At 42.0% G+C, this 240178-nt stretch overlaps 2 protein-coding genes across 2 annotated transcripts; one reads left to right on the top strand and one right to left on the bottom strand.

Annotated features, from left to right (window-relative positions):
• Positions 1 to 25330: 25330 nt before the first annotated feature.
• bmpr1ba (bone morphogenetic protein receptor, type IBa) lies at positions 25331 to 49221 on the top strand. The gene is made up of 11 exons (XM_084551686.1): positions 25331 to 25597; positions 42274 to 42451; positions 42546 to 42645; positions 43017 to 43119; positions 43896 to 43992; positions 44114 to 44252; positions 44550 to 44742; positions 45957 to 46254; positions 46866 to 47041; positions 47135 to 47265; positions 47349 to 49221. Exons 1-11 carry the CDS (start codon positions 25492 to 25494, stop codon positions 47472 to 47474), a joined length of 1647 nt encoding a protein of 548 aa, XP_084407812.1. The 5' UTR covers positions 25331 to 25491; the 3' UTR covers positions 47475 to 49221.
• A 3474-nt stretch (positions 49222 to 52695) lies between these two features.
• unc5ca (unc-5 netrin receptor Ca) lies at positions 52696 to 236863 on the bottom strand. The gene is made up of 18 exons (XM_084552055.1): positions 236537 to 236863; positions 143544 to 143780; positions 131173 to 131316; positions 116894 to 116997; positions 92541 to 92721; positions 89550 to 89717; positions 89191 to 89355; positions 84532 to 84588; positions 75498 to 75689; positions 70061 to 70278; positions 69064 to 69199; positions 68360 to 68447; positions 64761 to 64929; positions 61607 to 61840; positions 59908 to 60057; positions 58841 to 59005; positions 56255 to 56433; positions 52696 to 53520 (listed from the first exon to the last, which is right to left on the bottom strand). Exons 1-18 carry the CDS (start codon positions 236682 to 236684, stop codon positions 53358 to 53360), a joined length of 2898 nt encoding a protein of 965 aa, XP_084408181.1. The 5' UTR covers positions 236685 to 236863; the 3' UTR covers positions 52696 to 53357.
• Positions 236864 to 240178: the final 3315 nt, after the last annotated feature.

Below are 240178 nucleotides of genomic sequence, written 5' to 3'. Positions count from 1 at the left end.
TGCATGCCTCTGTTTCATATGACTCCGTTTATATTTCTTTTAATGAAATAAAGACAAACATCCGGTATGAGGTCTGCTTAAGCTGACTCTGAAAAGACATGTTTCCTTTGATGCTCTAGGGGAACACAATAGTAATTGTTTTTCTCAGGGAACAGCTGGTTTGTCTGTGGAATACTGTACTTTCATTTTAAATATCTGTCTTTTATTATGTTTCATAAGAGGGACTTCTATATTTTCTTACTGTATTTTCTTTGTTTGGATTGTAGAGCTGTGTGACCAGAACCACCTGCCAAAGTGAAGTTCAGCTTACATCAGCTGTCATTCACAGGTAAGAGCAAAACATTCAGTCCTTCACTCCAGTCAAGCAGACACTCTAGTTCCATGCACAGCATACTGCAGATATTTGAATTATTGTCTTTATCAGTAAGGTACATTTAACAATAAAAAACCGCATACCTCTCTGTGCATCACTGTGGCAATGGACCACATCAATGAATGTGGTTAAGAGAAGAACATTTAGAATATCACGGTTACAGTCCTAAATTTTGTATCAAAATGTTGAATACAGGAGCACAATAGTGGAATTACATTTATTAGAGATTGCTACTGCACCACAGACTGTATAAAGATGGACGCCGATCCGCTTCTCAAAAGTGAAAACAAAGCAAGTAGAGCTCCCCCTGGTGGCTGGCTGCAGTATAGGTCATAAGCTCCACCTCCTCCATGTTAGTGGATGGGACTTGGGCCGAGCTAAAACACTAACATACACGTCAAATACAATTTTTTCAAGGATGGCTTATGTCATTTTAGGTAGCTAATATAATAGTGATGCATGTTCAAGTGTCATTTTTTTGATAAGTTTTGTTTTAGTTAGTTAATTGTTATCACGCTGTAGAAACAGGATGTGACATAATGGCGCCTACCAGTTGCCATGCCAACTGGTCCGCAAAGCGGTGCCGTGGGACTGTGAGAATTAAAAAAAATAATAAATAAGTACAGTGTATAATCCAACATTTCTTGTAACTGGCGGAGGTAGAGCAGAGCGTAGTATTAATTAAATGGAAACGTGAGTGAGTCTGGTGGAAGTGTGGTCGGGTCATCGATATTGCGGCTCCGTGTGGCTCCACTCTCGGACTGTACTCCGTACTCTGGCTCCAAACTCGCAAGATGGCGCCGCCCGTATCCCTGGGGAAATAGCGTCAGTTTGGCCAATGCAAGGAAGTGGCGACATGTTGTCCATATTTATGTACAGTCTATGTACTGGACAAGTACCTGAAAGTTTGCACACAAGTCAGTAACATTAATGAGACATATGGATACATCTTGTGATAAAGTAACAATAACTGATCAGTGTGGTCCCTTATAATAGACGTACTAACGAATGTGCATCAGGTTTATATATATTTGCATGTTTCTCTGAGATACACACTTCTCAAAAGCAACATTAAGACAGTGATTGTTGTTTCAGCCTAAACCATTTGCCTGTAGCTTAGCATCTCTCAATAATGGTTGAGCACACTTGTTGGAAAAAAGTTTTAAATAGGAGCCATTATATATATATATATATATAGTTATAACTTATAAAAAATACCCATGCACTTTTCATTTGTTTATATGAGAATTTGGAGATCGCACCTCAGATTTTTTAGATCTGCTTGTTTGCAAATACAGATATTTCCCTGGAGACAACAGTCTTCAACCCAGCTACCAGGAGAAAATGCATTAATACCTGGAGGGATTTTATAGTCAGCAGCATGAACGACTGCAAGGAGGGTTAAAAGGACCATTGAGACACTAAACCAAGACAAATATCCACTGGTGATTTGTTTGATAGTTAGAATTGTTGCAGCCACTCCGCAAGATCCGCTCCCAGACATTTATCACATAAAGTAGTGCTGCAGGAGGGCGTGCACGACTAAGTGAAAGATGCCCTTGTTAGTGTGTGCCTGTGGTGGTAGCTGGGGATTTAAAAATACTGTATGACATTTGCTGCCTTCAAACGGGGTTGTGTTTAGTGTGTTCACAAGAAGAGCCCACATGTATGGCCTCTCTTGTGGTATTCACAACCCCGTAACTGGAAATTTCCGATGTTTGCTGATGATTTCAGATATGCTGAAAGGAGATGGAAAGCTAATATACTGCAATTTAGTTGTATGGAGATTTGTTTGTAGGTTATTATAGTATTTATGAGTAAAATACTGATATTCATAACCAGTGTTGCCAGATATATGATAATTATTGTATTTATATGATATGGTTTGGGTCTAAATAACCCAATTTTAAAGCGACAGTACGATATTTCCTTATTTCCAATCTGGCAACACTGTTCCCAACAGCCTCATCTTTTCATTATACTTTGCCTACATTGAGTTACCCAGTCATTAGCTTGATAATTGTTACCCTAGAGTTCTCATGACTTACGGCCACAAGTTCCATTTGGAGGCAGCGTCTGTTGTCGAATTATACAAAAACCTGATGGAATCCATTTGTCAAAATCACAGAAAGGCTCCAAAACATTAGGAAGCAGATAGACCTTCTATTAAATACCATGTTCCAGGTTGCTGGCAAACACTGAAGTAAAATCATCATGTGTGAGCGAGTGAAACTGACCTACGCCACTATGAGTGGAGGCAGCTGTCCTTCTAACAAGGAAGCATAGCTAATTGTAACTCTAGGAATCATATTAACTGCAAAAATATATTTATTCATGATTTGGATGTCAAGATAAACTTTAAACATCAGCTTAGTATATTTCATTTTTCTGTAAATATTCTATGAATAAATAGTTCTATGAGTAAATAGTCCAGGCTGAGGTAGCATAACTTTCTGTTAGTGTCTTTCTCATAACTTGCAGAAGTCCAATATGACCATTTAAACCTTTACTGGTGTTTCTGCAAAATTCATACAGGTATTTTGTGGATAGATTTTTATTTTGTTATTTTAACAAAGTCAGTAACAAAGGAGACACTGCTGTGTGTATTCCCCAGCAGCCTGGAACCTTTGAGTGGGGGACACATGTTTCAGCAGGGCTATTACAGCAGTAACATGAGAAGGTGTTTTCATGTGCGCACAAACGCCCGCACATACTCACAAATGCTTAGAAAGAAACACACGCGTGAGCCTTCGCGCTTACACGCAGGTGTGCTGGAAACAGCATCTTTCAACGTGACGGGGTTCTGCTGCTTACGAGGAGCACGATGCAAGTGTACGAGCGCGAACGAAGAGGGAAGTAGCTGCTGGTGAGGTCATGAACTAGCAAAAACAAAAAGACACTTCCTTGAGCTTTTCCATTACATCTCACCCCAAGGACGTCTGTTGTGCATTTGCTGTAGATACTTACCAGACTGTGCATAAACATTCCTTCCAACTGATAAATGCACTTGTTCCTATTGAGAGAACTTCATCATAAAGTAGGTGAGATGTCATTGCAATCGTTGCCAGATAAAACATATTGAACACACTGGCACTTATGTGAATGCTAATAGGGAACTGCTCTTTTTAACGCTGGGAAGAACTATTTTCAGTAGGAGTTAATGCCTGTTCATCTTCACTGCTCACACGCCGCTTTGTGCAACTGTTCATTTCCCCAAATTGCTACAATAAAATTCAAGATGCAAAGTTAGCGTGACACTTAGAAACACAATAGCATTACTGGCTAATACGACAGCTTGAAATAAACCAGAATCCTCCTTCACAAGTGGAGGCTGCATGAGATGATGAGATGATGATTTAAAAGTGTAGCGTGAAAAGTAAATATTAATACATCGTATTAGTATTTGAATGGAAACATTACAGAGAAGCTTGGAAATGACACCGTGGACTAAAACGTCCTATGCTCTTACACTGCCTTTTTGTGGATCCTCAACAGTCACTCTTGATGAATGTTGTTTGTCCCCAAGGGGGCACCATACTTATATTTTTTCCTTCAGCTGTTGCACTCCATTGAACATTATTAGATAATACATGAGGAGTTTCGACGACTTTTTTTCCCCCCTCTCCGAACATTTCAAGTCAAGTAGATTAGGGTGCTTTTCCTCTTTAAGACAGTGACGGCGCATTGCGGTGGAGCTTTTACTGGGTTTCAAGCGTGCAGTAAATATGTTACAAGGCTCCATCTAGTAGTTGCTCAGGCAGAGTTTTATCAGATAGCTAAGAAGTGGCACTTGGAGCTGCTGTAAATTTTGCCATTGTTATTTCTCTTTCTCTCTCTCACACACACACACACAAACAGCTGTTAATATTCTTCAGCAGCCTACAAGCCTTCAGCAGCAGAAAGTACTTAGTGGTCTAAAAGAGGGAGCAGTGGGCTTTGTCATAATCCCTGTTTGGGCAAGAACAGACTCCTAAATAAACTGCTGCAATGGGACACCGCTGTTTACTGAGGTTAAGAGAATTGTAGTCAAAGGTGCAGTAAAGATGTTTCTGGAGTAATTTGAGAATAAGAATAAGAAGTTTTTATTGTCATTGTTTAGCAGCTCTCTGGTTCAGCGGCAGTAAAAATAAAAGCTATAGCAGCACACACAAGAAAATAATCTGTAAGGACACACATGAATGTAATAGTAACAGTAGAATTGAAGTGACACTGAGATCGAAGAGCTAATTCAGCTGTGATGAATCAAAACACACAAGTGGCTTGTCTGCTGCGGTGATAAGAGTAAAAGAGGAGTTTTCACAAAAGCCCCAATAAGACTTTACTAAATGTTGTGATTGTCTCAAGTAAGGCCTGGTATGAAGAAAAATGAATTACTTCCAAATGTCCACATTGATTTTAATAAATTCCTCATGTTTTTCATATGATTCCCACATGGTCTGGTGTACATGTAGAGATGTAGAGACACTCACTGGCCAAAACCTGAGATACACTGGTAAAAAGCCAACAGTCCTGCACTACATCCCCTTCCATGATTATTATAATGTTCAACTGAAACAAGATGGTAATTCAAGCGTATGATCATTTTGGAGGATGTAGTTTGTGTTGCTGTTAAACTTGATTGAATTAAACACGTTTCTGTTATTCAGCCTAGCCCACTCACTACAATGGGATTGTCAGAAAAACATGTGTCGGCACAACACAGCACAATTCAACAGTACTAAAAACCTCAACCTGCCAAATGAAAACACTGCTTTCTCTGTTATTTTAAACAAATTCTGAATACCCTAATATCCATGAAGCTAAGATTTAGAGAATATAATTCATAATGTAATTGTAGTATTAATGTATTTATACATTTAGTCATGGTCTGTCACCTTGACTCAGATATATTCGCAAAGGCCTTAAAGAAAGCTAGATCTTCTGTCTTAACCTTTTTTTTTCTTTTCACATTGCACTCAACACTACATAAAACATTACATTACCCACAGTGCTGCAGTGCATCACAAACACTGACAGTTCAGTTGGAGATTTGGGTGTGATATGTGAGTAATAGTTTTCTAGCTGACTGAAACTGATAATTTAGACACTGAATCTGCTGCAGCTAACAAGATAATAGAACCAAAAATATACACATTTGCTACGCTGGGTTTCTGTGAAAGCAAATGAGCACAGAACCAGCATGTCTTTAAAAAAAAAAAAACAATATACCAGGCTCACACATATAGGGCACATACACCTCCCCATCTTCTTGCGCTAAATTTTAGACTGAAACACACACGCACGCTGGCCTTGAGGGTGTTAGCGGTGTTGACGTTTGTTTGGACGGCGCTTCAATTCCTCAGACTGCTGCAAGGTCATGTGGCTTGACATCAAAGAGAAGAATTTCTTCCTGGGCGACACTGAGAGCTCCGGTGTTTATTCTAAAACGCTGACTCTCTCATGGGCCGTGTTTCTGTCTGTCCCTAACTGTGGTTGCAATCATCCCTGCCATGCTCGCTTGACCGCCGGCCCGATTACCTGCACACAATACCTACACCGCTGAGTCTCTATATGACTGTAAATGTTTCTTTGTTTTGCTCCTCACAGTTTAGCTTCATCTGGTGGTATTTATTTTGGTTTGGTTTGGCAATGAAAAGCTTTGGCATTTATTTGTTGCCATGCATATTACTTTGTCAGCCCACTGCCTGCTAATGTGGAATGACTGGATCTGGCCCGGCTCTTCCCTCGAATGCCATTTAGCAACCATTTGTGATTGCTCCGTTTCGCTCCATTTGAAGCAAATGCTGTTTTGTTTAGCAACACTTGTTTAAACCGCAGCCAGCTGAAATCTGGTTGAGAAACGCGGAGTTGGTCTTTGTGGTTTGGAGTGTTTTCCACCTGTCTCTTTGTATTCCTCTTCACTCTGCAAGTCTGGTCAGGGTGAAGTGATTTGTGCTTCGGTTCCTGGCTGCAGATCAGCTTGTTAAAAAAAAATAATCTAAAAAAACAACACAAATGGAGACGAGCTGCAGAACAACATGTGAACTAACAGAACTGGAGTTAATCTGTGCAGCATAATAATAAAAACATTTGATGACAGTAAGGCTGCAACATGAATATTAATAAAGTGTGAGAAATGTGAGGGACGATGTTGTTCTCTTCAAAGAAACTTGCTTAAAATTCTTTATATGGGATCGACATTTAGTAGGCCGATAGTAATTTCAGCATCAAGCTGTGCTTTCACTCTAGAGTAATTCATGTGCATGGTTAGCTGTGAGGTTTTCCCCCCAGGGATGTGTTTTGTTTTGATGTCCTTTGCATTGCAGCCAGATGAATGGCCACATGGAGAGCTCGGGGGAGGAGGGGGCCGTTGGACATGTTAAAGGACACCTGTGGGGCTTTGTGGGGCCTCCCCATGATGGACGGGGTTCCGCTTCAGGTGGCAGTAATTTCTCTAAGCCAAGAGGAGGGGCAGTGGGGTCGGATTTTGTGTTTGTGTGTGTGTGCATGTAGCATGTGTCTGCCTGTGTCACAAACTTGAAACAAGTTCAGAGGTTTATAACTACCAACTGTTGGGAGTCTTTTTTTTGTGAGTTTTTTCCCTATATCTTAACTTTCTTTAAGTGTATTCACGTGTATTTCCTCCTGCCCTGTGTTCACAGTGCATTTTCTGTGTGTGTGTGCGCGCACAGGCCTCTATCTCCGAAACAGTAATTGCTTCTAATACCACCAGGAACACCACGCAGATCGTGACAGAGTCTCACCCACAACTAATGATTATGTAAATACGATAACCATCTGGGGACATGATTGTGTGTGTGTGTGTGCGTGGGTGTCCTGCCTAATATACTTTTATCTCTTATCATATGGAGATCAGCTGTTAGACAAATGTGGCATTGTTGAAGGCCGAGGTAGAGCCAAATGTGTGCATGCCTGCTTGTGTATTTGTGCACGTGAAGTATTTCTTTGCTGGTTCGGGCCTCATCTGGTCACTGCACCTGATACTGAGCTGGAGCACTTTGTGTTTCAGATGAGAAGACAGGGAGCTTGTTATTAAATGTCACAGGCCGATCTTCTAGAATAGCCAATAATGTTCCAATGACTGCCTCACCTACACACACACAACCACACACTGATGTCTAGATTATGGCAAAGCGAATTAATAACAAAGAGCACTGCAGAAACCGTAAGATGGGTTCAATTTCAGATGAACGCGGCAAGTTTTGAATGAGAAAAAAAAGTCTAAATAAAATCATATCGGTCTAAAGTTCAAATTTCTTACTTTCCATGGATGCATTTGATTATCTGCCACTAAACTTGGGCAGCCAACTTTTTTGACTGTACGGACAATGCATGTTTTTTTTTTTTTTTTATGTTGGCATAATGCAAACTTCCTTGTCCGTCTGCAAGCATTCCTGTGCATACACCGATCAGAAACAACATTATGACCACTGACAGGAGAACTGAATAACATTGACCATCTTGGGACAATACAATGTTCTGCTGGGAAACTTTTGGACCTGGCATTTGTGTGGACGTTACTTAGACATGTACCATCCACCTAGACCAGACCAGACACCCCCACCCCGTAGCAATGACACTCCTTGATAGCAGCAGCCATCCCCAGCAGGATGCAGCCTGACACAGACACACACACAAAAACGGTTTAGGAACAACTCAGAAAACATGAAAAACAGCACAAGGTGTTGACCTGGCCTCCAAATTCACTAGATCCCAAACTGAACAAGTATCTGTGGGATGCACTGTAACAAGCCTGATCCACAGAGGCCCCTTCCCATCAACCCATTGGAGCCAAAGGGCCCCAATAATAACATTCTGTTGCCAAACACCACAGGACACGCTCAGAAGACCCATGTCCATTCTCTGATGAGTCACGACTGTTTTGGAGGCACAAGGGAGCTAATGTTCAATCAGATAATGGTCATAATGTTATGCCGGATTGGTGTATGTCCCTGTGCAACCGGACATTTGGGAATTTGTGCACTGTCTGCACGTCAAGCATGTCAATAAGTGGACATTTTCCTGCATTAAATTTGCACGTTTGTCATCCTTAGTCTTATACCCGATCCCATACTGTTTTCTGTATATAGTTCATCCTAACAGAACAGACAAAGGGACACTTTCTTCCAGGACGCTGCCAACATGTTGTCTAATGTGCATGTGTAAAACGTGTCTGCATACGCATACCCCTGGTTTTAGTACAGACGTGGTCCGCGGTTCCATACACGTCTGCCATAAACTGGATGTAAGCAACACTGGGTCATGATCACTTCCTGTGTCCTTGTCTATCTTGGAATATACGCTACCTTTAAAAGTACATGTAATTTTTTATTATTTTATTATTAAGACCATGTCATTTAGTAATTAGACTGACAACTACGTTTTTAGACAGAGCCAGATACCAACCTGACCATTCAGAGTCGTTCATTGATATCCTTGATGTAAAATCCATTTGACACGTCAAATTGTGTCACCAGCAAACTAAATGTAGCTCTAGACACTAGAGGTAGCAAATGACATCAAAACAGGGTTCATTTTCTGGCACTTGTCAGCTGATCAATTTAGAAACAGGGTGAAAGGTTAAATGGAGCCAAAGTGAGGTAGTTGCAGTAGTACTCAGCAGAATGGGCCAACATGACTGAACTGGCTCTGCAGACGTGCTTCAAACAGTTATACAGTATGTGCTGGAGGTTAAAGATGAAATAAGGCTCAGATCAGCCTTGATACGCTGTAATGTAATGTTGTCATGCCAACATTCTTTTAGCTGCACCTGAACAGAATGCTTTGTTAGTACAAATGCATGAATCTATTCTCAGTACACACACACACACACACGTCAGTAGTTTCTTGTGCTCTTCTAGGAAATAACCAAAAAATTGAATTACAATTAACTGACTTGTTGTTGCTGATAACTTAACTATTTAAACTGCATTTTCTCCTCTCCTACCCCTCTTCTGTCTCCCTTGACATTAGTTATCTCCATCTGGATTCGAAAGAGATTTTCTGATTTGTTTTGTTGTTGTTTTTCCAATTGATTAAAAGCCATGACTTAAAAATTTATAATGTGTATTTATAATGTGTCTTAGTTAGTGTATTTAATTGTATTACACATGAAAAAAACATTCTGTGGCACTGTGGCGTTTCTCACTGCGTAGGTTTGTTTTTGCTATCCTATTGTAACCCGTAGAAGTTGAAGCAAGTCAACGCAAGCATATCATCCATGTGAGGCTGAGGTGGAGCTGTGTTTCTATTTGATTCCAGAGAGTCATTCCATGAAGCCAGGATATTAGTTTAGCCAGACTCTTTTCAGTAAATTGCCCAGACTTCCTGATGTGTCACACTGCGGCGCATTCCTCCATCAACTCAGCGATGGTGGCTTACTCACACAGAGAGGCGCACGTTACGTTAGTCACTGAATACACCGTTTCGCAGCTAATGAGGCGGCAGCTGTATAGAAAAGATCTGTAAGACCATGGAACGTGATGATGACACATGAGCACACAGAGCAGTGAACACTGACATCTTCTTAGGGGTAATAAGTCACACAAAAATAAAACAGAGCATGGTGGGATGTGTATAATGTGTACATACACTGATCAGTCACAGCATTAAAACCACTGACAGGAGAAGTAAATAACATTGACCATTTTGTGACAATTCAATGTTCTGCTGGGAAACTTTTGGATCTGGCATTAATGTGGTTGTTACTTAGACATGTAGCACCCACCTAGACCAGACCAGACACCCCCACCCCATAGCAATGGTACTCCTTGATGGCAGCAGCCATCCCCAGCAGGATGCAGCCTGACACAGACACACAGGCAAAAACAGTTTAGGAACAACTCAATAAACATGAAGAACAGCACAAGGTTTTGACCTGGCCTCCAAATTCGCTAGATCCCAAACTGATCAAGTATCTGTGGGATGCACTGGAACTGATCCACAGACAACATCCTATTGCCAGACACCACAGGACACCCTCAGAAGGCCCGTGTCCATTCTCTGATGAGTCACAGCTGTTTTGGAGGCACAAGGGAGATAATGGTCATAATGTTATGCCTGTGCAGTCATTACGAGGATTTGATGAAATATCAGAATGTATAAATTGGCCACAAAACTCTCTGAACAGTGTTGGCCAACAGTAATGCACGGATGCATTCATAATAACATGCCAACACATACACACAGTCCACATTAAATGGTGTGTTTGTAATAATTTTTCACAGCATATGCTTCCACTCAGAGGGGAATTGAATTTAAGTTTTAACACAGCTGGTTGTGCGTGCTTGTTCCTCTTTAATTACAAATAGACAGCGAGTGGTGGATCAGTCACACTATCACCACAATCGGAACAGCACCGTGAAGTGATTTCCAGTACAACAACATCCTCTTTCAGTGTGTGCTAATGCAGTGATGAACAACTCAGACAGTGTTATTCATAATAATATGATATATAAAAAGCGGCATTCCTCCATTTGTTAAACAGATGTGCAATTGATGTTCAAGATCAGTTGCTTTGCTAAAGTCCATTAGTTTCTTTGTAGGATCTCTTGCTCCCATATGATGGGCACTATCTTTCTGCCTTGTAGCATTGTTGCTGAATTATGAGACTGTCTCAACTCAGTATGAACCAATATTGATATCTGTAATACTTTTATTACCCAGTGCCTGTTGTCTTTCTTTTTTTAGTCCCACTTGTTGCCATGGCAAAGTCTTCTCCTTTTCCATTGTGGTGAAGTATATAAATCTCTTCCCTCGTATGAACACACATTTGCACAAGCGGTGGAGACACGTACGCTGGCGATTTGTGCAGGCAGCAGGGGCAAAGACGATCAGCTTGCGGCTTCCGCGCGCAACAAATGCGCCCACACACACACGTGTTCAGACATGGCTCTACGTGTCGGAGCCGTTGGTTTGGAGTGCAGAGGTCATCCTCACGGGTCAGAGTGTCAGTCTTATATTTCAACCACAGAAGAGGTCCTCTGTTGCACACTGAATGGACACTGTGAATGATGTCTGCTAGGAGGGAGCGGGAGATGGTGGGAGAGCAGGAGAAACAGAAGAATGGGAACATGAAGAAAAGCCGAAGGGTTGGGGAAACTGAGCATTCGTGTTTTCAGCGAGCAGGATGATAGAGATCTTAATGATGTGTTAGGGTAACATAGTGCGCAGAGCATCATGTGTGTTCTGCACACACACAGTTACTTACACGCGGTACATGGTTGTGAATACTTGTGCTGGAGCAGCGTGGATGTATATATGCACGGATGAATGCATGTTTTGTGTGTTAGGTATGCCTGCTTTTCTCTCAACATAAAGAGTCCATGGTGGTCATACGAGAACCTGCGGTGAACTTAAGGATCCCCGAATAGTGGATGCTCTATATTTGGGAGCTGGACCGAGGCTACTGACCCTAACGGTGACCCCACACCTGCCCTGTGTGTGTGTGTGTGCTGGGACATGGATGAGGCTGGAAAGATTAGGAACACAAAAATGAATGTGTGTGTGTATCTGCACATTGTGTTGCCATTTCTTTTCATCGTATAATGACCTAGTATTCCTGTTACTCAACATCTACGGCAAACACTAACATGAAAGTGGAGTACTTATACAACAATTAAAAAAAGGTACATATGTCTTGCCGATGTTCGAATTCTTTCGGCCGCATTGGTTTCTGTATGTAGAGGCTGTTACCTTCCTGGTTGTGTTTGCATTTTTGGCTGAAATCTGCAGATTTGTCCCAGACAAACAGAAAATGACAACAAAGTCACCGACTCCTTCTGCTTACACACTTACTGAGGGCATGGTTGATTGACAATTTTTAAAACCTACACTCCTTTTTGGTGTACAGTACGAAGAAACCTCTTTAATGTATCAACCAGCTTTATTGCTGATAAATGTGATCTTCTAGGTGGCGCTCATTCATTCTAGCCTCAGACACCAGACCATGTGACTTTATTTAAACCTTACAGACTAACTGAGCTAAAACCTGGTTCTATTAACTGTGAATTGTAGTTCATTAAAAGTTTAATTAGTGAACAACGTGATGCATCTAATCATGTGAGGATACCTGTTCTTCATTTTAAAAAATCCTGGTGTTTACTTCATCTTTCGTTAATTCCTTTATCTTAATGTGACAAATATCCAAGGAGGGTTGATGAAGAGCTTTTTCTTTTCTGATATTTTTCCAGTAGTCTAGTATGATTTCCTTGTGAAGTTAGAAAAGGTAGACCCTTGTAGCTTTTGTGTGTGTGCATGTCTGCGTGAGCAACGACTGTCAGCAAATGCGTGACCAGTGTCTCGGTTCTTGTTCCGTATTTAGGTCTCAGGGATCAAGGGTCGCGGGGGTCGAGAGGCGGTATGAATGACGGCCTGTTATCAGGTGGCGAACAAAAGAATGTGTGTGTATGTATGTGTGTGTTTGTGCGTGCGTTTAAGAGAGAGAAACAGGAAGCAAAGACTGGATGAATGACAGAAGGAAAGAGACTTAGTCAGAGTGATGGATGGAAATGCAAACACAAACAGGAGATTGAAACAGGCAGGCTGGCGGCATCACAGAAGCAAATTTTTTTTCCCCCATATTTTTCTCATTTTTTTTAATCCCGTCATATTTTCCATATTGTCCATATGCTTATCATATCCTGTCATATTGTCTTCACATGTGTAGATGTGATGACTTTGCCATTAAAAATTAAAAATTAAACAGAGTATAAATTAAAATTATTGTCAGCATTACATCAGTAAGTGTAAATGATTTTTCACGGAGATTATAATATCCTCACCGTGTTCAACTTGAGCACACTCAAGACAAACGTACACAATCAACGACATACAAGCTTTAGGCCAATTCATGGTTGACACATCAGCGCAAACTAATGGAGGCTTCAAACACAGAGCGTGGACATGGTTCTATTCGTACTACAGTTTGGAAAGGTGTCAGCCTGCAACGTAAACTGGTTATTAGTCATATTATTCTGAGGGTCATTGAACACATTGAAGGTTCCCATAGATGTCTCTGAAGGACTAGCTATGACTTTGCGGCAAAATATAGCAGCTAGTTACAGACTGGGCCCCTTGCAGTTTTCTATGGAGTCTGGGCAGATTTTTCGTTGGGTGTCAGGTGTTTTTCTTCATCCTTTAATATTTCAAGTGGATAAACTTGAATCCTCTTCTACAGCATGTTAAAATGTACAAGTTTCTTGGTGGATGTGCCATCAGTGCTCTTGCAGTATATGCAATCCACACAGTGACACATTTTGGGCTAAGTGCGGACCTCAGCAGAGGGATTGGCTCAGATCCTCTCAGGCATGGGCAGATGACATAAGTCGACCTTGTCTCCTGACAATTCATTAAAAAATAACGTGGGGTATTTTGGACAGTGTTTTTATATGAACACCAGACACTGTTTATATGAAGGAATATAAGAAGAAAAATATAATCGGTCCCCCGTGATGAAATAAAAGCCCTATCTTCAGGCTGTGGCACATGGAGCCGCTGGTCGTCCCTGAACTTTGTTTTCGTGGTGTGTCCCTTGGCACCAGTTGGACCCTTGTCGGCAGCTTTTCAGCGCGTTGAACCGGCTAGAGAGCAAGTCGTTGAGAGAGGTCTCTCTGATTGGAACCAGTACACGAGAAGAGAAACGGGAGTGATGAAATGAAACAAACAGCAAAGTTCAAAGGTCACACAGAGAAGGCTCTTCAGAGCTTTTTAATATTCTCATAGCAACATGATCAACAACTTTCCACCAACTGATCAGCAATGATTCGGGAGGACAGCTGTATATGACGGTTCGTAGCTCTTCCTAGCTACCTAGCCTCCCATCTAACAGCCGCAGTTCTAGTTTACCCTTTCGAATGAGGAAGCCTTTGGCTTTAGTCTTGCAATGTGTTCAAGTGAAGTGAGATGACGTCACAGTTGGCCTTCATGTCTCATTATATGCAATTCATACTGAACTATTTGAGCACAATTTTGTGGACAACAAGTCATATGCTAGAATTTGTATGCGGCCTTTCCGGTCATTTCTGTCTGCCACCATCATCTGTTTCCCTTCTCAGATTTTAATAATCTCTCTCTTTACTTTCCCTCCTTCCTCTTTCTTCTTTTCCTTTCTCTTCACCGATTTACCCCCTCCCGTTGTCTGTTTTTCTCCCTCATTTCACGACTCCCCCTTTTTTCCCCTGCTAATTGCCACCCCGTTGTAGCATCCCGGGAGCCGGGAGCTCATTAATTGGTGAAGAGGAGACAGGTGGCGCCACTATGTTGTGATGCTTCTTGTTAGTTGTGTGTCACTTTATTGTGTTGATGTTGTGTTTGCGCGTGCACATTCGCTTGCATGAGCTCGCCCTTGCATGTATATCGTCATGCGCTTGTGTGTACGTGCGTGCTTGCGTGGTTCCTATATGCGTGTGACTGGGTGCACGCGCGCGAGTGTGTCTGTGTTCAAATGAGTGTGTGTGGTACCGCCGCTTGTTAGCGGCTCTGAGCCCCTTCTCACTGTAATCTCTTTGTTTATGCAGTGCGAAAAGGGCCTGGCGGGGGCATGAACTCCCCACGCTCTTATCCCACTGCGCCACTCACCCTTAGTAGACCCTCATGCCCCACCACCACCCTTCCGACACCGGCTTTGCTCCTATCACCTCCCCCATCTGACTGAACCCCTGCCCAACTCTGTCCTCCCTCTGTGTGTCCTGTTGTTCCTCCTTCCTGTCCAGCTTTATTAACATCTAAATCACAAGCTGCACACTTTGCAAGAGATGAGCACAGAAGGGCCTGACTATACTGTAGGACTCCATGTTCCTGTATTGCAGTCGGAGCAAACCTAACAGCTACATGGGTTCTACATTCCTTTGCCGAATTAGACTACTTTAGGAGTGGAGTATGGTAGCTACAGATGTCGTTTTTTTTTTTCAATCCATTAATCTATCGTTCACAATGAACATTTTAACATGAAATCTATGAATGAATTACCAATTTCAAACAGTTTTCTAATGATATTCAGTGTATACCTAATTAGGAAAGGTCTTGTTTTGTTACTTTTTTCAGTCATTAATAAGAAATTACAGTGTTTAATATGACTTTCAATACCTCCTAGCACTTCTGGTTAGATGCTAACTGTATTTCACTGGCTCTGCACCTGTCCTCTGCACAATGACAGTGAAGTTGAATCTCATTTTATCTAATCGAAATCTTGTTTGCACCCACTTAAATTGTAACATTAATGGAAATCTTGGTAGTGTATCGGTCTATATGTGCAAAAACAAACTGCTTACAACTTACTAACGCATTGGACATTAGTATTTGCAATAGCGTCTTAGAGTTCTTGTTTGAAAAACAACCGAGGATGCAACAATGTTTTCGGAAAATGCCAACAGTGCTGTCTCATTGTTTTGGGGTCAGAAAACCGTTTTTTCTTGCTTGCGCATAGCGACTGGGCTACAGTGGTGGACTGTTTCGTTTTTACAAAGCATGAAACTTATTGGGTTTCTGTTTAAAGAATTCCCACCCTTCTGATGTTCGGACTTTTCAGTCATTTTTGACATTACGTCCAAACTAAGTGCGGATGGAGGTAAACATCGCAACGTGTCAAAGTATTCCACACAAAGCAATGTATTTATGTGTTGGCAAGTCATCTGAAGCCTCCATATCAACCTAGCATGTCCCGAACCAGTTTGTTATCTGAACACAAACATGGCAAACAGACATCAGTACTCTCACTAAACATCAAACTTATTAAATGAAAGAAAACCACAGAAGATAATTGAATGTGGCGGGAATCAGAAGATTTACAACTGACTTTTGGTTTTAGCAGTAATTATATGTGAATTTACTGGATCCCAACATCAAGAATTAAATATAACACTCTTGTCGTTTTGTCTTTTCTCCTAACGTCTTTCTTCAGAGTGCCTGTTTCAGTCAAATCACATATTTCCTCCATCCCTTCATGCTAAGCCTCCCCTCTAACCTCTCTCCCATTGCTCTCCTTTGAAGTCTTCACCAAAATGCTCTCTTCAATCTCTGGCGGTATGTGTCTAATTGTTTGGTAAAGTCTCTGAGGATGAACAATCACAAAGCTCTAGTGTGTTGCCTAACAGATGGTATTATCAGTTGGTCAAATGGTGGCCTTTTGGCAGGTCCCGAGGAGCTGTTGTCATGGGCAGTGATGTGTGAATAAGTTCGTGTGCGAGTTCATATTTGTAGGTCTGGACTGGTGTACGTGTCTTTTTATCGCTGTACGTCCATGTGTTCATGCAGGTGTGGGGGTCAGAGGCGGTTTGTAGGTCAGCTCCCTGCCCCTGGTGTCCCTTTGCTCTGTTTGGCCCTAAACAACCACGATAACAGGGCCTCTTCTCTTCTCTTTGGTCTTTCTGAAACTCCCGTTATGCTTTCAGATAATTTGCAGGTGCTTCAGATGTTACAGACTATGCACAACTATATTTTATGCATTTTCTTTTTGTATTTCTGTTTATTCCATTTGAAAAATGCACAACACTCAATGGGCAAGTGTTGGAATTATGATAACCAAGAGGTATTGTATTTTGCATGTATGAGCGTAGGTGAAAGTGGGGGAAAATGGGAGAAAACAACAGGGATTGGGATCAGCAGTAGGGGCTTAAATGTTTTATTGGGCTATTATTTGACTAACATTTGTATTTGGCACACAGCTAACCACACCGGCTCCTCATGTGCGATTGCCAGTGTGTAGCTACTGGGTGATCATCTTTTAAAAGCTGTTTCCCCAAGCTGTTGCTCTGACAGATCAACAAAAACAACACTGGATTATTTTAATTATTTGACCTCAGGTATTCTCTGAGGTCAGATATTCCCTGAATAGTCAGGGTTGGTTTTAAATCAGTGGTAGAAAATCGTGTAGCATATGTGTGTTACTCTCTGTATTGTTTCGACTTTTAATGACAGCATGTTATAAAGTGAAGAATGGATTATTGTTACACCTCCAAAAGCTTCTACATCTCTTCATACAACTGCCTCATCTATGCCATTTGACTTTCATGCCAACCAAAAATCAGTGAAACAGTGCAGCTCTTCTATAAGCCTTAGCAAATTATAATTGCTAAAGGTTTATGTTTAATACGATGTAATGTCAGTCCTCGTTTTGTGTCATTTCGTTATCAAAGTTAGTTGAACATGTTAGAAAGTTTTAGTTTAATTTAGTTTGGTTTACGCAGTCGCCCTTTGGACTGAAAGATTCTCTGTATAGGGTTTCCCATAGTGGCAGAGTTATGGACACACCAAGTTATACTAATACGACTCAAAATGATGAAGGTTCGCACTCTTCTGCTATAGGAATGAAAGAAATCTGTAAATAACACAGTAAGGCTGATGTCTAACAGTACAAATAGGAACACAGGAGTTACCAAGGTAGCCCACTTCCCATCACATTCACAAGATCATGAAATCACATGAAAGTTATTCTTGCCGAACTTAGATTTGTGTGCTGTGCCTAGTTTTTGTGGCGTGTCCATTGGCACTGGAGACAGACCAATCCGTGTCCTATGAGGGACTACTGGCGGCTATGGCAGTGTTTTAGTTGTGAGCGGTCACTCCTGCGCAGCGTTTTCTTTCAAAGATGGCAAGAATCGTCCACCAACATGCCAGCTACATAGCTAGCTACACTGACTGCTTTGCATGCAGAGGTCCTCAAAGTGTGGCGTGTTATATTTCCTCTGGTTATTCTGTGATAGACAGATGGTTTATCCAATTACCTGCCAAGTATGTTTTGAAAGAGCCTGTTGAACTGTTTCCAAGGACTACCTCCCATTTGACACTGTCACCCCTGCTGTGAGGGAGTATTTTGGGACGCATGTCATCAGAGATTGGCTTGGCATGGTGCAGCTTAACAATGGGAAAACACTATTTTATTCAACAAGCTTGCACATTTTTTAAAATGCCGAAATGGAGCGCTGAGATGCTCTGTTCACTTAAAATACAAGAATCCAATCAGCGATGCCAACCAGAAAACACAATTCCCCAGAGTTACAGCCAACTCCTGCCATAGCTGTCTTGGATATCATGTATAACAGATGGATAGGCAGGCAGAGGCCAGTCATTGTGGGGGACCAAAAAAAAAAAAAGAAAGTTAGTGGGTGGCTGCAGATTGGGATCTTCAGTATTTAGTAAGCTGTCACTTCTATGAATCAGAAAGGTAGGCAGGGAATGAGCCCACGGGGCAGGTGGGACTTTCTTTCAGCTCCCACTCAAGAAGTAGCTCTACTGTTTGTCTACTGTGTGCTGGTCTACCTTTTAAAATTATTGTAACATTTGTAAGTAACCCCTAAATAATTTTGGCTTCTTCTAGACTCTCTCTCTCGCTCTCTCTCTCTCTTTCGTATGCCTCATTATTCAGCCTTGAGTCTCTTAAAGTGCCTGTATTTGATTTAATAAATGTCACCTCGTAATTTATTTATGGCAATACACATACTCAAAGCAAATTTGAACCTTTAATTTGTGGTTTTATTTTACCTTCTGAGCGCCACTGCGCAAAGTAACAGGATATCAGTTCCCCTGAAATCCTATAGAAAACATTGTATTTGCCATATGCCTTGAGGGATTTGCACTAAAGCAGTTAAAAATAATTGAACTGTTTATGATTTCTTGATTACGGAGGTGCATTTCTGATACTCGGTCTCGGTTTCCCCGTACCTCACCCTAACCACACCTATCCGTGTCAGTGATTTTTATGGAGGTTGTAAAGTGATACAGTGAGTGGTTTCACAATGACAATAACAAGCTATAAAAGCCATTCCCAGTCTATCATTAGGCTTTCATTAAGTTTAAATGGCTCAACACTTACCTCTGTGAGTCTGTGTGCATGTGTGTGTGTGGGTTACTCATGTTGCAGGGATCTAAATTTGTTTACACAGTCACATAGGGGGAATCAACTTCCTTTTGGGGACAAAAGCCTAGTTCCCATGGTCCCGAGTTTTAGCGGTACTGGTCGACACAGATACCCCCTCATCATCCACGCCATGAGTCTCCCTTTTGGGTTCACCTTGTGAAGTACTGCAAACACTGGACTGTTTGTATGTTAATGTTTTTTTTCTTTTGCCTTGCCGTTATTTGTGAGAAAGGTTTGTCTTGCCGTGGTGCAGACAGATTTTCTCCGAATGTGAAAGGTCAATCAAGAACAAATCAGTGTTGAGGTCAGAGGTGAACCTGAACAGACTTCTTCTCTGTCACCGCTTCATCCTCATGCCTTTCCTCGCACCCTTGTTTCCTTACTTCTCTCAACAATTTCCCGGCTCAGGGATGAGTTGTGATGGGTATGTTTCCAACAATAATAGTTTCTCAAAAAAAATGCTTCTAAAGTGTTTTGGCTGGTTTGCAGATAGAAAAAAAATATAACTACCACAATACTACGTTACTATTCCACTGGATAGGTCCTCCTCAAATGGACTGGAGGAAGAAGGTACTATTCCTATAGCTCACAACACACCACTCATCCACATCTACAACTTGACTCCCATACGCATTGTCTCTCCCTCCAGAGAGCACTCAGGCGTAAAGGATTGCTATGTAAATGCACTGGTGAATAGGAGTGAATGGACAGGCTTAAAGCAGATTATGTTAAACTGCTTGTTAGTTTAAAGACATGCTGAAGTGAATGGATGGGGATTAACAGATGCGCTGCTGTGCCACAGAGGTGTTTCTCTAAAATGGACTTAATCCCCGGTCGGTTAGTCGGTTCACGCATCAAATAAAGGGATAAACGCTCCTCGGAGCGAGCCGGGAAAAGGTGAGGTGGTCTTTAAATCCCCTGGAACAGATGGAAATCCCAAAATGGAGACGATGTATATAACAAATATCTGTGTGTGAAGACACAAATATGTTATTTATATGATTTTTTGTGTTCTGAGCCCCAAGAAGACATTGGTGCTGTTGCACATTACAGACGATTACAGATATTTGGCAACATAGATACTCTCTACCTGACGTCAGAAAGATGTGTGGTAATGGTGTTGGCGGCCTTCCAATGCTACCAGACAACAGACATGGACAGACCTTAAATCCCACTTTATGCTATTTGTGGCTGATGTAGCTTTGAGTCACTAGCTCCAAACAGAGATGAGGAGGAGGCTATAAAGCTCCTGTAACTTCACAGAGCCAGATTTTATTATTTTTGTTTATCAATTTCATTTGTCGTCTTCAGTTTATTAGACCTTGTGTAGCTCATGCTGGACCTACAAAATACCTGACAGTCTTTTAACTAGACTTAACCAGTTCTTTTTAAATAATAAAAACCTAGAACCGCGACAGAACATTTTTCCAGATGGTGCAGTAAAAGGTTTATTTTGCTTTATATATGTATTTTTTCACAGAAGATGAGGGATTAATCGATCCTTCAGTTGGGAAATTCAGTATGTGACATTTTTCTTTTAAACTGTCTGAACCAAACAAGTGGCTAAATGTGTAATTTTTTGCAATTACAGAGATTAGAAAGTAAATGTGTTTACACCCGCTGGCAGCATTCAGCGTTCTGACAGCCAACTTGACTTCCTTGAAGTGTTGACTAGGAAAGCTGATGACAAATGAAGTTGTTGTGTTATGACAGCCTGTCAAGAACGATCAGCGAGCGAATGCTGAATACACTACTGGCCGAGCCCAGGCTGAGGCACATCATCTGAATGTGGGAAGGGAGCTTGAAAACATAGACTCCATATAAGATGCGGCCGCAGCCATCGACCACTGGTATGTAGTCTGCCATCTTCAAACTTGGCATGTTGGCAGTGGCCATCTTTGTTGTTGTTTGGTGGCTATCATTGGATGATAAGATGGGGCTGTAGACGAGCGAGGAGACACTGTTAACAATCATGTGTTATGGACTTGTCAATCATAAATTAGCTGTAATTCAAGGCACTCTCTGCTTTATCATGTTGTCTTATGACCTAAATTAGTGTTTGTGACCATAAACTTGTCAGGAACATGTTTACTGAGGTAATACATCAAGTGAGTAAAAGGGCCACTTTCACATAGACTTATTTTTGCTACCTGTGGATCCAGTCATTCAGGACATAACCACAACTTAACAAGGCTCCAGACCACATTTAGAAGTAGTCTCTGGGCCACTTTTGACTATATTTCTTTCGTAGTGTGAACACACAATGCGACCCGGCCATATTGACGGACCACCTACACATATAAGGTCCTTTTCCACGAACGAAGCGTGCCTCATTCATTCAGAAAAATACAAGTATTGTCTGTTCATTAGTAGTGAGAGCCTTTTAAAATATTTTGTCCATGCAGTTGATGACATACTAAACAACTAAACAAATCTTAACAAGAATAAATTAACAAGTTAAATTGCTCACTACAAAGGCTATGTGTAATTTCCCCAATGAAAAAATAAACATATCAGCATGTGGTGAATTAGCTGTGTAATCATGCGGACAAATGCAAAGTAGCCATGTGCAGATAAGTTATCGTATGAACCCAAAAACGGCCGCTGTCTTTATTTACCTTCATAACCAGAGATTTTTCTTTCACTGCTGCAAACATGTAGCACTGAGATTACTGTTCATGTGGATGCTTTGAGGGTTTGATTTATAATCTAAGTTTTGTTTGGGTTTCAAAATTAACTATTGTCAGAGTGGAGATAAGATTCAGTTCCACAATTTGTATCATGTCCCCATGTTGGGACATACGTGTATATGGTATATATGGCTCTTTGAAGGGAGCTGGATCTTTTGGATCTGTTTCTTTCAAAGAGCCATTCATGAGACTGGCCCATTTTGATATTTATTTATTTTTAAGATGCCAGCCTGGGGGTAACTCAATTTAACCGGGAAATAATCCCTAGGAGGAATGATTGGGTGAAGCTTGGATCAGAATCATTCAAACTTTATTGGTGGGATATCTGAGTCCGGTACAGACCTTTGCGTTGACTGGGAATCGAACCTGTGTCAACTGCTTGGACGACAGCTATGCTCAGGAGCAAAGGAAGAGCTTGTACGTGCATCTGTATGACACTCAGCCACATATCGTTCATTTTAAAGAGCCGGTCAATACGTTCGGTTCATTCGCAAACATCACGTCTCTGCACACAACTTACTAACTGCCCTGTTTGTGTTTATGAAACTGGGGTAGGCGAATATCTACCGTTTTGATAAAGCAGCTGTTTGTGCAATATTCTACTGCACCCCAAATGATGTCATGTTTAAATGCAGACAGGGAATGTACCTGAGATGTTAACACACATACTTAAAGCTGACCAGTTGCGATTGGATTACTCAGGATGCATGTTAATGGGCCTGTTTAACTGCCTTTTTGTGTCTCCGGACTCCTCTTACTCTGTCTCTGTACTCTTCTGTTCCACCTTTCCCCCCTCTTTTCTTCAAAAATCTGTCCTTCAAGTCACTTAAGACAACCATCATTCTTCTCTGGTGTCTCATTTTGTTTCTCTTGTCAGCCACATTTTCTTTGCTTTTTTTTCTCTCTCTCTTTTGGTTTCACTTCGCTCATCCTTTGTGACAGTCTCAGCCATTCATCATAGACCCAGCATGAGGGTGACACAAGTGAGGAATTGTGTATGTGGGGGTGTGTGTGTGTGTGTGTGTGTCATGGCAAACCCTCCTTCAATACCTTAAAGTATTTTTTTTTAAAGATGCCATTCCTCAATCTGCATATGATATCATGTCATCGAGCAAATCCAGACCACATACATTCATTACTTACTAACACGCACGTACGTAAACACACTCACGGCTTCGCAGCTACTAGGGATTCGGGGCAAATGCTGTCACAGTGTTTAAGAGGCTTCCCGTGGTTAGACATGCTTGAAATGACATTCTGGTTCACTCTAGGAGGGGAGGTGGGAAAGGGAGCGGAGGCGAGAGAGACAGAAGTAGAGGGGGAGGGCAGCTGAGTTTCAGAGTTACCCAAAAAAAAAAAATAACTGAGCAGATGCAGAAATGATAAAGGAGCGTTTGATCTAGGAGAGCAAAAAAAAGGAGTGGTTTAGGAACTTCACAAAGATTCACTTTTTTGTTGTTCAAAGGGGCAGACAGCACAGTAGGTCTCAATCAAGTTTTGACTTAACAGCAGATCATGAGTTATGAAGTAAAAATTTATTTCGCAATAAAATGACAGTGTACCCTTCTTTCATGTCATTTACAAAGGAATTTCTATTGTCGACAGAGAATCGAGTTCCCTTGGCGGCTAATTAAAAACATCACAAATAATTATTTCATAACGTCTTATATTCCAAATATCACTAGCTGGTTAGATGAAAAACTTCCTTGACATCTTGCTTCAAAACTTGGCCTCGTTTTCACATGAGACAGAATTAACAAAAATGTTACCTCGTGTTGTGATTTTTATGGGAAAGAGGCTTCGGAAGCTGCAGGGATCAGGGGAGACAGAAGCAGACGGGCCAGGACCAGGGCAGGACTGTTTATTTATGGAGTGATTTTTTTATTTTTTATTTTTTTTTCTCCTCTCACTGAGGCGCGAGGGAGCCAGACAGCCTATTGTTTGCCATTAATGACCAACATGAACAAGTGTGAGAAAGAAATGAAGTGCAAAAAAAACCCCCAAAAAACAACAGCGGCATCTACAAACGAGGCAGATCACTGGGAAAACAAAAACAGCTCGCCTCGTTGGTTTAACCTCTGAGCTTCAAACACCAGCGTTTTGTGTTTGGGGGGCAAAAAATAATCTGATTCTTATTTTGTGCTGTTTCAGGGCTGTAATATTTTCTGTTTTTCTAAAAGCAAAGTGTTCTCAGGACACACGCTCACACACACACACACACACACACACACACACACACACACTCGACAGTAAATGCCTCGCAGGCAAGAGGATAGCTCTGGAAAGGAAATGGTCTATTAGGGTGTCTCAACCCATTTATTTATTAGTATAAAAGCTCCAGGCTCGGGTGATGTAATCTCCAACAGCTCCTTTAAAGTGTCTCTGCCAGCTACCTGAACAGCACAGCCCTGTGTTTAGAGTAGCTTTTCTGGAATCGAGGATTTTAATTCAAATTGACGCGTGGTGCTCAAAATAGCACAAGAGCTGAAAATGATTTTCACTGATTATCCCGACTCATTGTGAGGGGACTGAGGAGTTATCGGCGAGGCATGCTTTAGCACAGACTTATTTATTTTGCGTACGCCTGTTCCGGTCTGATCTCAGACGGAGACTGAAGGTCAGTAAGACATGTTAAGTACACTACAATTTATCTTCCTTATGTATCAAAACGACCGGCTGAAACCCACTCTGTTTTAGCACACTTGAAGTAGGTCCTCTCTCTTAATTACTTTACCACTTGAGCTACTGGTGAGAGCATGCACACAGCAATTTTATCTGCACCGTTGGCCGTTACGTTTGCTAAACATATACTACCCAATCTGCATATTGAGGCTGTGCATATGCACAACTGTAATCATGGACATCATTTTCACTTTTTTGTATATACAGTACATGTATGTGTCAGGTTTTTTCCATTTTCCACCCGATTATCTGAACATCAAATGTTCTTTATTCTTCAAACAGCACTTTCTCACCACTTTGAAAAGGATTCATGCGCAAAATGAGATGCAAACAGTTATCTGTAAACTGTTAAAGGCGCAGAATCCCACAGATCCCGCTGCTTGTTTTCAATATCCTCCTCACCCTCCTCCTACTTTTTTTTTCTCTAAACCCCATCTTGCTCCTGTCTGCTCCCTGCCCCCGTTTTCTTTCCTCCCTCCCAGTGAATGTGTGTGTGAGCGGGTCAGCCCTCCCTACTAGGCAAGTGAAGTAAACTCCCCTTTTTTGCCTCTCTCTCTCTCTCTCTCCCTCTCTCTCAGCTGGGCTGCTACTGTCAGACTGAGTTGGAGGACAATCAACTCCAACTGCTGCTGCCGCTCCTGGTGTGTTTTGTGTGGTGTGGACTTTCTCACGTTGCGGTGGACCCACACACACACACACACACACACACACACACACGCTCACACACATACAGGAGCTTGCATGCCTGATACTCCCCCCACCTCTCTCTCTCACTCCGGCACATACACTCAGAAGGAGAGGTGGTGGTGTGTGAGCAGCGGATCCCGTCGAGTGGAGGGCGCTGAAGAGAGGAGAATAGAGGAGAAGAGAGGAGCGGAGTGGCAGACTCTACCATGCCAGTGCAGGGAGAAAGGCTGAAGTGCTGTCTCTCTCTCTGTCTCTGGAGCTGGAGTCCTCTGCTGTTGCTTGGACTGTTCTCTCTGCACGCACGAGCACACGGTGAGTTACTGCAAACTTTCTCTACTCACTGCTGCCCTCAGCCCTGCTGCTGTTTTTACTCGGCTTTGCGCTGAGGTTGCTCTGCTGCAGACCTTCAGGCATTCTCTTTTACACTTTGCAGTTGAGAGATTTTTTGTTTTTTGTCGTGAGCTTGTGTTCAATGCCTTGAATCTCACATTTTAATCTGTGGGCTGTAAGCAACCTGTGATGACCGTCCGTTTTTGGAGTCTGAACCAAAATACAGCAATGGATGGAAAATATGTGCACTGTATTGATGTTTTATATCGGAATATTGTGCATTACAGTGATATGTGAAACATTTTATAATGGTCAACTGCTTAAAAGCTCCCCAGATGAGATAGTTCTGCACTATTTTCCATTTTATTGTTGGAAACATATCGTTTTTATTCAGTTTTTTTGGCAAATGACTGTGAATTTGAGTCAAAAGCACTATTCTGACGCAAATAAATCACTTTCAGATTTTTCATTTCGCCACTTTTCATTATTCTTGAAGCTAATATTTAAGCCTTTCTGTTGATTATACCAAAACAGTTTTAAGAGTGCATTTGAGATTTTAGCATCGAGACGCTGTCGACGCTCTAAAACTCAATTGCATATCGGTTACGGTACATTCGCTGCTCTCTTCAAACAGACCTCGTCATGCGCTGACATTGTTACCTTTAGCCGCATCAGCCGCTTTGTCTGTGACCATGTTTGGTATCTGCGGTGTGATTTGTGAGGTGTTAGAGAGAGAACGTGTCGGATATAATAGTCTGTTATGTTTAGTGCCGTGATGTGTGTCATTATGTCTGTGTGTGTTGTCTCTTTGCTTAACCGTAGCAAAGGAGTTTCGTGGATTATCTTTGCGATTACCGACGCAAAAAAAAGTTAGTTTTAAAAGAATTTAGAGAAGAAGTGAGAAGAGAGAAGAGAGTGTCTAGACCGTTAAGCTCTCCAACATACAGGCTGGTTTCGGAAAGTGTTTTTTATGAGTGATGGTGTCTGCATGTTTTCCTCCTCTCTCTTTATTGTTGGTCTATTTAAAGTCATTGGAGATTATTTCAGCTGGGAGCCCTGAAGTTAAGCCAGAAAATGCTCCTACCTCATACTTGTTGTGTTATGTGCTGAGGTCGTCCTGCGACCTCTGGCTACATGTCATCCCCTCCTTCTCGTCCATCTTTCCTGTCATTGTCACTGGTTGAGCTGGCTCCCCTATGGAGTCCATGCTGAGCTACCGCCTCTCTGTGATTTATTCGCCTCGATCGCACCAGCGGTTTAATCGCGCTATAACTAACGCTTTGTAAGAATAACATTGGTTTTGAATGCCGCGGACACTTGAGCATTTGCACTGCTCGCTGGAGTAGGGATGGACACAAACTTTACAAATTGCCTGAATGCTTTAGATTCATGGTAACACTGACTGCTCTGTCTAAGAAGCCATAGAGCAGCTGCCATAGAAGAAGACATATGTTAAATGTGACACAAAGTTGGACCTCTACCAAGATTTCCATACTCCAAGCACTGTCACTTCCTTAATATCCACCGTATATTTTACTAGAGAACAATATTCGCTTTCAATTTGTGAGTCTTAAATTCCTCTTTTGTATTTCTGCATTAATCAATTTGGACACATTAAAAAGATACAATCTGTGTGCAGTAGTTTTGATTTGATTTTGAAGTTGGGATGTAATACTTTGCTGCAAGTGCTTTTATAACATTAGTGCACCGCGTATAGTTTAGTGAAAGAGATTCTCTGTGAGTCCTGAAACCATTTGAGTGCATTCTATTAGTGTTCAGTCCACAAATTCCTGTGCGTAGAGCTCTGACTTTTATGACCAAATCTTAATACGCCAAACAAATAAACCTCGAAAATGTTGCTATGTATGCTACAGTTGTTATCTGTTGCTTTTTCTCTGACCTAGCATTGGGAAGCAGCCCAGATGGACCTGAAGCTCAAAGTGTGTAATTTCTCACCCTTTTGTTATTTGGCTACTGACGTTGAATCAGGTGCCTTTCCACACAAACAGATCCAAACAGTTGAAACAGTTTTCAGATAGCATTTTACCCGAGGCCTGTTAGCAACGGCCTGGTTTATTAGTTGACACTTAGATGATTGATTGAACCAACAGCGAGCTCATTCATCGGCTCACACGCACATGACTGATTATCTTGACAATAGATTCAGCTGTGACTTAACAGGCAAATATTTGTTTAATATTAATAGAAGAAAAAAGCTAGCAGGCTGTCTGTTCTTGAAAGAAAGACAGAGCAGGTAGAGAGAGCATTTTATTTATTTTAATAGCATTATTTGTGCCTTATTTTCTTATTTTATATCTGTCTTTTCATCCCAGTCTCTCTCCATGCAAACACACACACTTAGTAGACTGAATGGTAGTCTAGACTTGGCCAGCTAGTGTTTCTCAGTCCTGTAGCCACAGGTGAACTGGAGTCATTACAGGTTTTAGTCATGCAGTAGACAGCTACTGTGCTGTGTGTGCATGAAGGTCAGAGTTTGCCTTACAGCATTTCTATCTCATTGTCTCTGCAGCAAAGGAATAAATGACACTGTATTTGTTATTGTACGAGGAAAAAATGAGAGAATAAGGAATTTGCAGAACTTATGCACGCTTTCTAAATCACACACACACAGAGATCTTCTGTGACCTTCCACCTATACCACAGTGCAGCCTTCACTGCGTGTTCTGGGAAGTGAAGAGCGAGCGTGATAGCTTACATTTCATTGTCCTTGGTGGAAATAAGCACCGCTGTATCAGTTTTCACAGTCAAAGCTCTGCCAGTTGCTTTGCTTTTGTCACTGCTCGCTAATGAGACTGTTGCTGTCTGCAGGATTTCAGGTTTTGTTCTAACGGAATAAATCACATACCAGTCTTTCATCCAAAATAATCCATTTGATGTTTTTTAGTTCTTATAAAGTTGCTGAAGGAATATCTATGCAGTAAATGTGTGTGTCACTAAATATCTACTTAAGGACTTCAGGTTTCAGTTAATGTTTCTCGTAAGGGCCCAAAGACATCAAACCGACATCAAAGAACTACCGGCAAAGAAGGCCGACTCTGCCGACTCTGCCGACACGCCGACTTTGTCTGGACCCAAAAGTTGCACCTGAACACACCGCAAAGATGATGGCCAATGGCCCACTAGTGGGTACTGTATTCATCATTCAAAAGAGGAAACGGGAAGAGCTAGAACTAGCTGAGAAAAGCTGCAAACAATGTTTCAGAGTTAGCCTCTTCTGAATTATTCCCAATTGGTCCACAGTTTCTATAATCCAGATGGTCATGTCATTTATATTTGAGTGAAGTGAAGGAAAGTTCAGACTAAACCAAGTTAAAAAAAACACCGAAGACGCTCCTGTCCTCCCCTCTTGACTTTGTTGTTTGCTTACTTTCATAGCTTCCGTTTCTCCTCTGGTTTCCCATGCTAAACAGCCAATCAGAGTAATCTCTCTCACTGACAGGCTTCACCTCCACAGGGGTCTGACGAGTGCCAAAAAACTGTGGCCACATACTGCTCGGCTTGTCACGTACCCTAAAAGAGACCGGAGTCTTAACATTGTGGGCTCTGGTGTTGTCAAGGACTGTTGTCCTTGTGGAAAGCTGACTAAGACTTTTCTGAATAAAAAGCAGGAAAGAGAAACGGGAACGCTCAAGAGCTGACTCACTGTAGCAAACTGCTAGTAGTGCTTTGTGTTCGGTCCCGAAGCTTTCTGGCAGGATGTGTTCCGATCACCTGCTGGAAACGGATACCTCATTAGAACTACTGATCTGCTGGCTGTGATGCTGAGAGGTGAGTTGTTGCAGGCTGGAGTTGCAAACATATTGTGGGTGTCCTGAAATACACTCACACCTTGGATTTGGCCTCTCTAATTTTCCCTGTGTGCTCTCTCCGAAAATTTTCACTTTAACGCAGTTGCAGCCAAGGCCGAATCCAGATCCAGAAAGCTAATTTGGTACCAGGAGTTAAGAATATAAGGGTTTTTGTGAGAAAGCAATGACTTGGAAGCGATTCCCTAATATACAAGGTTTGACACTGACTCTTAGGGTTGATAATAAAGTACAGGGAAATAGTTTTCTTGAAATGACCTCTAAAAGGTGCAGTAAGGGGAAGTGTGGAGAGTTTGGGAGTGAGGGGTATTACATCCTGTAATGGATACAGATCCAGTAACTTCTATCCCAGTCAGATTACCGGTCTGGCGCTGACTTCTTAAGACACAGCTGGGGCAGGGGAAGTGGAGAGAGTGTGTGTGTGTAGATGTGTGTGTGTGTGTGAGAGAGAGAGAGAGAGAGAGAGGTAGTGAGTAAGGAATTTATATGTTTTTTAATACAGAAAATTTTCTGTGTTATTTTGTAAACTTTTGCATAGCGCATTAGTGGTGGTTTTTAAAGTGCTTTATAAATAAAGGTGGATTGGATTAGATGGCGGCCAAGAATTAAGATCCATTAATCATACTTAAAGTTTGATTTTAAGCAGCAGCACAGTCCCTACATTGCAACTGTGTGTGTGTGTGTGTGTGTGTATGTGTGCACAGAGCCCCTTTGCACGGCATGGTATCACACAATAAAGTGATGGACAAATAACAGGTGAGGCGGAGCAGAGCAAAGCAGAGCTGGCTGTTATAGCCGCAGTGCGCTGGGACTATGAGGGCTTAGGGTTTTCCATGCACTCGCACTCCCCCCCCCCCCATAATATCCTCCCCTCCACCCCCACTTTAGGCCCCTGGAACTCTTCTGTGGACATTCGGCGTAGACAGAAGATTTGGAGAAGTTTGTCCTTCCGCTCATCCCTCCTCTTCTCCAAAGGGAGAGCAAGAGAAAACACCTCTGCTGTGCTTTTGAGTACATAGATATTCAATGCACACTCAAGGGTTATTCGATCAGTCTATAAATCCATCTCTTTTTTATGTTTTTCCTTTATTTTCCACAAAACAGCTGAACTATGGCTAACTCACCCCCCACCTTCTGAGTTTAGTGGTTTCAGGCAAATATCTACAACCGTCTCAGGCCTCAAGGTTGGTCTTACTGCTTTATTAAAAGACACTATATTTTTAAACCATTAGATATTACTCATTATGTGGGTGTAGTTAGGCACAGGATAGAGAAGCAATGTGAACAAATAAAAAAAAGAGAAGTGGCGGCGAAAAATGAATGAGTTCACCCTGTAATTTTAAGGTCATTCGTGGAAATCAGGATGTACACTCGTGGCCAAATGGCTTTGTAATAGAGACTAAAATCATATGCTGTGATAGGTACCTAATGGATGTCCAGATGGGCGTGTGTATGTGGTGTAGCCGGTAGTATGTTTGGCCAGTGAGATAGTACAGAGAAAGCCTGGAACCACTGATGGGTGATATGTGACTTAGTTAATGGCAACCTAATCACACAGAGGAGACAGCGGGACGCATACGACTGTAAACATACGTACGCCGACGCAGACCCCGCTCACACACATGAATACATTCCGCACATAAATAGGAAATACATTAATATCCCCCCGCTGCACTCACACATACGTGCATACAGTGCACGCATACAGGTTGTAAATGGATGGAAAGTGACTGTTTAAGCCTGTGGAGATGACTGAGACGCCACAGACCAGAACTCTGGGAAATAAACACATGGCAGCTGTAATGTTAACACCATCAGCCCTCCCTCCAAACACACACACGCACAGAAAAAAACCCTACCTACACACTATCTCTGCTCCCACAGGCACACACAGCAAGACACTCACCTACACACAGATTTGCCTGCTCTCATTCCCGGCGTTGGATGTCTCAGATTCAGATTCTGTTCATTTATCATTCAGTCTAAGCAATCATTGTCAGTTGCTATTAGTTCTGCATGACCGTGACTGCATGTGTAAGTCTTGGAGTGGTTATTTGTGTGAGGTTTGGCTAAGTGACAAAGAGTGTTTTGATTGCCCCTAGAGAGGGCTCGATGTGTCCTGAGAGAAGAATTATGGCTCACGGCATCTTATTACATGCTCCTTATAAGTGGGTGTTTTTGTGTGCGTGTGTTCAGTTGAGTTTTTAGTTTTACAGCTGTTTGGTATGTATGCCGCGCGTTTGTAGTGCACACCGACTCTTGCATTTCCACGATACGAATCCAGCCAGGATTGTCTCGTCAAGGTTTTAAACCGTTTATAGAAAAAAAAATAATAATAACACACATTTGTGTTTGGCACTGTCTCTGCCCCTGTGATGCTCCAAAACGAATCTCGACACAGACTTGGTTCTTTGCTCGTTAACCAGTTGGCAAAGCCCGAGGCTCACACAACATCTAAATGAATATGAACAGAAATTGAGTGAACACGTGTTTTGAATTAACATAAATCTTAATTCATGCGCTGGGTGGATGAAAGGCGTTGAAATCCCTCTGAAGTAGCTCGTGTGTGCACACAGATTTAATTTTATTTTTTTTTTTTGCTGTTGCCGGGTTGCGTCAGCAGGTCGTCCACCCCGCCATAAGAGTAGACTGGGGCGTAAAATGCACTTGAAGCTTTAAGCCCTACGTAGAATTAAAACCGGCTGCACCGTCGGCAACTAAATCCTTCTTGTATTCCAAAGGCAGGTGTTAAGTGAAAAGTTTTGACCAATTTTCACAATGGCGCGTCATCCATACATACTTCCCGATCAGCAGGCATTCAGGCGTGAAAGAGTAATGAGAGACTGCACCAGTCCTATGGATATACATTATATGGAGACATAGAACTTACCGAGAGATTTTATTTCATTAATGGAGTTATTAAACAAGTTATCACTGCAGAAAGAACATAAAACGGATAAGAGCAGAACTTTCCTGACTGCCTGAAGAAGGTCTTTCCGAGTTTTTTCTCACCTTGTTAACTGCCTGACTTCCCAATCAAGCAATGGGAGCAAAATATCAGAAGGCTGGATGTAGCTGAGCCAGAAGTAGGGCTTACACCCAACTTTTGTTTTTTTCTAGCTAGCCTAACCGGCACCAGGAGTACAAAATTATGCAAATCTGTATGTAAAAAAGGGGCCAATCAAATCCAGGTCATAGACTACAAAGGGCAAGGTCAAAGTCAATTTAACTCCACTTAATGAGAGGGTTAGTTTACTTTACATAATTGATCTTAAAAACGGCTTGTGCCTTTAAAATTTGCCTAAGTCTTAAATGCACAGAGACAACACAAAGTTATTCCATTTTCAGTCGACAGTCCATGCCCTTTATCAGCCTGTATGCCACCACACATGATTCCAGAAACGGCCTTGAACACCAAACAGCCTTTGAATTTTAGCCAGCCGGGAATTAATCTACAATCGGATTTGTAACTTTTTTGACTTTTTGTCAGGATGACGTAAATGTCTTCCTCCTACATCCATTCATGGCTCACTTTTGTGTCCTTGAGGCCTCTCTGTGTGCTGTGCCGTGTATAAAGTTTGTCATTCTGAGTATTTATTTGAAGAAATCATGCAGTCGACATGTTTAAAGTGGGTCAATTTCTCAGCCTGCCAGGAAGCATATTGGTGTATTGGTGTATTGGTCAACCTCATAGCATCAGACGGGATTTAGGATGGATTTTAGCATTTAGTAAATGTATGAGAAAATGAAAACCCAGGAGGGAAACAGTGCAAAAAAAATGTTACTTCTCTCTCCAAAATACACTCCTGAAAAACTAAAAAAGTACTTCAGGTTCATGTTTCTGAGCTGTTCTACTGTAAATAGTTTGAGGTCATATTCACTACTTTTTACTTTCTTCATTGTATCTGTCTTGTATATGACGTCATATAATTTGGTTTCAAACCCAACGGATTGCATTTCCCCAAAAATGCCAAACTATCCCGCCTGTGCCGAAGTTGATCTCCATTATCCAAAAGCACCTTCGGCTCGTGAAGTGTGTCTGTGTTTTTGTTGCTCTGTGGCAACGTGTGTGTTTCAGAGTGGAATTCTAAACTTGTGTTGTTATATTTGCCACGGCCAACTTTCAACTTGGCGGGTGTAAGGCCATTGTTTATCAGTTTATGGACATGATTTTTGCATACCACCATGATGGAAGAATGAGTCACGTGACGATATCATGGGAATAGCATATCCAATATGACAAAAATAGCTGCCAGGGGTGTGTATATTGCAACTCAGTGCTGCTTGTTCCTCTGTAATGATGAATTGCAAGCACATGGCCTGATTTTTGCCAGTCTTCTCTTCAATGTTTGGACACCTAATGGCCTGTTCACACTCTTGCATTAAGATCCGATCTGGGCTATCCGATCGCAAGTGACCAGCTTTAGATACGTGTGTTCAGACCTTGACATCCAGATCCGATCTCAGTTTTGCGCTCTGTATGCAAATACAACCCGTCTTCATCTGGGCTGCTGCTCCAGAACCGGGCACATGACTTTGGCTCAAACATGAAGTTATACTTTTCTGATCTCCGCACCGAAGTATGTTAGATCTGCTCGAAGGTGCACCGCCCCCAAATGTGGTCAGAGATTAGATCTCTCTATTGCGATCTCAGTGCCTCCTGGGGGTTTTCACACCTGTCTTTTACTTCATCAGATCACCCAGATCGGATCTTAAAGGTCTGAACAGGCCCTAAATCTCAAGACATTAGCATGCAAACCCATGTCCCTGCTGTGGCTACTGGGATACTTTTTAACGTGTTAAAAAGGATATGAGTTTGTATTTGATTTGTTGTCTGAAATGTGGTTAGAATAATTCCAAGATCACTGCAGAACAATCATATTTGTTTGACAGAGATCCCAAACACCAGGTTCTCCGGGCAGTGGGAGTATGGCTCTAGAGAAGGCTACCAATGAAATTAAGTAATAAAAGTCCATTATTAAGTTATGTGAGGAAATGGGACCGCTGCATGAGTCTTTTTTTATTAAGACACAAGAGTGCAAGAAGAAAGAAATCAAAAAGCAGTGACCATTAAAACAAAAGTCAAAATACTGCTTATCCAAAGTGCTAATTTCTAAGGGACACTTGTAGATTACATTTAGCTTTTGCAACAGCCCTGTTGATGCCATATATAGGGCAGGCTGTGTTGTAGTATATATGTAGTATGTTTAAAAGATAACACTGATGCATAGATATTCTGTCAGGCACCGTACGCGCTTGCCTTACTCTGTAAGCAAGGCATTCCTTTGTGACATACACATTTGTCTGACGGAATAAAAGAGCAGATGCTTTTAGGTGCCTGCAGGAGATCAGCGATGCTTCTTGTTGCTTAAGCCATCTTCTTCAGGACTTATTTTCAGTCTCTTTACATGCACTCACTAAATGCAGCTCAGTTCAACCACAGAATTTGGTTATCAGTCTCCCACTTGGACTAATGCCTCAATCTGCAAATTTGAAATTCAATTTTAATAGTGTTTATAAGAGTTAATGTGGCTAAATTGCACCACAGCGGTTGTATATCTTATCGTGCTACTAAATAGTAGAGTAAATATTGAGGGAATTCAATAATGTTACTCATAAAGAAATTACACAGATGATTAGTTAATATTAGGTAGATCAAATCAGCTTCATCTGACTGGAACGGTACTGTGGTAACAATGGATCTCTTACATCCATTTTGACTGCTGTCAAGATTTGTCCACAACCTAACAGTGATTTGTTGTAAACTTTAAAAAGTAACACAAAAGTTTATGAGTCAGCTCTAAACCGGTGGCACCAAACTTACAAACGGTACGCGGCCACGGCCCACTGATCCAGCCGGATGCCCGCTGTCTGTAAATTGATGTGGGCTGTTTTGTGATGAGTAGGAGCACACAGATGGCCATGAGAAGGAGAAAAGGAGCTTTTGATGAAGGGACCAGCTGGTGTGCTTTCTCTCGTTTCTTTGCTTCGCTCCCACACCTCCTTCAAGGACGGCTTCATCATTTCCTTGTATTCCAAAGGGAACGCTGATGGCCTTCTGGAATTAAAACCCAGGCCTCCGGGATCCTCGCGCACTTGTCGCTCCTTCGCATGAAAGGGGACTCGCGCGCACGCGGAGACACAGCTGTATAGCCAGAGAGCGGCACTGGCTCATTACGCCGTCATTCATCAGTGTGACATAATGAAGGGATGTTTGAAGAGCCGCTGATGATGTTGTTGTTTTTGGAGGATGGAAGGGCCGAATGCAGCGGCTTCCCGTATCCCTGCATCTCCTGGTTTTATTGTCTGAGCTGTTTAAGATTATCTCTGTTGTTTGTGATGGGCTCCCCGATGATCGGTCTCAGTTCTAGTTGCAGAGCTACTCGGAATGGGGATTGATTGATGAAGCATTTAATCCAATTAAATGTCAGTTTGTTAAGTTAGATCATGTCTACTTGAGTTTGAACTAGTATCTTTATTCAGAGTTTTGGGGAAGTGGAGGAAAAGTGTATGCAGCTTCAATAGACTAAAATAACTACAACTAGAATCGTTATAAAGTAGAAATGGATGGGTTTTCAGGGACATTGATATATTTTCAGTCATTTAGTGTAAAATTAGTATGGTCAAGCAAACAGAAAATAGTTTGAGAGAAGCTTTGTCACGCACTCAAGGGCACAACACATGAATCTCGAAGGAAGTTTAGCCAAAACAGCGGGACGGACAACCTTTGCTTCCCAGCATCCAGGCTCCGGACCTCAAAGTGGGATTCATTAACACATTCCTGCTCATGTGGGATGGCTCGGGCTCATCTCAGCACTGACAGGAAGAAGAACGCCGAGATAAGACCAGGCACTGGGCGCACGCATACACGAATGTGGAGAGAGACAGGCAAAAACCAAAGAGAGGGGTTAGAGCGAGAGCAAGAAGGAGAAGAAGAAGAAAAAAAAAACCTTTCACCTTCCATGATTCTTTTTCTGCACAGACTGCTCTGTCAAACACCAGGAAGATGAACTGCTACTTAGAGGGGAGAAGAAGGGAGAAGGGGGAGAAGGGGAGCAGTGTTGTCAAATGACTGTGTCTTAAGTGGGAGGGGGAGGAGGGTAGTGTTTACAAGGGCTCTGTGAAAGGGCTTTTCTGGTAGGCCTTGTTTGACATGGCCAGGATAACTAATGAATATGCTCTCTCTGTGTCTTTCCGCTGCACCTCGGTGTGTCTATCTTACTCAAAATCGTCTCTCTTCATCTTGCTCTCTCATGCACAATATGCCTTCCCCTCACTTCCATCTCCTCCGCCTGTGTAAATATCTGTCTTTTTGTTTCAGTCCGTACAAAGCAACATCTGTTGAAGAGAAAAGGCTAAAGCTTTTGGGGGCTTGCGGGGCCCGTGGTTTTTAATTGCGTGTTGACAGTGGCCCCCATATCCTGCCATCAAGCCTGAAAATGCCTTTGGGGAGGAGGAGGGGGACGTGGAAGCTCATACTGGTATCTGGAAGGCCGTTTTTAGTGAAAGAGCTTGAAGCAATTACGGTGTCAATTCTAGGAAATTCAGCCGGCACACATTGCTTAGCTTGAAGCGTGTTTTGACATTAGTGGTCCTCTACGGTAAGGTCTCCCCAAGATCAGACCCCAGGAGCATTATTCTCTTCATGTACTTCAGGTTTACCACGAAATATGTCTTTAACTTTTACTTTTGACCTCAATTTCCATGTTCAATATAGTTATGGAAAAATCTGGCTCTTTATGCCTTTGAAGCAGTTTAGGCATCGTCTTGTTGGTGCAAAGAACAAACACTGCCCTCTGGGACAGAGGGTTAATGGCAATCCGGGGTTTTGTTTGGACTGCAGGCAAATCTGATTTGTTTAACAAATTCTCAGTCCTATAGGACAGACTGTGCGTGCTACTATCAGATCCGACTTGTCTGCAACCACTGCGGCGGCAATAATGTCAGCAGGCGTCAGTGACTACGCACCTATGCCGGTAACTAAGCTTTAAATTGTCTTGTTCTGGTACATTTGTTCCAGGTTTGTCTGGGGAAAGCCCTCCCTCCAAACTGCCACCAAATGCTTGTTGTAATCATCTGTCCATCAGCTGTTGTCCTCCATAGCTTTCTGCTAGTAGCTGCATGGATTCTGCTCAGGACTTCTGCTACGCATGGGGTTGGATGTTGTTGTTGTGTTGCAAGTGCCGCAGATCTGATTGGAGAGTCTAGGGCTTCCTGACTCCATCTGACTTTTTGAAATCTATCTGGACATGCCAAGTAAGATTTGGGCATGCTGTCTAATGCCAAGAGCCCAAATGTCCACAAGGCTACCAATGGAATTAGCTCAACAATGGTTCATTTGTTAACAATTTAACAAGTTTTCTCACCAGTCCCAAATAATGTATGTGCTATTTCACACATCCAAAAAAGTTAAATTGTATGTCTTATGTTCCATTGGAACTATGTTTTTTTTTTTTCCCCCATAAAGATAAGATTGCTGGGTCAGAGTGTTCTTGCTTTCTCAAACAGCAGAATATTTTACTCTGGCCACTCTCCCTCCCACAGACAGATGGGACAGGCTCGTAGAAGAACTTCTCATTACCTCAGGACCTGCGTTAAAGCAGCCACTGCAGGGGAAGCGTTGAGCTGGAAGAAACAGAACACAAAGACTGAAAATAAAAGGCTGGAGTACGGCTCAGGATCACGATTACGAGTTAGCGATACAAAAAGAGACTGTAAATACATGAACTCAAATGACTTGCTCACATGCCTGACCTTTCCAAAGAATCAGGAGAAAGCAGAGAACTGTGAAGCAGCCCTGTGTTACAGTTTGAGCGTAGTGCAATCCCTTTGATTATTATAAAGTGCCTCTCTCCCCCTGCACACTGACGCACACACACATACACGCCGCATGCACACACAGGGCAGTGGCCAAGGATCCCAGGTGCAGGATGAATGTGAAAGCCTTTGTGTTTTGTCAACAACACAGCAGCACCTCACATGACAATCCAGTGGACTCACACAGGGAAGAAAGGGCAAAGAAAGTGGAGAGGAGAAAAAAAAGGGTTTGGCTGGAATAAGATAAAGAGGATGTGTGGGAGAGCAGAGAAAAAGGGGAGGAAAGAAAGCCCGAAGAAAAGGAAGTGAGTTTGAATGGAGGATGGAAAAGCAGGAAAGAAGGACTCAAGAAAAAGATATGGAACGAAGAAGAAGAAAGGGGGAGATTGAGGTCGGCACCAAGCGAAACACAAAGTGAGTGAGCATTAGGGAGTAGGATGGAGTGATGGGAGGGAGGCGGGCAGAGTGAGAGAAAGGGTGGAAAAGGCCAGTGGCCTCTGCTCTGTCCCCTCTGTGTGCTGCTAAACTGCCCACCAGTTCCCCGCAGCTCTGTCACTTCTCGTTTGTTAATCCCCCATTCTTCTCCCCTCCTACTCTGCCTCGCTCCCTTTCTCTCAAATCGGTCAATTGTTAATGTGACCCCTTTAAACTCCACCGTCCCTCTCTTGCAGTATTGTCAACACATTATCTGTGTGTACAAGAGGGACGTGTAGAAAGGGAAGTGCCGGATGACGAACGCGTATAATTGTTTGAACTTGTCAGTAATTTTTTAATTGATATTCCGCCTTAGGCAAATGAAACCCGGCATATCAAGGACCTGTCGGCGTGGATTTTTCTGTTTTCCTGAGAAAGGACTTCGTTGGAAAAGATAGGAGATCTTATTTCAATTCTGCACACACTTTCTTATCGATGAAAGAAAGGCGAACAAATTGGGACGTGGCACTCCCGCTTGACGGGCTTCGGGACGTAAAAGAAATGTCATCTTACATCAGAGGGGCTTTTTGCAGCGATTGTCGGCGCTTATTTGAATTTTGTCAGCGTGAATCCGACGAATGAGCGCAACCATGACACCCATTTGACATCGTTTGTTCTTGGATTGTTACACAAAGAAGAACAGTCAAAGCGTTTAGATGAAATATAAGTGGAAACCCTTTAATCTGTCTAATAGCCTTAAATGTAACTTAAGTCGCTGTGCTAAATGCCACTTAAAGTTTTTGTTTATACTGGATAAGGAATGTCAACCAACAGAAGAACGACACAAAGTGAAAGTCAGATCAAGACCAAGCGTTTTCAACATGTGCAGATCTGTTTTTTCTACAGATGTTTTAAGGAATATGTGTGTATTAAGGTTCTTCATCTGTTTAGGGTCGGGCCGCTGTCATTGAGCGAGAGGACGGGTCGCCAGTCTATCGCAGGGCCAATACATCTGTTTAGCTTGAGTCAAATATAAAAAAGAGGAAGAAAGATTCAACTCATTGATGAGTGCATAGCCACCCTCAATATATAGAGGACCTTTATGTTCCATTAGACTGTCAAAGTCCCCATCATGGATTACGCATGCTTCAGCCACAACCACAAGAGATAGACTACCAAAACATTAACATTAGGCTAGCTGGTACAAAATATATTCCATAAAAAAAACATCCTATCCATGACAATACTGGTTATATATTTAAAGTGGCACACTGGATCATGATAAGACATTGCCTAGTATAATACACAGATCAGCCACAACATTAAAACCACTGACAGTAGAAGTAAATAACATTGAGCATTTTGTGACAATTCAGTGTTCTGCTGGGAAACTTTTGGACCTGGCATTCGTGTGGATGTTACTTAGACATGTACCAGGCACCACCACCCATCCATCCTCAGCAGGATGCAGCCTGACACAGGCACACACACAAAAATGGTTTAGGAACAACTAAAAAAAAACAAGAAAAACAGCACTAGGTGTTGACCTGGCCTCCAAATTCACAATATCTGTGGGATGCACAGTCTGATCCACAGAGGCCTCTCCCCTCAACCCATAGGACCCAAAGGCCTCCACTAACAACATCCTGTTTTGGATGCACAAGAGAGACCTACATGTTATTTGGCAGGTGGTCATAATGTTGTGCTCGATCGGTGTAGAACTGGACCTAGTAGCTTTTTAACATCAAGGAAACCAGAAGTTGTAGACAATTTTAAAGTGACCACCCGAGACATGGGTCTCATGAGCCTCCAAGGTTGTTTGGTTATGGCTAGATCAGTGTTTTAATGCGGACAAACAAAACCCACAATCATGTAGAGTCTGTTCTGATTTACAACAGGTGTGTGCAGTTGTTGAATTTTTCCCAGTAGACATCTTGTGTAGAGTGATTTTGAACATTCACCACACATTCATTTCTGTGAAATCGAGCAATCAGGCCTTCTTTTTTATTAGGTGCCGCCGTTTTTGTGAAATATTTTTTTCACTCTTTTACTGTTTGAAATGAAAGTAGGCATCTGCTTGAAAAGAAACCTGACCTCGGGAACGAGAGGCTGAAAGAAGGGTAGGAGGGCAGATTCTGTGTCTGCTCGCAGCTTATTTTAGGGAAGAAAAGGCTCGCGCTCTTCTTGGACCGTCTCCGCTTGCAGCTGTTAAGCATCTGGTCTCAATGATCAAGCTGGAATGAATGAACATCTTAAAAGCCGTGAAGGAAAGACACTTCCGTGATCCTTTTTTCCCTCAAGTGACAAACAGGTGCCCTTTTGAAATCGGATAACGAGGCAATACAACAGTTTCGTTCTGGTTCTTAGGAGCTGTATCGGTTGTGAGACTAAAGAAAATCTGCTGTGAGACGACACGTTTCATTGCATCAGGTGTTCATGAAAAGTTCGCTTTGCTTTTTTTTCTCTCCATGTTACAGGCTTTTATTGCCTATTTTGTCTTTATTCATATTTTAGTGTTTAATTCACTACAGTAAGTTTGAATATATATCCTTTCAATCAGCCAGCACATGTGGATGTGATGTGAACTTAGATCATTCAGAGCTGATCTGTTTGATCTACTCTACAGGTGGTTGGTGAGATGACCGGGCTCGGTAAAAGCACTATGAGCAGATACAGAACTGGACAAACTTCAGCACTTAACTGTCAAAATGCACTCCTACGGTCTGTTTACTGTGTAACATAAGTTGCAAGAGAGATGTGAGAGAAACACGACTTGAAATGTCTGAATAAGTCAACAGGCTTTTTGGTTTGAAGTCTGTTAAGTCTTGTTAATATCAAATAAAATACATAAAATTTCACCTTGTTTTACTGTAAGTTTGGCTGCTTTACATTACATATATATATATATATATATATATATATATATATATACTGGATATATTTTCATATTGAAAATCCATTTATTTTATAACACTTAATAGTGCCGCCCTTGCCTCTACCAATAATACAGCTGTGCTCATATATATGTACGCCGATTAGGCATAACATTATGACCACATTCCTAATATTGTGTAGGTCTCCCTTGTGCCTCCAAAACAGTACATCAGAGAATGGACATGGGCCTTCTGGGGGTGTTGTTAGTGGGGGGCTTTAAGGACTTAAAGGGGTTGAGGGCATGGGTCTCTGTGGATCATCCCACAGATACTTGATCAGTTTGGGATCAAGTATCTTGTGCTGTTTTTCATGTTTTTTTTAAGTTGTTCCTAAACCATTTTTGTATGTGTGCCTGTGTCACTCTGGATCCTGCTGAGGATGGATGGATGGGTGGGGGTGTCTGGTCTGGCCTAGGTGGGTGGTACATGTCTAAGTAACATCCACACGAATGCCAGGTCCAAAGGTTTCCCAGCAGAACTTTGTATTGTCACAAGATGGTCAATGTTATTCACTTCACCTGACAGTGGTCATAATGTTAGGCTAGATCGGTGTATATATACTGTATATGTATATATACATATGTATATATATGCGTGTGTGTGTTTGTGTGATTTCAACGTTCTTCCATCTAAATTTCTTCTGTTTCTCCTTCTGTCTGTTTTGCAGGCAACATATTGGACAGTATGCTGCTCAGAGCATCCAGTAAGGAGGCAGCGGAGAGTGGGAAGGAGAGTTTTGGCAGCACAGTTCCTGCTTCATCCTCCCAAAGGCTCCTGTGGTGTCACTGTTATCCCTACTGCCCAGATAATTATTCAACCAATAACAGTAACAATAACACATGCAGGTAAAATCACAAAAACACAGCCACGCACCAAAATACGTTGTTTTTTTTTTGTTAGTAGTTGTTTTACCTGTTGTATCTAAATCTGCTTTTCCAGGACGGATGGCTACTGTTTTACCATGGTGGAGGAGGAAAGAGGGACGCCGGTCCAGACGGCGGGCTGCCTGGCTCTGGCCGGAGCAGAGTTTCAGTGCAGGGTGAGTTGATGACCGTAACATAGTAATCCACAAAATCTTTTTTTATTTTTATTTTTTAATTACAAGAAGATATATGAAATAATGAATAACATATGAATAAAACAGGAAATTAAACCATGATCAAAACAGAATTTGTAAGCCCTTTTATAGGAGTTGTATGCAACAAATTAGATCTGCAGATCATACACTGTTATTATTATTTAATTATGTTTTTAAATTAATGTATAAAAATTTTGTCTAATGGATTATTCATTTGTAGACATTGTCAAGTGTCCCAGTAAGCCGTAGCAGCGAACCCGCACGCACCAAGTACAATGCTGCCAGAATTAATATTCATCTGCATTTTTTGCATGAATTCTTCTGTGCTCCAGGACACGGGCAACTCACGTCAAAGGAGGTCAATAGAGTGCTGTAAAGGTGAAGATTACTGCAACAGGAACTTGCATCCCACGCTGCCACCGCCCAAACCACCTCGTAAGTTTATGCATCCTCCCTCATCCGCCTGCAGCTCCTTCTTGCCGATGAAACATGAGAAAGTTTTGAGCATGCCACTTGTTCTCCTGTCGATAAGGACATAGGATAGGAGCAATAACTGTCAGCGATGGTGTTACACCACACAGGATTCAAAGATACGGATGTCATGACACTGTCAGAGAGTGATAGAAGGCTCAAGTGTGGGGAGGCGGCGTCAGAGAGTTACTGTCAAACAGTCCTGAAGCTCGCCGAGTGTCAAGAGAGGACAGAGGCCTCTCCTGTGTACAACATTATACTCTGTGTGTGTGTGGCGGAGTCTTTTTGTGTGTTTGAGGGGCAGTAAGTCTAGATTCCCAGGGAAATCACAACCCCCAGCAGACACTGGGGGTTGAGTCATCAATCTGAAACCTTATCATGGGGGATCAGGAGGAGAATTCATCGACTAGGCAGAGGGCTTCCTCTCGCTGTTGACTGGGGCTTTGGGGAAAGAAACTGTGTGCCAGAAGAAAATGAAAAATTGATGAGTGAAATATGATTTGTACACGGTTTACTGTACGCCATTGCTTTCAAGTGGCTTTGAAAGGTGACTGGATTGTTCTTGGTATAATTTTCTCAAAAGTTTCCTTGAGAATATCCCGCTCATGCACATTACTCATATCATATCTGACAGATATTAAGGGAAAGCTTGGAAAAGGCAGACGTGAGCGATGTGTTCTGATTATTTTTAACTTTTCTGACATTTCCTTCTGTTTTTTTTCCCCTCCTTCTCTCTCTAGTCTACGTAGATGGGAAGATCCATCACATGGCCTTGTTGATTTCGGTCATTGTGTGCAGCCTTATCTTGGCTGGCATTATTGTATTCTGCTACTTCAGGTAACTACACCTAAAAATCAACCAAACTTTGCACGGCTGGCGTATTTTGTACCGTACACAGTGCATATTTCTTGTCAGAATATTATGGTTGTTTTATGTTCTGAACAATGTTCTTTTACAGGTATAAACGACAAGAGTCTCGTCCACGGTATACCATCGGTTTGGAGCAGGATGAGACCTATATTCCTCCTGGAGAGTCTCTGAAGGACCTAATAGAGCAATCACAGAGCTCTGGCTCAGGCTCAGGGCTCCCTCTATTGGTGAGATAACCACACTGCACCTAAACACCTGCTAAATCAAAAAGATTCTCCATGGCGCCTCAATATGTGAACATTAGGGTCACGGGTTTTACTTGATTGGGTTTTGAAGTTTTTTTTTATTTTTTTTATTTGGCTTTCTCTATTTTGGAAAACTGAGAAAGGATTAAAAAAGCTCACTGTCATCATTTTATTTAAGCAGTATGATCAATGTGCTGAAACACAATCCATACACACAGGGTGAGATCAGATGAACCTAAACCTTATCTAATCACTTCCTGTCTTTTCGCTCCCCCTCAGGTCCAGAGAACGATAGCCAAGCAGATTCAGATGGTCAAGCAGATAGGCAAGGGCAGGTACGGGGAGGTGTGGATGGGCAGGTGGAGGGGAGAAAAGGTGGCTGTCAAAGTTTTCTTCACCACCGAGGAAGCCAGCTGGTTCAGAGAGACTGAAATCTACCAGACCGTCCTGATGAGACACGAGAACATACTGGGTAAGTCTGGCTTCTCTCTGTGGTCGCCCTGCTGCATGACTGCCCCCATCTTGCCTCTGTGCATGTCTCTGTTTGTCTGCTTTGGAAATGTTTCACTTTCTGCATCTACACTGCAAAGAACAATGTGGAATTTCGAAGGGACAGGTGATTAAAAATGTCTTATTTATAACAGCACTAATCCCAATCAATTTTAAATTATAGTTGGATTTACTGGCTTTGGATAAGTCTATGGATTCACTAGCTTGTTAAGGAGAGATTGATGTTAATGATGGATGAGTTATATTTCTGAGGTTTGTGAATGATTAAAAACACACGCTACAGTTGCTGGAGTGTGTACATTATGCTGCACCACACAGCACTCAGCGCCAAAACAGATCAATTATAGAGAGACTGTGAGCCACAGCAAATTCTCGAGTAGACAACAACAGACTGCAGACCAAAGCCTGCGTAATTAAACGGCACAGGATGCATTTTAATTAAGTAGTGGGGCAAGAGATCATTCGTAGTAAACTAGAAGATGGACCAGAGGCTGTGATGCATAATGCAGCCTTCCACGGTGGATACCACAGGATCAGACTTAATGCCCATCATGTCGACTGCTGCATCCAGCAAAACAGGCAGGCAGTAGTACGCGGGCTGGGTTGATGGTTATGCATCCTAGAATTAAAGTTGCACGGCAAAAACTATATTTTTTGTAAGCGTGGAAACATTTTGATTTAGAAACTGAGCCTTACTTGTACTTATTTACTTACTATGCAAATGCTTTCAATTGTATTCAAAAGTCAGTTGTCTCAATTTACTGATATTTTATTTCAAGCTCATATTAAGTCGAAGAATAATTTGTGGCAAAATGTTTTCACTTAAGTATGATTAGGTATTTTTTTCTTGTGCAAACAAGGTTAAAACAAACTGTATGTATGCTGATTTACTTAGGATTTGTTATAATTTTGAGTACTTAGGTTCCAGATGAATTTCTATTAGTACTGGTGAATGAATACGCTACAAAAATTCATAATAACCTCCTCTGGCACAGCGTACATGCTCAAACCAGGGTCCCAGAAGAAAAAGAAGAAGTATAAATCTGAAAGAGCTCTCTCTCTCGGATGGATAAATTTAAAAGCACCTAAGTGGAACAGAGAATTACAGTAACTCCCTACTTGTTAATGTCCTTCTCCCTTCATCTTCCATCCATCCTCTGCTCACTTCATTCACAGGTTTCATAGCGGCAGATATTAAAGGAACCGGCTCTTGGACCCAACTCTACCTAATCACTGACTACCATGAAAATGGATCTTTGTACGACTACCTCAAATCAACCACTCTAGACAATAAAGCCATGCTGCGACTGGCCTACTCCTCCGCATCAGGACTCTGTCACCTCCACACAGAGATCTTTGGCACCCAGGGCAAACCCGCCATTGCTCACAGGGATCTGAAGAGCAAGAACATACTGGTTAAAAGAAACGGGACCTGCTGTATAGCTGACCTAGGACTCGCTGTTAAGTTTATCAGGTGAGTATGTCAGGAATAAGTCTTATTTACCATGACTTATGATTAAATGCTTGTCACATACTCCGTGAGAAGAGAGAAATTTGTTCTCGCTCCTAGGGTTGCGAGAACAAGAAATAAGTTCGATTTGGCCAAGTAATTTAAGCTCAAGTGCTGACCTCCGGGGAAGTCCTCATAGGGCCCTCCCACTGCAGCATACGTCACATGTGCTAAGCATTGCGGGAGATGCGGGAGATGGACACGCCGTTCTTTTGGCATGCACCCACACACCATATGCCAGATTAGCAGTTACACTGCGAATATTAGCATCTAAGAGCTCACAGGGCATTTCCACTAGCCGCTACCTTCCTCTTTTCTGCATTAACCAAGCCCACTTCCAAATTCTAGCCAATCACAGAACAGTAGCCGGACACCACATGAGAAAAAACTTCTACCCAGTTGATGTGTCGAGAACAAGCTGCGAGAACTCCCAGACGAGGGCTCGGTAGACCTCGGTGCGAGAACAAATTTCTCGCTTCTCGCGGAATGTGTAACAGCCTTTTAGAGTGAAGAGGTTTTAAGATATTTTAGTAATCTTTAATCTAAAACTATTACACTGATCTTTGACTCTGCAGTGACACAAATGAGGTGGACATCCCTCCCAACACCAGAGTTGGCACAAAGCGCTACATGCCGCCAGAGGTTCTGGACGAGACTCTGAACAGGAGTCACTTCCAGTCGTACATCATGGCCGACATGTACAGCTTTGGACTCATTCTATGGGAGATTGCTCGACGCTGCGTCTCAGGAGGTAAATGCTGTGAATAGATTCTGTTTCTATTGCCTTCTAAAAGCAAAGATTGCACCTTAACAGCGTGTTTCTCCTCTAACTTATTCACTGTAGGAATCCTTGAAGAGTACCAGTTACCGTACCACGAGTTAGTTCCTACAGACCCTTCATATGAAGACATGAGGGAGGTGGTCTGCATTAAGAAACTGCGACCATCCTTCCCTAATCGATGGACCAGTGATGAGGTATAAATACGTGAAAATACAGTATGCATCAATGAACCCGGCCATATGAATGACCTCTGTAACATAAATCCTTCTCTCCTCAGTGTTTGAGACAGATGGGGAAGCTGATGACAGAATGCTGGGCCCACAGCCCGGCCTCCCGCCTCACAACCCTACGGGTCAAAAAGACACTTGCCAAAATGTCCGAATCACAGGACATCAAGCTGTGAGAGGGCACTGCCAGGTGTGTGTTTGCACGCATAGAAAGGGCACTAACAAATCACACTGGCTCCTGGCTCCGCCGTTTTTTTTTTTTTTTTTTTGTTTGTTTATTCTGGCAAAAGGAGGAGGGACAGGAAGAAAGAAGATCACTTAGGAGATCATATGATCACAGACTTTTGTCCAAATGCCCAGAACTCTGCAACACAAGTTCCCTTAAAACAATCAGGTCTTACGTGGCCCTGCTGTGTTCACCAAAAGAAGGTGAGACAGTTTTATTTCAGACTAGTGTGAAGACTCTAAAACACATAGGTTCCTGTTCACATGCTCCAAAGGCCTTGAAGCAAGAGACTGAGTTTGACGTGGCACTGTAGCAGCAGTGATATGCAAACAGGCTACTGACCATTGAGTGGAATACTATATCACTGCTTTCTGTGAAAGCTCTACCTGTAAATGAAGGTCTGATTGATAGAACCGAAGGGGTGTGCTTCAAGGCAGTCTGTCATTGCAGCATAACACTTCCTTTCTAAACACCATCACCCCACTACTGGCTTTATGCTATAATTGGACTGAACACATTTTTTTTTTTTTTTTTGTTGCTCTTAAACCGACTGTTTTTGGTTACAAGAACTGACACTGTGTGACAGAAAAGAAAAAAAGAGTACTCTGAGGCTTTAAGTTGTTTGTTTATGGTGATATCGTTTGTAGACACTGAATAATAAGTAAAATGTGCATTTTTGAGTTGTGATGGGTTGATGAAAGTCGCTCAAGTGCATTTTCAATGTAAGACTCAAATTCTTTAAGGCTATATGTGAAAAATAAAGTTTATATGTCCAAATAAATCCTCGATTGAGGCTCCGAGAAGGCCTCTGTGTGTCCTTGCCCTCCGACGGAAGACAAAACCTGCCTGGGAAGAGGAGGGGGCGTGACAGTAGTGGAGAGATTAAAGCAGAACAGCGCCCTCTAAAGTGGGTCCACGGCAATTGCAGGACTGCCTTACGCTCCCTGTAGTGGTGACTTCTTATTGGTGATGTAGTGATGTATTATAAATGTGTGGAATTGCGCTAGTTTAGGGGTACCACAACTTGTTCATCGTGGGGGGATTGCTGTCATTCAGGGGTGACTCCCATATCAATGCTGATGATTTAAGGAGGGAGACCAGAACACAGAGCACTGCTAAAATATTGACTGGTCCAAGAAAACAACCGCCACGTCCATCCCCAAACTATTACACCATGAGTATTGTCACAGAATTCCTCTTAATTGTAAATCAAAGCCAACTTATTCACCATAAACGTTTGCAGCAGTCCCAGTGAAACCGAATGGCGCTTGAGTTTTCAAAAAAGAACAACTTCTATCATCTGCATTTCTCCATGAATTTAAATTCTCCCCTAGACGCAGTTAGAGCACCTAGCCAGCCTCGCAGCCTCAATATGAAATGGTTAAGTAAATCCACACACCTTTCATCCTCACAGTTACCAGGCTGTTAGGCCTTCCACAGTGGCCTGCTGTCACAGAAGTGCCTGTTAACATCTCCTTCAAATTGGATCTCCTTAGTAAAAACCCTTCATAAACTCTCCTTCACAGGTTTCATATTTTGTCTGTCAACTAAAATTATGGAGCACTTGTCTCCGGCGGAGGATTTTTATTTTTATTTTATTTTATTTTTTTTGGTGTGACAGATTTGTTGTGCTTTAAATGCCCTGTCTTTCCTTTTGGGTGTTGTGCCTTATTTAATCTGTACCTGCTGTAGTTGTCCGCGAGAGACGGCGGTGTTTTTATTGAGTAAGAGGTTGAACATTCCCCCCCCCTCCCCCCAAATAAAAGCGTTTCACTCATCCACGTGGCTGATGCACAGTTTGTGGCGGCTGAATGAGGGTACGCACCGACACTTTTCTGCGCCTTTTAGTCGTCGGCGTGCTCTCCATTTTTTCCCCTTTCTTTTCAAAGATGAAAAAGAAAGTGACATGCCTCATTAACAACCCACCAGTGCCGTTGAGCACACAGCATGTTAAACAGTGACACCATAATCATTTTCCATTTCAATTTGCTCCCCCTCGGGCTACTTTATCCAACTACTTATTGAGTCTGGAAGCATCAATTTTACAGAAAAGACATAAAACATAAGTACTGCAAACCAAAACGGACATATTCCTGGTCTCCAAATACATTCTGTGACCAGCTGTGGGTGTATATATATATATATATATGTGTATATCATCAAGTGTGAAAACACCAAACGCACCACACATTTTCAGCATTGCTTATAAATATAATTTATTAATTGTCTTAAAAATTCTTTCTTACACTTTGTACAGAAAACAATTAGAGGAGATAGAGAGGCAAGCATTCAGCAAGATTGAGCAAGACTCAAGAAAGCGTGCCAGAATTAGCTAAAATGGACCAACACTATCCCACACTAATCAAATCAAATCACTCCTGATAGTAAAATCAAAATGCACTTACAAGGACAGCTCTAGTTATAGACTTCTATCATGATAACCAATGCCAAGTTTGCATAGTAGACACTGCTGTTACAAAAAAGGAAAGAAACTTACATGAAAATAAAAAGTAACCCAAAAAAAAAACTTACAAACTATTTAACTGTTCTGCTCTTGTTTATATTCTGAAATTTGCCAAATATAGCCAACAGTACACAACTGTACATACTGTAAGATAGAAAATATTTTTACACGCTTTGATATCTCGACACCGCTTTCCTCATTTTCACATCACGGAAGGATCATCTGAATGAAAACTCCCTTTTTTCCCCTTGAACGCCATCGACAGAGAGTCCGTCCACGCTGGTAAACTGTAAAATTGTTATCACTTAAAAATTTGATCTCGTTATGCCTGTGAATTGAGCCTTTAAATAGCCTTTAAATAGATGTTGATGATCAATTTATATGAAAGTGAAGTTGTGTCATGACCTTTGGGTTCGTGCGTTTGTTCTGAAACACTCAGATGTTTGACGACGTCTTAGGCTTTTGTCCTCGTAAAGTTTCCGCCTCTCTTCCCTTTTTAGCAGTGCCGTCTGAAAACGTACAAAAACAACCGCGACCGTCGCCGCGCCTTTCCCCTCACGAGGGCCGTCCATAATCACAACATACATACTTTGAGGCCTCCGCGTCCGTTACGTCTGATTTTTTTTTATTTATTTATTTATTTTTCCACCGATACAAGAGGTCATAATCTTAAAGCTGAACAAAGGAAGAAAAATCGATGTGAAAAATCAATGCTTCAAGGTTTCCTCCTGCGCGGACGGACACAAGATGTAATCAGCCACGGCCTGGTAAAGATCTGACCTTTTGTATCGGGGTTAACCTCCGCCTGTTTTTATTCATTTATTTTAAACAATATCCTCCTCTGTATCTCCTCTACATACCTGATGTTCAGTTTCATATGGCGTCTCTCCATAACTCATAACAGAAATAGCTTCACTCCCGATTTTTCTATATTTTACATGCATTTCCTGAACTGAACCAGTTGTCCTTTACACGGTGAACACGGTTAATGTCCCCAGGGGCATTCTGACAACTACGCAAAAGCCGCTAAAAATAAGGCTTCCCTCCGAGCTGGGAAATTAAAGTTACACCTTTGTTTTTTTCTTCTCCTTTTTTTTTTTTTATATCAGACACTCTTGACCCGAGTCAGTGCATACATTTGAAAGCCAGCCTTGATTCGACAACGTTGCTCTGCAAAAACACAAATATATTACACTTCATTTTACACAGGCCCCTTTTAGTCACGTCGATGATTTTTAGCTCTAATTAGCGACTTTTTTTTCTCCCCCCAACAAATACGCGGTGAGTTGGAATGTTAGCTGCGGACACAGAACGGTTTAAGTAAAAAGGTCAAAGGACTCCTCTTGCAGATCAAACCCCCCCTCCACCTCACACACACACACACACACTACAGAGTTCACACCTATTAACACATTAAAATGGCAAAATCATAATAGTAATGTTAATGTAAATAATAATGATCACTGAACAAAAATATTACGGTAATAAAAGGTCATTAGGATGAAAATGGTAATCATGTATTTACACATTTCAGACAAAAAAAACAACAAAAAAAACAACATTGTTTTTCAAAGGCCACTGGATGGTGCTAGTGACCAGCGAAGTCACCATGGTGATCACGACTCACACGTGGCCCAACGGCAGATAACATGACTGACATCTTGAATAATGAAGGGACACCAAAAATATGAAAGGAATATACTGTAAATATACTGTACTAAAATAAAATAAGTATCGATAAACTCAGTATATTGGGTACATTTGGCGGCAATGAGTGATATCAGCTGTTTTTAATCACATAATACTCTGGTACTTTGTATGCTAAGTTCATTTTTTAAAAAGAAAAAACACCTTTTCACTTCTGGTTTCTCTATTTCTGCTTTCTCTCTCTCTCTCCTTTTTTTTTTTTTTTTTTTTGTCTGAGTCAGAGCCCGTCCACAAACAAGCCAGGCGGTGTAGCAGAGAGAGACTGCTGCTGGACTTGAGGTTGTGGTTAGCCAAACCAAATGATTCAAGATCTGCGCAGTCTGCAAAATAACCTAACAACTTCTCTTTGTGAAGGAATAACGCAGCAGAATTATTACAGGTACCACGAGGGCACCTAATTTTAGTTTGTGATGCATTTGTTGCTTGAGGCTCCTTCAAAACAAGCATTTTAGTACATTGCATTGCTGTATACTGCACGTGACAACTAACAGTTTGGCATTTTGAGACTTTTTTCTGATTATATTAAGCCTTATACATAATTTAAAACAGAATTTCAAAAGTATATTTAACTAAAACGAAAAAAAATAAAAAATACTTGCATCCCTCAGGGGGACATATTTCTTTGGATTGGCTTTTTAAAAAAAATTAGAGGCATGGACGACATGTTGCCTTGGTGTTTTGATCTCCGAAGTATTTCGCAAGACGACCACAATTTACAACATATTTAAGCGTTACTTCCGATATCAACCAAAAAAAAAAAAGAAAAAAAAAAAGAGGGTGTAAACTTGTCATCTCTGGCTTGTTTCTGGACAGGACCCTGCAGTGAAATTCACCGTGTAGCAAATTCTGAAATGATCCACACATATGGACAGCAGAATACGTAGAGCGTTCCCTAAGAAACGATATAAAGACAACAAACTGTACTGGCAAACACGTACAGCCAAGGCTCGCAGAGAGAAGAGTCGCCCCCCCCCCACCTCCCCCCTTTATCTCTCCTCTCATTATCCGTTTTCCATCCGGATGATCGGCGCTTTCATCATTTTGTGTTTGTGTCCTCCCTCTCTTCTGTAATCAGTTTAACTTCTCCGTGTTTGCTCTCACGTCTCTATAGAGTCTTTAACTCACCCTCTGTTTCCTCAGTCTACCTTCTCCCACTCTTGCGTAATCAGTTTACCTTCTCTCCCTTTATCAATCTGATCCTTTCTTTCAAGGCCAGCTTCATCTTCTTTTTTTAAAATTTCTTCACATTTCTTTGTCCCGAATGAAATTAAGAGCAAGAGAACAACTGGTGTTACTATAGACACTGTCTTTTTCTTTTTTTTTTCTTTTTTTTTTTTTTTTTTTAGGCGTGTGTATGTTTTGTTTGTTCCTGATAGTTAGGTAGGGTTATCTCTCCTTTTCGTCACGCACGGCACTGCTGCAACATCTTGCAAATACACACACACAAAGATACATACATAGTTCCAGCACCGGCACCATCTATGCGTTGCCATGTCGGCAAGACTGCCACGGTACTTAAGCAGTGCTCAGTCACCATGGTGACAACTTTTCTTTTGCTCCCGTCTAATTTGTCCATTGCCCTCGCTGCAGTATCGGCCGCGGAGAATTCACGTGTAATGATCTCGAGATTTCTGTCACTGTCATGGTAACCGCGGTGCTTCGTCAGTGTTCCGTTGTCATGGAGGCGAGGTTACTGTCATGGCGACCCATTTCCTCCAGCACGGCAGCCAATTCATTTAGGTCTCCGTCGGGGAAGTGTTGGGCCTCCCAGAGATCCAGGATAACGCCTGTTGGACTGGACTTGGTGGCGAAGTAGTTCAGGTACCTGGAAAAAAGAAAAAATCATGGAGAGAATGAATATACTTTATTGATCCCATACAGCAAATGTAACGCCACTGGAGAACATCATTTATAAGGACACAGACAAGGTGCAGATTCAATAATCACAAGAAAATATAGGCAATGTTAAACAACATGCAAAATATGTAATCTGGGAAATAGATGGGGTATAGCATCCATGTCCTCATCACCATTAAAAACTTTAGGGAAAACCCCGTCATGTGCAAAATGCCACAGATGTGCCAAAAGGAAAAAAACAAACAAAAAAAAAAAAACGCGAAGTATTAAAAAAAATTTTGACTTATAGCCTTAATTCTAATTTGTTGAAATGTTATGTCAATGGAGAATTACCGTATTTTTTAACAACCTGGACCTTATTTCTGGCTTAAAATACGACCGTTTACTCACCCATATAACTTTGGTGTTATTTGGAGTCCATCGAAAGATATTTAGCTCCAGTGGAGCACGGCCTATATCCATATACTGGGAGTGACTGGGGCACCGAAACGCAGCCTCTAAATAACACATAATGGCCGCGACGGTCGGCTTGTTTACCTGTAATTTGCTACTGCTAGTTTTTTTGCAACATGGCTGAATAATTTTCCGATTCTGAGGCTGTGGACGTCAACTTTGTTTTGAGGAAGAGAGAGGAACAGCTGGCCAAAGAACAACAAACCGCGGCACGTCTGCAAATAGACAGGTAACTCTGGACTCAACTGGGAATAGCACTAGCGTATCATAACAGAATATTGGTGAAATGAACAAGTTTCACAGCAGATAATGCGTTATTTGGAGGCTGCGTTTCGGTGCCCCAGTCACTCCCACTATGTGGATATACGCGGCGTTCCGCTTTATTCCGAAGGACTCCAAATAACACCAAAGTTATATGGGGTGCGTAAATGATCGTATTTTATGCAAATTATTTATATTTATGCAAATACAAATATGGTCCAGGTTGTAAAAAACGGTAATTCCCCTTTAAGAAAACTTATGATGATATCCAAAAAGACAGTGAGAAGAAGAACTAACTATAACAAAAAATGATTCATTCAATACGACATGATGGACTGTGCAAAGAATAGAAATGTGGCAGGTGGAACCTCTTTAGAAAATCTGCCATTGTGTAGGTTTAGGTCAAACTTTCAAAAAAAGGAGAGAAAAAAAAAAAGGCATTTAAACGTAAAACTGTGCCAACAACTCAGCTGGGAATTTCTGCTGGTAAGTACTGCAGACGTCAAGAGTCAAGAGCGCAGTGGTTGCAGAGGAAAAGTCTGACGCTGAGCCATCTGTGACAAAGATCTCAGCGCTGCTTTGAAGTACAAAAGCCATCAGATTTGAGTCTCTCGGGAGTAAAAATGAGACTTTCTGTTCTTCTGCGAATCCTGTGATTGTACTGCTGGCACATTGTGGTAGTGTTTAAACAGAACCACTGACATGTGCGTCACGTCCTCGCTACATTCTGTAAGTTTCTCTTCCTACAGATTTTCTCTCATTCAAAACATCTAATGCAACAAATTTCATTCCTTTCCATCTTCCTTTCTGTCTCGCCTTCTGTGACTGCGACTTTAGAGTCTGTCTGTCTGCAGTGGATGATAAGGAGTATCCCACTGTTAAGTGAACCTGGAGAATGACATCGACCTTTTTCATGTGTGCGAGACCATTTCTTTTAAAGCTGTGCAAATGTTTGTGTTGCTGCGTTTCACACCGGGTGCAGCTCCGGTTTCCTCACTTATACACTGTTCATATGTTACGTGAAGATAGGCGGATGAGACGGCAAAGCGTGAGTCAAACAGGCATGACGTTGCAGTTACGAGAGCAGAGAGGATAAAAGACGACGTTTCCTCGATGGAACATTTTACGGGCCTTTTGAATAGTACCTTTTAGCAGAAATGTGGAAGTAAACAACAATTTGGCTAGCTGTTCACCCACCGATCGAGAATGTTTGGGGCTTCATGAGCTGACTGCCTGTTGGGACAATGATGTGCACTTGTGCCCAATTATCCTCTCAATATCTGGCTCTGCTTCGATAGCTGCTGGTAAATGAAACTCCAGACTGAATCATGTAGAGGCACATCTGCGGACAGAGACTCTAAGGATGTTACCTATGAGTCAAATGCAAATAGAAGATTTGCTGTTGCTTTATTATTTCGTGGGTGTGTGGAGTGTGGGTGTCCGGCAATACTGCACTCATCCTTCAGGGCTGCAGGTTAAAAATATTGAACTACACTGAGTGACCAGATTATTTATTTATTAATTATTTTTTTGGAAAAATGCATTTGACTATAATAGACAACCACATACAATTAATATGATTTGAATAATTATGCCGTTTTGTGTGGAGTTTGCATGTTCTCCCTGTGTCTGCATGGGTTCTCTCCGGCTTCCTCCCACCATCCAAAGACATGCTCGTTAGGCTGATTTAAATCGGGCCGTAGGTGTGCATGTGAGTGTGAATGGTTGTCTGTCTCTCTGTGTTAGCCCTGCGATAGCCCCGATGACAGCTGGGATAGGCTCCAGCCCCCCCGCGACCCTTCACAGGACAAGCGGTTACAGAAGATGAATGAATGAATTAATATTTCTCTTCATTTTACACCCCTGGATTTAACCAACCGAGACACTGACTCACGTCGTTCAGAGGTAAGACAGGTCTCATCCTGTTTTAAGAACCAACAAGCAAAAAAAAACGAAAGAAGCATACACTAAATGAATGCATGTGTCACCTGTCCAGGTTGAGTTTGTGGGCAAGCATCCTCCAGTCATTGCCTCTGGTCTGCGGTGCATCCAGACTGCCGCATAACTTCTGTCTGATGGATAAAGGAATGCGGAAGGCATTGGGCCCCACTAAAGTTGTGATATTGCTTGCAGGGTCCATCAGGGATGTGTCTATGCACTGGACCTCCTAGAAAGAGAGAAGGAAACTGGTCAGTTCTCGGTTAAATAACTTGTTTTTGGATATTGTTGTATACTGTAGTGTATAATTTGCAGTAGCGACAGAAGAACAACGGGCAAATTCACTTTATTATTCTTCTGTTTCTAATGCATCTCTATCTTTGTCCTTTTGGCACTGATTCTTCTCGCCTCGCCGCTCCTTGGCCTTGGTGTGACTAATTACACACGAGTCTCCTAATTAATACAAGCGCCAAACATACACAAAATTCCGCTCCCTAGCACTCCCCTCGCCGTCGATCTCCGTCTCTTTCTGAACCTTCATCCCATTAATCTGCCACTCCTGGGCTGAAAGGAGGCAGCGGTGTAATGAATGTGGCTTGGCGGAGGGAAACAACAACTGCCGATGTTGATGTGAATGATTACTATTTACTGCATCTACTTAGCCCCAATTTACAGGAGAAAGCTCTCTGCTTGCAGGAGACTCAATGACTGATGCGGAGGGATGTCTCCCTTAAATTAATCAACACTTTAAACCTGTTTTACATTCCGCCGTTCGACACTGTCGGCTGGTTGAGGGTCTACAGCGTTTCACTTAATGCGCAGCACACACAAAGAGACTCAGTGAAGTTTAAATTAGATATTCAGCTCCAGCTATCATACTTAACAACCAATGAGATGATGGACTAGGTAAGGACTATTCTAAATGGATAAAGACCTAACAATATAATTAACGCGTACAAAAAAGTCTTTGCAAAGTGTCACTATTTGAAAATGCATGGCTTTGTTAAAACTATTGACCCCATCCATCAGACATTAGTTTGATGGTTGTTTGGCTGCGTAGTGGTGGTTAGAGCAGCAGTGTGCTTACTCGCATGGATTAAATGCAGAGAAAAAACTCCTTGTATGTGTGTACATACTGTATACACTGATCAGGCATTACATTATGACCACCTTCCTAATATTGTGTAGGTCTCCCTTGTGCCTCCAAAACAGTTGGGCCTTCTGAGGGTGTCCTGTGGTGTCTGGGAACAGAGTGTTGTTAGTGGGGGTCTTTGGGTCCTATGGGTTGAGGGGAGGGGCCTCTGTGGATCAGACTTATTCCAGTGCATCCCGCAGATACTTGATCAGTTCAGGATCTAGTGAATGTTTTGGGCAGTTTTTATGTGTGTGTCTGTGTCAGGCTGCATCCTGTTGGGGATGGCTGCTGCCATCAAGGAGTGTCATTGCTATGGGGTGGAGGTGCCTGGTCTGATCTAGGTGGGTGGTACATGTCTAAGTAACGTTCACACGAATGCCAGGTCCAAAGGTTTCCCAGCAGAACTGATTTTGGATGTGGCTGCTGTGGAATTAGGTATTTTGAACTATTCTGACTTCTTCTTCAATTGAGAAAAAGAAAGGCAGGCTAACTGTCTGTGAATGTAAACAGAAAATTAAATGCACAATACAACCCTACTGTGAATTTAGCCAATATTAATTCATCAGAAACAAATAAAAGACGAATAGGTGACACAGAAATGTTATTGTGTTTGCAAAAGCTTAGAAACTGTATGACTTTGCAGCACCTACAGTGCTGGCAGATTTGTCATCATCAGCATCATCCTTAAGACTACATTTCATTAAAACTTTGTTAGTTTATATTTGGTAAGGTACAGAGTCTCTGCTGATATATCTTAATCAGTTTGTCTTCAAAAGTCTGATATCAGTCAGGCGTAGTGCATATCCATGGGGAGGATGGCTTAAAAATGATGCCAGGATGGCAAAAAAGTAAAGTGATAATTTCTTCTAAGTTACACACTTTGACTGCGGTTCTCATTTTGCACATTTTGCTGGAGGCGTGAAGAATATGTTTTATCTGCTTCCTCTGCTGCAAATGTTCCTAAATGTGTCGTTAAAGAAAATCTATCATCCTTTGTTAAGTTATATAAGGGTTAAAAAATAATAATATAATAAAACGTACAAGGCTCTTACCCCTGACCCTAGAAGCTGTGACATTCCAAAATGACTGTCTGACTTCTGACCTTAACCTTTCACACAAAGACACACACTGACGCACATTCAGGGATGGCGTGGTTACATGGCCAAGCAAAATCAAAGGCAAGTTATTCCACTCGTATTGTGTGACCTTTAGCCCCAGCATGAATGATTGAACAGTGTCACAGAGCCATAGCGGGAACTCTGGCTGTCTGACAGATGGAGGAAAAAACTTGGTGACTTTAGGACCTTTGGTTCAGGAATACAGGGATGAAAACGTCGGAAGAAGGATGGAAAATGAATTCTTCTCTCTCTCTCTCTCTGTGACTTTATTCAGCCAGTGTGTGTAAAAGTTGCCTCCTGCACTTGTATCTTGTTTGACCGACATAAAAAAAAAGAGTTTCATAGTGTTTTGGTGCATGCACAGTCAGCTTCTACAAACGTACCTCCTCCAATGTGTTGCTCAGCTGAAAGATCTGTCCTTCTCCTTCAACCTGCCGTACGCACAGCTTGCAGCTGATCTCTGCGGTGGCTGGGCTCAGTCTCTCCAGAGTGAAGGTGCAGTGAAGAGTTCTCTGGCTGCCACTCCACACCTGGTAGAAGGGGATCTCCTAGAGCACGCAGAAAACGATACGCACGTTTTTGCAAGGTAATTTTTTTCAGGCCCACGGCCTTATGGGTTAAAGCATTTCTCAACCATGTGCTGTGTCTATGATTCTGATAAAACCAACATGTTCTCATACATAAACAACAGAAAATAGGTGGATAGACCAATGACTCCCAAAACAACATGTACGATTGCCTGCAGAAATTAAATGTAAGTCCAAAGTCCAAACTTTCATCTAAGAGACTGGGGCTTGTGTCCTGTGTTGGACATTACTTCTTTAAGCAGTTGACTTATTAATCTTTTTGGGATTATTATTTCATTTTCAGCTGTTGTTTGCTTAGATTTAGGCAACACAACTCCTCGGTTAGGATTAGAAAAAGATTATGGTTGGTGTTAATAGAGTCCCTGTAACATGTGCATTAAGATTCTTTGGCATTTTCATGGCTATACCATAGACTGTATAAAGATGGACGGGGGAAGTGCTCCTCAAAAGTGAAGCCTAAGCAAGTAGAGCTCCCCCTGGTGGCTGGCTGCAGTATAGGTCATAAGCTCCACCTCCTCCATGTTAGTGGATGGGACTTGCTCCAAACTAAAACACTAAAATACACCTCAAATAAAAAAATTTTTCAAGGATGGTTTCTGTCATTTTAGCCTAGTTAATATAATGTTGATGCATGTTCAACATTATATGTGTCGAATTTTTGGATAAGTTACACCTAGTGTTTTTTAGTTGAGACCTGGTTGTCTTTATGCTTTCTTATTAATTATTTTTATGAGACTATGAATTTTAATGCACAAAACTGCAAAAACACTTTGCCAAAAACATACTACATTCACACAAAGAAATTCCATAGCCACTCTGTTTGTAAGAGTGTACACGTGCATGTGTATGTGTAATCCTCTCACCTGATATTTCGCGATCAGTTTGCTCTTCCAGTGTGTGTGCGGCACGTCGTGGATCGACAGTCTCAGATTATGTGTGCTGTCTTTAAAGTTCAAAGTCTTTGGCTCATCCAGAAGTTTCCCTCCCATCTGGGTCTCCATCTGAAGAACCTCCTACACAAAAGCCCCAAAGAGAGAAATGCATTTTTGCAAGCGTGCTCCTGCTTTATCTCCCCCAATGAACCATTTGTTTTTGAGATTGCAAAAGAGCCCTTATCCTGCATAATTACTGTAGACAATTAACCACAAAAAACACTTGGAACACATGAAAGTTTTCACTGATGCATCATCACACGTCTCCATAGTTGCATTCCCCGAATTAGAGCAAAACTTAGCTATGCTAACTGGGCAAAACTGAAAAGAGACATTAAGAGGCTCAATAAAAACTTGATTAATAATGCACTACCAGTCAATGCGCTGCTGTTGTGAGATATATAAAAAGAAATGAAGCATATCTTTAATATAAGACCGTAAAATGAAACTTATTCCGCTGATATGACCTTAAAGCACTGTATTACTTATGAAACTAACACACAGAAGTAAACTTTAGTCAAATGTTTCTTTCATTACATCACATCATCTCTTCGGAGTTTTAAAAAATAATGTAACTTCTATCCCACCACAGATTCAAAGGGCAATACCATGTACTTGTTATGGGGTTTTGATCTCTGATCTCTGATATTTCAGACATGTAAAACTGTTATGATGTATTTTTCCATTTTAAGAAGGAAAGAAAGTAACCGTTCTGCAGATGTTTTAATAATATATTGCATACTCAGTCTTGTGGGACTCTGTGGGGGAGGTAAGAAAAGATGTCTTTAACATACAGAGATGCAAGTGTGCACAATTGTAAACATAGCAACTACATATTAATGGGTTCTTAAGTTTCTAGTGAGAACACACACACACAAGCTGACACTCTCTGCTACGATAAGTCATCAGTACAACTTCTGATGCCTCCTACATCCTTTTCAAAATAATCAATTCCTTCTTCACAAGCACTTTGTGCACGGCAGCTCTACTGTAGCTACACCCAGGAGACTTCCCCTGTGAAACGCCAACCAGTCAATTATACAACACAAAGTTTCCATCATTAAAAAGTCCACCTCTGAACTTTGTTTTTAACCAACAACTGCTTGTTTGAACTGGTTAAACAGAGTGTGTGTTGATGTTTGTGTAAGCGTGTGCATGGCCGTGTGCCGCGCTGACACTTGATTTATCACAGCACGCATAAATTACCAATGTTAATCTCCCGTATCAGATGGTCCCTCCAGTGCATTTGTTTAAATTCCAAAGCATTGTTATTTTGACATTGCTTGACCCCGTTCTGTTTACCGATTCTCTGCTCATTTCCAGAAGACTAGAGGTGAAGACTCCTCTATTTATGGCTCCATGCAATCCTTTCATTTGAAGATATAATGCATGTACATTTCAAATGCAAATTAAGTGGGAGGCACTTTAGTATGGGTGGTCCAAGAGAGAACAAATCCCTCACAGGACCAAAGAACACAATGCACTGCCTAAAATATCACACATCTTCTCTCTTCAAAGGATTAGAAAAACTTGGTATGCTATACATGAATACTGTATATAATCCATAGTATGTATAGTGTATGTGTGCACATATATTGTTTTAGTGAATTATTTAGTTGCAATACTTTACCTTCAGTGCATCTTGAGTGTCATCCAGACAATAGACTCTGATGTGGTAGTCCAAAGTTGTGCAGGAGACGGGCCCAAAAACAGCCAGTTTGAGCCTCTTGGCGGCTGCTTTGCCGATTGACTGGCCCACCAGGCAGTAAGTCCCCAGTGTCTCTGTTAGAATGTGACATGCCTCCGAGTCCATCTGCACATAGCAGGGGGTGGTGAAGTTTTCCTCTCCCACTACAACCACATCCTGTAGGGACCACAGAAACACAAAAAGTCACACACACTTTCAGAGAGGCATGCTGGGTCTATGATGGGAGGCTGAGAGCGGTATATTGTACGCTCTCAAATACTGTAGCTGAAGTTAACGTGTGAGCCTTTACTCACTCAACTGAAGAGTGGAGTTGCTCAACATTCAGTCTGTTTCATTTATATATTCAGTCTGTTCCTATATAAAAGCTGCATTAAAACCAAATCAGAAAATGCAGAATCTGTCTGAATTAAACAACAGCATGATCTATACAAGTAGAGTTGAGAAGGACACAGCCATGTTCTACTGATAAAAAACAGTGTTAAGTTAATTTTGTTTTCTCTGTTTAACTGGGACTGGCTTTCATTTGCTCATACAAGCCACCATTGTTAAAACCTGGCCGTTATTTGGACACAGGCTTTACTTAAGAATATACGGGCATCAAGCCACAAGCTGTCTGTTAGCATACCACAACTGGACTTGCATTGGGAGCCAATTTCCACTAGTGCAAACAGCCCATGAGTAAGCAAGGTTGCGGTCTATGCCAGATGCATTCCATTGCTATAAACAGGTATTGTTCAATGTAATTGCAGGAGTCGTGTGCAGAGAGCCCTGCTAACTATATAGGATTATTTTTAATAGGAAAAAGCCAACCGTAAATGTTTTGCTCGTGGGTCTTTTATATAGGACAATAAACAGTGTGTTCACGACACTGAACAGCACTAAATCCATGCCTAATTGTACGTATGACTGTTGAAAGTAAACTTAGGTGTTGGTAAGGATAACATTTATTCTGAGCTGTTGGCTGTAAAGTGTGCCCAGTCCTACCATGATGATCTGCTGGCCTTAGGCCTTATCAGCCTTAGTTATCATAAATCCATATGGCGCTTTGGTTTGAGGGAGGATGCACAGGCTGTGTGAGTTCTTATTATGACAACTGAATCTGCAATTAGTTGCGCGGGGATCTACACCGATCAGGCATAACATTAAAACCGCTGACAGGAGAAGTTAATAACATTGACCATCTTGTGTCAATTCAATGTTCTGCTGGGAAACTTTTGGACCTGGCATTCATTCGTGTGGATGTTACCACCACGAGACCAGACCAGGCACCCCCACCCCATAGCAGTGACACTCCTTGACGGCAGCAGATATCCCCAGCAGGATGCAGCCTGACACAGGCACACACACAAAAACGATTTAGGAACAACTCAAAAAACATGAAAAATAGCACAAGGTGTCCAAATTCCCTAGATCCCAAACTGATTCAAGTATCTGTGGGATGTACTGGAACAAGCCTGATCCACAGAGTCCCCTCCCCTCAACCCATAGGACCCAAAGGCCCCCACTAACAACACTCTGTTGCCAGACACCACAGGACACCCTCAGAAGACCCATGTCCATTCTCTGACTAACTGTTTTGGGGGCACAAGGGAGACCTACACAATATTAGGAAGGTGGTCATAATGTAATGCCTGATTAGTGTATGTTGTGTGAGTAATGCGTGCCCATGTCTTTGGATCCTCCTCACAAACTCATTAATATAATGCAATCCCAAGCCCCCTGCCCTAACCTATTTGTAGTCTTTACTCTTAAAACAAGTCTTAATGGGTTTTAACCTTTAAAATGCTGAGGGGCTAAAAGGGCCCTAAAATGACAAACTGACTCCACAACATTAGCGTTCCATGAAAAATTGGCCCCCATAACTTAATAAAAACAAGTGCCCACACACTCTCTTTCTCACACACGTACACACACACGTGTGATACAAATATTGAGTTCTGAATCACAGTTCATGTGGAGTTGTGTTCCTACAGATGAGCCGAATCAATACAAAGAGGTAGGAAAGCAATATGGTATGAATCTGTTATTACTGGTAATCACACCCGTGGCTGCTCCCCCCTGATATGAGGGGAATTCAATTACCTTCCTCTCCCTGTTTTTGGGGAAAACTTTCTGATGGGAAATGGATGTTCTACTGCAATAAGAGAAAAACAAATCGACTTCCTGATGAAATTCCACTTTTCATTTTTCTTGTCTTTACCCACTCTGCTCGGAAACCTTTCAGTGCTTCTCTCTCTCGCTCTCTCTCTCTCTCTCTCTCACACACACACATTCACGCATGCACACACAAAGACGCACACGCAGAGAATCTTATGCATGGCTAATTGTGCAGAGACATTGTGTTGAGCTGTGATAAGCAACACAAGACAGCATACGGGGGCCTTGTAGACACAGTGATGCTGCAAGACAGCCTTATCACCCACACCCACACACAAGGACACACACATGCCTGCACGCAAACCCAGTGTCACACACGCACACACAATAGAACGCTGAGGTAGAGACTTCATGCCGAGAGACACGGGAGGAGGTAGAAAGAGAAGGGCAGAAAAAAAAAGGAGGGATGGAAACATAAGAAGAGAGATGAGAGAAGAGGAGGATGGCAGGAGCATAACAAATTGCCTCTGATAGGAGTTTTCAACCCCCTGCTTGTCTATTAGCCTGTAGGCACTTTCTGTTTACCAAATGTTCTCTCCTTTTCTTCCTTTTCCTCTCCCTCGCTCACCGCATGCAAAGTGTGTATGTGCAATTCAGGTGGCGCGTCTATGTGTGTGCATATTATCTGTGTGTGTATTATATGCATGTCTATATATTAATTATTTAGCTGCGACTGTGTGCGGGTGTGCCATTATTTTCTACAGACTTTGTTCTGTGTGGACTATTTAGCTGCATGTATTCTGCAAGTATCTGGATGTATCTTCAATTTAAATTAGCCACTGTTCGCTGGGAGCAAGGTGACAGAACAGAATAATTCACAAGCAGCATATTAAAGCAACATATACAGTACTCACACACACACACACACACACACACACACACACACACACACACAGAGGACACAGTGTTTGACACTCACCTCCCATTCTCCCATAGCCAGTTGGTTCTTCAGCTGTATGAGCCAGTCTTCCTGGACATTGTCAGCGCAGTGGTGGATGGTGAGGATCACTGGTCTGGTCAGCAGGGCTCCTGGAGGTCCACAACTCACCACTGGGCTCAGCACTGTCTGGATGTCCTCTACCGGGGGTCTGGCGGAGACAGATAACACTGAGGTGAAATGACAGAAAACTGTGTTTGGAGCGCTGCTCTGCTGGGAACAATTTGCATTAATCTTTTAGTTGAAGAAAGCTTTATTGGTTTCGTTCGTGATATATGCCTTGTTACGTAACTCTTACAGGGTCACCAAGAAGTATCTGGACACTTACATCCCCAACCAGGTTAAAGAAAGTTCATAATGTTAGTTCAGTTACCATAAAAAAACACATTTAGCATGACTAACAAATATGTTCCACAATAAACAAGTTGGCACCTGAGAAAGCATGAGCACATTGGCAGCAAAAATAACATTGACTCGCCAACTTGAACTTGATGAACTACACCTGTGGCTACCTGACCTGTTTCATGATAGACGGCAGAAAGCATAACATTAATAGTGACTGTATTAATATACAGTGGATGAGCTGGGTCTAGAGTTTGATGTTCACTCAAGAGGCTTCCTGTGCATCTTAATGGAGCATAGTTAGTAGTTCCATTCCTGCTTTTTACTAATAGGATGCTGTGGAGAACTCAAGTGTGGATGACAGGAAAGTTTTTTGATGTCTGATGTTCAGTAAAGCCACGATATTCTTTTTTGTATTTATTTTGAACAGTCATACATTTGTACGCGAGTCTCACGCGTCCAAACACCTTTTTGGGGGCCTTTTTTTTTTGTTGTATTTACAAAAAAACACTGTGGCGGATGAGTCAGACAGGTGGACAGTTAGGCGAGAGTGGGTTAGATTACCTTTGAGGAGATTGAAAATCAGAGAACAGAACAGATTGGGGAAACACAAACTCAATCAGAGGCTGATTAGTGTAGTTAGCCTCAGCTGGAGTCAGTGGTTCGTTGCTCACAGGCAGAAAATAAATGACTACTGATCATAGACTCTCCCACTTTTTGTAGTACATCTGAGTATTGGAACCCCCAAGCACTTGCTGACTAATGTAAAGAACACCAACAGAATACTCCAGGCCCTTTTACAGTGGAAAAACCGTGAGATGAGATTAAACATAGTAAGCTCCATTATTATTTATTATTCAGATGCTTTCTTTCATTGGTAAAATGAAAAGCGGAACCACATTCCTTAAACAACACTCAAACACAACAACACACAAGAAGACAGCCGCCTGTGTAATCCATTATTCCTCATGTTCATGAAGTTACAGTATGTACTGACTGTGAAAGAGCCCATAAAGATAGAGAAGATGGATCTAAATGATTTCAGAGTTTTTTTTTTCTAGCCCACCTCGTGTCAGGGGAGTACTAATCCTTAGCAGCATTATCGATTCAGCTGCTGAAGCTCATTATTGACTCATGAAGGGTTCACATGGGTAGAAGACACAAAGAGATAAAAACGGTATGACTCAGACTATAGCGCACTTTAACGCTAACCCCTAATGCAGAGGTCGCCGCTTAATGAATTACAGCTTTATTGATTATGATGTTATGCAAATTTTATCGTTCAGATAGAGAAAACAGCTGGTTCGAGTTGTTCTTTCTGCAGCAAAACTGAAATCTAAGGCTGAGATCTTAATAAGCTAAGCCAAATGATCGAGATCTCCCAAGTGTTGCTGAGATAAGTCAGTGCGGCTATGTGAGGTTTACTTGCCAGCTATTGAGCGAGATGAAGACAGAGGACGTTTGATTTTTAGAAATACTGTGGTACGTTGCATGGGGGGCTAATTCTTATCAATCGCTATTGACTGATAGAGTAGCTGGAATGGGTGCATGGGACAGGATACATGACGGTTGGGATGAGAGTCAGTACCTCCAAGTCCGAGGCCATGGTGCTTTGCCGTAAAAAAGCGGATTGTTCTCTTTGATTGTTGGGGGGGGGGGTGACTAACTGCCCTAGGGAAGGAACTTAAGTATCTCTGGGGGCTGTTCGCAAGTGATGATAGAATAGGAAGAGATGGATAGTTGGTTCAATGCGGCGGCTGCAGTATTGCAGACACTGTATTGAACCATTGTGGCGAGAGCTGAGCCAGAAGGCCAAGCTTTCGATTTACCAGTCAATCTACGTTCCAACCCTCACCTATGGTCGCAAACTTTGGGTAATGACTGAAGGAATGTCATTACAGGTACAAGCGGCTACAATGAGTTTCCTCTGTAGGGTGGCTAGGGTGAGTAGAGAGACAGGGTGAGGAACTTGGACATCGGGGGAGGGAGCTTTTGAGGTTTACGTGGCAAGGCCAGCTAGAATGCGTCGCAGAAGGAAGAGAGACCTTTAGAATTCATCTGACTCAGATGTAGGTGTGAGAATCAGACTTTCGGTTGTCTTGCAAGAGCTTTGAAGTCTTGCTTCTCCCAAAATATTAATGTACCACTGCGTAGGATTTAGTGAGATTTATTGGCAGAACACCAATATCTATGAATTATTGTGTTTGTGTTAGTTTTGATTGAGCTTCTTCACAGCAGGACTTCTTCTATAGAGTCCACCGTGTCATATCACAGTAAGGCACATGTGTGGAAAGGAATGGATGAAGGAGGTGTTTTCATTTGCTTGCAATGGTTTTATTTGTCACGTTTTTGAAACTGCACTTCAGTGAATGCTAATGAAATTTTGCTTTGTAGTGCTCATTGGATCTAAAATTATATTTAATCCCGCCTCTCAAATAAGTGTCCCATCTAAAATGTGTATCAATACACGGGCTACAGAAATCTTCTTCCTTGTCTTTCATGTCAAAACAGAGACTTTCTACCTCACTCATGGACTGGGTTTAGGAGTGAAGGATTATAGTACAAGTAACAGGATTTCGGTAATCCCCAAAATATCCACTAATCTATTAGTTACTGTGGAAACAGCTATTTCTTTGCATATGCTTTCAAAAGCTCACACTGTGTTCTTTGGCAAGAGGTAACAACAAATCAGTTGGTCGCACAACAGTCAATATTAGTTCTGCACTTTGTAAAATAATGGGTTTTAAGAGCACTGCATTTGATCAATTTTACTGATTCTAACATTTGGAAAACTAATTAAAAATGAAAATGATAAGGATTATTGTAGAGATTATAATGTTAAGTAGGCAATCATGCATCTGATATTCAATTTTAATCAGCTCAACTTCATTCTAATTCTCGTGTTAGTACATGAAGTATGATATCAGCTGACCTCCGCAAAATGAATTGCCAAAAGAAGGTATGTGTGTGGACACACTGTAATAATAATACTGATTCATCTCTTCCCGTGCATCCTAAGGCTATGTCACACTGTGAAATCCTCCCCACGCAACCGTACAAACAGGTGTGGGAAGCCGCTCCCCAGGAGACAGACAGAGATACACTGACCAAGGGAACAAAGTAACAAAAAGAACATAGAGGGAGACGCTGGGATGAAGAGGAAAACGGGGACAACGGGGAGCAACAGAGAGGAAGAGACCACAGAGAAGAAAAATTGCGGAAAGACGAACAAAACTCACCTCAAGCTGTCCTTCCTGTGCACAGTCACATACATCTCATACACCCTGCCCTGAGGAACAGCACCCGCTGGAACCAACAAACTCACACCTGCAGGAGGGAGGACAGGGGGAGAAGCATGGACGGGGGCAGAAATAATAGGTTTTATCAGCGGATTTATTCATTTTAACGTGCACGGCTGAATTATTGAACTTGCAAACCATTATCCCTTTTTTTTTTCGTCTTGATTAACTATTGAATATAATTTTTTTAAGACAATCCATGTAAAACCGTCTCTTAAATATATCAAGTAAAATGTGCTGCAGTGTTTTATAGTTTTTGAAGGCTGCTTCCTATCAGCAGGTTACATTATTCATTATTTTTGCCCGACCACTGCTTTTAAATCCTAACATGAGTCTACTGAGTTTTTTTTCCCCTTTTCTCTTAAATCTTGGTAGCTGGAGGACATCCCAAGGCTACAGCATGTTGACTGTGCTCACAAGATATTTTCTCTTCGCAATCATAGCGTCTACTGGAGGAAGCGCATTGGATCAAATCTATAATACTCCTTGACCGACAGTTTGAATTTTGATTGCATTTGTACTATTAATAATATTTGCTAATACATTTCCCCTGTTGCTCACATCACGACGCAAGGAGCTACACGAAATCTATATGAAATTTACAGTCGACAAGCCATTACAGTTATTGCTTGTGGAAGGTTTACCAGAGTTGGGTACGATGAGATGTCCTCCCTGGCTGTTGAAGGATCCGTGAGCAGTGCAGGAAGGATCGCGGGTTCGGGCCAAGCTCTGGTTGCGAAGGTTCATGGTGTCACTGTTGTCCAACAGAGACTGAGTTACCTAGGAATTAAAGCATAACAGTCAGAGTGGTAATAAGAAGAAAGAACGTAGCGCTGGGTGTAAAGCTCAATTTGAAATACAAACTGCATGTATTCATTGAGATGCTTTATTTTCCCTTTTCTACATAGCTACAGGGAAGATCTGCATCTGGCTAGGAGCGGTGCAGTAGAGCAGAGCTTGCTGCATCTGAGGAATAGGGTGGATTTACAATAGATCTATAACTACCTCAGGGTAACTGGTAAAACATGACCTGCTTAGCATTTCTTCATCAAAATGTCTGCTGTGAGATGCAAACTAAGGACTTGGCATTCACTGGTTTGCTTCGTGCATCATACAAAGCCGACAAGGATCAGCTTGAGAGTGTTAAGGACGGACACCAGACAAAAAAATAAATAAATAAATAAATCTTCAAACAGGCAAGGCAAGGTCAGCCATTAGACACAGCGGAGGTTTAAAAGGGGAGTACACCCAAACTAACAGATAAAATCATCAAACGGTGGCACCGATCTGAGAGAAGAGGGACGACGGCGGGTTCGGCTCTCGTACCGCCTCAGGACAGGTGCTGTGATGAAGTTGAGCAGTTTCATCCGTATTTGTGACGAGTGACTCGAGTATGCGTGCCATGTAGTCAGCAGAGGAGAGGGAGGAAACTGGGGCACTGAGCTGCTTGTATACTAATTTGTTTTGTCTTTTTGTGACTGGGAATACGTAGCTGCTGTGTTTTAGTATCTCTCACTGTGAGCACTCGGAGAGTAAATACAAACAAGGAGGAATATCCTACTGTGCTCAGACAGAACGATTTAGAGCAGAAGAAGATGAAGGATACTGGGATCAGCTTTGGGGATGCAATAGTAACATTACCTTAGGAGACAATTTAGATGTAAAGTCTCCTCCGAGGTCGTCCTGTGGCGTGACCAGACCAGATGAGTTATAGACTTTGATCTTCAAGTTGGGAAGAGGATCCAAGAGAGGGGAGTTGGTCATTGGGATTTTATCTGACACGTCGTGAAGAGCATACACTGGACCACGGTACATAGCAGCTGCGTTTGTCAGGTCAGGAGGAGCCGTCAGTAGATCGGCTGTGAGACACAGGGAGAGGGAAAGAAACAAGGTAAAACAATTAGAGAACTTACAACATCGAAGCAAACCGGGTCAGAAAAAATGGTGTCTGAGAGAGTGTATCCTCGGCATTATGAAGAGGAATGCATGGCTAACAACGCATAGCGGTACAGGACAGGTGTGCAGGAACTGTATCAAAATCGGTGAGCGGGAATAAGGGGAGTAAGATGAGGGCTGGCAGGCAGGGATGTTGATAAGGTATCAGTGTCTGGTGTGATGCATTGCAGTACACAGGGGCACAACCTGGATGAAGGAGTAGTCATGGCTCCTGCACACGGTTGCTGGGGTTTGGTGTGTGTGCGTGTGTGTGTGTGGGAGGGGTGGATAGATGAAAGAGTGTGCAGATTCTATGAGCAATTCCTAGACTTCATCTGAAAGGCATTTAATTTACAAAACTTCAATGTGTGCACAGATGCATTGCAGATTCCCTCCTACTCCTTCTCTAATGTATAACAGGACAGCCCAGCTCCGTGTCAGGCTTTATCCTCTTCAATCTTTTGCCATCAGCCCTTGGCTTCATCTGCACAATCAACCCCGCAAAGAGGTTGCCACCCTTTAATCATACTGCATCACACTGCATATAATAACACCGTATATTTAAATTTGGACAACATTATAAGTCTGAGTGACGAAACCTGCTGTGCACATTTAGCAGAAAACATGGCGGTGTTAACTGTGGGAGTTGCTAACACTGAATCTACACGATGATACACACATCTGAAGTTTATTTAGGAGAGACACTAGTAAGATGTTGCATATTTAATAGCATTAATACAAGTTTAAAGCAAGACAATGGGACATTCAATTCACTATAATTCAAATATCTCATCTTTATCAGTATCCATCATGCTAGTCATACCCTACCAGGTGAGGTGTTATTGCTGTTGCAGGAAATTTTGGAGCGGATTCGCCTGGTGCTGATTAGCTTAGCCAGCATGGAGTGAGCTTGTTTGTAAGGCTGCGCTTTAGCTTTAAACAAAGGCACAGACTGATCCATCTCGTTTGATGAATCATTTTGAAACTTTTGAGTGACGTGGCTGGAAACGAATACAGGACTATCGACGGCATTGGCTCAGATGTGATTTGAGGCTACAGAGTGTGTTTTGCTCTTCCGATCACAGCCGACGTACGTTAATCTTGACACTTTTCATGTATCGCAAGCAAACACTCAAGTGCTCCACTTGTGCACTCGCACACTTATGTAAGCACTAATAAATAAATAAAAAAGAAAAACATGTATCCACCACCAAACACTGGTCGACAGTGGATACCTGCAAAAGCACTCAGCCTTGAAAACATGTGCCTCGTCTACCAGTAGCGCACACGCTGGGTGTGCATGCTGATACACACAGCACAGACAGTATATCACATGATGTCCGCGGGGATGGACAGTAAGTCACTCTGAGGTTTCCTTCTGCGCTCATCACTGAAAGGTTAATGTAAACCAAGGGGCAACTGGAACAGGTGAATCCTAATCAGTGCAGCGTGTTAGTCCATGTGCCTGGAATATATTAAAGTACTGTGTTTAGAGTATGTTGAGTTTAGCTATAAAAATCCAAGTAGCTTCTCACGCGTTTACCACGTGAGTTTTTAATGTTCTTAAAAGTAACTGGAGCAGCAGCTTCAATGAGAACGTTATAATTAATATTGATCTCTTGAGGGAAATTCTCAGTAACACATATTGTAATCATGCAACTAAAAAGCCTTTGCAAAAAGTGGGGGTACACTGGACCGGTCGCCAGTCTATCGCAGGGCGAACACCTATTAGAACTCAACCTAAATTGATTCAACTGATTTTGCTCCAAGTGATGTTTCAACACATCAACACCAGCCACTCTTGTGGGTTAGTTGAGGCATGTCGCTTGAACTACTTTCGCTTGAACACAACGAAGCGCGCTCCTACATATAAACAACTCTCTCCCATCTGAGAACCCGACAAATATTTAAGATTTAAATGAAATGGGACCGAGATCACAAGACAGGCAGTCACCTACTGAGAAGAAATCTAGATTTGTTCGCACCAGGCTGTATTTATTTATTTATTTATTTATTGGGCACGGAGCCCGAATTCCTGTTGTTTTCTCCAAGAGCCCATCCAATCTAATTTTAAAATCCCTCATTATCACCCCCACCCCCAAAACTAACACACACACACACACACATCTGTCACCTATCACTCTTTTTCCCGTTTTCTATCACCAGGCTGTTTACCCTTAAAGCCAGCAGGTATTCCTGCCAAATCATCCCTGCTGAAATTTAATTAACAACTAACGGAAAGCCACAGAGAAGGAGAGAGAGGGACAGAGAGAGAGAGAAATATACAGGGATATAATGCTTTATTAATTGGAAATGGTCCCTCAACGCAGAGTGACAAGCATCCTAATGCTTTGCTGATAAAATGTCATCCGCCTCTACACATGCAGATGTGTCACCTTTGTACACACACACACAAGCAAGCACACGAATACACACTGTCTGCCAATTTGCATTGCACCCCGTGACCTCGCTTTCTTGTTCTAACTGTAATACTGTCGTTAGAATTTCAATTCTCCACCCAGAACTGACCACATAAACACATATACTAAACTATTTACACATCATGTCAAATGCTAAAAGTTGTTAAAGCTAAATCTCGGTTGTAGTCGACTCCCTTTAGTCCTGTTAGGGCCAAACGGAGACTCGGAAATGCTGTAAACTAGGATAAGAACCAGTATGGTAAGTTATGTCGTTTATTTAAAGCAATTTACTGTAATTCAAATTTCAATTCAAATCTGTTTAAGCACATACGTGACTGTCTGTTTTCATGTGTAGGAAGTTTATTAATCTTTTTATAGATTTAAAGTGTTGTTTTTTTTGGTCATCTGTTGGACAAATACTTTTTCTTATAGGAAAGGCCATAAGTTAATGGAGTCCGTGGACAGATAACTGATTCATACAAATTCCCTGACTGTTCCTGCCTTTTCCAGTAAGCTATCAAGTGTGCGTGGATGTGCATAGTAAGGAAGAAATGACAGCACACACAGCACGGAGTGAAATATGGCGCCGTTTTAACAGGAAGACAAACGTGGTGGGAGTGTCTGCGGCGGTCGGAGTCGCCACGAGGCCAGAGACGGAGACATAGCTCAGGGAAGACAGAGACACGGAGACTGAAAGGATGCTGATAAACAGGAAATTTGATTGACCTGAATGTGCAGATGGGAGGGGAGGGAGAAAAGAGAGTAAGAAACAGAACGGGAGTGACAGATAGAGACTGTTTGATGGAAGAGAGTGGTCTCTGGTAGAGGCAGATTAATCCAAACCATCAGAGATTGACAGCAGGAGGCAGAGGAAGAAAAAAGCTGAATGATGCTGGCATTAAAGCCTTAAAGTGGACAGACGGGTACATTTATTTTCATGGACGTGGGGTTATTCTCGTTATTCTGCATCACCTATTGATTTACTGTACGAATGTGTGTGTCCATGTACATATGTACATCTTTATAGCACTCATGAAAGCACACAGTATGTGAAAATATTTAAGAGAAAAGGAAATCTGTAATATACTCTTTGAGAGAGTGTCAAACAGAGACAAACAGGTACTGTCATGTTCAGTCCTGGTTGATTTGGCAGATGTGACTTAACACTGTAGCTCACAGAAATCTGATGGCAGCAAAACAAACTATTGTTGATTTACAGAAGGCAAGAATTGGCGTTTGTCAATCAGTCTGTGAGCTACCGTCATTTGACTGTATGATGCACGAGACGAGTCCATGAACAGCGGGGCACAGCGGTCACTGTGGGTCGCCTGAAGCTCTTCACCTAACAGCTCACCGTGGCTGCTCTTTATTACGCCACGACTTAGAGCCGATCCGCTGTCGGAAAATACCAAACACGAACTGACTTGTGCTGATGAATGACGAGTGCTAGGCTTGCCGACGAACACACTGCATTTGCTGCAGCAGCAGGAAAGGTTTGAATCTCTGAGCCCATTACCGAGATTACTGTTTATCGAGACTACATTAGCACTAAGGCCCTCGGTGTTAAAATCTGTCGTGAATGATTTGATCACAGCTGGACAGCTTTTGATGTTCACACCTGGCGTGTTTCCACGTGCGTCTCGATCACATTTGTGCTTTGTATGCAAAAAATAAAAACAACAAAAAAAAACACCAACATCATTAAGTGCGAGTAGAATACTGTAACAGCTGCAACATCTAATGGATCGTAACCTACTGCTGTATCAGAATCACATGAGGACTTGATTGAGATTTTAGAACAAGCTGTAATGCCTCTCTGAATCACTAAAAGCATACACACATGTTAAGTTATTTATAAGTAAGTTATTTACATAAGTACAGGTCAAGACAAAGGTCATTATTTAGACTGCTGCACATGGCTACTTTGCACATCAACATAAACAAATATGCCGATGCAATTACACACGGATTCTCATGCGTTTAGATTTATTTATCGCATTTTATAGTTTTAAAAACGCTCGCAACGCAACATGTTTTTAGTATTCAGGCGGTCATTTTTAATTTGCAGTTGTGTGTTTTGTTCTGAATGAATTAGGCAAAACTCTGCCTATGCAAGAACACGCAGTCCTTAATGTGACACCATGACACATTACATGTTTGCACTGCTGAAAGAGTGTGGTCAGAAGTGGCTCAGACCAACCTCCCAACATTGAGTGATCTGATCTCAAATGCATCTTGGGTAGGTTCACGCCTTTACTTTAAGCTGGCCAGTAGTGATAGGGTCAGCCGGGATCATTCAGATAAACAGGTCTGAACAGGGCCTGGCTTAATAATTAATCACCATTGTGTCCCCTTATTTGGCAACAGATAGTGATGATCACCACCTTAACGGCAAGTGTCTGACTAGTCTGGATGTCCTTCATGGAGCACTGAGAAGGCTTTTCAGGCATATGAAAAGTTTAATGATGAAGCCCCTTTCTCACTGCCATTAAATACCAGTTGAAAGGTGGACAGAAAATCCTGTCATGTGCTGCACCTCCTTTATTGTAATTGGCGGCTTTTTAGTATTGTACGATGTAGAGTACTCAAGTGCCATTTAGAGATTAGAAGATGCCATTGCACATTGAAAATGAGAAAAAAAAAAAGATAATTCTTAATTTATTATAGATGTTCTTGAAAATTTCCTTCAAGGATAAAATGTTGTGTAACGTAACATCCATTACCTGATCTGGCTGTTTTGATATTAACAGACTGGAAGCCTCCATTCAGCGCCGAGGTGTCGATGATGTCCGAGTCAAAGTCACGGTGCGTCTTGCGGTAGACAAAGAGCGCCACGATGACCGAGATGAACAGGCACATAATGACTGCGATGACAATGCCCACGTACAGCGCCACGTCGTCCGTGCTCGGTGCAGCTGCAGGGGACACAAAGAGAAAGAGCGATACAGCGTCAGTATTGCTACTGGACGCAAGAGTGAAGTGCACAGAGATCTTCTTAAGGGGAGATGGATGGGAGAAATTAAAGTGGAAATAAACAGCTATGGAATTCTAATGGAGCAGCATTGCAGTGCAAACAAAAATAAAGGAAAAAAATGTCTCTAGTTTCGCCCCAGTTTCACCTCAAACCAGCATTCAGACTCAAAGCACAATCTCCATATGTTTAAATTAAACTTTAAGCGAGCCCTCGAGCATGTGCAATATGATAATTTGTCTAGACAGAGAGACAGCGACACCTTTCAAAATAAAAAAATAAAAAATGCACCAGCTCTCAAAATTTAATAAGGCTGTTAATTATTTTACAGGGGTCCTAACATCCTTCTTCTTTTTTTTTTTTTTTTTAATACGGCTGAGACTTTAATGGTGTTTCAGCGAGAACAACGGAGGAGGTGTCATTCATGATGCATATTTTAAAGCGGGAGAAAAGGGCCGAGACTTTAACTGATGGGTGATTCGGATGGTAAAAGGTATGAGCCACACTCACGGATAAAGAAGAGAAGTAATGAGAAATGGATGAAAGGGGACAAGTAAAGAGCAGCGGGGATAAAAAATAAGGAAGTAATAGGAGGAAAGCCAATCTGTGGAGAGGGATCTAGATAAGAGGACACAAAGGCAGAGGAGGAGCGAACAGATGTGAATTGGGAGTAAAGGAAGATATAGGATGGCGGATAAGATTGGCGGGGAGTGGAGTGGAGTGGGAAGAACAGAAAAGCAAGGAAACTTATAGAAAGAGAATAATAAATCAGGGAAGATAATCAGAAATAAGGAGACGAATAAATCAGGGAGAGGTGATAAGAGCAAAGAAAAAGGAATGTAAAAGAGGTAGAAATTCACTTCAGCAAAACAAACAAGGCAACATATTTAACATGAAAGTGCCTGAGCGGTCTCGCACTTAAAGCGCTGCTCATATAATCACGTCCTCTGTAGTTAGTGGGAGGGGGATTTGTCTGCAGCTATTAAGAAGAAGACAGAGAAGTATAGGAATCTTTTTTTTTTTTTAATCCACCCTTAAAGTTGAGAGCCAGATAACAGGCTTTTAGCTACATACAGCCTGAGTCATTTGCTTAAGGATTTGCCGGTGTCGCATCAGAACAAGTTCAGAAAGCATGAACTTGATTATGCAAGAATATTTTTTACTTTGAAGAGGCAAGCAAACGTCCATGCTCACACGTGCCTTGAACGCACACGTCCATAGAAGAGAGGTCACTAGCGATGAGGATGTCAGACGCTGTTGTACCACTTGAGGGAGCTATGAACCACTTCTAGTGTCTCTGGGGAGCTGAACATGTGAGGGTCATGCTTTCTCCTCATACACTCAGCTTCCATAAGACAAGTCAGGTCCTGAGGTGGCGGTGAAACAAATCTCTACGGGCACTTTGTCCTATGAATAGAAACATTACGAAGGTTTTAAGATTTCACAGTCAGATCGTGTATGAATCGATCTAAACCAGTGGTTTAAACTGCAGCGCACAATAAATGTATAAAAACTATATTAATATATGTATATTGGTCACAGCTGTTCAGAATGTAAAAAATAGACATGACATAGTGTAGAAGAGTTTTCAAGTGAGTTTTCAACTAGAGCTAAAACTTTTAGTCAATTGAGTGATTTGTCAGCCATCCTAAGGTTCATTAGGATGGCTGTATTGGCAATATTTTAATAATTGATTTTTATCCAGGAAAATACTATATGTATGTACAGTATTTGCTAGTTCAAATGTGGGGATCGTCTGTGTTTATTTGTGTTACATAGCAGTAAAATGTATTGCTGGGTGTTAGACGGCAATAAGTGAAATGGTATTTGCTGCTCTGGTTAACTGAGAAGGACATGTTCAACTTTTTCCTATTAATCTGTTACTATAGAGGACATCGGGCAGATGAATCAGTACAAATAATCATAATAACTACACTGTTGTCTACAACTACAGTGTCCTTACTTCCGTCAGAGTTGTCTTGCTTACTCACTGATCTCTAGATTAACTTGTCCCAAAAAATATTCATAGAATTCATGTTGACAGCCCCGGATCCTTGTTAACAAAAAGATTTATGACAATGTCAGTGTTTGTCGTAGCGGGTTCAGATCGCTGCCAAAATATCCGTTCATCAGATTTAACTTCATACAGTTGCCTACTTCCTTCAGATGGTGTTTGTTATAAATTCCCTGATGTGCCAGCTCCACTGCCGCGCATATTTGCCCTGTGATCAAGGTCCTTGTATTTGCCAAAGGGGAGCAGAATTAGATAATCCTCTTAAGTACCAGCTCCCTGATCTTAATTATGATCATCACCTCTCTCATCTATTTAGGGATGTTTTTTTTTTTATCCTGTTCCTGCTTTAACTTGAAGGTCTCCGACTTCAGAGCATATTGGATGTCAGGAAGCTACAAAAGTATCATTTTAAACTTTTCATATTTTCTTTTAGAGTGCTTTGGGACGCTTTGGTTAAGTTAACTCGACATTCTCAAAATATGTGTGTGTCTGTGTACTGACTGCAACTTGTTTTATACCAGTGGGCTTAAAAAGCCTTTCTTCACTATCTATCAGTTTATGTCCCATCTCTCTTAGATGTTTCTCTCTTCCATAAGTCACACCTCACTCTCTCTCCGACTCCCTCTGTCTCCGTCTCTTTGATTTGTAGATGAATGAAACAATGTCCCATTAGAGCCTTGACTTGCCTGAGTAACCTACATACAACTGTTGGATACCAACAATTTTTTAATTTTCCCTTTTTCTTTTGGCTTCTTCCTGACCCAAATTTCCTTTCTCTGCTCCCACCTACATCTTAGCACTTTTAATTAGAAAGAGTGCAGCAACACAAATCTACAAGGTCATTTATTTGTTATTATTATTCCGTACTGCTATCCTACTGCACTAATAACATGGATCAAAGTTGAAAAAAACATGCCTATGCTACTGTGAATAACACGGCAGTGTTCATTTAAATTAAAATTGTGAATTCATAGGTTACAAATAATACGCCACTGAAAGAGTGCACGCATCAGTATGCAAAGGTCATGTTTATATCTACCATTATCTTTTTAAAAACAGGTCTTTACAAGTTTAACAGTATGCTTTCCTTGAAAATTAAATTGAATCTGAACTCAATGAGGGTGACACTTACAATGACACTTTTAAAATTAAGAAAATCCAGTTGCACTAGTGTTGCAGGACCTTTTCTTGAACGCCAAAGTTGATTTCCTGCGCTCTGTATGTTTCTGCTTCTTTAGTCGTTCAATTCCATTGTGCCTCTGCATAAAGAGCAAAGAGCTGCTTTGTTTGAAAACTGCCTATTCTTTCATTCTGATGTTCTTTTACTGCCTGACAGCCTTGCATAATAGGCTGTCTTTTTTTCTGGCAAGATGGAGACTGTAAAAGGGACTGAACGTGGGTGTGCACTTTTGACCAAACCCGGACGAATGACTAATGCGTTTGGATCTTTGAAGCCAGACTGACAAAATCAGCAGAGATCTAATGAGGAGGGAGCGCAGTTTGGGTAGATACGGATAGGTGTACGCCTGTGTTCATTTTTATGAGCACTCAAGCGAGCACCGGCACAATGAATGCATGGACGGTCATGCGCACATACGCATGTCCGCGTTAACGTTTTCGCGCAACTCGAATATCTCCTGAGTTTTTCCTCCCTTGAACCTGACAAGCAGCTTCATGTCGGAAGCACTCGCAGGAAGGCCAACTAAATTGGATTTAGATTAAAAAATATGTGCTTTTCAGTGGACGCACCAGGAAGGAACTGAATAAAGAATAAATCGCTCGAGAAGAAAGAAATATTCGAACATCCCATCTGTGATGTTCCAGCGAGGGCTACCTGACAGCTCTCTATAGGAGGAAAAATGTCCTGTACTAAAGGTCACAAAACACACACAAATGTTTGTATGGCTACATTTGTGAGGACATCCATTAAAATAATGCATTCCCTAGCTCCTTACCCTAACCAGCTAAGTGTCTAAACCTAACCTTACCCTAAACTTAACCATAATTATAGCCTTTACCCTAAAACTAAGCCTTAACCCTCAAACAGTCTTGTAAAGAAGTGAGGACCGGCCAAAATGTCCTCACTTTGCACAAATGTTCTCAGTCCAATGGTGTAAAACTCAAACTGGTACACATGTATAGACACATCTACATGTTGCATCATGAAAACACTGAAGTATACACTTCTACTTCTGTCATGAAGTATGTGTACTTGCATTTATCAGGGTGAAGGGATGAGAAGCAAGACCCCACAATGTATAGCAATTAATTTTAGTATGAGGACTTGGTTTAAGGACAAGGGGGGTACGGTTACGTTTAGGCTCGGGTTAAGGTAAGGATTAGGTTTAGGCAAGAAAGTAGTTAAGGTGAGGGTGAGGAAATCTGACTTTATATAATGCTGAGTAAAGTGAAAACACGGCCGTGTGTGTCAGTGCTTTTCATTGCCTTTTCCAATTTAAGAATACATGCATGTGTGGCTGTGACTGATTCTCTGTGTGTGCACATACTATCGGCACAGCACTCTCCTTGCACAAAATGAAATTGTTGCTAACTATTCAATTTCTCAAGTAGATTATGGTTTGAGAGATCTGCACATTTGGCATTGATAACTTAGATGTTGAACTCTACCCAAGAACAGCACGAGATATGTAATATATTGAATGTTTCCCACTTTTCATGGGAATAATTAACTGTAACAGTTAGAGCAAGATGGAACATGTGTTTGTGTGATGCTTCCGTAGCCAAACGGTTTTTGGTTGCAAAACGAAAATTATTTTATTGCCAGTGTCACTGTGTGCGTGCCAAATTCAGTTTGTTTGGAGTGTATAGTCTTAAGAGAGTGGGTGTGCGGACTGATTGATGCGGCGCCTCACTGTGTGTCAGATATAAAGGGTATAATACCTGGCACAGAGAAATTAGCAACATGCAGTGTGTGCGCCAATGTGCGCGACTACCTATGTGTGTGTGTGTGTGTTTACATGTGCAAAAACCTGGAGGCTTGAGAATTAGCTAGCGGAACAGAAGTCCCGGCCTCCCCCCTGTCAGCATGGATCACTGTCTATTGATTGGCTGAGCTTTTTGTCATTCTCCGAGTCTGTCCAATCTGCCACAGAGAGGATTTAAAGAGGAGGATGGGGTGGAGTGGAGGGTGGGGGGCAAGGATAACTCAGATTAGCTCGTCTCTATCTTCTCTGTGATCTGCATCCAAAGCAGAGCTGTGGACAATCACTACTTGAAACTCATTCAGCTGCCTTTTTGATCTTGCTTGGCACAGAAACATGCAAACACCACCCATACTGCACTCCTGGCGCTCACATCCGCTCTAAGTAACTGTCAACGGTGAAAGGAAGGGAGAAGAGGCAGCAGTCTGTGACTATGTTTATCTTCTATAGTAGGATTGGAAAAAAAAAAAAGAAAGATGATTAAAATAATGGAATGGAATCACTAAAGCCAGAAGGTATAATTCTATGACTGCGCCCAACTCTCTATATAAATAAATTGGATCTCGAGCATTGTATAAGAGCTCTGTAATACAATGTAATTGCAGCTATTTATTGAGCAGCCTGAATGTAAGCCTTTTAGTGCAACTTACTTTATCCATCTGAAAGGAACATTATGGCCTCAGTGTCTGCCGGCCACAAATATGAATCCCAAACTTTTATCAGCGACTCTCCGCACAAATCTAGAGCTCAGCCTCCCACCCTTCTCATCCCCTCAAGCCGAGCTCGTCTTTAACTGACACAAACGTCCACATCGCATTTTCAACAAAACTGAACGTAGCACGACTCAAATGCATAACAAAGCAAAGATAACTGTAATACTTTTTTTTTTATAATTTCCTGTTTGGACCCGAGGGCCTCTAAGCCTTCACACACTAAATAATATGTGACAGCACCATCCTCGCTTTTGAAGCAGTTGACAGCTTGACTGCAGTGACTGATTCACTGACCTTGTTGTGGTCTTTTTTTTTTTTGTGAGTTTCAAACAGTGAGAGGATCTTAACTAACGCAGGTTAATCATATTCTGATAATAATTGCTAGGCCTAGTTGACATGGACTGAACTCCCACAGAGTGTATATGCTGGGAGAGGTGTTTTGGAAATAGAACTCTTACTAACTGACAAGCAGCTTCATGTTGGAAGCACTCACCAGGAAGGCCAACTAAATTGGATTTACATTACTTTTTCTGTAGCCAAGAGGTATGGGGGTTACGTTTCGGTGAGAACAGTTCTTTCTGTAAAGATCTAATTCAGCACTTTTAACACCAATCAAGCACAACATTATGACTATCTTCCTAATATTGGGTAGGTCTCCCTTGTGCCTCCAAAACAGACTTATCAGAGACCTGTGGTGTCTGGCAACAAAATGTTGTTAGTGGGGGCCTTGGGTTGAGGGGAGGGGCCTCTGTGGATCAGGCATCCCACAGATGCTCGATCAGTTAAAGATCTTGGACATTTATTGCTATTGGGTGGGGGTGGGGGTGCCTGGTCTGGTCTAGGTGGGTGGTACATATCTAAGTAACATCAGCATGAATGCCAGGTCCAAAAGTTTCCCAGCAGAACATTGTATTGTCACAAGATGGTCAATGTTATTCACTTCTCCTGTCAGTGATCATAATGTTATGCCCGATCAGTGTATGTGACTGTAGCTGGAGTCTATGTAACTTGTAATAGAGCATTCAGTCTGATTCAGGGCTGAAGAATTAATCGATTTCTAATTCAAATTCTGATTTGAAAATGTAATAAATGCATGCTGGAAGCAAGTTATACCGCATCTTTAAATTCTCATCCTTGCGTTGCAATATACAATAGTCAGCTCATGATCATGAATACAATGTTTTGCTGAGAAACCTTCTCTCCGGACATTGTTGCAGATCACGCACACCCAACAATGCCAACAGTAGTGCCCCACTGCAGGGACCATCCCCAGGAGGACACTGCACCTGCTGAAATGCAAAAACCTGTAGGGCAGCTTGGGGAGCACAACAAAGACAAAAGGTATTGACGTTGCTTCCCAATGTGATTGGGACCAGAATATGCCACCTTCACGGAGACCCCACTTTGCAACCAACAGGACCCAAAGAATCCACTGTCAACATCCCAGCGCCAGACACCTGCTTCAGTGCATATTTTAGATCTGTTACACAATAGATATAAGAATCGAAGCTTTAAACATCATATTACAAATCGAGCCGCAGTATCTAATCTGATATATCCCAGTCTCGTTTTTTATAGCTAATAAGTAAATATGAAGTGGTTTATTAAATCACACAAAAAATGAAATGCATGTTACAACTGTTATCATACTCTGGGAAAACAGGATCAGCTTGGTGATTAGCGGGACTCAAAGCCACTCATGGAACGTCCCAGTGCTCGTGTTGTCGACTGCATTTTCGGAATGACAATCTGCTAAATGAGCTATGGCTGTTTCTGTCTCATCTGCAGCTCCCTCTGTATCTTTATCTGTCTGGGACTAGTTATCTTGCAAAGCACACTGTACAATGAAACTGCTTCAGCAGACCCTAAATGAGAGTCATTAGAACACATAACAGACGCTCATAGATTGCTTCAAAGATAAATTGAGAGCTCCAGCCATGAGAGAAGTAAAAGCAGAGTAATAGATGGCAGAGGTTCTTCTTGCACCTCTCAGTTCTGTCTTATAGTAAATTTCTCTTGTTATGTCAGCAGATATAGAAAAAAAAGGGAGGGCAGGAGAGACTTAATATATCCTTTGAATCCTATAGTGTCCCCCATTTTTATTACTCATTCTGTATTACCAGGTGATTTCTCTGTAAATTATCCTCCAAGGAAAGTAGGTAAAAACTGGAGGGCAGATTCAAAATTCGTACTTGGCCCACACCGAGTTCTAGGGGACCGAATAAGCTTGTAAACACAAAGTAACTGTTCAGAACGGAGGCAAATTGCCTTCTCTGGCAATGATTCAGAGCCGGCTGGCGACTCTCCAAAATGTCCACAGCTGCAACTAACTCACAAATTGTGAATCAAGTGAACTGGTGCTGAATCGATTGACTGTTATCAGGCAGGAAGAAAGAAAAAATCTAGTTAATTAAAGGAATCTATCAACATCGTGGTGCGGCCATTTCCAAGGGACGGCTATGGGATTCTGCACTGCATTTTAAATGGAAGAAGACTTTCTACGCATGTTTGCATTTGCTGTGTATGTTATGCAAAACGACACATAATAGAAGTAGCATGTAACGTAATAAACTGTATAAACTGAATGATTATTGACTTTCGACTTATGCTTTCTGTTTTATTGCTATGCTATGTTACAACAATGGATAAGAGTTTTGCTCTGGTCTTATGATCTGTTCTCTTGATCCCATCTTATCAAGCAATTCTGAAAAACAGCAAAATCGGTGACTTCACTGGTTCTCAGGCAAAGGAAGTTGTGATGGTATTGTGGCATAGTTTCATGCAAAACGCTCATCCCCATAAAAATAAACTCTAATGGTGATGTTTGTACAAAGCCACAATTTGGGGTTTTTGTCCACCACGAGTGAATGCCAATATAATTCTTGATAATGCAGACTTTCAATCCATCTGTCTACACGTCAGCCCTACGGTTGATTAGTGATCCACTCTATCTACCATGAATCTCTCTCCTCTAAAGCCTGTTATAGCTAATGAACTACGTTTAATTTAAACTCTACAGAAAAATCTAAGGAACCTGTTACAGTTGGGCAGGCATGGCACCCTACACAGAGTAAGACAAAAGGAAAATGGATGATGAAACACAAGACGTCAACTTACATGGAATTCCCAAATCAGGCCTTTCTTTGGGCTCAGTGGACTTCTGAAACAATGAACCTTGGGGATGGGAAAAGAAAGGGATGGTGGGATGGATGGAGGAAGGGAAAGGAAAACACAAATTAAACAAATAGGTCAAATAAAATGGGATAAACATGACAGGACACAGACCTTGACATGCCAATATTTGTGTCTAACAGCCTTTGCGCTGTTCTGCAGTAAGCATAGTTGTGCTTGTCTAATTAGTAGCTGCAACCCAAAAATAAAGAAAAAAAAAATGAGAAAGTCATTTCAGTAAGTCAGCTGCTGCTGTGTCATGCTGAGTGGTCCACTTAGTCGTGGCAGACAGAAGGTCTATGACACAGATAAACTGCTGATGTACTGATATATAATTGAAGTGCTGGTGTATAATTGATAAAGGCAACACAGCAACATGGTGCGCTTAAAAGCTTCTTGCCAGACCAGCTGAGCGTTGAAGACACACCGATTCAGCACTAAAGCCCAAAAAAAAACAAAAAACTGGCGAGGTTAAGTGGGGTGATATACACATGTAATCGTACAGTAATATTTGCACAGATGACAAGAATAACGTGGCTTTTCTGTTTACCTATGCAGGCAGCTGAGCTAGTCTGCTTTAGAATTTTAAAGTAATTTGTTTAGCGTGGTTATTGGCATGCTTTAGCACTTTTTATTTTTTTTAATCAGGTTTCTTGTCCTTCTACTAGAAGACTTAGTAACTGACTGCATTTATAAAAGTGCATCTAGCAAATGTTACGGTGATGAATGTCTGAATCAGTGATGATAGCAGGGGGCTACATTCCATGACGAATATGCGGCAAGCTTTAATTACGATACAATTGTTCAAACAAACAATAGTAATGAAAATGCGGCGGCAGTAAAATGAAGCATGAATGTTTGAGTAAGAGCCAACAAGAGCACGATGGAAAAGAAAAGATAGCGACGACGATGAGGACAAAATGTTGAAGCAAAAGAAGCAGAACACAGCTAACACGCTGCGCGGGAAACAAAAGGACAGAGTGGCCGCGATGAGAAGGAACAAAAGAGGAAGAATAGCGCGTTCAGTGGGGAGATGGGTTGTTTGATGCCGCGCCGTACCTGCTGCTGCTACTGCTGCTCGTTTTGTACAATCCGAGCGCACACACAACCGCAACTCAGGGCTCTATCCAAACACTAACGTTAGCCTACATAACCGGCAGCATCTCCAGTGATTACTGTGGTTTTGGAGACGGTGCGGCAGATTAGATGTGCTCTGGGGGTACGGCTATGTAGCTGGCACGCTCGCGCACGTGCGTACACATACATAGTAGCTAGTGGGGGAAATGTCATGCTCTCAAGCTCAAGGATGACGTTGCTGTGCTTTGATTGAATCTGCTCCAAGAATCCTGATCAATGTGTCAGGAAAATGTCAACAGTACAAAATATACTGCATAGAACATCAGAAATAACTCTTTGAGGAAACCCTGAAAGACTGTAACACACACACACCGATATAACCCTCAGATAAACACATAAACACAAAGAGAGAAAGTCATTCCATGCAGTGCAGAAGAGAGGTCAAACGGATTTCTACCACTCGTGGTTTAACAGGACATCTTTAGAGAGAGAGGCGGCAAGAGACGGTGGATGGTGGATGAGATGAGTAGAGAGGGAGGAGGTGTTGGTGGAGAGAGAAAGCAAAGAAGAGGGAGAGTAGAGTGAAGTGCTTTTGAACGCAAAGTCAATTACAGAGCGCCATCTAAAACATTAACTGCCTCACTACATTGACAGTGCTGGTTTTTGAAGTTTCATTCAAAAACCTTGAAACCTCAAAAACCAACAGCTAAGCACCGCCATACCACTGAACCATCTAGTGTCTGTATATAGTCCACATCTCAACAGAGCTGTCATTCATAAACCAAGTGGCTGAATGGTACATGAGTCATTTCATGCCTTTCAAATACAGTTATACCCCCCTACACCTACCCCAACCCCCCGACAACTGTACATACACCAGTGCATACAGTACACAGAGGGACGCATGGCTCGTGTGTTACAGCTACAGGAAACAGCTGACACATTAGTGCTGTCATAAAACCATGTGCGCGCCGTCATTTTAAAGACAGAAAATCAATCACAGGAAACGAGTCTGGATCTATGCCTCTCTGGGTTTTATTCCAGATTCTGTGGCAGTAACTCACAGGCTGCAGGGAATCCTTTTGATGGACCAGAGATGCGGCATATGATATACAGTGTTAGAAGTGGAGGTGGCTGTATGTACAGTAGGTCCTATCAATAGTGGGCCTACGGCAAGGCTTTTTAAGGAACTGCATCATATTATTCCATTACTCATGACAGACACCGTCTATTAAATCATCACTGCTATCCCTCGTGGCTGCAGAGAGAAGTCCCTCACTTAAGTTAACAGCTCACTTGGCTTGAGGCTTTGCGTCTGCTGTTTAGTTATTTATTTATTTATTTTTTTAAACAGAACCAGAAATGTCTCAAAAGCCCATCAAAAATGATAAAACTTTCATCATGAAATAAAATCATGAGACTATGCAGACAACATTGTATTTTCTAAATAGCATGGCTTTCAACACAGGGATTTGCATATAAATCCATGTATTGCAGCCATCATCCAGCACACAGATCAGATTCAGATTCAGATTCAGACAACTTTATTCGTCTCCGGGGCGCAGTTTAAGGCTCATGTGAGCAGCATGACGTGCAAGGACACTTTTAAGGAACAAAAAAGGCCTGTTATTGAATTTGGTGCAAGAACAAGAGCATGTCCTGGGATTGAAGGGGATCCCTGCTTTCAGTTAGCTTCAGACATGGGCTGGACACAGCTCAGCTTGCTGGCGTCATTTTCTGGAGTGGAATTAAAGTCAATGGTACCATAATTACCATTATTTAAAGGTGCAGTTTGTATAGTTTGGTGGCCCCTAGTGGCGGGGGTGCAGATGGAGTGTGCTGGAGAGCCTACAGTGGCCAACATGTCAACGTAATAACATCGCTAGAGCCAGTGTTTGGTTTGCACGTCCTGGGTTACTGTAGAAACATGGCGGGACAATATGGCACACTCTGCGGAAGAGGACCTTCTCTCTGTGTAGACATAAAGGGCTCATTCTAAGAAGAGGAAAACCCTGCAAATCTCATTTTCCGGCGATTATACACTAATGAAAACATAATGATGGCACATATTCAATTTCTTCCAATAGATGTCCCTAAATGATACACAGAACTTTAAATGTAATTTGTGATGACAGGCTGAAACATACGGGAGAGGACAATGAGGGGGAATGAGGGAGAGAGACGGAGAAGAGAGACATTTTTCAGACAGGGAGCGTGAATATGCACAGAAAGAAAGGGGAAACTGAAAGATGATTATTATGTATTATGTTTTTTTTTTACCATAACTGTTAGGGACATGGAACATTCATTTTCAGATAGTCCCTGACTGACCCTAGGACCATGTCATTGTCTGTCTACCGTATCTGTATTGTATCATCTGTTTCTTCCAAGAAACCTTTTAAGACAAACAGCAAGATCTGTCTCCTCTGGTCTGAGTCTCTCAAAGAACTTTTTTAACTGAAAAATATATGAAAAAAATCTCTCTGTGTCTGCCATGTTGTGTGAAAGCCTAATGAGAACATTGTCCCTCTCTCCCTCTTTCAACGTCACATACTTGTCTGCCAATTACTCTGAGCACATGGAGTAACAAGCGCTATTCCAACAAGTTAACAAATATAATTGCCTCCACCTTGAAAAAAAAAACTGCTGCTGCTATGCTGCGCCGCCGTCATGACTCAGCCTACATTTTCCATGCAGAGCTGAGATTTAGTGATGTCAGAAATCAGTAATCTGTGGGTGGATTTTGGGTGATTGTTCCCGACATCATTATTTATAATTATTATGGAACAGGTGTTTTTGGCTTGAGTGACGGACGGGAAAGTGGCGAGAGTAAATGACCTTTAGAACCTGTCCAATATATTCTCCATATTGTGCAAAGAAGAAGAAACTGGAAGGCTGAGTGAGATCAAATCGCTTTTAAGAGGAACGAAGAGAAAGAAGGTCTGGAAGGCTTATGGAGAAGCCATAAAACCAGAGGTGTTGAGAGGAAGAAGCAAGAAAAGTTGACAATAAGGGCAGGGAACTAAATGTAAAGAACTGTAGAGTTAGATTAGATTAGATAAGATTAGATAGTGAAAGTGAGTGAAAGTACACACATGCAGACAAAAGGTAAAAAAGAAGGCAAAGCTATGTTTTTGTCTCAGGAACAATATATATGTATAAATGTTTCTAATACACTGTACAACACCACTTGGAATTATCAGTTTTATTTCTAAAATACAGCGCTATTGATTTCTCTATATGGATCAACAGTGGTTTCAATTATCCCATTAAGTTAATATCCCATCACTCAACATGGCTCTTGTCCTTGGGTTAAAAATCTAGCCATGCGTCAACACTCAATGGTCTCGCTAACCTGGGGTCAATTACCTCTTAAATCGATTGTTATCCAAGCACACGCTGCTCAACATTTGTCTGAATTGGCATACTCATTGTTCATATTTGCATGTAAAATGTTGCACAGCATCTGTCCAGAGACAAGATGCTGCTGCTGCTGCTGCTCTAAGAGAATCATTTCTGTCTACTTACTTTGCATACATAGCCCGTCGGTGCAGTTTTGAGACTGGAGTACGAGTCCCTCGCAGTCCTTCCCACCGTTCTTGGGAGCCGGGTTGTTGCACTCCCTCCTCCTCCACTGCGTGCACTCTGTCCCACAAGCAGACCACTTACTCCAGTCTGTCCACACGCCATCCACTGGAGGGAAAGGCGCCAGGGGAATGAGAAACACATAAAAGACAAGGCATGAGAGAGGAAACAAAGGGCAGATCAATGATAATGGTTGCAGTTATGTCCCAAGCCTTGTAAAGTGTACCATGGAGAAGTAGACAAATAAAAAGGACAGAAGATGAATGTAGCAGAAGCTGAGCAGCAGAATAGAATAGAATTACCTGTGCACAGGGAGGTGCAGGCCAGTTTTTGTATGGCCTGTCCATCACAAGGCAGTCCTCTGTTCAGGGGGGCGGGATTAGTGCAGCTCCTGGTTCGTTTCTGGAAGCCTCGTCCACAGCGGCTGTTACAGACGGACCACTCCGTCCACGTCGACCAGCCGCCGTTCACTGTGGTAACAGAGATCAGTCAGCTGATTAATCAGATCAGTCGGCTTATAATGATCCATCCATGCATTAATCCTATTAACGCCCACTATCTTAGAGAGGATGTAATGTAAGCTACCGATTCATACTGTGTATGTATTTCTTATTCTCGTTATTTTTCTCAGTGTTGGCAGTCTGTGCAAGTTTCTCGCATCACAAATTATCACACATATTACCACATAATTACACACACACATTATGATCTTATGATAACATATACACGTAGCACGTCAGGGAAGGCATGCTGCCAGACAAAAAGCAAAATAAATTATGGAGGATGAAGGAGAGCGAGAAGTATTGTCAGTATTTTGCGTTTCCCTGAGCAAATGATGCAAAGAACATCGTAAATTCTGCTTTCAGCTGCTAATTTATCCAAGCATCGGACATGGCAGCGCGACAGCAACGTGAAACATCTGCGCCGACAGGTTAGGCCTCTACTGCCAGTGACGCACGCGGTCCGAGTAAATGAGACAAGCAGGACACTGCGATGGAGAGATGATAAGGACAACAGATTTGAAGAGGCTTGTCACTAGAGCTGATGTTCCCCAGCTGACTCACCTTTCAAACGCATTTTAGAGGAAATACACGCTCAGGAAAGAACATACGGTGATGAAATCTAGTTCGAAGGCAGCACTATGAGACCTAATTTGACGGCAGCACATCTTTTGGAACAGCTAACCACAAAAGGTTTTGGATAATAATTCTCCGACCTACAAATAATAACTCACATATTTGGATTTTGTGCTCCTATGTGTTCTTCTTCGCTATATGAATTAAGTTGAACTGAACTGAATTTAATATATGGAGTGATGACAAGTGGTGGCAAATATCTTCTGATACCATACAGTTATTAAAGTTATATGAGCAAAAAGTAACTGAATACTGCCAATTATTACATAACATTTTACATTTCTTCATCGAAAGCATTGCAACTTCTCATCTATTTGCCGGCTAACAACCCTCAAGGAGGCCAGATTGCAAGGTGTCGGTAATCACAGCTCTGAAATTAACACAAACACAAATACCTCTTGCACAGCTTAATACCGAACAGGGCCCCAGACACTACAATGAACAAACACACACACAACTTCAAGCCACCTCATAATGAATATCTATGGTTTCCTCGTGTTGTCTGAATTATCCGAGCTATCCGTCTTGGTGGAGGCAGCATGTGTCAGGAGGTTTTTGTTGCTGGATTTTTCCTGCACACCGAAACCACACATGCTCCTCTGCAACTTTTCCACTTCCCTGCAGCTACTGTTGCACAGCTTTCCTCTCCGTGTTTACACTGACTAACACACTCAGCGGAGGGCTCAGACTGACGCATTAAGCTGCGTCGTAAATCACAAACTATGACACTGTTGGTGTTCACTCTTGTTGGAGAAGAGTTTTCTGAATACTTACTCAAAAAAGTGTATGTTTTCATGTTCTATTTTTTATTTCTTATCCTCCTTCGCCCCACCGTTTTTACGTCATCTCTCTTGTTTTTTACCTCTACATAATTGCCCTGCGTCCTGTCACATTCAGACTCGGCTCTTCCTTTATTATTTTGTATTATCGTTGCCGTTTTTCAGGAAAATTCAGCAGGACAGCGCCGACAAAGAAAAGGGCAGATGACACAGACAAGAAGGGAGAAATCAGGTAAAAGTCAGCATGAGTCACAAGGACACCCAGAGAGAGAAGGATTCAAATGGGGTGCAGGGGGTTGAAATTCCTCTGCAGGATCTCGACAGCTCCGTCAGCTCGGCCTCAGTGGACAGTCCCCATCCTTTTTCTCAACGCCCAATCAAAGATGAATCATAAAACAAAAAGAAACCACTAAATTCAAGTAGGGATGCTTTTGTCATATCAGGGTTTTCTACTTTTTTTTTCTTCTTCACTCAACTGTTTTCACCCACTTTGTTCTCCTCTGTCTCTCCTTACCTGTCTCCCCTCCATCTGTATAGCTGTTTCATTTTTTTTTTTTTTTTGCCCTCATGTTTTTTCCACCACTATTTCACCTTGTCAACAGTGTCAGCCAGGCCCTCGTGGAGCCGAGAAGATTGAACCACAGATTGAACAATCTATTTCTGTAAGGATACATCAGTGTCAAAGCACTCCATCTCTCGTTGTTTGTATCGAACAGGCACACATGCTCAGTTATTTTGATTGAAACACTCCTCCTAGTGAATGGAGTCAGTGTCATATTTGAGAGAAACACTCCCTTTCTATGTGTGTGTGCGTGCATGTGATCTGCTACACGTCGTTTCTCCTCAAAATGTTTCCTCTCCTCTCATGTCAGTGTGACATTTTTTACAAAGGAAAAGAAAAAAAAAAAAAGTGAAACATGTGAATGTGAAACATGTGAAGCGTGCGAATCACGTTCCTCCCCTAAACAAGCTTTTTCTTCTTGTTGTTGTTTGTCACAGCTGGTACCCTGCCATATGCTGCACAATTCATTTATAGCCGCGGCTCTTGGCTGAAAGCGCCAACATTTGGAAAGCCCAAGTGTTTCTAATTTAAAACTGAAGGCGTGATTGGCGGGCTTTAACTGGGCGAGGTCAAGGGCGACGTGAGGATATCAGGCCAATCACAAAGAGAATTGTAAAAAAATAAAAAATTGAGTTGGCATGGCAGTAGGGCTAATTTCACGTGGCAGATGGGGGCCGGCTTGGCTAATCACAGACGTGGTTGTGTGGCTGCAGGTAGAATTTAAAAAGGCGTCATCGCGGTAAAAATACTAAACATTAGACACTTTTTTTTGTTTGTTTTTAAGATACACACACAGATCTATGCATGCGAACTTACCATAAACAGTGACAGTGGCTGTCGTGCTCCGTCTTTTGGCCACTATGTTCTTAGCCACACACGTGTAGTTGGCTGTGTCGGACAGACGCGCCTGCTTGATGATCAGGTTGTGGTCGATGGTGATGTAGAAGTTTCTGTCCTCTGCTGGGTCGATTATCTCTTCATCCTTTAGCCACTCCACCTGGGAGAAGAGGAAAACGAGGTCAGTATAACGGTTTCTTTACACCGCTATAAAAGAGAAAAGATGAGCAAAAATGCATTTATCTATACTGAATGGTGCATCATGATACTATGGAGCTGTACATGTTATCGGTATTTATAGTGGACAGGGTCGATCCTGCCGCAAAGCCAAAAACAAATTAAAGCAGAGTTAAAATAGTGTTATTGCCAGCTGAGGATTATGAACTGATCCACCATGACAGAAATTGCTGATAAAAGGAAGGGGAAACAATAACAAACATTTCTTAGAGTAAAACAGTATTTCCTGTGAGAATAAAAGTAGAAAATTACAATAAAAAATAAAGCGTAGGTACGGGTATAATATTGTTTTTAAACATTTCCATATGGCATAAAGGTAAGATTTATGAAAGGGTCTTATTTTATTAGGCGCACTCATATTCAATATTCCAGGTAAATAGACATCCGAAAGAAAGGAGACATTCATGCTTCATCCCCAAAATCAATTGTCAACTGCTATTCTCATAACTTACAGGTTACACATTTACAAGCAGCTAAATGTACTTTATGTGGTTGGATGTAATAATAATAGTAGTAGTACTTGTACTTCATTAGATATTTACCCGTCAATACGCAGAAATCCTAAAGACCTTCGACTAGAGTGGATCCTTCACAATATAAAACCCTACTGTGGCAGGACAGCAGAGGACAAAACCCTGAACATATGCTTTTGTAAGGTACTTTGGGTGAAGGGTAGGACAGCGGGAAACTGTTCTATTTATGAGCCTAATCACATTTCCTGAGTGCTGTATTTACTGGCCCGAACCCTCATAAATTCAGCCCGTCCCAGCTTTATGGCAGGCGCATAAATGTTCTAGCCGTGTTGTTTAATTCATGTTGTTTAATTTCCTCCTCCCTTCACATTAGGAAATGGAAATCTCAGATGCAGAAAAAGAGAGGAAATTCAAGTGTTATTCTTCAGTTTACTGGCTGCTCAGGCCCGGGCTGTCATTCTTCTCTCGCTCAGTTATTCCACCTGCTTCTCTCTCTCTCTATGATCTTTGGAGATTCGGTAGTACTCTTGGAGCGCGGGGCTCGCTGCAGCACTGAATGCTCAATCTTAAGTTGGATGCTGTGTGACCTTTCAGTTTCTATTACAAAGCAAAGGTTACACTGAGAGAAAAAAAGGCAAAGCCAAACAAACAAAAGCATTTACAGACAGCGCGAACGTTCAGGCAACACGTGTATCCTTATGCTGTGCGAGTACAACATACAGTAGGTGCTCTTTCTCGAGAAAAAAAACAAATGCTGTACATATTATACAGTGGAGTAAAATAACAGGGTGTTGGGATCTCTTTGTATTAGTTGCATCGAAGGAGTCTAGTTGTTCAGTCGAATGCAGCAAAGCACCGCCTTTTAGAAAACATTTCCCTTCATTCAAATATAATGCATGCCCTTGCAAAATCTTGCATCAGTTAATTCACTTATAGATGCATATTCTATAAACTATCAAAATAACATCTTACAGTATATCAATAGTCTTTGCAACAGTATTCTAATTCTGCAACAGTAACTGGAAAATTTAAGAACTTCTTGATATTTTATTCCTTTGATTAACTGGTTTTACTGAGACCAGTACACTAATTGGAGCAATGTTGCATCTTAAGTGTGAATGATCAACTTGACTGTAATCTCTTCACAACAACAACAAAACTAACACATAAAAACAAATAGTTATTTAACAGAATTTTCAAAGCACCGTCACCAATGAAGTGTCTCGTCCCTGAGCTGGATTTGCCTCTTGATGAAGATAAAATATCTACACTTCAGTGAGGAAAATTTTCGGTCAGAAACGAAACAAAAAGTGAGAAAAATCGTTGTCAAAGAAACTGATCCCAAAAGAAATTTCACTTTATAAGCCCTGAGTAAGATGGCTGTCAGCTAGTGCACATGGATTTCATCCCATTTCTCAGTTTTCCCGTTAATAGCTATACATAGGCAGAGCATAATCACAATTACCTCGTATCTCACATAGCTAGCTATAAAAAAAAAATAAATAAAAAAAAATGGCCAATAGTGCAAAGTTAATATCATGGCCCTGGATTCTCTGAAAGAATAAGATGACACAGAAAATATTAACGTGAAAAAAGGAAAGTATCCGTGACTTTTCCACCAACGGCATGGACACTTGAAAGAAAACGACGCTGCCATCTCCAAACAAAGCGCATCTAACGTGGCTTATAGTCAATCAAGTGCCTTTTAATGTGGAACTCATCACTTGATCCCCTCTCTGATCAAAATGACACAAATAATTTACCACTACGTTGTCACTTTTCAGTTGAGCAAACCACTGATGTCAATTTGAAGCCCTAATTCATTAAATGGATGATGGGTGTATTTTAGAATTCATGCAAATCTTCCTGCAGGCACTTGAAAGTATAGGAATGGAGATTTGTTTGACGGTTAGGCTAAGGTGAGACTAATGAAACAGAAAAATGATGCTTTTGTGTTTGGTAATTCAAGAAAATGAATAATTTACATATCTGTGAGGTGACCCTGAAATGAACTTAGATGTGCACTTTCTTTTGCATCTCATGGCTATCTAATATTGGCTCATTTTCCTAAATGAACAAATACCAAAACATAATAGTTCTGTTTCATTTGTTTGATAGGGTTCACTTTGGTCTACTTTTTAGACTTGTGTGAAAATCTGATGTTTTGAGTCATTTTTATGTAGAAATTTAGAAAATTCAACACTGTATATTAGTGTTTGACCAGCTGCAACTACCAACTTTTGTGTTTTTGTCAGCTTAGAATAGTCCGTCATATCTACACCCAAGGGAAAGGTCAGAGTGAATAACTCCACACAGAAAGGCCCAGTCGGCCCATGGATTAGGACTCGGGACCTTCTCGCTGTGAGGCATCAGTGCTAATTAGAATTTTGAACTAAAAAAATGTTATCTGCCATAACAACATAATACGTAAAAAGTCGTCAAATGTGTCCCATTATCGTGACGGTCGAGGCAGACCGAACACCGAGGGTCAACAGAGTGTGCAAGAAATGGAAAAAATAACTGGGTAAGAATTTGCGGCAGACGAACACTGTGTCTGATATCCGAACATAACAACACAGACGCACTCTTGGATTATTAAATATCACAGACAACTGTGGGCAGATGAGCGTGATTCTTTTTTCAATTCAATTTTATTTATATAGCACCAACAATAACCAAATTGTCTTGCTTCGTGAGACCAGCCGGGTAGCGTGACAGAAAAAAAAAAGGGGAGGTGGGATAGAAGATAAGGGACGAGATTTAGTCTAGGCTTTTGTTCGTACACGTATCCATCCAGCATGCCATCAATTGTCTCATCATACTCTCATGTGAGAATTTATATACTGTCATGTACAAAAACCACATACTTTTCTTCTTAACTACTTCCTTCCCCCAGACATAAACTGTGAATCAACATTTCAACACCACTGACAAAAGAGGGTTGTGTTAGTCAGACTATACGCTGAAAATATGAGCAAAAATGAAAACTACATAAGCCATCTGCTTGTACTGGGGCACTATATTGCACCAGGTTTAGTGACTCTTCTACAAAATACAGAAATCAGACCAGATCATTTCACCGCCTCATATACATAACACTAAGACTGGCCTTTTCTGGCAATCTGCAAATACCGTTTGTGAGATGATTGTGCGGCGATGCACTGAAAATAGCCGCAGTCTTTGATGATGCCTGAAGGTTGAAGCATGTGAGACTGATGTGTGCACCGGTGATTTCAGACAAAGAGGCCACATGTGGTGGCTATACTACCAATGCCACTGCATCATTAGCCACAGCTGGTGTAAGAGTGTGTGTTCGTGTGTGTGTGTGTGTGCGTGCGCTTGTGTGTGAGAATGGCAGAGGGTGGCTGATTGGATCAAGCCAACCCCAAGGGAGAATGTGTATTTGTTATTTTAACTCTCGCCCCCGCATCACCTGTCTCTCTCACTTTGCCCACACACTACTACACACACACACACACACACACACACGCTCACACAAAAACACACACGCCCCAAAACCATAGGTTTATTGCTTTAGCGCGGATATGAAATAATGCCATTATACATGCCGGTGTGGAGATACTTCTAAAGCTTGCAGTGTATGATCCTACACACAAACACACTGACACATTGCACATGCACAGTCACAGGATTCAGCCTTGCCCTCTGTTTCAACTGTAACAGGACTTTAAACGAGGTTCAACAAGAGTCCATTCTTTTTTTTCTTGAGAGAAAAAAAATCAAAAGGATAAAGCCTTTGTTTGATTACTTTGTTCTTACTTTCTTTCTGCTTGATCCAGTGACTTACTTTGTCCACAGGTAGTCGAAATCGTGCAAGCCTGAATGTTAGATTAAAGCCGATTTATATTTCACTGATGCTCAACAGTGCTTGTAGTGATGGATATTGCAATGTATACTGTGATGTGACGACTGATATATTCAAATGTGTCAACCCTTCCACATGTTTTCTCATTCATAGGCAAATTAAGCAAGCAGAAAAGTGTAATGTCTTGCCCAATCTATTAAGATATGCATCTTTCCCTGGCAGTGGAACAAAGGCTTGGTCGCACGCTGCGCAAGATAAAAGTAGGCCAAGATATAGAGATATATACTCCCTATTGCTGCGCCGGAGAGCGGCAGAAAACATTTTGAAAAGCAAAGCTCTGCTGCGTATCTGCTACTGAGACCAAGAACGGTATAGGCGTCACAAAGGGAAACGGTATAAATCTTGCAAAGGCAAAACAAATGGCAGACCACAGAGCAAGAAGTAAGATAACAAGGCAAAGAATATCTATGACAAATGCTAAAATATGACATGCTTTGTAGATCCACCCCGAAGAGGGTCATATGGGAGTCGATAACAGCTCAGAGATGCGGGGTCTACGGGAAGAATCTGACAATGAATCACAGTAGTTTTCAAAGCAGCAGCAGCAGCAGACACACACACACACCCATACACACGATATAACAGAAAAACAGAAAATGGGCAAGTTACAATAAAATATGATTCTCCAGTTAAATCAGCGCAATCAAGCCGTATCGTGCGTGCGTGTCACTGCTCAAGTGTTAATATATATGTTCGTCACAGAGGATTATCCCCTTGATTAGCCATATTATCTGGATCCCTATAAGACCACAGATGAGTGGGTTAAAGAGCTCTCATAGTGATTACGCTACCTATGTGTGGGTGGGGACTAAGCGTGCATCGTACTCCCATGTTTTAATAATCCTAACCCCTCATCACCACCTGCTCCAGAGAGCTTTGGAAACTCATTTTATCGCAAGCTGAGACGTAAGGGGGTTGGACGTCAGAGGAAAGAGACGGCGAAAGGACATTCAAGACAGAAGGACGGCCACTTCCTTGAAAGGGAAAGGGAAAAGTGCACATTCATACCCCGCAATGCAATCAGCTTTATTTTTAGCTGCATTAATCAATTGGCACATTTTTTGTTTAGATCATTCTGAGCAGCTAATGCTCGGAAGGCTGCCTGTGCCAGAAAGCTGATTCATGGAACTAAAAATATTGTATTTACCTTGATATCCAGCTAATTTGTTTTGGAAAATACATTTTAAAGAAGGCAGGGTTATTTTTTTGGCATTTTGGAGTACGGGAAGTGTCGGGATTTTCCAAACAAGAAACCATTTTTTTGCATCCTGACTGCGATGTGTGAATAGGTTTAGGGCAACAAAGGTACTTTGGTTAATGTAAAGGAGAGGATTTCTTTGCCAGTGATAATTAACCGCTCGATATTAACCAAGACTACAATCTTTCTCAAACCTTAACCTAGGAAAAACAAACAAATATATTTAAACCAAGGTATGTCTTTGTTTGTCTTTGCATTGTCTCTCGTTGTTGCCGAGTTGGCATTGTTGGTCTGCACTGTCTGCACTGTTACATATTGTCTGCAAAAACTGCAAAAACTTGCACACGCGCACTTTATGCTCAGTCCCTTGTATTGTACTCAGTCGTATGTCTTCATGTAACTCCATGGTCCTGGAGGAACGTCCTCTCATCTCACTATGTACTGCACCTGCTATATATGGTTGAAATGACAAGTGGAATAGCTAAGAGCCTCTTTCATTTAACGTTGTGCTTTGTGACAGCCCTGTCAAAGGACAATGCTGTCAAAACATACGGCTGGTCAACAGTCTGAATTCACATCTTAGCCTAACTTTGCAGACCCTGTCAACTGTTTGGGTTATTTATGATCGCATAAATCATCATAGTGCAAAGATGCACAGAAGGACTTGGGTGACATTTAGTCTTCAGTTCAAAAATGTCTCCTGACCAGAGTTGAATCAACCCGTCAAGCGTTGACATCTTCTGCGAGATTATGCAGAGATCTTTATGCGCATATTCGGAGAAGCATACATAAGAGCCTTTCGCGATGAACCCTCTACCAGCACACACTCACTCAGACGCACACACACACAGACCCATCACTGCCAGATGTGCCACTCTCATTAATATTGGCACCGACTGCCATATATGGAGCCATCACCATAATTGCCATGTTTGTTTCCATTATCAAACACTCACACATACCCATATGATCACACAGGCGCATTAACAAAGCCACACATGCAAAATGGAACGTGCCAACCCAGTCCTCATGAGCCCAGTTAGTCCAGTCAGCAGAAAATAGCAAGGAGACATATAAATAAAAAAAATAATAAAAGGAGAGAAGGATGAGATTAAAGCAGGAGGGAGAGAAACAAAGAAAAACAGATGTAGATGGAAAAGGGGTCACGGGAAGACAAGGAGGTGGAGGGGACCCAATATTTAAAAAAAAAGACAATAGCCCAAGTGACAGTAGGAAGAGGAAACAGAGAGAAAGTGGGAGGAAACATGCTGAACGGAACAGACGGGATGAGGGATAGAGCAGCGACGGAAGAGCAGAGCATCTTTCTTTCTCTCCTGCTGCCATCAGCTTTCTTGACACAAACCCAGAAAATTGGCTATAACTGTGCCTGTTTATCAGAGGATAATACCAACAGATGCCACACACACCTACACACCCATCCACGTGCACACACAAGCACACACACACACCACCAGTGTCCTGATGTGTAGCTAAGTAGAATAGTAATCAAGCTATTCATTAGTGCAGTAACAAAGGCCATTACTGGCTAATCAACAATCTTCAAACTCAATCGAGGAAAGCTAATAGAAATTTAATCCAACAGCGCACATGACTATGTTGAAAATTGTGTGCGAATGTGTGTGTGTGTGTGTGTTGATATTGGACAAAACAATTAGCTCATTGTAATAAGATGGAAAAAAGGACTTTGTTGAGTCAAACAATTACAGGAGAGTAAAAGTTATGGAGAAAAAGAAAACAGCTTAAATGATTTGCCTGAAACGTTTTCTTCGAAATCAAATAAATAAAGGACTTAATGTGAATTCAGTGTCTAATGTGCCGTCCCTACACTATCTAGCTCCAAATTAAATATAAAAACATGGACTTGATACCTCATATAGATCCCCCTCAGACTATACAATGCATTCTCAAAACTTTCCCTTATGTTCTTACTTGACAGCATTCACAGCACACTCAGAGGTCTATTCTTAACGCACATCTGGGTTAAAAAAATAACCTGTTAGCCTGCAAAATCAAGCAAACAATCAGCCTGTTATGTGCGTACGTTTTCTATCTTTACCACTCGAGCACTGTAATTTGCAAGTGCAAAAGTAGCAACTATTGATTTGCGAAAGCAAGTTGAGGCAAAGGAGACTTTGCAGAGTGTGTGTGCGTTTGTGTTCATTCCCCTTCCTCCACAAGGCCACTTTCTCCTGTTCACTTCAGATCTTGGCACTGCAATGCATTGGTAGCGTTCTAACAAATACAAATGGGTGCGTTTCGCTGCCAGCAAAAACCTCTGCACTAATTGTCCTCTCAACTTCAAGGGCTATACCTCACTCCCACATCCACAGTAATATGCTCTCTCTGTTCCTCTATATTGGCTCATGTAATTTTTCTCTCTGTGCCATGTATTGGATTCAACCCTACAGACTTGGCTAAAGTCACTCCATCCGTGTAAAACTTTTCAGTCCAACTCTGGCTAAATTTGCAGGCTTGTATTGTTTAATGATTATAATTACTTATTTGTTTTAGGTTGAACACTCCTGTGCTGACATTTTGATAACAGCTAAGTTAACTAGCCGATTCATTCAGCTCAATCAACTGTCTGTACCTGCCAGCGCAGAGAGCAGCTGGGCTCACGCCCCTTTGAATCAGGTTGTTTGTTGCCAGGTAGTTGTGACAGATAAAATTGTACGTAGTTGTGTGCAAACTGTGTGTATGTTAAGCCTGACAGCACAAATCTGTTTTTTGCACATGCAGATTGCATACAGATTAATTTAAAAGAACAAAAAAACAAACATAAAATCTGATTTTGACAGATTCACAGGTACATCAAATCCGCATCACATCCACACAAGAAGCCGATGATGGATTTAACACAGGTGCGGATGCTTCACAGTGATCCATTAGACTCAGACTCTCATGTCGGCATTCAAGAGTGGAGAGACACAGGGAGAGGGAAAGATGATGGAAGTGGCATGGACTCTTGGAGAGCTAAATGTCTGATGGCACTTTGAGGGGAGGCTTCTGTACAGGCTAAGGAAGGATTCGACTGGAACAGGACAATTTAAAGCCTCATCACCAGCGTAGTAGGTAGGTACGTACGTGGTTAATGAGGCCTACGTTATTACCACAGTAATCCATGCAGATGAGCTGATGATGTGTCCAGTCTGTCCTAAAGATCTAATTTGAGAATCTGATTTGCCGATAGTCTGAACACAGTTGTAGACAATCTGGCAGATTGGGTAATGTCACACAAAACTCGGACCCACTTATGTAGATAATTCTTAATAAAAGTGTGAGGGCCAAAATTTGGGAGAAAAAAGCAAAGCTGGAAGAGAGGGCTGGAAAATGGCTTTGAAATATGAGAAAACCCCAGTGTTGTGGCAGGTATGATGTGTTTAAGGACTTGGTAAGTACAACTAACATGGAGAAGCCGTGGAAAACACTCTCCATTCGGGTTGCAAAGAACGCTAACTTGCTTAAAAATTTAACGTGATTCAGAAATACAACCAGGGAGCAGAGAATACTGACAAGAGGCCGCCGTGTTGCAACAAGACAAAAGGGAGTAGCCTACAAAGAGACAAAGACAACGTGTCAGAAGCAGAAACGGATCAAACGCAATGCCAAGAAATTGATCAGTTTTCAGGCTATATTAAGAATAAAGCGTAGATGTCTGTGCATTTGTCGGGAACAATTGTTAATGATATCCTAGCCACTGAATTGCATTGATTGTGCAATTTTCCAGAAACCTCCAGTATATCTGTCACTGTCTTAATTGGCCATATGTCCTGGTGTTTCCTTCTGCATTCCCTTTACACTTGGGAGGTGATTAGGACAAACATGCTGCCCACTGCTTCTGCTGGGAATATACTACAGCCATCAACCCCACTATCGCACAATGCATGCCAGGACTGGCCAGACTGGGCAGATTGCGCAGGTTAACACAAGGTTACCGCACGTGTGGACAGAAATATATGGGACATAAGAAGGTGAACAGTGGATGTGTGTGTGTGTGTGTATCGCTGCCTATGTGTGTTAATGCCAACATGGGATTTCAGAGACTCTGACAGCTTAATTAACTAGATCCAGGCGAGTGACATAAAGACCTAATTAACCACACTGACATAACTGGGTTGCCATCAACAATCATCCCACGCTGATGCTATAAAAGATACCTTTCATAAAAAGCAGTAGTTAAAATGGTTTGTTTTTCCGTTTTAGGAAGTTTCACAGCATTTATCTGTTTAAGAATCCATTAAGAACTTATTCTATCTACATTATATTGCCCATACCCTGTAAGCACATCACACTTACAGTACTTATATCAATTCATAAGGAGTTTAAAAAGAGAGGAAGCTAAGAAGATTCATGTGTAAAGGTAAGAAGAGTAACTACTAGCTCACATCTTTGCATCAGCATATATTCTAGTAAAATGTGAAAGATAAAAACACATCTGTTGGGGCAGGATCATTTAATTCTCTATGGTGTTGTCTATAAAAAGAAGTAGGACTTAGCGGATATTCCTAAAAGAGTTGCACCACTAGGAATTGAAATGTAGTCGGGCATCAAGGAAGAAGTATATATACAAGAGAAATAGTCCCCAATGTGCAGCAGAGTGTAAGGAATAGCAGAGCGCTCTCCAAGGTGTCCCGCACAGACAGAATTGGGACACAGGAGGACATCCAGTTGGACTGGGACAGGCCTAAAGAGGCCTATTTATAACCTGCTACTCCGCTGCACCTTGCTGCATCCCCACTGAATGACATGTACACAAGGAACATGAGCACTGTATTACTCAGTTGTGAAACTGTTTTTGTGACTCTAAATATGTTGTGGAATGATTCACAGCACAGCATTTATGGTCCAACATGCGCTTTTTAAGAACCTATATAGCACAGTGCAAGCGCACATCCCTGAAAACTTAAACAAAGCAAGTTAATGGCTCGCTTTCAGCAACGTAACCTTATGAATGATAGAAAGGAAAGGACAAGAGGGTGGGACAAGTAGAAGCAGGTGAAATGAAAGAGAGGAGAGACAGTAAAGGAGAGGAAAAAAAAAACAAAGTTGCTCAGCACAAAAGGAGGTCACAGATGTGCTGAACAGAAAGCTTGCATCGGCTCCAGAGTACACACACACACACACACACACACCCGCGCGCACACATAGCGTTACCTCTGAGATTTAACACAGGTGCGGATGCTTCACAGTGATCCATTAGACTCACCCTCTCATGTCAACATTCAAGAGTGGAGAGACACAGAGAGAGGGAAAGATGGATGGGGAACAATCTCAAGAGAGGGCTGGGTAAAGAAAAGGTATTTCCACGGCAACGGTGAAGGAGGGAAAGATAGAGAGTTAGGGAGGCAGTGATTATGGTGGGGTGGAGGAGGACGAGGAAACGGGGGAGCGCAGGCCAGGAGCAGATACCTGTGGGTGATCCATTAAAGCTAAGCCAACAGTGTTAACAAATAGGGAGAGAAAGTGAAAGAGGAGGAAGAGAGGGAGAGCGAGAGAAAGAGGGAGAGAGAGAGGGAGCCTGTGGAGGGGAGGAGAGAAAGCGTGCAACGGAATAAAAAGGGTAAATGAAAAGGTAATAAGGAGGTGAGGGAGACTGGAGGAGGGATGGAGCGATGTGGAATTTCCATAGTACGTCAACAATTAGGGAAAGAAAAATGAGGGGGAGAGGAAAGAGACGGAGGTGCTGAATGGAAGGAAAAGGGAGAGGAGAGACTAGTTACAGATGATATAGTGGAGTAATTTATTAGGGCCAGCACTTGGGAAAACAAGAGCAGGGAAGTAAAAGTCCTGCGGAATGCAGGGGGAGAGCAGAGGACGAGAAAAACAACAGCAAGAGACAGGAGGAAGCTGCTGAGGGTAATATTTAACCACCGAATCCTTGTGTCAAAACACAAGGAATGCGTGTGTGTGTACAATCGACCAGTAATTCCAGCTACGGCTAGCTTTCTCAACACATCTCTCTAAAGGGCAGAACCAGGCATTACAAAGATGGACTACCACTGTGGAAGATTGATAGATGGGCTGCACTTTTGAGACTTGGTGCAGGTGGTTTGGTGAGTAAATGGGGGGAAAGGACGTTCAAAAGCGAAGGAAGCAGAGAAGAAGGCCAATGACTTGGAAGTGGGAGTTCAAAAAAACCATGAAAGAGAGTGTGAGCATGATTTGTGACATCAAAACTTGGAAAAAGCGAATCCTGGTCCAATACGCAACTTCCTGAACACAGAAAGTGGTCTTTCAGACAACCTATTGCATCCAGTAGTTAGATTTGAATGAAGAATATCTGCATATTCAAGTTTTTTCTATTTTTTAAAAAATAATTTCAAACATTTTAACCAGATAATTACAACACATCAGATAAAAATTGAATCCAAAGCAAGGTATTTTCAAGTTGAGCAGCGGATGAACTTATTACTCCATCCTAACACTTCAAAAAACGAGTGCCAAATTAGAAACGGATGAGGATTATAAACAAATTCCATTACAAATGACTGAAGTTTTAACGCCTGAGGTTTGTTTCCACGAACTGGGAAGCTTGAGGAAGAGACAAGCCTGTGGGCTTAGAGCTTTGGGGTAAAACAGCAGGTACAAGCAGGGGAAGGAACGCTGACGAATATGAACCTGAGGCTCGGGGAGCAAAGCCATTTCCCCACTGAGATGGAGATGGGGATAAGGGAGCTCCTCATTTAAAATTGAACTTTTTTACCGCATGTCCCATTTAAATATTTCAAGCTTGTGCTTCTAAAAATGAGATATTTTCACCAACATTTGAAGGCTACACTCGGCTACCTGCAATGGTGGCCACGAAAGACAAGATAAAAGACTTAGCTTAGTGAAATGTAGTTTTTAACAATTATTGCAAAAGAGTTTGAGAACCCCTGATTAGCGATGGGAAACAAGTTGAACTGGAAATTAGAAACAACAGGAAAAAATAAAGAAATTAACTGAGTTAAGAAAAAAAAGTCATGGCTGTAAGCAAAGGAAAAATCATGGGGACTCTGATAGCAACACTGGTAGCTGAAGGGAGGGAGGGGGAATACAGAGATGACAGTTTGGGGTGAGAGTGTTAGGGGATGGAAAGTTAAAATGAGACCCTGGGCTCAAATCATTAGAGGAAGAGGCAAGACGAAAAAACATCCAAATCCACTCAACAGCTCAGACACGCCGAGGGAACATTTCCCCAAACAGACGCTGACCTAGTAACAGCTGGAATCAGAATCAACACCTCAAATACCGCTGAGGAAAAGTTCAAAAGGGAAACGCTTTCAACTAGTGACTGGAGGATCAGAAAGTTGGGAAATTAAAAGATTTGACTTGTTCTCTCCTCTGGTCTAATATAGCACGCTGTACTTTTTGTTCTCGCCTAATCCGGCAGCTCAAAATGTCACACGGATACGTTTGCTCGGGAGGTATTCAGCGGCATGCAGACATAATAAGAGGCAGTTAAAATATGGCAACACTGAAAACTGTTTGACCAATGTCAAACTGCCGTCTCTTCCATTTATTATTTGAACAGGATCTCTTCTCTTAAGTCATCACCAGTAATTATTTAACACGTTAAAAACACTTTTTTAGGACAACCAATAATAATAATACATGTAATTGGTGTAAAGTGGTCACAGTAAGTCTTCCTATGAGAGTTTATGGAACTTCCTTAAGTCTCTAAAGGTGGCGTCTGGCGCCTGACAAGGCTTTCCTGGTTGCAATGAGCCAGTGTTGAAATGACTGACAGGTTGTTAAATTACAGAACAGGCCTGTGCACGGTTACGGGTCAGTGCGGTAAAAGCGCCGAAGCGCTCTGTATCTGTGCCTCTGTTGCTTCCTTCATTTCTCTGGACAGTGATGCATTTTGCCTTTCCTGCTGTAACCCTCCAGTTTACTAAGTACTTTAACATCACTAATGGCAACAGCAGAAGACAAAGAGACGGGGAGGCAGGGAGAGGTGAAAGAGCGATAGAAATGCAAAGTGCCAGCCGCAAGGAAAAAGAAAATATAGAAGACAGAAACAGTGGGGATAAAATTAGAGCGATGGGAGAGTGAGCAAAACAAACCACGGGACGCTGCTAAAGAGCATTTAAGTGTCCCAGTGCACACCTGTAATGTCTGACTCATCTCTGAGTGAATGCTTCTCTAGCAAGGTGTGCCATCAGCTTAAGCAGCCTGACCTAATTCTGGTTCATTTTTAGACTTTCCATGCAGATACTTACAGTATAATTACAATAAACAACTCTGATTTACTGGGATTATGCAAATGGGAAATTTGTGTCTAAAGCAATTACATTAATTTAATCAGAGGTGAACTTTAGGGGTTTCTAACGAGGATGTTTTCCTTTCATAGTCCGGCTAATTGTTACTCACTCGAATTTTCATTTCTCAGTGTGTTCTCGGCAGGACAGAGATGCATGTCCTCAAAAGTTATTTTACACACTAAGGGTAATCAGGAACGCGCTGTACCCCCTTGTGCTTCAAGGCCAGCCTTGCTAAGTTATTTTAGTGTTGTGATTTAAAAAGAATTTGCATGTTCAAGGTGGATTCAGGACATTTTCCCTCTTCTGCTAATGGTGTCAGTTTTCACAAACAGGGTTTATAATAAAATTGCAATGTATTTAACCCTTTATAGGGCGAGGAGCTATAGAATAGAATAGAATAGAATAGAATAAAACTTTATTGTCCACCGAGGTGGACAATTTGGCTTCGGCTCACCAACACAAAGAACAGTACTAAAATACCAAAGTTGACAAATACAGACAAACAACATTACATTGACATAATAATAAATACAATAAGAGAGTGGATGGCAGTTCAAGTCACTACATGTGGATTGGTCACTTGGTTGTGTTAAGAATGCTGATGGCATTAGGGATAAAAGACTTTTTAAAAAAAAACCTTGGCCAGAGGGGCTCTATAGCGCCTCCCGGATTTCAAAAGTTCGAACTGATTAAAAAGAGGGTGAGAGCTATCTGCCAGGATTCGCTTAGCTTTCCTCCCCGTCCTCTCAGTATATATGTGGGTCAAAGACTTTTGGGGTTTTCCCACAATTTTGCTTGCGATTGCCACAATCCTGTTTAGTTTATTCTTGCACTTAAGTGTCCCATCCAAGCAGATAGATGAAATGTAAGTACACTCTCTATGTGTGCAGTATATACAAGTTCCAGAATCACTGGACTGACCCCAAGACAGCTCAGTTTTCTAAGAAGGTGAAGCCGCTGTGAACATTTCTTAAAAACAAAGTCTGTGTTTTCCGAGAAGGTTATCTGGCAGTCCAGAACTGTGCCAAGGTATTTAAAAGTTTCCACAGTTTCAACAAGTTGTCCATCAAGTGAAACTGGCACTACTGTCAGATCTTTTTTCGTGCAGACAACCATATTTGGTAACTTCAGCACACATTTTAAATTGTGTCCCCATGGCTCTCAGTGAGGTTTAGAAGCATGTGGTTTCCACCTAGCCATTCAGTGAAGAACTATTAGGTACCATGAAGATGTGGCCCAATGCTATCTGGTGTGATAATGTGTATATTGTGCCTGAAACAGCACTTATGTTCTTACCACTTAAGGGCAAGATCATCTTCATTGGCGTTGAAGAAAATGAAATGTCACAAAAGCAATAATGTCTTCTTTTGTTCTATAATAGCACTGCAGTGATGAAATTTAGACTTCCCAAGTATTTCAATGAGTGCCCTATAAAGGGTTAAGAGTGTCTGCAGGAAAACATACAGAACAGTATTTTATAATCTTCTTCAAGAATAAAAGGTTATTTTTTAATTATTGGTAGTTTTTTGTGCAATATGCATATAATACACAATCCTAAATGAAAGCAGAAATCCTAAATAAATACATTTATGAATGTATTTTATAGTTGTATTATGAGTACGAAGGTAACCTGTTCAGTACTTTTATAGTGCTGTTTTTGTGTGTGTGTGTGTGTGTGTGTGTGCCTCAAAGCTGATTCTCTGTACAGTGTAGGAGTACTGATGACACTCCATAATCATTAAAGCACGGAGAGGCTCTGAGCTGATTGGGGCCATGCTAATCCTTTTTAATTGACTCTCCAGCTCTCCAGCGTTATTAAAACCACGCAATAACTAAATCAGCTCGGCTTTATTAGCCTGGTCAGCTCAACAATCAGTGGCGTCCCTGTTTGTTTGTGTTGTGCATTTTGTTGATGGTCGCATCGGGTAAAGCCGGAGCATGGTAAACAGCCTACCAAATGGCCACATGCCTCTGCTGGAAAATATTGTATACTGAATGCAGTTGCATTCCGACTGGGAATTCCTGCAGCGCACAATTTAACAGAGGTGAGGAATGAGTGTTGAACAAATAGACTTCAGGACCAGAAATTGCAAGTCATTTTTCTTCTCTGCTACAGTTAATGTTGGCTTTTTTAAATCTTTTAACTTGGAATGCGACCCAACTGTACTTTGCACGGATATTTTAACGCATGCTTAGTTTATGTTAACAAACGAAAAAAAGACAGTTTTGCAAAGCTGTGCATCAGGAAAAAAAGCAGATGCCATCAATAGCTGCATTTTCTCTCTTTATAGCTTGCCGAAGAACTATAGGGGCATCTTTTCTCTAAGTGCTGTACCTCAGTCTCTGCCAGGTCACACTTAAGTAGCCTGTAGCCGTCTACCTTTGAAAGAATTATACTTCTGAAACCAGCGAAGCGTCGGTCGAGCCAAGGGATTCTTGGCAGAGCGGTTGACAAGCTAATGTTTCAATACAGTTCCAGGGTGTAAGCAGTATCGTGGCTAATACAGCTCAGCAAAAAATGTGATTTCACACCACCAAACACATGTTAAATAGTATTAAAGGAGGCCTCCCTCAGACGGCTGAAGATCGCATATCGTTGCAGACATATTTTTGGACTCCGCAAAGATTACACGGCCGTTATCTGATAACATTCTGTTATCAACGCGGTCGAATTCATTACAGAATATTCACTGACAACGACCTCCTTTAGTAACTCATAAGACTACTTTACTGTAAGTGAAAAGCAATTAATTGGTAGCAATTATTCAAAGCCCTGTCTTATTAAACTTTCCCAGTCTTGGTCCCAAATGAGAAATTTACTGTGCCAATTACTCTGCTAGTTAAGTATATAAAATAATCTCACAACTCTTCCCAGACTATTTTTAGGTGCTAAATTATTATTATTTCCTAAATTATTTTTGCATGTTCATTGTGTTATAATAATACACATACACAGAAATATTTTATATATGTTTTGATGCATGTGCACAAGTTTTTTTTTTCTGGCCCTGAAAGACTTACAAAGGTCTAACAACTTATAAAACCTGACGGAACAGAACGGAGTTTTGTTATGTGACACTGTCGCACCCTGTGTCGAAACAGTGTGTTCATTCATCCATGACAACACTGTCAGGATTGCCGAGGGCAGCACGGGTAGCTGTCTGACAATGCAGCACACTCTTCGCTGTCATGTCACCATCAATCCACAGCTTTGTCTCGAACTATGTCAAGGAAGACAGGGGGGCATGAAGAAGACTGAGAGACTGTGATAGTTACAGAGGGAGTCTAAGTGGGGAAAAAAAAGACCACGAGAGAGAGAGAGAGAGAGATAACAGTCAATAAACAGATGTGAAGAAAATTAAAAAGATGAAAATGTAAATTGAGACAGAAAACCAAGAGAGACATGCATAAACAGAAAAAAAAAACACTGTGACTGGAAAGAAGTTTTCTTGAGGGCATAGAAAATCAAGAGGAAAGAAAACAAAAGCATCAATGTAAAAGCTAAAGTTCCGGTCCAACAGGAGCCCGTGTAATATTGTGATGTGAATTCTTCCACGTCACTGACATAAAGCCGTTAATTGCAAAGGCAGACTATGCTAGAAGTCTTTGCCAAAGCTTTTGAACAGGTAATGAAAGAGGAGAGAGAAGACTCTCCTAATTTGTGGGGTGCAGGGGGAATCTACACAAACGCCTTCATTATCTTCCACCCTCATACTTCTAAATTGAGCACCAGCTCAACCCTCGACGCACCGTACACACAAAGGAACAAAGTCCTAGTTTCGAAAAAGACACAAACCTCAAACCACAGAGAACTTAAACTACATATGATCATCGGTTTGCATACTTCCTGTCCTCTAAGGAGGGAGGAAAATAATGCAGGTTGAGTTGTCAGTTAAGAAACAAAATACAGAGTTCCTGTACGTAATGAGAAGCTTCCCTGTTTGAATTCTGATTTATAGTTTCTCGAAATGGCCTATGATGGGCAAATGTACTTTAAGTGCATGTAGCTCCAGTCGCCGTGAGATCTGAAATAGCAAGACTAGTCCCCTTTGTGTGAGGAAGCCAAGATAAACATCTTGATTTAGTGTTTTCATAAAACGCTCCTGGATCAGCAAACAGTACGTGCACTCGGAAGTCAGCGTTACACGGGAAAAGGAAGAAAGGCACAGGAGAAGTAACGAGAAAGAAACAGTTTGCTATGGACTTTGCAAACAAAATATACTTGAGTATCCCAGTCTAGACGGGACCAGTGGTTGGAACCGAATGGTACTGAACTGAGAAAACAAGCACATATTTTATGACTATATGAAGAGAGAGGAAGTCAATGGGTGAAAATAGTGAGGAGGTCTCATAGCTGATGCTGAGGTTTTGCAATGGAAAATCTACATTTCTGATGCAGTTCTACACAGTCTGCTGGCTTTGGAGTGGGATCTGACTAATGCCTGCATTTACTGACATGGTTCATCACTGGATGAGGAGCTCCCAAGGCTCCTAAAATCACAGCTTATACTGGATATGTATATATTTTTTTTCTAATTCTCTTTCTCTGCGTATGCAGCTGTGACACTATCTTTCTGAAAATACAGAGTGGTTATAAAGGAATGTGACAAAAGCATGATGTGTGAGCGCTTGTATGCATCTCCGTGTGTCCATTCCTGCGTCAGTGTGCACACATCATTAGATGATGATAATAATCCCTCGCCGACATCCAGCGACAACATATTCAGCACCAAAACAAAAGTGGATCCTCTTCATCTGCCCCATTTGTAAATTACTCTGCAGTGATAGACCGTCGCAACAGCATTTTAATAATCTTAACACCATTTGAATAATTCACCTTGGTCTGAATAAAAAAAAAAGAAAGAAATAAAAAAAGAGATTGCTGACTAATCTGTGGATTACGGTGATGATTTCTGACAGAGGTTGAGGATCAAGGTAAAATGTGATGGGAGATGAGCCGTGGAGCTTACTATGGTAGCTGAAAGAGGATTAAGGTAAGGATGTATTGGGGAAGCAGCAGCATTACATAAATTGTTTTTGTGCACAAAACAGGCACACACACACACAAATGTACTTAGCTACACACATGTGCACGTGTGTGGCCTGACTTTTCACTTCTTCCGGTGCAATGTCCACAACACTAAATATCTAATGCTCTATGTGATATTCAAAATGCTGTCTGTAGATCCTTTTGTATAATTTCCACTTCATTCAATTTAAAAAAAAAATTGCGCGTCGCCATGTGTACTGTTTTCTTTTTCTTTTTTAGCGTATTCATGAGTTCACTGGATAAAAGAAGTCTTTCATCTTTAAATCCGTTGACAGAACTGGTAGATTGTTCTGGCTAAAACCACATTTTTTCGATCTATATTCAGAACCTGCAAATAGTTTATCTTCCGGCTTTTGGTAAATGCTGTCTGAGGCACAGAGGAACATCAAGCTCCAGCGGGATTTGAAAGGGGTATAAAGCTAAAGGAATTCAATAGATCTGCTTCTATCTCCAGACACAGGAAGAGAGCATGTCTTATTTGTTAGACAGTTTAATTCACACTGTCACCTTCACTGTGCATTTAAACCTCTCCACTGGCACCAGAGTTATAACCCGCAGATAGATTCAGCTAGTAAACGTCATCACAGGACACATTAACAGCGGTGACTGCAGGGATTGAAAAGGACTGTGTGTCTGTGTACAGTATACTGTACGAGTGTGAGAATGAGGTAGCCATTAGCATTTTGGCCACAACGCAATGCTGATGCATTCTGACAGATAAGTCCGCTAGGATTTGCATCACAAAGGTACACGTACACACACATGGGTAATTACACAAATGCACACGTATAGAATTATTCCACGCTGGTTAACGTGGAAAGTCATTCACAAAAAATGACATTGATGGTCATTGCAGGGGAGGTGTACGTGTGTGTGAGGTTCTCACAAACACATCTCTATCCAACGACTGTCACAGCTACCTCCTGGGAAGATGTGTGTGTTCTCCCTGAAGGTGAAAGTTCTCATTTGAACCGCTGGCTGTGATCAGCTAGAAAACGGCAACCTTGGAGGTGCCAGCTGGACGTATGTCTTGCTCAAGGACACCTAAGTAGGGCGAACACGGCTTGACGCGGAGCTTGTATTGAAATGCCACGCTGCGGAATACAGTGAAATTAACAAAATGCAAGGTGTTCTGCTGTAAATACAATAAACTATTGTGTAAAACTTCATCTTGACGTTAAAGTTCACACACAGACTGATACGGCTGATCACAAGCCATTATCCATGCAAATAACGTGCTCTAATTTAGGGTGTGGATTGAGTGGTTAAGAATGTGACAGGAACTTGACCAGGATCCAAAAACGTATCCAGTTACTGTCTGACTTTGCATGTGTGTGTGTGTGTGTGGGTGTGTGTGTATTTGTGTCTCTTAGGGATAGACACGTGGAGGGCCTGTCACCACACACTGATGTGTTTATTTCACTGCAGCTGGGGTAATCACTCACGCACAGTGACAGACGCAGACAAGCGTACACACAAATATTCACCCTCCGTCTCACACACACACGCGAGCGCAAACCTATAACTCCACCTGTTATGTGGAGTCCCCTGACTTAGCCTGGCCTTTGGGGTCATGACACTCTTTCAGGCTTCAAGACAAATGTATTTGCTGTCAGTCTGCTGCTACATGTCTTAATGACCGCAGCAGTTTTTGTTGTTTTTGTTTTAAAACATATGAAGTGAGGTTGACAGTGGCTAAACTCCACATAGCTTCTTACTTTGACTGGAGTTTCTTGAGTATCATAAGCTGATTTGAAGAGAGAAAAGACCAAAACCTGAACTAAACTGTGAGCATTTCTCACTGAAAGTCAACATTGTGCTGCACCTGTTGCAAGTTTTACCGTCTGTGTCCATAAAGCCTTTCCTGTTGAACTGCTGAACCCTCCCTGCTCAATCCAATAGCTTTCCACCAGCATTTAAAGGCTTTCCATCACAGTCTAAAGAGATTTAGATGTGTCTCAAGGATTTCACAATGCCTCAAATTGTGTCTCTCTGGAGCTTTAGATTGAAAGAGAGGGAAAAAAAATGGCTAGAGGAGACTGACTGTTGACAAGAGCGGCACTGTCAGAGGAAAATGAAAAGGAAGTAATGGTACATCGGTGTGTAGACATTTTCTTTGCAGTCTCAGATTAGTTTGACCCTGACCTCTCAAGGCTAGCACCTGTGCAGCAGTTAAAATGATCACTGGCTAATCCGTCCTTTAGTGTACACCTTGTCTTGATTTAGTGTGTGCATGTGCATTTCTTTAAGGCTCTATCTCCACACGTGAATGTACGGACAGATGTCCGTGTGCGCTTATGTCGGCATTTGTAAGTACCTTGCATGAACGTGAATGTAAAACGTGTACGTGTGTTTGTTTAGCGAGTTGAGGCCTCGGTTCGGCATGTTGACAGCCATGTGATGCCAGCCGGGCATTAAGATGCGGGTATCACATATCAGGGCAGCAACCCCGTCACATTGACAACTTTACAGCGGCCGTCAACTGGTCGACACGGCAACCGCAGACGCTAATATTAGAACATTTTTAGAGCGGTCACAGGACACCAGCAACAAGAGCTGTCAATCAAACAAAAGGGGAAGAATTTAAAAGAAAATGATGGTCTGTAAGAATTGCTAAATGAAAGGAAAATGTGAACCGGGAAAAGAGAACGGACATGATAAGAACAAAGAGAAATAGAAAGTCAGAAGAGATAAAAAAAAAAAAAAGAAAGTCAGGGCTACAACCTGAGGTCATCGGCAGGCTTTAAACCTAAATCCCTCTAATCAGCTTCAGCAGACAGGAGAGACAGACCAATCCATTCGCCCCCAGATCCCATTATGACAGGAGAAAAAGGAATGGAAAAGGTAGCAAATTGAACACGGAAAAAAATAGCTCTGAGAGTCCGTGTGTGTGTGTGTGTTCATGGGAATAGTGGGTATGCCTCTCTGCATAAATGTGTTGTGTTCAAACAGGTGTCAAAAATAAAATGCACCGAGAAACGCAATTAAGGCACGGGTAGTAATGAGCCATTAGTGTGGAGATTTGTTTCCGAGACGAATGAATGTGGATTTGTGGCAAAAAAACAAAAAAACAAGATGAGAAAAAGCGTCCTCCATGTTCGTGTGTGGTTTCTGTTGATGAACTGATGTCACAATACCACCAATTTATTCTCGTAATTTTGTCACAAAAGAGGTTTCTGGAAGTGGAAGAGCGGGATTACTTTGTCATTCCCTGTACCACTCATCTTCCTGCCACGCCTTCACCTTCCCACACTATCCCCCCACTTTGTATGCTGGTCTGTCTGAGTGCCTCGGTCGCCCCCTCTCCTTCAGTTTCTCTCTCCCCCCCCCCCCCTCTCAGGGGAGCTGTGTACTTAGGCGCAATTGAAAACGACTATCAAACCCCGAGGAGCGAACCCTGATTCAGGGCCTCCTTATCCGGTAGCGCAGCCCTCTCCAAGTGCCGAGCTGCTCATCCCCAGCGACCAGCTAAATGAAATTATGTATTTTCATCCGCCCAGGTGGGAACACAGCCAAACCAGGAGAGTGAAGAACAATCTGAATTGTAAATGGCGTTCTTCACTGTAGTTACAGCCCTCGGGGAGTGGAAGTGACATGTGTGGCTCTGGCAAAGTGGATGTTTGTTCTCCGACAAGTCTGATGGGCGAATAAAATGTCAACGTGCTGACAATGTACTTGAAGGATATAATATTGTCTTGTACAGAGGTGGTTAGTGTGAGTGTGTTTATGAACGCTACACTTGTAGTCGTACTTAACACCCACATCTGTCAATTGAATGGGTAGTTATATCGTTGCCCTCTCTGCTAGAATAGAGATATATAACCTTATATGGGTAAATTAATTTATGTGGTATTTTATTAAACTGTAATCACTTTGATTCAGTTTTTATTAATATTCACAGTGTATACGTGCATGTGAAACAAAAAGAAATAACACTTTCTTGGTCCTTTTGGAGTCCGTTTACTCTCAATGCAGAGCTACAGCAAGAGAGCGAGCAATGAAGATGTGAAGCAGAGGAACAGAAGCTAAAGCTGTGTATCGCTGGGATTTCTTCACGCAACTTGTGTTCAAATTGGCTCTCTGGGGACATTTATGTCTAAGTTTAAACTTTGGTTCTTTGGATCAGCGTTGCCTCGGTGCAGCAGCGCTTTCAAGCACCTGTCACTCAAAACAAGACTCGGGCTGTTCCCTCGATTTTCCCCGTGACGATTCAACGCGCGTCTTGTTGCGTAATGTGAAACAATGGATTACATTTCTGAAAAAGTATTTGAAAACAAGATAAGTTTAATATTTAGTCTGTTAATGTATTACTAATGTGTCACATAATTGAATGTTCCCCCCGTGATTATGATGAATTCTCTGCAGCCAACACTAATCAGGCATAACATTATGACCACCTTCCCAATATTGTGTAGGTCTCCCTTTTGCCTCCAAAACAGTTGTGAATCATCAGAGAATGGGTGGTGTCTGGCAACAGAAGGTCCTATGGGTTGAGGGGAGGGGCCTCTGTGTATCAGGCTTGTTCCATTTTTGTGTGTGTATCTGTGTCAGGCTGCATCCTGCTGGTGATGGTTGCTGCCATCAAGGAGTGTCATTGCTATGGGGTGGGGGTGCCTGGTCTGGTCTAGGTGGGTGGCGCATGTCTAAGTAACATCCACATGAATGCCAGGTTCAAACGTTTCCCAGCAGAACACTGAATTATCACAAGATGGTCAATGTTAATGGCTTCTCCTGTCAGTGGTTTTAATGTTGTGGCTGATCGATGTAGCCAACAAACCGAAATTTAGGAGGATTCCTGGTGGAATGTTTTTTTTTTTGTTTGTTTTTGATTCTCCCCAGCAACACTACTATAAAAAAAAGGCTATTTAACAAAATGTGTCAAAAAGGCACAAGACCTTTTTTATGCAGTGCACCCTTCAGCCACTGACTGCAGACTGTGCACGCAGCCATCAAACCTCTCCATTCTGCTGCCTGTCTTTCAAAGTTCCAGGCAATTTCAGAAAGTGTCACATCTGTAATAACTGACTTTTCTGTGGCACTTTCAAGTTACTTCCACTTGATGATTTCTATTTTTGTGTCTTTTTACATCCTCCCTTGTCTTCGTTGTGTCATCCCTTCTCTTCAGTGGCTCCCTTGCTCTGCTCCGGCAGCCCTCGCTGCTAAGCTCACGTCTCACTTCATATTCACCTCATGCGGAGGTTAACGATAACGCTGCACATACCTCAGCAGCTGGTATTCCCTCCGGAGGGCGACACTGCAACAGCACTTCCTGCTCCAGAGATACTTCCTTTCCCAGGGGTTCTTGTTCAAATGACTTCTTCAAGTCTGAGGAAAGAAACCAGAAACTTAATGACTACTGAAGGACAGGTTATAATGTGAACCAGAGAGCATGTGATACAATCTTTGTGGAAAGTACATCATAATGATACAGAGATTACTGGGTAGCCAGAGAAGAAGTTCTGTCAAACACTGTGGTGGCGGTTGAAACCTTGGTTTAAGTGGGTAAACTCAATGTGGTTTGGAGTTACTCAACTGAATTTAATTGTAAAGTATTGCATCTGTAAACCATGGAAATGTGATACACGTAGGCAGTAAGCATAATTATATAAAAGAGGAAATCTCTTGAACATGTGTGGGCGGCCATTTTGCAAAAACACCCTGTGATTCAGCAGCCAGGGAGACCATTTTGGAGTAGGTGCTATCTCGGTGTCAACCAGGGTCGTTACTTTATTTCCGAAGCAACGATGACACAGTAATTATGGAGACGGTGGTGTTTAAAGTCAGCCATGCATAAGCTGACTTTTCACACTCTCCAGTCTATAACAAGGAAAAACACTTAGCAACAGCATATATCTGAGCTCAGACCGATTCTCATGCTGAGATATATATTGCAGCACCTGAGAACCACAAGACATCTGAGAATGTGCTTCAGACGCACCCGCTAAACACAAATTTGCTTTGCTGTCTGCGTGAAACCTCCGTCATGGCGCGTGATATTTAACCTCGCTTTTGTTCCATATAGATTTGCCAGGAGTTCAGGGATCCCAGGCAGGCCAAAGACAATAAATGATTCACACTAATGGTCCACATGCTGTGATAAATGACGGCATTAGAAAGCACCATGGAATGTACTGCCATCCCTTTCACCGAACGTCTCAGGGAAGACTCAGCTGTTTTCATTTTGAGGGGGAAAAAAAAACACAGTAGCAGACAATTCGCCAGACGTTTAAAAAAAGAACAACAGACGTAAGACAACAGAGGACCGGATAGAGAGAGGGTGTTGAAGGATTAGAAGGGAATGAGAAAAAGCCTTATGTGGATGGATTTATAGATGGAATCGTATGAGAACTTTTCTTCTATAGCTGATTTTTTACCCTGAATATACAGCATTTTTCTTAATATCTTCATACTGTATGTTCCTCACTTTTCTCTAACTAGTTCAAAGGGACATTGAATGTTGAATATTCTTGTCTAACTTTTTCTAGGTTTCTGTCAAAACACCTTTTCAGAAACTTTCTGCCATCTCTCTCCGCTCAGGGCTTTGTCTAACACTCTCTCACAAATCATTCGGTCTGTCTCACTTAACCCCGTCCTTGTCTATTTTAAATGATTTCAGATATTGGGAAGGGATAAAAGCATAATCACTTAATTGCTTCTCTGCTTTCTGCAGCCCGCTGCCTTGCTCCATACTGTAATAATGTATCTCTATAGCGGAAGCCGAGCTCAACACATGTAAAAATAATTAGCCTCCCACAGAAAAACAGCTCATAAAGCAAACTGTAATTTAAGATCGGTGGCGGTTCTCAGCAGGTGACGTTATTTATGGGGCTGATCAGATGTTGGATTGTGGATTTCTAAATAAGAACATATGGAGGAACAGATTATTTTTTTTTTTCACCCAACCTTCTGGATTTAATGTAGGGGATTATGATTTGATTAATACACGCGCTAAGGTTTAGGCAAAGAGTGGCATCTGTAAGATTAAATTAGGAAATGTGGGGCACTCGGAGTATACACCATTGTGTGTATGAACATTTGTGTGCTAAATGTGCGTCTCCTTGTGCATGCAAGAACATGATTTGTAACCGGATGATTAAGTGTCACATATCACAAATGTAACTAATGTCAGCAAGCGAGGGTGACGGATTACACTGGTTACATACCTGAAGATAATGAATACCCCGAAGATGAAGTGATACTTAGAAGTGCGTATTTAACATATTTAGAAACTTTGAAATACCAGTAAACTTTTACTTTGAAGAGTTTGAGAGTCACTTTGGTAGTCTGGAAAGGACGGCTTGCACTTACGCAAGACAAATCTCGTATCCTCGCCGCACTGAGTTTAGAAAAAAAAAAAACACAGAAAACTTTCAAAGGAGGGCACGGATTGTGAGTCTATGTTGTGTGCGTGTGTGTACGTGTGTGTTAACCTTGTGTCCTTTTACTCTTCTGGTTCCCAGGTGTGCTCTTAATCACCTTATCCATCAGGTGCGGTACACCATTTGTGGACACACACAGATACACACCAGAAAGAACTTTTTATTTATTTTTTATTTTTTTAATGCTGAACCGCTCGACTCTGAGTCAGTCTCCCGGTATTTCATCAACACAGTCACCTTACAGTTGCTAAAAGACATAGAAGGTGGCAGAGTGAAAGAGAAGTAGAGGTAACACGGGAGGGGGAGAAAGGGAAGGTGGAAGCTGGGATCGCAGGGGGGAAGTTGAAAGATGAGAGGCATAAAGGAGGAAGTTGGAGACCACTTTTTTTTTTTAAATTAAAACCTTTTAAGTTGTTTTTTTTTTCCATGTCCAACACATTCTATATATTAAACCATCCTATAGGTGTTTGTGTCAGCTGAATCCAGCTTGTATCACTTCCATTTATCTTCCCTATTTCTATTAAAACCAACAACCCATCAATCCTCTAACTTTAATTACATCTCCTTTACCAGTATCTTCATCTGACTCTAAGAGGCAAGGTAAAGAAACTATGTGTCCAGTTTACAAAGTACGCACAAGTTTTAAAAAGAGGAAACTGTGAAACCCAAGAAAAAAATTCCCATTTAAACCACAGTAGAGGTTAAATCACACCTCCCTTGTCTGATTATAATCACTTCTTTCACTCTGGTTCAAAGATTCATAGCGACGTGCTACATTTCCATATAATCTTCAGGTGAATTTGAAGCAAATCTTTCAAATGTCAAAGGAAAAAAAAGAAAGGAAAAAGAAAAATATGAATTTATCAACTGGTTGGAGTTCAATAAATTTGATTGTGCTTGGCTTTTGGGGCACTGAAAACAGAACAAATCTGCAAAAAAAAAGAAAAAGAAACAAATATATATATAAAATTATTATTTTTTTTTTTTTGGTGGGGCAAATGCATTTCTTTCTGTCGTTTTTCATTCATTCATTCATCTTCTGTACCTGCTTATTCCTGTTAAGGGTCGCGGGGTCTGTCTTTTTTGTTTTTTTGATTATTATTTTTATCTGCTGAATACGAGGTATGCTGTCCAGAGATGAAGACAAAGAAATGCAATGAATCTAATACAGACAGGATTCGTCAAATAGCCATGTGTGTCCATAATGAGAGAGATGTGGTCTCATCTTCTTTTGTTAAATTCTAACCAGAACTTATTCCAACAAGGTACTTACTTCACATGAATCATATTAAATCAAGTAACTTTTTTCTTTCTTTTTTTTGGAGCAATTGAAACTTATGGTTATATTAGTGCAACTTATGTTATTATTACTATTAGCATTATTACCTTTTCCTCTACGCTAGGCAGATGCTCCATTTTTCAACTGCACTTCATTAGATACAACAGTGGGAGTTCACAATACCATTCAAGGGCACTTTATTATGTGCGACAGTAAGTGAACATTTCCAGTGCTTATTCAGACTGTCTTCAGTTCTGTAGTTCCATCTAAAGATAAAAGTCTTAGAAATAAGAGGACAAAGTGCCATTACAAAATGTCACAACTATCTTGCAGGAATCCTTTTCAGCATGTATGCAATTTGCAAAAATATGTCAGCAGCGGTAGGAAAGAGATGGGCAACATATTCATGAGAGTTAAGAAACAACCTGCCACATCTGAATCCATGTGTGAACAAGGTGTTGAAGATGATTGTGATTTCTAGTGATACACCACTGACAAAGCATTTACAGTAGGTCTTAAGGGCGGTTTATGCCTCTGCGGGACTAGACGCAGTAACCTAGGCACGTAGCCTATGCTGGTGCAAGACATTAATACTTGTGCACTCATCAGTCTGGCTCGCTCTGTAACAACGCCACCCAAACGCTAGTCTGCGATGTGTCTTTTTTGTCAGTTGGCTTAATTTTGTTTCTACTTCCTGCTTCACATTCAATCGTGACTGAAATTTCCCCCAAAATTTCAAAATTTCAAAATTTCGTATACAAATGCTCGTACCTTTGAACCTCCTCAGTCAATTTTATTTTGGTGTGGTCCATCTTCATTGATCCAAAACAATCAATTCGGAGATGGAGAAGAAACCAGAAATACTAAAGCAGAAACATGCTACTACTACCAAGCAGATTAATCACAGCTGTGGTGCCTAGCTACATTTCTGGTGAGGTTACAGCGCTAGGGTCTGCGCTGCTGCCCTAGCTTCTGCGCCAATTTCAGGCAGAAGTCTAAACCGCCTATTAGGGTCTGTATAGGGTCTGGGCGCAGAGGCATAAACCACACATTACAAAATTCCACCGTGCAACACAGTGAGGTTTAATTTCATGGAATATAAATCTAGTCATTATCAGATTCTGTGTGTAGTGCTATAAGAGTGTTATGTGAGGACGGAGAGTGTTGCTGAGGCTGACTGATAACTTCCTAATACAGTCAATCCCTGTGGGGAATGACAGCCTGAACAGAGCATGATGGTTCATTATGGGAGTAATCACCCAAAGCTTTAGCCCTAAATCCACCACATGGCTACCCACGCAACACACAGAGACACACAGGACAGATACCGAGAGACAAAGGGAAAATGAGAGAGACAGAGAGATACTGTCGCACCGAGGACAATGCACACCGGAGATGGTGACAAATGAGCAGCACACAAGGAGACAGAGCGACAACGCAAAAAGTGGTGATACTCACAGTGGGACACATAAACAGACTGTCACACTTCCACATAAATGTGCAAAAAAAAATAAAAAATAAACAACTGTAGACACAAGGAGAAAATGAGGAAGTGATTGAGGGATGAGACACACTTCTCTCATGCCAGGCAATTCCAGGAACAATTTCCTGGTCTTAATTAGGAAGGGAGATGGTGAAATGAGGAGTTGGCTGTGAGTTGATTTCCATAAAGATTGAGAATGAAATTAAAGGAGATTAAAGCAAACTGCTCGGGGAACGAACAGACACGCACAAACACACTCACATTCACACAGTGCGCTAAGCTGGGGGGCTGTGGAAGACAAAATCTTGCCAGTTTGCTAGCAAGAGCACATATTTGTCTACGAGTGCGTGGTTTAAAGGGAAAAAGGGAATGTGTCATTGAGTTCACGACAACAGGGGACGATGACTTCATGTCAGTGGAACGTGTGCGTTTTTGTGCATGTGTACAAACCCGTGGCCAAAGGTAAAAAGGTGCACAGGAGAAGAGGGACAGATGTGGCAGTTCACCCCACTTCATCCCCAGATTAATTCTTTTTACAATTACAACAGAGTAGAGAAGTACAAACCCAGTGGAGTGTCCTCCAGAGTGAACTCTAAAGCAGCGCTGGCATCTATTAAAAGCGACCTCTTCTTGCATAAACTCCCTCTATCTCCCTCCGTCTGGGTCTCTCTCCGCCTCCTCCTTCCCTTTACGTCTAAAACTTCTGCTTCCCTGGCTCAACTAAAACCGTTATTATGTTTGTGGTTAGTTTGTAGCCCGAGGCACCTCTGCATAAGCACATTTCAGAGCAATTATCCAAAATGGGTGTCTCTGCCGGCATGCTGCCCATGCCAAATCATAACGGTTTCCCTTGATGCAGCTGCTCAAGCAATAAAGAGCAATGTGAGATGCTTGGGAAGAGAAGAGGGAAGTACCCTCCTTTGGTCTCCGAGAGGATAATTTGGACATCCAATTTCGGAAACAATGACGTGCAACAAAAATACATCAGACCCCTGGCTTAGACCAAAAAACGATGTAAGCAATAAAGTACACAAGAGGGGGAGATAATATTTAATGAACTTTAGATAAAAAGGAAATATAAATAGATCTGTAATTAAAACACAACGATGATGATGTCCTGTTTTAAGAATAAGAATAAGAATAAGAAAAACCTTTATTTGTCCCACAATGGGACGTTGATGGTTTCTAGCGGTGGCGTCATACTGACTGTATTAAGAGGTGCTTTGAATAAGATTGGAAGGTACTGAATGCCTACATGGAAAATGCACGGCCTGCCACTGAAGTTCAGCAATCACACAATCGCCCCATAGCAGCATATACACCGATCAGGCATAACATTTTGACCACCTGAACAATATTGTGTAGGTCTACCTCCAAAATAGTTTGAACTCATCAGAGAATGGACATGGGCCTTCTGAGGGTGACCTGTGGGGGCCTTTGGGTCCTATGGGTTGAGGGAAGGGGCCTCTAAGGATCCCACAGATACTTGATCAGTTTGGGATCTAGTGACTTTGGAGGCCAGGTCAACACCTTGTGCTGTTTTTCATGTTTTTTGAGTTGTACCTAAACCGTTTTTGTGTGTGTGCCTGTGTCAGGCTGTATCCTGCTGGGGATGGCTGCCAGGTCCAAATGTTTCCCAGCAAAGCACTGGATATCTACTTATCCTGTCAGTGGTTTTAATGTTGTGGCTGATCAGTGTACTTTCTTGTTATTGTCATTAAGATGTTGTTTTTCAAACTCGTCCTATTTCTCAATCACTGCAGATTGAAGGCAAATCATGATAAAGTGATAATCAATAATAATCAGTGATAAACCCAATAATAACAAAATAAAAACTGAGCCAGATCTGCAGAAGAGAAGCTGCTGGTGTCTCCAGATAAGCTTAAAGACAGCAGGCCATGTCCAGACAGGAGACACATTGTTATGGGGGTAAGTAAAGAAGGAAATACCCGATGAACATGCTAAGTAACTCAAATCAAACACATACATATTTTTGCAGCTCATAGTGCATAGTGCTGGCATTGACTTGAAGATCTAAAGACTAACTTCAGTTCGACTGTCAATCTCCGTGAGTGTTGTGACTGCAAAGAGTCTTTCCACTTCGAAGTTTTTGGTTTATTTTTTTTGAGGAGTTCAGTGAGACAGTGAGACTGAAATAAGAAGTTGTATCTTGCATTGGGAATGAATTAACATATTAAATGAACCCAGGTGCAGAATGAGGAGGGTTCTGCGTTGCACAATCAAAATCATTCAGACAGGTGAAGAGCACAAATCAGTGATGTAACAAAAAGAGCAGCAAAAACCACACAGGGTTGTTTGTGTGTTTATACAGCTCTGTGGTTTCCGCCTTAATGTAAAGCTTTATTTCATTGTTAAGCATATATGTGAGGTTATAATATACCAATATAATAACATATAATAATTTAAGTGTTAGCACCCAGTCCCTGCGATGGACTGATGCATCTGCGCTGCTGTTCTCACAGTAGGTCGGTCAGTCAGTTATAGACGGTGAAATTGAAAACAGACGGAGCGACTTCAGGCTTTAGTCTGTTGGTCTGGCGAACAACTAGCCTGCCTGACTCAAAGGATTTCTCCTCAAAGTAGTCGTCCTTCAGAAAATGCTCACTGCACACCCTGGCATCGGTGCCCATCGGAGAGCTCTGACTCTTCAGTGCCGCTAGCCCCGCACATCAGTACTGCTCTCCGTTTCAGGGGCAGTTTATGAAAATAGACCATTTTGCCCTCCACTTCAATCCTGTAAAATCCATTATTACATCCAGGGGCAAAGCAATAATGACCTCCCTTTTGTCTTCTGATGTCCTGTTGCTCCCCCGTCTCCATCTTTCACTGTGTTTTGCCATTATCACTATTATTTCACAATCTTTATATTTGACTGTCTGCTTTCCACTAAATATATCTTTCACTGTCTGAGTGAAACTACCTATCTTTCACTATCTGTCTTTCTCTATCGCTGTCTACCACCACTGGAATCGCCAAGCCAATCAACCCTGCAACGTCATGGAGTACAGGACGGCAAGATGGCGGCCCCTTGCAAAAAAAAAATATAACGGCCGTAGTAGTTTACTTTTATATTTGTCATGTGTGTTATATATCGTTGATAAGAGCGGAACACCGTTTATCAAATGCTGTTTATTTGACTGTGTGCTTCATTTCCACTTTAATATTGTAAAGGCAGGTGTATTAAATTCTGCTTTATTCCAGTAAGGCCATGCTGTGTTAGGTGGATGCATGCCTCTAAGTTCTAATCAGCTCTATGTTGTTCCACTCGTGCGTACAGCGACATTTAACTGCATGTTATTCAGTAGCCAAAGTGGGTTCTTGATTTTATAGGGTTATCATACTGTACAATATTTTCCCTTACACCTCCCCTATAAAAATGCAATAATGGTTACTCAGAGTACATTTTTATTGTACAATTAAAACAAAGGTTTCCAGTACTCTCTTCACCACCAGCCATTTGAGTGTTCAGTGTTTCTGCTGTAGCAACGGTCGGTCAGGTACAATCTCAAACTTTGAGAAAACCCGTAAGGACGACCTGAAATGCCACTAAAGTAAAAAAAAAATGGAAGAAATGAAGGTTGACTGTGACCTTGGGTGTCACAGTCATTTTCAGTGTGGTTACATGGGGAGTCATTTTCTCCAAATGACTTTAGAGAGCCTCGTTCCACTCAGGCCACTTCTTTCACTGAACTCTCCACCCTGTCATTTCAACACTTCACAACCTGTGATCAGCTCCAGACATCAAGCGAGGCCTTTCCATCCACGGTCAGGGTTTGAACGAGTAAACAACTCAGTTTGCTGACATAGCACCGGCAGTCTGCAGCACAACACTTCCTCTGCACCCAGGTTTGTAAAATAGCTCATTAGGATGAAAAAGGGTGGCCCAAAGGCCTTCCTGGTGCTTGAAGTATGGTCTGTAAATAACATCAAGGAAAATGTTTTGGAGTTGAACTGAATGGAAGTTTTTCCTTTTAGTGTGGCAGTGGAAACAATTTGTAGTTGTGTATTTGATCAAAGTGATATTTCAGTAAAAGTTAGTTTCTAAAAAAGAGACCGGCATGTCATTGACTTTATCTCAGTTAAAATACTAGTTCAATTTGCGACGGAGCTCTGAAAATCAGATCTTTAGAGTCATTCTCCTTGGTGAGACATGCGATCTACCTCTGTATACACACTGATCTGTCATAACATTACGACCATCTTCCTAATATTGTGTAGGTCTCCCTTGTGCCTCCAAAATAGTTGTGACTCAGAGAATGGACATGGGCCTTCTGAGGGTGTCCTGTGGTGTCTGGCAACAGGATGTTGTTAGTGGGGGCCTTTGGGTTCTGTGGGTTGAGGGGAAGGTCCCCTATGGAACAGGCTTGTTCCAGTGCATCCCACAGATACTTGATCAGTTTGGGATCTAGTGAATTTGGAGGCCAGGTCAACACCATGTGCTGTTTTTCATGTTTTTTGAGTTGTTCTTGAACTGTTTTTGTGATGTCTGCTGCCATCAAGGAGTGTCATTGCTATGGGGTGGGGGTGCCTGGTCTGGTCTAAGTGGGTGGTACATGTCTAAGTAACATCCAGACGAATGCCAGGTCCAAATGTTTCCCAGCAGAACATTGAATTGCTATTTACTTCTCCTGTCAGTGGTCATAATGTTATGCCTGATTGGTGTATGTCAGTCATTGACTGGATATGTTTAAAATAAAATAAAATCCAAATGTTTTCCAAAATCTAATCGGTGTCCTTCACTGGGTTCTGATTTGCTTCTTTGGTCAGGGAAGATGAATTGAAATTTGAAACCACCAGCTTTTTCTTTACAAACATTATTACATTTGACAGTTTTAGATGCAGGGTTAGATTTCATCCGCATTTCTCTGTGTTGCTTTCAAATCAAATCAGATTACTGATTCCGAGCAGTGATGACTTGAGTACATTAACTCTTTTTAATTTTGACCTTGCATCCATACTAACTTCCCCAGCAGAACATTGTATTGTCACACGATAGTCCACTTTATTTACTTCTCCTGTCAGTGGTTTTAATGTTGTAGCTGATCGATGTATAATACATGTTGTTGAGTTTATTATTTCAGCAAACTTTCTGTTTCGGTTTAACCTTTGACTTAATAAACTGCGGCGTCACCCTCTGCCTCCCTGCGCTCGGACTGATACGTCTGTTATTTTTCCCACACTCGGACTTTAAAAATTGACTTTGAGTGAGCTCTGTGTGAGTAAATCAACACTGTGGCTTACCACTTTAAGAGTGCCCTGAAGCGGTTCTTGACATCTGGGAAAAAGCTCAGTGGCCTACAGCAGTGGTGAAACATCACACTTCCACACACATACACACACTCTGTGGATTCTCACAAAAAAAAAAAAAAAATGTTTATTTAGTGTTTGTGATCATCATGAAGTCACTCTCGAAGCCAGAAACCGAAACCTCCTCACGGAAAAAAATGACAACATAGCACTCAGGGTCCTCCACTTAAAGAGTCTGCAGCAGTGTCATTGTAAATGGGTATATAGCAGGGTGGATATCAATGTAATATGCATTACTGAAACCGTAAATATGCCATTATATGCTAGAAAAGGTCAAATATCATCAAGACTGTGTTTGTGGTTGCTGCTGAGCAAATTTCATACCAGAACGGCGGGCAACCCTCTGCGGTTAGTTCCTGTTGCCAGGTTACGAGTGATTAAATCTAATGCTGTAGGCTACATGCAGGTTTAAGCCTACATGTGTGTAGGACAGACGGGATCCAATAAACGCTTTAACACAACTGTTGAGACTTGCTTTCCTTGCTCTAATTCGTCCGTGATTGAAGGAAAATCTAAACGCATGCAGTGGAGACATTTGCATCATAAACAAAACAGAAGAAATTTTCCAGTTGACACAAGTAGCTGCCCGTGTTCCTGTGCCCCTGAGTGTCTGGACTCCTGATTGCTATGCACACAACATATCTCAGTGGAAGGTGGCAGAACAAATTGCCATCATCTGAAATTTTGTGTGTGTCTGGGAGGTTTGCGCGCGCATGTAAATGTGTGTAGGTCTGTGTGTGAGTGTGTGTGTGTGACCTTGACGTATTGCTAATCCACCGAAGGAGAAAGAGTTGACCTGAAAGCCGTGGGGCCAAAGAGCATGACTGACAATCTGTGTCTGAGTACTTGTCTATGCTGTGTACGTGCCTGCAATGCTGTGCATGACTGAGCGTGTGAATATGTTTGCGTTATCTGTTTTTTTAAACGTGAATTAATATGTGTGTAGCGTTCAGAACATAAGGTAAAGCGTCTTGATCCAAACATCCAATAAATAAAAACGAGATTTAATTTCTCTAGTGAGAAAAAACACAGACTGCCATTATCCAGCTTCCAACTGTGTTTAGTTGACTTGACAAAAAAAAAACAAAAAAAAAACACGCAGCGCTTGATAAAGGAAAAAACAGTGGCAAAAAGGTAAGCACGAGAGACAGAATGAAACAATGAGCACATGAAGAGGGTGTTTTCAGAAATACAGACAAAAAAAATAAAATAAAAGAGGAGGAAACAATGGGGAAGAAAATGAGCAGGAAGTGGAAAGCAGGAGAGAAATGCTGAATTGCTATTGCATGGTGCAGTAGAAAAGACACTTTGCTCAGCAAGATCTAGCTGCCAGGAAGCATTTTAATCACAACAGTAGATCCAAATAGGAGCCGAAAGCAGGGTAGGTCAGAGGGTTGGGTCGATTGGAAGTAAAAGGTTATCGCAAGAGGGGGCTGAGTGTAATCAGATCTGGTTAAGGAAAAAATCACCGTTATAACAGAAAGAGAGAAAGTGAAGGACGGCGGGACAGACAAAGTCAGAAGGGAAAAAAAATGCGCAGCGGAGGAAAGAAAGGTAGGAAGGAAAGTGATCTAAAGAGAAAGAGAAACGCAAAGCGGAGGTACGCGGGGATTTGCATGATCCTTTTCTTCCTTGATATCTGTTGACCCTTCAAGCATTCTTAGAGGCATCTTCCATCATCATCTCTCCCTCCACCTCGCCTCTGGCAGGTCTCTTACAGCTGTGTAATTATATATCATTAGTGTGGTGATGCAGCCTGATAAAATGGGGTTGGTTTAGAATATTTCTTACAATTTAGACATACAGACAAACTGTTGTTCTCATGTTCCCACACACATTTATGCATCTTGAAACTCACGCACGCCTTAACGCGTGAACTACCTCAAGCCCTGTAACTGAACAATGCTCCGTGTGCATTTCTCAGCAGCTGGTGTCGTGTGCGTCTCAGAAGCCTGAATGCATACAGTGCATCCACTTGCCTGCATCTGTCTCTCAGTGTGCATCAGCTCCAACGCAAGCCAAAAGCGGCACATTACCCGGCTTTCATTGCACCCCGAGGAGGGCCCGTTCCATGCGAGAATGTTATTAGCGGAGCTTAGAAGGATATTTCTGACTGTGTCACTAACTCTCTGCTGACAGACAGAAAAACATCCTCACGTACCAAAACACTGCAGAGAGCAGCGAGGCTGTTTTAAACACTTTAAAGTTGACAAGCCAAATTAACTGAGAAATATGTTGTTGTGGTACACCACTGCAATTGTTCACTGTGTTGTATATTGTGCAAACTTGAGTCCAAGACATTCTGTCAACAAATTCAAGCACGTTTTCTGTATTTTAATTATCTGGTCCAGGATTAATTAACATATGATAACATGTAGAATGTGTGCATTAGCCTATTATGAACTTAAGTCATTTGTGATTTGTATTAAATGTGTTTTAATAAATATGTATGAAAATAATATGACGATGAAATCCTTCTTATTTGCATGTGAGCGTGAATGGTTGTCTGTCTCTCTGTGTTAGCCCTGTGATAGACTGGCAACCTGTCCAGGGTTGCCAGTCTTAAATATGTCTTTTATATCTTATATAAAAGTGAAAATGTGGAGCGATATTTACAGCCACATAAAATACCCCGATGTGTAAAACAAGGGTCAGCATTCTGGATTTCCATCTGCAGCAGGAATAAGACCAACCTGGGAGAACGAAACGTCTCGGCTGCTCCGTCTGTTAGAGTGATACTGTCTGTTAAAGTACTGCGAACGGGGACGTGTGCAGTTCATCCTGTGTGTCTGCTGAATGTACTCCGTCAAAGTCCCCAGTCGTCCTTTTCGAGAGCGCACTCAAGCAGAGCAAAACCGCCACTATAAGCCAGGTAAAGCTGGGGAGGGGGGTCGATTTTGTTATTGGTGTTTCTTTTCCGCTTGACCTCTCTATGACCGGAGCATTCAGACAAGTCCCAGTTGTCTTATATGGCTAAATTGACCAGAGCAATGACGCTTGGAAAATTACTGTTGTGGGTTGAATTCTCAGCAAAAGGAGATCTGAAGAGACAATCCATTGTGATACATGTTTGTGTTTAAAGAACAGAAGGTTTTTTTTTTTTTTTTTAGATGATTTCTACCAAACCTCTGGATCCCCTTGCATCTCAGTGGCTGCAGTCCTCTCATGTGACCACCATTCGCAACAGGATTCAACTTTTCTTCTTTCCCCTGGATGATGATTTCCCCATGTGAAAACTGTGTATGCAGTCTGACAGTCTCATATCAAGTCTGGTTAGTTTCAGTCTGGCCTGTGTTGACCTTATAGTCAGACTCCCAGTTGCCTTATTAAATTCTTCACTAGACCATGACAGGAAGCTACTGATGGTAGACTAAAGTTATAGAGCTAAAAAAGATTCCTCGCTGTGGATCATTCAAGGTAAACAACTGCGAAGGTTTGACCAACTCCAAGATATTTTTCAGATAAGTCTTTATTATTTCCTAGTTAAAATGAATGTGTAACTCACATAGACTGTATAAAGATGGACGACGGAACTGCTCCTCAAAAGTGAAGCCAAAGCAAGGAAGTGGCGACACGTTGTCCATATTTATACAGTCTACGATATCTCATTGTTCAATATGCATCAATGAGACAAGACGAAACCTCCTTAACTAAATCCTTTTGCTCGGTGCTGCTATTCTGTGGAAAACTACTCAGGCCATGTGCAGCAATGAAAACAGATTGCAATTGCACATGGCACGATGGCAAAAGGCATCTTACTGACTTAATAATATAGACGGATAGCCATTTCGTGTGTTTGTATATGTGCACACATAAGGCTATTTTCATTAGATTGGACCCAGAAGAGATGACTCAAACTGTACACATATGACTGTCTGTGTGTGTGTTAATTTGCAAACATATGAGTTTCCTTTTGCAAAGATGGAAAGTGGTTTTTGCTGCTTGTACTGGCATACGATATGCTTACTGATGTGTGAACAGTATCTTGTAACTTTTATAGCGTTAATGCAACCATACTGTATTGTACTCACATGCAATGCGGACATGTGCCTTGCGGCTTTTGGTCGTTCCAGCTGAGCTCCAGGCCACACACTGACACCAGTAATCCTCAGGACCAAACAGCTCCTCAACTTGCTGCCGTGTTATTTCGATACTGGCTTCTCTTACCACCAGACCTGCGGAGGAAAGGAAAAGCACTACTGCATTATTTACTATATCAATTGGGATTAAAATTCAAACAAGAAAAAAATAACCTCTCACAAACAGAGTCACGAACACATTCCTTTTTCTTTCTTTTTTTTTTGTGTGTGTGGGGAGCCAGTAAATATCCAATCCAATCCAAGTCTATTTAAGCTTCTGTGTATGTGGGACTGCTTTTATGTTAGATTAAGAAGCAAAAATCCAAGCAGTGCCCAGTAAATATTTAAGCAACTAAATATAGAGAGAGGATAATCATTGAATACAGGCTGCTGTTTACAAAGCCAGGTCATTTTACTGTCCAGATTTAATGTGAACTTTGTGAGATTGTTCCTTTGCACTTGGATTTATTTCTGCCAACCCCCCCCCCCCCCTTTTTTGTATTCTGAAAGCAGTTCCCATGTGAAGAAAAAGTGTGAGGTTTATACATCTGCGCCCATCTGATAGGACTACAAGGGGGCATAGTAGATAGAGAGGGATTGCAGAAGAAAGCAAGGGAGGAACTCAGGCTGGAAATATGTGTGACATAGGAAAGGCACAGGTAGACCACTGGTTCAAAAGCAGAAAAGAAAAAGAGGCAGTGAGAAATGTTAGGACATGCCGAACAGAGAACCTTAAAGGAAAACAGAATTTGGTGGAGGTATCAAGGAGAGATTGATAAAAGAAAAAAAAAAAACAGACATTAAGCTCAGAAGGGGAAAGAAACCGGAGTGAAAAATGAGAGAAACAGAGGACTGGTAGAAGTAAAGGAGAACATCATGACAGAGGCAGAGTGAGAGGAGGAGAGATGTTGACAGAATGAGAGGTGAGAGAGGAGAGAAAATGCGAAAATGGAAAGGAAAAAGGTAAGGAGATAAAAATGGATTTAAGTAAGAGTATGTGGGGACTGGGGAGTAGACGGGCAAAATGCTATGAGAAAAGATCCTGGCAGTTTATTTCAGGTTCAGCGGTGTTACAAAGACCCAAGAAACCATCTCTATGGGGCTCCACAAATCTGACTTGGGCCTATTACTTATGAAGACTCTCCATAAGTTCCTGCCTCCAGACAGACAAGCCAGCATAGAGGCACGGGGACTGAGAGGAAGGCAAAAAGTGAAATCTACTGAACCGGATTGTGGTGGACTTAAGGCCATTAACGGCTGGCAAGAGAAATAAAGAGAAACCCATGAGGGCAAAGAGTAAAGAAGGCAACAACAAGCTTTTAAGGATGCTAGCTGAGAGATGGGAGGGTACGCGGCCTTTGAGATAGAAAAAAACCAACAAAGATTGATGAGATGGGACACGAAGTGGGAAGATGTGGAAAGTAAAAGGAACCTTAGATAATATGGTAATTCAAAGCCACTGAAGGCACAAAGAGCAAAGTGGAAAGTAAGGCAGAAGGCAAAAAAAAACTTCTGGAAGGCACAACTCGGGATAACAGCCCACGAGGGGAAGAACACTATAAGGGCAAAGAGCAGAAACAGTATAAGGACAAGAGTGAATATTGGTGCGCGAGCAAACAAGCAAACAAGCAAGCAAGACGGATGTGGCTTCACAGCTTAAAATGAAAGAACAAGAAGTCACAGCATGAGAGGCTAAGAAATACCAGCTAAAGAGGCAATTATAAGCAGCCGGCAAACCAGGACTGAAGCTGAGACAACTAGTGGGCAGGCAAAGGACGATGAGCAGAGGACGCAGTGTGAGGACAAGAAGGACAGGACGGATAGGGAGAAGGTGGAGACCAGTGAGAATGCTTCTGCCAAAATAATGAGGAAAGTAAGGCAATTAAAGTGAACGGTTCAAATGAGCCAGACAGCTAGTTATGGAAAATGGACTCGTATGGGAACGGTACATGAATGGGACCACAGGATTTGACCACTGAGTAAGAAGTACCTACAGTTTCTACTTAGTATGGAGACCTGTATGCAGCAAGAATCTGAAGAAAATATGGGATTATTTAACATCAAGCACTTTTTTCATAAAGAAATCTGAAAGTAAGAAAGAAAAATAGCAAAACCTATATTATTAGACAGCATTCTCAGGTTTACCACCAAGAATGATACTAAAATATGGAGTACGATGGCTGCACCTCAGATATCCTGACTGAAAACTGCAGCTCACTTATACTGGATGATAAGAAGCTTTCTTCAGGCAGACAACTGACGAAACCTTATAAATAAAGTCTAAGAAACCTCAGGTCTTGCACCTCAAACTTGTACTTTAAGCTTGTTTTGAGCCTAAACACTCTTACGTCTATAATTTGTAATAAATGTGGATATTTAACAGTAATGTAATGAAACTGTGAAGTAGAAACAGGACTTACAGTTCTCTGGGTGCTAAGTGTGTGCCCAACTCAGTCATCTGGGTGACTTTCAGCTCTTATTAAAGGAAGGAGAGTTACAGTTCCTCCCAATGACCAAAAACAATAGTGTATACTTGGGTGGACATTCCCTTTGTGTCAAAGTAAAATCAAAAACTGACTGCAACAAACCAACGCATGGATAAGAGTTAGAGGAACGTCAGTGGATGAATAAGGGGTAAACCAGGATGTGTGTTGCAAGGTACCGCAGGTGAAGAAACAAAGATATTAGTTTTAGGACTAAATAGAGGATGCGAAAACAGAAAAACATTGGACACATACACAGAGAAATAAAAGAGAGTTTTGAAGAGACGAGCAAAACCAGTGGTAGCAATGAAGAAATGTGTGAGGCTCAGTGAAGCTGAGCCTGCCAAGTTAGTATGGATGCAAAGTCAAAGTTAAAAAAGAGTTAATGTACTTAAGTAATCACTGCTCGGAATCAGTAATCTGATTTGATCTGAAAGCAATGCAGAGAAATGCAGATGGCATCTACCTCAGCATCTAAAACTGTTGAATGTAATAATGTTTGTAAAGAAGAAACTGGTGGTTTCAAAGTTCAAATCATCTTCCCTGATCAAAGAAGGAAATCAGAACCCAGTGAAAGACACCGATTAGATTTTGGAAAACATTTGAATTTTATTTTGTTTGAAACATATCTGAATAATGACTCACATACACTGATCAGGCATAACATTATGACCAGTGACAGGAGAAGTAAATATCTTGTGACAATTCAATGTTCTGCTGGGAAACATTTGGACCTGGCATTCATGTGGATGTTACTTAGACATGTACCACCCATCTAGACCAGACCAGGCACCCCAACCCCATAGCAATGACACTTCTTGATGGCAGCAGCCATCCCCAGCAGGATGCAGCCTGACACAAGCACACACACAAAAGAAACAACTCAAAAAACCGACAAAAACAACACAAGGTGTTGACCTGGGCTCTCAAATCCCTAGATCCCAAACTGATCAAATATCTGTGGGATGCACTGGAACAAGCCTGAGACCCCTCCCCTCAACCCATAGGACCCAAAGAAGGCCCATGTCCATTCACTGATGAGTCGCAACTGTTTTAGAGCCACAAGGGAGACCTACACAATATTAGGAAGGTGGTAGCTGATATAGGAAGCTGATGATGGAGATGTTTGAATGGATGGTTGGTTGGTAACGTTGGTAACGTTTCACACCACAGTGACATACATTTGTTTTCAGGAACTAAAGGTAGGTGTAAAAATTCAAGAAATATGCATCCCAAACATTTGACACCACAAACATAGAGCAGATCACAAATGTACACCCATCTATATCTTACATGAAACCGATTCCCTTGTTTTCCTTCAGTGTCATGTCAAAACAGAAAACATGTCAAGAAAAAAGTGGGTATAGTCACAAAGAGGATAAAGATAGATGTCACTGGTTGTGGAGTTGTGCCGTCGAAACTATTTCCACTGTTTCCGAATCCAGAGCTCACAAAGTTGTTGGGCAAAAAGTGACTGAACTACCTGAGGCTTAAAAAGTCCCAGATCGCTCGGTGTCTTATTTTGTTTACATACAGTTCTCAAAGCATCCGCATCAATCTGTTATGAGGAGACAAACGCCGACTTTTGGGTCTCTGTAGCATGAGAGAACTTCACATCAACAAAACCGCTGCTGTCAGCTGAGGGAGGTGAGGGGAAAGGAGTAGATGAAAAATGGAAGACAAGTATCAAGACAAGTGGATACTGTCACAGGCGATTCGATCAATCACAAAACCGCACACAAGACCCCAAATATTTCTCTTAGTCGCAGAGTGTCAATTCTTGTAACAAAGTTTACTTGTCAGCTGGGGAGTGGAAATACAATAGAGGATGAATGTGCTTTGTCAGGTCCGGCCTATTTTATTTGACAAATGGAAAATAGAGATATACATTTATGAGTTATCTCCGCAGGTGCACACTGTATAGCTGCTTACTGTCCTGCACATCTAATCTCTTGATGAGGATGATGCAAAGCTTAAGATCTTTTTCCTTTTTTCCATAAAATGTAATGAAATAACAACTTAAGACAGGTAAAACTTGACACCTCATGCTGCGTGCCATAACTCCTCCACTGTAAGTAGAGTTGCCTCATTCTTGCATCTCTGCATCAATGAGACCTTAATTACGAAAAAGAAAACACGCAATTTCCCATTAAACTAACCACAACAAAAAGGTCTGTTTGGATAAAACTCTGGCTACAAACCAATAACTATAACTATTAGACGTGTCATCAGAAGTCTGTGTACAGGGGTTTGTCATGTTATCAGATATGGATAAATGTTTTCGGGAGAGCAAGAGAGATGAGCTGCTTTTTCACAGAACGTGATAAGGAAAGCAGAAAAGCCACTTTTATAAAAATGGAGTGCTGAGTCAATTACTTAATCTACTCACTGTCAACAGAGTTAATGGGTTTGTTATAATTAACTGGATTAATTAGAAACGTTTACACTTATCTTTGTGTTGTCACAAGGCATGTTACGGCAGTACATTTCACTGATACAAAGTCCCCGTGGAGTTAAATTTGATGTGTAAATGCTTTTTATGATACGCTGTACAACATATGTCACCTAGACACCAGAATCTGACTCAACAATAATTAAAAATAAGTTATTTGTACTTGTGTTAACTAAACTTAAAGGGGAACTACTGTTTATTCCCCGTTGAGTCCGGAGTTACATCTCTGAGTACCGTGCGCACCCGCAATGGTCGGCTTGTTTACCTGTAATTTGCTACCGCCATGGTTCGTCCACAACCTCAGAATCAGAAAAATATTCAGCCATGTTGCAAAAAACTAGCAGTAGCAAGTTACAGGTAAACAAGGCAACTGTCGCGGGTGCGCGCAGCGCTCAGAGAGTGTCATTGCTATGGGGTGGAGGTGCATGGTCTGGTCTAGATGGGTGGTACATGTCTAAGTAACATCCACATGAATGCCAGGTCCAAACGTTTCCCAGCAGAACACTGTATTGTCACAAGATGGTCAATGTTATTCACTTCTCCTGTCAGTGGTTTTAATGTTGTGGCTGATCAGTGTAAAAAGGTGTAGTATGTGTTGCTGTTCAACTTTAACCAATACGCTAGGGACTGCAACTGAATCAGACTTCTCTGGACAATAAGTCTCTGGTCATCAATTAAAGTAGATGCCAAAAAGACGTGTTTCCTGCCATTTCCCTAGCTGCCAACACCCCCCAGACAGTTTTTCTTTTTTTGTCTCTTTCTTTTTCATGTATATGTATATATTCTTTTTCATTTCTCTCTGTCTTTCTGTGCTCTCAGAGAAGTGCATTGTTGGAGAAAGCAGACAAAAACAGTAATGGCTCAGACAAATGTAGAGCTTTAATTTCTTTGAATCAAAGGAAGCAGAGATGGAAAGGGAAAAGCCAGAGAGAAATGCATTCAGTAGAACGCCAGTGAGTCACAGGCAGACATGAAAACAGAGACTGGGCAGTTTGAGGCTAAATGGTTGAGAAAACGAAAGAGATAAGGGAACAGAGGGGGGAAAAAAAGCACTCAAAAGCTTTGTGGTGTTTAAATGTGATCAGTGACAGGTCAAACAGACCGCCCTTTAGGGAAAAGAAACAGAGGATACAGAAAAAGACAACACTTTTAGGCTTTTACTATTTCATCAGTGCCACAGAGGGAGAAAGTCTGACAAAAAAAAAGACAAAGAGATGAGGTCAGAGTAGATACAATTACAGGATAGACACAAAAACACCAAAAGCCACATCACCATGAAATGCATAATGTTCCATTTTAGCTTAAATCATTTCAGACCTATGAGTTAACATCATAGCGGTTTCTCTTACGTATGCAAATGAAAAAAGATGCATCAAAAGACATGTTTGAGTCCCTGCTCTTGCAAACATCTGCCCCGCTCAAGTGTTACTGAGACCAGCTCCCTGAATGCCAACCAGCTCCAGGGCTGTTGTTCGGTGAGTGGGCCGACATTATGACCTCCCCGCGGTGCTGCAAGTAAACACACAATTACCCTACCGGGATTCACTCAGATGAGATGGCTTAAACACAAGGCTTTTATGATGTTACATTACCATAGTCCATACTTTAGGAACTTGCTATGCAATGGATGCTAAAGAAAAACGCTGCTAATGCTGATGGCTGAAACCATATGTTTCACCAGGGAAGGAGATGACAAAAAAAATGTTAGCAATATTATGATATTTGTGTAAAGTGCTGGATGAGTGAGCCTGATTGGCTTTGGGTTAACATTTGTCAGCTAGTCTAGATCTCACATATATTATTGCGAATCCCCATAGATCGGTGGCCAATTAAAAAATGTGAATGTTTCTGTACATGAAGAAGAGTTACTAGAGGGCTGGGAAATTATGTGAATTTTAGGCTTTGACCTTCATGGTCTTGAGTTTTTTGCATCTTTACACACTTTTCACAATCTTACCGAGTTACTCAGTGAGCCATATCGGCTGGTTTGCCGTCTTAATTTACCCCGGTTCACGGCAAATTAGTCCTACTTAAGAACGTCCAGCTGTTGCAATGAATTCAGACATTTGTTTGGACTAGATTTAAGTTTTACTAAAAGCTGTGTTATACATACAGGGGTGGGGTTGATCTAATTACACCTATGAAAACAGGAAAAACTAAATCACAGTTCAAAAGCAAAATCAGTTGAGTTCTGAATTTTTTATCATATTTTGCAGCCTGCACAAGATCTGAGGTCACATTTTACATTACTTGTACGGACTCTGAATAAATGATCACATTAATATTATAAGGAGTTTAAAAGATGGAGAGAGAGAGAGAGGCAAAAACAGAATTTAAAAGTGAGATGATGAACAGGCTGAGAGGCACTGTGAGAAAGGGAGAGAGACAGAGAGAGGGCCAGCTGATGTCTTTGGAGGGGAAAATGATCAAGGACGTTGACAGAACAGAGTCACCGGTCTGTGACCAGTTGTGCGCTCAAAACATGCTGTAGAGGTTGTGTGTATGTGTACACACATGTGCGTGCATGTCTACATTCTGGCTTCTGTTCTGGTGCCGACTGATCACAGTCCCAGTGCATGTTTCTGTTTGCAAATACGCATGAGACAGTTGTGGCGCGCACACGTTTGAGTCCTTCAGCAGCTCCAAAGAGGCAGCGGACCAGGACATTCCGGGACGCGTGAGGAAGTCTACAGGGAACTGCGACCCAGCTCGAACAATTTCCCGCAAACACTCGGAGATGCACAGGCAATTTCAATGAAAACGAAGCGCTGCCTTTTACACAGACGGCATAAACACGTGCAAACGCAGGGACAAATACATTACACAGCCGTCCTGCACGTCAGGACTCGCTGATAGCCAAGCTAACTTTTCAAAATCTTAATGCTCGTTAATAATTGAAATGAAACGATCTCGGTATATTTGAGAGGGGGGAATAAAAAGAAAAGACAGAGAAAAAGATATGGGAGGGGAGAGAACAAGAAATAAAACTAAAGAAATGCCCACAGAGAAGAATGAGAGCAAAGGCAGGAAAAAAAAAGGCCAAGAACAGAGAGGAGGAGAAACATTAGGAGGAAGAGAAAGAGGGGGAGACAAAGACGAGAAGAAATCAATACAAGTGAGATGGCAGCAAAGGAGGGAAAGAGGTCACAAATCACCCAGGCCAATACTGTGTGTGCCAATAATGTACCGTGTGTATGTGTGTGAGAGAGTGTATGTGTAGATGTGGAGTCACAGGTCATTGCTAGCAGACTAATAACCATTCACACTTTGGCTAATGGAGACAAAGTAAGTAACCTAGAACACGATATGTCATTAGCACACTTCAAGGCTAATGGAGATATACCGAGGTCGTACGCATGTTGCTTAAGCAAACACTGGAGGAATGCCCTTCACAATAAGATACGCAATCTAGACAAATTATGCCGGTTCTCACCTTAAGTCACATTAATTCAGACGGAGGTGTGTTTTAGCAACTGTCACTGCTAATAATGCTACTGTATTCGAGCACCTCTCTGATGTATGGTGGTATTTTTAAGCGCTTGTGTTGGGAGGGGCTGGCCAGGGCTAAGACCCAGCAGTGGTTCAAGTTAGCCCTGTTTGTCAAGGATACTGTGACAGGCAGAGGAGCTGCTTAGGGAATCAGACCCCTTCCCTCCAGTTGGAAGCTGACCTCAGTAACCTCTAGGCCGCCCTGCTGCCCCTTTCCCATTCCCCCACCCCCGCATCCTTGCCTGTGACCTTCACATGGCGTAATCACCATCTATATACACAGATCAAGCATAACATTATGACCACTTTCCAAATATTGTGTAGGCCTCCCTTGTGCCTCCAAAACAGTTGTGACTGATCAGAGAATGGACACGGGCCTTCTGAGGGTGTCCTGTGGTGTCTGGCAACGGGATGCTGTTAGTGGGGGCCTTTGGTTCCTATGGATTGAGGGGAGGGGCCTCTGTGGATCAGGCTTGTTCCAGTGCATCTCACAGTTCAGTTTTGGATCGGGGGAATTTGGAGGCCAGGTCAACACCTTGTGCAGTTTGCAACAAAATGAGCTTGCATTAATTCAAATGAGCCTGTATGAAAAACTGACAACTATAATTAACGGTTATTAGTTTCAGTCACTGATCCGTTTCTAGTGAGCCAACAATACAAGGAGACACAGAACAGTGAATGTAATGGATTAACTGATATTAACCATGTTTGAGCATTTCCCGTTTGTCAGCTCAAATCTGTGCCATGACTAAGATTGACTGTATCTTCTACCTTAGGAACTGCAGCTGCTTTTGAGGCCCTACTCATTCACCATGATGCCATTTGGCACCAACAACTTTCTCTTGTTCACAGTCCAACTGTTCTATGTACACTTAGTTTAATCTGAACCCCCAAGATCAGACAACAATGCGGTTTGGCATTTAAATTGACTCTTCCTGCTAAAAGATGAGAAACACAGCGAGAAAAAGAAAAGGAGCGAGGAACAGGGGAAGAGGGAGCACAGCGGGCTTCATATCATCTTTCTTCTCAGTGTGACTCCCTGATATCTGTTGGCCTTTCCAGCCCTCTCAAAGACGCCCTCCATCACCATACCCTCCATCGTATCCCACTTCTCTCCCCTGCCCTCTCAAGCTCGGGTTTTATCAACCGCTGCTCGCTCCGATTTCAGCCAGTGGAAATTAGAGTAGAGCGCAAAACAGCATGGAGTGGAGAGAAAAGAAGAGAAAGGAAAAAGGAGGATGGGAAAAAGGTGGAGACAGGGAGCAAGAGCACAGACGATAAAAGCAGTATGGGGGTCATAGCTTCTAGCTGTGTCTGTGAAACAGCGGGAAACAAAGAAGAGAAAACAGCTTACAGAGTTTAGGTTTTCTCACAGACAAACAGATAAACAGTGCATACACACTGTGGCTTCACCAAGCACAGACCCCACAGTAGCTTATTCCATGAATCACTGTGTTGCATAACACATAACTAGCATTCATAATCTCTTTATATACTCATCGCCTGTAGTTCAGATGTGACCCAAATGCTTTGCATCAGAGCAAAAAGGCATTGTGGAAGTCTTTTTATGATAATATATATATATTTTTTGTTATTTTTTTGTTTAGCAGGTTAATGCAAGATAAAGTAAGCCTGAGTTAAAACATATCTTGAAGAGTTAAAAAATGGAAAAACGTGAAAACCCATGGTCTACCCAGAGGCTTATTTCAACAGGCGGGAGCACTCTGAAAGATAATTCTAAAATTGAGTTTTAAAATTAAGTCAGTTAATGCGGCTGCAAAGCGCGTAGAGAAGCTAATGTCAAAATTAACTGGACTTGATGTTTAATGATTTTTTTTTTTTAGTCACATACCTAACGCGCGTCATCCACACCCTTGAAATAGCTCATGGTGTCGATCAGTGTACAGTATAAGAGACTCTAAACCCGTGGATGGTTAATTGAACACATTTCCTCTCAATAACGCACTGTTTGGAACCCAGCAGCTAGCAAATGAACGGCTGATGGGAGACTAATAAATGACTAGCAGCTGCACACGATGAACACCGAGAGACAGGGGGAAAGATGGCGGAAAGAGAAAAAAAAACCGTCTCAGAGTAAGATTGAAGGAGGGGGTAAAACAACACACACATGAATGAACAAAACAAATGATTACATGTCATCTGCTCATCTCTCACAGTCAACTACTGGTGATTAAAATGTACCATTATATGCAGGTGTTGAGTCAAAGGAAGATACACACATTTGAAAGCACGGAAAGGGATTAAAAGGGAAAATGAAAGATGCAAAATGCTCAAAAGAAACAATCAAATACGAGCAGCACAGCTCCGCACAAGACAATCAAATAAGGAAAGATCAGAAGTGGAGTGTCTGGAATTTGATAAGAAACCCACGTAAGCAATAACTTTATTGTTTTTGATTAAAATTCTCTCTGCCACTGCGCATATGTAGCCGTGGGCCTGCATCAGTACCTGTTGTTTTTGTGTCTCTCACATTTATTTCTTGCATATTTTCGTCTCCTCCGCCTTGACTATTCAGGTGTGACGGCTGAATCTGGGGGAAACTTCAAACTGTTGGATTTAAGACTGATACACTGAGGAGTGTGGCTGCCAAAGCGCATGCACACACACAGCAAAAATGTTCGTCCCCAAGGGTTGTTTTGTATTACAAAAGGAAATCTTGTTAAAATATCTTGAATATTTTGTAAGTTTATTGTTCATCTGACCTACGACTTGTTAATTTACACTACTGTTGACACCACTGTATTTCCTTCAGCAGCTACTTTAAGTCTGAAGCGTTCAAACTGTTCCCAGTCTGCGTTTAATCACTCGCTCTGGGGACCCAGGCTCATTATCCAGCAGGTGGAGACCCATAAGCTGAGCTCATGTCAACCTTAAGTCTAAGAAACCAGGTTGTGTACGTCTTTGTCTTTCTGCCAGAGCAACAGCATGATTCATCATTACCTAGCCAGCAGAGTAATACCATGTGCTGTCAAGTGACAAGTGTGGAACTTTGGCTGCTCTCCAGTACATCATTGTGGATCCTATTAAACTGTCCCGTGAACGTCACGGTGCAGCACTGGCACTGGAACAGCTGCGTACACAGATCTGAAGTGTGACCTACCTTTCTGCACAAATAACTAAACATTTGAACTGTGGGTTAGACTTAAAGATCATCAGGGTGCGACATATATTGAGGATGTATGTACCAGTACACCTGTGCACTGCTTACACATGGAAGAAACAATCTCTATATGCAGTTTGGGAAGCTGAATAATAGACCAATCAGAATAAAAATGTCTAGTGTAACCACCACAATCAGGACAAACAGGGCCAAACTAGCTAGATTGGAAGGGATTTTCAATGAATCTGGCTGTAAACCGTTGATAATCTGTTTAGTGAAATTTTAGTGAAATCACATATCAGGTTCTGGTAATCATGCAAATGCTTTATCCTTTTTGTGCCTGTTTGCCGCCAGAATGGCGTTGGTCACAAAGAATAGTTTGAACAACTGATATTTAATGAATGAGGCTCAAATCAATGCAGGCAGTGCAGCTGAAGGTATGTCTCGACCATCTTCTTCTCTTGAATGAATTCAGTGTTGTCAGGTTGGTAAAAAAAAAATAAAAAATCATTCTATATTAAATTTCGAGCAGATTTGATGCTCCACGGCTAAAAAAAGTATATTCTTATCGATGTTTTGGAGATCATTTTACTTAGCATCTATGTAAACAGTTCAATTGGAATCTTATTTCTGTTGGATGTTTAGCAGCAAAGTGTGCATTGTTCATTCATTCATTCTACATCCCCGTAGTTTAACTTTCTACTTCACTTCAAGTTAATCTGCGGTTAGATGCGTGTGCATGTTTGTGCCTGTGTCACCGTGCATGCGTACCACTCACCTGAGTTTTCGTCAACCCTCTCCTCCACAGTGTGGTCCTTCTGGTGGACCCATTCGCTGTTGCACTTAAAGTAGATCTGCGTGGCAGGTGTTGCTTTGCAGTAGAGATTGACTGGCTTGTTCTTGACAATGTAGCCTTCCTCGGGTTCAAACAGGAAATGAGGTAAAGGCTCAGGCGGGTCAGAAGGGAAGGTTTCTGGGAGCTCGCTCAGACTCAGGAAATCATCGTCGTCCCTCACTGCAGAAATGAAGAAAGAAAGCGAAAGATTTTTCACTCAGTAAGTCTCTGTTTTATCAACTCGTTTCAGCGCTGTCTAACATTGCTTTATTAATTAGCTAAATAATCAGCAACGGGTTTCTCAGATGATTGGTTGGGGTTCTGGGTCGGCTGTAGTAGGTTGTTCCACGGTCTGATTTCCCTCATGGTTCCTATCAAACGCACTGTTATAAACTGCAGCGAGCATCTTTTAATATTAGCGGAGGAGTATTCCATATGCTGTGGCTAAAACTAAAGCCTTGAGTGAACTTCAGTAAAGAAAAGACACCATATTGTCTGTCTCTTACAGCCATCTGTGGCTCCATATTCTTTCTCTCTGCCATTTCCAGCAATAGCAGAATGGTGAAAGAAAAAAATAATAATAATAACACCGCCTCCCTCTCTTTTAGTCAACCCAGAGGATGCCATGTTTCAATTAACTTTTAATTAACTTTTGGAACTGTCAGTGGACAAAACTGAAACGAGGGCTTTATGTTTATTTTCAGTGGGAGCAGAAGTGTTGCAGCTGGTCAACTGATAAGTGTGAGAAGAAGAGGTTCTGGATGCGCGGAAGTGCCAATTAAAAGTTGTTGTGAGCAAATACATAATACATAAAATAGATTAATAGAAATGCACAGAATCGATCCAGCTTTTATCCAAGAACTAAAAATGCGTACGCATATATCTGCTAACAAAGCATCTGTGTCCGACTCCCTCCTCCAAGTTTAAATCTTTACAGACAACCTGAAAATCCCAAAAGAGTTAAGATTCCATTCGTGTTTATTGTCACTTCCACAATATGTCAGTTAAAACATACAGAGGCGTGAAACAGTGTTCCTCCTAGTCCCACTGTGCTACATACTCTATATTCTAACGTGATACACACAACAACTTTTATGACTGCAACTATTATGAAGCTTAACTAAATCCGTTCATATCACGTATCGCTAGTGCCTACAATATGGTATAAACTAAATTGCGAGACTCTGCGTCACTCTGAGAGTTTCATTTCATTAACAATATATAATATAATCAACTTAAAGAGGAACTGCTGTTTTTTTAAAACCTGGACCTTATTTCTGCATAAAATACGATCGTTTACTCACCCATATAACTTTTGTGTTATTTGTAGTCAGTCGGGAGATAATTAGATCTTAGATCTTCCCCGTTGAGTCCGGAGTTACCTGTTATCATCATCCGGGGTCTGTAGATTGACCTACAGACCGTCGCGCACACCCGCAACGGTCGGCTTGTTTACCTGTAATTTGCTACTGCTATGGTTCGTCCATAACCTCAGAATCAGAAAAATATTCAGCCATGCTGCAAAAAACTAGCAGTAGTAAATTACTGGCAAACAAGCTGACCGTCGTGGATGGGCGCGCCACTCCGAGATGACATCATCCAGGTCAGAAGACATCATCCGGGGTCTGTAGATTGACCTACAGACCCCGGATGATGTCTTCTGACCTGGATGATGTAATTTGCTACTGCTAGTTTTTGCAGCATGGCTGAATGTTTTTCTGATTCTGAGGTTATGGACGAACCATAGCAGTAGCAAATTACTGGTAAACAAGCCAACCATTGCGGGTGCGCGTGATGGTCTGTAGGTCAATCTACAGACCCCGGATGATGACAACAGGTAACTCCAGAGTCAACAGGGAATAGCACTACCGTACGATAACAAAATATTGGTGAAATGAACAAGTTTCGCGGCAGATAATGCGCTATTTAGAGGCTACAAAAGTTATATGGGTGAGTAAACGATCATATTTTATGCCAGGTACAAGGTCCAGGTTGTAAAAAAACAGTAGTTCCCCTTTAAATGTAGCTACGTATTTCCATTAATGCCTCAAACTTTAAATGTATATTCCAAAAATGCAGTATCATAATTACAATCCTAATACAATGCTAAATCTGTAACATTTAGAGAACACGTGGCAAATAATGTTACGGAGTAAAAAAGATGATGAAATGGAAAGGGGAGACACAAACATACTGATAGACAGGAGGAAATAACTGAATAGGCAGAGCAGCCAAGCTTGAGGGCACCAGAAACTTTATCCTCCTCCTCCTTCCTGCTCCCCGTCTTTTCACCCTGTCCAAACTTCACGCCCACCCATGGCCTCAATCAAAGGGACACCAAGAGTGTTTTGTCACCAGGTTGCCAAGGTCACCAAAACATAGAGGAGCAGGTGTGAAGCAGAGGAGGTGGTCTTTCATTCTTTCTCTCCCGTGGACAGGCACATGGAAACAAACACAATGAACTTACAGCAAAAGTTCACGCGGCAACACAGACACACACTCTTCTAAAATGTCTAATTTCCCTCCACTCCATCATCATCATCGTCCGGTTTCATTAAGTCTGTCTAGACCTTTGTGTGTATGCCTCTCAGTGTGTGACTGCATCACCTGGAGAGCTGTGACTCATGGAAAACATTTTGGACACAACTACATAGTTTTACTTTTTCCCCATTTTCCCATCATCCCATGTTTCGAGGCTTCGGTTGCACATAAACATCAAACACACACAAAAAAAACAACATGTTATTTTTTTCTACCCTTGTGCACACACATGCACAATCTTTTAGTCCACTAACTTAACTGTGTGTGTACTTGTGGTTCTTATCTTGGAGAATAGCAGTGTGCTGTGGGCTAGGAACTAAAAGCAGCTTAGGTAAAACAACAAGGGGAAAAATTTGTAGGCAGCGTCCCCACTTTGATGTCACGAAGCTGACATTTTCTCTTTTAGTTCTGTAATTAGTTCTCTGAGTGTTGGGAAATTGGTAGACATTTTCCCTGCATAATTTCATTATCTGTGGGAAATTTTTTTCTACCCATGGTTATTTATCCAGTGTCATGTTCACTCATTTCGTGATCCGTTTCTCACTTGCTGCACTCCCTCCTTGGCAACTACATCGCCATTTGTTGTTACTTTATATTTCTCCAGTGCTTTTTACGCCCCTCCTTGCTTTTCACTTTGCCCCAACACTCATTCTCACCCTCATCTGTCATTCAGAGAGCTGGGGGGGTTCATTGCTCTGGAGCGACAGCTATAAATTATTGATTGGCACGAGAAACATGATAGCCAGAGAAAGGGGTGGGTGGAATGGAGAAAATGGGAGGGATGGTGAAAAACACTTCCCATGAATAAAAAGCTTTGTTTCCGAAATTGCTCCTTTCTCTTTTGCTCCGTCCTTGCTTTCCAGTCGTCTCCTCTCACCAGCTCACACTTCAGCACTTTCCATCTGCTGGCCTTTTCCTAAACCTTCTTTCTTCCTCTTTTTTTTTCACCTCCTCCTTACCCCCACTACTCTCTCCTGATCTCCTGACAGAGTGAATTACTGATCCTAACAGCCCAGCTCATAAACGTCTTGCCTGAATGCTGTCATCAGTAATGGATGGCTGTAGCAGAACAATGTCCAGGTCCGATTTATGGTATGTAGTAAATATGTTCTGGAGAAAAAAAAAAACACATCTATTCCCTCACTCAGGCCTGTAGGCCTGCCCTCCACAGGATGCCTATGAACCCAACCAATAAATATTGGTAAATCTATTAGGAATGATGTCATCAGAAGTGACCAATCATGTTTGAGTGTCACAGACAATGTGATGATCTACTGCATGGATGGAAAAACTGATGGCTCAGTGACAGAGGGGATAAGAGGAGGTGCACTGAGGGAGGAGAAAAATGAAATGGGTTTCTATGATTTACATTAGTAAAGATGGTATGAAGCAACTGTTGGACCTCACTACAAATACGACGATACTTCTAAAGTAAAAATACCATACTGGGCCACTAATAGGTCTTGATTTGGACTGTTTGAACATATCTGTACCAATGTCAATAAAACTCTTTATGTAGCTTCTCTTTTTTTCATTTTCTCCTCCCTCAGTGTACCTCCTTTCCTTCTTAGTTTTTCTTTCTTCCTTTCTTTCTTTAAGGCTGCCTACTGACAATTTTGCCAACAACTTTAAAGTGGAATTATCTCATCATGTTGTGTGCCATAGTTGCAGTTTACATCTACGTCATAACATTATAACCATCTGCCTAATATTGTGTAGGTCTCCCCTGTGCCTACAAAACAGTTGTGACTCATCAGAGAATGGACATGGGCCTTCTGAGGGTGTCCTGTGGTGTCTGGCAACAGGATGCTGTTAGTGGGATGGGGTGGGTGTGCCTGGTCTGGTCTAGGTGGGTGATACATGTCTAAGTAACATCCATATGAATGCCAGGTCCAAATATTTCCCAGCAGAACATTGTATTGTCACAAGATGGTCAATGCTATTTACTTCTGTCCATGGTTTTAATGTTGTGGCTGATCGTGTATATAGTTTAACAGAATTCAATTTCTTTGCAAAAATTATGACCTTTGAACTTTAAGATATGAAATGTCACCTCTCTTCGTTATTTTATCCTACTAGATTCTGTCCAAAAACACATTTTGTAAGGTCGCCAGGGATTTGACCATCAAATTCTAATCAGTTCAAGAATTCCCTCAGGCTTTCCTTGGACTGATGTACAGACTGATGGAAATCCTGAAAAATACAATGACGCTGGTCTATCCCCGGCATAAAGAAACGCTAGCATGTTCAAGAGTCTGAAGCTGAGGAGGTCAGACGTTTGCAACCATGCCTGCGACCAGCAGCAAGTCAAACTGAGCCATATAAGGTCAAAATGCCTCATGGGTAGGAGTGTGAATGTGTGTCTGGGTCTTGTGTTCTCGGTACTGTAAGTGGTCCGTGATGTGTATCAGTGCAGTAGCCGTGGAAATCATGAGATCATTCCTCGTAATGCCTTATCAGCTAGTTAAAATCTGCAGCAGCTGCAAAAACATACGCATACTTAGAAACAGGCACTCTCTCTCTCTCTCTCTCTATCTCTCTCAAACACACACACAGACACAGACAGGCCGCAAATAGGCATACAAACACTTTTTTTTTTTTTTTAAACTGGCACCCCCTTCACCCCATATCCTAAACCACAACCACTTTTGACACCACATGCACACACACACAACCGAACACAAGCAAACAAAGCTGGAACAATCTCTATCTTTCACAGACACTTTACTGCCAAATTGCACAAAGCCGCACGCAGAAACTCACAGACAAATATAAAAGTCCCACGCCAACACAAACACAAAGGTGCAAAAGCATTTGTGTACACGCAAGTAAAAAGAAAAACACATGGACTCACATATTTCTAGCTAGCTCTCTTCCTCCCTGGCTCTCGCTTTCCGCGACACAAACACTCACAAAGTGTTTTTTTTACAAACACAGGAACACACAAACTCCCATTGTTGTCGCTCTTGCCACCCAGAGATCCTGTTGCATACGATCGACCCCCCCCCCCAAAAAAACCCCCAGAAACAAGCAAGGACATATCCTTCAATCTTACTTCATATTTAGCTTGAAAAGGAAATTTTTAAATCTCAATAGAGTTTGGGGAGGTGATTCAGGGAGTTTAGGGAGAGGAAGAGAGAGATGAAAAGTGAGAGGAGTGAGGTAGGATGGGACGACAGAGAGCGTGGGTATCGCTGCGGAATTAGAAAATGTGATTTCAAACATTTCCACACGCCAAACAAACCTGGAACATGTGCTCATTCGCCGCACACTTATTAGAAAACAATACGGCGGTAGAAATGAAATAATCTTGTCAGCCTGCAGAGCAGAACTTATGAGTTGCTGCTGTCTCCTCTCTTTCACTCCCACTGGCTTTCGTAATGTGCTGTCATTACCGCTTTAAGAGAATAACAAATAGTTTTATTATTCTCTTTTGAAACATCACTTTTTTCCCCCGACCTCCCGCTGGGTATTCAGTGCTCACCTTCCTTAAGTGTTTACCCATCCACCACTCAATTATTCATGCTTTGAAACAATAGCTATGTATGTGGCTATGGTTTCATTTAGCCAATTGTGCCTGAAGATACACCTGTAGACTATGATCACTGAGCACAGCCATGGAGGAATTTCATTTATAAACCCATTAATAAACACTATTATTTTTCGCAGTTGTGTGCTCCTGTATCTTCGGGGATTTCTTTGTTGAAAAGAACAGTTATTGAGAGAGGGATTTTCGTTGTGTCCATTGTATTTTTGCATAGCCCATTTTACTCAAGGTTGTTGGGGTTGTTTTTTTTCCGTATTGCGAGAATAAAACAATCAAAGCACTCTCTGGAACCTCCATTTACATCCTGATATGTCAATTTTGGTACTGTTTACCAATGGTCACAGAACAGGAAAAAAAATAAATCGTTTCCAGTAATTGCACAATTCTAATCTTGCCATCATTTTTCCTTACTTTCATGTCGTTTAGTTTGTTTTTTTTCCCTTCTAACCCTTATCCAGGATTGTTTTCAGATGATAAGTGGTTCAGATGAGGGTGATAAAGTGAAGACATGCTAAAACACACACTGCCAGTATGCAGGTGGGTGCATTTCTCACAGTCAAATAAGTTTATAAAAAGAGAGATCCAGGCTGGGTTAAGTCAGTTGAACTACTTGACATGGCATGCCATGGAATTAAACACCCCGTCCTGGAGTGTCTTATCCATTCTGAAACGAGACACCAAGCGGTCACATTTTATCTGCATCCATTTGAAACTCGATCAGGGTTTTATCCTCAATCTGCGCTTTGATAAAAGCCACATTATTCAAGACACGAGCAGACATGCAAAGTGAGAGCACTTAATCACTCCATTACCTCTGTCCAAAGGGATCAATTAAATTTACATATTTTCTAATATAAACGTTGGAATAAAGCATAATTAGACACTAAAACAGGGAAACATGTAGAGTTACATGCAAATATATATAGGAGCTATGCAGTTATGCTGTTATTGGATCCATTAGCTTCTAAGACTTTAGATAGAATCTAATGCAAACGAACGTCTGCATTATTTTACATGGGAGAAAAGTTCCTCCGGGTGGCCAGCTATGTCTATCCGATGACAGAAATAAGTCCTGAAAGATATACAGCATCCCTAGCACACTCCCTGTCATAGCCAATTATTTATCCAGCCTAAGGTAATTCATAATAGCGGGAAATACTTGAACTGTTTTAATGCGGAGCAGACGGTGACAGCTGGTCGGCGTCCGCGGACTCTCAGTGTGCTTGACATACAGGGCCCCAGCTAAAGCCTGGAAGTAGATTTACAGCCCCGCCCGCAGAGCGAGTCAGGCTTCAGCTGGCCTCTGTTAACAAAGAACCAAATTTAGAATGAAGAAAAAAAAAGAAGAAGAAATCTGAGGTACGGCCTAGACTCTTCCGTAATAGAGAGGTACATTATGTACATGAGAAATAGTTAAGTTGTCATGTAATAGGAACTACAAAATGATATACTTCATTTTGTATAAGTTACAGTGGATCTCTGAATGTTAAAATGTATTCATACACTGGCACTATGGATTCTGTGGCATGCATATATTATTCATTCCCAAATTATAATTCTGGAAGCTAGACGGCTTGTAGTTATCAGGTCAGAGCCCAACTGAGGCACATATTAACATGTGTTGCTTGTCTATGGAGGGAGGGGCTATCGACGCACATGCATTTTTAAACAAGCGTACTGTAAGTCTACGCATTGGCACATGTGTACACATACGTGCGTGCATGTTAATATATGCAGATGCAGCGTGCACTGCATGGCCCCCAGAGCTACGTGTAATTTTTTGCACATCTAAATATGTGAATATACTGTAGGTGGGTGTTTAATGTTCTATACCACAGCTGCGAGTGTGTTTCTATGAGGAGTTTAGTTCTAGAGATGTCTTTGAGTTTCTTATCACGTATATGGCAAAACAGAAATTTGAAAATTGAAACTTATTTTAGCAACCACTTCTTAAGTAAGTTTTCTTTTCAGTTTTTGGCATGGTTAGTTGACCCACAACTTTGGTCTAGACTTTAACAGGGGCATATCAGGGCCAAACCAAGCAGTAGGACCTGGGTGTTCTCATTCCTGTACATCATTTTCAGCTTTCGATTTCCCTTTGTCACAATTTAGCGCAGACATTGCCAGAATATCCACGTAACGGAGAAACTAATAAATACATTTGTGAGGTTAAGCGTTTCTGCAACCCTCAATGGACCGAAAAAGCAGGAACAGGAAAGACTTTACGCAGAAGCCAATTTAAACTGCGAGGATGTGAATATCACTGATAAGTTTTATTTTATGAGGTCACAAAGCTCAAGATGAAAGGGGAGTAATTAAAACAATAAACTGGAGGAAAAGAAGTAAAAAAAAAAAGGTTTCTTCCCTCTGCTTGACTTGAGGCGTAAACATTCATCTCAGACGCCGCTTGGTTGAGAGTCACATTGAGACGCTCACTAGCACACTCACAGTTGGACATACATCAAAAGCACCCTATATGCAATTGGGCACAGACATATTTTAAGCAAGGACACATGCAGCACAGGAGCAGCTGATGAGTGGGTGTTTGCAGGTAGGCAGTGTGAGAGCACTCGGTAGCTATTTTTTATGCCGGTTTTCTGCCAAGCATTACATGCACATTAACACACACACACACACAGGATTTTATGAGTGTATCTCTCTCCTGCTGGATCCATAATTAGTTTCTGCGTTATTGAACAGCTTCAGTCTCTTCTTCTATCGTTCCCCTGCTCTCCTTTTTGTCTTTCTCTCTGCCCTCAAGCATGTTTCCGTGCTTTCAGCGTCTCCCTGCATGTGGTTTGTTTCTCCGTCTGTGTTCTGGTTCTAAAGCTTAGACGGAGACAGAGAGAGAGAGGGAGAAAGGCACAGAGCACGAAAGAACTTGGGAGCAAGTTCGCATCGTCTGTCCCGAAATGGCTTTTAAGCCCGTGCTTATCTCCAGTTTCTGCAGTGCATGTCAGCTTAGGAGTACTGATACAGTTCACTGGACACAACAGGATGGTCCACAGCAGGGGCGGATGGTGTATAGGGGCGATTTGGGCGACGCCCTACCAGCTGGGAGAAAGAGGATTTTTTTTTTTACAAATTCTATCACAGCAAAAGTAGTTTTCAGTGGTCTAGACATATTATCTGTCATCAGAATCGTCAGGTTCAAGTCGCGTTTCAAATGGTCCCGCCTCTCTGGGCGAATTCATCAGCGTGGAAAATCGCCCCAGCTTCTCCCATTGACTCTCATGTTAAAACTTTTTTTTTCGGAAAATGAGCCTTCAATGCATTTTCAATGAGGATTTGGGGCTCGCCCTAACGCGCTTGAGTCATACGTAACTGAGCAAAGAGATGGCTGCTTGATTGGACAATTCATCAATCAATCACGTCCATCAGGAAGCATTCGCGCAATTTTCGTCGGTCGGCTGAATTGACTGTATATACTAGGTCGGCTGTGGAGAAGAAAAGGGTGAAGGAGTTGGGACCCGACTGTCCGGACTTAAACATTTCGCAGCAGGCTAGCCTACTGATTGTGGGAGGACATACACAAGGAGCTTCACCTCAAACGTGTATGCTAAACGGCTTTTTTGTTTCCCCTGCGTGCTGTTTCAAAGTCCCGGGACAGAGATGTTATGGACTACAACGGGGATGAAGGACTTAAAACTAGGGCCGGGACTTTAACTTGTTAATTAAGATTAATTAATTACACAAAAATAACGGGTTAATCATTTTTTACGCATTTTAATCACACTTATTTTTGCACCGCGGAACGTATCTCACTGGATGAGTTCGGCGGACCGATTATACTGTAGCACCAACTAGCGTTCATTACTTCAGACTACAAACCACAGTGAACATGAACGAAGAAGCTGATGAAACCGCTTTGGTTGGCCCCTTGGATGGGAAATTTAGTCATTATTCAATGGTATACTAAAAATCCATATGAAAAAATAACTGTTCTCAGGTCAAATATTTATATGCGATTAAAATGTTTGATGTATTAGCATTTTTAAACTTGCTGGATTTTACAAGGCAAATAAATTAAGTTAAAACTTAGTTCCATGGCCCCATTTGTCTTTGTAAGGAGATGTTCTATTTTGTCTTTATTATTTTGTCAGAATGCACCAGAATGCTTAGTTTGTACGTGAAAATCACAAAAATCTACTGGGGGAGGATGCCCCCAGAGCCCCCTACAGGGGTTTGATTTACAAACTTTGCGCCCCCCCTAATACAAAATTCACCAGCCGCCACTGGTCCACAGCAGGGGTTTATATCCGATTCTGCTCTTTCAAGGTTGAGCACCAAGCAATGAGGCATTGCTTACATTTTTTTTTTTGCTGGCATCTTTCACATGGTTCGGTATGTGGGCGGAACCCTTAATGTGACGCTATCGGCCGCAGTGATCATGGCGAGGCCAGATGAGAGCCGATCTGTTTGAGGTTTGGCTAGGCTGGTTTTGATTCCATCTCCTCTTTCTGAACTAGGTCACCGGTGTGAGAACCAGTGCTGGCAGGCCATTTAGGGCAAGTCAGATCTGCCATCTCGAAACTCCTCTTTCAGCCACGAAAGGTAAGATTACACCGGCAATCTGTCAAGCTGAAATCACAGTTTCCCATGATTATAACTACCTCTTTTGCCCAAATCAATTCAGAACATATTATTTACACCTTTATTTTGTCAAACACTAAGTACTGCAGTTGAAAAAGCGTTAGCGTAATTCGCCATTAGCTGTTTAATCACAGGGTCTGAAGGAAATCGAATAATGCAGTGACACTGCAGCTCCACCACCATAATAAAGCAAAGATATTAGGCAGGAGGAAAACAGATAAGAAAAACGAGAAAGCGGGAACCACGCGGACGGAAAATAATTACAATCATTTCACAATCGTGAAGAGCAGTTATCAGCTCCGTAAGGTACACGTTTCATTTTGTATTACACACACAAATGTACGCACGTCACACACACTAAACCCGCACGCAGATGGAACGTCTCATTCATATGCATAGTCTTATGTAAGCTTGTGGGGGTACAAACTTGTGGAGTTGCTGTGTAATGTTATCTTCCAGATGGATTCTGTCTCCCTTATCCCAGGCCTGAGGGAAACGCAAGACTTCGCTTTCATTCATGTTCTACTATCACAGCTCAGCATCGCTATTAATACAAGCAGCCAGCGCGGGGCGGTGCATTAGAATATCAAAACATTGGCTGGGGAAGGACTTCTATTTTCAGGGAGATAGAATAATGTTATTTTTCTGGGGGGCTTACAACTGATAGTATGGCTGGATGGCTGTGTGTATGATCCACATCTCCCTCTCCATCTGGCTCTCACTGTGTTCAATGTGTGCGTTTGCATATTTTCCACCTGCCAGTATCTCCCCGTCTTTCCTGGTTATTCTTCTACCTGTCCAATAAGTCTCGCTCCTCCTGTTTGTCTCGTGATGTTATTCCTCCTTTCGGTAGAAAACCTCCTTATATTCATACTTTCTGTGCACATTTCTCTCTCGTTTTCTTGCTTGCAGCCTACTTTCCTTATAATCCCTTTGCTTTGGAGTAATGGCAATGATTTAGCCATCCTTCTTTTATCCCCAGAGGAACATTTCAACCTCAACCCACCAACTTTGTCTGAGACTATTCCTTGTTGCTTTTTCATATTTTTTTTTCTCTTTTGTTCTTCAGACACATGTGGGTTTCGCTACCTTCTTTCCTTCATGTACCCCTCATATGCCTCACATTACATATGCCCACCTGTTTTCCCTCAGTCGGAATTAAAAACACCTTGCTTTGCCCAGTTTTGTAGATTATTATTTGTCAAGGGAAAACCTGGTATAAGGTGCACATACAAACCCACAAGCACACAGTGGAATAATAAAGATGGCCTGAAATCAAATAAAGAACATCTTACGGGCTTATTTCATTTGAAGATTTTCCCATATTTTGGCTATTTTATTCAGAGCTGAAGATAAAATTGGATCAGACATTTCACTGCTCATGCCTCCATCTGGAGGCTCACCATCTCTCTCGTCCCTTCTTATCCCTCCTCTCTCCCTTCCACCCTCTTTCCTTCTGACTGCACAACTTGGTTTCTCTCTCTCTCTCTCTCTCTCTCTCTGTCTCTCGTCTAACCAAGCTCTCCTCCTTCTCTGTCCTCCCTCCATCCTTTTCCCTTTTCTTTCTGGCATCCTTCCTCACTTCCTGCTCTCATCTTCAAAACCCCATATCCCTCTTTTACCCATCGTCCCTCTTTCCCACCACTTCATCTCCCTGCTTTGCTCTCTGGCAGCTTTCCACCCACTACCCCGCTCCAACCTCCCTCCCTCAGTCTTTCTCTCTACTTTGCCTCTTCAACTCTCCTCTCTTTTCACTATCTCAGTTGCTCTCTGTTTCCTTTCCTACCTCCTTGGGTCACTATAAATAGAGTCCCAAGGGGGTTTCATAATGGACTCCTGCCTCTGACCCTATTACAGACACATTACTGACCACACTCCTCTCTCTCTCTCTCTCTCTCTCTCTCTCGTGCCTCCTTCTAGTATTCTTTGTGCATACTTACACAGTTCACAATTGTTTTCCAATCTCTCCATTATCTCTGTGATATATACACGCTCTCTATAAACAACAGATAAAGATGGCAAATCTGTTTCTCTATCGGCTTTTCCTGCTCTTCACCGCAGCTTCTTAATTCAACACCTCCTTTCACCATTTTGTTGTCCTGTGGTTTGCATATTTTGACACAATTTATTTCTCCTAATCTTAACAAGACACAACAACATTTGGGATTTGTTAGTGCGTTATTTAAGAAATATGGAAAAAATAAAATAAAATAATAAAAGCCCTAATTTGTTCCTGAGCTACTATGAAACACATCATTAGTGTTGTATCCTTCCTTGAAATCAGTGGCTTTGTTTACAAGATAATGAGCGCACTCACGGCAAATGTTACCCGTTGATTATCATGATAAATGCCAACGGTGCTCGCATGTCATTTTGGAATATCAAGCACCAGCACAGGGAATTTTGGCCTGTCACGGCGCCAGCAAGATGAGGAAGAAAATGTCAGGTTATTCCTTTAACAGGATCTCTTGCTGTTTTGTCCTTCTTCCCGTCTGATCCTCTGCTGCCAGAGTCCTAATTAACTTTTATCTCGGGTCTGCTACGCTCACAAGTACTATTTTCTGAAATGAGCTGCGCTTGAGCTTGTGGGAACTAGAGCAGAGGCATAACAATCTCAACATTGAGCCAATGCGAGCATGTGTGAGAGAAAGTGAAAGGGAAAGGCAGCCACGAAAGAAACAGCCTTATTTCATATTCTGCTTTATTTTGGTAAAATCCGAAGACTTCTGAAATTACACAGTGAGCTTTGAATGGGTTTCATCAGCCTCTGGGGGTGAACAACGCCGCCAGTCCACAACAGACTGAATCACTGATAAATTCAAGTGACAGAAAAATGAAAGTGGGCCTAAATGAAATCCATCAAAAGGCTTTCACACTAGACGCTTCAGTGCGAGCTCGAAAAGACCTAAGGGCATTGACATATTTGGGCCAAGTTCAGACCTAAATCTTAAATATTATTATGACGCATTAAACGTTCCAATTAAGTATCATTTTCAGCAATTAAATTACAGCAATACATTCATTCCCAGGCAGCAAGTATCATTTCATGTTACATGCATGCACGTGAGAAACAGGTCACGACTTGCCAGATAGCAAACTCTGATTGTGTGCTCAACAGTTAGTCGCAAAGAATTAAAAGCTGCAGGGAGCAACTTTTGTCTCCCCCTTCTGGCAGTGAGATACGTACAATGTATCCTGAAAGTCCACAGTCCCTGAGAGAAGAAACATTATTGTCCATATGTCTTACACATCAGCTATTCCACCTCTACAACCCATTTAATCGCACAAGGGACCGGTGGGCAGCCGTAGGCAATGCCCGCGGAGCAGTTTAGATGTTGAGGGGAAACACCTACGGGGCTTATTCACTCTAAGCACGCACTGAACTAAAGATGCCACTTGGGTGAGTGGTGCGAACGTCTTCAAGGAAACTCAAACAAGTCCAGCTGCCTTTGTTTTAAATACACCATGATGTGGACGACTGAAAATTGCCACGCACTCACATTTCTTCCAGTCAGTCCAGAATTCAAACCAGTGACCTCTCGGCCCCAAGCTACTCCAAGGTTAAAGAAGAAGACGTTGGTGAGGCTTTTCTTTTCCAGCAGGGAACAGCCACTCCAAATTCTATTCTGTTCTTATCCACGCTGTCGATCAAATCTTTGGATACTGTAAATTCTTTTTTATCTTAGACACTTACCCAGGTTCTATTATTAATTCCTCCTGAGCGCCAAAGGCTCACAGAACCCAGGTTACATTTATAAATCTTGTTTCTCTGCAATAGGCCTTGCTATACTCCAGGATGCTGTAGTCTACAACATTTCTGTCCCTTTGTTGTTCCCTTCAGCAGCTCTGGCATACAACAACTGATAACTGACATAATAAGCATCTCTGATGATGCGCAAGTGATCGAATGTTTTTCCAAGAAAAACTTTGAAAAGTGATTGAATGTAACGTTCACTTATATTCAAACGTTCCAAACCAATGTCTCAAAGAGAGAAAGAGACTGACTTTTGAAGGTTCCCAGTTTGTCAGTTCAGTCCATACACATCCACATGTGATGTTGCTTGGAGTACCGTTAAAGAGTTGTGAGTGATAACCACTTGAGCTCCACTGTGTACATATGTCAACAAATTTCTCTTACCCTCAGGGATGCTTGAACGTCAGCCCGGTGCAGTAATGCATTTCACAAAGCAGAGTGTAATATATGTCCTTCTATGTTCCACATTAGAAACTTCATGACTAAGGTAATCAATATTGTACACAACATTTCACTGCTACTGTAACTTCATACATGATTCAACACATGTGCTGTGCTGACAGTATGTTTACTATTCATGGAGAGCACTTTTCATGAGAATTAAAAATTTATTCCCGACACACAGTATACAGTAGTTAAGTCTAAGATGGCTTCGGCGTTAACCTCAACATGCCCTCTTCATGTTCTCCATGCTATAAACAGTACTGGTAAGAATAAACATGAAGTTCCTCACTCGGGTACAGTGAGTAGTAGTGTCCTAATTATTCACTCACACTTCAATTAAACACAGATTCCACTTCAGAGAATATATTATGGAGTGGGTAAAGGTGGAGGCTGCATGAATGACTGCGTTGCTTCTGTTGCATCATTGGTTAGTTGACCGGCGCTCGATTGCTAACCAACTTGACATGTGGCCCAGATGTAACTCTCGCTGGTGAGCGCACAAATAACAGTCAAGCTTGAAGGCACGGGCATGCAGTTCAAAGCTGGGAGAGACTTCACAAGCTCAAACGGCAGCGGGCAGCAGACTACAAAATGTTTTTAAGGGGGCAAGGGGAATAATAAGTAACTTCTGCCAGTAAAGTCTTTCCAAGTTGAAAAGATATCTTCACTTTAAACTGAAACATTTCCCCCTTTTTTTTCCTCTCTAAGCACTTGAGGCAGCAGAACTGTGTCACGAGTCAGTGGACCATCCTTAAAAAGGAGTAGAGCTGGAGCCCCATGGCTCCATTACTATCTCAGCTCTCAGTCAGGCTGTTTATTCTAGTCCTAGCATCAGTGTTACGTAGCAGATCCTTTCTGTGATTTACTTTTGGAGCAGGAGCGATCCAGCACTGAGGGAAAAGGGTTCAATTCAGTTATTACGGATAAACTAACATATCCCAGATATAATAATAAAAAGAATGTCAATAAACGCTTGAATCAGTATTTTAATAAGTGACTGAATATTCAGGAAAACACTGGGTGGAAACATTGACATCAACAGCTACAGATTGTAAGTTAAGGCTCAGGCGATTCAATGTCTGATTTGTTTCCATTTCAGGTAACTTAATTCCATTCAACACAGAGTCGCCGTTTAGTTAATTATCAAATTTCCTGTTCGGAAAATAGACGACAACAGTCTGCAGTGGAGTATATAGTTCAGATTCAGTTCATATAGAAGAGAGTTGACTGTGTGCATCATTAACTTATAATTGACTTAACAGTCTAGTCATAGTGATGAGAGAGACATTGCATCAGTGACACAAGGCCATGCATAAACAAGTGGAGTTGAGTTTGAATGTGGAAACAGTAGATAAGAGGCATGAGAATTACATTGTCTGGTTAGTTTTGTTAATAATAATCAAATGAATCTAGAAACTAGTGTATTAGAGGATGTTTTGATTGATCATTTAGCTACTTATATTGTAAACGGCGCGATCAAGTTCAAGGGTAGAGATGCTAATTGCTCTGTTTGTTGCTTCTGTGTCTGTGTGTCCGTTGGTCTGCAGTAACAACAACAACCATATAAAGGCAATCGGAAACACTAGGTGCGAGGAAATGACCGTGGCTAAGCAAGGCAAAGGTTAGGAGTTCAAATCTTGAAGTGAACAAGCAACTGAGTCACTCTGATTATGTGAATCGATCTAGAAAAGCGATGGATATGCTGATAGGCTGAAAGCTGAAGTTGCCCAGGGGCTACCGTTGCTGCATGACTGGGTCTTTTCATTGAGGCCCCACACAAAGAGGTGCAGTGAACAGGGGAAATAACAAGAGGTTAGTTAGTTAACTGGGGTCACAAGGTCAAAGGTGATGAGGCTTTTAACCATGAGTACATTTGTGTGTGTGGGTGTGTGTGCGTGTGTGGAGGTGAGTTATGTTAAGACTCCACATGTATATCCTGTGCGTGTGTGTGTGTGACTGAGTGAGTGACTGAGTGAGTGAGCCATAAAGAAGATGTGTTGCATGATGAAAGAGCCTCTGTGCAGGTGGACGCCGGGGTCAGGAGTTGAAATGTTGTGGGGGGACTAGCAGAGAGGATTCACTGCATGACTGGATCTGTTTGCAGTAGGTTGCCTTGTCAGAGAACTGATGAATGGGTTTTAAGTGTTTCAGCCTTGTAAGCTCAAAGGTAATGGACTACAGCTGAGTGAGCCAATACTATTGTTTTCAGAGAGCTGGCATGTGGAAATTATACGCTGCTCTACGGTGTGCTTTCTGACAAATATGGATCAGTCAATCAAACTCGTGTTGAAATGTTTTGAACTTGTATTATTACTCATAATAACAGCTGGCCTGCCATAGCCAGACTCAACTCTTATCAGAATATCAAAGTAAGTCTGGCAACAAGCCATTCGGATTGCATTATGAGGCGTTTCAGACGATATAGAGAAAAAAATACCTCTAATTTTACTGTAAACATGTTTTGCCTCCATGGTGCTCAGACGATGTGTATAATTATGTCGCTGTTACTTCTTTGTCCATCACCCACAAGGCCTATCCAAATTATTTTACTGGCCTGGCGGATTTTTGCAGGAGCGTAATAATTTCCCAACCAGACTCCAGACAAACCTTTCGCCGCAAATATAATGGAAATCAGGCTGGCTTCCCGGCTAACTGACAGCAGCAGGAAACACAAATAGTGCGCTTGTTAAAAGTATAGATCATTACTAAGCCACGCAGAAGCTTTTGAAAGGTGATACGATGCTTCTGTATTACTATGGCAAGCATCCAGACACAAAACAGGTGGGGGTTTGTTGTTTAAGGTACCAATGAGCCAATGAAAACAATCCAGGGAGCCCAGCTGGATTACAAGCTTAATGCATTTAGAGATTCATCAGTCGTGAAAACACTGCTCTAAACACTGCGGCTCTGGAAAGCGATCAAAACGGCGATATGGAAAGCCTTCTTGGACGCGCGCGATTGGACAACACACAAGCAGCACCTTTGCTGGCTGATGCTGGGTTGTGACAACAGGTGAACATGCCAGCTCCTGGTGCCACAGCCCCCAGCGTTGGCAACACCGTCGCACTGGCGGAACGGCCCAATCCGAATGAATGCTGAGGGGGCTGAGAGTCAAAATCACTGGCCAGCCTTAACTGTCACAGGAAAGTGCTCTGTCCAGCAGAGCCACAAGCCATAAAAGCCCAAAAACTGCAGATCAGTCCAGAGAAGTAAGTGTTCACTCTGCTACAGGAGAAGCCATAAACCAGGCCTTTAAGCCTACACAAGTTTTTTTTGTTTTTCCCATGATAAAACATGTCATCTTAAAATGCAAAGATTATTTGATCCTTGTGCTTAATCGGGAGCCAATAAGGACATTATCTTACCCTAACAAAGCTGCACATTTAGCAGATGAAGTTATTCACCCAGGCTGGGAATTCGCTCACCGATAATGTGAAATAAAGTAAATTAAATCGGATCTGTTGTGAAAACAAGATAACATTTTTGGTAATGAAAAGTAAAATAGATCCACTCCAAAGGATTACGCAGGCTGTTTTGCATCAGCGCTGTAATTGGAGTTAAATTACTTTTTACAACGAGAGAACAAAGACACATTCTTGTTATATCAGGTGTCTCCCAAGGCCACGGCGTGCTTGTCAGTGCAGTCTGTAGAGTGCACAGAGCAGTGATACGGTGACGCGTTTTCTCCGCCACAGTCTGAGGTCATTTCAACAAGAAGATATTTTAATCCCCCGCTTCCCCTCACTTTCTGTCTCGCACGCGTTTAAAACGAATACGAATACCATATTTTTTGGACAATATCCTGTGAAACACTAAGTATATTTCACAGGAAACATAAAGTCTCCTTATCATTTACATATTCTTTATGTGTATCGGGGCACAAGCTAACAGAGCAGGAGAGCAAGGCAAAAAAATAAAAAATAAAAAAGTAGATGGATGAAAAAGAGAAATGAAAGGTGGAACAGAGAAAGAGCCAATGAAAGAGAACCAAAGAATATATAGCACAGGAAAAAAAAAATGTGAGACTGCATGTGATCTTGAGTCCTTGGAGAAGCTGTCTTTTTTCCTCCATCATTTTTTTTTTTTTTCTATGGCCATTGATCTCCGGGCTCACGTGGACATTCAGGCATGCCGCACAGCCACTCTTCTCTCCACGTTCTCTATATAAAAGCCTACACTAGAGAATGGAGGCTAAAAAAGAACAATGTTGTGATATTTGTTCATATACTGAACCCTGTTCTACTGGTGATGATCCTGAAAAGGAAAAAAAAAAAAAAACTATTCAAAACTAAAAATCTATTCAGGAAAGAAGATGAGAACATCTCGAGAATGACAAACGGAGCTGAATGTCTTTTGTATGCTGCTGCATAGTGTTACTATGGGATCTAAAATAAAACTGCTCTTTTTATCAGTGACCGATCTGTCAGAGATGTGGATGTTTTAAAATGACTGAAGCTAATCGAGGTTGTTGCCAGGTTCCTTCAGACATCTGGCCTCGAAGTAAAACAAATGTTGATGATTTACTCTTATTTTTTTTTTGCCAACCCTACTTCTGCACTCAGCCCACTTCCACTGACTTTTTTTTTATCTATTTATTTATTTTTTTAACATTGCATAACAGATTGGATTCCCAGATAGACAGACATCAAAGTTACGGTGGCACATAACAGATGAGAAGATAATTTTCTCATCTCTGAATCCCTGGGGTTGCAGAACTGAAATGCAAAAGTAAGCGTGGTCTCTACAGTCAATTTTATCTATTTATTTTTATCTATTTAAATTATATCAGTGACGTCACAGAGGATTCATGTATCTTTAAGTTGAGGTATATTGTGGTTGCAATACTAAAACTCTAGACAGAAGAAGTGTGTGTGTGTGTGTCTGTGTGTGGAGGGTGCTTTGTGGTTAACTGGAGCTGGTCAACTCCCTGAACTTACATGATACTGTGGTCTTGGGTGAAAGGCAATAACAAAGGATTAAGCAGAGCCAGCAGCGTGCGGTCAAGTATAAAGAGATATGTTACTGTGATACTTTAAGGGAAATTCTCTTTGTACCTGCCTCTGCAGGGAGGTCAGGGCCTGGGATCAGATATGCAGCCGCACCCCTGAGGCTTCAGGAGAAGAAATGGCGTCTTGCTCAAGGACACTACAGCACGCATGGAAGTTCGTACCATCCTGCTACACCAACAAATACATGATGACTGTCAAAGGAAGGTGGAAAGAGGTGATTCTTCCTGTAAGCATTGAGAAATCGGAAAAAGAATGAGGTGAAGTGAAACGGAGAGAGATCAGGTTGCGAGGGGAAAAGAAAGAAGGAAGACGAGAATGAGACGGGCTAAGATGTAATTCGGGAAAACACCTTCGGTACTTTTCTAACTTCTTGTGGTGTTTGCCCTCTTTCACTCCCTCATTCTCTCCCACTCCATATCCCATCTCTGCCAACGCAGAGACAAAAACAAACACCATCAAGTGAAGCATGCACAAGCTCACACACACACGCGCGCGCGCTCAAACACACATACAGAGAAAGACTGCGCCGGAATCAGCATGTGATTTAGACTGGTGTGATTAATGACACTCTGTGCACCACTGAGCAGATGAACCAGAAAACAGCACAAACATTATCATAACCTGAAAGACCTAATTACTGCAGTGCACATCTGACAGACCAGTGTGTGTGTGCGTGTGTTGGGGGGAAGGTGACCAGTTTGGGGGGCGCAACAAGGGCAGAAGATTTATGACCCATCTATGGAATGTGGCTCAGTGTCCCCCACCCTCTCTTTGTGTTTTTCACCATTTGGGTGCAAATTAAGAATATGATAATGGCCATATTATATATTATAATGAGTATGCACAGCGTTCATCAGTCTCCTCTGGCCAGCGGAAAAAAGAGGTCTCTCGAAATATGGTTCTGAGAGAGGAGACAACAGCAGGTCAATCTCCTCGGTGGTAATGTGACGTGCTAACAAACCAAGCATCGTGCAACACTAGGCGACCAAGTATTTCCAGGTAAGGAGGTAAAATACATGTGAAAATACGACATGTCCGTTGGGTCACTATAAATAATAACGGATGTATTTTTGGTCTGCTGTGTCCATACTAAGAAATAATTGCATAACATGTTCAGCCTGTCTAGTATGGGTAATTTGCAGCTACAGAGGAGATACTATGAAATGAGACAGACTCACTAAAGTTTGTTCAACTCAATTACGAAAGTCAACAAAGAGCTGCACTATTGTAATTTTCCACTAATGCATCTAAGAGCTAAAACGAAAACAAGTGGACTGGAATGAGTTTCTTGAAGAGGCTTTCACCCTTGGTTAGAACTAAGGAAGCCTTTTGGTTGAATATTGACCTTTCATTTAAATTCATTGGGAATGATTTTTACAAAAAAAAGTTTCGGCTCATGTTTTTTTTTTTTTTTTTTTTTTAATCACATGCTAGATTTTGAAAATCAAAGTGTGGAAAATAAGATAAAGATGCTTTGATATCTGGTCTGCCTCACTCCTCGCTTACTGCAGACTCAAAAATTCTAAGGGTACTGGGTGATACTGGAGTAGATATTGCACTGGATTGGTGTAAAGAGCTTGACGACATCCTACATTAAGGCTGGTTTTCCTTCCTCCCTTCCTCCTCTTACTTTTGTGTTTTCTGTCATTCTCACACCATTTCTCTGACTAACATTTCTTCACCCTCAGGCCCCCGGACACCAGAGCAGAACAGAGGGGAGGAGAGAAGGAGGCACGGATGAGAGAGAACAGACAGCGAGGCCAATCACAGAGCAAAGGAAAGATTGCTGAATGAGTAGGAGAGAAATGGACAGAGATTGAGAGTTTGGAGTCATTGGAGAGAAACCGAGGAGAGACGTAAAAGGAGCATGAACCAAATGCAGAAAAATGCTTCATAGGAAAACACTTACAATACAATGAAAAGCGTATAACACAATAAAATACTATAAGAAATGTGACATGTATTCCATGTTGGGAACATTAAACGATTATTTCAGCTCAACGTATTTCCCAAAAGCGTTGTTGGTGTACCTCTGTAGCTCGTGCTAACTTGGCCCTCGCCACAGTTGTTGGACTGAAATTATAATGGGAGTTGAGAGAAAGGGGTTACGGTTATGCTGGATAATTAGCCCCAGGTTGAGCAATATCCAAAAATAAGACACGTGTAACATCTCAGAGCAGCGTCATGCAGGATATTTAGGTGAGCTGGCAAGTTGACCCAGCAGCCTAGATGCAGTGCTCTATGCTGTTATTCAAAAGGCCATTCCAGGTTATATTTATGTGTATTTTGTGTTCATTTCTATGTAAAAATCATATTTACTTGGAGAGATGTAGGAGGCTCTGCTACTTGCTCAAATATATGTTGACTTCTCGAATGTGTATTATACGTTAAAGACAAGCACGACGAAAACTGTGACACACACTGCCAGAGAGAGACAGACTAAAAAACACGACTAAGGACAAATTCAGAGTATTTACATAAATGAGTTGTGACAAAGTCACCGCTGCCACATGAATGTTTCAGCACACCACTGACTTGCAGAGAGGAAAAATAGAGGAAAAAAAAGAAATGATTTACTTTGACAAAATAAGCCAAACACTCCCCGAGTTTAAAGATCAAGTCAGTCCTGCAGAAAAGAAGAGTCGAGTGGATATTCAAAACGTGATTAAGGCTGCAAAAAAATGTCTCGCTCCTAAAAAGGGACCGAATAAATACCACAATTGCCTCTGTTTGGATTAATATTTGTTCTGTAATGAACACAACTCAGCTGTCAAGCTTCTGCCATGGAAAAGAATGCCGCACTTGTAAAGCGCCCATCAATTTGAGCTGACGTCTACTGAGCTGATAAAAGTGCATGAGTTGAATAGCGACAGAGAGAAAGAGGAAGTAAATTGCTAAGGAGAGACAAACCGAATAAAACAAACTGTCACAAACAAGAATTAATTGAATGTTAAAGTGAGCACTGACAGTTTATTATTCTAATAAAATTATGGTTGGGCCACATCTGCTTTATCTTATTAAACTCTTGCACAAAGACGTTTTCATTTAATAAAAAACAAAATCATCCAACTGTTTCTTGGATTTGACATGCTCCACCACGGATGTTAAATCAACATGATGGTTCTTGTGCTACAGTCAACAAGAATGGAAACCACATGGCAGTCTGAAAGCAAGGATCGCAGATCAACAGTCTCTTCAGTTCATCTATAAAATACAGCGAGAATCAAAGAGCTCTCACATGTGTTCTTTGACTGTAGACAGTAATGAGAAGTTAAGAGAACAAAGCGTAAGCGAGACCAAAAAAGCAAGCTCTGGCATAAGGCAGGAACATTTGAGTTCAGTGATCTGTAATCATTTTAACACAACAAGCCTAGAAGTGGAAGTATAGGAGATTACGATGCTTCTTTAGTCAACTTAAGCACACAGACATCAAAGCGGGTGTTTATCGAGACCCCTCCCATGCCTGTACACCTTGTTGAGGATTTTAGTATGCAACGAACCCAAGGGTTTCCACAGACGTTTGATGTCTGGGATGAGATGGAAAAAGAGATGCTGCTTAACAAACTGCCTGAAATGAGCAAGTGTTTACTGAACAAAGGAGGACATTAAGAACATGAAGTGAGACGCAGTTGCGGGAGTCAGTACACAGATGTGGGCACAGCGCCCAAATGAACAGATTTTTCATTTAGACTTAAGTGTATCTATGCATTTGAGCTGTGACGCACAAATAAAACCTTTGCCTTGATGCAATTATTCCTGTTTTTTTAGTTGAACTAAGTTGTCTTTCTTGTTTTACTGTGAGGTGATTATGAAGAACATAACTACATATACCTCAGTGCAAGAAAACAAGTCACCGGTGTTAAATTGCAGCTATGGAAGGTCTTCCAGTTTCAACAGAGGAAAATTGTAAACTGTTGATTGCGGTGATGTAAGGTTCACTTGAGTGCTGCTTGCAGATGAGCAGTTTGTCCTTCTAAGTGGTTCCTCAGTGGAGTACAGTGTTGGGCCATGGCCTTGGTCCACACACAAATGGGATTTCAAAATGAGGACTTGTGTAACATCGGCTTACAAAAGCCTCATGAAAGGCGCATCCATTAACAACACATAAAGAGTCAAAATTGAGAAGCAGTGAGCTCACAATGTTAGGGCTGTAGTCAAGGAAGTCTTTGTCGACCTACAGTGTACCCGCTCTACAACTAATCGACTGGTAGGACATTGGAAGAACACTATCTGGTCACCTCTTCAGTCTAAAGCATTAGACTCAGACAAATTTTCCCAAATTTAATCAGTGTCCTTTATTGGGTTTGATTTCCTTCTTTGGTCAGAGATGACCAGCTCACCAGTTTCTTCTTTACAAACATTATTACGTTCAACAGTTTTAGATGCAGGGATAGATTTCATCTGCATTTCTCTGCATTGCTTTCAAATCAAATCAGATTACTGATTCCAAGCAGTGATTACTTAAGTACATTAACTCTTTTTTAATTCTGACTTTGTATCCATACTAACTTGGCAGGCTCAGCTTCACTGAGCCTCACACATTTCTTCACTGCTACCACTGGTTTGGCTCGTCTCTTCAAAACTCTCTTTTTGTCCTCTGTGTATGTGTCCAATTCGTGTTTAGCTTTTCTTTCTTTCTATCCTCTGTTTGGTCCTAGAAGTAATATCTTTGTTTCTTCACCCGCGATACCTTGCAACACACATCCTGGTTTACCCCTTATTCATCCACTGACGTTCCTCTAACTCTTATGTTGCTATCCAGGCGTTGGTTTGTTGCAGTCAGTTTTTGATTTTACTTTGACACAAAGGGAATGTCCACCCAAGTATACACTATTGTTTGTGGTCATTGGGAGGAACTGTAACTCTCCTTCCTTAAATAAGAGCTGAAAGTCACCCTGATGACTGACTTGGGCACACACTTAGCACCCAGAGAACTGTAAGTCCTGTTTCTACTTCACAGTTTTATTACATTACTGTTAAATATCCACATTTATTACAAATTATAGACATAAGAGTATTTGGGCTCAAAACAGTCTTAAATGATAAGTTTTAGGTGTAAGACCGGAGGTTTCTTAGACTTTATTCATAAGGTTTCATCAGTCGTCTGCCTGAATAAAGCTTCCTATCATCCAGTATAAGTGAGCTGCAGTTTTCAGTCAGGATATCTGAGGTGCAGCCACTGTACTCCATATTTTAGTATCATTCTTGGTGGTAAACCTGAGAATGCTGTCTAATAATATAGTTTTTGTTATTTTTTCTTTCTTACTTGCAGATGTCTTTATGAAAAAAGTGCTGATTGATTGATAGCTGCATACAGGTCTCCATACTAAGTAGAAACTGTAGGTACTGGTTGAAGTTCTCCAGGGATCTAATGATATTTTCCTGTTGAGAGTTTTTGATATTGATAGGCCAATGTGTTGTCTATGAAGTTGTTCCAAATTCGTTTTTGTGTGTGTGCCTGTGTCAGGCTGCATCCTGCTGGGGATGGCTGCTGCCATCAAGAAGTGTCATTGCTATGGAGTGGGGGTGCCTGGTCTGGTCTAGGTGAGTGGTATATATCTAAGTAACATCCACAAAAATGCCAGGTCCAAAAGTTTTCCAGCAGAACATTGTATTGTCGCAAGATGTTCGACGCCAGTGGGCTACAATGTGCATTGACATTTGTTACTGAGGACTCAGTATAATCTGTTTTTCCTGGAGAGCAGCTTAACTTTAAGAGGAGTAGGACTACAGAGGAGTACAGAATCTGCTCTAGGCAGATTTAAAGTTTCACTGGTGATGTCACTTGCTGAAGTTAATAATTGAGGAGGTGTTACATGTGATAATAGCACCAAGCAGTTTGGTCCAGACACTCAAACAAATGCGCCCCTTTAGATTGTCAGAGTTTCAACACTACATAGGACAACTACTTATATTGTATTGATCATAACACAGCCACCACATGCTAGGAAAAGAGTCACTTTTAGTGGATTATTACACAGTATGTAGATGTCAATGTACAGAAATTAAAATGAAAATTAAACTAATGAACTGAATGAACTGATGCACAAATACCATCACCAGTTTCACATCTGCATTCGGACCGATCGGGAGCTGGCACCATTTTAAGACTGGTCCCCTGTACTCTTAGATAATCTTAAGCACATCAGAAACCTGTGTTATAGCAAGCATGACAAAGAGAATAAATATGTGAGTTTTCAGTGGTTACTATCAATCCATAGAGTTTATAGGATACAGTTCTCGTGGCTTAATCTAAAAGTTTCTCTGATTCACACAAAGCAACCAAGTCAATTCAGGTTGGAGATGAGAGGTGTGTTCAGGCAGTGAGCCAAGTTGTTAGGAAGGAAGGAAACAGGATGTGAAGACTACAGATGGGTTTGTGTGCCAGTGAGAGTGTGGGTGCGTGCTACTGCAGCCCTGGGTGTGAACATGGGGGAGACAGGAGAGAAAAAAAAGAGGTGAAAGAAAGATGGTTAAGCACTATTAGATCATGGTATCAGCACAAGGTCATAGCATGATGTGTACTTCTATGTGTTTGTGTGTGGGTTCCACTTGCTGAGGTCAAGGGACCAAGGCTGCAGAGCTAGAAGGCCCTTGCTTGTCCAGCTATCCTGATGTTACACTAGCCGGTTTATTCACAGGCTTAGCCTACAGGCTATATCCCGGCGAAGTGCGCCATAGCACCATCAGCAACTGCTCAGGGAAATGCCAACATTATCTGTCAGGCAACCAAGACCAAAAGAGTAAGAGACGAGGAGGCAGGCAAGGAAGTTTAAAGAGCAGGCTTCATGGACTACATCAAAAGGTGACAGCCAGGAAAAGGAAAAAAGTAAATAAGAGGGATTGTGGAGGAAAAAGGTGACAGAGCGAACAGAATTGAGAGGAGATGAAGAGATTAGGAGGCCAAGGAAAAGAGGACAAGTAGGTGATGGGTTAGAGTAATGAAAGAAAAAAGGTGAGAGACAGACGGGGGGGAGGGAGACGGTGGGGTGAGAGAGTCGCAGCGGTAATTTACATATGCTAATTAAACTTCAGCTTGGGTCACTTGCTCTTCATGTCAGGAGTCCTCTGCACCTCGTCTGTCCTCAGAACCACTTTCCTCATCCGTCTTCGTCGGTTCGGCTTTTTCTCTCTAACCTCCCACCCTGTTTTCAAAGCAGGAATGTCTCCTGTGATTCTTTGTGTACGCGAAGCAAAAAATGAAAGCAATCCTCAACCTCCCCTCCCCGTTTCCGTCTCTCCTTTCCTATAATCAGACACCACCCACCCACTGTGCACCTCATCCTAATGATGCCCTTCCTCATGATCTGTCTTAACTTCCCCCATCTCCCCCTCAGTTTTATTTTTTATCCTCGGTTTCCCTTTGGTGTCTTTGTTTTTTTCATTTTTCTCTCACTTCTGTCTCATCCTCACATGCCTCTACCTACCTCCGTAATGATGTCAAATCCAACAGAATGACAACTTTCACCTCATGTTTGCATCCAATTCTCTCCACAAAACTATAGCATCCTAACAATTTTCGTTCTTGGTTTCTCTTAATTATATAGCCATTCACCTCCTACTTTGTTTTCTTTCTATTGTAATTTTCCATCCTCTTTTTATCATCATCTCCATGGATTCAACCAATTTCCTTCTTATTTCTCTGCCTATGTATCTCATTTCTACTTCCTGCCTTTTCACACCTGGACACCTCTCATTTCTTCCCCTGCTTTCTCTCCTAATACGCACTCTTTTTTAGCTACTTTGCTTTTTTTTTTTTCCTTCTATTTTTGATCTCTCGTTTCATCATCTTCATTTTTCTCTTCTCTGCCAGACCTCACAGTCCAAAACTTAAAGCTCAGCCAAGTTACAGTCTGCCAAAAATACCAATTGCATTGGCCTAAATAAGAACAAAAACACTTACAACATGCACAGGAACACATAAACACCACATGCAGATCTGGGCACGCACACAAACACACGCACACAGAGATATTCATGCATATGCTCAAATAGATACAAACACACACACACCTCTAGCTTCCACGACCCGTTGCTGGTTTGTGAGCCATCTGTTCATTTATTTCAGAGAACAAACACACCTGACAGTACTGAGGAGCTGCTAAGTCCATTTCACTGTTCACTGAACAGCACAATTGAGTTGACTAGATGGAGGGATAAGCTGGAACAAAAACTTAACGCACCCTGAGGGGAATTGGAGATCGAGAACCACTGTTCCTGTCCAAAGCCATTTCTCTGAGAATCAGAAAACTGTATCTCTCAGTCGCCGTCATCTAACAAGATTCAGCACTGTGCTACTATATCGGCCAAAGTTAATAGGAACGTGGCTGGGCGAGGCTCAAGATATGAGGGACATAAAGCCCAGTTATATCACATGCTGGGACATATATAGTATACTGTACAATTTCTGCCTCAGTGGGAAACACGACAATAAAAAGATGGAGATACTGCACAGTAAATATGTGCACAGATAGCTGTTTCCAGTGTTTGCTCAAAGTGCAATTTATAACTCCCTATGTGGATTGGTGTGCATTGAGTCATAATAACTAATCTCAGATACCAAACATGTTTCCTAAATGTGACCTAATTTGCATTATTAAATGGGTTTAGTTGGCAGCACAGTGGTGTGGTGGTTAGCATGATGCCTCACAGGAAGAGCGTTCTGGGTTCGAATCCATCGGCCGACTGAGGCCTTTCTGTGTGGAGTTTGCATGTTCTCCTTGTGTCCTCATGGGTTCTCTCCGGGTATTCCGGCTTCCTCCCACCGTCCAAAGACATGCTTGTTAGGTTAGCTGGTAATTCTAAATTGTCTGTAGGTGTGAGTGTGAATGGTTGTCTGTCTCTCTGTGTTAGGCCTCCGATAGACAGGCGACCTGTCCAGTGTGTACATCGCCTCTCGCCCAATGGGACAGGCTCCTTGATACTACCTGAAAATTCATTACTACTTATAGTTGGCTCCTAGAACTTGGTTATGTTTAGAGAGAATGCGTCTGGTCTTATATATTATGAATCATATTTTTAAGAAAGTGAATTCAAATTGAATTCAAAGATAACAAAGAAGAAAATGATTCCTTCAAGTTTGCAGAGTGCTCTAGTAGCTTAACCATGACAGTATGTGCTTCTCTGTGCTTCAAATGCCTCACAAGTAATGAGACTTACGTGAAATATGATGACGGCATTTTCATTATTTCTGAAACCAGCTAAAGTTAAATGTAATTAAGACAGATTTCCGAACTGTGTTCAGTAAAACATCTTGTTTTAGGTGAAAAGGTTGAACGCAGTGCATCTCTCTCGCAGCACTACATTCATGCACAACTTCGAAGCCCTACAGTTCTACAGGGGTTTCTCAGCCTGTGTCTGCGGTGCAACAGCACTGCTGGATCTTCAAATGAAATCCATCTCGGCTGTGAGTTTGCGAAGCTGCACCTGTGCAGCATGTGGCGTGAAGACGAAGAGTGCAACGTGAGACTATGTTGCTGTTCGAGTATGAGACATGACTCGTAGGATTTTACTGGGGGAATGTTCTTACCTGAGGTTGGTTTCAGCAGCAGAGGTGAAGCAAACATGGAGCGAAGCAGGAACCGGCGAGGGCAGGAGGAACACAAAGAGAGAGAGAGAGAGAGAGATAGACAAAACATTTTGTTAGATTATTAAATACTGCACTCAAAGCTCCTCGCAACTTTCACATTTGTTAGACCGTACTCTAGTTCTATTTTCGGGACATTTTTTCTTCATTAAATAATTCAATGTGGAACTCACATTCAGCTGTGACAACGTAATTCAGTGCGGGCTTGTCTTACACGACTACATCTCAAGACGTCACCGTGGCAGAATTTAGCAACACTGGTACAGCGAGGGAATAAAATGAGCAAAGAAGAACACGGAAATCCAAGACGGCTACAGTTATATGGAGTGAAAGGTCTCAATGTGCTCACTGCTTTATGTTCGCCGTGGTGGGGACAGAGCCACTGAAGCAACGTCTTGTTTGAACCAATCAGGGGTGATGAGACACAGGGGCACTGGAATAGACTATAATTGCTCTGCCTGGCTTGCGTCAAGACTGAGACATGTGTACGAGTATTACACTTCTTTCTGCTTGTCTGCATGCAAGACGCGAGTTGAAAGGGAAGTAAAAGAGAGTGAAAAATAAGTGCAAAATAAATGCAGAAACAAAGGCAACTTGACGGAGAGGGGAACGCGGATGTTCGGAGACACAAAGATGAGCGCGCTGAGAGAGTTTTTTTGCTGTGACTGAACTGAGACAAACGGGCCGCATATCTAAAACCAGACATTCACAGTGGACCGAAAAGACTCGCTCGCCCCTCTCCAGAATATTTACTTGCTTTTTCAGCTCCTCAAAATATTTCACACTTTATGTCATAGTGCCCTCTCCGACTCCGCATGCCTCTGTTGGCATTCCCTTTCAGTCCCTCTTTTGTTTCAGCTTATTCCCACTCTCTGACTCGACTACAGCTCTCTCTTCTCTCTGTGTGTGTCACCGCCTGTGTCTCTCTGGTGCTCAAATAGTACTCTACATTTCTAAAACTTGTCGTTACTTTGTGTGTAGCATAGCTTTATTTACATTTCCCCCAGGATACCACTGCTTATTGATTCAGGGCCTCGCTTGCATATGCTCAGAAAGTCTTGTAAGTGACGCCTTCTCATTACACAGTGCGTTTGTGTGTGTGTGTGTGTGTGCATGCAAGACGCCTTATCGTTTCTCCAAGTGTGTGTGTGTGTGTGTGTATGTGTGTGTGTGTCTGGATGCCTTATCATTGCCATCTCTCACGGGCCTCTGCAGTCCAGAAATTTTAACAGTCCCATGCTTGTTTGGGCTGATCAAGGCAGTGAAACACGGTGTGCGTAATGACTCTGAGCACTTACTAAGTTCTTATAAAATATTGAGAATTGTACAACTGTGTTTTTATCGCCACCAGAAAGTCGCTTCTACGTGCGAACCGTCCTGCCGCTTTCATGTAAGCGCCACTGTGCGCCGGTGTACGGACATCCACGTCACGCCACCAGAGACACTTGATCAACGCTAGCCTCTGAGCTCGGCAGAGGAACTGATTGCAATTGAACATGACTGCAATCACGGAGCCACTAACATGTCTAATGCTCCAACAACAACAACTGCTCTCAGTCTGTCTGAACTCATCTTCCACTGGATCCTTTCATGTACTTCATAGGCAGCTGTTTTGAAGAAGAGAAAGGAGACAGGAAGCGGCAACATCACTCGATACTCTCCACTTCACTGCGCGAGGTGATTTAAGAGTTTAAATCTCTGTTCACTTCTCTAAATTTTCTCATAAAACTCACTCTATATTCTTTTGAATTAGATATTCCTAATAAAGTATAAAGCGGACGCGTGGAAGCTATTAAAGACGGAGGATAGGCTCTTCTTCTGCTCCGCCACAAAGACAATCAGTGGGTTAGAAAACAACATCTAAAAAGCTATAAACCCTCAGCTCATCAAAACATCTACACTCCCTACTTTAGACTTCAATTCACAAAGAGCGCACTAGAACAAGTACAGATGTTGCAACTGTGTGTGTGTATAAACACGAGTTGGCCTTTTGCAGAAGAAGAGAAGAATAACTTAAACCAGATAAGTTTCTGACTTCCACAAGTGCTGTTTACAACCTTGACTCAAAAGGAGAAGAAAACATATCATAACAAGCATCTTTTTGGTCAGCGCAGTGCTGCTTTTTATTTTCCTCGTTTAAAGCCGTGGCTTCAAAATTGCAACGTGGATTGCTTCAAAGCGTTTTCACATCTGTAACAGAAGAGAGATATTTCTTTCGGGTACGTCATTCTTATTCTTGACACAGCTGCAAAAACTAAGGTACTGCAAGAAAAAAAAAAAAAAACTAATTACACTTGGCATCATGTTGATAATGAGCACCTGATTACTTCCTGGTTTTGGGAACCTTTTCAGCTGCTGTTGACCTATCAGGACAGATTTTTGCCTTTAACGACTTCCTGTGGGAGTTAATGAGCAGTGCAGCAAAGGACAGCCAAACAAGCAACCTGAAAGGCCTTTTGTTGTTCCTATGGTAATTAAGCCCAATCACAAAGTGCCCCGGTATGCCCCATGTGAGTTCTGCTATGAGTGTGTGTGTGCGCTGGTTTCTCAGCGAGCGGGAGAGCGATATATATATACTCCTTGAGAGGAACCAGCAGGCTCTGCTCTGCTCAGCACAGTCAGGGCAGGATGAATGCATTCCTTTGACGCACACAGACACACACACAGAAGCATTTTCCACAGAGGGCAAACGCACACACACACACATACAGTATGTACACAAGCGTACATAGAGTAAGTAACTGATCTGTGAGGAATCTCATGTGTTGCCGCCACCGTGTGAAAGCATGTGTTTTCTGTATGTAGTGTACAGTGGGCCTGGGCCCTGGGTCAACATCTAGTTTAAATACTGTACACCTATCCTTGGAATTACTCACCTCCTCTGTTCCTCTCTTTTTACTCTTCAGGTCACTCTCTACTGTCTCAACAAAACTACATGACTGTTGTTAGTCAGGACCTTTGGGTACTATGGGTTGAGTGGAGGGGCCTCTGTGGACCAGGCTTGTTCCAGTTCGTCCCACAGATACTTGATCAGTTTGGGATCCGGTGAATTTGGACGCCAGCTCAACACCTTGTGCTGTTTTTCATGTTTTTTGAGTTGTTCCTAAACCGTTTTTGCGTGTGTGTCTGTGTCAGGCTGTATCCTGCTGGGTGTTAGGCTCTGGTGACGCGTCTGGCTGCCTCTTAGAGTATTTGTGTGTTTCTTTGTGTTTATGTGTGCGTTTAAGTGGTCAACAAAGTCTTAAAGGTAAGGACAAAGTGCTTCCATTAAGGCGTCTGATGGCTCCAACTGCACCTTATACACAGCACGATGGGCTGAGAGAGAGGGAGAAACAGACAGGGCGACTGTCTGGGAGGGTGTGCGGCTGCGTGCAAACTGCCGTGTAATGGAAGCCAGGTGTGTGGCTCTGTAACAGTGAGGAAGACCCCCTGTTGCTGTAACTTTGCTCATTCCGCCACAGGTCAGGACTCTCCCCCCCCCTCTCTTTCTCTCACACACACTCGGTGGCCTGTTTCTTCCATTATCGTGGCAACTCCAGTGACCCTCGCACAACATTAGTCAAGGACCTTTGACAAGAGACCACACAACCCATCAACACCACACTTCCACACTTCAACAACATCCAAGTAAAATATGATGTGAAGAAAGCCTTCATATCACATGTAACGCGCACCCACCTCACATACCAAACCAAAACATACCCTTTTATTTCTCTTTCACGCAGAGCATAACACAGCGGGACAGCAGAGACCACCCTACCTTTCACCACCGGTCTCTTGTTTCACTCCTTTGCATAGCCCTCGTTTCTCCTCATGGACCCACGCGATAAAGAACATACACAAAAAGCAATCTGGACTGCCATTAAGCAGTATAATGTAGCAACCATAACCCTCTGTAGAGACACAAAGACGGAGGCGAGCATCTTGTGAATGACTCAACTTTCCACGCTTCCCTTGAAGAGCCTCAGCGACAATAAGAGGGCACAGATCACTCATTTTAGCTATTCCCAAAACAGCCGTCTGCCAGCACATTTGCACACAATGACTGTATTTAAATACTGGACGTGGTTCAGAGGAAGAAAAAAATATATATATATAAAATAATAATAAAAAAAAAAAATAGGCCCGAAGGCACAAGTCAAAAGAGTGATAGCTGTCATTATCTGCTGCCGGAGAAGACTCATCAATCATCAGGACTTTCATCAGTCATTATTGTTCATGTCTGTTCCTCCCACAACGCTTTTTATTAAATTCTTTCTGTCTCTCTGATGGAGCCCTTTTGTGTCACATATTTTCCTTTCATTTATTTTTTTTTCCATTTTATGTTTAATTTGACTTTACATCACCACCTTTGGCCGTCGCTGCATATCGCAACAAAGGCAGCACTCTCATTTCATCACATTACACAGTATTCTTTTGTCTGGCGCAATTGTGAGGAGTGGAAAAAAAGAAGATAGGTTTAGCATGACAGTCCTGCTATTGAAGGAAGGGTTATTTATCCACAAAATGTACAGAATTCAGTCACAAACAGCAGCGGAAAAGTAGCTGTTGTCGTTTACGTGCAGCAAAAGCTCAAAAGAAGGAGCGCCGTGTCACGTCTGCAGCTAGAATGCCTGTTTCCTCTGGCAGTGCAGGGAGTGTTTTAGAGTCTTATTGGCCATTAGAGTGCTGGACCTCATCTGAGGGAGAAGCTAACCAAGATGATTAACAGTTTAAACTCTCATTTAACACACAGAGATAGCCCTGGCCATTGCTCTCTCTTCACATTGCTCTCTCTCGCTCTCTCTCCCTTTTCCACTCCCTCTGAGGCTGAGTAATATTAAGTTCATGGCCCTGTGCCTTAATAGATGTATTAATATAACCAATGGGCTTCTGAGAGCATGAAATTATCTTTGAGCGATGAATTAAAGTCTTATTGATTGTCTGTAAGGTATTCACTACACAGCAGACAATTTGGAGCATGCTTTGCTGACTGACTGATTGTACTGAGCAATGACTGAATACATGAATAAATCACTAGCTGGGTGAAACGATGATCAAAAAAAAAAAAATACCTCTTCTACACAAAACACAGTAGGTTTTCTCTGAAATTTAAAAATATTTTTTAGTCAATCACTATGAAAGCCAACTAACTTATGAAGCTAAGTACAAATTATGATTCAATCACAGAGGGATGACATGTTTTTTTTTCTTTTTTCTATCCACAGTGCAAGAGATGAAGTTTTCTTCAAATCAACAAGAGCGGTTCGAAATTCTGCCCGGCAAACATGTCTGGCTGTGCTGCGATCATTTGATGTTGACTTGGCAAATATTTTACAGGAGGTCCGTGCTCATTTCAAAGGCTTTGCATGAATTAAAATTCCCACTGTTCGCTGTTTGAAAATTAGCAGAAGGGGTTTATGCAACTATAAATACTGCCACAGTTGTGTTTTTGTCAATACAATGTGATTTCTAAGCTGGTAGCAGAACCTGAGGATGCAACGATGCGATAGTCGCTATACACGATATTTGTGGTAAAAAACAGTCTGATAGGATCCATTAGACTAAACTATCATGCAGATACTTAGCTAAACTTTAATCAGCAAGACATACAAAGAGGCTCTCCACAAGTTAACATGGAGGCGCAGCATGTGTCTCGTAGCATCTGTCAGGTAGGGCAATGTTGGATAATGTTGCCATGATGCCTAAGGACCAGTTCAAGAGATAAATGGGTAAAGAGTGGGCTTAATAGGCATTGTCAGATTGCACCAACAAGTTTCCGCTGTTCAACGTGGGTAGCCACACCGTCAGTTACCACTAGACGGCTGCCATTTGTATACTTTGGATGTAAAGTAATTTAGAACAAATAGATTCCTGCAAATCCAGGAAAAAGAGCACAGGAACTGGGGCTGATATGGAGCAATGAATATGTATAATAAGTGCAACGGTTGAAATGTAAGCCTAAATTTAACCGTTGCACTTATTATACATTAAGTGCAATCATATGACTTACTATTAAAAATATATTACTCACTTATTTTGAAATGCTGCTTACAAACCACACATGTTCCTGACTAGCTTCATCTCCATGGAAAGCAAGGCCAGCTGTACGTTACAGTACGACATTACTAACCCTCAGCATTGACCACTAGCTACATGACTGTCACGATCAAGACAGCAAAAACAAAAACCAGTTAAGCATAACAAAATCACATCAGTGCAAGCCCTCCCGCAACCAATTCAGATAACATTGTGGGGTCTACAGTCTCCGAGGGATTTAATATAAGAGTCGTCTCTCAGAGCAGTCTGGCAATTTGCAGCCATACTGAAATCCTCCCAAAGAGGCTGACCAGCAGTACCCCATGGCACATGGATTTAGACAGACTAGACAATGTACAATATATTCAAAGACGGATGGACAGTCTACAACAGTGACAGTCACTGACAAGTAATCAAAATATTCCATTAATTCTCCTTTCTCTTTCTGTCTTCTCTTTCTCTTTCCTTTTCTCTATCGGAGCGACTGGGTGACGCCCCGGTGGAGAAAGAAACTTCCCTTGATAGAACATGAGTGAGACATGTCAGCTGTGCTGTCATCATGTCAGCGGTAGGAAGTTATTTAAAGCTGAAGGTAAAAATATACCACAGTACAATTAACGCAACCTGAGGGTTTCAGGAGGTGAGAGAAGAAACTTCAACAAACTTGACTGAAGTCTTGCAGAAGCATCATGGAAAGGAGTGCATCCAGACAAATGTATTATTGGGCATCATCAGATAATCATGTTTGCAGAGTCAGACTTGTGACCGAGCCATCCTCAGTATAACCAAGCTTTTCTTACAAGCTGTTCTCTTTCTCCAGATCAACATGAAACAGTAATGCCAGCCCCGGATGTGTCAGAAACCACAGTGGCCTCCCAAAAAAGTACAGAACTAATCTTTAAAAGCTCCTTTGTGGCTCCAATGCATCACCCTCCAGCACGCGGACATACGGTGTATAAAATTGCTATAGAAATGAGTGACAAGAAGTTTGGTTTTTGGTGAAAAGGGAGAAAAACACGGCATTTTTCCTCACGCCCCATCTCCTTTCACGAAGCCTTTCAAAAAATGTTGCTCTCTGTTCCAGCCAATTTTCAGCCTGTCACAACTATAATAAACCCTCCAGTGAAACACAACTGTTGAGAGACAGATAGGAAAAAAAACAAAGAACAGAGGAAATTAAGACGAGATACAGAAAGAGACAAAGTGTTTATGTGACAATTAAAAGAAAATTCAAAAAACTTGACACTTTGTTGAAGAAAAAATAAACAGCTGAGAACAATTCATAATTTGTTTATCGGATAATAATGGATAATGGCTGAGTATAAAATGGTTTGTTCCCCATTGTAATGTAGCCGGCCTCGCACTTATGCTATATGTCACTGCACAGTTGCTATAGATCGTACAGTAAAAGCCCCATTATCCACCCAAGCACTGCTAGTTTACGTTAAATACATCTCATCTGCATTCATCACCGCCAACTTCCTCACAAACCGCTCATTTGGTGGAAACAAGATTAGGTTAGGGATTTAATGTGATTACTTCTTAAGTGTCAAAATCCTCAAGATAAGGAAGGAATGGAGATCCACGCTTTTATTACGAAAACAAAAAGGCGTACTGTAAAACGTAACGCGCACAGGCAATGCAATAGAACTACTGTTGTTTTCATGCAGATTTCTTTTTTCCCGGCATTATCTCTGAAATTCTGTCTCCGACATTCTGTCTTTCCATACTTGCTGGTTTAATTAAAGAAATCCTCCTTGATTTAGGATGAAGTCCCAGTGTGAACGCGCAGCCTTGATCTACAATCTGCCTCCACATTGTTCTCTTAACAATAATAGGCTAAATATAGATTTCAGCTCTCCCTTCCCTTTCATCCTTCAAACAAGAGAGACCCTCCTGCTCATTTTCTCTCATTCATCAAATTACCCTTTTTTTTTCTCCATTTTTATTAGTTTCAAGGGGTAATCACCTAAGGAGACATTAGTTTGGGTCGGAAGTAGTAGGAGTTTTCCACTGCACAACCTCAACTGCTATCGCGTACACAGAAACGGACAGACATTATACACTCCTAATTATATAACATACGTCAACGGAACAAACATAAATACCTATACTTGAGTGCGGAAAAAACCTGGTAATATAGTATAATCACCCCATTCTGCACATGCACGAGAAGAAATGCGTTGAGGCAAGATCCACTGTTGCATGTATGTAGGTGCGCACACGCTATAATTACCAAGGTACATTTTCTCCTATCCACCCAGCTCTGTCTTTGCCATTGTTCCCATAGCAACAATATAAAGTTTGATCATTTCCAATTCGCCCCAGATCATCTTTCATTATCGTTCAACTCTGTTCCTCCCGTGAGTCCTATTTGCGCCTCTGTCTCTCACCGATACATGTCTCTGTCTATGTAGTTTACTCTTTTTTTCTTCTCCAAAGAAACAATAGTGTTTAACTAAGGCTATCTGATTGTAAATCTCCTCTACAAACACACATTCTTACTTTGTTTACTCCACTGCTTCGCTGCCTTCCCGCCTGTCTGCATGTTTGGCCGCTGCCTGCCTGTCTGTCTCCTGGCCTGACAGTCCACCTGTCTCCCCTCCGCCGGTTATTTACACCATCTCTCTGTAAGTCAATCACGCGCAGCCTCGCTACTGCTGGCTTTAGTTAAGCTTTTGTTTAACATTAGCACAGGAAGACAATCAAAAACCACTTTCTCTTTGTCAGGAAACCAACGTAAACACGCACAATGTCCCACAAAAACACGCATACCAGCAAGACAGGCGCGCACACACACTTACACGGGCGAGCACGGACACACACTCGCAGCCGTGCCAGCCAGCAGTAGATGGACACAGCGACAAAGCCAGAGTTCATAAACAAAGAGCCTGTTTGTTTGGACAGGCCGGGGCGAAAAGACGGAGAGCCAATAAAATGACTTGGCTCCAGAGGAGGTGAGGTGAAGGGTCAAGTGTTTTAGTGGTTTCTCAGAGAGTGTGCGTCCGCGTGCGTGCATGTGTGTATTTATCAGCTGGTGGTCTTTAAGTAGTCATTCACTCCACACAATACCCTCCACCACCCCTATTCATTTTCATTCGCGGCCCGAACGCACACACACAGGAAAAAAAAAAAAAATAGTAACTCTCCTTTTCCGACTACACACACTCGGATAATATACACACTAATCAACTGATTGACCGTCTTCTGTTAAGCTTTCAGAAATGATCACAGACGCTCAATTAGTTCATTCGGTAGCAAAGCCAGTGAGCTGAAACTAATTTGGCGAGCCAAACTAAAATCTTAAATGTGCCTCTCATTTGTTCCGGACAAATAACACTTACAAACACAGACGTAGAGGATGTTTGTCGTGATACAACTACAAAATACAAGAACAAACGTAACAAGGATTTTATGGCTCTGCTCTCTTGTGTCTACCGTTTGTCAAATTTAAGTCTTAACAAGCGCTTCTTTCAGGAAAAGAAAACAACTGATAAATAAAATTGCCTCTCATCCACATTTAAAAACGTTGTATCAATGGGCATTCAGTGAAAATTGCGGGGAACGTGTGGCATGCACAAAAAAGTAAATACACGTAGTTCATTATTATTTATTCACAGTCATGGTTTCCCTCTTTGTCTGGATAAAAAAAAAAAACAGATTTCCCCATGCTCAAAGATATGTTTTGTTTTTTGTTTTTTTTAAATCTATAGCAATTTCCTCCTCCCTGTCAGACTTTAGGAAAGCGAGAGATGACAAGTTCAGGTGAAAGACGACATGAAACACAAACGAAATGAGAATACAGGAGGGGAAGGGGTTGAAGGGTATCAGACATCAGGGAGGATATCCAGACAAAAGATAAATGTGTCAAAGACAGACCCATATATATATGAGGCAGGGTTAGTCTTGGTGACATTCCCAAAAGTATTTTCAATTTCAAATAAGTTCAAAAGCCGAATGAAAGATAAAATAACTGAGGAATCCAGACGAAAAACTAGCACAAAACAAAAACTGACAAGGTGCGTTGCATCACCGCTGCTGTACGCTCCGTCTCTCCCTGTGTGAGAAAGACGAGGAGGGAGGCGGGAGAAGTTAAAATGGAGACAAAACTGCAGGGAGGAGGAACTGAGCGAGCGGGGAGGAGAGGGAAGCGAGGGCAAAGTAAAGAGACAAGGTGACGAGAGAGGGGAAAAGAGGCATGAGTGTGATCTTTGAAGACGAGCAGTGTCCCCTGTCGACTCTCGCTCCCCGCTCTCCTTCGCCTCTGCTGCCAGATTAAACGAGGATGGAACAGAGCGACGGGAGGGAGGAACGGGAGCGCAGGGAAGAGGGAGGCAGGAGGTTGTAAGTAGGCCTGGCACCCTGCTGTGACCCCATCAATCAACCCATACATAGACACACACCCACACAGGGGTAACCCCCTCCCTCCCACCACTAATGAGCTATTTACACAGAGGGTTGTTTGTGCACATCCATGAAGCTCTGCCAAGGCGCACAAATTCTTACACAGACACACACACAATGCACGAGGGAGAACGCACAGCAAGGTGTACTCAAAACCAGACAATAATAATAATAATAATAATAATTTAAAGTATAAATAAACCTACATCTAACATCTAGACTTGAAGGTTTTTGTGCCAAGTCTATGTGCGAGCAGCAAATATAATCAAATGATATGCATCTAGGCTGCAAATATCATCTTTGAAAGTACAAATTAATGCGGCCACACACACACGAGCATGACTCTGCTCTTACCGGGCGGTGTGTGTCGCGCACATGCACCGCATCTACCGGGCGCACACACTTTGCCCGTATGTTCGTGAAAGACATGGACGGTCGAGCGAAATCCTCCTCCATCCTCCACCTGTTCAGAGATCCATTTGCGTAATTGGGGAGCAGCTGGCTGATAGCTGTACGATGCTGACCCGCTACCTCCATTGCTCACCACTGACTCCAAAGTAATAGCTGGAGAGCGGTTAGCGCAACAGTACGATAATCCGTTTTTGTTTTTTTTCTTTCTGTCTGCGTTTAGTATATATTCCATCCAATTCATTTAAAACTAATTTACTCGACGAGTCTTCCCTCAAATCTCTGCACTCTCCTCACTGTTGGAACACTAACTATGATTAAAACAGAATTAATATCGTCCCACAGAGCAACGTGATTATCTATAGAAATAATGCATTCATTTCAGTTCTTTATATGATCTGTGCACATGGCTGTTATTGTTGTTTAATAGGATAGGAGGAGACACACACACACACACACTCAGCTCAGGAGTATCTTTTCAGTATATCAGGTTAAAGATATACTGGGATTGTGTTAATTGAATGCTTGTTTTCTGCACTTCAACACCCACATAACATGACCTACTGTATACACTACGTATGAACACACACGTACATGCATGCAAAAAAAAATGACACCTGAGCAGAAAGCTAACAGAGCTATGTATATAACAGTGACATTTAAATGATCTCTATTAAGGGGAAATGAGCTCAGGTCCTGTGCACCTTTAATGATGCATGGCCAGTTAATCGCAAACGTTATTGAGCGTCATGGAAGCGTTTTATTATAGGGTCAGCTGACTGAACAAAATACTACGTTAAACAGAGACAATTCCACCCTCGAGCATTATGCTGCAAATAATTAAAACCTACAGCGTTGCTGTGTTGTGAAAACCATGCAATCACGTTGCATTAAACACAAATCATCATTTCAACGAATTACGTAAAAATAAACCCAAAGTTATTCCCCATAACTACTGCAAAACAGGGTATGTGCATGTCAACACGCACATGCTGTGTACACAATACAGTGGCACCAGGAAAGTCAGTGGCATGAAACGACAAGCGAAGGACGGATATTTACATGGAAACAAGCAGAGACACCGAAAAAAAAGAAAAGAAAAAAGGCACCGCATAACTTTCCAACACGTAAAGAGAGTGACTTTGACAAATGGCTATTCTAAAACCAGGACAGCAGTTTGAGGCAGCGGAGGAAGACAGACCTGCTGTGTTTATGTACGTGTTGCAGGGAAAAAGGGCTTTAGCTTGGATAAAAACCGAAGCACCCAGTCAGCAACATGACAAACCAGTCAACTGCCGCTGCTTTGAAAAGCTGACAGGGCCACACATGCTTTTGACTTTCCATTGTTCCGGATCTATTTTGTGTGGAGCTGTATGCGTGCCTAGGCTGTCCTGCACAAAAAACTTAATTTCAAGAAAAGCTTCTTATTCGCTTATACTCCTGTGCATATATGTTATCAACGATAGGTCTCGGCCCCAGGTCCAAGAATTACAAATGTGGGGTTTATAGGAAGATATCAGTTCTTAAAGCTATAGGAGGTTATGGATTTCCAATGGCCAATGGGGGGGATCAGAGCAACACGGCAACATGCAATCATAGGAAGAAGGGGCAGACAAGCTGTTAAAATGACCCTTTGTGTCTGAAAACTCGATGTTGTGACCCTTGTGTACATATTTTCTGATGTATTTTCATGCTGGAATGTGGGCGGTCAGTCATGGGTGAAAATAATGTAAACAAAGAACAGCTTTGAAAGCAGCGCGCATCAGAAAAGTTGAAAGCCTTAATGGACACTCAGAATCTCAAGGTGACTGAGAGACAGACAAGGAGACAGAGCAGCAGAGCGAAACAACTCCACGATAAAGAAGTCTGCAACAAGACAGACAGAGAGAGAGAGAGAGAGAGAGAGAGAGAGAGAGAGAGAGAGAGAGAGAGAGAGAGAGAGAGAGAGAGAGAGACTAATTTAACGCGGAGACACTAAATAATGTACATCTGACTGGCAAAGAGCATTTCCATCATACGATTGTCAGCTTCCCTTGTTGTCGTGTTGTTGCAGCGACTCGCTGTGACATTCACTGAACTTTCCAATGTGAACATGAAGTAGGTCCAGCTGAACTCCCACTCCATCGGGGCTATAGGTGTTTTGAAATGAATTATTCTGTGTACTAAGAACCAATCTGAGTCAGGAGAGATGACACTGATCCATTCAAACACACGCTTTGTGTTCATCTTTGAGCGGAAGACGGAGTTTGAGTGAAGGTTAATACAGCCCTGTCTACAGAGTCCCTTATACTGCTCTGAACTGACATGTATTCAGAAGCTATGTCAGTGCATTATATGCAATTTCTCTACAAAGAAACACTCAGACGGAGGCGGAATATTTTATATGATAGTGCGCATAAGGGACGTGGGTATTACAGACGTATAATGCAACACAATTATCAATTCGACTGTTCTCCAGACTGATGTTTCACTTTATGATCATCTTGACTAGCAGGACATGAACCTTTTACTGGATTTTTATTTTATTTTTTTAAATAACTTTTTATTCTCTATATTGTTAGCTCCAACTATCAATGACTTTAGATGTCTATGTGCAGGAGGAAGGGTCACTGTGGACAAGGTTCAACATTTATCTTCCTTTACTGTTTAGGATGGAAACACTTGCATGGGAACTCTTTTAAGTCCACCAACAACAAAGACATGTACCACCTGGAACCAGAAACAAGCACAAGCTAAGTCTTTCCAGTAGAAAGGTAACATTACAAATGAACATTTATACTGTAATTATCTTAACATATCCAACATACAAATATGGAACATAGCATAACAACAGTAGTACCCATACTACAATATATTTATCCAAAAAGGTCCAAAAGGTATTGCAGGTTTTTTAACGTCACATGTACCGTATGTGTTTTGTATTGTTCAGTATGTGATTTCCTACAGAGCTGCATGTATTTGCAAAAAAGTCCCTTTATGAAGAGGGTGCAGTTTAGGGCACCGGCACTGTGGTATGTACTTGCCTCAATAAAGTGTGTTCTAAATTGGTGTTGTTAGGCCAACTACTGCGGCAGTAACTTTTCTATGGCTTCATTAACATGGCCAATGTTGAATACCTTAAGGACTGTTTAAAGATCATCAGCAGAGCATCTCCCCAATTGCTTATATCACATGAAGATGATTTTTGTGTGTGGTTTGCACTCCATCCTATTTATATTTTCACTGGATTGTTGGAAACCCATGTAAAGGTAGCCTATTTTTGAAAACAGCAACAGTGACCTGAGTCATGAAGTGACTCAACAGACAACTGTCACTGAAATTATTATTATTCCAAATCGAGTTTTTCGTGACGTGAACTTAAAAGGATTTCTGCTACCCCGAGCCGCACTTTCGACGCGCCCTTTTCGCGTCGCTTGTACACTCGCTAACCTACTTTCCAGACTGTCACCTTGTTTGTGCAAGGAGGCTAGAAAAGAGAATTCTAAAAATGGCTGTCGATTTGAAAACATCACATCGGTAATTGCAGTCTGGGATGACAGATCTTGTGCAATTTTCCATGTCAACAGAAGGGCATGTCGTTACCGCCACATACAAAAAATCGGTATTACTAAGAGTCAAGGAGGAGACATAAACATAGATAGGATTTTGTCCTGGACACACATGCAGTAAGTGTGATTTAACGGTTTGTGTTGCTCACAAAACAATCCCGATGGTGTTTTCTGTTGCCGAGAATAAGTATACACAATAAAAGCCCGCTTGTATTCTAAGCAAACTGCACCGGAGGATATCAGTGTTCCCCCTAAAGAATTGCATTCGGAAAAGTAAAAGTGAAAATCACACTACACGGTGTGTCGACTAGCCACACTTTATTGTAAATCTGTGACTGTGACGCCACCAGAGCATACTTACGATGTGATATTTCATATAAACAGCTGTGAATGCGGGTTGGAGACATGATAAGATGTCATCTCAAAATCTGTCCTCCATCTCACTACAATCAACACCAGAGGCAAAACAGGATACCTCCTCTCAGCTCATCCATTTAACATGAGATGTAAATACCGCTGGAAGACTTTACAGGGGACAGATCGCGTGCACAGATGCGAGAGCACGTGTGCTGCATGGGTGCGAGTGTGAAGGGAGTCTTTGTATGTATGAGTTTGTGTACAGATGAGGTAAAGAGAAAAGAGTCAAGAGGAAGCAACAAAAAGGTTAGAGAGATCAAAATGTGAGGGACTGTAGATGAAGACAAAGGATAAAAAAGAGGGGGGGCAAGGTGCATGGGCTGGGTGTGTTTTACTGAAAGGAAGCAACTAATGTAGTGTAACTTTGTCAAAAGGGAGACAGAAACAACAAAGTACAAGGTCGGCAATGAAAAGAGATGTAGGTCGAAGCATGAAGCAAAGTCTTTTCTTTTCAAATTAATTGTGTTGACAGCAAAGGGAGCGGCGACTGGTTGAGCGAAATGAAAGAGGCTGAGGAGAGAGGAAAAGCGGAAGAGGGGGGGAAAAAAGCAAAAGAGACAGAGATGTAGGTCTTTCCAGAGGCAGCCAGCATGCAGTCTAAGCCCCAAGGTAGATGAAGGGCCAAGACCTTTATGAAAGGGCCTGTTGTCATGCTCAGGACACACACGCACGGGCACGCTGAACTTTCTAGACATTAGAGGGAGGCGCTGAAAGGTCCCAAGGGCCAGGAGCTTGAAAGTTCACGTAGTCTGTTTTTTGGAATACGCCTGTTCCCGTGTATGATTGTGTGTATTTGTCATAGCGTGTTTAAACCGCAACTGGAGTGCAAACAGAACTTTACTCAAGCCCCACAGTAAACACGTCTTCATTTGAGTTTTAAAGTTTTAATTTAAAGCAATTTTGAGCAATTCGGAGATGTCCGAGTTTCGGGGTATAGTCACGACCACCACACAGACACTGGATATTTGCATGTGTTTGAAAGTTGGGATTTGAGAGAACAAAGCTACTTCACAACAGAAACTTTACATAACCGTCTCATGGTAGATATCTGTGTGATAAAAATGAGTGTGGAACGGTGTGTAGTCATCCCCTCTAAAGTGCTGCCTTCCTCCTCTCATTAACAATGAAACAGATCTTACACCTGACACAAGTGTGATCTGAGCACGCTGTTAGTGCATTAGACACAGCCACTAAAAGTTAAAAGTGGCTACAGCTGAAGCTATAAAACAAACGCTTCATCTATAATGTCACCGGTGCCATATTTCAAATGGATTTTCATTGTCTTGAGCAGTGAGCGGCGCCACTACACGCGCAAAGCTCACGCATCCGCACAGCCGACTACAGAATATGTAGCTGTGCTAAATGGATACAAGCCCATACACGCACATAATCGACTAAACCCGGCGTGCATTTACATAATCTACGTTTTTAATTAAAACTGCACCTCTCTGGAGAGGAATGCAGAGCTCACTCAAAAACATGTTTTGATGTGTTAAACTATTTTTCTTTTTTCAGTGGCGAAGCGGGACCCGAGGACGACGAAACTCTGCTGAGACGGACAGAAGTTTCTGAACAGGTGAACGTGCCGCTGCGCAGTCACCCCAGCACTGAGCTGGCTGAGGCGCTGCCACAAGCGCATAAATAGTCTATAACCTGTGTGCTCCGCTCTTGCAAGATGTCACTTCACCCGTGTGCAGCCATTTTGCACCAGGGGAGCTGGCAGTGTTTGACTGCTATTCAGAGAGGTCTAAAAGCTAGTGGAGGTGACACCACTGCCCCTTGTACCTCTAAATATTACATCAGCCTCATCCCTGCGGGATACATCTTTGAGAGTACTTTAGCACTACTATATTTATCTTACGTTTTCATCCCTCTTCTCCTTCCTCCCCGGCATTTTCTTTTTACCCCACTCCATGTGACATTTGATGCATCATAAACAGCGTTTCCCCTGACCTCTAAAGAGATGCTTACACACTTGTAAGATGTTTTATTTTTTGTGCAACAAAGTAAACTCTCTTATAAGTGGAGACGTGTCTGACTACATGCAAATGCTTTCTTCCTCTCTCAACAACTGGCCGACAGTCACCAACTATGTTGTCAATATATCATCTTGTTCTTGCGAGCAGATCAAAGCACTAACTGCATCCTAAAGTCTTTCAAGATCCCTCGAAGCACTTACTGGAATGTTGTCTCACTTCAGAGCCTTTTTCCTTCTGAACAGCAATATGTATTTTTTATTCTTTTATTGCAACTACTCGTTGCACTCTTCTACTAATACTTGCATTTGCAAGAAAAGCCCACACACTGACTTATTTAGCAACCAACCGTATGCAAGTGTTGCACTTTCTGTATGACCACATATGGGTTAAAAAACACCAAAATAGCTAGTGAACTTTTGCAAAGTTATGGAGAATCCATAGAGTAATTTAGCTTCTTCGGGTGTTTACTTGGCTTTTGTGTATATGATTTGTTTTCAAGGGGCTGATATAATGTAAGATATACTGACCAAGTGGTTTTTGGAGCTCATATGAATTAAACTGACCCTAACACAGCTACGCAGCTAACTTCTCTATTGCAAAAGCTTCACTGTATTCGCCAGAATAAATCCACAAAACCCTTTAGTCCAACTAAAAGCAGCTGTTGGGCAATTACACATACTGCAGTGCACTATTGACAGAAGTGAAAAAGTGTGTTCTTTCTTTAGCTTTCCATCCTAAAAAGTCTGGCAAAGAGACTTTTAGTTTATTTCATAAAAAAGTGTTTTTGTAAGACAAACACTTGCTGACTTTATATCCAGTGTTGCCCTGCTACATGTGGCAGCGGGTCAACTTCTAAGAAAGATTCAGTCAGTCTGAAGTTCAACACTACTCTGTTCAGCTACAACTCATTTCAGCACAAGCTGTGAATAGCATCTCAGTGTTCAGCCGCCCAGTCCCAAGTCTGCAACCCTCTGTCGTCCCTCCAGCTCAGAATGGATGGTAATGACACCTCCTGTATGACCGCACAAGATAATGAGCACATTTATACGACTACTGTGATAGCTGAAACCACAGTAGTCTAATTGGGCTTTCAATGGGTTACTGCAACACAAGTCAGCATAAAAAGAACCCAAGAAAAGTTTTGGTTGAAGCTTTGAAAAAGGTCCACGGTAGAGAAAACACCCAAATTGGAAGTAAAATGTCTTTAAGTAGTCTCTAAGCTTGATGTTATCAGTTAAGACCACACTGTATTTGACCACACAGAATAATGGCACCTCATGCGCCACCACAGAATAAAAAAGGCACCGGGCTAGCAAAAGGACGTAATTGGCCTCAAAGCAATCAACCCCAATTACCTAACACCGTAATTGGCTTCAGAGCAATCAACAACACAGCAATCATTAAATTTGAGCAGGCACCAGCATGCCCATGACAGCGCTTATCTCAGCAGTTTATCTGCCGGGTTAGTTACAGCTTTGACTGTGATGAATGGATGAGAACAGCTATAATTAATAACACACTGTAACACAACTAATGCACAGCTTTGTGTTGTGTGAAACTCTCATCCAACACAGATGTAGCAGACACTTTTTTTGTCAGTGATGGTGCAATTTAATCAAGCGTAAGTGATAAGACTCTTACAGTAAGCGTTGCATATTTAGAGGCTGTAGGTGTATGCTTCACACCCAGCTTCACACTCCACGCCGTATACCGAGAATGGTGACGAACGTACATACAACTAGCTGCTACAGGTTGTCAAAAGGTTAAGAATTTCCGTCTTTTTAATTGTCAGCACGTCAGAACATGCTAATAGAGAGGAGGCGGAAAAATTAGCGCAACGAAAATAGCACGAACCAAATGTAAACGCAAATAAACCGATGTTGAGCTTCACTCTCTTGTTCTCTAAAGTTCAAATAAGCTTTATTTGGTGGTTCATGGAAACTAATCCTGTAAGAAACATCTTCCTCTGGAGCTAAGCCACAAGTACGCTTCATTGTCCGTAGCTCGACGTGTTCCTCCTCAGAGATGAATGTTGACCGGCATTTATTTGCTCCAACTCTAAGCTCCATTACGATCATTTGAAGTAAAAAGACAAAGTACAGTTGACCAGCGTTCAATTGGCGACGGAACGATGCTAATCCACTAGCGCACAATGTTAAATGCTTACCACGGCATAAGTCTCAGTCATCCAGGTCATGGTATAACCAGTATTTTACTATGGCGTAGACTCCTTGCATAGCCTCTGCATAGATCTGTTACCAAAGTATAATACAATAAACATATAAAAAGATATAAATCAAGCATGCTCTATCCATCTACCTACCCACAATACAATTATATTAATTCAATTCAATTCAATTCAATTTTATTTATATAGCGTCAATAGCAATACAAATCGTCTCAAGACGCTTTACAAAAACCTGGCCTGAAACCCCCAGAGCAAGCCTATATCTGCCTGCCTGTCACTTTCTGTTAAACTCCATGACCTGTATGCCCTCTCTCGTGTGGATTACTCTCCTCTGTTCTTTGCATTTCGTCATTTCATAATTCAGACTGTCCAACATTTCCGTCTGCCATGATGTGCTGATGTGCAGCCCGGATAGAAGGACGACGAAATGCGTCGACAAAATACCCAGATCCAATCTGCGGGTAGCACCGGCAGCCATCATTATGGTCAGCTGCAGTCGCTACAGCACAAATGTGAGGCAAAAGCGATAACTGTGCCTGCATCCTTCGGTAACATTTCTTTATGTTCCAAAATGAAAAGGGTCATAAAGATTTGTTTTTTACCATCCCGTACAGAGATATAATAAAATGTTGGGCTTTTTAAACTGATGCCAACAATTGTTTGTTCTCCGCTGTCAAAACAAAATAAGCTTGAAGCTGCGTTTTATTGACGTAACACGGTTGAATAACTTGATTTATCGCTAACTTTGCAGGTAAGAACTGTTTGTGCAAGCTTACACTTCCATCTTAGCCATTTCCTTGCATTACTTTTCCGTCTTTATGTCCCCCTTCTCTCACACACACAAGTATACATCATATGTCACGGAGAGGCAGTGCTGCAGTAAACCTGACGATCTCTGTCTATAAACGGCAGCATTTTCTGCAGTCTCATTTAACGGCCGATGTTTATATGGTGGTAAACAGAAAAGGGCAGGCGGGCGCTTCAAGGAGTGCGTTCGCTCGCTGCAGAAACTTTCAACACTTCAACACAATGCAGCCATTTCTTTGCGTTCATCTCTCTCTGGAGGCAGCATTCGCTAAATCTCTTGTTTGAGTGTATGATTATGTGCGATTATCCGTCTGCCTGCCATTTTTCTGTCAGATTTGTTTTGCAGCACAGTCGTCTCTCCTCCGTGCTTCTCATACACACATGCTGGGGAATCATTTTTTTTCTGTCTTGCCCACTTCTTCTCAGCGGGACACGGGACGGAGGAGCAACGAGCATTGCCCACTCCTAATGACTAATCGATGTTGAGTTGCCAATACATGAGACACACTACAAATAAAACGTGGCTCCCACCTTGGCCATTCACAGCCTGCACGCTCTGTTCCATTAAATACTTTTCTATTGTTTATTACATTTATGTCTGTAAGTAAATACATAAACTAATAAAATAATCATTGACCATGATAGATATACATCAGGCACAACATTACGACCACCTTCCTAATATTGTGTAGGTCTCCCTTGTGCCTGCAAAACAGTTGTGACTCATCAGAGAATGGACATGGGCCTTCTGAGGGTGTGCTTCTCAGTTTGATATCAAGTGAATTTGGAGGCCAGATCAACACCTTGTGCTGTTCTCCATGTTTTTTTGAGTTGTTCCTAAACTGTTTTTATCCTGCTGAGGATGGGTGGGTGGGTGGGGGTGCCTGGTCTGGTCTAGGTGGGTGGTACATGCCTAAGCAACATCCACACGAATGCCAGGTCCAAAAGTTTCCCAGCAGAACATTGAATTGTCACAAGATGGTTAATGTTATTTACTTCTCCTGTCAATGGTTTTAATGTTGTGGCTGACCCGTCGTCCGTCAAGAGGCTTTCAAAAACCTCCCTTCATGTTCAAAACTAGAAAACCAATATAAGGAGCTTAAACTTCAACCAGTCATTCAATCCCAATTCCCTGCCAAATTAAATATTCAGGTAATCAGTCGTAATATATAATTAACTTCCGTCTTCCTCAAAAGGAAAATGCGACAACTTTCTAAACAACTTTCAGCTCTACTGACTACATTTTTTATTGAGCGCTCCGTCTTCAAAGCGGAGTCGCAGTCTTCGTTTTAAGCTCCCCCTCTCGTCTCTAATTGTAAAGTGGTTTGGAAGATCTTTGATGTTTGTCTCTGGGAGAATTTTGCGGGAGCCTCAAACCACTAGACAAAAGAAAAGACAAAGACAGTAATTTACAGAGAATTATTTCTTTGCTGTCACGAGAGAGAGGGGAAGAAGGACGGCAGAGAAGCAAATGGAAATATAGAAAGGTGAAAACTACTTAAGGGTAACAGCTTCCCACTAATCCATAAAAATATTTTATTTTTTAAACTAAATACTAATGTGATAATACACATAACATTTTGCGAATGCTGCCGTCATTGTTTAGAGTTCAGACGAAGTAAGAATATGAGGACTGACTACTAAAACCACTTTCACTATAACTGCTTTGGAAATGGTTTCATAACAGCAATGGGTGACCTATTAAGTAGAGGGAAACAACTGTAATCTTCAGTGGTGCAAACATTTTTTTACTGTGCAAATATCTTGAAACAAAGGAAACGGGGACAGCGTCAGCAACTGCTAACAAATCAGTGTACGAAAGTTTAGACAGCATCTGTGTCAGTGAAGATCTTACGGGTGATGTAAATCTCCGCAAGACATAAAGGGAGAATATCCATTGTTGAATTCAAGCAAAAAAGTAAAATAAAAATTATAAAATAAATAATAATAATAATAAAAAAATAAATAAATTATCAAATAAAAATAATTATAGGAAAAAAAGAAATTAAATTAAAATTAAAATTAAAATTAAAAAATTAGACTTTCTGTAAAATTGGAGTAAGAATAGATCTGTTGCATTTTTAGGTGGCAATTTAGGATTCTCTTTTCTTTGTTTTTTTTTTAAACAAACCCCACACAGCATTTCTCATTTTTCCCCTCATTTTCTTGTTCTGTTATACTCATCGGTTTGTTCTGCCGCCGTACCCCGTCTCCCGCTGTACCGCTCTCCTTCATTCCTATTGTTGCACCAGTGCCTCGTGTAGCACCAAACACTAAAACTGGAGAATAAACTCAAACTATAAAAAAAAAGGTACAAAAAAACACTGCCTGAGAGATTTTACTTTGGTATTACATGTGTTATAGTTTTGAACAACGACCAGTGTGGTCTGCCTGGCTAGGAAATATTTTACTACACATTTTTCCAGTGTTCTAACAGGAAACAAACAAGTTTAGGGACATACAATGGGAGCAGCTTTATCTGGGTTACCTTACTATTTATCTCCAATAAACACTCATGGGTGTCCCACAAAATCAAGTATAATAAATGCACATCTACCTAAACTGCTTTCCTCAGTTTAATTTATATAACAAAGCTTCCTTGTAGATATGCTAAGGACCTAAGCAAGCCTACACTTGGCTTTAGGGATTTTGACAAAACAACCCCAGTTCACCGTCTGGTCTGTTTGCTAGCTTTTCCAACAGGTAAACAGATAGCGATTACCTTGTTGCCACGGAGATGGGTCCGATAACAAGCACGATGATTATAATTTCATGCAGAGTATGTTAATTTAAAAGCTCCCAAAACCTTGAGCTTGGATTGGTAAAAAGACCCCTAATAAACTATCATGTGGAAAAATCTGTTAAAACTATAGCGAAGATTATAAAAACTCAAACCTGGCATATCAAATATGGTCAAGCACCTTTAGGGGTGGCAAAAGCAGTAACAAGCAATGTCGAATGTTCAGTTCTACTGAAAGGAACGTGCTTTATATTGAAAATTCTGCTCACAATTTTAATTTAAAGCAGGATGGAGTGGAGGATGTGAGGATTTTCCACGCTGCAGAGGTCCACTCTGAACTCTATCAAGGATCCAACAGAGTCCCCAGCGTAAGTGAAGCGAGCTTGGAAAACTTCATTCTGACTTACAAGAGAAATTTCCGTATGATTTTCAACCATTTCAAGCGGTTCAGCAGCGTGGCGGACACAGGTCACCTGAGAGGAAACAGCCGAATTCACCTCAATCTGACTGCAACTACAAAAGTTCTGAGACGGTGCAAATTGGCTGTCACACTCGCATAAATCAGGAATAATTATTTTGGCTGTGAATTGTTTAAAACAAACGGTAAGCAGCCACGTAATCACTTACACAGCTTCAGATGACTGAGGGTCCACCTCACCTAAGGTTGTCTGATACGATGCACACCGCAGAATTCTGACAAGCCGATTAGGGGGCACGCACAAAACAAGGATTAGAGTCTATTAAACTTTAATCTAATCAATGGTGGAGTCAGTGAAATTTTCTGTAGATCAGTAGATTATACCATGAAAAGCTCCTCATTGTGGTACTCTAAAATCGACACAAGGCACCTTAATTGGGGTCGAGACCAGTCAAAATCCTCATTAGACCAGAATTAGCCTCCCTGACACACGCGCAGTTAAACTGTCAAGGGCCTGCAGCGTGGTTACAGTAAAAGCACCTTTAACAAAGACATCTGTAATGAGCCGTGTGATGCAGACTAAAAGATACAAATGGAGATAAAAAATCATGACGAGATAAGAAACAAACATCAAGATGTGGCATCAAAGCCTCTGTGTGTCTTACTTTTATGTTCACGCAGAAAGAATAGCTGGAGGGAAAGTTTGTTACAGTGGGAGCTCCATTAAGCTGTACTATCTCATATCCTCTTTTTATCCTTCCTATCATCTTTTCACTTTTACAGCAGTTTTATTGTATCCCCAGTTCTTCCAGCATAATTTCTCTCGGCGTTGGGCTGTTAACCTGTTTCTATCTTAATCCCTTCCTCTTTAAACTCTCCGTGCGTTTCTGTGTGTATGTGTGTCTGTCTGATAAATTGCCCGATCAGTCTGGCCAGCTGCTTTGGCGGTCCTCATTTGGCAGGGGCGACAGAAGATATATAAAAAGAGAAAACATGAAGCCCTGGAAGCAGAGCTGTGTACATAAGAATTCTGTAGCTATACAATGCAACATAATTTATAATCCTGGCATACGGGTGGCCACATTTCTGAAGCTACTAATAGAGTACAGTTATAATAAATGTTGGCAAAATAACGCAGCTGCTAACGTCTTATTTATTAGTGCGCTGCTGCAGCTCACCTGCTGTGCTTGTTTTTATATCGGAGGTTATGGCAAAACACAAGAACTGAAAGATGTAAAAGGAGCCAAGTTTACTTTACTGGGAAATGTGCAAAAGAGCACGGGGCACAGCATGAAGGTACAACCTCATCAAATCAGTGCTTTGTACATTGTTTATGAAAAACATTTGTCCATGTGGTTTTAGACAACATCAGACAAAAAACAGACACACTAAGCCAGGAAGTCCAGGCAAAGCATAGCATGAAGCCCAAAAATGATACCACCATGACCAATGGCCCAGCCATTGTGAACCATCTAAAGGACAAACTTAACTATTTGTTCCTAATGGAGTGGTTTAACAATATCCACGTCAATCCGATACCTGTCAAGGAGGGTGAGGCCAATGAAAAGAGGGCAAAAAGAGTTGACCTGGCCTCCAAATTCACTAGATCACAAACTGATCAAGTATCTGTGGGATGCACTGGGACAAGCCTGATCCATAGAGGCCCCTCCCCTCAACTCATAGGACCCAAAGGCCCCCACTAACAGCATTCTGTTACCAGACACCATAGGACACCCTCAAAAACATGTTGTTGTTTTTTGTACCAATTTCGATGGAATGGGTGATTTAGAGTTCAAACTAACACTAAACGGGTCAAAACAACTTGTTAACATCACAACACTAATATACCACCGTGATCGGATTATCCTCTAGGAGGCTCTTCTAATGCACTTTATAAAGATGAAGAAGTCCATTGATGTCTCATCTTAATTGTTGCACACGGGGGATGATTAAGTTAGAGACTCACAACATCTTTATAAAGAGAAGACCGACAGTCAATACAGATATTAATGAGTCCAATTTAGAAATAACTTCTAAGCCAATTTGTATCGTTGAGTAAGGACCCAGTTGAAGGACAAATTATTGAAAATGAGACTTACAAGAGGGGGGACATTTTTCTTTTAGCAGGTACTTTATTGTCAGGTTACTAAGAAATGACAACCACACATTGACAATGTCTTTTACAGACACACCGTCTTCTTCTTCACTAACACCTGTGATAATATACCTTTCCTTTCTGTCATATGTCCTGAGAAAACTAACCTTAGCAGAACTGTCTAAACTTTACTGCACTACTAAAATTTTAAATCCCTTACTGGGTATGATGGGACGGGATCATGTCAAAAGGAACACTGTGAACAAGTCTACTCCACCTTCCTTACATATCTTATTGAACTTTATAATAACCTTCTTCCACTAGCTAAGAAAAGTAAACAGTAATAAGAGGGCCCACAGTGCCGGTCTTACTGCACGGATGAAAAAGATTCCAAAAGAAATTAAAACTGTCTCTACAAGAAAGATCACGCAGCACTCAACTTTGTACAGTGGAGGACCCACCACAACAAATACCCAGGCATTGGGTAAATTGAAACCATAATTGTGCCAAGCTACTCAAAAGCAGGAGTAGCATGGATTTGATGTGGTAACATCTGGTAAAGACTTTAGTATCCCACTGTCTTGACTCAGAGAACAATACATTTTCCCTTAAGTCACAAGATGAAGTATTTGGCATCAGTTTCCAGGACCCCAAACTTTGAATTCTATTATCTGTGGCTTAAATGCCAAATTATGTGTTATATATATATATTTTTAAGTATTATTAAACCAATTGTACCTTGAATTAATTTAGTTAAACTTGAGTTTTAGTTCTTGAAAGCAGATTTTCCATTTATTTATTTGTAGTCGTATTCATTCTATTCAATTTATAAATTTGATAAATAATGCACAACTCTGTGGAAATCTTGCCACTTATCTGTCAAAACACTCAAAAGAAATGAATAGAGGGGAGAATGTGAGCTGTATGTTTTTGTTTTGGTCTATTATTCTACTGCGCACATGCAAATTAAACAAAATAAATGAAAGATGATGAATGTAGTAGAGAAATGGAAGCTTTGCTTGGCAAAAGTAAACTGGAACACCAGACAGAAAGATCACAAAACACTAACCGAGAGTGAAAATACTGAAATATTCAATGTTTAAAGTGATGTCAGTAAAGCAGCGAAGCAAAAAGTTGCTGAGAAGTCAGAGCTCAACACTCGCAGCAGAGATGACAGCTGATTATTTAGTTTCCACGTACTTATGAGTTTTTCGGTCTTCTACCTCTGCTGCTGCTGTTGTGTGTGTGTGTGTGTTGCGTCCCAAAGTTGGTAATCTACATTTCTGCTCGTTCATGGATCATTTTCCGCCCAAGCCTGTGGCAACGTCCACCGAAACAGCGCAATCCAATTAAATTAAAGTCAAGACCCTTCACACCCATGCAAAGCAAACATCCACCCTGCCAAGGCAAAGAAACAACGTGGAAATACTATCAGATACAAGACACATTAACTGAATGCCTGAGAGATAAAGGAGAGAAAAAAAAAAATGTTTTAGGCAATTACAGCAGGGAGATTTCGTAGTCCGGCGCCAGAATGGTTGAATGCATCATTGAACACAGCTAGATGGCATTTGCAATTTGACAAGGAGGATTTGAGAGAAAAGGCACAAGAGTTTAGAAGTGACTTAAAAGTCAATAACACTTGTGACAACAATCATCTGTTACTCTCCATTCTCTGTACTACATTCTTTAACTGAATTTAAATTAATATTTAAGAGGCGCATTGTACAATGGAATTCTTGCTTTGTTTTCTTTGTGTCTAAAATGTTACTAACAACTACATCTTATGCCCCGTGGTCGTATGCCTTTGCCAGCCAGTCAAATTGCGCAAGCTTGGCCATAAATGTTGCAGCCACGGCAGCAGACTATGCTTCAGATTTGAAGGTTGCTGCAAAAAAACTACAAATTCCAAAATATGGATGCTTCACACACGTCTCTCTCCCGGCAGCACAGAAGATCTAAACAGTCGCCACAGTTTCAAGGTGGGCATTCAAAAAGACATTTAGTGAGGTTACAGTGACCACTGACCACCAAAACCTAATCAGTTCATCTTGGAGCACAAGTGCACCCTAATGCCAAATTTAGAGAATCTCCTTTCGGATGACGTTCGGATGACGTGCACGGATCAGACACCCCCAAATCTTTCCATCATTCCTCTGCCCATGGTTGGTCGGCAGCATAGAGGCATAATTAATAAACATGAGGATGTCTAAAATAGAGTGATCAGAGGTAAAATACATGTAGACATAAAAGTGTGAACAGAACTCACATCTCCATCGTTACACAGCCAGTATGTCCAATCTGCCAGTGTGAACCAAGTGCCTTTACCCTTTTCTGGTGTGATATGAGAAAGTAAGAGATAATTTCAAAGGTTTGGCATTTCTTTGGTTTTTTTTTTTGTTTTGTTTTTTTCCATTTTTACCAAACAAAACAAACATCTGGCAAAGTAGATCTCCTCTAGAAACAGATCGTGTTGGAAAAAATAGTCTTGTGTTCACTGATGTATAGGAGTGAACAGCTGAAGCCGGATGTATAATGCAGAGGAAACCGTCTGGATCATCATCATTTAATAGACCACGTTGGGAATGGAGATGGGGTTAGTAAGAAGGACGCTGACTCAGCGATAAAATCTGTGTCAAGAGAAAATCAACTACACCAATCGGGCAGCATAACATTATGACCACGTGCCTAATGTTGTGTAGGTCTCCCTTTGCCTCGAAAACAGTTGTGACTCATCAGAGAATGGACATGGGCCTTCTGAGGGTGTCCTCTGGTGTCTGGCAACAGACTGTTGTTAGTAGGGGTCTTTGGGTCATATGGGTTGAGGGGTGGGGCCTCTGTGGATCAGGGTTGGTCCAGATACTTGATCAGTTTAGGATCTAGTGAATTTGGAGGCCAGGTCAACACCTTGTGCTGTTTTTCATGTTATTTGAGTTGTTCCTAAACTGTTTTTGTGAGTATGCCTGTGTCAGGCTGCATCCTGCAGGGGATGGCTGCTGCCATCAAGGAGTGTCATTACTATGGGGTGGGGGTGGTTGGTCTGTTCTAGGTGGGTGGTACATGTCTAAGTAACATCCACACAAATGCCAGGGCCAAAAGTTTCCCAGCAGAACAATGAATTGTCACAAGATGGTCAATGTTATTTACTTCATCTGCCTGTACTTTTACATTTCTAAACCAATGTTTACATCTTGAATGAAGAACAATACACGACAGCAACAATAACATACAGTATTCTCTCTGTGACTGGCCACAGCTAATGGTCCATGGTGGTCATACAGCAGTAATATTACAAAAATAATAATAATTTCATAAGCGTGATTAATGGCTGTGTTGGTGCAGACACAAAGGCCCAAGCTGATCAAAAACATCAATAGATAGTTAATTGTTGTAGAAATTCCTGAGAATAAATGGCACACAGACGCACACACACTTCTCTTTGAATGCAGATGTTTGGAAGTGATCAAAGTTGTGTGTGTGTGCTATCAAAGGCTCCCACTCCCCGCGGCTCCAGTCTGTTGAGTTTTCACATGCGCAGGGTCAGCAGTTTTTTAAAGTAGTATACACTCTTAGCATGGACACAGACTCACATAAACATGCTCAATTTCTGCTGTAACACCAGTTTTACGGACTTTAAATGATCTCCACTCCCTCACCGCACTCACCAATCTCCATCCTCATCTTATGCAACGTACTGCACACGGACGCACTGCAAAAACTGTACTCGTGGCACGTAGACCACCAGATCTTAACACTGTAGATAAAACAACACTGTGTATGAACAGTGGATGAAGAACCTTTGAGTATTTCTGCCTTGGACCTTGACGTTCGACAGAAATTAAGATGCGTGTTTTCGTGTTGTGGCCACGCCACTCCGCTAAACGCGCTGGAAAAGATGAGGACAATGAACCCATTCTTCTCTCTTAGTTAACTGCACATTAACTTTTACTTCCCCGCATTCCAAGTAGGTGTATAAAACTCTAAATTGCTCAGCTCATAAAGAGACAGCCACACTCTTAATTCAAGTATTAAAAAAAAGGAAAAAGAAACACCGGAATGAAAAAAAAAAATAATATCCATATAAGCTAAACAACCCTGTAAAATTTAATTACCACAGAGATGTCAGTTTGTTAATTTATCTTAAGATTCTACCCGGATGTCAATTAATTGTTTAGCCAGAGGGACAGGCTGTGAAAATGACAAGATGAGTTTTCAATATTTACTGGAGAAAAAGGAAATGGCCTGCTGCGTGCCTCTGTGCATGTGCATTAAGAGCGGTGCCTCATGTCGACATGTTAACAGATTTTTACGGAAGGGCAATAACAGCGGGAATGGATGCGATTTTGGGGGGGACACACACCAAAATTTCATGGATGGATGGCGTGTGCACGTCTGTGAGAGTGTGAGAGAGAGAGAGATATTATTTTGGCTTCACTTGGAGCTGGAAGTAGAAGTTTCACCGAGGTTAAAAAACATGTTTTGGTCACCACTACCCTGTCAATTCTGACACGTGTCTGAGGCTGTGATTTGGTGTGTATGCATGTGTGTGAGAGAGACGGAGAGAGACTGTGTGGGCGTCTCCCTCTTCAGTGTGATACATATTAAATTCCCACTACACTTTTATAGGCCTCCGTGCAGTCCCACCAGTTTGGTCCATTGCACTGGTTCATCATTACAACCTGTAATGGCGCCTGTGCGATAAATGTGTATGTCATATTTAAGGCATGCAGTCATTGTCAATAAAACAGACAGAGTGGGGAGATGGGCCAGCGCTGGCTGAGTTATGTCTAAGCGGAGGTAATGTAGATACTTACGGGACTGTGGTGGAAATTACGTACACACTGCGCTCAACATATCATTCTGTGTCCTGCAGACATCGCATAGCTCCAAAACCTCCATTCTTCCTTTTATTGCAAGCGACAAATGTCTCCCTCGAGCAGATAAATATTATATGACTGTGCCACTGAAAGTACTTTAAAAAAAAAAATGTCAAAAATGTAAGTCGAAATGATACAAATCAGGCCGTGTCTAAGAGAGGAGAAATACCAGGACTCTATATAATATTCAACATATGCAGCAGAATAACAGGGAGCATTTGGATGCATTAGTAGAAGCATACATTTGGCAATAAACTGTTTAAGCTGATTTTAAACAACACCACACTAGATGTACGAATGCTTAAAGGTGTTCTTATGAGTGTCTTTGATTTGATAATTATTTCAATGAATGTACAAGAAGCTGACGCCTCTAATGTGCGCTCACAATGGTGAGCAGCTCTGCCGCCAGACGCCTTTCTGCTTGTACTTCTGCATCAATAGAAGACAATGATAATGTGAACATGTCAGCTCCGGTTCAAAGATTAATGGGCTACCGAAAGAGGCCTGGAATCTGAGACGCTTGCCCCCGTTATTGTTACAGCTGAAAATCATTAAGAAGCCTGCTGGACATCGTCTGCATGAAACGACTTGTACTTGTAAAAAGTTTAGATTAGGAATTATAACAAAGGGGTTTTCCTTTTCTTTCTTTTCCATAAGTAATAAAATAATATAGTAGATTTGCTGTGTAACACATATTGTTTATCATCACCATACATTTTATACACCGTGCTCAGACACTTGAACCCTTATCATATTGTATTCGGCATGCTGTTCCAAATGAATCATCACTACATTATAAACATGGACACCAAACCAAAGTGTTCATGATTGCCATTCTCCTCTCTCCATGTGTCGTCTCCTTTCAAGGAATCTCTTTTGATCAGTGAGTACAGAGGCCTCTGGCTCTCATTCTCTACCTCTCTGTCTCGCTTTACATTGTGAGGCTGATGTCACAACGGGTGGCAAGGCAGGTGATGTGTATGTGCATAAGCTAAACACTGCAGTAGGAGACTGTTTTTTTTTTAGTGTGTGTGTGTGTGTGTGTGTGTGTAGACACACTGACATGAAATGACAAGTTAACTGGAGGGTAACTAACAGGGTTAAGTGTGCGGAGAGATAAAGGAGATGAAGGCCATAGGAGGATTTTTGCTTACACAGAATAAGTAGTTAGTGTCATGTGCCTAAAGGGGGAGGGAAGACAGAGTGAGAGGGAGAGAGAGAGGGAGACTTATAGAGAGGCAAAATGAGGGACAGTGATGGGGAAAGAGCAAGAGGAGGACTGTCTGCGCACGATGAAAGTAAAAATAAAGGTGACACAGAGATAAGACGGAGTGGACAGGTGAGGAGATTTAAGTGTGAATCTACAAATAAGACAGAATAAACACAGATCAGCCACAACATTAAAACGAGCTGCTCCGCATTGCATAGACTCCTGAAGGTGTCCTGTGGTGTCCAGGACATCGGTAGTGGCAGCCTTTGTGTCCTGCGGGTTGAGAGGAAGGGCCTCTGTGGATCAGGCTTGTTAAAAAACATCCCACAGACACTTGATCATTTTGGGATATGGGGATTTTGGAGGGCTATTTTTTCTTTTTTCGTTTTTTAGCCGTTTTTTATGGTGTGGCAAGCTACATTGTTCTGCTCGGGGCGGCTGCTGCAGTTCAGGAGTATCGTTGTTGTGGGGTGGGGGTGGCTGGTCAGCAACAACGTTTAGTTGCGTGTCCAAGTGAGGTCCACATGAATACCAGGACCAAAGGTTTCCCAGCAGAAGAATGCACTGTTACAAGATGATCAACGTCACTCGCTTCACCGGTGGTTTTAATGTTTTGGCTGATTGGCGTATGCATTTATCAGTGCACATAATAGAAAGTTATTAGTGAACAGCGTGTAAAGACGTGACAGAATATCATTAATAATATATCATTCCTTCCTGCCTCCCTCTCATTCAAAGAAAACACAGAAGCCCGCTTAATTGGTTAAGTGTGCGCAGGTCTTGAAAAGGCCAATTGCATCCCGTTTAAGAGCATACAGACGCTGCACTCAGCTCTCCCCTCCCTCACTTTTTATTTTTTTTTCCCCCCGGGTTTCCTTTTGAGTGTAGAGCAATAATATTTGGAGTGGGTCACAGTGAAGTAAGCAGGGGAGGAAACCAAGGGGAAAATAGCTTTAAGAAGAACTCATTTACAGGCAAACGCCTTGTGCTCAGCCAGCCGGTGTCTGCCACTGCTAGCATGTTATCACCAATGCTAAAAAAGAAAAAAAAAGAAAAAGAACTTTTAAAAAAAAGCATTTCATTAAGTCAGAATAAACACAAGGAAGTAAACAGTCGTATCTCTGGGTTTTTTCTTAATAATTATCTAAATTGGAGCAGTTTAAGAATAAATTGGCTTTTCAAAACGGGGAGCAACGTGGAAGCAAAGGCAGAATTACACGATTCGTTCAAATTATATAGAGAGCACGGTGCAACTTGGAGTTACTAAAACAGCTCTGAGGATTGAACTGGCCACCTCTCATCCTTTTTAGATACGCTCCCCTTTGGTTCCTCTTTCTTTCTCCGTTTCTTTTCTCGTCCATTTTCTCCAATTGAAATGCCTTTTAAGTGCTTTGAAGGAGACCAAATGTCCAAAACCACTTTCCAAATCCCCATGTGTGTGCTTCTCCTCATTTTTTAAGTGCCTGTGTGGATATGTGACAGAGAGAGAAAGGAGAGAGAGGAAGTAACCAATATATGTGAGAAAATGTCAAAAGCCTTCCAAATCTCTGTTGTTCCTCAAGACACCCGGAAGCCCTGAAGAAAACCGATGGGGGGAAAATTTTAAGTCAACAGTATTTAGTGAACTGACGAAGTCTGTGATTGGCTGGGAATTGCTGGTGCTGATTGGTAGACAGATTATTATCTGTCCCCAGAGTGGCTGGTCAGGGAGATCCAGGAAGAGGCACATATATCAGAGAAACTCTATAAACAGAGGACAAAAATGGGGTCCAGTCACAGCCTGTGTGTGCATGTATATGAGCGAAGAAAAGAATGTGTTGAAAGGTTAGCTCCAGAAGGGAAATCAAGCGGGAAGACATCCATTTGCTCTCCGTTCTGAGTCGTGTTTAATTTATGTGGGAGAAAATTTATAATTTCCCCAAACGCATGCACACAAAGAGAGAGTGTTCTCCGTAGCTACACAGTCATGATGAGCCCACAGAGCAAACGGCTTATGAAGCCTCTTGCGTAGCTCGCCCACACTGAAAACTCATTTCAGTCGTGGATGTAAACAAACACTGATCAGCCACAACATTAAAACCACACTGACCTTCTTGTGACAACACAATGGTCTGCTGGGAAACTTTTGGACCTGGCTTTCATGTGGATGTTACTTAGACATGTACCACCCACCTAGACCAGACCAGGCCACCCCAACCCCATAGCAATGACACTCCCTGATGGCAGCAGCCATCCCCAGCAGGATGCAGCCAGACACAGGAACACACACAAACGGTTTAGGAGCAACTAAAAAATAAACATGAAAAACAGCACAAGGTGTTGACCTGGCCTCCAACTTCACTAGATCCCAAACTGATCAAGTATCTGTGGGAGACACTGGAACAAGCCTGATCTACAACTCCTCAACCCATAGGACCTAAAGACCCCTACTACTGTTACCAGACACCACAGGACACCCTCAGAAGGCCCATGTCTATTCTCTGATGAGTCACAACTGTTTTGGAGGCACAAGAGAGACCTACACAAAATTAGGAAGGTGGTCATATTGTTATGCCTGATAGGTGTATATTATATGCAGGAAGCATGTGTTAGTGTGTTTAATATATATATATCAGGAACGTGAACTCCAGTATTCCTTGTGTAACCATCCCATTTCCCTCACTCTTTCACCATTTAGTCACCCCCCTTTCCACCCCAGCCCAAGCCTCTTTTCTTGACCTCTTTCCCCCGTGTTCTCCATTTCCCTTTTTCCATTTTGTAAGTGTCCACTGGAGAGACGTTAACGACGTCAGAGCTTAAAATGAGCGCTTGGGGCACTCATACACAAAGGCATGAATAAAATTTGACATTTGTAGCGTTGAAGCAAAGCCCCCCACCCTCCACCCTAACACCAACACATGAAACATGGCAGCACACACACAGACACACACACACACACAACTGAGCTGCCAGTGGCACTGACAATAAATCAATTGACAGAGAGGCATACAGTATGTATGCACACAGACAAGCATTGACCCACACATGTGCTCCTGCACACATTACACATTCACAAACAGCAGATTTCATGTTTTGACTTACTGGAAGTGACAGAATTCATAAAGTGTTCCGGAGAAACATCTCTGTAAAACATACAGCTGACAACTTATGACAGTGACAAGACTGTGTGTGTGTGTGTGTGTGTGTGTGTTTGTGAGACTTCCTCCCAAGACACATTCAGACTGACAGGCTGAAAGAGCGGTAATGAAGTAATTAGTGAATAACGTGAGAGTTATTTTTTTAGGGGACATTTTATAAATCAACATTTTCACAGCTTTTATAGTGTGAAGTGTCCATACGCCACTTTTGTCGCATGTCATTGTAAAGACGTGGCTGCTGTATAAGAGGGAACATATTCACGGGTGTGAAGTAAGTGACACCAAGCAGAGGGAAGACGTCAAGAAAAGGACAAGCAATCACATTTACCACACTGTCACTGTCATGAGTGATGCACAAAGAAAAAAAACAGGAGAGAACCAGCACTGACAGAAACTAATAAAATACAGATAAGCCACCCACTCAGTGCTTTTATCTCTCTGGGTACATTAAAAAGTCACTTTTTGGACTACAGCAAAGTCAAAAAGAGAGATTTCCCTCGGAGGAAAGATGAAAGACAGAATCAGGCAAGGGAGACAGAGAGAAGGGAGAGATATAAAGGAAGAAAAGAACATGGGAGGGAACGACACAGGGAGATATCTATCCCTTAGTGTGGTGATATGATAGGATTATAAAGGGGCCTAATGACAATGTGTCACACTTTAATTATTTGAGGCCCTCTGGCACAACCTTAAAAACAACCTGCAACTCTGAGCTGGTGACCAACAGCAAGTAGTCGTGGCAGTGGTGGCCTTTGAGGGTAAGGGGAGACATGAAGTGCAAAATGGAGAAGGCTGTAATCGCCTCTTAGTGGCGTTGCACAGTTATTTTACAGTCTAAACTGCAAAAAAACAAGACAACAACAAAAAAAACAACATCAAAAACTGGTGGTTGGACCATTATATCTTTTGAACTTTTTGTTTTACCATAATGTCATGCAGTAAAAAGATCCCTTTGTGATTTCTAAAATGCGAAATAAATGGAAGTTGGCTGTGGTTGCTCTGTGCAGAAGAAACACAGAGGCACACACATGAAAAGCCCTGCTCTGCATTATTCATTACTCTTAAGTGTATCTAAGGTGAGAGACCGATCAACTATCCGATGAAAAATGATTTTTCCTGAATTTATTTTCCCTGCATCATGCAGCTGAACCAAAGATCTCCCACATAACAAATAAATAATAGAACCTCTGTACCCTTAGGGCTTCAGTTGCCCTAAATTAAGGCAGCAAGCCTGTGTCCTGGCACATATGTGAGAGCATGCCTTTAAGCCTGCCTGTACCCGAGTCTTTGTCCCCTGTAAAGGTTGACACAAGAATAATGCGGGTCTCAGACAGCAGCGTCTGTCCTTTTTAGAAGTATCCCGGGGGCAGAAACTTTACATAAAATTGTTTAGAGTCCATTCTATGTGAGCACTCCACTCTGGAGCTGCCTGTAGGGTGGAGTTACACTTTCAAATGGGCAACCATCCCGACTAAGTGCTGCCATCTGAGCACTGGTGTGTGTCCTGAGTTCCATCTTTCAGTAGCCTGGGAAGCCGAGAGGGTCGTGGGAGAGAGAGAAAGAAGAGAGAGAGAGGGTTTGCCATCTCTTTGGTCACCCTGTGGTTTGTGGCTCGGCGCTCCCAGGCCGCCTCACATTCCTACATTACATTCTTTCCCCTTGCTTCAGCTCTCTGTTAACAGCGATCTGGGTTGGACTTGCTCTGATTCATCCTTTATCTTCAGAGCTCCATTACAAGGCAAAGTAACAATTGCCGCAGGGATGTTAAAAGTAAAGAATCCTTACATAAGGACCTGCCTGATAATTTAAGAGAAGAATATTTCTTTTTCTATTTCTTTTTTCAAAGTGACAAATGGCAATATCTGACAAAAGAGCAACCACGTGTTTGTTCATGATATTACAGCAAAGAAACTGCCTGGGATCCATAGAGGGACTTTAAAAGGAGATTTATTGTGACACTATGACATGAATTTTAGCCTTTGTGTCTGTGCCATTTTCGTACACACAGACCCACACCATGCCCTGACAATTTTCACCCAACACTGTCAGTCAGCCAACAACACGCAGCAACAAACAAACGTGAAACAGAATCCAAATCAAACCATAAGCCAGTTTTCTAATGTTTTATTCATAAACCAGCGCAAGCATCCCACTGCTACATGTTTAGTTCATTTCCGTGCCTTTTATAATTGGCTGTCTCACATGTCAATCAACCTGCTGGCGCCAGCTGGATGTCAGGGCCCGCAGTAGTAGCAGTTGATGAGGAGGGTGCACGGTGAAAATACAGTGAGGGGTGCACGCATGTGGTCACTCTGCATGCTGAGGGCCAAATTCAAGCTGCTGAACGCAGGCATACGATTTAGAGGGCTAACTTGTATTTGGCGCCGAGCAACAGAATACACTCGCATACAGTGTGTGAATGCTAAAACACAAATAAGTGTTGAAGTGAGTGCAACCTCATGCTGCATGCTTTGACCTACCTCCTGCTGCAGAGACTGCTGCGACAATGTCATCCCAGCATGCATGCTGGTGCGCACAGCTACCCAAACACCTGTATGCAACCGCTCATCGACATGCTGTCTCCCCCGGAAGACACCCAGCAAGAGGAATGAGGAATACTCTTCTCCATTGTTTTATAAGGAGTTCTTCAGGAAGGGAATTATGAGAACAGAGGAAGAAAAGACAGCACTGCCAGACAGTAAAGGTGAGCCTTGAGGTGGGGAAAAAAAATCTATATATGAAGTTTGTCACTTACAATCTGTAAAATACAGAGGGACTCGTGTCAATGAGTGCTATCATAGGGTCCACTATGGACAAGATGAGCTTCTCATCTTCAGAGAGTACCATTTGTCTCCCTTGCACTATGAATCATTTTATTAGAGCGAGTATTCCCTCCCCCCAAACTGTGGATATCTCATTTTGTCAAAATAAAGAAAGGAAGAAGAAGGTTTCTTTCTGTCACAGTGTGGGGGCGAGAGAACGGATGGGATATGGAGAGACAGAAGGGAGAAGGGCCAAGGCACAAGATGAGGAGGGTGAAAGGGAGGAGAGAAATGCCAACGAAGAGAAGAAGGGAAGACAGAGTCAGACTAATTGCTTCAGTGCTGTCTGCTCATTTGAATGCTGACCACGGTTCCTTCTGTCTCACATAGTCATACACATGCTGATATGTAACGTAACGGTACTGACAATTACAGCAGGGAGTCACCGACCTATACACTCAAATGCACAGACACTAATTGAGATTAGGAGACAGAGAGGTTTAAAATGTTAAAAAGTTGCACAAGCTCTGTGACACAATCAGTTGATTCCAATAGAGTCACAGCCAATCAGGTAAATCTGTACAACTTTTTCCATGACTTCAACTTCAATGTTGACCTGCGAAGTCATCATGACAGAAGTAATTTTTAAAAAACATAGAGACCAGGTGTCCATAATGGACGAAGATATTGTTAACTATTTTAACTGTTTAAAAATTGCTCCACAAAAATAATTAGTAGACAGTAAAGAGACGGTGGTACAAATAATTGTTTTTGTCTTGTTAAGTGCTAAAAGCTTATTTCACGAATTGTCTATAAAAACTCTGAATTAAATAAAATTAAGTTATTTAAAGATAATATTAAAAGAAAGCACATGTGACTGACTAAGCTCTTTCTTGGGTGCCCTCACTGGTTGGCATGTTAGTGGTTAACTACTTGCTGCAGATCACCAAGCTTCCCCGCACAAAAACACGCAGGGAAATTTTGCTGTGGCAGATTCTGGAGTGGTCTTTGTTCAAATGCCAGGTCGAGTTGTTTTCTTCCATTCTTAAAATGAACAATTGTCTTTTAGTAATTGTGTGTAATTTGAAAGAAGAGAAAGCACACTCTTCCAGTCAATTCAACACATTGATCCCTTGCTTGTTTCTCCTGCTAAATTATGTTTATTTCAGATGAAATTATTGACCGACCTTTTTGTCCGGTGTCATTTTGTCGTTATTTTCCCAAGAATCAGCGACAAAATTTGATCGAGCGAGAAAATAAGCTTCTAAGTGACGGAAAGCCAGTGGAGAAAAAAAATAAATAAAAAAATAACAGAATGGAAGAAGCAATAAAAAATAAAAAAGTAAAGTTGGCTTGTAAACATACAATATGGCATTAATTAGTGTTGACTCAGTAGCAAGTTACCCCCCTGCCTTGGAGTTTGTGTGTGTGTGGGTGTATACCACCCTCTCAGCTTCCACAGTAGCCAGCAGAGGAACAAAGAAAACATGTGTTTCAAATAGCCAACTCCAGCACTCAGGCACTGGAAACACACATGTAATCACTACCGCATGTCAACAGCTACACAAACATACACACAGCGCATTGGAAACACCCAACATGTAAAGTTATGGACACTAAAACGCAGGGGCAGGAACACGCACGTGTAATCGAATCAATGTGCGGACAACAAACACTTGAAAATCCTTGTAAAACGCAGTTGAGAGCTTGAGGGTTGCGTGGAATAAATCCTTGATTACTGCTGCTCCTTTATTAACAAGTGTTTATTTGCGTGCCCCCGTGCATATTTCTGCCTGCATGTGTCGGTGGAGGAATGTGTCATGGAAGACCTTTCTTTCTTTCAGCATTCAGCACGGACTGACTAACTAGCTGACTGACAAAGGAACTGGCTTTATGTACAGGAATTTTAACAGCAGCTGTGAGATAGAAATCAATCCATTTTCTTCCCTTGACCTCCTCTGCGCTTCCCAGGACGGAGATTACATCAGGCCAATGGTTTCCTATCTCCTATGTGCGGCGAGATAATGGGAACAGCACTCGTGATTTACCCTTTAATTTCTGCATCCATCACTCTATCTTCCACCTTGTACCGTCTCTCAATAACTGTATTTCTTTCAATAAAACATACTCCTAGCAGGACTTCACCTTTAAGACTGAAAATAACCGTTGCAAGTAGGCTTTGGGGGTTCTACAGCACAGCAGTTCATGTGAGACTTACTTATCCAAGGGATATCTTATTACGTCCATTCATTCTGGAGCAAGAGCAGTGTAACCTTTTGACTGGGGAGCTAAATCATGGCCATTATCCACCGGCAGCGCTCGTTATTCTGCACTCCCTCTGCGGGACGGAGTGGTCCGATTGACTAACTGTTCCCTAAACTGTTTCCTTTACATGGAGGGAAGCAGAGAGGGGAAACGCTTGGAAGGAGGCGGGACGGTGAAAAAAGGGGAGACAGAGATGAAGGAAAGGATTGACCGTTTAAAAAGAAAAAACAAAACAGTTTTACTTTTCAGGGAGCAGACAAAGTTTAAGATTAGTACAAAGTAAGCCGTAGAGGGCGAGATGTCAGATTGATTAATTCTGCCAGAATTATTCCCCTCTCAGATGAGGTGTCATTTACCCAAAGAATCCATTGCAGACACACAAATGAATAGGGTCTTTTGTTCTATGTGGAAAATAAATTACAAGTTGAGACTGTACTTAAAACTAAATACGTGGAACATAGGAACACATAGGCAATCTATTTCCAAACCCAGTAATTCTAACCAGTTAGGGGATTGACAGTAAGACTATGTGTGTGCGTGTGTGTGTGTGTTTAAGCATCTGTGACCGTGTCTCCTGTAAGCCGATACCTCTTCCCCCCACTGCTGAATGCATGACATATGCCCAGGAAACAAATTAACCATTTTTGGTGCAACACAAAACGAAATGAATCCCCTATTTCAAACCAAACGTCTATGCATCTGTTCATATATATAAAGAATATATTTTTCCACAGTCTTTAATGGGACCACAAAATAAGGGTAATTTGTAAACTGAATGACAGTTATGTATATGTAAATCACAAATGGAGAGCAAAAAGAAACATTTCTGCTGAACGTGCAGGTCTCCTATATCAGATGATAACATACAAGAGAAGATAGAAAATGTATGGCATGTGTTTCGGTGTGTTACAGAGGAAAGGCGATTTATTTTGGAGCACTGCAGCCCAGCCAGCTGTAAGTTAATTTTTTTATTTTATTTTATCTATTTATTTATTTATTTATTTATTTGTTCTATCGTAGCAGCCGCAGCTCTGTGGATCATTTGCCTGCTAACTGCCGGGTTGTTATTCTGCTGCTGACTGACACCAACCTAATGGCTGCTAATGGTTTCTAGTTTTATGATGGCTTCCTCTTCAAATGAAAATGTAGGATGCAAAGAGCGGTTTCTTATTGCATTTTGTTTCCTTCAGTCGTCCGTCTTAGTGTCTCGCTGATGAGCTCGGCCCGTCTCCTGTCTTCTTCATCCGATGCCTTTGTCTGCCTTTCATTGGTCTTGTCGCGATCTTTTTTTAGACCGGCAATTTTTATTCCGCCTGATAGTCTTACGTTCAGGATGAACAATTATGATGGCTTAAAAACACATTTTTTGCCATCTCTGCATTTCTACTGTAAGTCCAGACCTGGATGTACCGTGTTATCACAAGTTAAGGAGTGATGATGCAGTGACATAGGCATAGGAAAGTTACAGAAATACAACCATGGACAACTACATGATATAGCCGAGGCATATGCCCAATAGCATGAGTTCATAATTTTATATTTAGAAAGTCTAATTTAAAAAATTTCACATTTGAAGTGACAGAGTGTAAGAGAAGTTCTCAGGCTATGTCCTGAGCAGGCAACAGAGAAGAGAACAAGCTGTGCTAGCTTTGGACCGGCAGGAACAGCAGCAATGTTTGCAAAAAAATATATATTTTTATAAAGAAATTCCTACAGCTGAAGAAATAGGCTACCGCAGTCACAACATCTTTAAATTATATTTGCACAACACGCACCTGTGAAGACCAAAGTAGGACAATAGACGTAAAATACGTACAACACCCCAAGAGAAATTGACCTGCGTCCGGGGCTGAGCAGCGAGGTTAAGGGTAGGATGATAGAAATGGCATGTGTGCATGTCCGCGTGTATGTGTGTTCCACGGATCCGGTATCTGATTTATCGCCGCCCTCCCACTGAGAGCCAGGCAGTGGCACACAACTGTCTGCGAACTCTAAAGCACACTCACTCTGTCATCCCCACCAGCAATTATTTTAAAGCCATGCAAAGTCTAAATGTGTCACTCCGCTCCGTTCTGCCCATTCCTTCCAATCTAGAAGAGTCCCAATGTCCATTATAAGCTAATAATAATAATAATTTGGTGGAGCTGAAGTCATTAGCTTCTCTGCTATGAATTGCCAGACTGACTGTAAGACAAAAACAGCAAGTAAAGTGAATAAATTAGGGAAATGGTTGGAGATGTAGGGCAGTACACAGTCACGCTGCTCTGGTCTCCTCTGTGAAGTGCATCCTTCTTCACCCTTCGCTGCCCTTTTACTCTTTGTTTCCTAGAGCTACTCTTCCCCGTCGCCCTTTACCCTCCATTTCTCTAGGAACACACACATATACACAGTCAAGAGCGCGCGCACCCACACACGTGCGCTCACACACACACACCGAGTGGCTTGTATTTATTTCTTGCCTTGCGTTTTTAAGCAATACTTCCTTTGCCACCAAACTTTTTAAACCTTTTTTTCTATGTACAATCATCATATATACTGGTGAGGACCTCTGGCAGTTCAAATTTAATGCAGTCAGAAAGAAAAAAGAAAAAAAAAAACAAACACTCCCACACCCGCTAGCACGCAAGCTTTATCGCAAACAAACACACATAGAAAGCCACCCCTGGCGCGCCCGCGTCTTCTCTCTGCACATGCCACGGCGGCTCTGTGCTCTCCCGCTTGCAGCCCGATGATTCCCAGCCCTGTCACTGCGGGCAATGGAATGTCCTGTCGCCGGGGGAAACGGAATGCCCTGCCACCGGAGGTAACGGAACGCCCTGTCACCTGCAGTAACGGAATGCCCTGTCACCCCTGGTAACGGAATGAAGACATAAACCTCTGCGACAGGCCAGACATGGAGGTATGACACATCCTCGGGACATGAGGTACATATGGAGAGAGGGGGAGACAGAAAGTGACAGAGAGATATCGTGGAGGGGGAGGGGGGGGCATGTTGCTAGGGTAGATCAGAGCAGGAGTACCAGTTAGCTAATGGGTCAGAAGTAATGTGACTTACTGGCTGTCAGAAGGTCTAAGAAGTTCAGTTTATAAGCTCAACCTAAATCATTTAATGTGCTTTATAAGTCTTGACAGCACAGTAGTTAGCCATGGAGTCTATTCTGGAGTCCAGTGTCTGTAGATTTAAGTAAACCAATCACAAGCCTGAATATTCACAACAAAGACAAATGCTAACAAATACAGACAGACAGCAGATAGCAGATAGCTACTTCTAATATTCAAACTTCTCTTATCTTTAACATGTCAAAACTTTAGTGCTCCTCCCTATTATAGGCTATTACAAGCTACCGGTGTTGCTGATAAAACCCGAACGTTATGTCCATGTGCGTTTATTAGCTCTCCAGCTGAATCCTTGTTGCTACTCAGAAACCATGAGGGCTTCCTCACACAGCTGCCGACCCCGACTGTGTAACCTTTCGCTTTAATTCTGTGACACAATGGATAGGAATGCATTAGGCTTCAGTGAGATTATCTTGTGAAATAAAGAAATTGGTGAATCTCCATAGAGCGGCACTGCCACTGCTGGCTACAGCTGCAGACCTCTGCTCTGGTTCTTCTTATGTTTGTCGTCGACGCCACCCACAAGACCTTGGTCACCGAACTAAAGCCATGTTTAGGTTCGCTTTCAAACATTCAGTGCTCTCTTGGAACAAAGATGAACCATTTGCTAATTAAATAAGTGCACACTCGTCAAGACAATGAATGAAATGATGACGTGGAAGTCATTTTTCCAGACAGGGATGCACCAGTGTGACTTTTTCTCTCCTGATGCCAATTACTAACTGCCGTAGCTAAAGGTGTTTTCTTAAACCTTTCTCTTTTCCCCAAATTCAAACTCTGTATATCTCACTCCATGGAAACTATTGCCATGATTTTTATGAAAGGTAGCAGAAGGCCAGGGGTTGTTGTGGCACTAACCGAGCCAACCGAGATTGAATTGATGAAGTGATAGTCGGATTTATGACTTGTAATTTCAGTCCAACCACCTGCACTTAATATGGATCAGTCACATAATGGTCAATACTTAATTTGCTTGATAAGGTGAGTACTGGCGCCGATGTCGGCTGGATGGTGCTTTCAGCTTTATAGCATTATAAAGTGCTCCACAAAGTTTTGGCATCTGAGAAACACAGAGTATGAGGAGAAAGTGGACTTGCTGGGTCTTACCCATGGAAGCCAATGCACCTCAATCCACTTACCTTGTCTTAACCTCACCGTGGAAGTTTACAAACTCAGTAGTAAATTCAAGTAATTTAATATTCCCTGTGTGCAATATCATCATACTTGCATACAAATTCTGTTTTCTTATTACTTGTTCCAGCAGTATGAGAGCGAGAAACTCCAGAACAACCAGAAGGCAAATAGGCCAACAGAGAGAGTCAGAGAGCAGCGGGCAGGCAGGTATATATGTATAGAGAAAGAAATTGACTCAGACAGAGGGAGAGAGCCACAAAAAAGAAAAAAAAAAATGACAGACAGACAGACAGACAGACTCAGCAGAGATCACAGCAAGGAACCCTAATTGAAAAAAGGCGAAAGGAGAAAATCATTAAACAAGCCCCACTGGTGTCTCCCTTATTAGATTCCCCTGCTGGTGTCATGCCGATTAAATCCCCCCTTGTTTCCCCTAACAAACTCTAAACTCTCCGACAATTTGTTAAGAAGAGGGATTATCGAGAATCGTGTGTATTTAATAGTTTGTACAAATGTCCGCTGAAATGGCTTTTTGTGCCCTCGCAGCCCCTCCGAGTTGCAATTTCAAGGTCCACATTCTGTATTTGTGCGGAGAAATAAACATATTCTATCAAGCGCTGTGGAGTGCGGACACTAATAAGACATTATTACTGCTGTGGTTCGGTAATAAAAATCCCAGAGGAAGATCTCCTTAATGCAAAACACCATGCTCCAGCTCTCTCTTTTTTTTTTTGCACCCAGTGCTCATGTCAGTAGCCACTGCCATCGCTATATTTGATGCACATACTGTATTGCATTGCAAAGACAGTTTGAAACTGGAAAAGTTTTAAAAACTTCAAAATACGTTCAGATGAAAGGACTCACAGGCCCGATCAGTTGATGCAGCCGTCTTTCTTTCTTTTTTACTCCTTGGTGTCCTCCATTTCACGTAATTTGCATTTTCTGTTTTCTGACATTTTAATACCGAAACACACCTAATGCGTTCTTCTCATGTCAGTAAGCGCTGTGTAAACTCAACTGACATTTCACTGTGCGTGAAATGTGTCTTTAAAGATGGTAAATAAATCCTGCTTTTTCTGCATCGCTCGTATTCCTGCTCTTGTAGTCTGTGTTACTTTTCTCCCTCTCCCTCATCATCAGCATCATAATATTTTCCATCTGCTTTGAGAGATGGAGACATAAACTGAGCCCGAGCCAGCACGAACAGCTGCAGGCATCTATTCCCATATATTACAGTACGCCTAACCCCCACATATTCCCTTTATGTCGAGCCTATCACCGAGTACACTAGACCCCATTACTCTCATTAGCTTTTACAGCACTTGGCTGGTTCAGCATTTGCATTTGCGGGGAGACAAGAGGACAGACTGCTGATATACTTTATGCAATATACAGTAGTCTGTATGTTATTTGAAATGTACTCAAAATGATGTTGTTTGTTTACGTGGTTTATACAGACTTATGGTGCGTATCTCCCAACATTAAAGCCAATTATGTTGCCGCGTTGGCAGATAATGTCCCTGGAATCCCATCACGACATGACTCGTAACAAATCAACAAAACAAATACAAGTCAATGATCCTGCAGAGATGTAATATGTAATTTCATTTACTTAAAGTTATTCTCATGGAAACATTATCTAAGAGATGCACCAGCCAAATTGACTTCTAGTGGCTTATTTATGATACAAGTTTAATTCAGGCAACTTCACTGCGGACTGCAATGACTTGGCAAAACTGGTATTTATGCATTCATGAAAGCACAAACATCACAAAACAAGTCATCCTACTTCCTTTTTTTCTTTTTTGAATTTGTAGAACAGTTCTCGTTTAAATTCTCTTTTCTGCACAGCACTGACAACAGTCACTACCATTATGTTATTATGAACCAAGTGACTCTTCCAGAAAATACAAAACCGCCAAGCCGAGTTGGGAGGCAGCTTCAAATAAAATGATGTCTCCTGCTAGCCTCAATATGTCTGAAACCAGCTGAGGTAGGGGAACAATTTCAGTGCTTTCAGTGTGCAGTTACAGCCATTCAAACCAATCAAACCACGGTGTAATTTCCCTATGTCTCCCACTACACGCGCTGACGGGACACAAAGTCTGTTGCTGTGACACTTTTTTTGCAAAGGAACATGTCTAACCAGCTGTACAGCATAAAGTACTGTGTCATTTAATATCTGACTGTCACATCATTTTGCAGTGCATTTTAATCAGCTGCTGCTGAAGTACCTTCTAACGCCCCAAATATGTCTGCAGTATGTGCTGATGTATTACAGTTTCAGCACTTTGATTCTGCATAAAGCCTTTGACTTTGAACTGAACTTAATGTGTAGCACATTTTGCATTAGCATGAGTGCAGGATATACGTCTACATACATCCCCCAACAGCACTCTGAAATGCATTTATAGCAGGTAGTAAGCTGTCTTTAGTGCCACAGAGGTCTGTCTGCGTTACAGTAATGGGCGAGCTTGGACTACACCGTATGTGCACATGTGGGTCTTTATTAATAAGCAGTGCCCACACCACCTTCTCATAGTGTGTGTGTGCGTTTCTGTGTCTGCATGCACGCACGCTCTGCGGGCTAAAGTCCCAGAACGGCTCGACAAGCTTAATACCATTATCAAGATTTACAGCGATGCTCATGTGGGACTTACATCAAAATGGTTGGTGCAAAGCACAGACAGAACCCATGTCCCAATTAGAGAGCCTGAGGAACAGCGGTACATGCACACAAACACACTCGAGCACACGGCTGGATACACAATACCCCCCCTCATACAATTTCACTATCTTTCTCTCTCAGACACTTCTGCATATTCGCAATCTCTTGAACTCTCTCTGACACACATGCAAAAAACACACACACAAACACACCACACTCCCCCTGGGGACGGCGCCTTTGGCCTTTACGGCTGGAGGAGGAGAAAAAAAAATGCTGAAATGGTGGAAATAAGGAAAGATTGAGAGTGAGGAAGTGAGAAAGAAAGAGAAGGGAGCAACATCCCAAACCACTCAAAATGAACCAGCCTCAGATTCAAACCAGCGGTGAGTCATATTCGATTATGTGATTTCAAAACTAAAACTTAAAGAACTACCAGTGTTTTTAGCCATCACGATCCTTTTTTTTTCTTCATAGGAGTACAGCATTGTTAATTTGCTAATGTCTGAACTTCATTTTGTATTACATATTTAGTATATTGCTAGAAATCACTAGTTCCCATTTAAAAGAGAAACAGCGTTTGAGTGTTTGCCAAAGACCGCGAATAAGTGTGTTTGCAGCCTACGTAATTGGACGTGTCTCGTCTAAAGTGTGCACGTGCACGTATGTGACCATGCATACGCGTTTCCAGAAGACCAGGAAAAGCTTTAATGATAGGCCAGAAAATGCAGACCAAGCATCTCCCTCTGCGAGTCTCAGAGAGACCAATTGAAGCACTGAGCCGGAGATGAGGGGAGCGCTGAAACGTCTGAGGTGCTTTGGAGTCTTTGTTCGCTGTAATAAAACATACCTAATACTAGATGCTCTCAGTGTCGATTCAAAACATCTTGATGATTCATTATTGAGTGCCAAAGCATTCTGTAATTCTCCCTTCACAGAGCTTTGGCAAGGAAACAAATGACCAATTTCAATATTGAACTGTCATGAATTATTCATGGTCTCTTGTAGGGCTTTAGGCATGGAAATTTTAGACGGCATAACCTTGTGTAATATCAAAACAGCTTGTAAGGAATAGAAATGCACAGAGCCCGATGAATTCTTTTGAAGCCTTGAGGATAGCACTTCAGAAGTTAATAACATAGTAAGACTTAAGTATATGCTTCATTCAGGTACATTTATGAAGACTTAATCAACCCTTTCTTCGACACCACACGGTGTTCTGCAGACACTTCTGGTGTAGCAGTGAAATAATATAATTTATGCATGGAAACCCCAAATTTAAAGTCCTGTGGCAGCTTTTATTGCTAAAATTGAAAGATGGCCTCTGGGCTGTTGGGTGGAAAAAAAAAATAATAAAAGAAGCAGTTATTCAATATGATCAATTCAAGTGGGATCCTTGAGAAATGGTTCAGGACTAACGAGTTGTAAAATGTACACATCAGAGGCACATCTATGTTGATGTGCCAGGCCTCGTTTGAATTCAACCGTAGCTCTAGGACACGACTCTATTTTCAGAATCAGACACATGAGTGATGGTGCTGTGATTTTTATAGATCCGTATAAGTAGTGCAGATATGAAATATGACTGAAATAGTCCCCCAGAAGTTGACAGAGGCATTGAAATGGAACATGTAGCTCTCCCCCTTCCCTGCTGAGTTATTGTTGCTTTTTATCTGCTCCCCTCTTCTTCTTCTTCTTCTTCTTTTTCACCTTCTTTCAGCAACCCTCTCTCCCTAGTTCTTATTCTTTTTCATCCTTTGTCTCTCTCACTAAGTTCTGCCTCTAGTCAGCATTGTCAGACACATCACTGACTATTTACCTTTCACAGATTCTTTCTGATACCCTTTCGGCCTTCTGTACCGCTTCCCTCTCTCCATATCGTCTGTAGCCTCGACTGAATTTCATCCCCTAAACAGAGAACTTAGAGGGAGAGTTGAGGAAGAGTGCAACAGCTCCACATACACCCACAGCTACACTCGTCACAAAGTCGCAATACGCGCATATACACACACACAGACACAAATGCATTCCCAGAGCAGAAGACAACAATCAATGTCGGGCAGTCACAGTTCAATAAGCAGACTAAACAATGTTGCTCCATTATTACTGTCTTGTTTAACCAACAGCACGGGAACAACACTGAGAATCAATACTACTGCCACGCGACAGAGTGTGTGTGAGAGTTTGTGTGCTCGCAACACCGAGGAACAATGTGTGTTTCTGACCCACTCAGTGGAGCAGCCAGCAAGAAAAAGGTCCTTGGTGATTAAATGTCCACTTAAGAAGACCTCGGAGACATGTGCATGTGTGGTTGTGCAAGTGTGTGTGTGTCCATGTTTTTTTCTGTGCGTGTTTTAACCAATTCCATGTATCTGACATGGGTAAGATGGTGAACCTCCTTTGATTGATTTTCTACCGGCAAACTGGCTGCAACACTAGGTCTACAAAAAAAAATTAGTACAATCTGATTTTGTTTCCACAGATTAGAGGGTCTTGTTTAGAGTATTGACTTTAGACAAAATAGAGGACCCCTAACCTGAAATAGCACCTTTAAGCCACGATACCTTTTGAACTTGTGTCTTCTTTCAAGTGTCTTGTGTTTGTCTTTCATTAGTGATCCCTTCCTATCGGATGCTGTTGAAACGGCTTTAAGGCAAATGTTGGAGGCAAATGTTTGAAAGACAGTCAAAGTCCTGCGTATCTGCTATATCATAGATCTCGGAGTCTAAGAAAATAAAGTGAAACTATATGCATAACAATATAACACTTGAGAAAGTATGTTTTCAGTCATTTTAAATGACTGATGTGTAAGATCTAATTCATCAGGATTGGCCTAACCTCAGAGGTCTCTGATGCTCAGGTCACTATACAGTCTACATAACCCTGATGGCACCAGCCTGTCTGAAACTCTAAAGCATTTTGTTACCATGACTTTGTGCTCAGTAAATAATTCATCGGACACACCTCCTCCGCTCAGCTCAGCTCTGAAGACCAAAAGTGATGGAACCAAAAGCTTAAAGGACTTAAACTAAACTCTACAGTAGCACAGTGAGGGGGAAACTATTCTAGGAAGGTGGGGACTGCTCCCAAACCTCAATCCCTTCAACACAGATGTCTTTCAGCCGAGGATTAAATGGGCAAGTGACACAGCATTTGCTCTCAAACTCTTAAAACTTAACAGTCCTGTGGTCTCAATCGCCAGAATTTGCTCAGTTAAAAGATAATAAATATTTATGACCAACTTTCTATTCAGGACCATGAAAGGCAATATGCTGTGGAATATTTTCATTAAATGATGGCTGATATGTCTAGAACTGATACCAAGCAAGGACCCCATGCATAACTGTCAGCCTTGGGTTTTCTATTTGTTTCTTTAGCAAGATTGCAGGATGGAGGTATCGTTTCTGGAAAATAGTTTCAGTGTTTTTCAACTCAGAACTGACAAGTTTGTCATTAGCTGCAAGTTTCAGCTCATTTTCAAACTTTCACAGTTGCAAGTTGACCTGGGGCCAAAACGGCAGCCCTGGCCTCATTTTCTGACAAGACCTCAGGACTAAACGGAGATAAACCAAAACCCTAGAGGGCCCCAGAGGAACAAGCAACACAAATAACCACAGCAACAATACAAGGATTTGGAAGAGCTAGAGGGAGCCGTGGGCATTGTCTGGCTTTAGTCAGCTACTTTCTGCTCCTTTTGAAACCGTTCCTTGGGTGTGGATGACATTTCTTAGAACAGAGAAGGGGGGGGAAAAAAAAACACTTCAAATGTTTCTGCAAAGTTTTCCTCCTTCTGCCTTTTGTTCAAAGTTTAAATCTCCCCTTCCCCCGGGAAAGAAAGAAGGAAGGAGGAGAGAAGTGAATAGACTCGGACCGAAGCGGAGAAAGATGAGAGAAGGTGCAGAGGAGAAAGAAGCCCACAGATGGACACCGAGTGTTGAGAAAACAGAGGCTTCTTTTGAAGTGGTGATATAACCCCGCTGTGACACTATGACACAATTCTAGCGCTCATTCATCTGCTCTCAGGAAAAGTAACCCCATACACATGATTTCATTGGCACAAATGTGAAATATATAGCTTACAGATGGCCACTTGCCACACAGTACATACCAGAAAGTTTATTTCAACAAGTAGGCAACAATGTCAGAATTGTGCGCAGCTGCTACAGTTGCAACTAATTTATTTGAGGTAGATGTTCAGACATGATGTGGACCAACTCAGCGGTGGTTGGTGAAAAATCTAAAAAAGGAGACACTTGGACAGAGATGCACAAACTAAGAACACTGACAACATGGAAATAAATGGCCCGGTCATAATATCCCCATTAGGATCTAAAAAAAAAAAAAAATTATTATTCCATGTCAATTTAATATGTTTCTATGGTATTATATATTTTTTCCCAAGTATAGTTAGCCTAATGTGCAAAATGTGGGATTCAGTGTTTTGTAATTATTAACTTACTCAAGCTCAACATTTAATCTCATCATATTGTGAATATTATGAACATATTAAATGGTGGTGCGGTGTAATATTACAATATTTATTATTCTTCATATCAATTATATTAAAAGTTTGAATGACTTTGGTTCATAATAAGGCTGAGGGATGTGCATTCTGTGAGAATAATGGAGATAATGAACGGGTGCAACTGTACAGGTGTCTTTCCCCGCCTTTCTGAAACTCCCAACTGCCAAAACAGCAGATATGGTCCAAGAGAGTGACAGGATATGCAAAAACCTGCCAAGGACACAACAGATACTGCATATGGAGACACAATGTCTATCCACACTTCTGCTTTAACTGCCAAACTAGCCATTCAGTGCCACTGTGGGTGTTTGCTTGTGTGCGTGTTGGCTGCCCTGCCTGGAAACCCCCCCCGCAAGCTAGCGCCGAACAGGGCAGAGACACTTGTCCTTCAGTGGTCTGAGTGTACGGGCGTGTACGTGTGTGTCATTTCCCAGTACTGCCGCGCCAATTGAGCCACATGTCACTGGACGCTGTGCCAGTTTGGGTTTGGAAAACCGTTACTGCACCAGTACGCCAGCTGCGCCTCGGGGAGGAGATGATGATGATGATGTTGATGATGGCAACGAAAAAAAAAAAAAAAAAAAAAAAAGACATAATATCTGTCTGAAGTCCAAAACTCTCTCTGAAATGCGCTGGAGTCGGGTCTTTGATATGATACACCTGTGTGTCATTGTGGTCTTTTGATGTACTTCATTAAACAGTGGCCTCTCTGAGTGGAATGGCATCCCCTCACTTCTGGGACTACTTTCTATTATTTCTGTGAAAAGAGAGCTAATCTCTTTGTTGCATGCTCAGAATGAAACAAAGTGTGTGTGCACGTGTGTGTACGCGCCACAAAACGTCACCAACATTCAAAAGCCACAGTAGGAGCTGCACCCACAAAAAAAAAAAGAAAAAAAAAGAAACAGCTCCTCCATGCAAAATGTCCCAGCACAGAACGGTTTCATGGGCAAATAATTGTTTTTATGTGGTGACAAAGGTTAAATCATCAAAGCATCGAAAATACGTTAATCTCATCCGCAGTGGCCGTTCAATCCTTGGAAAGCAACACGAGACCACATCATCCAAACCAGCACTGATTTGATTAAAGAGTGTTGCACATAACCAGCATTTCTGTTTCGTAAAATACAGCCACTCAATAGATTTAAATGAGACTGGAAAAACAGCGGTACATTCGTTATTGACTAAGTTGTTTACGACATCAAAGTAGAACTGTAAATTCTTTTATAAAATCAGGACATGCTTCCAGTCATTAGACTTGAGTGCTAAAAAAATTAAGCATTATAAGCTTCTGGCATTGGAAGGATTGCCGGTTTCTTACATATTTGAGGTCCAATTTAGCTCAGGCCTTGCCTCTTTAACGTTACCATGATGTGCCGTTCTATTTTTTTTCCCCCTCAGATCAAGCGTGTGTGTGTGTGTGTGTGTGTGTGTGTGTGTGTGTCAGCAACATGCATGTGGAATTTCATCTAGATTTCATCAGCTGTCAAAGTACAATGGGGAGCCCCAATCTACCCCCTAACACAACACAGATAACGATGTGACACCTCAGTGTTTCATGAGCAATGTGTCAAACGTAGTCCCTCTCTGATTTAAACCCGTGTAATGACAAAAATATGGCTGGGGGGGCGGGGTTTAAACCACTGACTTAATCAATAAAACAATAAAGCAGAGGTTTTGATATTACAGATTTACAATGGAGTTTGTGAAAGAGAAGTGGTTTAATATTACACTTTAATTCATTACAACTTGTCGTGTCGCAAGTCTTTATTTGACATTTATTTCACATTGCATATTTTGTCATTTTAGCAGAAAGGAAAATAATGGCAGCAAAGTGGAGCTTTTCAAATGACTTTCCTATCAAATACTGTGGCGGATTCAATTGATCAACAAACAACACAAAATAAGCTGCAACTAAGTGCAAAAAGCACACAAAGCAAAACGCTCGCAGAAAACCTTGGGAGTTGAAATACGAAATACCACAAGCAGAGGGAGTAAGAAAAAGTGTGAAAGAGAGAGACATTCTTAGGGTCACTCCAAAGGTTGTTTCTTTAAAACATCAATAAATGTTGTAAGACGACACAGCCCAAAGAGCCAGAGGGGCTGAAAGGAGCACGGTTACCAAGTTATCACACAAACACACACACGCGCGCGCACGTGCACACATACATATAATCGTGAGAGCACAAACACACAAAGTCTGTGTGGGAGGGGATCAATGAAAACAAAGCATCGCTGCAACACGCTATAAACAACAGCACAAAACAAGTCAGTAGGTCTGTACTTTTATAGCTGTACTGCTGAGTCACAATGTTGAGCGCCCATACTAAAAAACTGACTTTCGCTGTGAGAGAGGTTTGAAATCCCTCAGTCATTCCGAACAACCGTAAAGCCTTTGTCCATTGACCTCACCACCTTATTCAATTTTAAGTCTCTTTAGACAGAGTCTTGCTCAAAAAGAAAAATCTGATCGTCTCCAGCAGCTGTTGACTTTCTACTAAACTGGCAGCAAACAGTTGACCCTTGGGCTTTTTAAGCTGCTGTAGTTTGGTTACAAACATATCGATAGCCATATTTAAAAAATAAATTATAAAGAGAAAGAAATGTCAGCAATATTCAATGTGAACAACCTTTGCCTTCAAATCAGATCCAGCTCTCCTATAAACTTTGCCAGAGCAAGGTACTTGAAGGTTGCTTCAAACATCTTAAAGAACGTGTCAAAAGCCTAGTACCAAGGTTTGTCTGCATCTCTTCAATATGATATAAAAATAACGGACTTACCTGAGTTTTTTAATCTATATTCTCATTTCACTCAAAACCAAAGCATTTTTTTTTTCAATATAGGAGCTCTCGACATCAAACAAATGCATGAAACTCAAGTATGAAATGCACACCATCATAATGTGGGAGTATGACCTTTGAAAACAACATCCAATCTGTTCTCTGCAGTCTGAAAAGGCAACAAGGGCTGAAGACATTCTGAAAAAAAAAACAGAAAAAGAAGAAAATGTTCTTCTACAGAAACTCGTGGAGACAAAGGCAACCAAGCTCACACAGAATGGGAGGATGCATTTTTCATCAAATAAAAACATCCCTCTGCAGAACTGGTAACGATGATTTCGTGTAGCTTAGACCCACTTTCCTCAAGACCCAAGGCAACTCTCTACTGTTTTCATATCAACCCAAATACTTGTCTATACTCCAGAGCTAGCTCTATTTTGGAGCAAAACAAACTTCGGCTTTACGTTGTTAACAGGTCAGTTTTATCCAATTAATCTTGGGCACAGAATGAATGCCTGCATTTTCACAGTAGCTACAGTACACGGTCCTTTGTCCTCATTATCTGACAACACTTTGCTCTTGGACTCATTTAAATAAAATGAGTAGATCATGTCTTCATTCTCAACCTCTGGAGGACCACACCTTTAACCTCACCATAACGTTAATCAATATTCCATTATACAAAGATGGAAGTAGTGAGGTGTGACATCCCTCTATTGGTTTATAACGCGGCCAGGTAAGAGCTAGGGCCAAATCATGCTGTCCAAGTCTATTTGTCCACAAGGTTCAGTGTGATGCAAATTTTGTCAACTGCTCAAGTCTGCGAGGATCCATGCAGTCCCCTCCGCAGAAGTCCACATGTAGCCCACGCGTGTGCAAGGGAAACAGCTCGTAATGAGAAGAGGCTGTGTGATGAGATTATCGCTGCTAATAATGAATCCTGAAAAGAGTAAAAGGACACACAGGTGGCATTTACACCTGTGTGTCCTTTTAAAACACTCCAAACATCCTGTGCTATGTATGCCTGCTGTGATTGAAGGGGAAGGCAACAAACTTCAGCTGCAGGATATTGTACAGAGTTTCAGTTCAATCTCTAACTAGCTGATATACTTTGCAGCAAAAATCCTGGACTTAAAAGAATAACATCACACCTATCCTTGAAGAAAAATCGACAGGAAACCTGGGTTTTACTCTGTTTGCGGTGAAAAGGAGGGTCTGCATCCACTGTCTGCTTCTTGCTTCTTATTGGACTCCAAACAAGGAATCTGAGGCGTTATTTCCAGACCCCCGAAAACACAAGCTGCTTCCTCTGACCTAAGCAAAAATACCGTTGGAAACGATGACGAATCCACACAAGAGCTAATGCTAACTACATTAGCCATGTAGTGCCAACAGGTAGTCTTTCATTTCATTTTCCAACAATTTGTACGGCAGTATCATGTGTGTGTCTCGCTCGTTTATCCCATTAACCACACAGTACTCCTGCATGAAGGAAATTACCACTTAATTATTTAAGCAGTGGCTCCAGAAGCTCCAGCACGGGCCAAGTTCAGGAGTCATGGAAAGCGGCGGGCAAGAAAACTGTCCATCAGCCCCATGAAGGCCATTAAAGCCTTTGTATCTCATTAACAGAGCAATAATTTCAAAATTGACCAGCCGCACACTAATTAGATGGCTTAAATTTAGCAAGTCAGGTCTAATGACTAGTTGGGGAAAAAGAAATCGACTTAAAATTGCCAAAGAGAACTGACACTCTTTGAATGGGGATTTGTCGAAAGCAGAGTTTTTTTTTTGTTGTTTTTTTTTTTGTAAGGATGTAGCATCTAGAGGGCGTTGGAGGGGTTGCACGGGTAGTTTCACTTTGGCTGCAGCCTCGTTCAGTTAAGCAGAGAAATCAGAGACGCAGGTACAGAAGAGCAGAACAGAGCGAGCATCAGTGACACAGAATGGACACTGATGGACGGTCACAACGTAAAAGGAGGAGCTGGGGTGGAGGTGGGTGGCAAAGCAAGGCAGGCTAGAATTTAAATATGCAACATGATGCTTCAGCTGAGCAGTGAGCTGATAGGGGCTGGCTTATAGAGTGAAAATATCAGCTTGTGAGCTGAGCTTCACCACATGGCATGTCCGAAACGACGCTACGCTCCATTTGTTGCTCGCTCTAATCGCAGCCCTTAAATAGAACAAGTGAAACCGATGCAAACATCATTACCTCCTTGCACTTCCACGACTGTAAATTCCAGTGGAGTCACCCCCCTTTGTTTAGTGTTTTGTTTTATCAGATCGCTTCCCCCTCTAAGAGAACTGCAGTTAATAGCTAAGACTACCAAATTCTTCCCTGCACTTCCCTATATCTCGCTCCTTCCACATGCTCAGCGTGCTCTGCCTGTTTTTTTTTTTTTCCCCTATCTCCCCTTTCGCCCTGCTTCTTTTTTTCCCTAAAGAACAAAAGATTTCAGGAGGCAAGATCATTATTCTCTCTCCTTTCACTCCACTCTCCACCTACAGCGCCTTCCTACCTGTGTTCCCTTTGGGATAGAGAGAAAAAAAAAATGCTGTGTGCGTGGATAATTCTGGAAAATAACAACGTGATATTTCATCCACACGCGCGCACACACACACACACACTGGACACATAAAACATGCCTTGTCAGCAAAGTCACGCCCATATTCATTAGCCACTTAGAAGGCTGTGTTCAAATGAATCAAAGTAAACTGCTTACACCTAATCTTGTCGCAAGCTGAGTAAAAAACACTAGATTTGTTACTACACTGATGCGGAGCCAAAGTAAGTAAAAGGAATTGCAATGCCAATACCAATCAAAAAAACTTTCTGACGTTTTTGCGCTTTCTTACCTCTGTGTGTGTGTGTTAGACTCTTGTTTTTCCTAAACCTACACATGGACCAGTATAGTAAATTACATCATGTCTAAAGCAGGAAAACAGGCGACCAAAAACCTTTTTACAGCACACGCTAAATCCCCTTTTTCATGGCATCCTACAGAATTACAATGTACTCCTGTGTGTTTGTGTGCATGCGCATGTGCACACGCTGCAGTCGTAAGCCTAGAAGGTAAAACGTTACAGTGGTGATTATAGTAATTATGGTTTCAGGTTTTTGCATATTCCTTCAGATGGACCGCTAGATTACCAGACAGTTTTTGGCACAGAAGGAGAGAGAGTGTGTGTGTGTGGGGGGGGGGGGAGAGTTACTGTTGGGGCTGAGGGAGAGAGGGGCTGTGTTGTAGAGGCAGCAAGGAAGAAAAAAGAGGAGAAGAAAACTAGCAGAAAAGGAGGAAGTGAAAGGGAGAAGGTGAAAGAAAAGACAGAGAGACCAACAAAGGAAGAGAGAGTGTAGTGGTGAAAGATACAAGGAAGAGAAAGGCTAATCCTTCAGGCAGATTCCCAACACCGCACAGCCCACTTGCTTGTTCCCTCCTCTTTCCCAATCCTCTCTCCACACACAAGCCGGAGCTGAATGGGCTTTTACGGTACAGCTTTGTTTCCTATGAGAAAAAAAAAAAAGGAGCGTGAATGTCAAATTCTCAACCAAAAAAAAAAAAGAAAAGAATGAAAAACGAGAAAAGAAAAGCGCTTTCTCTTTCCTCCATTTCACTCACTTTCTCTTCTCTTTATCTCCACGTTATTCAGTTGCACTGCACTTCTACTCCTAGCCTTGTTCCTCCTTTCTTTTTTTCCTTCCCTCTACTTTCTCACACTCTCAATACAGGACAATGCACGTAACAAGCTTTCGGGGGAAACAAAAAGGACCCCGGGTCCCAGCCTCGTGGACCCCCTGTCGCGGCACGTCGTATTTTCTCAATGCGGCTTAATTACATATTCATGCTGACACAAATAAGACTCCCTTGCTCCGGCACACAAACACGCCACTCAGCCAAAACACCCAACACCCATCTGCTGGTCGTGTGTCTGCCCTCAAGGAATTGTTCTCTCGAAAGAGTCCACGCATATGTAGAAGTGCGTTTGTATCTGCGTCTGCGCGCGTGTTGACAGAGTGACACCTGTGCGACGTGGCGGCCCATAAGTTTAAGCACTTCAGACATCTGTGACAATACTGTAAAAACCATACACGCATCGAAAATCTGCAGCCGGTCGTTAATAAGCGTGCCATAAGCAAAAAATCTGGAGACGCAGCAGACTGGTGCTTTGGCATGGATCCAGACAAAGTGTCAAGAGACAGACACAAGAAGGGACAGAGGATTAAGCTGAAGAGGCAGAAGTTGGTCTTTTCACACAAAGAAAGGGGAGAAAAAAAAGTGTCTCTTGTAATCGCTTGTCTCCAATAAATGCAGCTCGCTGCTTGTTGTTTTTGAAGCAAATAAACCGACCCGAGCTATTTATTGGCGGTTTTACGGTATCAAATAAAAAGAATATATAGACCATGAAAAACCTTAAGCTGCCGGCTGTGGACAGAGGCAAGGCCTTAAAACAAAGAGATACAGGGTGAGATTTCAATGGAGAGCAGCTGGCATTGTACGGAGCTCCATTTCTCGACTTGTCTCTTTCCTTCTTTCCTTTTCTTTCACTTCCATCTATCTGTACTGGACTATACGTGTGTGTGTGTGTGTGTGTGTGTGTGTGTGTGTGTGTGTGTGGTGGTGGGTGTGCGGGTGTGTGTGTGTGTGTGTGAAGGCAAACGCTCTCCCTCCCTCTGGCTGACTGATGAGTTTCTGTGACAAAACACACACACACACAGACACAAAATGTCCCGCTGCTTGTGGGCCCCGTTCGGAAGAGCAACAATATGTCCACTGTTTTTGGCTAGACTCTAATTAAACAGCATAAATCTAAGCAGAGAGAGAGAGAGAGAGAGAGGGACAGGGACAGGGACAGAGAAAATGATTATTATTTTTTAAATGCATCCAAAGTAAGAAGGCAGATGGGAAAGACAAAAGCAGGACAGAGGAAAAAAAGGAGAAACACAGTCAGAGAGAAAAATGGGGACAAATGACAAGCCAGAGAGACTGAGACGATGGACGACGGCACAACAATCTGCGGCCTGGCACGCGGTGGTAGCGATTTACCAAGTCCAACCGTCTCCTATGGGGATCAGAGATGCACATCCTGCAGTATGCTGGCACCAAAAGATCTTTTCTATAATTTGGCTTTACCAAACTAATTTATTCAATAAGGATTTTATATTACTTATATAAGTGAGAGGTATTCCGTAGCAATATGATTGTTTCCACAGTAATTTTGACCTAGTTGCTGGTTTGCATAATAATCTGACTTTTTTTTTTAACACTGTGTTGCAGGACTGCTTGGGACCAGTGGGAACTATATAGTAGGCCATTGATTGAGAACAAACAGCGTTTTCTTAGTACCACCATCCCACACACAGAGACGAACACACACACAACTAACTAAAACAAAAAGCCTGGAAATGAGAGCACCAAATGAGGCCTTAGGTTTCGCAGGCCATGAAAAATGTATAATGCCAGATCTTTACATGAAACTCTAGAAGGAATTAGGGCTAACAGCAGGAGACGCTGGGAATCAGTTTCAGAACATTTAGCTTTCTCTTTTTCTTCTTTTCCTCCAACTCATTGGTAAACACACACACACGCTCACACACACACACACGCACAATGGTCGGACACACACACACAGGGATGCATTCTTATGTTCCATCCCGGGTTTTTCCCCCGTGGAGAGCGGAGAGATAGTAAATGCAAGTGGTGTGACGCAGTTTGTCGACACAGTCTTTTGAAAACCGCACTACTTCAAAAACCAGATTCCATCTCTCCTTTCCTCTTTTCTCAAAGAAAAACATGACGTTCTCTGCCGCTACACAAACAACCCAAGTTCTGGCTCTTGATTCTTGAAATAGGCCAAGCAGTAATTGCTATGTTTTCAAGAGAACCATATAGATATATAGATATATATTCACAGTGCTGCAGGTGGACAGAGGAGGTCCAGCATTTCCACAATAAACATAAAGTGTACCCAGTGAATACATGAACATCCAAGGCCACAGGCAATGAGTAGAAAAAAGGTCAGAAAAACCCATTCAGAAGCTAACAGAGGGCACTGACTGACTGAAAGGACAGAGATGGAGAAAAGGTGGGTGGGAAAAAAAAAAGTGTCATCACTGGTCTCACTTAAAGTGAGAGTCTATGAAATCTATGGATGAGTAAGCAGGGATAAGAAATGTGAAAGAAAAAAAAAGACAGAGAAGCGAGGGAAATCTGCCGTCACTAGGCTGCTGCTAGCAGCAGGAGGGTCTTCGATACAAAACAACCTCAGAAACAGTCAAAGACTTCCTTTCACACACGCCCGTGAACGCCAGTCCAAACACACACGCACACACACACCGAGTACACTTGCATACACACTCTAACACACACACAGTGCAGACAAAATGCAGCATTGTTTGACCGCAGAAATATCTTGCCGTGCGTGTGTATGTGTGCGAGTGTGTGTGGCAGTCAGTCAGCTTGTCAAGTCCTAGTGGAGTGATCAAAGCTGGTACAAACCACCCAGAGAGATCTCCCTTCCTCACTCATTCATCCTTTCCCTCTCTCCCTCTGGTGCACAAACTCCATCAGATTTACCACATAAAACCTGCTTGACCAATTGCACCGCACTGGCTGGAGCTGCACAGCCAATCAAAGTGGCCTATTCAGTTCCAATAATTCCCAGCTGTCCCCCTTACAAGCGCTGAACCCTGGATGGCTGGGCTACACCATGGGACAGGATCAGAACATAATGGGAGACAGCATGGGAGCTCTGGCAATATCATAATGCAGAGTGCGCGCGCATGTATAGACACGCATGCAACGAAACACCGCGCGAGCTCTGCTGGAACACCGCGATAGTGCCAAGTTCACACACAAACACACACAAAACTGCGCACAAACACACACACTCCACAGGAGTTCTCTGAGACCATCCCGAAGCTGCCAAGTTTATGAATGCACACACACACACACACACACACACACACACACACACACACCTCATAGAGTGGGAGCACTCTCAGCACATCCTTACACCTCGGCACCGACGCGCTTGCGCACATACGCACCTACGCACCGGCACCCACCTGTAAACACACAAGCTTCCACAGATTTATTTCACACCGCTTTAAATCAGCTTTCTGCAGTTCAAGATTCAATTTCGAACAAAGTAAACGAGTATCCTGGAATAAATGTGTGTGTGTGTGTGTGTGTGTGCCGGATTTGAGCTGGAGCACAACGCGCCACACAAATATGAAGTGTGTAACCAGAGCCCAACAAGCAAATGCTGGAACATGAAATTACTGCAAGGCCGTATAAAGCAGAAACAGGCCAAAAAAACGTTTACACCCCATAGTTACTGAACCAAGTCATCACAAAAAAAGAAAACAAGGGCACTTTTCAGACTTCGCATGGTAATCTTGACACCCATTCATTCCATATCAAATGTAAGGGAGCTTAGCTAATGGCTTTTTAATAGGTCCAACTGCCTGAGGGCGGGGCTCGGTTTGAGGGTGGACACATGCACTCGGCCTGGCAGGAGAGGATCTCGGCTAACACGCTCCTCTCATTGTGTGCGCACATGTGAGCCGTTGAAACTTTTCCACAATGTAACGCACATCCTGTACTGCTCCAAAGCAGCAAGGCGAAGAGAAAGACGTGCCAGACTGTATGACTAAGTGCTAAAAAAAAAAAAAAAAGATGATTAGATGTAAAGTAAAACGACTTGGAGAGAAAGCATTGTGTGGGATAAGTGTACTCAAAATGGAATTAACACAAAAAAAAATGAAAAAATCTGACTTTCTGAGGGTGCTCGTGATTCATCATTACCAGGTTCCACAGTAGTGCCAGCGTCGTTCCCACAAACTTCATCATCCTTAACATCATTAGTCATGACCTCAAAAACAAACCCCGCGATTAAACTTGCCAAACGGAGTTAAAGCTTGAGGCAACAACTGACCACAGGACACTCAATGATGCATGAGCAGCAATAAACAGCAGAGTAACTCGATTCATGCTCCTATTTGTATTATCGTTCAAAGACGAAATGTGCACTGATGCAGGATTTGGAATTTGAAGGAGGCTCTCTGCCTGAAAGGAATGGGAAATTCAGAGGATCGGCTATGTACACAGAGCAGCCCACTCCCCCACGGTTGTGTCGTGTTTGTGTGTTTCGCCCCATTCAACAGAAGAACTGACGGAGTGGCTCCTCACACACAAAGAGACAACTTCAGAGACATGAGCCAAGTTGTTTGAAACAGAGAAATACAGGAAGCAAACACAAGCCAAAAGAAAGCAGGAGCGGAGATCCGGAGAGATATAAACCTTTGTAACGGAGAGCGGAACGAGGGAAGGTTTCATCTGCCTGGAAAGCATCAACAGATTGATTTTCCAATTATCAGATTTCTCTACTAAAGTCAAATTGAGTCGCACGCTCGTGGCGAGGTGCAATTTATCAGAGGTGGGCGAACCCGTACTCAAATCGTGTCCCTAAATTGCAATGTATTGATTTAACAGTAAACCAATAGAGAGCGGTTCTAATGAATATTGGAGGGAGTTACTGAATTGTTGTTCCCCAGGGCAACAAGAGAAAGGTGGCGGCAACATCATGGCCAATTACTACCCAAATTCAGCACAGAAACCAGAGGCCAATCTGTGATGTCGATACCAATTTATAGTCTACATCCTGGTGCAGACTACTGTAGGCTATCTTTAAAGAGGCTTTCAAGTGGATTATTAGTTGCATAATAGGAGGTGAAGACTCCAGCAGCAAAGTCTAAAGATATTACATTAAACAGAGGATCAAATCAATTCTCTGATACATTGCAGGGAGAACAAGGTAAACTTAGTTGGGCATTAATCCTTTTCGGTGAACATTAACAAGGCACAAGTCCTCCCTGTGAAGGTCAGCGAGTGTGTGCGGAAGGGAGACACATTTTATCAAGTTGTGAATCTCACAGGCTTCTTAGGAAATAAAACGTCTAAATCTGTTTATGCTTTACTCACTCTGTCTGTGCCCTGCAACATCCCTCACAAATCCCAGCCGTAGTGGGTGGCTGCACGCCACTCTCCAGAAATATCACTTTAATATTCCTGTTATGCTTCACTTGGGGCGTATAGTGAATGCAGCTCTAATACACAGCACCTTATCATTTTCACAGCCCCGGCGCATTCACACCGTGCGCTGAGCTCTCTTCAGGTTCTATCGGTTAATCGTGGATGATTGGATGATGTTGTGGCATTATATCTTTCCTTTCAGCTGTGTGGTTTGCAGCGTGTTCGCAGGGGTCATAATTGCCTGTAAGCTCCCGGACTGTTTCTGACTTCTGATCAGTTTTCCAGTCGGAGCAGTGAAGCGTACGCGTGTTATTTTGCGAAGTGCTCCGCAATGAGACACCACGCAGGCTCATGGTTTCACCTCAAATCTGACTTCATCCTCTCTGTTCATTTGCTGGTTTAAATATAAATAAATAAATAAATAAATAAAACCGAAACAGTCCTCTCAAACACTGCAATATTCTGAACCGACGGGGACCAGAAGTGTTCCACGGGAGTTTTTACAATTATTCTGGTTCTTAACAGCGAGAACCAAAGCTCCTTTGGGACGTTTTAGTCAGCCTTCTTTCAATTAACGATATATTTTCAGTCTTCCAACATCAATTACTAGTCGTATCTCGTAGGGAAATGCGTGCTTTTGCCTTCCGATTTGAACAGCACACTCTCAGCAAGCACCAATTCGCGTATATGTGGTTTACACATTAAGATGCTCAGCGTAAAACGCACCGGCATCAACTCAATTTGAACTGAAATAACCTATCGCAAAATAAAGTGTGCCTCCCGGACAGGGGCTACTTCTGCCTCCGTCTAGTACCTGGCATGCGCCACTGCCACACAAACGCATCCCAGCGCCGAAGCAGAAGGTCCATCACTTTGAAGCGTGTGAGGTGCATTTAAGTAGTTAGGAAGGAGTCGCGCTCCCCTCGGCTTACCTTGGGCGACTCCTGTGTGAACCAGCACCAGGAGAACCAGGATCCCCGGCGCGGCGCACATTCTCATTCTCACCAAGCTGGAGCACCGGAGTGCTACTCCACTTCTCTGTCCACTTTTCCCCATTACAAGGCAACGCGTAATACACATAAACACACAAAACTCCTCCGTCCACGGTGGGGGAAATTACAAACCCCCCTCCCCTCCAGCACAGGATCTGCTGATTGAGTCCAAAACCAAAGGGGTAAGGTGCGCAGCCTCTAGTCCCGACGTCTGAGTCCGTCTGAAAGGGCGCAGGTTGAGCTGTGGTGGAGGTGGTGGAAATTACCGCGGGGTCCCTTCACTCGTGTCAGCGGCACGGCTTCCTTGCCACTAAAGCTCCGCTTTCCTCTCCGTGCGCTCCCTCCTTCTCCACTCTCTCCGTTTACGCAGAGAGAGAGAAATGCCACCGCCCTCTGGCTACCATGCGAGACTGTCTATTTCTCCCTCTCTCTCATTTCCACCGATTCCCTCTTTCCTCTCTTTCGTGCCCAATAGGTGAACGCGAGAATGGAAACCTGGCTCAACGCACCTGACTTTTAATACATGAATAATTTTGCGTTTATAATGAGAAGCAGCGTTTGTCCCACTCGCTCTTTACACGATATTAAAGGTTTTAAACAACCTCATTATGTGTCGTCCAGACTGAAACTTTATAACTTTTTAATTTGTTGGATTTCTTGTATTGTCTTGTTCGATTTGTACAGTATGTTTTTAATGTTTTTCTAATGTATTGTGTATTTAATTATTGCGCATGTACAAGCTCATTTACCTCTGATTGTTTCCAGTCAGTAGCAACGCCAGGAACTCTGTTTCTCGAGAGCTGACCGACTGATGTCTGCCCCCTGACGGCCAAGTCCGTCGGACCTGCAAAGGCACATAGAAACTGTGTCAGGCAGCCATGATCTCTTTAGATTTGTATTCACTGCAGGTAAATGATTCAATAATTGAGTAAAACCAAAACAACGTTGCTGTTCACAATCTAAAATCACTTTATAGCTGATTTTGTTCCTCTTGCTGATTGTGTGCCGTAGCCTGCAGTATCATGACCGTCAAATGAGGTCGCTCACCCAGCTATTACAGCTTCATTTACCACTTTGTCACAGTTTATTGTATCTCAAAATGGGTAATTGGGAAAATGTAACAACGTGAATGCAGCAATCACTTCGAATTCACCAAAAGTGAAGTCCTGACATTAGGTCAGGTCTCATTATCACATTTCGGTGATAATGCATCTAAACTGCTGCTGGCGTCCATGCCATCTTGGCAAAATAGCAGTCGTTTATGATTTGCATCTTATTTAATTTTTCTACAATCGCAACTAGTGTCACCTTGAAATGTATGGCCACGCAAACAGACTCAAAAACCAGCTCGGTACATATCAGTCTTTGTGTTTCCAGCACACAGCTCGCACCACTCTTACAGCTGCCATAACTCTCGACAGTGTTGCTGCACAGTCATTTGAGCACCGCAGCCTGCATCATGCATTGTAAATGGCAATAGTAAAATATGTGCCTGGTGCCATTTGTCACCACAGCAGCCCCGCAGCTCAGTGACTGCCACTGGAAGTAGCCGCTGCCCACAGGGACCTGTAAAAGGCTTTTTATTCTGCCACTTTATTGGGAATGGGAAAGCAATAAGTTACACAAGTAACATATGGCACACTTGGATATGGATCAGCACTTACACTAGCAAGTCAATGGCAAAGGGATTTTCACAGATCCTCAAGGTAGTACAGCACACATACACTTTACATACAGGGGCAATGACTAGAATATGTAGTATTCAAGCAATGTATTATATAGAAGTTTAGGGAAAATACATGAAAATGTTTGGAAGATTACATTTTTCTCACATTCCTAAAGGGATGAAGTTAAAGTTAAACCAAATGAACAACATTTCCAAAGCTACATCGGGAAATATTTAGCTCTCCTTGAAGAGCAACTTTACAGACCTCTTTCAAGATATAGAAGCATGCACCAATCAGGCATAACAATATGACCACATTCCTAATATTATGTAGGTCTACCCTTGTGTCTCCAAAACAGTTGTGAATCATCAGATAATTTACATGGGCCTTCTGAGGGTGTGTGGTGTCTGGCAACAGAATGTTGTTAGTGGGGGCCTTTGGGTCCTATGGGTTGAGGGGAGGGTCCTCTGTGGATGAGGCTTGATCAGTTTGGGATCTAGTGATTTTGGAGGCCAGGTCAACACCTCGTGGTGTTCTTCATGTTGTTCCTAAACTGTTCTTGTGTGTGTGTGCCTGTGTCAGGCTGCATCCTGCTGGTGATGGCTGCTGCCATCAAGGATTGTCATTGCTATGGGGTGGGGGTGCCTGGTCTGGTCTAGGTGGGTGGTACATGTCTAGGTAACATCCACACGAATGCCAAGTCCAAAAGTTTCCCAGCAGAACACTGAATTGTCACATGATGGCAAATGTTATTTACTTCACCCGTCAGTGGTTTTAATGTTGTGGCTGATCGGTGTATACAGACTGTGAAAAAGGGACAATATAGCACTATAGCTCATAGTCTGTGACATGTCAGTGGAGCCTGGACTTTTAGTGCTCTTACGCCCTTACACACCTAGCATACTGGTAAACTCTGACCAATCCACACATGGGCTAACATTAGCTACACTGTGCTAACCAGGCAGGTGTTCAAATTCCAAATATTACATTTACCAGAATACTGCACTACAACATCCTGTGATGGTCTGAATGTTTAGTGAAATATCAGATTATTCTTTAAAAAGAAGCTCCAGAAATCCAACAGAGGGAGAGTTCAGGAGCCAGAGCGAGAGCAACAGACAAGCAATCTGTCAATCACAGCTGTGAATAATGGCCCCATGGAGGACATCAAAGTCTTCTATAAGCCTTAGAATCCCGTTAATGGAGCAACCATGACCACCAGCACGCAAGAGAGGGCTGGAAAATAGCTTTGTATTTTTGGAGAGAAGTTAACAATTTTGCATAGAAATCAGATGGAGCCAGGGATTTCTTTTTGGAGTCAGTGTCTAGCAGCCACTGGTGGCATGGTACTTCTGCACTTCTGCCCTCCAACCTCAACAGTCAGAACTTGGTACAACCTCATCTTCCTGGAAAAGTAGTCATTCTGAATACTGAATATGAACCTGGTTTCTCCTCCTCCTTTAGGATTGTTATGTCCATAACAGTGAATTTGAGATAACTCATCCACTTAAGATGAAAGAATAAAGACTATGTGTGTGTCTGTCTGTCTGTCTGCCCCAGAGCCCCTCAAGCTCTAACGCCTGCAGGCCTTTGTCACACCATCTCCATCGCACTTTTTCTTTGAGTGTGAAGATCATTAAAGATGATCCAACATCGCTTTATTTCATGTTTATCATCATTACAGAGTAAGACATACAAAGTTGGACATATTTCCCATTGGTTGCCTGTGCCTGTAACCCACAGCATCAAAGAGACAGCGGTAATGAGACCGGGAGACAGAAGATTGTGTAGATGTAGACTTAAATGGACATGTCCATCTCAATAATTCAGAGAAAGAAAGGTGCCTTATCATATACAGCTCTAATTTAAATATAAAGTCTACTGCTTGAAGTATGTTCTTGATGAAGACCAGCGT

Source organism: Chelon labrosus, assembly GCF_963514085.1.
Source record: "Chelon labrosus genome assembly, chromosome: 9".
NCBI classification, from domain to species: Eukaryota; Metazoa; Chordata; class Actinopteri; order Mugiliformes; family Mugilidae; genus Chelon; species Chelon labrosus.
The sequence above is the reverse complement of the archived record's forward strand: the minus strand, read 5'-3'. Positions and strand labels throughout refer to the sequence as shown.

Coding starts and splice junctions, on each gene's coding strand:
- bmpr1ba (XM_084551686.1), top strand. CDS start 25,492: ATGCCAGTGCAGGGAGAAAGGCTGAAGTGCTGTCTCTCTCTCTGTCTC. Junction 42,646..43,016: donor GAGCAGAGTTTCAGTGCAGG/GTGAGTTGATGA, acceptor TCTGTGCTCCAG/GACACGGGCAACTCACGTCA. Junction 44,743..45,956: donor GAGACACGAGAACATACTGG/GTAAGTCTGGCT, acceptor CTTCATTCACAG/GTTTCATAGCGGCAGATATT.
- unc5ca (XM_084552055.1), bottom strand. CDS start 236,684: ATGTGTATTACGCGTTGCCTTGTAATGGGGAAAAGTGGACAGAGAAGT. Junction 131,317..143,543: donor GAGGGTTGACGAAAACTCAG/GTGAGTGGTACG, acceptor TTTCCTCCGCAG/GTCTGGTGGTAAGAGAAGCC. Junction 116,998..131,172: donor GGCACATGTCCGCATTGCAT/GTGAGTACAATA, acceptor TTCTTTCCTCAG/ACTTGAAGAAGTCATTTGAA.